Source organism: Camelus bactrianus, chromosome 2 (assembly GCF_048773025.1).
Source record: "Camelus bactrianus isolate YW-2024 breed Bactrian camel chromosome 2, ASM4877302v1, whole genome shotgun sequence".
NCBI classification, from domain to species: domain Eukaryota; kingdom Metazoa; phylum Chordata; class Mammalia; order Artiodactyla; family Camelidae; genus Camelus; species Camelus bactrianus.
The window spans coordinates 126,157,671-126,446,028 of NC_133540.1; the positions used below are offsets into that span (position 1 = coordinate 126,157,671).

The following is a 288,358-nucleotide window of genomic DNA, read 5'->3' on the forward strand; positions in this document are numbered from 1 at the left end:
AGATGAAATTCCTTCACAACTAATTGAATTACATTACATTAACCAAACATTTATTTGTACAGTTATTAGCTTTTCCAGTGAGGTGACAGTTAAGCTGACCATCTTACACCAAGAAATCAAATGAGAAGACAGCAATCAAAATATCTTAGCCAATTCATGTTTTATTTATCACCTCCTCTCCATTTATCATTTCTCCTAACAGTGGCCAAGGTTGATCATGGTATTTGTGGCAGTAGGCATAGTCCTTGTTTGGACTTTAAGTTGCTCTGGCATATTCTACTAAAAAGACTTGCTGGTTTCAACCCATAATTAGCTTGTGACCTGTTTTAAAAAGCACTGTATTATGCCATTTGATTTTGCATTTAGAGGCTGTACGAAACTTTGCTTAGTCTCATTTGAATGTAATGGTAAGTCTTTCCATATCTACATGTCAAATAGGAAGGTCAAATACTTAATATACAATTCACAAAGAATATAAACTGTTTAATACATGTTAAAACTTCCACTCTAACACATACTGAATGCCTGTACAACATGCCGAGTGATAACCCTTCTACCTGTTTTCCCGTAGATTGTCATAAAGGTTATAGGGCTTGCCCACGATCATGTGATTGTTTAGTGAAAGAGCCAAAGAACAGAAGTGAAGTACTGACATCATTCAGGTGCCCTTTGCTCTATACACCATGATTCTAATCATTAAGCGTGGAATGACGGGAGGAGGGTAATAGCTCACTGGAAGAGCACATGCTTAGTGTGCATGACGTCCTGGGTTTAATCCCAATTACCTCACAGAAAAAAAAAAAAGAGTGGGATGAGATTTTTACTATTAAGAGTTGCAATTTGTAATAGTACTAATATGGTTTATAATGTTCACATTAAACCAGAAAGTATTCAATATCCATTAATTTCTTTTGAAGTTAATTTAATACCAGTGAGCTGAAAATACTACCAATATTTAAACCCCCGATCTAGTTAGCAATTGGGTGAATTTTCTCCATTAATATCATATTGCCTAACAGGTTGCAATGTCATCAGAACAACAACAACAACAACAACCTCATTACTTAAAATCTGAAAAGTCAAATCAACCTAAAAGACTTACATTACAGGAATAAGATAACTCAAATGGTCTTTTTGAAAGAGTGTGTCAATAGGAACTTGATGCAATTCTGTTTGCAAATGGCCACAAGGAGAGTGAATCAGCCTTCTCTTGCTTCAGCCGAAGGGTGTGGCATGTAGTCTTGAGTAATACACTTGTGACCCAAATTGTTTTGGAGGCTTCCTTTGGAGAACATAGGTGCATGTATACTGTGGTCATCAGAGTCCCAGCAACGGCTAAATCCATCTCAGCTGAGAGCTCATTGCTTTTGTTTTCGTTTTTTGTTTTCCTTAAATATCAGAGCTTCTGTGTCGTTTGGCTGAAAGCCAGGTAGTCGCATGGTAAGTTTGTGTTCCTTCCTCAGATAAACTCTAGCTCTGCTCAAGTGGCATCAAATTTCAACTGTTATTACAGATTAAAAAACACTGATTGAGGCTCTAGTGTGCACGAATCTCCAGCAGTGGAGCTGGTGAGGAGAGCAGGAAGGGGTGAGACAAATGTAGCTTGGAGCATATTCCTTGAGCATATTCCTACGGGTACTCTGGGATGCAGATCATTTTAGATACTTTCAGCATAGTAGTAGGGTGGCCCCATAAAAGTTTCACCAAATTTGCTGTGGTAACTTATGCAAGGCAGATCATCTTGAGGTAAAAAGAAACAAGCTGGATAAATATTAAAACCATTGTTGGAGTGAAGGAGGGATTCTGAATATGATGGTATGGCTGTACCTCACATTTGCCCTGGCTTAGATGCCCAAGAGCGTATCTGATGCCCAGGGGGCTAGAGGTTCTCTGAGTGAATACAGTTGAAAGCTGCTTCACTGAACTCATGATGCTGAAGCAACCCTCCTTTGGGACCCCTTTGACAGTCACAAAGAAGAAAGCCATTCTTTACTTGGCACCTAAGCTCACAATGACCATCTGAGAATACATGGCCCAGGGGAAGAATGGAAGAGACACAGTGGCTCACTTGTCACCTGGGGTGGCAGCATGGCTCTACAAGGAGTGGATTTGTTACTGAGCCTGTGAAAGCCATCCCTGAGGACTCAGAAGTACTGCTCAGTAATGGTGGGTGGTTTCTCCTGAAGCTACAGATTGTGCAATGGCTGGTGAAGCAATGAATCATTTAGATTCACATATTAATGATATTGTTTGATATTAATCATTTGTATCTGCAGGCTGCTGGGGCCTGGGGAGATATGGGTTATATAAAGATGAAGAAAACAGTGACCCTACGTTCAAAAAGGACCCATTTTCATGGGGAAAAAGACACGGTCATATTGATAAAAGCAAAATGCAATGTATTCACTATTGTAAGTGAGGTACTGTACCAGATGCCTCACTGAATGACGCATAAGAGTATCTGCATCCTCTTCTGTAGAAATTGGGGCACCATTAAATGCTTTTAATTAAGGGAGAATTAGTTATCAGATCTATGTTTTAGAAACATTTCTGACTAGTTGGTTTGGCAGAAGGATCGGATGAGAACCTAAAATCAGGGAGACTGGTAGTTCCAGCAGCAGGTAAGTAGGGCCTAAACTAGGTCCATATCAGTGTGAGCTGAGAAAGGGACGGATTTGAGACATTTGAGAGGACTGTGCATTTTATCAGATATTGAAGTGATGGAGAGTGAAAGCTTTTAAAATAACTCCAAGGCCTCCAGAGGCTGCATCACATACTGTAAAGATACAGTTTCCTGGACTGAAATGCCTGCACGAGAACCTTGGCTCCGCTACAAAAAGGATGACCTTGGGCGAATTAAAGATCCTCTCCATCTCAGTTTTCACCTCCGTAAAGTAAGGATGATAATAGTAACTGTACTCCACGTAGTCATTCTGTGAATGCATAGAATTTAATACCAAAAGTCCCTAGAACAGTGACGTATACTCAGGTTTGTTTGCTGTTGTAATTCTAGCTAGAGTAACTAGGTGAACGGTGATAAAAGTCAGGGCGATGAGAACACAGAGGCTTGGCAAACGCAGAGGACAGAGAAGACAGTGAGATCACTTTTGGAGATACTGAATCTGGAGTTTCTGACATACAGGAAGCATTTGTTGAATAATAATAGAAGTGAGCTGTTTTTTCTTTTCTTTGCTTTCTCTCTCTTTTTTTTTAAAGCACTTTGGTCACTTGCCAGGCACTGTCATAAACTCTTTACCTGCATAATCCCATTTCATCCTCGCATAATCCTGTCAGAGAGGTAGTAGTATTATTTCCACTTCACAGTTTATTCAACAGAATAGCACAGGCTTGTGGCTTAACAGTGTTAACAAAGACCTCATTCCCAGAAGGCATAGGAAGTTCTGACTTACTCTGCTGGGAGTAAGTGAGAAAGCAGACCAGCCGGGATTTGAGCCGAGACAACGTGACTGGTGTGCTGAACCACTATGACGGCTCAAACCACTTTGAAACCTTTGGCCCCTAATATCTCTTAATACTTAACAGAGCCTATTAAGATACAGTATTTTATTTTATATCGTGTTAGATGTTTAACAATAAAATAACCTGTCACTGGGGGGAGAGTATAGCTCAAGTGGTAGAGGGCAGACTTAGCATGCATGGGGTCCTGGGTTGAATCCCCAGTACCTCCATTAAAAAATAAATAAATAAATAAACAAACCTAATTACCTCCCCCCCCCCCAAAAAAAAAAAAACCATAAGAAAACCTGTCATCAAGTGAATGGCTACCATATGCCAAGCATTGTATGTATATTAGCTTCAATCTCCACAATAACCCATCAAGGTATTATAATCAATATTTCAAAGCAGCGGAGACTAAGGTTCAGATATGTTCAGGAACTTACCCATAATTTGGTAACTATTAAACAGCAGAGGAGAGATTTGAGCTCCGGTCTGTTTATTTTTGAAGTCTATATTATTTCTATAGTACTCTATCTTCTGAAGTTAGCTATATTAAACTTAGCGTATCGTGTCATTGTATTTTGCAAATGATATCATGAGTTCCATGAACTCTACAACCACCTATCAAGTTTGAGAGGTTTTTTTGGGGGGGGGTAATTAGGTTTATTTATTTATTTAATGGAGGTACTGGCGATTGAACCCCAGATCTCATGCATGCTAGGCATACCCTCACCACAGAGCTATACCCACCCCCTCAAGTTTGAAAAATAGTTTTAATCATGGATGCATAGTTAGTAACTGGAATAGTATTTCTTAAACTTTAGTTATAATAAAAGAATCACATGTAGAGTCCGAGACCTTGCCCCAAATGTACTGAATCGAATTTCCAAAGTGAGTCTCAGAAATAAAACCTTTTAAAGGACTTGTTAAGATTCTAATCAGTTTCCAGAAAGACACATTTTGAGGAACACTGTAAGGGATGGTCAAGTTCAGGTACCCCTGGCATCTGAGCTCTCAGGCTGAAGTCTTATTGTACTTGCATTGTCAGTACCATGCAGTTTATTGGCTCTTAATTATTATTTCAGATCTTCTGTCGTTAATCTAGGTGAACGCTTGCCAGCACGTAGCAAAGAACCTTGAAGCAGTGTGGGTCTGCATCCTGTTCTGCCGTATATTATTGCAGACTCTCTGCACCCCTTTTCACCAATGAAGAGTTCAGCAAGGCTATATAGCAGGACTTGTGTTTGACAGAAAGTGAAGTGCGATGCTGTACAAGCCAGAAAGAGCATGGCAGTGCAGTGAAAATGAGAGATCTGACTTCAAATCTTACTTGTGCTTCTCTGAGCTTTGGTTCCCTCATCTGTCAACTTGGGTTGACAGAACATACTTCATTATGTTGTCAGATAACGTGGCACTTGGTATACAGTTAGTCTTTTGATGGCTGATAGCTATCATCAATGCATAATTCACCCTTACATTTGGAGAGGAAGATCATAGAAGTATTATGCTGTATGTAAAAAAAAAAAAGAGAGATTTCTCAAGAATGTTTATATTGAGACAGGCAAAATTAAACATGTGTAAATCTGTAATTCTTCATGAATAATAGCATTCCTTTTATTTTGACCCATCTTAAAGCTGACTCAAGTTGGACATTTACAGTTGGTAAATATTTCACAGCCATCTCTTATGTATTCATTGTTAAACTTGCAGAGTCATTGTGACTTCTATTTTATTTTATGTGGCTAGACTACCAGCTTAACTGCCAGCTTAACTGCAAAGAAGCTGAGCTAGAATGACCCAGCTAAGCCACTCTGGAATTGTCGATCCTCAGAAACTGTGAAACAATTGGTGTCATCTTAAGCCAGGAAGTTTTGGGGTAATTTGTTATGCAGCAATAGATAACTAATACCATGAGACAGAGAAAAAAAATCTTTATCTTGTTTCAGCCACTGTCGTTTTGTGTTTTCTGTCATTTAACAGCCAAGTCTAACTCTGAGTCTTCCTTTCTTCAGTTAAATTAATTTGTAGAATTAACCTAAAGAAACATCTTTCAAGGTGCTATATCTAGGGTCTCAGAAACTGAGAACTGGAGGAGAGCAAAGAGAGCGCCTTGTCCAACCTCTTCACTTTATAGGTAAAGGTAGCAGCTAATATTTAGTGTTTCCTCTGCCAGGCTCTCTACGAAGTTCTGTACAGCATGTAATTCTCAGGCTATCCTGGGAGGGAGAGACTCACTATCCTATACGATAGATGAGGAAACTGGGTCCACACTCCTACCCACTTTGACTTACTATCTCTCTGCTGTTAGGGAGTACTTTTCAAACAGTTCAATTACAAGCATATGCCAATGTTTCATTACAATCTTGCACATAAGGGGAAAAATCTATAGTAATTCAAAGAATCATTCTGGTAGGGGCATTTTAGGAAAAATGAGTGGAAAGAATCACAGTAAGACTAGTTAAACAAAGAAAATAATGATTGGCTGAAGGTCAGTTAACTCTTGAACTGGGTTGTTGCTGACTGATTTCCCATAACAGAGAAGCACTTACCTGGGAGAGTCCTTTCTATGTGTGTCATAGACTAATTAATATGTATTATTTATCACCCCTTAACACTCACATCTGCACAGATGAGAAAACTGAAGTCTCAGAAAGGGCAAGTAACTTGCCCAAGGTCCCCCACATTGGTAGATAGCGGCAGAGATGGAATTAGAACTCAGGTCAATGTTTTATATATTAACCAAGTTGTTCCCCACAAACCCAGTTTTAGTCAATTAGTGGGACAATTAATTTTGACTAATTAGTCAATTAATGGGAATCAGAAGTTTAAATGACAGTCTTGTTTCTTTCTGCCTACATATCTCTTAGCATTTAAAAAATTCCTGGGAGTTGCCTTATGTACCTGGGGATACTTTTTTGTACTGTGTATCCATGGGTTTATGAGTTTTTTTTTTTTTTTAATGTCAGGAGTAGGAAGAAAACACAGCTGATACTTCCCTAAATACTTTTTCCCCTCTCCGTAGGCACAGATTAAGCAATCACTTGCCAGATTTCATCATTATGATGAATGTAAACTCGACAGTTTACAGGAAGCTTATCGTTCCTTCCCATTCCAGAAACCGTGTGATACTTTCCCTCGCTACTTGTTGCAAACAGCTTAGTCAAGTTGTCCGTGATTGTAGTCACCATCTTTCCTTCAGGCCATATATACTGCACATCCTGCAAGTCAGCTCATAATAGAGCCTTTGATTGGAGTTGGTGTTGACTTGGCAATATTTACTAAGAACAGGTAAGTGATGCACAGGTATGTTTAGGAAATGGAAGGCTCTTACCTGTCTGAAATGTTTGCAAAGAAACATTGTGGGTTTGTCACCAGTTGTGGGTTCTGGCCGGCATAAGTCCCACCGAGATGGAATGAATTACTCGAGATTCTGTGGAAAAAGTCAAGAGAGCGAGAGGGAGTTGGGAGCCAACTTCACGAACCTCTCAAATGCTCCCACATTTACTGTGTACAATCAAAGGAGAAATTACTAACAGTTGTGTGATGGAATGCAAGAATTTAGGGAAAGACAGGGTAGGATCGAGATTGTAGAGTCTGGCTCAAGGTCAGAAGACCCTTTATGTTTTGGTAAATCATGTTCGTGTTGGCACCAGTGAGTCTTACAGTTTATCAGGGCGGAATGTATGAGAAGCAGCTGCTTAACAACGTTTTTCTTGGACTCAGGCGGCTGTGCCTGTCTTAGGTTGCCCCCCTCTGGGGATCTTACCCATCATTGGCTAACCAGCCTTCTCACCTCTGAGTTTGCAGCTTTTTATAACTTGTTTACCATTCCAGCCCAAGACTCCTTTGGGGGCCTACAGTTTATCCCTAGGGAAGTCATGAGAAGAAGGGAACAAGATACATTCTTAGAGCTATGTTAAAGCAGACCACCAGACCAGCCACTTCCTTGTTTTGGGGATAGAAGACTATCTAACAGCAGGCACGCCCAGCGTTTATAGCCGAGGGCCTGGGTTGTTGCTTTGTAACAAGCAGAGTGCTATCTAAAACCTCAACTATGCAAGCAAGGCAGTTACTAAGCACATTTGCTCTTCTTTAAGGAGACAAGCGGCTGGGGTCTGTTACAATTTGTTAACCCAATCATGGGCTCCCACAAAACATGGACCACTACGCACATCATAGCTCCATATTTCTAATGGCGCAAACTGTGGTCTTAGCATTATCTAAACTACTTCTTTTCAAAAGGTAATCTAGGGGACTGAACTCCTCTCTATTTGGACACTTACGTAGTTTGTGGTATAGCCTACACTCTTCTTTGTCACCTCTGGCTCCTTTTCAGAGGTTAATAACACATATTATGCATTTAGTTTGCTGAGATAAACTGATGACAGAGAACCGTCTTTTAATGTAAGGTTAAGTACATGTTCTAGGATGAGGAAGACAGATTTATATCCCTGATTTTCCACTGACTAGCTTTGTGATCTTGGGCAAGTCAATAATTCTAAACATTATTTTTCTTTTCCCATCAGGTAGGAAGAATAGTAAAACCTCCCACATGTAGCTATTGTGAGGATTACATATAACTCATGTCAAGCATTTACAGTGCCTGGTAAGACATCAACACATCTTAATTATTGTTTTCTTCTGTCTACTTCTACCTGTATCTTTTTCCTTTCCTTTAATCCTTCCCAGACTGTGCTGTTCCTTGTCTTTTTATTTCTGTCATATCTGTCCCTTTTTCTTTTATGCCTCTTTCTCTTATCAGCTCTTCTGTTATCCTACCCACAAGTCCAAGCATTTCTTTATCTTATGCATGAGGCATCAATGAGTCACCACCTCTAGGGGAGAGAGCTCCACACCTTGAAAAAAAAGGGCACAGTAAGTAGTACCTGTGTTCCAACCTGATGCCTTAATCTTTAAGTCAGGAATGTGCTCCAAAAATGCAAACTTGAAGTTCTGGGAACAGACACTGAGATTCACTGTGAGCACAAAGAGCCACCGAACAGGAGAATACCCCATGTGGCAGAACCCCTCCCAACTTCCTAGCAACTATTTGGACTTTAAAAAGATCTGGCCGCACTGTTGGCTGGCTAGAGAGGCCTCGCCGAGGTGAAGAGGTTCCTGTGTGTGTGTCCTGCAGGAAGTGCCATAGGGGCTTGGTGGTGTAAGGAATGAAACCCAGCGAGAACTCACTGGAGGCTTCCTAGGGACAAGCTGGGAAAGCCCCATGTCAGAAGGATGGGACCACGTGGCAGGAGATGAGGGCAAAGGTCTCTAGGTACAGGTACAGGAAGCACCTAGGACTCTCATTATGTAACTGTGCAGTCGGGTGGGGCTTCTGAGAGACTGGACATAGCTCTGGAATTACGGCTGTAATAGCGGCTGCTGTTGATTAAACTGAAATCTTAAAAAAAAAAAAAAGCCTAACTTTATTTTTCAAATACAAAATTTAGGAAAAAATTTTGTTAAAATTTAAAGAAAAAAGTAGCTTCCCTTTCCCCCAAAGCAGCCACAGTCCCACCACCAAAAGACAGCCACCATCAATATTTTGATATATTTACTTTTAGCCCCTTGTAAATGTAGCTATAAAATATAGTTGCCATCAGATTGTTTGTAATATATTCATTTTCGTACTCTGACATTAAAAGTAAAATATGCTCATTCAAAACACTGGAAAGAATAGAAAAATATAAAGGAGGGAGGAATCACTATAATTTTTGTCACTAAGAGGAGACTTACTAAGACTTTGTGTCATTTATCTCCAACCCTTTTTGTGCATTTTTATAAATTTGGTGTGGATTATACTGTACTGCAATTTTGGTCCCATTTTTTTTTTTTTGGTTAACTTTATATCATACCCATTTCCCCAAGGGCATTCAGAACACTGTCCCTACCCTTAAAGATGCTTCTGGTCCCACTGGAAAAATGGATGTGGACCCAAGAGCAGTGGAGCAGTGCAGCAGAGAGCACAGAGGCAGAGCAGATGCACAAGGCAGAATACAGTTTTGGAATAAACATAAAATGGCTCTACTTGCAATTAACACTCTTGCTACTGATTATATACAGTCATTTTAGCATTTTTAAAGTCTTAAAAGTTATTGCCTAAATTCTTTTAAAATGCATTATCATTAACAAATTTTTATAACTGTAAGAGCAATAGGTGAACATAGTAAAATACTAGAACTGTGCCAAAAGATATGTATTTAAGAGGCATTTAACTGTTTCCCATCCTAGAACCCCTGGTCACTAATTTCTGCTGTGTTATTCTAGAAACATACACTATATCTTTTCTTTCTTTTTTTTTTAACACAAAGGAGAATATATTTAACCAGTGTTCTCTACATTATTTTTTTTAGCTTAGAAAATGTTGGTTTCATTCCATATCAGCAAGCATAGATCTATCTTACATCTTTAAACAGATGCATATTTGTCCATTGAATGAATGTACTATAATTTATTTGTCTAATATCCAGCAGCCTAGTGAGGGACATCTAGTTGTTTCCAATTAATTTTGTCCCAGCGTGCAAAATATTTTATTGTATCTTTTGTTACAAGCTTTTCTTTCCATAGTGTTATGGCCTGAATTGTGTTCTGTTCAAATTCATACGTTGAAGGCCTAACCCTTAGTATATGAGAATGTGACTGTATTTGGAGATGGGATCTTTAAAGATGTGATTAAGTTAAATGAGGTGGTTAGGGTGGACCTTAATACAGTCTTACTGGTGTCCTTATCCCAAAAGGAGATTAGGACATAGACACCAGACACACACAGGCACAGAGAAAAGGCCATGTGAGGACACTGCAAGAAGGTGGCCATCTGTAAGCCAAGAAGAGAGGCGTTAGAAGAAATCAAATCTGCTGACACCTTGGTGTTGGACTTCCAGAACTGTGAGAAATGAGATCTTGTTCTTTACGTCTGTGATATTTTGTTATGACAGCCCCAGCAAACTAACACACACAGCGACGCTTCTATAATTATATAGTAAAAACCAATGGGGAAGTAGAATTCATTGTTTAAATTAAAAGAAAGAAAGTAAAAAGTATGGGGCAAAATGCAGGCCTATATATATTTCATTTTCTTAGGTCCATGTGGGTATAAAGTATCCGAAAGGAAAATAAAAAAAGAAACGTAGCATCTGGCATCAAATTTCAGTTCAGCGGCTATCTTTTCTTTTAATAAGGCCATCATCCCTGCTAAAAGCTTTACTCCTAAATCCACCTAGCCTGCCGCTGCACTTGCTGATTGGCTGTTTTGGCTGACGGTAAGGATCAGCTCTGGTACTGAGTCAGGACCGGGACACCAGCTGTTGGGGATAGCAACATCTTTTCACTGCTTGCTTTCACAGCTAACAATGACAGGGAGAAGAGCTGTCACGTACTCAGCTAAAGAGAGTTAAATATAAATGTCTCGGAACTGACTTTCCCTGACCAATACCACTTTCCACGGCCCTCAAAACTAGGGTTGGGAGATACCAGTAAAGAGGCCTAGTGTCATCATATATTTAGATCCCCAGGGAATGATCTGGCATTTTGTTTCTACCCTGCTAGCACGCTGTTTTTCACAGAGAATGAGAGCAGGAAAGAAGGAATTGCCGGCCCACCAGGCACTATGCAATGTGGATTTTTCACTGTTCTGTTCGTATGCCTTAACCAGTCTCCTTGTTACCCACAGCTAGATGTCTGTCAGAATTCCTTTGCTGTTATACACCAGAAGAAATCATAAAGGCACGATTAAAATGACAACCTTGGCCTTGGTAACAGCTCCTCACCTGCTGTAGTTGCGGGCACCCATAAAGACGATACTACACCCATCAGTGTCGCCTTTCTGGGGCTAAAGTTTAATGTAAATCAATCACTTATTCTGGATAGATCAGGTGATTAATTATTACCTTCCTCAGTATATGGAGCAAACGTTAATAGCTTCTTCTGAAGGGAAGAATGACCCCCAGGACTTTTTTTTTTTTATTACTTTATTCCTATCATTTTGTCATCTCAAATTCCCTGAAATGGCCAGAGTCCAAAGTGGCTGTTACTACTGTTCAGCTGACCACACAGTTTCAAATTCTTGGTCACAGTGAAACTGTGTGTGGATGGAGTTTTTGTTGTTGTTGTTGTTAAACATCTACTTAAGGGACACTGGTGAACGACATGGACACAAATAGCTATTGGGAAATAAAACATGGTGTATTAAAAGTTAGTTAAAATGAGGAAATTACAGAATGCCACGAATGTCCTTAATTCCTTCTTTTTTTTTTTTACTTAAAAATTTATTTTGGGGGGAGGTAATTAGGTTTATTTATTTACTTATTTTCACGGGGGTACTGGGGATTGAATCCAGGACCTCATGCATGCTAAGCATGCATTTTACCACTGAGCTATGCCCTCCCCCCTTATTCCTTCTTTCTTTTTTCAACAAATACTGAGTGCTAAGTTTAAGTATGATAGGCATTGTTCAACCACTGAGGCTAAAACGATGTGCATGTTCTCTTGGAGCTCATTGCTCTGTATAGCTGGTTCTGAGGTCTAGATCGCCATTCCAAGACAGCTGGAGTGGCAGATCAGAATGAAGTAAAGAAATAGAGGGGAAACAAGGAAACATCCTCTGGGGGATATTTAAAGTTATAGAGGCAAAGCCACAGTGAAACAGCAGTTTAAAAATAAAGGAAAAAGGGAAAGAGGATGAGAGAGAAAGACACATATCAAAATTTTATCTCTATTCTAGTACTTAACAGGAATACTATTATTCCTGTTTCTAGGGCAGACTGTGTATAAACCATCATCTGAATCCCACACAACTAACACTGCACCTGGGAGGGTGTTACCAGACCTAGATTCATATGGCCTGATTACTCACTAATTTGTGGGATGCCAGGCAATTACCAGAATGCCTTTAAGACTTGATTCTCCTACAGGACGACCTCACAGAGTTATTTAATAATGACAGTTTACAGACAGTACTCACTAGGTGCTAGGTACTATTATAAATAATCCAAATGTATGAACTATCTTAATCCTTGTAACAATCCTGTGAAGTAGGTATTGGCCTTCACTCAGACTTAAAACAAAACACCATAGACTAGGTGGCTTATAAACAGCTGAAATGTATTTGTCATGGTCGTAGAGGTTAGAAGTCCAAGATCAGAGTGTCAGCATGGTGAGGGCCAGACTGTTGATTTCTCCTTATGTCCTCACATGGGAAAGAGTGGAAGGGAGGCACATTCTTTTGGGATTCTTATAAAGGCACCAATCCATTATTAGGGTTTTACTTTCATGACCTCATGATCCTAATGATCTCCCAAAGGCCAACCTCCTAATAACATCACATGGGGGGGTAAGGTTTCAACATATGAATTTTAGGGGGGACACAAGCACTTAGTTCCTAGAAGTATTAACCCCATTTTATGTATGAGGAAACTGAGGCACAGAGAAGTCACGAAGCTTGCACGAGGTCATACATGTAGTGTCTGGCAAACCAGGAGTCCAACTTCATCTCCAATCTGTGCTTTTAAACGCTGCTCATACAGCTGCCAATAAATGGCACATAGTAAGATTAGAAATATACCAGTGCGTTCTTCTTACCTCCTACTCCATCACTGAAAATTTATTGAACCTCTATGTTTTCATGGAAATGTGATAGATATTAGGGATATAAGGGGTGAACAGAATCTATATGGTTTTTGCTCCTCTGGAGTTTATCGTTATTAAGCAAATAATATAACCCTTCCCGGGTTCTCAGTCTTCCCTGTTCTCTCTCATTTCTGTGTGTCCATTAATCCTCCAACCAACCAGTCCAGGCTTGATCCAGATCATCAGAGCCCATAACAGTATCTTCCTAGGTGTCTGGAGGCTGGGGCAGGGACCAGATGACCTGTGAGGAAGAGACACACTAACCTTTCTCTTGGCAGTGACCTTGTTTAAGTCTGCTCGGCTTAAAATGGAGGGTTGTGTACCGAGGTTCTTTTCCCGCACTATTTTTCTGTGATTACTCATCCTCCCCAGCACCTACGGCCTTTCTGAGACTCCTGACCCGGCGTCCCTGTGCTGGGGGTACATTTTTCCCGCCTACCCATCCCCAGGAGCCATCTTCCCCTCCTTGGAGTCTCCAGAATTCCACGCGGCCCTTCCCCCTCGCCCGCCCGCGAGGAGATGCGTGGTTCCCGCCCAGCCCTCAGCACCAGGCTCCGCGCCCGCCCCGAGCCCGGGGGCCGCCATTGTCTGGTCCTGTCACGCGTCCCCGTGTTCCCTGCGCGTTGCAAGCTCTTGGATCGCCCAGTCCTGGTTCCCACAGTCGCCGGGGCGCCTGACCAGCGGGCGAGGAGGTCGGCGCTCGGGCCCGCGTCCACCTCTGGCACGGAGAATGGCTGGGAGGCGAAAGCGGCTCGGGGGGACCCACGGCGAAGTCGCCCAGGCGAACAGGGAAGCCCGGCCTGCGGCGGCGCTCAGGCAGCGCTCTCGGCCGCCTCGGCTTCAAGGCCTGGTTGGCGTAGCGGCCGCGAGACACGCTGACAGCGCCCCTAAAACGACACCCCCTCCCCGCGGATAATGTTTTATGTTGTGAAACATAACAAGGAAGCAAACAGGGAAAAGAACTGGCTTCTTTTTCCGGCGCATGAGGAGGACGAGGAACGAGAAAACTGGATGTGGGAGGTGAAAGCGCAAGCCTCTGCCGCGCGCCGGTCACGTGGGCCGTGGGGACCGCATGGCGGCGGCTCGCGCGCCCCCGCGTCCGGGCTGGTCCGGCAGCCCGGGCGCGCGCGCCGACGGGGCGGGCGCATGCGCAGGGGGGCGCGCCGCCTCTGCCCCGCGGCGAGGGTGTCTATGGAGAGGCGGCGGCCGCTGCTGCTGAGGCGGAGGCAGTGGCGATGGCGCCGTTCCCCGAAGAAGTGGATGTCTTCACCGCCCCACACTGGCGGATGAAGCAGCTGGTGGGGCTCTACTGCGACAAGGTAACGGTGTGCGGGGCCTCTGGCTCCGGACAGCGGGGAGGAGCGAGCCGGGTCCCTGGGCGGCAGGGCCTGCGCCGCGCCCGCAGCCCCCGGGGGCCGCGCCGCGCGAATTGCTGCCTGCGCAGCTGTCAGCTCCGCGCTCGCTCCTCCGCACCTTCCCCGGGAGCCCGCGTCCCCGCCGGGCGGGCGGCTTTGGACGTGCCCTCGGGGCTCGCGGCGCGGCCCCTTCCCGGTGGCGTCCTACTGGCCAAGGGCCTGGCAGCCCGCCGCCCTCGGGCGGGCTCCCCGCGGCCCCGCCCGGCCTCCCGCCCCAGGCCTCCCCACGCCTCTGCCCCCAGAGGAGAGGGGCTCCTCCACACCCCACCGGCCTTCGGGGACCCCGGGCCGGTCACCTCGGTGGCTTCCTTTCCGCTTGGGGCAGGTCGTTTTTACAGTTGCCCCCGCCTCCTGCATCAGCACTGCCCCCGCCCTCCCCCTGGCCTGTTTTGGGGCTCCCCGAGTCTGTACTCACACCCATCCATCCTTCTAAACCTCTGGCTTGCTGCCTGGCCCAACAGGCAGCTTCTCCTAACTGCTCTCTGCCTATTTTACGCCCCAGCTTTTTCACTGGTTTGATTTGGGAAAAAAACTCAGGTCTCTTGAGAACCCTCACTCTTCATTTGCGATTATCTTTTCTTTGCAAATTGTATTGTCTGGAGCCTTTACTCGATGTAGATTTTGTTACAACGCAGCTCTTCTCTGTTGGAATTCTTTACTGGACTCCAATGAAAGGGGCCTCCGAAAAAGTTGGTTTAACTGCGAGAACCTTTTTGCACCCTTAATTGGCGCAGCATAAGCTGAAAAAGCACTTTTGTGGAGATAGTTTAGGGCCTTAGTTTAGGGCCTTTTTGCTAATGATTTAAAAACATTTCTGTCAAAAATTTATGTTGGGGGAAGTCCATATACGGATATCCTGAGAACTTTGGGCAATTCTGTTTCATGTAGAAGTGAACCAAGCGAAAAACAAAGTACTCTTTATTAAGCATAGAAATCAACTTTGGTGAACTTTCAGAAATTACATAGCATTAAGGAGAATCACTGTTGAGAGAAAAGAGATGTACTTGCAGCCCAGTGAGGTCTGGGTTGGAGGATGCCCAAAGTCTTCAGTGCTAGGCCACACTTAACAAGCACCCACAACCGTCTTTTCCCTGTCTCCATTTTGAAGATTAAAAACACCCGGTTCAGATATAGGTTTAAATACCAGGGCAGTCTAGGACAGTGGTTCTCAACTTTGCTCATGAGAGTCATCCGAAAGCTGTTAAAATCAGGGCCTCTGAGGGAGGGACCCAGGCATCCAGTGTAATTTAAAGCTCCCCAGGTTAGTCCAGTGTGCGGCCAAAAGGGAGAAACAACAAATGGGTAAGCCGTGTAACTCTGGATTTTTGACTTCACTTACTATATAGCATTTTCATCTGTTCTGGCTTTTGGACTTAGTTATTCTGATAATATGTTTTAATTGCAGGAGAAAAATTGCAGGAAAAAAATGGGAAGGTGTTTTACTTTCTCAAATTGAGAAGGGAAAGTTAAAGAGGAGTAATAGAATCCGAGGTCCTTTCTTCAGTTCAGAGAGGTAGTCCAAGGATCACCCAAAATTGTTAGGAAAATTTTGGTGCCTGTGTACGTTTTTCTAGGGGGTCTGTGACTTTCAGTAGATTTCCAAACGATTGTGACTTGATTCTCCCAAAATAGTTAAGAATCATAACTTGACTTAGTTACACGCTAGCCTGACCAGCCCTATTTAAAAAATTTGAAGAAGTCAGGTACTAATTGTGTGTGCCATTACCTGGTGATTGAAAATGTTAGATCATATTTTGAAAATACAGTGCCATTTTTAAAAACAACATCTGAGTCAAATAAGTTTCTTTTCAGGAGTTAAATGTCTGCTCTTGAAATAACTAAGAAAGCATTTTCAGTTTGCCATAACCTAAGCTAAAATTATCACATAATTTGAATTAATTAGATGTAGTAAATGAGATTGTTGTGTATGTTTATCAAGATTAAAAGTCCAGTTTTCTGAACTGTGAATCAGAGGCCAAGGTGAGTTAGGGAAAAAAAAAACTGCATAGGAATTCTATATCCAGATTTCTTCCTGATACTAATAGTTGGTGGAAATCTCTCCTGGGACAGCCTTTGGGAGATAGTGGGGAAAAAACGTATTTCATGATGGCTGAATTGTCTTAAAGGACTATTTGTTTTTATTCATTGGTCATCTTAGTTTTTGCCTTTGTCATCTTTTGGTTGTACAGACAATAGATACTGAACCCAAGCAGCATGTAGTAAAACTTTACAAAATGTGTTATTTCACTATGTTCTAAATGTTGACTCTGAATGCCCAGTTATTATAAAGATGTCAGTTTTATTTCCAGTATTGACTTTTTCAAGTACAATATATTTTAGAAACATCCATTTATTAGCATCAATTCAGTTATTTACGTGCTTCGTGCTACGATTAGTTTACTAAGAATAATTTATTCTGAAGTTGTAGGCCATTTTAAATATGCTATATAATACCTAATTTAATAGTTTGCTCATGGATTCCCCCTTACATTTATAAAACGTTTTATGGAAAGAGTTTTCAGACAACAGTCCTTTGAGGTAGGTAAAGGCAGGGGTATTTCTGCTTTATAGCTGGGTATTTGTAGGCCTTGGTTAGCTAGACCAAGTTGACATAAGCAGTGCTGGACCCGGATGGCACCCCACGTCAGGATCATGATTCCTAGCTTAATTTTCTTTGTATGAAACCAGAGTAGTTTCTGACAGAATTTTTCTTGTTGACAATCTGTTGTTCACTGACCTTCCAACTTGGGATGGTTTTTAGGGAATATTTACATTGGATGACATCCTTTTTCCAGCTTATTTCAATTCCTCAGTTTTTCCTCAAATCCTCAAAACTTAACATTCTGCTAGTGAGTGTGGAGTTTCTCCTGTCAGTTGGCGCTGTAGTAGCTTGTATTGGTGGTGTGAAATGTCGTTCCTATTCTTAAGGAGTTTACAATTTTAACATTTGTGCTAGGATGGAAATCTAAATGCCGTATGGTGGGAGCGAAGGGAAGTACGTGGTCAGATCTACGTTAAAGCGTCAGAAGTAGTCTTAACAGTGTGTTTGAACTCATTTCTCGAAACAAAGTAGGTGGTGGTTTTAAGGATGTGCTTAGTACAGAGATTCCCAGACTTATACATAAACCACTTATACAGAGTTCAAGGGCTGGAGGCTTTATCGAGTGCCCAAGTTTTTCAGGTAAGAATATTAACAGTGCCACCTGCTTTACCATTTTATAAAAATAGAACATTTATGACCAAAACCCTAGAGAGGAAATAGGCTGAGAATAATTTGAATAGATTATTTTCAAAAAATTGAATGAATATAGGTTTATGAAGAATTCATTTAGTTTTCCTGTTTCTTTGCATACCTGTAAAAACTGTTATTGACTAGCATTGAGAGAGTTGATTTATTGGAGAGAATGCTGAATTGAGAGCTAGGAGAGGAAGGGAAAGGGAATTTAATGAGTTCTTACTACGTGCTTATTTATTTCTTTTAATCCTCACAAGAGTGCTGTGTGGCAAGTATTATCTCTGATTTACAGAGGAGACAGACTTAGTGGTTAACTAACTTACCTAACTCACTCACCTAGTAATTAGGGGAGCCTGAATTTTAATCTTTAGGATTTTTTCTCTTTCTGAAGCTCCTGTTTTTTGCATTACGTTAATGGTTCTGCTGCTTATTACTAGCTGTATGATTTTATGCAAAACATTTCACCTGTGGATCATGGTTTTTTCTGTCTGTAAATTAAAGCTAGTTTGAGCATATCAGTTTTAAGGTTTTCTTCATTGAGTGTAAATCTCCCTTGATGAAATGAAAGCACTGGCTGAGAAGACAAAAAAATAAAAACTTGTTTGTGGTAATAGTAGTTGAATTTTTGTTATGTTTTTTCCTGTCTGTTTTTGAACTTAATATTTAGTCTTCAAGTGACACATAACTTTTCAAATCAGTTTGAAGCCATGCTGTAGGTATGATTTTAAGTTGCAGAATGTCTGAGACAGAAAGTCAGTTTACAGATTCTTTTAAAATATAGGAAGTAGCATGTTACTGTTTTTGAGTATACGTTTCCTGTTGTACATAGGTTCTTTGTTGAATTAGCCAGGCATCAGAGGATACAAGCTTATAGGTCACTTAGGAACTTTTATATCCTACTGTAGAACAATATTTTTCAAAGTGTGCTTTATTGCCTATTTGTGGGTCATGGAATTAATTTTATGGGTCAGAAATAGCATTAAAAGTGAAATGGAAAAGTAAATAATAGAATACATCATGGATTAGGGAGGGAAATACTGTTTCCTGAAATTTGTTAGAAGTGTTGTGATGTGTATGTGTCTGGGTTGTGCTGTATTTCATACTAAAGGTCATGGTTAAACATGCTTGAAAAAACACTTCTTTAGAGCAGCATTTCTCAACTGCAGCACTGTTGACATTTTGGGCCAGATGACTCTTTGCTGTGAGGGCTGTCCCGTGCATTTTAGGGTGTTTAGCGGATCCCTGCCATTCACCCACTAAGATGTCAGTAGCACGTCTACAGTGGCAACAATTAAGAGACAAACAATTAAAAAAAAACGATTCATATGAACAGATTTTTTTAAAAGTTAAATTGTATATGCTCAGGTTATTCTTTTCACTGCTAAATTTACTGACTTTAGGTACCTAGTTAAAAACAGTTGTTGAACTGGAGAAAAACTGAGTAGGGTAAGGACTTCTAGTGATAGTTTTATTTGGGCTAGATATAGAAATAACAGAAAAGCCTAAGTAGACTTATATAGGTTACGTTCTGTGTTCTTTAAACATATTAATTTATTCAATCATCACAAGAACTTTATGAAGTAGTTTTATTAGTCTTATTTTACAGATAAGAAGCTGAGTGAGGTACAGAGTAACTTAGTGACTTGCTGGCAGAGATGGATTCACACCCCAGCAGTCTGGCTCCAAAGTCAGCATTTTTAACCACTCTGCCGGGTTGACTCTGTGTATAACATAGAGTCCTTTTGTCTGTCTAATTTGGTTCTCAGTCTGTAGCATGAACCTGGTCTTTGCCTTAACTTGTTATTAAATCTGAAAGATTTTCTAATAGTCCGGTGAGAATATTTATAAAACTTCTTACATGTCTTTTAAGATGTTATTTTCCATAACTCACTTGAGAGCATTATTTACTTTTTTGCCATGCTTTTGTTTTTAAAAATTTTATAGCTATTATTAATACTTTCAAAATCTATCTTTTATTTCCACTAAGACTTATTTTTATTTTTTTTTTAAATAAAATGACACATAATAGTATTTCCTGAGATGAGCCACTAGGGAATTTTGTTGTGATTTTTGTGTGGCATTTCTTAAGATAACATTTGCAGCATCGGTTTAACCAAATCTGTCTTGTCGTTGTTTTTGTGTGGCTCAGGAGCTAAGACTATTTTTTACATTTTTAAGTAGTTTGAAAAAAATCAAAACAATAATATATTATGACATGTGAAAATTATATGAAATTAAAATTTTAAATAAAATTTCATTTATACTCATTCATATGACTACTTTTGTGCTACAACAGCTGAATTAAATAGTTGCTACAGACAGTATGCCCCACAAAACGTAAAATACTTAGTATCTGGCCCTTTACAGAAAAAGTTGCCAATCCCTATTCTAGATAATTTACTTACTGTGGTTCCTATTCATTGTCCTGTCTCCAGTCACTAGAATGTGAGCTCCATAAAGGCAGAGATGTCTGTTTTGTTCACAGAAGTATACCAAGTACCAGAAACAGTGCCTGGCTCATAATAGCTGCTCATTAAATAGTTGAATGGAGTAAAAAAATGCATTAATTTATAAAAATGAATGACTAATTTTCAAAATAATGATAGCTAATATTTATTAAACACCAATTCATTTTAATCTCACAGCAGCCATGTGAAGTACCAGTGGTGTTATTCCCATTTAACACCAAGAAGAAACTAAGACATTTAGGGAGAAAAGTAACTTACCCAGGGTTACACAGCTAAATAAATACTAGGACTGGAACCTAACCTTAGAGAATTTGGCTCTAGGTCTGGCTTTCTATAAATAACTCTTAATACCTAATCCATACTGCCTTATACAGAAAATGCTTATCTATCATATATTATGTATTATATACTATTATATGTAGTAGAATAGTTTTGCTTTTGGAGTTTGTCTTTTTGATACTTTGTCACGAGCCTACTATTCCTACCTGGAACAGACAGGCAGTTAAGACAGGTTAGACTCTGCTTCATTTTAGAAATCCTAGATCAGACTTTGCAGAGCAGTCTAGGAAGTTGGTGTTAGTAGCTTCTCCTCCATTTACTGTCTCTTGTTTTTTAACCTAATCAGATTTTCCCTCTTAAAATGAATTTTGAAACTGGAATTGACATAATAGAAGGTAGATTTAATGTGGCAGTGGAGGTAATTGGAAGGTTTGGGTTTACTTTGAACTTCAACTTGAATCGAGCTTCTTGATAATATGTATGCTTTAAACATGAGAATTTTATTTGACATTAAATGTAAAAAGTAAAAGTTACATCAGAATAGTCATTTTCTCTTGTTGAATAGTAGAATTAAGGAAGATGACACTGTATGTATTTCTTTATATTTTCGTTGAGTTTTGTCTTTCCTTCAGGTGCGTTTGCTGTCTCATGGCCTGATGTGCCAGGTTTCACGTTGTACTGTTGCAGTGCTTCCACACCAAAAAAGTACACGACTCCTTATATAAACTGCCAAGTGTTTATCCTGGTTTTCTTTAAAAAAAAAAATTACTCCCCTGAAATTATCTAGTAATATTCTAATAGCTCAATGTTTTATAATTATTTTCTGAACAGATCAGATGCATCTTGATATTAATATTTAAACAAACTATAATAGAATGTTTCTGAATTTTTTACATTGTAAAAATAGTGTAGTAGCATAAAGTACATTTTAAACAGAGGAAAAAGCACATCACATTATCCTAACATAACTCTTTTAATGTTTACCTACAACTCTATGGAGTGTCTATATTTAGAATACAGATAATGGAATTTTAGATTTTTGATGGAGTCTGGTTTAATCCCTTTTATATAAAGAAACCATGCTATTTGTTGGTGCATATGTTCCTTCCTTCAGAATTCAAACCAGCATTCCTGGCCTGGGGCCCTTTTTATTATACCATCATAACTTCTTAGTTTATGAATTTCCTTCCCTACTTTAACCAATTGTAAGGGAGATATTTTGCTATATACAAAACTAAATAGGAATGCATTTGAATATTTCTTACTGGTGCATATTTACATGTACTTATTATGCCTTTCTTTTTAAATTTTTATTCAGCTTTCTAAAACCAACTTCTCCAACAACAACGATTTCCGTGCTCTTCTGCAGTCTCTGTATGCTACTTTTAAGGAGTTCAAAATGCATGAGCAGATTGAAAACGAATACATTATTGGTTTGCTTCAGCAACGCAGCCAGACCATTTATAATGTGCATTCTGACAATAAACTCTCTGAGATGCTTAGCCTCTTTGAAAAGGGTTTGAAGAATGTTAAGGTGAGTTGCATGAATAAGTATTTATCAGAACTTTTGCTATCTTCTGATATGTCATTGGCAAAACTTGTTAGCATTTTCTAGTAAATGATGTTATGTTAAAGAAAGAAAAATTACTCTGATACTTGTTAAAGACGGCAGGGAAGACTTTATTAAAGGGATTACTGCAGTGGGGTTTTGCAGAGAGAGATGGGCTTAACTGTGAATATAACAAGGACAAGTGGGGATTTATAGCCAGAAAGCAGGGTGAGGGTCAGGAAACTTGCTAATAGGAAGCATCAAGGCTGGGAGATTCTTGCAAGACTGACTTGCTGCCTCTTGTGGAAGGCAGACCAAGGTGGTAAGATACTCAGAGCAGGTAGATACTGAGGGTTATCAGATGACGAGTTTGGGGAGGTTGATAGACTGGTTAGGATGATTTTTTGCTAAAACTGGACCAAGTGGGCCAAGGACAGAGCTCAAGGTTAGGGCCTACTTGACAGAAAGACTCAGTGGAGCCTCACTGAGTTTTGATGAGAATCTTTATCAGTTACCTCTTTGTTACTCTATACAAAATTTAATCATGAATGCTACTCCCCAAATCTTAAAGGTGTTGTTCTAAGTTGAAATTTTAATTACTTAAAATTTTTTAATTTCTGATAACATTTGCTGAACTCTTAAAAGAAAGTGGTAATAAATGCAGTTACTGGTGACTAAAGGTAAAATTGTTACTTAGAATGAACATAGTTTAGGATACTAATGTAGAAAAATTTTCCTATTAATTGTATTTACATATTATGGGCTATTTGAAGTTTGATCTTCGTTTGTCCTGTTTGGCTTGGTGAAGCATAGATGTAAGTTGCAACTCTCTCAAACCACCACACACTTTTAATTTACAGATTTGTGTTCAAGAAAGACTGTTCTGCATCAGGGAAGAGGATGGACTGAAGGAAGGAAAAGACTCAAGCAGGAATATTGTTATAAAAAATTATTGTAGTCTCTGGAAGAATACAAAATAGCTACTTGGTGGGGAGTTGGGAGATTGAGTAGGGATAGGCTGATGGGAGGGAAGATGGTATTGGGAGATTCACTTTTCATTAAATACTCCTTTCTGCTCTTTGAATTTTATAACATGTTCACGTATTATCTAGTCAGTAAAATGATTAAAATCTGAACTAAAGTAATGACTAGTAGAGAGTGGGGAGGGGACAGACTTGAGAATAATGTAGGATATAACATTGATAGAAAGCAGTGCTTGTCTGTAAAGGGGAGAGGAATGGAGAATGAGAAAGGAAATAGAGTTGAGCCAGACTTTCTACGGAATATGAAAGAGGCTGGGGGAATAAAAAGATCCATAATGAACAGGTTGGGTTGGAACTGCCTGTGCAGTCCAGGTGGACGTTTACTAATAGGAGGAGGCATAGTTGGGCTTTAAGGTTAGAATAGTAGTTCGGAAAGCAAAATTGATACTTATTAGCATGTAAGTGGCAATAGAGACCACTTGGTTATGCTTAGGGAAAACGTGTCAAATCCTAAGAGACTAGGACATTGGATAGGCTATCGGGAAGCAGCTGAGTACATTAGTTCAAGAAGGAAGAGACTAGAGAGGACTCAGCAGGAATAAAATACTCCCATATTAAAAAGTTTTATTATTTTGTTAATTTTCCACACGTATTCAGTTGAGAGGGCTGATAGAGGAGCGGTGGATAAGTTACAGGGAGATATGATCTTAGTTTGTATGAGGAAGAACTTTTCAGCTGTTATCCACAGTTAGTCATTTTTGAAGTGTATATGGTCTTCTGAAGGATAATGTAACAGGTATTCTTAATTGTTTAGTGGAGGAGACACCAGGTGACCTTAAAGGGATTCTGTAATGATATAGTCCAGTAGGCCTTTAAGGGCTGCTCAGAAGTATAAGAAAACTGACACACAGAATTGTGTAAATACATACATTAGAAGTCAATGGAAGCTTTGAGCAGATACTTTTTATGACATTTTTTAAAAGTATGAGATCACATTACTGAAGGAGTTCAAGTTTCCTTTAAAAGATGTTTTAAGGACATCATTTATACTTAGAAAAGTGCAGAGACCACTTTGCTGTTTGCTAGTCTAATGTTTTTCCTGAGGTTTCATGTTACATTTTAAACTGAATTCCTAGGACCAGATACAGTATAAATAATGAACCAATTTTTTTTACTCAAAAATTTTATTTTTTATTGGAGTGTAATTGATTTACAATGTTAGTCTCAGGTGTACAGTAAAGCAGTTCAGTTATACATATAAACATATATATCTGTATCTATTATATTTATATATAGCTATTTGTCTTCAGATATTTTTCCATTATAGCTTATCGGCATTTTTATAGAATACAGTTTTTTTGTTTGTTTGCAGAATGAATATGAGCAGTTAAATTATGCAAAACAGCTGAAAGAAAGATTGGAGGCTTTTACAAGAGATTTTCTTCCTCACATGAAAGAGGAAGAGGAGGTAAGCATAATTCTTCCCCTTGTGATTTTGATTTATGAAATTAAAAAAATGTTATTTCGCCTTTGATTCTTCAAAATAATGTATAGGAAAATGGACTTCTAGTTCATTTTAGGAAATGAAGAAAAACCCAAGGAAAAAGAGTTCATTTTGTCCCCTTAGAGAGTTTGTTGCTTTCCATTGAATGAGTGATTTAATTCATTTACTCAACAAATACTTATTATGTTGTTATGTGGATGGCACTGTTAATAACTTTTTATGCAATCCTACTGTCTTTTCTGAACCTTTAGAAGATTCTTTAAACTTTTTTCTGTTTTATTTCTTTTTTTAAAGATTCTTTAAACTTTTTAATGTTTTCCTGTATTTTCATATTAAGTTTAAAGAATTTTTAGTGGTTTTTTTAGGAGTAGATTTTTGTAATTAAGTGGTGGTGTTAAATTTATCAGCCTTACGCCTAGTGCACACGTATTAGGATATCACTGAATGGATTAGCAAAACATTTTCTCATTCTCTTCTTTCTCTAAAGTGGGATGAATATCAGGGTGAGGAATAGAGAAAATATTTTATGAGAAACTTGATTCTTGTTCAGCTGGAAATCAGTTATTATAGTGATTCTCAGTATAATAAGGCTTCACCTTGTAATCAGATTGCTATTTAGAAAAATCTCCTTTTAAGCCCTTTCCAGACCAGTTAAATCAGGTGAGAGATATTGACATGGGTACAGTTTAAAGGCTCCCCAGGTCATTATAATATGCAAATATGCAACAGGCATTGAAACTACCGAGTTACTAGAGCAGTGTTTCTTAACCTGTGATGTATGTCAACATTATGAAACAACAACAAAAAGCCCTTGGCTCTACCTCTTAAGATTCTAATTCTGTCAGAGGTCGGGACTAAACATCTATTTCAGAGAAGAAATCTCCCAGATAATTTTGAATAGTTGAAGGTCTTAGTAGAGCTCTGACTTTCATGATTCCAATATACTGAATACCATTCTCATGTGATGTAGAGGCCCGGTTTAGATAGAGGTCAATTGCAGTAGCAGAAGGCAGTTAACGGACCTAAATGTCCGACCATACAGAGTGATTGAGAGTGTATGACAGGCTCTGTACAGGAAGACCTTCTGGTTTGGATGCTTTTAAATTGTTAAGGGATTGACTTACTAACTGGAGAAGCCACAGAAAGAAGGATCTTGGTGGTGTTCTCTGCAGTTTTGGATAAGCTAACTTAGTGATAACAACTAAATCTTTATGTCTTGCACTTAATGTGGGCATTTGACCACACTCGAGCCACTAATAATTTAAAAAGTGTACAGTGCAACAGAACCAGTTAAGCATATTTCCTGATGAGTATTTTGTTTAATTTAGGTTTTTCAGCCCATGTTAATGGAATATTTTACCTATGAAGAGCTTAAGGATATTAAAAAGAAAGTGATTGCACAGCACTGCTCTCAGAAGGACGCCGCAGAGCTCCTCAGAGGCCTCAGCCTATGGAATCAAGCTGAGGAGCGACAGAAGTTCTTTAAATATTCTGTGGATGAAAAATCAGATACAGGTGAGAGTCGTATGTTTAGATAGCCAGGAACTTACTCATTCCAAGGCCATTTACTTCTTGTTGATAAGAACTTTATATTTTGTTTGAAGGATAATTTAAGCCATTTGTTTCCAAGTGTAGTAAATTTAATTGATAGTAGTTTCTATTTTAGAATTTAATGTTGTCTGATCATTTAGCACCTCCTATACTTGGACCATGTGCTGTATAGTGTTTCTTAAAGAAGTTTAATATGCATCATAATAGTAATAATCATTATTTTGATAGATGATAGTATCAATATTATTTATATAAACATGTAATACAAATTTTTTAGCCAGTCAAAATTATTGAGAACTACCATATGTAGAGCACTTTTGCAGTGTCATCCTATTTTCTGAACTCCATTGACCACAGTGGCTGTTTCTGTCCTTCCTTGTTTTTCTCATCAGTTTTCAAATTTATTTAATGCTTATAGTTTTATTTCCATCGTTCCATGTGTCATTCTCTTGGTTTAGATCCAGTAATATGCAGTGGAGTGAGTATGAGAGGCGTAGTTTTTCTGTGTATAGTCACTTTGAGAAAACAAATGACAAATGCAAATAAAATATGCCTGCTTTTTTTCTTAATAGACTACTTCCTCATTTTTAGTCTAATTTATCTTTGATAACTTTGCCTTTTAAATTGACATCCTTAAATCTTTTGCTTTTGCTAGATGAGCAGTAGCAATGACATTCCTGTTAAAATTACTTGAAAGTCTTTGGAATCAGTACTTTTATTTTTATTTAACAAAGTAGATGAGATGCATGTTGAAGCAAAGCTGTTTTTATATGTTAAGCTGTATAATTAAATCCATAAAGCTTGTGTGCTTCACTCTGAAATGCAGCTTGTGTCTTAGACACCAAGCCAAGACCTATCGTGTCTGGTTTAATTTGAGTTATAACATGGGATTTAAAAGCATCACACATTTAATTTTCCCACTCCTTCAAAGTAAATTATAGCTGTATTATGTTTAAAATATTTGCCATTTGAAAGGGTTGATTTAAAGTAATTTGATCATAGCGTTACTATATTAAAATTGCTTTGTGAAGACAAATCCAGTATATAAGTTACTCAAATTTTTAGTTCCTTAATAATGAATCTTTAAATATTCTTTATTGTACACCTCATTTGCACTTTTCCTTCAGAAAATTGCTTCTGAAATAATACGTTACAGGATATTGGATATCCAGTGAGTGTTTTCAATAATAGTTATTGACAAAAGATTCCTGATACATGTACACCAGCATTAGAAATATTTACATTACATTGTCTCAGCTGACTCAGGTGGGGGATAATTAGGTTAAGACACGAAAAGGTTAAAAGAGGTCAGACTTCACAGAGCTCTTATGTGAAATGTGAAAATAAAAGAGGGAACACAAGGAAGATACTGACAGAAGTTGTAATGCATGAATGGAAAGTGTGTGAGATTTGTGCGTGTCATTAAAAATGCCTTGGAGATCTCATACCCTGGCCGACTCTGCACTTGCTGACTTAAAGCTGTATAACCTGCTGGGTTCCTTTTTCAAATGATGCCTCTCATGCTACAAAGCGAGTATTGTTTTCCTGTGACGCCTTTGTAAGAGGAAGTCAATTCTGTGTTCATTATTGTAGCTCCTGCTGATGAAGTATGATTTGGGCTGTGATAGTTTAACCCTCCAGGTTCTTACCAAGTTTAACATCTCCATGTTACCTCTAATCCATGTTATTTCCTTTTCACATCTTGCAAGCAGGAAGAAGTGGACTTTAGGCACTGGATTTTATTTGTAGAAATGTGATTGTAATTTCTTACTACATTTGCTCTGTATAGCCTTTAATGTTAAAGTTTTTCTTTTTTATTTCAGAAGCAGAAGTGTCAGAACAATCCACAGGTATAACCCATCTTCCTCCTGAGGTAATGCTGTCAATTTTCAGTTATCTTAATCCTCAAGAATTATGTCGATGCAGTCAAGTAAGCACTAAGTGGTCTCAGCTGGCAAAGACTGGATCACTTTGGAAACATCTTTACCCTGTTCATTGGGCCAGAGGTAGGTAAATGGGATGTTTAGTTTGTTTTAAAAATATTTCAGTCAATTTTTTTTAAATAAATACATACGGACATTCATAAGCAAGGCCAGAGAGGGGGACTCTTGAGAGGTTGACTAGTAAGTAGGTTTCATAGTTAGATTATGTGTCTTTGTGTGCATTTTTAGGAAGCTAGCCATGCTGAAGTATTCAGGGTGAATTATGTGATATGTGCAATTTCTTTTAAAAATAATTGGGGAAGGAATGAAAATAATTGGCAAAATGTTGATAATCATTGAAGATAATGTGATGAATACGTGGGTATTTATTATGCCACTTGTTTAATGCTACTTATTTCTACTTTTGACTATGTTTGGAATATTCCATCACAGAAAGTTAAAAATACAATTAATAGGTTGTTAGAACAGCTTTAAGTAATTCAATTATTTTAAAAATACAAAATAAATTTTATAAAATTTAAAGGTGAGACATTGTGTCTCCATTTTGGTAGTGGCTCAAGATAGTGGAGTCTGTTTTTGTCTTTAGCATATTTTTTGTGATTAGTGATGCCTCATTCTATAAATTACAATTTTATATAATTTCATTGTGGTAAGTTAGTTTTACATGTAAACACTTAAAGAAAATTTTTTTTTCATGAGCATATAATGCAGTCACGGGATAAATAAAGCTGATACAGCATGTATTTTTCTGTCACTGAATTAAAATAGTTTTTCTAGGTGAGTACCTCAAAATTCATGTAAATGTTCTTTTTAGTTTTCTATAATTTGTCACTTTGACATGGACATATTTATTTCCCACATAATTAAGCTATGAGTCTGATTTTAAAAAGTTTTATTTTTTATATCAATATATGGCACTTTTAAAATACACTTTTGTTAGATATTTAATGTTTTTTGCATGAAGATGTTTGGAGTGTTGGGTAGATTTATATGAGCTGAATTATTAGAATTATTATCTCATGTGGAATAAGTTTTCCTATTGTATGATAAAATATTAAGTGAAAAGTCAAATAAGGTAAATATGGATATATCAAATACTTTTTTGTTTAGCTGTATTTTTGATTATGAAGAATGAATTTTTAGGAAGTAATACATAATTGGACACTATTTGAAATGATCAAATGTGATAATGCTGTGCTAGACATCTGTGAGGTTAACCAGATCTTAAATACGCTTTTTTTCCCCTGTTTTTAATATGCTTAAGAAGTTCCAGTAAAAATGGTTTTAATTCAGTTAATTTATGGTATTTGTGTTCAATGGTTCTCAATCACAATTGATTTTACCCTCTCCAAGGGATGTTTGAAATGTCTGTGGGTGCATTTTTGTTTGTCCCATCTTGGGGGGCTATGCTGGCATCCAGTGGGTGGAGGCCAGGGTTACTGCTAAACACCCTACAACGCGCAGGAGAGCTCTCCACAACAGGGAGCTGCTCAGCTCAGAACATCAGTGGTGGTAAGGCTGAGAAACCCTAAGGTAAATGTAATGTTAGGGGTTAGGTAAATTAATTCTGCATTGTCGCTTACTTCACAATCGTGTAATTTAATTGCAGTATATTCTCCAGGATCTTTAAATTATGGTTTAACTTTACCTTAATCTTTCCCTTGACTTCTGTTCCCACCTATTTCTGAATTGCTGGCTGATTCACTACAGAGCAGGAAGTCTTGCTTCCTTTTGTTTATTAGCTACTATCGTGATGGGGGTGTTGCTGGACCCAGTGTGAAGCCACAGTAGGGGAAGAAGATGGGGTTGTATTCAGTTATTTCTAAAATTGCATGTTAAGACTGGTAATTATTTTTCATAGTTCTTTTTGGCATGTCTGAAATTGAATTCTGTGTTTTTAAGTGTAATTTTTTAAAGCCACAATTGAATATTTCTAGCAATATTGGCCTATTGCCTGGGGCTCATGTATGCAGAGGTTTTTGTTATAAATAGATAATTTTTTTGTCATGGTAGCCAGCATACTCTTATTTTGTCCCTCTTATTTATTTGTTGTGTAGGTGACTGGTACAGTGGTCCTGCAACTGAACTGGATACTGAACCTGACGAGGAGTGGGTGAAAAATAGGAAAGATGAAAGTCGTGCTTTTCAGGAGTGGGATGAAGATGCGGACATAGACGAATCCGGTGAGCTTTGTTTAGAGTTAAAATTATTACATGGTGCTTTATTAATTAATGTGACATGTAACAGTTACTTAGGTGTTCCGGTTTATGTATTTTGTGTTTCTAAAGAAACTGGTGTTTTTAACCCTATTACTTTTTAAACTTTGAAGGAATAATAAGCATATTTAAAGTTTTGTTTGAAGTATTTTTAAAAAATACACAGGGTTGTTTCCCATATGTTTTAATATTTATTTAGACACTAAAAAAATCAGAAAATGACAGCTGGTTTTCCTTATTGGAATAATATACATTCATTTTAGTGCTCTGCAGTTTGCAATGTGTTTTTAGGGCCATTTCAGCTGATTAGTACTGTTATATTGAGTCATACTGTGGCCCAGAGGGAGGAACATGAAGCTGTTGAATCTGTTCATTTATTTGTAAACAGTCACGCCACTTGCCTCACGTGGTTGTTAGTATAGAACTAAGTATAGTTAGTATAGAACTAAGAAGTAATGTACATGGAAATTCCTTGTAAATGGTAAGAAGTTATATAAACTAGTGTAGCCATTCACTAAGCACTGTGAGAGAATTCAAGGGCGAATAAGACTATTCCTGCCCTCAAAGAACTCAGCAAACAGGAGAATTTAGAATACATGATTCTTAATCAAGGTACGTACTGGAAAGTCCTGTAATAGAGGTGCAGTAAGATGCTATTTGGGAATATGGAGGAGAAAGGTATAAATTCTGTTTTAGATACTGTTCTATATAATAATTAGTAAAAGATGGTGAAATAATAAAAAAAATGAATGAATAAGATACTCTGCTACTTGGTAAAATTGAACCTGTAGGGATTTTTTGTTTGTAAGCTGCCTACTTACAGTAAGCTGGTCTGGCAAAAGAACTAAACATGTGGAAAGTAAGGACTATAAATACAAAGATTATTCTATCAGCAGCAAGTTTATTTTTATGAAATAAAGGTGCCACAGCTTTGTATAGTTTTAAATGTTTGGAGGGTACCATGTAAGAAAGAGGTCTGTTCTAGTTTAATTTGGTGATTTGCTTGCACTGTGGCAGGCACTTTCTGGGCATGAGATTAATAGTGAACAAAATGGAAAAAAAATCCTTGGCCTTGTTTAGCATAAAATTTGGAGAGGGTAGGCAAACAGCAAACACAGGAAAAATATATATATTGTATTAGATAGTGTCATCTGCTGTGGAGAAAAATAAAGAAGGAAATAAATGTGTCAGGAAATCTCTTCTAGCTCTGTGTCCCTTTCATCTATGTAAAATCATGAATGACAGCTTTTATTATGGTTCATTTTCCTTTTGATATCCTATATTTTGTTGAAAAACTTATACTTGAAGAATATTAAGTAGTCAGTTTTTTTACAAAATTTTTTCAGTACTTGAAACTGGAGGTTTTTTTTTCCTTCTCCCTACTAGTTAGCTTGATGAGAAAATACTCTCAACTTTTTTTTTTTTTTTTTTAACCCTTTGTCTCTTTTTAGTTGTTGTCAGACCTGTTCAACTTTAAGTCCTGGAGAATGAGACCTTGACCACTTAACTTACTTCACGTATATAAGGGAGTTAAAGGAGAGCAAAAAGTATTGCGTATTTAATGATTTGGTGATTCCTTGAGTAGCCTAGCTGTAATTAGTATATTCTTAGACTTTTGAATTCATTTTACAGAAGAGTCTGCAGAGGAATCGATTGCTATCAGCATTGCACAGATGGAGAAACGTTTACTCCATGGCTTAATTCATAATGTTCTACCGTATGTTGGTACTTCCGTGAAAACTTTAGTATTAGCATACAGCTCTGCAGTTTCCAGCAAAATGGTATGTATAAATTAGCACTAGTTTGGGTATTAAGAAAAAGTAGCAATGACCTACATTTGGCTTGCTTATTCCTAAGTTTAATTAAGGAAAAAAAAATAACAATTTACCCATGAGAGTACCTTATCATGGGTAGGGATACACTGTTAATTTTTATATTTTTCATGTTAATTCTCATAGTAATCTTGGTATATAGATATCATTGTCTACACATTGTAGAAAAGGAAACAGAGACTAAGAGAGGTTAAATCATTTATTTAGTTTCACAGATTATATTAAGTGATGAAACCCAGTTTTATATGATTCTTTATAATATGTAAGACATGGTAAGATGGGCAACTGAGAATAAATCACTGCTTTATAAAAGACTATCTTGTGACATTCTACATCAGCATCTCCTTGGGTATTCCTTCAAAATATAAATTTCCTGGATCTAATCTTACAATTAGTAAAATAGATTCACTGGGACTTAATCATATAATATATATTTGTAATGCAGAATCAGAGTGATGTTTTACATGCAGAAAAGCTTGAGAACCACTGGATTAATATTATGTCTCTTGTCTAAAACTAAAAGGCTACAGATCTTCATAGTGACTTTTTTCCTTCCTAGGTTAGGCAGATTTTAGAGCTTTGTCCTAACCTGGAGCATCTGGATCTTACCCAAACTGACATTTCAGATTCTGCATTTGACAGGTTAGTTATTTTTGAATATTTATATTTAATGATCTCTAACTGTGAATCAATAGAATCGTTCCTGTAATTTTTCATTTGCATAATTTGAGTTTAATTATACTATGGTTTTTTACTATCAGATTTCAATCATGTTATGTCAGTAACTTGATAGCACCCTCCAGTTCTTTGCCTCTTGTCCATAGATCCCAGCTGATCCAAAACTCGTGTATCATTGTCATCTTTATAATCTTGTGCTCTGCCTAGGCCTTTTAAAAAAATTTCTTTTGAAGTATAGTCAGTTACAATGTGTCAGTCTTTGGTGTACAGTACAATGTCCCAGTCATGCACATACATACATATATTCGTGTTCATATTCTTTTTCATTAAAGGTTATTACAAGATACTGAATATAGTTCCCTGTGCTATGCAGAAGAAATTTTTTTTTAATCTATTTTTATGTCTAGTCTGCCTAGGCTTTTAAGCCTTGCTGTGCAGCCATGTAGATTGGCGCAGTTAGGCTCCGAGTACCATTTGGCAAAGCTCCCTCTTAAACTGTTCATAATTAGTCTGAAATTCTAACACTTTCTTTAAGCCACACTCTTCACAACTTTGTTTCTTCTTACTGTACCTTACCTTGCTCTTTCCCACCTCTTCCTGTTTTAGCGGGAGTGATGTACTCATCTCTGGCTAAGGCTAATTCTCTCCCAATTCCTAGAGCTTATTTCTTCTGGATCTTACTCCACTAATTATTATATTCTTTCTTTCATGTGTGTACGGCCTTTCCTCTACTGGTTACTTTTCAGGATGATAAGCAGTCTCTCCCTTCCATACCCTTCTCCTCTCCTACCCTTCCATTAGGTTAGCGATACTCTTAGTTCCTAATTACTCTTACTGTCTTTTCATATCCCTAACATGTAAAATAGTGCCTGACAATAGATATTCAGTAAATGTTTAATTATATTAGATTTAAAATCTTTCTTGTAGTTTCCATCTACTTACATGTAATCAGATGCTTTTGAAGATTTTAACAATATCCACTAATAGTCTTGTTACCTCTGAATTATAGTTGGTCTTGGCTTGGTTGCTGCCAGAGTCTTCGGCATCTTGATCTATCTGGATGTGAAAAAATCACAGATGTGGCTCTAGAAAAGATTTCTAGAGCTCTTGGAATTCTGACATCTCATCAGAGTGGCCTTTTGAAAACTTCTACAAGCAAAATTACTTCGACTACATGGAAAAATAAAGACATTACCATGCAGCCCACCAACCAGTATGCTTGTTTGCACGATTTGACCACCAAGGGCGTTGGAGAAGAAATAGATAATGAACATCCCTGGACTAAGCCTGTTTCTTCTGAAAGTTTCACTTCTCCATATGTGTGGATGTTAGATGCTGAAGATTTGGCTGATATTGAAGATGCTGTAGAGTGGAGACACAGAAATGTTGAAAGTCTTTGTGTAATGGAAACAGCATCCAACTTTAGTTGTTCCTCCTCGGGTTGTTACAGCAAGGACATTGTTGGACTAAGGACTAGCGTCTGCTGGCAGCAGCATTGTGCTTCACCGGCCTTTGCGTATTGTGGTCATTCATTTTGTTGCACAGGAACAGCTTTAAGAACTATGTCAGCACTCCCAGAGTCTTCTGCATTGTGTAGAAAAGCATCAAGGACGAGATTGCTTAGGGAAACAGACTTAATTTACTCTGGGAGTGAAAAATCTGATCAAGAGACTGGACGTGTACTTTTGTTTCTCAGTCTGTCTGGATGTTATCAGATCACAGACCATGGTCTCAGGTAAGTAATCACTTGCAGAGTATTAGGAAATGGACATGTTCTCATTCTCAAATAGAGTATAAAATTTTGAATCTAAGTCATTCCTTTCAACTAATTCATTTAACCAAAAGAGTTAACCAAGATCTTTCCTACTTCAGAGTGTTAGAACAATATAACTTCAGCATTAAGTTTCAGTTAGTTCGATGCCTTTGTGATATGGAAGAACATAAATTTAAGAGTTTAATAAATACTTAGCAAATCTGCAACACATTTTCTAAGGTACTTTAGTGAATGTAAAGATGAATAAGTTACAATTTTTACCCTCTAGGACTTGTAACAGAGAAGAATATATATATGCCATATTCTGTTGCTGTGTGTTATTTGTGTACAGTTCCTTAAGGGATGTTGAATTAAAGATTCTGTGGGGATTAAAGGAGAGAGAGAGAGACCTCCTACCAGTTGCAGCAAACAGTCTGGATAAGAATGAATTGAAGAATGTAATGAAGAGATGGCACTGAACTGAACCTTGAAGAAAGATGAAGGATTTGATGGGTGGCAGTGGGAAAGGAGAACATTCCAAGCAGTGGGGATCATTTGAGCCCACAGTCAAGCCCTGTTGTAAATATTGTTCGGCCAGTTATGATTGTTCTCATTATTAATAATGTGTAGTAATTGTTTGATTTTCTTTGACATGAGCCTTTGGAAATGGATTTCATGTTTTCTCTTTCACCCTGTAATAGGCTTGAGTTTTACTGGGGCTCTTTAATAATGGGGTGTCAGACGTGTTAAAAATTGGAGATTCATACAGCATAAAGCCTAGTACTCCCTCTTGTCTTAAGTGTGATCTTTAGCAGATTAAACTGAACTCAGTAGGGGGTGCTCAGAGGAGACTTGGTGTCCCTGTTTGGTTATAATGAAGGAGGTGTATGTGAAATGGTGGGAAATAAGGCTTTGGCAGAGTTTGCATTTAGGGAAGAGTTCATTTGGCAGATAGGGAAACATTTATTTGATACTACTTGGATTGGTAGCTTATCAAAAAACTTGCATTCTGAGTGCAACCCAGATTTAAAGAAGTGCAACTCCTTTTAATCAGATTATCTTGAAGGAATCGTTCTTAATCGTCTAAGTGTTTATTGAGCACCTGCTGTATGACTTGCCCTCTTCTAACTGCTAGGGATCCAAAATAATTGAGACAAATTCCCTGCTTTCATAGAGTTTATAACCTAACGGTTAAAGTAGACAACAAAGATACAGTATCAGACTGAATGTTCTGAAAAAAGGTGAAGTATGGTTATAGGATAGAGAATACAGAGAATATTCCTTCATATTTGATGGACAGGAAAGGCCTTGAAAGGAAGCATTTTTTTTAGTAGAGATTGGAATGAAGTTAAAGAGTGAATTTTGTGCATCTCCTGGGAAAGAAGCTAAGGAAATAGAAAATAGTAATTTAATTTTTAGAAACTTTTTTTTTCATTCATTCTATTGGTTTAAAAAGTAATTTCATTAACTTACAATAAGTTCAGCTGGTGTCAGTAGGTTTAAGAACAAATAAAACTTGTGCAAGCCTTCAGCTCAACTTCTGGGAACAGAAGTGCTGGTTGGGAGCGTTCTAGTATCACTCTGCATTAGTCATTATGTTTTATTTGGGAATGTGTAGCATGAGTTCTGACAAGTTGGTTATGGGGCATGTTAAAAGAGCATTGACTGTAAGAATATAGGTTGAAAATCAAAGTTTTAAACTAGATTGAAGCCATAGGGAACAGATAGTGTTGTGTGTAGTCTTCATGCAACATTTTCTGGTTTTCATAGGAATGAAATAAAGTAAATCTTGGCTATCATTGAGTAAAAAGCCTCTTATTTTAAGTCTCACTTTCTTTGGCCCCCTCACATTGCCATCACTGTTTGGGTATAAACTACTCCTTTCTCTCCTTGAACCCAAGGCAACTGCTCTTGAGTCTTTTGCAGATGCCCTGTATAGTTGGGTCTGCAGTCAAATATTCTGTCATTTAATTGATGGTTTCACCATATAACATGTAAAGTAATTATTGGTATGGTTGGATTTAATCCTACCGTTTAACTGTTTTTCCCTTGTTTCTCTTTTCTTTTTTACTGTTTTGTCTTTCCTGACTTGTTTTGGATATATTAAGTACTTTTAGTATCTGCTTTATCTCTACTGTTGGCTAGTATCTCATTTATTTCGTGTGTGCTCTAGGGTTTGTATGCATCTTGTAAAAAAAATTGTGGTATAATTACATACCAGAAAGGTTACTATTTTAACCATTTTTAAGTGTACAACTCACTGGCACTCTGAGTTCACAATGTTGTATACTGTTCACCATTATCTCCAAAACTCTTTTGTAATCACTCAAAACAGAAACTGTAACTATCGAACAGTAATTCCTTATTCTCCCATGCCTCCCGGCTCCAGTAACTACTATTTTATTTTCTGTCTCTATGTTTGCATTATTTATACATCAGAGATACATCATGTAAGTGGAAACATACAACATTTGTCTTTTGTGGCTGGCTCATTTCATTTAGCATTATGTATTCAAGGTTCATTCATGTTGTAGAATGTATCAGAACTTCATTCCTTTTTATAGTGGAATAATGTTCTACTGTATTTGTATACCACATTTTGTTTCTTCATTCATCATTGATGTCATCAGCCACGGGCACTTGTGTTTCTGGCTTTTAACTGTTGTGAATAATGCTGCTGTGAGTATTGATATACAAGTATTTGAATGCTTGTTTACATTTCTTCTGTAATTTCTTTAGCAGTGTTCTGCAGTTTTCAGTACGAGTCTTTTGCCTTCTTGGTTAAATTCATTCTTAAGTATTTAAATCTTTTTAATGCTATTATAAATGGAATTTTCTCTATTTCCTTTTCAGATTGATTGTGTTAGTATATAGAAATATAACTGATTTTGGTGGGGGGGTGATTAGGTTTGTTTGTTTGTTTGTTTATTTATTTATTTACTTATTGTAATGGAGGTACTGGGGATTGAACCCAGGACCTAATGCATGCTAAGCGCACACTCTGCCAATGAGCTGCACACTCTGCCAATGAGCTACACGCTCCCCCTATAACTGATTTTTGAATGTGGATTTTGTATCCTGCTACTTTACTACATTTGTTTATTAGCTATAATGGTTTTTATTGTGTGTGTGTGAATTCTTTATAGAGTTTTCTACATATAAGATCATGTCATCTACAAACAAAGATAATTATACTTCTATCTTTCCAGCTTAGATGCCTTTAAAAAAATTATTTTTTTCTAGTTTAGTTGCTCTGGCTAGAACTTCCAGTACTGCATTAAATGGAAGCATCCCTAGGGGGCATCCTTATCTTGTTTCTGATCTTAGGGGGGAGAAGCTTTCAGTCTTTCACCATTGAATATGTTAGCTGTGGGTTTTCCATATATGGCCTTCATTATGTCGAGGAAGTTCTATTCCTAGTTTGCTGAGTATTTTTGTCATGAAAGGGCGTTTGATTTTGTCAAATGCTCTTTCTGCATCAGTTGCGATGATCATGTGTTTTTTTTCCCTTTAGTCATTAATGTGGTTTATTAAATTGACTGAGAACCGCCCTTGCATTCCTAGGATAAAACTGACTTGATCATGATGTATAATTTGTTTAATATACTCCTGGATTCAGTTTGCTAGTATTTGTTGAACATCTTTGCATCTATATTTACAAAGGGACATTTGGCCTGTGATTTTTGTTTCTTGTGCCTTTGTCTAGCTTTGGTATCAGGGTAATATTGGCCTCATAGAATGAGTGGGAAGTCTTCCTCTTTTTCAGTGTTTTGTAAGAGTTTGAGAAGGATTGTTGTTAATTCTCCTTTGAATGTTTAGTAAATTTACCAGTGAGGCCATCTGATTTTGACTTCTTAGTTGGGAGGTTTTGATTATTATTTCACTCTCCTTACATGTTACAAGGCTGTTCTGATTTTCTGTTTTTGTTCTTTTTTTTTCCTTGAGTCAGTTTTGTTATTTTTTGTGCTTCTAGGAAATTTGTCCAGTTCAGCTAGGTTGTACAATTTTTTGGCATACAGTTGTTCATGTTACTATTTAATAATTCTTTCAATTTCTGTAACATCAGTAGTAATGTCCCAGCTTTCATTTCTGAATTTGGTAATTTGAGTCCTTTTTTTTTTTAGTCAGTCTAACTGAATGTTTGTCAATTTTGTTGATGATCTTTTCAAAGAAACGAATTTTTTGGTTTAGGTTGATTTTTCCCTATTATTGTATTCTCTATTAAAAAAAAAATCTCTGCTGTAGTTTTTATTATTTCTTTCCTTGCCTCGTTTTGGATTTAGGTTGCTCTTCTATTTCTGATTTCTTAAGGTGTTCAGTCAGGCTGTTGATTTAAGATTTTTTTTAGCACTGGTGTTTACGACTATAAATTTCACTCTTGGCTCTGGTTTTGTTGTATCCCAGGAGCTTTGGTTTGTTGTGTTTTATTTTCTTTCATCTTAGTTTTCTTGTGATTTCTTTTTTGTCCCATTGATTCCTTAAGAGTGTATTGTTTAACTTACACATATTAGTGAATTTCTAATTTTCCTTATGTTACTGATTTGTAGTTTCATTACATTGTGCTCAGAAAATATACTTTATATCAGTTCAACCTTTTAAAATTCATTAAGACTTGTTTTATGGCCAAATGTGGTCTATTTCTGTTCCATGTGCACTTCAGAAGGTTGTGTATTCTGTTGTTGTTGGCTGGAATGCTCTCCGTCTGTCTGCCAGGACTAATTGGTTTGTAGTATAGTTCAAGGTCTCTACTTCTTTGTCGATCCATTATTAAAAATGGGGGTATTGAAGTCTCCGACTATTTCTGTAGAACTGTTTATTTTTCCCTTTAGTTCTGTCAATTTTGTTGTATATATTTTGGAGCTCTGTTGTTAAGTGAGTATGTTCATAATTTTTAAAATCTTAGTGGAGTTAAACTTCTACCAATATGTAGTATCCTTTTCCTTTTGTAACCTTTTAAAAATGGAAAATCTCTTTTGTCTTGCAGTATTATAGCAACCCTGGCTCTCTTTTGATAAAATTTTTGCATTGAGTATCTTTTCTCATGCTTTTACTTTTAACCTCTTTGTGTTTTGTGTCTAAAGTGAGTGTCTGTATACTCTTACAGACAGCATATAGATGGATTATGTTTTTTTTAATTTTAACTCTCAAATTTTTTAATCTTTAGTCCAGTCTGCTAATGTCTGCCTTTTAATAGGAGAGTTTGATGGATTCATATTAATTACTGATAAGGAAAAATTTACTTCTGTCATTTAGCTATTTCTTTTCCTTTTGTCTTACATGCTTTTTGTTTGTCATTTTTCCTATTATTTCCTCTTTTTATGCTTTGTTTTGTTTTTGTAGTATACCATTTAATTCCCTTTTTTCCCATTTTCTTTATTTTTTTAAAGTTAGGTTTTTAGTTGTTACTTTAGGGATATAGTTAACATGAACTCAAAACAGCCAAGTTTGGACAACCCAATTTCATTTCAATCATGTACAGACACTCAACTCTTGACATCTCTTTCTCACCTCCTTTATATTGTTATTGGTACAGGTTACATCTTTATACATTGTGTGCCCTTTAACATAGATTTGTAACTGTTGTATTTTTTTTGTATGCATTTTTAACTTCTCACTTTCTACCTTCAAACAATATTATACCACTTTACATAGAGTGCAAGAATTTTAAAACAGTAAGCTCCTGTTCCTCTCCCCATTCTTTGTGCTGTTTTTGTTATATATATATTTTTTTCTTAATTTTATGTTGTTGTTGTTGGGGTGGGTAATTAGGTGTTTTTATTTATTTATTTTTAATGGAGGTCCTGGGGATTGAACCCAGGACCTTGTGCATGCTACTGCTGAGCTGTACTCTCCTACCTCTCTTAAAAGTTTTAAACCCCATAATACATTGTTGATATTTTTTTCTTTAGACAGTTGTCTTTTAGAAAAATTAACAAGTCTTGTTTCACCTTTTTTGGCATTCTTCATTCTCTCGTACAGGTTCATGTTTCTTTCGATTTGGTATTGTTTTTCTTTTGCCTGCAGTATTCTCTAGTTTTTTACACTGTAGGTCTTTTGGCAGTGAACACTCTTAGCTCTTGTCTGAAAAGCTGCCACCTTCGTTATAGAAAGGTCTTCACTGTGTATCGTGCTCTAGCTTGGTAGCTTTGTCTTAGCACTTGCAAGATGTTCCATTGTCTTCGGCTTGCGTAGTTTCCTAAAAGTCTGTTTCGCTTTTATCTTTGCTCTTCCATATGTGATACAATTTTTTTTTTCTCTCCAGCTACTTTGACTTTTTTTCTTTCTTTCTGCTTTTAATGCAGTTTGCCTGTGGTGTGCCTTGGTGAGGTTTTATTCACCTTTATCTTGCTTGGGGTTTATTGAGATTCTTGGATCTGTTGTTTCTAGCTGTCATAAAACTGGAAAACAGAATTCAGCCATTATTTCTTCAAGTATTTTTCTCTCCTCCTTATTCTTTTACCACTGCTTCTTGCTAGAATTTCATATATGTTAGGCTTGATACTGTCCTACAGGTCACTTTAGAACATTAGTTTCCTGGACTATCATAACAAAGTATCACAAACGAGGTGGTTAAAATGATATAAATTTATTTTCTCACAGTTCTGCAGTCTAGCCGAGATCAAGGTGTTGGCCAAACCATGCTCCCTCTGAAACCTCTAAAAGGGCGTCCTTTCTTAACTCTTCCAACCTCTTATAGATCCAGGTGTTGCTTTGCTTGTGACAGCATATACATAACCCCAGTCTCTGCCTCATTCTTCACATGGTCATCTCCTTTTCGTGTCTGTGTATCTGCATTTTCACACTGAATTTTCCCTGTGTGTGTGTGTCTGAATTTCCCTCTTCTTACGAGTATACCAGGCATATTGGATTAAGGTTCATCCTATGACCTGATTTAAACTTGATTAAATCTGCAAAGAGCGTATTTCCAACTAAAGTCACTTTTATGATACTGATGGTTAAGACGTCAACATATGTTTTTGGGGGGAAGGAGACACAGTTCAACCCATAACACTAGGGCTTTTTTCTTTTTACTGTTTTTGTTCTTTTTTCTCCTGGTTCTTCATTTTGGCTAATCTGGTTCTTCTTCAAGTCCAGTAATCATTTTTGCAATGTCTAATCATTAGCAGAATGCTAATCTCATTCACTGTATTTTTTATTTCAGATACTATGTTTTTCACCTTTAGAAGTTTCACTTGGTACACTTGTGCTCTATCCCGTCATATATACATATACACACATATCAATACATAAATAATGTATGTAAATATATTGACACATACAAAAATATTAAAATATATAGATGTATTTTCCTGTTACTTTCATTATATTTACATTTTCTTTGAAATTCTTGAGTGTACTTAAAATATAAAATTTGTTTTAAAGCCATTATCTACTAATTTCATTATCTTTATCACTTACTGTTCTATTTCTATTGATTGATTTTCTTTCTTGATTCTTTGAGTGTCTAGTAGTTTCTGATTGAATACTAGATAATGTGAATTATAGATTGTTGAATTCTGGATTTTGTTCTAGTCTTAAAAATGATTACTTTTTTGATTTTTCTTTTTTAGTTTTATTAAGTAGAATTTTTACAGTTTGCACATATACGTTATATTGCATGTAAATACATATATACAAGATACTGCACATTTTTTTAGTTTACTTATGTGTACTGAAAATTGTTTCTAAGAATAGATTAGAGTTTTAGCTTTTTAAACTTACATAGTTATCAAAGAAATAAAGCCAACTGCAAAAAAAGAATCAGCAGAATGTGATAATCGAGTCATAAAGGACAGTCAGGTGTGCTTACACATATTCAAGAAAAGATGATTGCTGTTGAATCACTCCCTGGTCTGTATTGTTTCTATAAGTTGATTATATTTCTGTAACTTTTTTTATTGCATGCATTGTCAATACTTTGTTTAAGTGTTTCTTTGAGGACAGAGAATGTATTTTCATTTTGTATTTTACTTTGTTGGCCTGCGCCTGACATCCTTGGGCATTAGGGATAAAAACTAGACTAGAGTGATCTGTCTAGAATGCACTTCTTATTACTTGCTGTTACTCCTCTGTCTAAACCTTTCAGTGAGTCTTACTGCCCTTTTGTTAAAATTCAGATTGTTGGCCTTTGCTTACCCCTGTAGTTTATGTCTTGTTACCTTCTTTAAATCTTTTTCTTTTATTTCTTCATTTCTTCACCTCTGCCAAAAAAAGCCAATAAATAGGTAAATGTAAACATAACACCCCCTTCCCCAAACACACAAACACAGAGCCATCCCTTCTTAATCTGTACTCAGCTGTTTTCTTTTCCTTTAGCATTGATGCAGGCAGACCTTGTTTTATTGCACTTCTTTCTATTGTCCTTTGCAGATAATGGCATCTTTCACAAATTGGAGGTTTGTGGCAACCCTTCATTGAGCAGGTCTTTCAGTGTCATTTTTCTAATAGCATTTGCTCACTTCATGTCTCTGTGTCACACTTTGGTAATTCTTCAATATTTCAGACTTTCATTATTATATTTGTTATGGTGATCTATGACTAGTGATCTTTGATAATACCGTGGTAATTGTTGCAGAGTGCAACAAACCATATAAGATGGCAGACCTAATTGATAAATGCTGTGTGTGTTCTGACTGTTCCACCAACTGGCTGTTCCCCCCTTCTCTCTCCCACTCCTTGTGCCACCCTATTTCCTGAGACACAGCAGTATTGAAATTAGGCCACTTAACAATTCTCCAGTGGCCAGTAAATGTTAAAGCGAAAGGAGGAGTTGTGCATCTCTCACTTTAAATCAAAAGCTAGGAATGATAAAGCTTAGTGAGGAAGGCGTGTCAAAAGCCAAGATAGGTGAAAGCTAGATCTTCTGCACCAGTTAGCCAAACTGCGAAAGCAAAGCAAAAGGTCTTGAAGGAAATTAAAAGTCCTGCTCCACTGAACGCACAAATGATAAGAAAGCAAAACAGCCTTATTACTGATACGGAGAGCATTTTAGTGGTCTGGATAGAAGGTCAGACTAACCACAATATTTTTTTAAGCCAAAGCCTAATTTAGAGCAAGGCCCTAACTCTTCGGTTCTGTGAAGGCTGAGAGAGGTGAGGAAGCTAAGCTGCAAGAGAAAGCTGGCAGAGGTTAGTTCATGAGGTGTCAAGGACAGAAACCATAACATAAAAGTGCAAGATCAGTCAGCAACTGCTGACAGTATAGAAACTAGTTTATAGCAGCAAGTTATCCAGAAGATCTAGCTAAGATAATCAATGAAAGCAGCTACCGAAACAACAGATTTTCAGTGTGGATGAAACGGCCTCATACTGGAAGAAGATGCCATCTAGGACTTGAATAGCTAGAGAGGAGAAGTCAGTGCCTCGCTTCAAAGCTTCAAAGGACAGGCTGACTCTCTTGTTAGGGCTAATGCAGCTGGTGACGTTAAGTTGAAGCCAATGCTTATTTACCATTATGAAAATCCGGAGGCCCTTAGAATGATGCTGAATCTGCTCTGCTTGTGCTCTATAGATGGAACAACAAAGCCTGGATGACAGCACATCTGTTTACAACATGGTTTACTGAATATTTTAAGTCTGCTATTGAGACCTACTGCTCAGAAAAAAACATTCCTTTCAAAATTACTGCTCATAGTTAATGTACCTGGTCACACAAGAGTGCTGATGGAGATGTACAAAGATATCTGTGGTGTTTTCATGCCTGCTCACACAACATCCATTTTGCAGCCCATGGATCAGGGAGTCATTTTGACTTTAAAGTCAAAGAAGTACATTTTGTGAGGTTATAACTGTCATATGGAGTGATTCCTCTGATTGACCTGGGCAAAGTCAATTGAAAACCTTCTGGAAAGGACTCACCATTCTATATGCGATGAACATTTGTGATTCATGGGAAGAGATCAGAATATCAGCTTTAATAGGAGTTTGGAAGAAATTGATTCCAGCTCTCAGGAGTAACTTTGAGGGATTTAAGACTTCAGTGGAGGAAGTAACTGCAGATGTGGTGGAAATAGAAAGAGAACTAGAATTAGAAGTCAAGCATGAAATGTGAATGAATTATCTTTGTAATTAAACGTAAAACAGATGAAGAGTTGCTTCTTATGGATGAGCAGAGAAAGTGGTTTCTTGAGATGGAATCTACTCCTGGTGAAGATGCTGTGAAGATTGCTGAAATGACAACAAAGGGTTTAGAATGTTACGTAAACTTGGTTGTTAAAGCAATGGCAGGATTTGAGAGGACTGACTCCAATTTGAAAGTTCTCCTGTGGATACAACGGAATCAAACAGTGCTGCATGTTACACAGAAATCATTTTTTGAAAGGAAAAGTCAATCAATACAGCAAAGAAACTTCATTGTTGTCTTATTTTAAGAAGTTGCCACAGCCACCCCAGCCTTCAGCAGCCATCCCTGGTTAGTCAGCAAAGCCCTCCGCTAGCAAAGAGCTGGGCTTGCTGTGAAGGCTCAGATGATATAAGAAGGTTTTTTTTTGGCAATTAGCCATAAAATAAAGTATTTTAAATTAAGGTTTGCATAGTTTTTTAGACATAATGCCTTTGCATACTTAGTAGACTGCAGTATACTGTAAATGTAACTTTTATATGCACTGGAAAACCAAAAAAAAATGCTGTGACTTGCTTTATTGATTTTCGCGTTATTGTGGTGGTCACAAGCCGAACCTGCAGTGTCTTGAGGTGCTCCTGAACCGTGCTCCTAAACCACGTTCCTCTTGTCTTCATATATTTGCATTTGCTTTCTCTCTCTCTCTCTCTCTCTCTCTCTGTTTAACATACATTTATTGGCTAACTTCTGTTCATTTCTATCTCCATTCCAGTTTAAATGTCACTGCTTATGAGCAACCTTTTGCTACCCCCCCCCCCCAAGGCCCTTCAGAATATTCCCCAGAAAGCGTTTATCATATGACATTCTAACTGGTTGGCTTGCTTGGTTTTGCACTAAACTCAGTGAGGCCAGTTGACTACGTGTGTGGTTTACTCAAGTGTATTGTGATGGGAAGTTTTATATTCCATGCAGTCCATCCTCAGTGTACTGAAAATTTTAGAACATGAAGTAGTCTCTGCTTTGAGATAACCTCTGAGATCTTTAAGACCATATTTTAGAAGTTGTTTTGTTTTTTATTATGAGCTATTCAATTTTACAGGAAAAGAAGAATTAGTAAACTTTAAACTCTAATTGTCTTCTTTTAAACATGTGTGTCTCTAACTGCTCTGGCCCTGTCAAGCCACTGAGGTTTTGAACTCTGCCACTGTTGCTGAACTGTAGGGGTGGATCAGGGAGCCTGTAATTTAAGTAAAAGCCAGTTCTTCTCAGTCAAAATGTAAGGAGAAATACGCATGTAAATCTCTCATATGTATTGGGGTCTTGATAAAGTGTTTTTAATAAATCAGTTTTTTTTAAAGTGCAGTGACAAAACATTAAAATATTTGTGCTAATCTTTGCACATCAGTGTCTCTCACTGAATATGTATTTCCAATTTGTTCTAATCTCAATTAATTGTGTACATACTTAACTTTACTTCCTAATTTCCATGTACCTGCATAATCATGCTGATTTTTTTTACTAAATTTATTATATTATTAGTTTCTTAATATCCCATTCAAGATAGACTATAATTTTCCCAATTTTTGCTGTTATAGTGTGGAAAATTCATGTTCCCAATTTTACTCTTGATATTTTTCAGCTCTGCCATCGTCATTTTAGCCAGTTTCTCATTTTTTAAAAATATAAGTTACTATTTTTAATCTTCTACAGTATTGGGTTTTCATTTTTATTGAAATGAAATTCACATACTATTAAATTCATCCTTTTAAAGGGTACAAGTCAGTGGTTTTAATATATTTACAAGATCGGTGACTGTCAGCACTATCAAGTTCAGAAGCATTTTCATTATACCAAAAAGAAACTCCATACTCATTAGCAGTCATTCCTCATTCTTCTTTGCCCCCAGCCCCTGGCAACCACTAATCTACTTTCTGTCTCTCTGTTCTGCCTATTTTGGACATTTCATATAAGTAGAATCATGCAGTGTGTGGTCTTTTGTGTCTGGCTTTTTTCATTAACACAGTGTTTTCAAGGTTCATCCATGCTGTAGCAGGTATCAGTACTTCATGGTTACATAATATGTAATTGTATGGATAGACTATATTTTGTTTACCCAGTCATTAATAGACATTTGGGTTATTTCCACTTTCTGGGTATTATGAATAATGCTGCTGTGAACATTTGTTTGCAAGTTTTTCTGTGAATATATGTTTTCACTTCTCTTGGATATATACCTAGGAGAGTAATTTTGGGTCATGTGCTGACTCCATAACTCTGAGGAACTGCCAGACTGGTTAGTTAATTTCTTGATAATTTTTACTTAGACAGTCTGGTAAGAGAATGTAAATGACAATTCCAGGATTCAGTCCTTCCTTTCTATAAAACTGATTTACTCTAATGTTCTTACAAAGAAAAATTTCATAAACTTGTTTACTGAATGTCTTTAGAAATGTCTTTGTTAAATGTATCCTGACTAATGATGGAAGTTAGTTGTCATGTTTTATAGAAATTTAAAAATTTTCTCATTACCAAATTAAAAGGTTTGTTAATAGTGGTCCATTGGGCCATGGGAATACGTACGTTTTCATGGATTCCATATAATTAATATATTCTGATTGTTGAATTGCTTCTCTTACAGGGTTTTGACTCTGGGAGGAGGGCTGCCTTACTTGGAGCACCTTAATCTCTCTGGTTGTCTTACTGTAACTGGTGCAGGCCTGCAGGATTTGGTTTCAGCATGTCCTTCTCTAAATGATGAATACTTTTACTACTGTGACAACATTAACGGTAATGCCTTTTAACAATGAGATAATTTTGGAGGAGTTGATTTAGAAATTTTTAACAGTGCTGATAATTCTTAGTGTTTCTATTTTGTTATCTAGATTTCTAGTTACCAGATATTTTTACTTTCAGTTTTAGTCCTTTTCTAAAGTTAAATTGTTAATGGGGAGTTATTTCAGCTATCCATTCTTTAGATTTTATAAGCATGTAATTGTTTAATCAGCCCAAAGTGGCAAGTTGTTGTAGAATTACTAACATTCTTACAAAATTTTGGGAAATTCCTCTATCGTGAAAGAGTACTCGTAAACAGTTTAGAAGTATTGATGTTCTAGGTACGTCTAATTGTTAGGGATGGTAGAGTAGTTTTCTTGGAGGATAACTTCATAAAATATAGTAGAAGAAGAAGCATTTTGGTAATGGGAGCTCTTCATGGATCCTGGATCTCGTTCCAAATAAATCTCATAGAAGAGTGAGGAGGATGGTCGGGGTGGTATTGGGAAGAGGCTTGAGATGCTTTAAACATGACTAAAATTCTTATAGTATTTTGGAGATTGATTCCTGAACCTCCTTTTAACAATCATGAGATAAAACTTTCCTGATTTTTTTTGTTGTTGTTGTTTTTTAAGCCTATCCCTGCCTTGTAGTGGGCCTGTTTAACGAGCTTTTCGGGCCTATTTAGTGTATTTTCTCAAAGTAACATACAGTGCCCTGTTGGACATTTCATAGTCACTGGTAGAGACTGAAGTTCTGAGGCATAAAAAGCTGTTCCTCAATTATTAGTAAGCAAATCAACCTCCTGTATTTACAACTGGAAAAAATGTACATGGTTCAGATTCCACTGTGTTTTTACATTATATATTGTTATTTTTGAGAACCCAGTTCATCTTAAGATGGTGGGAATATAACCGGGTTTCTCTCAGGCAGAAAAATTGACAGGAGCCAAGAAGACTAGAGGAATGGTCTCTACTTTAATGACATTTAAAGTAGGCAGAGAAGTTAGCAAATCTGTTGTTTCTCAGAGATTAGATTTTCCTTAAAATATATATGAAGAGACAGGAGATAGCAGCTCCCTGGTTTCTGGACTCACACTGGCAACGCAGGAGGTGGCTTCCCATGTCTTTGAAATAGCAGCACTAAGTTGGAGCATTTCTTTGCTCTCTGTTGCCTTCGGTGTGTAATAAGGAATGGTGAAGATGAAGGTCATTTTAGTTGCAACCCACTAAGTGTACAAAAGAAAGTGTGATTGCTACAGTGAAGCACTTGCTGCTTCTGCGGACGCAGTGAGTTTGAGAAGGGAGTTTTTTTTTAATATACAGTTATGTCATTGTAGGTTCAGTGTTACTTACTAAGGCTTCTAGGACATATTAATGAAAAGTAATCGGTAAGCAATCTTTTTTTTTTTAATAAGAAAAACATCTTATTGGTAGGTTGCACTTGAATTGTTTATATTGATTTCAGCATAGATTATGCTTGTGGGAATAAATCTCATAACTGAATTCGTTACATTTATTTTGGAGTGTATATAGATACTGGGTTGGTAGGGGGATTGGGTTTCACTTCATTTTTATATTTGCCTACTTGTTTTGTGTGTGTGTGTTTTAAAACTTCTTGAAGTAATCTAAATGATAGTATAAAGTTAGATACTTAAAATCTTTTGTACTTTGTTAGTATGTTAGAATTCCTTTCATATTGACTGGTTTCGAATATATAAATATTAATATGTTCCAAAGGAGTGGCTACATTCCTTTTATTGAATGTTAAGATTTTTTTTTTTTTTGATAAATGAGTGGTCCATTTTCAATAAATGAATTTTAATAAATATGTCTGACTTTGAAAGGTTTGAAAGGAAATTTACAGTGCTTATATAATCCAGTACCAAGTCTCTTTTTACAGCTTCATGATTTGGGGGAAATGGAAATCCTTTAAAGTTTACAGGGTAACTTGTCATATGAACTTATGTTGTAGAGTTCTAACCAGTTGCTCTTAAAGCAATCGTCTGCTGTAATCGTTTCCTTTAAAAGACATATGGACAACCTAGAAAGTATTAGAATAAAGTTGCATTTTATCCAGTTTTGCGAGATGACATGGTTGATCCAGTATCTTTCATTACAGTTTCCTTGTATAGTAAATATTTAGTAACTGCTAAGGTCTTCCTTTTTATTATTATTTTTTATTATTTTTGAAAGTAGTTATGTTTTATACATGATCTTAGGCTATAGGGGGTATGTTTAGGTGACAGATTATATTTTAATATTTGAGAGTAACATTTAACTAAAAATGTGTTTTGTCAAAAGAGAGTTTACATAGTTAACTAACTACCTAAAAGAAGTAAATACTGATAAATAATATTCATTAACTAAATAATAGTGATAAATAAAACAAAATTTTCTGTTTCCTAAGCAATAGCAGACATTTTGGAAAAGATAAATAAGTAATCAGATACTTATACAAAGTCTACTGTGTGGAAGACAGTTTACTAGGCATTGACATAAATGTCATTTTTATTCTGAATGATTCTTCATGACATTTAAATTTGCTATTTGATTGATAAACAAATTAAGATTTAGACATAAAACAAGAATTCTTAGCCATAACATTTAAAAGATTCTATGTCATTTAAGAAGTGTTAGGTAGAATTGCATAATTTCAGAGCTCTGAAGAACATTGGATCAATGATAGCAAATAAACTTTTGGCTTGATTTGCATTTCAATGTATGTTTAATTTATGAATTAAGATAGATTAGCTCATAGTTCTGTAGGTGACACAGTCTCAGATGATTTGCTTTCTTATGTTTCTAATTTAAGTTAAAGAGGAATTCAAGGTAAGTGAAGGTAAGTGCAGATATACAGCAGAAGTAATATGCGTAAAATCTAGGAAAAACATGTCATTCAATAAGAAAAATGTGGGAAAATAACAATAGCTAGTAAAGTTGTAGTTCTTATCTGATTTTTTTAAATGCTTTTTTACAAAATTTATTTTTTACCATGCATTTAAAGATTTTATTTGTGCAAGTTTTTTCTATTTTCTTTGTTATTTAATACAATTTATTCCTCATATATTATAGCCATTTGAGTTTTTTATCTCATACCAAGATCAACATTTACAGATTATAAGTCAAATACTCACCTTTTGAATTCTGTGTCTGTGGAAGTGCACATTCCTACTTGAGATACTTAGTGTTAGTCATGCTTCTTTCTAATGCTGCCTCACTTTTCCTGTTGTCTGTTTATTCTGTTTTCCATTTGCTCCCTTTTCTGAACAATCTTTCTGTGATGCTAACGGCCTTACTGTTAATCATTGCGTACGATGTCCATTCTTTGGAAATTGCTGTTCTCCCCTTTTTTATATAGTATGAAACTAACAAGTTAAAAACAGTGGTTGTCTTCACCTTTGCTTTGCTCGAGGCCTTCAACAAAATATAATTCCTTCATGGATGATGTCACTTTTATGGATTATTAGGATAGTCACCTGAATGTCATTGAGCTTATGATGGGATTGGAGCTTGGAGGTCGTTGGTATTGGTATTGGTATTAGTGTTGGTTAAGTACAATTTATGCACCGAGAATTCCAGTGAAACGCACATGTTCTAGTGCGTATTTGAGGGAGGGCGCACACACCAGTATGAGCGAGAACTTTGTTTTGTGATGAATAAGGAGATCCTGACAGATGTCAGCGTTACATTCTACCTAATATGGGGCACATATTTTTAGTTCTACATTTTTCTTTCCCAATTATCCGTAATACCATCCCTTAGACTTTGAGAGCAAAGAGTGACTCAGGTCACCAGGGTGTAGGCTGAGCATACTGGGCCCCTGTATTTTGGGGAGGATGATGAAAACCTGTGTGATACAGGCATACCTCAGCAATATTGCAGGTTCGGTTCCAAACCACCGTAATAAAGTGAATATTGCAATACAGTGAGCAACATGAATATTTTGGTTTGCCAGTGCATGTAAAGATTACATTTACACTATACTATAGTCTATTAAGTGCAATAGTATTATGTCTTAAAAAGCAATGTTCATACCTTAATTTAAAAATATTTTATTGCTAAAAAATGCTTACCATCATCTGAGCCTTCATTGATTCATAATAGTAACATCAGAGATAACTGAGCACAAATCACCATAACATAATCATAATGAAAAAGCTTGAAATGCTGAGAGTTACCAAAATGTGACGCAAGACAAGAAGTCAGCAAGTGCTATTGGGAAGATGATGCCAGTAGACTTGCTCAATGCAAGGTTGTCACAAACCTCCAGTTTGTAAAAAAAAAAAAAAAAAAAAAAAAAAAAGCAAAATCTGTGAAGTGCAATAAAGCAAAGCACAATTAAATGAAGTATGCCTGTATTTGGAAAACGATGAAACTTTTGAATAGCTTCCTTGATCCAGTTGGCTCCTTTAAAGCTGTTTTCTGTCTTGAAAATCAGTAGCATGCTTCATTTTGATTGCTTTCAGCCATTGCTTATGATTTTTCATAGGCCACTGTTGATTTCAGTATAAAATTTCTTCCTTGCCTTTCTATCCTTTTGAAAAATAGGAATATAGCTATTTTGAAGTGTTTTAGGGAGTTTCAGTTTGGAATATTGCACCAAAGTCTCCATTTCTCTTTCCTCATATTTCTCCCTTTCAAAAAATTTAAAATTATATACTGAGAAAATGATAGTCAGATATGTTTTTACAAAGGCCACCAGTTCAAGCATTTCATCACAGGGACTGTGTCAGTTCAGGGCAATGGTAATGAGGCAGGGGACTGTGTCCTGGAGAAAGTCTCTACTTGGTGACTGGCAGATAAAAGCAGTAACCAATGTAAGTGGTGAAGAAAGGAAAGCAAAGAAAGGGCTCCAGGAATAGTAGTTAAAGCTGAAAATGTATTCAAGAGGAAAACCTGGTTAGAGGTTATTAGTGAGAGAAGAGTATCAAGCCATAGGATCTCTTACGAGGGCATTTCTAATATCTGATGGTATGAACTAGGAAATTTCATTTTGGCTCTGTAGTTAAGATGACTAACATTGTGTCTTATTTTAAGGGGAAATAATCTTAGGAAAAATGCCACTTCGTGAATTCTAAGCATTTGACACATTTACCTTTTCATGTTAAAATTGGAACAGATTTTAATTTTGATTAAATAAAGAATAGGCTGTGGTAATTCAATTTTATATTTAAAATGATTTTAAATTTTAATTATGGGAAATTTTAAAAACATAAACATAATAATACAATGAACCCTCATGTATCATTGGCTTCAGCAGTTATAACCTGTGGCCAGTCTTTTTCTCATATAGCATTGCCCATTCCCATACCTGCTCCCCATTTTCCAGGTATCATATTAATTTTACAAGTTAAATATAAGTATCTGAAAGTAAGTGAAATTAGAAGCAACTGCAGTCCCAGTATGCTTGTAAAGTTCAGTAGTTTCTTTTCTTACTTAAAGATACATTATTATTTCCATAGTGAAATATGTGAACATTATACTTAATTGATTGCATAGCCTAAGAAATTTGCCTTTTATATTAATCTTATATATTGCCATTTCAGGAATACAAAGAAAAGTTAAATTCTGGGAAATGTGTGTTTTATGTGTTTAGTTGCAAGTAATTATTTTCTTGTGTTGATATTAGCATAGTTGCTGCCTTTTGCAATGGATTACTACTTTAAAAAACAAAACAAAGCTAATTTCACATTTTTTCTGAGTTAAAGTCTAGATATCATTTCAGGGTACTATGCTTTTTCAATTATAATCCATTTGATATATTCTATAATGAAATTATATTTCATGTACTTTTGTGGTCCTTATCACAATTACAGGTATTTTGGTTCTAACTGATGAGTAAAGAACTCATTAACTTTGTTCATGATGCAACCCTTCAGGGCTTCAATGTAGTCAAAACATCTTTTCCACATTTGCCTGCCTTTATGAAAACTGTGACTCATTCAGAGTACTCAATATTTGAATATGTGTCGTGATAACTCTTTGACATTTTCTAATTCTGAGCAATGTTCCCTGATGGATCTTTTAATCTAGTGTTTGGGTAGCATACTGTGATTAGAATAAAACCTCAGTTATTCCACAAATACTTTATTACTTTTCTTTGTAATTAAATCACAATTTTATTATGTCTTAGATATGTTTATTTAATTAGTCACTCATTATATTCTTAATTCTGCAAGATAATTTCATCTAGCCCTACCATATGATTTTTTTTGGGTACAGATGTTAAATAAAAATATGGCAGACATGTTAAGGCTATGTCTGCATAGTTTATTTTTAACATATTTTGAAGATAATATTTATTGTAATTGCTCAATACTGGATTCTTTAGCTTATTGGTTACAAATAGGGTTGTTTTTGCCTTAATTATGTTTCTAGGAAGGATGTTCATGGTATAAGAAATCCATTGTTAAGTTAGCCTGGCAGTCTTGCTTCTGTGGGTTATCTCATTTCTTCTTGGATTTTTTATTTTGTAAGATTGTTGCCAAAAAAATTATTTCTTTTCCTTCTTTCTTTTCATTTAACTATAAAGTCAAGCTGCTATTGGTGATTTTTGTTTCCAAATAATTTTTTATACATTCATTGTGAGGTATTTTTACTTCTATAAGTGTATTACTAGTAAAAAAGAAAAATCAGTGTTTTACTTTTTTCATTAGCAAGATTATTTTTATGTGATAAGAAATTCCTCCTTTCACACTTTTCTGTTTTCATACAGGTCCTCATGCTGACACCGCCAGCGGATGCCAGAATTTGCAGTGTGGTTTTCGAGCCTGCTGCCGCTCTGGCGAATGACCCTTGACTTCTGACCTTTGTCTACTTCATTTAGCTGAGCAGGCTTCCTTTCATGCACTTTACTTATAGCACATTTCTTGTGTTAACCATCCTTTTTTGAGTGTGACTTGTTTTGGCCCCATTTCTTACAGCCTCAAAAATCTTAATTTACCAGTGAATTGTACAGTGTTGTTTCTCTTGCAGATCATATTTTTGTTTTAGAAAGGGGCTAGGTTTTTTCATAGGGTGAGAACAGTTTCATCTGATTTCTTTTAAATTGAATACTTTGGGGGAAAAATGTCACTAATGCCATGCTATTTAAAGTATTTTTTAGATTACTTTGAGTTTTGAAGTCAATGGGGTTATTGGTTCTCTTTATAGGTAAACACTGTACCAAGCTTTGCAGATCTTTTCAGACATACATTTCTGAAGTTTTATTTTGGAAACCGGTCTCTTTTCCAAAGTATTTCCTTTATTTGAACAATTCTCAGAGGGCCAATTCAGACATACCTACATATGATTCTTTAAGATTATAAAATAAATTGGCTTCTTGGTGTTAGCTCAGGGAGCTGGCACAGCACCAGTGCATCTGCATTTGCTTTTTTCAAAGACCCCTGTTTCCCACCACAGTCCCTAAATTGTCACGTTTGGGAGGGGTTTTTAAAAGTTCCACAATCATTTGAAGAAATGTATAAATAAAATCTACTTTGAGGACTTACCAAGTAATTTCTTTTGTGTTTTGATTTTGTTGTAAATCTCAATCCAGGGTTACTTTACTGTGAAATAGAACTAAATATTTTGTCTTTTGAGCTTCCATGAAATCATGACCCTGACAGTTAGTTTTAGACGGATACCTAATTTTGTTGAGCTGAATTGTCTTTTTGAAATTAATTGTGCAGTAGTCAGAATTTAAACTTGTAAGTTTAGCTTTATTGCTGTGTGAAACAACAATTGGAATGGAGACCTATTATTCAGAAAGGCACGTGTTGAGTCAGTTTTATGTCATGCTGTGTATAATTTTACATCATGAAGAAGAGAACAATCTGCAGCATGTCTTCTGTTTTTATAAATACCTGCAAGGCTGTGGAAGAGGAGGTGGTCTTGTAATCTTGTTCTTTGTAGTCCCAGGTATTTTTTGTTTGTTTTATTGGGTGAGAGGAGTAGGAAAGATGTAAACTACAGGTAGACAGATTTCAGTTCAGGCTTTATTTTACACAGTTTTCTAAAGGTAAATGAAGAATCATTTGATGGGAATATGAACAAGGAGAACACTCAGCTTTTAAACTTATTTTGAATGACATTTGAGTTAAACACTTCAAGGGAAGATCACCTTTAAGGGAGGACATCTAATGACTCTGAAATTTCACCTTCCTCTAAGGGTTCTCTCATTTTGATTCCATCGCTGTTAACATTTGCAAAATAAAAGATAGAACCCCGTAAGTTTCTTGAATGAGGGATAAGGTAGCTGTGTAAGCAGACCATCTTACCTTTTGAGTTTGTCTCTTAGCTCAAAGTCCTCGGGTCTTTTGTGACACCACTACACCTAGCTGTCTGCTTTAAAAGTCTGGCTTAAGCACAAAGGAAAAAAGTCAAGACTTAGAGAAACTGAAAGGAAATTTGAGTTTAGTGAGCAGTTACAGGGTCAGAAGTAGGTCAGAAGTTATTTTGTAGGTTGACTGTTTTGTGGTCACTGTATTTTTATTTCCTTAAGTATTTAATAAAGTTTATTTGAAAAACTGACATCAGGGACTATTTCAGGAAAGTAAGCTTAAATAAGTCTTCTGGAGTGAGTCCTATTCAACCCCATACTTCATCTCTTAAGTATTTATATGAACTGCATGGTAAAATTACTCATCTGTAACCATGGTTCTGAGTCATCAAGGGAGGACTACAATTTATACCCCATGTAATCAGAAAACAGTGTAATATTTTGGGAGTAAAATTTTTGATCATACTTACAGACAAAAAAATCATGATTAAATGATGTTTTGGGACTTAGCCTAAGTGTATTCATTATAAATTAATTAATTTGAGCAGTTGATTTCCCAGAGGTTCCAGGTAATTGAGGTGCCTCCCCACTTTTGCTCTGTCCTGTACTACTTGATGTTAGCAAACCATTTAATAGGATTGGCAATCTTGAACCAAACTGACTTCAATATGTGAGCACATTTCATGCGGAAACTGATTTTCTCCCCCCCCCACCAGAAATTCCATGGGGAGATAGCATAATCTGCATTTAACTTTTAAATATTATTAGTATTTCTTTTCTTTTTTAAAAATTACTCTTTTTTATTGAAGTGTGGTTGATTTAAAATGTTCATTTCAGGTGTACAGCAAAATGATACAGTTATACATATATATACATACATATATATATGTTCAGTTTCTTTTCCATTATGGCTCATTACAAGAAATTGAATGTTGTTCCCTATGGTATACAGTAGGTCCTTGCTGCTTATCCACGTCACATACAGTAATGTATATCCGTCAATCCCAAACTCCCTTATTGCTCTTCTACTATTAAGGGGGCAGTTAATACTTTAAATTTTTTAAAAATTCATTTTTCATTGAAATATAGTTGACATACATTGTGTTAATTTCAAGTATATTGCATAATTATTTGATATTTGCATACATTATGAAATGGTCATACATCTGCGATACATCTGGTAATCATCTGTACCCATATAAAGTTCTTACTGTATTACTGACCATATTCTTTATGCTGTATATTATGTCCTTCTGATTTTATATAACAGGGTTTGTACCTTTTAATCCTCTTCACCTATTTCCCCCACTCCCCCATGCCCCTCCCTTGTGGCAGCCACTGGTTTTCTGTATCTGTGCTTTTGTCTTGTATTTTAAATTCCACATATAAGTGAAATCATGTATTTGTCTTTCTCTGCCTTATTTCACTTAACATAATATCCTTTAGACCATCCATGTTCTTGAGTGGCAAGATGTCTTTTTTTAATGGCTGAGTAATGTGTGTGTGTGTGTATCTCACACCTTTATCTTTTTCTTTCCGTGGACACTTAGGTTGCTTCCATATAATGGCTGGGTTGTAAGTAATGTAGCAGTGAACACTGGAGTGCATGTAACTTTTCGACTTAGTGTTTTTGTTTTCTTCAGATATACTCAGAAGGGAAATTGTTGGGTAATACGGCATTCTACTTTAAAATTTTTGAGGAACCTCCATACTGTTTTCCATAGGGGCTGCCTCAACTTACAGTCCCATCTACAGCTCACAAGGGTTCCCTTTTCTCCACATGTCGCCAGCACTTGTTATTTGTTGGCTTTTGGTTGATAGCCATTCTGATAGGTGTGAGATGGTATCTCACGGTGGTTTTGATTTGCATTTCCCTGGTTATTGTGATGTTGAGCATCTTTTCATGCGTCTGTTGGCCATCTGTATGTTTTTGGAAAAATATTCAGATCCTTTGTCCATTTTTTAATCTGTTGGTTTGTTTTTTTTGATGTCAAGTTGTATGAGTTCTTTGTGTATTTTGAATATTAACCCTTTGTCAGATAAATCATTTACAAATATCTTCTCCCATTCAATAGGCTGCCTTTTTGTTTTGAGAGTTTTTAATTTTTGCTGTACAAAAGCTTTTTAGTTTGATGTAGTCCTATTTGCTTGTTTTTGCTTTTGTTGCCCTTACCTGAAAAGACATATCCAAACTATTGCTAAGACCAGTGTCAAAGAGCATACTCTCTGTTTTATTCTGGGAGTTTTATGGTTTCAGATCTTACAGTTAAGTCTTTAATCCATTTTGAGTTTATTTTTGTATGTGGTGTGAGAAAGTAGTCCAATTTGATTCTTTTGCATGTTGCTGTCCAGTTTTCCCAGTTCCATTTCCCCATTATATATTCTTACCTCCTTTCTTATAGATTAATTGGTCATAAGTGTGGATTTACTTCTGGACTCTCTATTCTGTTCTATTGATATATCTATTTGTTTATATGTGCCAGCACCATACCATGTTAATTACTGTAGTTTTGTAGTATAGTTAGAAATCAGGGAGCATGATACTTCCGGCTTTGTTTTTCTTTTTCAAGATCATTTTGGCTATTCAGGGTCTTCTGTGTTTCCATTCAATTTTAGAATTATTTATTCTAGTTCTGTGACAGATGGCATTGGTATTTTGACAGGGATTACATTGAATCTGTAGATTGTCTTGATTAGTATGATCATTTTAACAATATTATTTCTTCAGTCTGTGAGCATGGTATGTCTTCCCATTTGCTTATGAAGTCTTCAGTTTCTTTAATCAGTGTCTTGACTTTTTTGAGTACAAATCTTTTATCTCTTTGGCTAAGTTTATTCCTAGATCTTTTATTCTTTTTGATGCAGTTGTAAATGGGATTGTTTTCTTAATTTATCTTTCTGATAGTTGGTTGTTACTGTATAGAAATGCAGCAGATTTCCATGCAGTCAGCCCTCGGTAAAGTGGGTTCTGCATCCACAGCATTCAACCAAATACAGGTGGAAAATACTCCACAGTCTCTGGTTGGTTGAGTCTGTGGATACTGAGCAGATAAGGAGGATCAGCTGTAAGGGACTCAAGAATCTGCAGACTTAGGTTTCCACAGGGGGTCCTGGAACCAATCCCCTGCATATACTGAGGAATGACTATATACTAATTTTGAATTCTGCACTTTTATTGAATTCATTTATTAATTTGGATAGTATTTTGGTGGTGTCTTCAGGATTTTCTGTATATTGTATCATGTCATCTGCAAGCAGTGACAGTTTTATGTTTTCCTTTCCAATTTGGTTGCTTTTTATTCTTTTTTCTTGTCTGATTGCTGTGGCTAGGACTTCCAGTAATATGTTTAAAGTGGCATATGAGTGAAAGTTTCGTATGAATGAAAGTGGCAAGAGTAGGCATCCTTGTCTGGTTCCTGATCTTAGAGGAAAAACTTTCAGCTTTTCACTTTTGAGTGTGATGTTGGCTGTGGATTTGTCATATTTGGCCTTTATTATGTTGAGGTATGTTCCCTCTGTACTTAACTGTGTTGAGAGTTTTTTTGATAAATGGATGTTGAATTTTTTCAAAAACCTTTTCTGCTTCTCTTGAGATGATCATGTGGTTTTTATTACTCTGTTTGTTAAGGTGGTATAACACTTTCATTGATTTGCAGATACTGAATCATCCGTGCATCCCTGGGATAAATTCCACTTGATCATGGTGTATGATCCTTTTAAAGATTGTTGAATTTGGTTTGCTTATATTTTATTGAGGATTTTTTTGCATCTATGTTCATCAGTGATACTGGTCTTGTTTTTTTTTTTTTTTTTTTTTTTTTTTTGCAGTATCTTTGGTTTTGGTATCAGGGTGATTCTGTCCTCATTGAATGAGTTAGGAAGGGTTTCTTTCTCTTCAGGTTTTTGGAATAGTTTGATGATAGATGCTAATTTCTCTTCATATATTTGGTAGAGTTCACCAATGAAGCTGTCTGATCCTGGACTTCAGTTTATTAGGAGTGTTTTGATTACTGATTCAATTTCATACTGGGTAATTTGTCTTTTCATATTTTCTGTTTCTTCCTAATGTAGTCTAGGAAGGTTGTACATTTCTAGGAATTTATTCATTTCTTGTAGGTTGTCTGTTTTATTGGCATATAACTGCTCATAATAATCTCTTATGATTCTTTGTATTTCTGTAGTGTTGGTTGTAACATCTCATCTTTCATTTTTTATTTTATTTATTTGAAGCCTCTCTTTTTTTTTTTCCACCTGGGTGAGTCTAGCTAAAGGTTTATCAATTTTGTTTATCTTTTCAAAGAATCAGCTCTTAGTTTCATTAGTCTTTTCTATTTTTTTTTTTTTTTTATAATTTATGTCTCATTAATTTCTGCTGTGATCTTTTTCTTTCCTTCTACTAACTTTGGTGTTTTTTTATTCTTTTTCTAGTTCCTCTAGGTATAAGGTTAGATTTGTATTTGCTTTTTTGTTTGTTTCCTTATAACATTCTCTCAAGAAATGCTTTTACTGCATTCCATAGATATTGGATCATTGTGTTTCCATTTTCATTTGTCTCCAGGTATTTAAAAAAATTTTGATTTCAGTGATCTGTTGGGTGTTTAGTAGTATATTGTTTAGCCTCCATGTGTTTGTGGGGTTTTGTTTTTGTTTTTTTTTTTTTTTTTGGTAATTGATTTCTAGTTTTATAGCTTTGTAATTGGAAAAGATACTTGGTATGATCTCAGTCTTCTTAAATTTACTGAGATTTGTTTTGTGGCCTAGCATGTGATCTATCCTGAAGAATGTGCCATATGCACTTGAAAGTAATGTATGTTGTGCTGCTTTTAGATGGAATTTTCTATACGTATCTGTTAAGGCCATCTGTTCTAATGTGTCCTTTAAGGCCAGTGTTTCTTTATTGATTTTCTGTCTGGATGATAGTGACCCTTTTTCACTTAGATAAGTTCCTTTAACATTTCTTGTAAAGTTGATTTAGTGATGCTGAACTCTTAGCTTTTACATGTCTGAAACTCTTTATCTCTCCTTCATATAGCCTTGCCAGATAACGTATCCTTGGTTTTAGATTTTTTCCTTTCATCACTTTGCATATATTGACCTGCATTGTTTCTGCTAAAAAGTCTGGTGATTGTCTTAGGGTAGTTCCCTTGTATGTATCTAGTTGCTCTTCTCTTGCTGCTTTAATATTTTCTTTTTATCTTTAACTTCTGCCATTTTAATTGTAATATGTCTTAGTGTGGACCTCTTTGGACTCTCTGTGCTTCCTGAGTCTAGATGTGTTTCTTTTCCCAGGTTAGGGAGGTTTTTAGCTGTTATTTCTTCAAATAAATTATCTGCCCCTTTCTCCTCCTCCTGGAACCCCTGTAATGCAATTGTTAGTAGACTTGATGTTATGTCAGAGGTTCTTAAACTTCCCTCACTTTCTAAAATTCTTTTTTTGTTCAGCTTTGGTACTTTCCACTACTCTGTCTTCCAGTTCGCTGACTATTCTTCTGTATTATCTAATGTACTGTTGATTCCTTCTAGTTAATTTTTATTTTAGTTATTGTGTTTTTCAGCTGTTTGTTTTTTTCTTTACATTTTCTAGTATTTGTTAAACTTCTCACTGTGTTCATACATTCTTCTGAGTTCGTTGAGCATCTTACATCATTATCTTGACTTCTTTATGGGTTAGATTGCTTATTTCCATTTTGTGTAGTTCTTCTAGGGTTTTGATGTTTTTCCTCATTTGAAACATATTCCTCCACATTTGGCCTAATTCTCTATTTATTTCTGTATACCTGGTAAGCCGGTTTCCCTTCCAAGGTTGGAAAAGAGGATTTACATTGGGAGACATCCTGTGGGGCCCAGCAGCACCTTCCATCAGCTCACTAGTGCTGTATGTTTTAGGGTTGTTCCCTCTGTGAGCTGTGTGGGCCCCTCTGCTGTGGTAGGGCTGACTACCGTGGGTGTACTTGTCAGTGGGGCTGGCCCCTGGCCCATTTGGCTGCCAGGGCCTGCTTTGTACGATGGCTGCTAGAGCACTGTTGGTGGGGCTGAGTCCTCCTGTGGCAGGCTGCATGTCCCAGGGCATTCTGGGGCTGGTGCTTGCCCCCTGGTTTTGGGGCTGGGGTCCTGGCTTTCAGGGCTAGGGGACCTGGTGCTGATAGTGGTCCACTGGTGAGCTGTTAAGCCTTTTGCACTAGTAGACTAAAGGGAGGACCACAAAATGGCGCTTGCCAGCACTAGTGTCCTTGTGGTAGAATGAGCTCCCCTAGCCTGGCATCACCAGCATGTATGTCCCCAGGGGGAGTCCCAGTTGCCCTCTGCCCCTCCAGGAGGCTCTCCACGATCAGCAAGTGGGTCTGACCCAGACTTCTTTCAAATTACCGCCCCTCACTGGGGCTTGGAGCAAGTGAGGTTTTGCATGCACCTTTTAAGAGTGAAATTGTTTCCTGCAGCCCACTCTGTCTCACATATGCAAGCCCCACTGGCCTTCAAAACCAGACCTTCTAGGGGTTTGTCTTACAGGTGTGGAACTCCTGGAGCCCAGTGCAAGACTTGGACCCCTTGCTTCTTGGGGAGAACCCATGCAATTGATGTTATCCTTCTGTTTGTGGGTTGCCTACCCAGGGAGTAGGTCTTGAGTCTACTGTGTCTGTCCCTATTACCCATCTTATTATGGTTCCTTGGTTATATCCTTAGTTGTTGAAAATCTTTTCTGCTAGTCTTCAGATTGCTCTCATAGATGGTTGTTATCTTTATGAGCCTGTGGATTAGGTGAGCTCAGGGTCTTCCTATTCATATGTTGCTTGATAAAACATTGTTACTTGATTTAAATTTATCTTGGTTTTGTGATTGATTTTGTGAAATAGTAAAACTTTATTTTAAGAATAAAAGGCCACAGTTATGTCAAATGCCTTGTGGTACCTGACAAACTAGGTGCCACATACTGGGCAGTGTTGTAAGTACTTTATATACACTGACTTTTAAAATTAGGACAGCAATGTGATGAAGTCGATAACAGGACCACTCTGATCTTATATACGGGGAAGTTAAGTAACAGGTTAAGTAACTTGCTGATGGATTACCCAGCTAGTGATTGGCAGAACTAGTATTTCTCCAAAGCTCATGCCCTTAACCACTAAGCTATCCTGTCTCTATAATGGTATATTGGTAATGACTCTTTTGGGTCAGACCTTGAAATTCCTTTGAAGAGTTCACAGTAGAGGTGTCAGAGTCATGTAAACACATAATCATAATATAATTTGATAGAGAAGGGCATAAAAGAATAAAGCAAAAGTTGAAAGTTTTTCCTTAACTTGGTCCCCCTGTCTTTACGTTTTGTTTTTGTTTTATTTTGCTTTTTTAAGTGAGACTATTCCAGCTACATCAGTGGTTCTCAGCTGGAGGCATTTCATCCGATAAAGGACATCTGGCAATATCTGACAGCACATTTGGTTGTCAGCACTTGGCAGAGGGGAAGAATGCAGCGGGCAGCTAGTGGGTAGAGTCCAGGGACGCTGCTCAGCATCCCACAGAGCCCCACATGACAAGTGATTACTTGGAACAGCGTCAGTAGTGCTGCTGTTGAGGGAGCCTGTGTTACATATTTCTATTTTTGCACATGTCTCCATGTCACACATTTAATCCCTTTTAATATTATCTGACTTTGTCTGGCTTAGTCACTTTGGGCTGCTAAGACAGATTACCATAGGCTGGATGGCTTAAACAGCAAGCATTCATTTCTCACAGTTCTGGAGGCTGAAAAAGTCCAGAGTCAGGATGCCAGCAGGTCTGGTGTCGCGTGAGAATTCTCTCTGGTTTGCAGACAGCTGTCTTCTCGTTGTGTCCGCACATGGCCTGGAGAGGAAGTGTGCTCTCGTGTCTCTTCTTAGAGGGCACTCGTCCCATCATGAGGGCTCCGTCCTTATGACCTAATTACTCCCTAATTACCTGTCTCTAGTACCATTGCCTAGGGATTATGGTTTCAACATACGAATTTGGCGAGGTGGGGGACACATTCAGTCCAGAGAAATGTCTTAATTTTTAAAACTACTTCCCTTTTGATGAATATTTAAAATACTCTGTTGCTTCAATTGGTGCATGTGTGTGTATGTGGGGGCACGTGTGTACATGTGTGTGCTTGCTCAGTATTCTTGAAGGATAAGGTCTTAGGGAGGAATTCAGTTGTTAAAAATACACATTTTATATTGCAAAGTTATTTCTCCTTCCCCCAGAGAAGTTGTATCTTTTACTAGGTCTTAAAAATACGATTGATACTCTGCCGTACAGGCAAAAAAGAAGAGTATTCCAAGTAGAAAGTGAGCAAATACAGACCCAGGTGGACGTTCGCAGGGTAAGGGCCAGCTCTAGGTAGTCACAATTGACTTTAGGCTCAGAGTGGCAGAGACGAGGCCGACTACTAAATAAAAACACTTATTTTGCACATTTGGAAAATAATGCTAATTTTATTTCATTATTTGCAAGTATTTTCTTCCCTCTGATGGATCAGTAGAGCTTAAAAAATATTCTCATATCTTACAGTTTTAACATGATATAAAAGTACAATGAAAAAAAAATTACCTGTTGCGTATAAGGGAGGCAACATAGATCCAAACGGACAAAACATTTTTGGGATACGGGTGGATATATACAGCTAAAGCGAACTCAACATTTGGAGCATCGATGCTGTGCACTCCAGTGCTATACACAGCTTCAATCAAAGGCTTTACTTCAGAGTAGGGCATGTGAAGGGGGAATCCAGAGAACTGAAAGAAAAAAACCCGACATTTTAAATTATTAGGGAACCTGAAGTTTTCACTATATTTTCCCTAGATAAATGAGTGCAATTCTTAACATTCTTAATAAGAAGTGTTCCTTCTAGATCTCGGAGTCATTTATTTAGTTTTGTTTTTCTATTCAGCTATGTATTAGCAATACAGAAAATGGAAAGCAGCTAAATGTCTTTTTGTTTTGATTGCTAGCATATTTACTTGGTGTATGAGACACCAGTTAGTGACCCGGTCACCATCCACTGTTCCCCTCCCTCTTCCTTACATCCCTGAGTTGGAATAGAAACCCATGCAATTCCAGGGACCTGGGTTAAGTTAATACATTCTGTTCCCCTGGCCTCAGTGTTGATCCACAGGGAAGAGCATATGATCAAGGAAACTTGTGAAAAAGTGATGGCGCATGGGTGATCTCCTGCTCAGTCAGAACCGTGGGTGCAGATGTGAGTCTTGCCAGGACCCATCCAGCCGTTTGATACCACGAGAAAAGCCAGCCTGAGGATGATGCCGTCACGTGGAGGAGGGCAGAGTGGGCGACAAGGAAAAATGGTACAGCCCTGATAGCTCCTCACCCTAACTTTTACCTAAATAAGCCAGTAAGTTCTTTTTCTTGCTCAAGCTTGTTTGAACTAAGTTTTCTGTTACTTGAATTGAATTGTGGCTGAAAACTTAGCTGTAGAAGTTAAAGGATACGTTTTAGTCAGCGAATAGAATTAAATATCCAAGGTGATACCACACTGTTGAGCCAACAAGGCTTACTGTTTTAGTTTGAGACGGCTCTCTAGGTTTTATTATCCAGCTATAGGATATGAACACACAGCACTACTGGCAGGCAGTAGAGAATATATATTATCTAGTAATGAGAATTTTTCTTTCCAATGAAAAGCAGTTAGTATAAAATCATATCCTTTAAAAAAAATCTGATCTAGAGTGGTTGGTTTCAGCTTTATGCTCAGTTGAGTCTAATATGCTCTTAGCCAGATAGTTTGAATTTATTTAATACTCCTGCAGTTTTTAAAAGGTACTATTTTTCATTGGATACTCCTACAAAAAGGGATGGTATTTTCATTGTATAGAGGCATTTTGCTGTTTAATGATTGGTTCATTTTTGCATTTGAACTTTTAATCACATTTTTCAGTCTGTGCTGCTTCATCTGTGTACTTTGGAGAGCAGTGTAGGTATTTTCATTCCAAAAACCTATTACCGAGCAGTTTCCAATTTGAAATGAAGAAACCCACAGACTTCTACCAACCCTGTAGTCTCCCAGCTGCCGGAGCAGCTCTGCCCGGTGGTCGTCTTCCGCGCCTTCTCCTTGACTCCTTTCTAACAGAGGCAGGAAGTGGCGCAGGGTGGAGGCGCAGTATCTGTTCCACCGCGTCAGACGGCGTGGCCTCCAGTCCATGATTTTTTCTTTCAGTATTTTTTCAATCCTGTTTATAAAAAATAAACTCCATTTCTCGGTGACTTGACTTTTCCCTTGTAAGCAGAAATAAAAAATAATGTTTAGAAACTATTAAAAGAAAGAAGATGTTTTCAGGAATTAGTTGTTCTCTGTGAGGAGCCCAAATCAGGCTTCAAAACTTGCATTTGAGAGTAAACTGGTGTTTTCTAGTAATAATACCTCAAAAAGAGTCAGATTTAACCTTATGCAGTTTGACATGCTGCTCTTCACATGGCTTGAGACATTAGAAAGGGCACACTGGCTTTGAAATTGTATCTGGCTGGGCTCAGAAGCGCCCTCTAACACTTAACATGTATGTGGGCCTCTCTGAGCCTCAGTTTCCATGCTTGTGAAACTGGGAAAATAAGTTATATTTTACCAGATTATAAGGTTTATTGGGCCTCAAATGGGCTCTTAACAGCTTTCTGCCTGTGTTAGGTTTATAAAGTAGCTGAAGGTCAGTTAACCACTAATTGGACAAAAGCATATTTAAGCTGAAGATTATGACACTGTCTGAACAAGACCCATAAATAACATGATGTTGAACTCAGGTCCGAGGTGAAGCTTTTGGAGAACTACCTATCATTGCTGGACTTCACGGCTGTGTGTCCCACACCATGTTATATACCACAGCCTTCTTCTGGGCCTTGGGATTTAGAGATCATATCTGTACTTGGTATCTATAAACACGAATTGAAATTTAGTTGCCCGAATTATCTCACATCGATGCAGGCTGAGAATTGTTTGGTTTGGTATTAACACTCCTAGTGGCAGGTTGCATGTGGATTTATGGGTATCACGTGACCTGTCTTGTAGTTCGGCGGCGGCCACTTTGTCTGTGCGCTGGTAAATTAGCTCTTCTGGCTACAAAAGAAAAAATAGTTCAGAAATTCTGTAAATCATTTACACTTCATTTCCATAGCTATACATCATTTTCTAAATCTTTTTTAAAAAAATTATAAATTCTCAGACTTTCAGTTAGATATAGAGAATAATGTAAGAGCTGCCAGTGTATCCATGACCTACCTTATAGTGCTTTGTAGTTCTCTCTCCATTTTACTACCCTTCTCTCTCCTCACAGAAGTAACCGTGCCCTGAATTTGTTTTTTAGCACTCTTTCATTCAACATATATTGAACACCTGCTGCGTGCCGCGGACTTTTACAGGTGAGGGGATACAGCTGTGAATAAAATTCCTGCCCTCATGGTGTTTACATTACAGTCAGTGGAGATAAGCAAATTAGTGAAATGTGTTTATGATTTAACTACAAATGTATGTTTTCCTAAACAATATATTGTATGGTTTTGCATGTTTTCTAAACTTTATGTAATAATTTTATACTGTGACTATGCAACTTGCTTTTTCTCCTTAACGTTGTATTTAGAGATAATAGCAAATGCTATTTTCAAGTATTTACTAAGATTCATTGATATTGACATATTTGTGTAACTACTATAAAATCCATCATATCCCTTTTTCCTTCTGTCATTCTGTTTCCTAGGTTTCTACAGACAATGTTCCTGTGAAAACTCTTATGTTACCTTGTATACGTAGGAGAACTTATCTATGGTGATTTTTTTTGAAGCTTTTTTGGGAAAGGTTTGATCCACAGTAAAAAATGCATTTTCTATTAGACACACAGAAAGACATATGTATATACCTAGCTAGCAAGTTTAAAGTTTTAATCGCATGCTTTACATAATCTACTGCTGTCCAGGTCTCTCTGAATTAATGTTATGAGCCCCTCCTGGGTCACGCTGTACAGTTTGATTTCATGTTTCAGTGGCAGTGATGAAATTAATTTAGTGAATTGAGACCAGCATTTAAAAAATTACATGGAATATGTTTTGTGGTATTTTTTAAAGTCATGGGATTCTATATCAGAACTTCTTCTTTCATGTATGTATATCCTGGTTCATGATATGATGGTCTATTTCTTATTGTGAGTTGGGCTTAACTAATTTTGAAAATCAAATATTATTCTAGACTAAATATCTAGGAGTAGAATTAAGGCTCAGAAAATATCTGGCCCCCCAGTATAATGATGTCAAATTCCCCACTTTCTTTGTCTACATTTGTTAATAATAAAAAAAAAAAAGTACCTGAACACTGGAAAGGCCAGGATATGGAAGGCTTCTTGAAAAGAAAGATTTCCAAAGCTTGGGCTTGGTGACATCAAAATTTATCCTTAGTGGGGAGTCATATCGTTGAATATTAAACCAGATCTAAAAAAGACAAGACTACATCAGCATATATGGTAGCAGACGTCTACGTATATATGCATGTGTGTGCAGGTATGTATGGAGACAGCAAGAGAACATGTAGCTTGCACACTGTCATATTTTTATCTGTAAAACTGATGAGAATTTTACAATCAGTGGCATCATATAGTTGTCATGAGCCATTTTTCCAGATTTTTTTTATATCTGCAGTTGAGGTACACCTTACTGTTGATTGTATGTTGATGAAATAAGGTAGTTCCTGGTGATAACCTAGAATTTTTTAGAAGACAGACAAGGCTACTCCTTTCTTGGGCTATTCTCTCCTAACCCTGCTCTTCCCAGCCTCCTCACTGTGTTAAGTCTCCATCTCTCTGCTTCCATAGCACTCTGTAACCTCTGGTATGTGAGTGGCTGTCTTGTTGAGGCACTGTAGCATACTGATTCTGGAACCAGACCACTTGCATTTGCATTCTGGCTCCAACATTTACTACATATGTGACTTTAGACAATTAACTACTGTGTGCCTCAGCTTCCTCCTCTACACAAGTAGGATAATGGTCCTTACCTCATAAAGTTACTGAGCAGATTAAATGAGTCCTTATTTCAACTGTACCTCTTACAACAATGCCTGGTACATAGTAAGTACTCAAAAAGTGTTAGCTATCTTATTACTATTATTAGTATTTATCATTGTTTATAATTATCTATCTCACTAGACTATTAAATGTTGCCTTGAGGACATTTGCCATGTGCTTTATTCACTGTTGTATCTTTAGCATCTAGCATAGTTCCCAGTCGGCATATGGTAGGCATATGAGTGACTGCGTGCATGAGTGGTAAATTTGTTCATTCAACATAATCAGCAAGTACCTATTATATTTAGGCTCTGTTCTAATCACTGGGGATAAAGTTGTGAATGAAACAGAGTTTCTACCAACATGCAGTAGCTAATGAGAAGACAGTGCAAACAAACAAGTAAACCCATGGAATATCAGATGATACATGATGTAGTAGACTGAACTATTGGCCCCGATTCTCCACTCATTCTATACGCACATCCTTGGCCCTGTTACTTGGCAGTTCCTACCACTAAAAGGGTAGAAGTATTTCCTTGCCTCTTGGTCAGGAGAATGGGATAGAAAGGTCAGTGTGTAACTTCTGTGTCCAAGCTTAAGAAGCTCTGTGTGTTCCTGCTTGCCCTCTTGTGCCTCTGCCATCGCCGCAAGTCCCAGAATAAAAACGCATGAAGCAGAGCTGTCCCTGCCCAGAACCATCCCTGCTGACCCACAGTTGCATAAGAGTAATTGTCTGAAGCCATCTAGTTTGAAGACGGGGTTTTACTATTTTATTGTGGCAATAGCTAAGCTTACAAACTCTGTGGAGAAAACTGCAGGAAGAGGTGAAATTTTAGGGTAAGCAGAGAAGTTTTCACTGGAAAGATAGCTTTTGATCATAGATATAAGAAGTAAGTGACAAATTAATGAAGATATCTGATAAGGGGAAGGGTCATCTATGCAGAGGAACTAGCAGATGCAAAGTGCTTGATGTGTTTGAGGAACAAGAAGAAGACAGTGACTTCAGAGGAGTGAGCAAATTAGAGCAAGAAAGAGATCAGCAGAAGATGTGGGGGCAGGGCAGTTGTCAGATCATAGAAGGCCTTGTGAGCCACTTTAAAGATTTAAGCTTTGACTCGTAAGTGACTAAGAAGCCACTGGAGTATTTTAAGCAGAGGAGTGACATAATTTACCTTCTATTTTAACAGGAATATTCTTTGTTCTTTTGAGATTAAACAGAAGAGGGTAGATTCAAGTAGGTAAGTCTCCTGTTGGGCTATTTTGAATAGTCCAGATGAGAATATACAAAAATAAACTCAAAATGGATTAAAGACCTAAATGTAAGACCAGATACTTTAAAACTCCTAGAGGAAAATAAAGAACACTCTTTGACATAAATTGCAGCAATATTTTTTTGGATCTGTCTCCTAAAGTAAAGGAAATAAAAACAAAAATTAACAAATGAAACCTAATTAAACTTAAAAGCTTTTGCACAGCAAAGGAAACCATCAACAAGATAAAAAGAGAACCTGCTGAATGGGAGATTTGTAAATGATATGACTGATAAGGGGTTAGTATTTGACATGTATAAAAAGCTCACACAACTCAACATCAAAAAAATAAGCAACCAGGTTGAAAAATGGGCTGAAGAACTACATAGACATTTTTCCAAAGAGGAAATGTAGATGGCGAAAAGGCACATGAAAAGGTGCTCGGCATTGCTAATCATCAGGGAAATGCAAATTTAAATCACAGTGAGCTATTACCTCACACCTGTCAGAATGCTGTCATCAAATAAGAACACAAATGTTGGTGAAGATATAGAGGAAAGGGAACCCTCTTATACTGTTGGTGGGAATGAAAATTGGTGCAGCCACTTTGGAAAACAATGTGAAGGTTTCTCAAAAACCTAAAATTAGAACTACCATATGACCCAGTAGTTGCACTTCTGTGTATATATCTGAAAAAAACAAAAACACTAATCCGGAAGGATGGATATACCCCAGAGTTCATAGCAGCATTATTTACAGTTGCCAAGATACGGAAGCAACCTAACCATCCATCAACAAATGTATCAAGATGTGGTATATGTATACAACGGAATACTATTCAGTCATAAAAAAGAACAAAATATTGCCCTTTGCAGCAACATAGATGGACTTGGAGGGCATTATGCCAAGTGAAATAAGGCAAACAGAAAGACAAGATACAGTATGATATCACTTATATGTGGACTCTAAAAAATAAAACAAACTAGTAACGGTAACAAAAAAAACCACACTCAGATACAGAGAACAAACTAGTGGTTACCAGTGGTGGGAGGTACACACTACTGGGTCTAAGATAAGCTACAGGGGTGTACTGTACAACATGGGTAATATAGCCAGTATTTTATAATAACTATATGGAATGTGACCTTTAAAATTGTATAAAAATTTAAAAAATAAATAATAATCCAGGTGAAAGCTACAGTGGTATGGACAAAAATGGTAGCAGTTGAAGGCAGAGCCAGTAGAATTGGCTGATGGATTGGATGTCAGAGAAAGAAAGGAATCAAACATGTTTCCAAGTATTTTGACCTAAGTAACTGGATTGATGGAGTTGCCATTTATTGAGATCAGAAAGACTGCAAAAGGAAACTGGGAGTTTAATTTGGGCATGTTAGGTACATGAAAGTGTTGAGTAGGTAGTTGGACATTTGAGTCTGAAGTTCTGGGAGCTAGGTGAGATAGAGATACAGATTTGGGGGTCATCAGCTTGTGTGTGTTCCTAGGGGGAAGTATAGATAGAAAAGGGGTTTGATGAACTTTGAGGATCCCTGGTTTTTCAAATTTGGAGAAATAACAAAAAGCAGCAAAGGTCACAGAAAAGTGGCAGCCAAGGAGGTAGGAGGCCTTGATCCTTGGAATCCAAATCAAGCAATTGTTTTAAGAAGACAAAATCTTTCAGAACTACACTTTGGCTATAGGGTAGGGAATGTGTTAGAAAAGCAGTGAGAAATAACACTGAGGAAAGAGCTGAAGTCAGGTTACATAAAGGCTTTCAAATAAAAGGTGAGAAGTTTATTCTAAAATCTGTATACAGTGAGGTACTGTCAATACTTTTTGAGCCATCAAATGATGAAAGCTGAACATTCGGAAACATCAGGTGTCAGTGTACCAAATAATGGACTGAACTGAAGACAGATGATTAAGTTGACTACAGTAATGCAGGATGAGACGATAATGGCATGACTGGAAAACAGAAGAGGTAGAATCTATGTGACTTGGTATCTATTAATAGGATTGAATTAGAAAGAAGTAAGGGGGGGGGGAATCAAGGACAGTTCTGGGGTTTGAATCCGGGTAATTGACATCCATAGAAATAGGAAGGCCTGGAGGAGGAGCTGTTTTAAGAAACAAAGGAGAAGTAATTTGAGTTATGGACATCCTGAATTTGAGACTTTGACAAAGCACCTGGGTGTCCAGCAAACAGCTGAAAGTTGAGGACCCAAAGATTCTGGTCAGAATGATGACTTCCTTGCCAGGATAAACTAGTTAGAGCTATGATGAATAATAATAGGTATGGTCCTGCAAGAAATCTAAATAGAGAATTTTCAGAAAATCTACTTTTAAGGTGTGGGAAGAAGAGCCAGTGAAAGAAACCTAAGAAGCTATTGCAGAGAAATGAAAACAGTCCTTTATCAGTAAACCAAAGACGGGAAGGTGTTGTGTCATGAGCCATAAAAGGGAGAGGAGAGTGAGGATGCGAGTATACCATTGGATTTATTTATCTATCCATTAGTAAGACAATGGTACTTCTCAGAGTTTATTTCTGTAAAATGGTCGGGAAGAGGAGCTAGATTATAGGGGGTTCAAGTCTGAGTTTACTGAGAAAGTGGAAGCCAGAGGATATAATTAGTATTTAAAGAATTTTGGAAAGAGAGGGGCAATGGTAGTTTGGGGTGTAGCCAGGTGGGGAGAACACAGCTTAGAATTGTTGGACTTCTGAGCCCATCTAGAGGTTGAGAAGGAGCGAGAAAACATATAGAGCCAAGTTGGAACAATTAGCGGAGCCAAATGTTGGAGTAGTAATGGAAACACACACATGGGTGGAGAAGGAGGCTTCCGTCTTGGCAAAGGAGTGAAGGAAGAGAAAGACTGACAGTCCAAAGAGGTGGTGCGGTGGAGCAGAGGGCAGTTGAGGTCCCTAGAGTGCCAGGCCAACAAAGCGAGCCTGACCGTCCTCTCCTGCGCATGGCCGGGGCTTAGAGCAGGTTCAGAACAGCTGCCGTGAGGGATGGCTGGCATCATGAGCCTGTCTGGTCAGAAGAGGAGAAAAGGGGGTCTGTCTTCCTCACAAGACTTGAGCTTTATGGAAATTAGTCAATCATACAGTAATTGTTTTGAGAACTAATGATAATTTTGACGGAAAGTGGAGTTCTTTGAAGGCTTTTTCAATACCTGTTGACTCTGCCTGATTGCTAATATGACCTTAGAATGGTTCTCCACATGTAGATGGAGCTTTTAATTAAAAATAATAATTAACATGCAGATGGCGCTCTACAATGCTCTTTTCACATTGTAATTAATAACAATTATCATTTGCCGAATACCTATGAAAGACAAGTACTTCGCCGGATGCTTGCCATGTATTTCTAATTTTGGCAGTAATCCTGAAGAGCAGACTGGTGGTCTGCAAAGCAGGGGGCACATCACAGGGATGTGAGAAGAGAATATTAGATCTTCTAATTATTTATTTTTACTTCAAGAGTTTCTTCTGTGTATAATATAAATAATATAACGACACATATATAACTTATAAATGAAAAAAACATATATTGGGGATGCATGCTTAAATGATTTTTCTGACAGAGATCACTACGGTTAGACAGTGATTTAAAAAACAGTCACGTTAGCCAACACAGTTGCTACTGTGTGTTAGCTGCTTTGCATTGATTATCTCATTTACTTCTCACAACTACTCTACGAAGAAATGACTAGGAAATACCTTCATTTTACCAATGAAGAAACTGAGGCTGTATAAGATTAAGAAACTTTCCTAAGATCACACAGCTAGTAAATGATGAAGCTGGCGTTTAAATTCAGGCAGTCTGATCCCATAACTCGTGTTTTTGAACAGTGCTTTCTACAGGACCCTTCGTAATTAAATGCGCCTCCCCCGCGAAACCGGGTGCAACTGGATCATCTGATGGTACATGGGAATCTCTTAAGAAAAAAGGAAAAAGAAGAAAGGAAGAAAAGTCTTTTCAGGTGATAAATGTGCCTTATTTAGTTCTCCAGCACTACGAATTAGGCATTGTAAATACGTATTTTGGAAAGGAAGACGGGGCAGAGCCAGGATACAATCTCAGGTCCTCTGAATCTAAATCCTACATTCTTCTTTAGCCTCATTCTGCATCTTGCCGATTGGGTGACTAATTCAACCAAAAATTGTTATTTAGGACCGTTCTGCCACTGTGCTTGACGCTACATTTCTTTAAATGGTATATGTAGATGTTTATATAAAATTTTTGATATGTAACATGTTATTAAAGTCAGTAGGTCAAAAAAAAAAAAAGCAATAGTCAACCGACTGTATTTAAGAGGAAATGGTACTACTTACATTATCAGGACCTATTAAACAGCCCACACTTTTTAAGGGACAGAATGTATCAAATTGTCCATAAAAATGTCCGCTGCAGGGATTCCATATTAAATAGTGACTTTGCTCCCGAGTTAGCACATAGGCAGTTGGGCCCTGAAGGAAAATAGCCATTAAAACAGTTTCTGATTAATTATGCAATTCGGGTCGAGAGTAGTTCACAGATAATCATAACTTTAGTTGGGCCCTGTTTTCTAAACCCCATGGCTAATGGTGAAAATTAGTTTGAAGTTCTAGATTGTGCTGGACTGAAAAATAAAATCAAGTTTATTTTTGCAAAATTCTTGCATGTGCTACTAGTGCAGTGTAAGTGACCCCACAGGGATAGGAGAAGTGTGTTACTCCAACCAATATTCTTTAAAAGAATTAATTAAATGGGATATATATTTTTTCAGTTTTATTGAGATAAAACTGACATCCAGCACTGTATAAGTTTAAGGTGTACAACGTGATTTGACTTCCATACTTCATGAAATGATTACCACAGTAGGTTTAGCGAACATGTATCGTCTCAAATAACATTAAAGAAACAAAAAAATTTTTCTTATCATGAGAATTCTTAGGATTTACTCTCTTAATAGCTTTCATTTATAATGCACAGCAGTTTTCATTTTTTCTTTTAGGCTTTTTATTCAACCTCTTTAATACTGTAACTGTATCATCTCCTTTCTTCCACACCTAGAATTAAAATTCTCAAAAACATGGAATGATAGAATGAAAAAATTACATAATTACTCATTAACTTTTCCCCTTATTACCTGTATACATGTCTCAGAATAACAGCAGTAATTCTACCATGAGCACTTTTAGTTATCTTTATTGTGTTGTACATTACTTGTTTATCTTATAACTGGAGCTTTGTACCTTTTGCTTACCTTTATCTAATTCCCCTTCCCTGCTACTCCCTGCCTCTGGTAGACACAAATCGATCTCTTTTCTGTGGGTGTTTGTCTGTTTGTTTTTGAAGTGTAATTGACCGACAACAGTATGTTAGTTCCGGGTATACAACATAGTGATATTTCTATTCATTTCAGAATGATCACCATGATCAGCCTAGTTGTCATCTGTCGCCATACAAAGGTGTTACATAATTGCTGACTATATCCCCCACACTGTACATTTCATACCTGTGACTCACGTATTTTAGAACTAAAAGTTTGTACTTTTTAATCTCCCTCACCTCACTCCTTGGCATGAATGACACTTAGATCACTAAGGAAATCAGAATTCTTAGTAACAGAGGCTGGAGGGAGCTCATACTAAAAAGACAGAGCTAGGTAGGGTCTATGGGTGCGAAAGGGCTCAGATTTGCCAAAAACACCCTGCAGCATTTATTGTGTAGGGCCCAAGTACCCTCAAAACCATTTTGTGTCTTACCACTGGAATTTCTGGACCACTTTCCTTGCAACTCAAAGGACTGTTATGAAGAAACTCCTGTCCATGACTTGGAACATAACACAACCACGTTAGACAATGACGCTGTTAGAGCCGTCCTGCCTGGCCTTACCTCGGGAATGGCACTGCCCATCACCAGCCAGGCCTTCTTCCCCAGGGACAGGAAATAATTGCATAACAATACTGCATGCTCTTCTTCATCTCCTGCCAGGAGATCAAGAAATTGCTGACAAAAAGAAAAAAGAAAAAAAAAAAATGTTGCACTGACTGACTGCTTCACTCTACATGGGCTGTACAGAATTTTAAAAAGTTATTGTTAAAATTAGTGCCTTAAAGCATAAGACCTATTTTAAAAATATTTTTTCCAAATTTTGGTGCTGTGTTGTTAATTCAATAAAATTAAAAAAACCACTTTTAGTTGGACATGATGTTTTCTCTGACACTGATGACACAGGCTTCTAGAATCAGTTACGAGGTGGAGTGGGGGAGACAAATTTCAAAGGTTAAACTTTTTTTATTTTGAATTTATATATGATAGCTCCCTATGTGCTAAACACTTTTTAAAAGCTTGATTTTTTTAGAGCAGTTTTAGGTTCACAGCAAAGGAATTCCCGGATTTTTCTTGCTCCCATACAGGCAAAGCCTCCCACTATCAACATGCCCCACCAGAGCGGTACACGTATTACAACCGATAAACCTACCTGGACACACTGTCTAATTACCCAAAGTCCATAGTTTATACGTAAGGTTCACTCTCGGTGTTATACATTCTGTGGGTGTTGACAACTCCGTCATTACAGCATCATGCAGAGTGTCTTCATTGACCTGAAAATCCTCTGTGCTCTGCCTGTTCATATCCTCCAACCCTGCCACCACACTGCTTTAAGCACATTGCATGCATTAATTCACTTAATCCTAGAATAAACCTTTGGGGGTGATACTCTTCCCATTTTACAGATGAGGAAGTGGAGGCACAGAGAGATAAGGCATCACCTCGGAAGTGGTCAAGATAGTCTGACTCTAGAGCATATTAATTATTCTATTCTTTGTATATCTTCTTATGGATATCTTGAGGTTATGGAAATTTTATCTTTAAAATTGTCAACATTATGTTGCCAAAATATATTGGAGAAAAAATTTTAAAGTATACTTAAATTTCTTTCATTTAGAGCTATCCTTCAAAGGGAGTTGTATAACACAGTTCAATTTTATGCAAACACAGTGTGATGTGAGATTCAGAAGCAGAATGAATACCAGTGATAATACATGTTTGTTTCATACTACTGAAGACCCATTTGTAAGTTTGTGTAGCGTGCATTGGTTGTAAGTTCCATGAGGTCAGAGGCCATGTTTATTTTGCTCATAGCCAGAACTCGGCACAGTGTCTACTACGTGATAGGTGACCAAGAAATCCATACTGAATGACTAATAACATGCTTTCAGATGCCTGTAAATTAAGGAATATGCAATTTTCAAATGTAATATATATTGTGATTTTGATTATTTAATAAATAAAATTGGGATGTTGTTAAAGTAACATTGGGAGGATAAAATAGCATTAAGATATCTGAAGTGGGATGTGTGTGTGTGTGCGCACAGATACTTTTCTTTAACTTCTGAACTTTGGGCAACTTGAACCAGGAAGAAAAAAAATACTTCAGAATTTAGCTCATCCTGCTAAAGAGATGGCCATGTAGATTTTTATAATGACTAATGAGTGTTGCAGTTTAAAATTATGCAAGCCATTTAGTAGTATTCCATGAAGTCAGCTCAAACCAGTGAATCTGTGAGGAAGAACTACTTACATCAGATGTGCTCCACAGGTCACAGATACCAGCAAACGAAACAGAGTCAGGCAAGAAGGGAATCAAAGACACGTATCGAGCCACCAGTTCCTGGTCAAACAAAATTAGCTGTAATTTTTTTCTAATAAAATAGAAAGCTGGCTCTTATTTCTTGCAAGAAAGTTTCATATATCACAAACATTTATGTGAATGAAATGAAACAAATGCTCACAAGTGCAGCTAAGTGTTGTGTTAATACTATCTCATTTAATCTTCTCTAAACATCCTGAGGAGGATTACTGTCAGCATCCACCCATCTTTTACAGATGGAGGAACTGGCTCTTGTGTCTCTTTGAAATGACCTCATTCATCTTCTTTTCTCCCCCACTTACTTTCTGGCATAACAGGACTTTCCAGGATCATCTTGTATTTCCCCTAGCTCAATCCTGAAAGCAGCCAGTTCTCCAAGAAGCCCTGGTTCCTTCTAGAGGGCAGTAGTATATAGTAACCAAGGTTAGTGCATCATTGTGGGTATAACTCATATTTCTGTAATTGCTAAGGAAGTTGAACATCCTCTCATATGCTTATTGGCCTTTCATGTTTCTGACTTCTGGGAATGTCTTTTAAAATCTATGTGCAGTTGAATGGTGTGAAGCAGGCATCTGTTTTTTATTTTTTCCATGTGTAAGATTGGTGATCCCAGTACAATTTGTCATATATCAGGATTGAGGGAGTGACATTTGAGTGGATCTGTCTGGATTTTTTAATTCTCTTCCATTTTTCTGTTTGGTATGTGTGTGTCAGTACCACTGTACCTTAATTACCAGGGTCTCGTAAGTACCTGGATATATGATATGGTGGCCCTTCCCACTGACTTCTTCTTCTTCAGAACTGTCTTTGTTATTTTTTGGCCCTTTGCTCTGCCATATATATGTTAGAATCAGCTTGTCAAGTTCCACTACAGATCGTTTTAAAAATCTGGTTTTACAGTCTTTGTCTTTTAACTGGAAAGTTTCATCCCTTTGCGTTGATTGTGATTACTGGTAAATATTTTAGACTATTTCTACTACCTTATTCTGTGCTTTTTATTTTTTATTTTTCACACTTTTCCAATGTTTTTTTTTTCTTCCCCACTCGCTTTACCCCATTTCACTACTTTATCTTCTAGTTTAGAAGTTATACTCACTTTAAAAAATCCTTTTAAATTCTTAATCTAGAAATTTCAATATGAATATTTAACTTAAACTCTAAAATTAATAATTATCTTTGCCTTCATCTTGGAAAATACAGGGGCATTAAAATACTCTCATCAATCCTGTCCTGACATACATGCATTTCTTCAGGATTTTTGTCCTGTCCTGATTTTTCAACCACATCTTTTTATTATTGCTGTGATTTACAGTGTTTGCTGACTGACTCACAAATTTCCCGTTCTCTTCGCCTATCATTCTGTGCTGCATCTAGGATTTTCTGATAACCTTCCTTCCTTCTCTCTCTCTCTCTCTTTTTAAATGGAGCTACTGGGGACTGAACCCAGAACCTCGTGCATGCTAAGGATGCGCTCTACCACTGAGCTATTCCCCTCCCTCCTTCCTTCTCTTTAAAGTATATTTTTTAGAAACTTCTTAAGGGAGAATCTTTTGGTTGCAAGTTCTCCCAGTGTTTGTGTAAATGATAGTTTCACTGGATAGAAATGACTAGTTTGATGGTTATTTTCTTTTAGGCTTTTGAAGATGTTATTCCTTTTCTGGCTTTCACTTGTGTAGCTAAAAAATCCACTGGCCTAATTATTGTTCTTTTGTAGACAATCTGCATTTTCTCCCTAGCTGCTTTTAACATCATCTTTGTTTTTGTAGTTCCCTATGGTATGCCTAAGATTTAATTTCATTTTACTTATCTTCTGTAGGATTCATTGGGCTTTTTGAATCAGAGAACTGTTGTCTTTCGTCAGACCTTGAACGTTCTCAGCTCTGTCTCTTTGAATATTGCTTTTCTCCTTTTATACACAATTCGGTCCTTCCCCTTCTCATCCATGTCTGTTAACCACTCCTTTATATCTTCCATTTTTTTCTTTCTCTGTGCTATACTCCAAGTAATTTCTTGGCGTGTGTATTACAGTTCACTAATTCTCTATTTAACTGTATGTAATTTAACTCTGTATTTAATTTTCTTTGCTGTCATGTTTAAACTGTTCAGTTTCTCATTTTAACTTATTCTTTTATTTCTACAAGTTCCATGTAGTACTTTTAACACTCTGCTTGTCAGTTCTAATAGTCTGTTGTTCTTTTGTTCTATTTTCAATTCCCTAGACTTCTTAAATTTATTAAACATACCTATTTTATATTCTGAATCTGATCATTCTAATAAGTGCAGGCTTTGCAGCCTGATTCTGCAGTTGGTTGTTTCTGCTAATTCCTACCTTCTTTCATAGTGACTTATTTCTTCACTGATGATCTTTTATATGTTCGTGTTTCTTGGAAATCTTTCTGTGGAAACTTTCTGAGGCTGAATTTAAAGGATGTTCTTCTAGAAGGATTTGTTTTTGCTTCTGACAAAAACTCAGGGCCATTACCAATATGGACTACTTTAATTTTTTGTTGAAGTTTTTGGGGGTCATAGCGGTAGTGTAAATTTCAGTCCCAAATGTGAATAAATACAGCCCAGTGATTAGGAATTCTCAGGAGAGACTTTTCCTTTTTTCTCTTCCATCCAGAGACAAGATTGAGCACAGGAGGTTTCTTTCTACAGGGCAGGGTATTTCCTAGTTTACCTCCCAATGATTTTGCCCTTCGGGAGTCCCAGCTCTGTAGCTGAGTCTCTAATTCAGCCTTGCAGCCTACTCTAGCGCCACACTCTGTTTCCTGTCTCTAGCAGCCTGTGGCCCATTGAAACTGAGCTCTGGGCATCAGGAATTACAGGATGACCTCAGAGCGAACACTATTCCAAGCCCTCACCCTTGTAGAGTCTTGCTTTCTTGTTCCCTGTCTCTGGTTTCCTCCTCACCTTATTTCTATTTCAGTCATGATTTAAAACATGTTTTAAATATTTTACTCATAACTCTTAAGTGTTCTCTACTGGAGAAGGTTTCTGCATATCTTCTATGCTAAAGAGAATAGAAGTCCCTATTCTGGCTTTTAATAAAAGTTGAATAATAAAAAGGTAAATGAAATGTGGAACACAAGGTGTTTATATATGCAAATAGGTGTATCATTACCTTATCCCTAAATTACAATATTAATGACTTATTAGCAGCAATTACTCTCTATACTGTCCACCCTCCAGACAGTTAGGGGTTACAGTATCGACCTAAGAATAGCCCGTTTAACGTACAGTGTCTGTTCACGTGAGATCACAATAGGTCTGGTGCTCTGCAGGCAGAACATGGTGCATGTATATTTAATACATCAGCATGGATGCTTTTTGTGGTGATGGCCTATGTATATACTTAAATCTTGGAAATAATTTTTGCTTGTTTTGAATTTAATGATTAGAGCATTAAGTATAATACTGAATAGTTATCTTGCTATAATAGAAAGTGCATGAGTTTTGACATCAGAGGCCTAGATTCAAATTCTAGCAAAGTTATAGAGAACACGTAATGAAAACGTGTTTGTATAAGACGTGGAGAAAGTGTAGATACAGCATCTTCCCAGTGTTAATTTTCTAGCACCCAACATAATGCCAGGGAAGCAGTAAGCACTCAGTACTTAACTGCTCACGGAATGGATGGACTAAATGATTATCCTCGCTGGCACCTTCAGACTCTGTTAAAGAAAGTAAGCCTCGTGGTACTAAAATAGTTGTAATCCTGACTTTAATCACCAATGACCTTGATATAGTTACTGTCCTAAGTACTGTGAAATACGGTAACTGAGAGGGCAGTACATTGAAATTTTAAAACCTTTTTAGCACCAACACTGATTGGCTATGAAATACTTACTGCTGTTGCCTGGGGGTTGTTGGGGTAGGCATTAAGGAGCTCCTGAGGAGGGTTCAAAGGCTTGAGATAACGCGTAATAAAGACGGTCTTCCCGCTGATGTCAATCACTGTTGTAAGGCACTGACGATTTGGAAACTTTAGGGCACATTCAGCTTGAAACTTCTCTGTTGCTTGAAGCAATTTCTCATCTTCCTGAGAATCAAACTTTAAAAAGAAAGACTCTGTGGAATTTTTTTATGATTACAGGAGACGCAGTAGAACCTGTTCAGATCCCACAGTCAACATAAACTCAACATGTGTCAGGAAGCATGATTTAACGACCTCTTACAGAACTGTCACGCCCTGGTGTTCCTGAAGCTTTGTTTAATTATATTTATAATCTAAAAATTAGATGGGTTTATTAAATACATTAAATATATCCAACAGGATTGAAAGAAAGTAGTCAACAGGCAAGCAGCGCTATGGAAATTACTGGGTTAATAAAACAACATATAATAATTAAACTATGATGTACTAATTCTGATGAGACCCAGCAATGGTTTTATTTGTATTCTGAGACTGGTTTTAGAGGGGAGAGGAGCTTAGAAATCTAGCATCTCAAATGCAAAGCCAAAGCAACTCATGTTAAAAGGACAACAAATTTACAGGTATTTATGGGTATGTTCAAAAATTTGAAATCCATAATCAATGTGATAGATAACACTAACGTGTCTCAACGTACAAGGAAGCAGACCTAGAAATGTAAAATGTGTAATAGTTTTCTTAGGTGGTTTTCTGATCCAAGATGAGCCAAGTCCCAGACTTTTTAAAGTAACTCAAAACAGATGAAACAGAACAAATTTCAGTTGTCTCTAGATGTATGGTGTCATTACTCCCTCCAGCAATTGCTGAAAAGTAGCATGAAAAAAGCAGATATTTAAATATTTTTATAAGAATTTTGTTGTTTAGTATAAAAGTATATGTATGATTGCTTATATTTCAAAGGATTTGAAGACAAATGCACAATTTTATTAGAAAATTAACTCTAAGTAGAATTTAGATTCCAGGCAGTACTTGACAGTATTTATTTATTTATTTATTTATTTATTTATAGAAATTTGTCAGTTTTGTTCGTTTTTGAGGAGGGAAATACATCCAGCTATATCCCCTTCACACTCGGCTTTATTTTTTTAGCATTTAAATCTACTGATACATTCGTTTACTTTGTCTCCCTCATAGAGTAAGATTCCTGAAGTCAGGGATTTTGTTTTTATCAGTTTTTTATCTCCAGTATCGAGGATACTACTCAGCACATGATAACTGCTTAACAAATGTTGTTGAGTAAATGAATGGGAACATAGAAAATATCCCATTACTTTTTTATGACTTTAAATACAATCTAAAATATCCTAATTGTTCTTGATCCTCTTATATTGGAGCTGGATTGTGGCTCTTGGTTCTAATTTGATTGTTGTATCCTGAGAAATTTGGGTAGCAGTTGTGGGGGTTAGGTAGGATGGGGGCATCTCCAGAAGCCTCCTATACGTTATCACTGGATGTCCCTCGACACCCGAATCTTAACATCGTCATAATCATAACCATCCACTACTCTGCAAAGTGCCAAGACATGGCAGCTACCAACTAGGTATGATGAAGGATAGATAAATAAATGAAAAAGGTGAGCTTATAAGACTTTGGTATGGGTGTGTCACAGACTCTTAAGGCAGAAATAATTGTAACTTTAGAAAGGTTAAGAATTACGAAATGGATGGGTGGTGTGAAAAAAAGCACCCTGTTGAATTCATCTGTGTTTCCTTCCAACTCACTAATTTACATATTTCTCCAATTATTTGAAAAGTGTTTGCTGAAAGTCTAAAAGGTTCCAGGCACTCTGGATTAATGTATATGAAATGGTACCCACAAGAAACTGCTAGTCTAGAGGAGAACAGCAATAAGCAATCAGGCACTTAAAATACTTGACCAGAGATCCTACGGTGATAGACACAGTATGCTACCGAAGCATTGACGAGAGGCAGCTGTTGGCACCGTCCAGCAAGAACAGGAAAGATCTTGAATCAGCCCTGACTACTGGCTGTCCAAGTTGAAAAAAGTATGTATAAAACCTTTCCTACCACTTGGACCTTTATGTACTGCTGTGTATTTTGACTCTAACCAGTGCTTCCTGAGAGCAGGGCTCATGTCGGAATCATCTGCGCTCTTCTCTACACTGAGTATGCAGAAGGTAAGCATTTAACAGGTATCTGTTAATGATCATTCATACTTATTTAGGCCACCAGGGTGCCATTCAATGGATTGAAACAGTAATCTAAGGAGTAGTCTGTTATGTTGGTAATCTAAGAAGTGCCAAGCGGAAGTTAAATAGTAAAAGGATTTGGGTCGTTTATTATGAAACAAATAAATGTGAATCTGACAAATTCACAATCTGACTGAACATGAAATTTGGAAGATTCTTAACTGGGCCGATTCTTTGACCTCTAGGTTAATGTAAATATTTGCAGAAAACTGAATGAGGTTGATTTTCCCTTTGAATACCTAAACTGTGGCAGCTCCACTGACCAGAAAGAACTGTCACAACCACACTGTTTCTGTAAGAAGCAGCCCATGGATTTAAGGACCTGGAAACAGTGGAGGTAGCTCCCAGTACGCAAGTGACATTCAGACACGTGACTTCCCGATTCAGAGCTAAGTAAGAATCTTTCTGACGAAAAGAAATGGGCCAAAAGACAAAGCTGGACATTCTTCATGAATTACAGGCATCTGTAGTTCATGGCCAAGGGATCACACACATGTTAGGACCCAGCAGCTTCTGTTAGACGGCAGAGGACAGAAGCAGCTAATTGAAGCCTAATAACTATTGACTGATGACAAAACAAAACACTTAGTACCTTTTTAAGCATGTCACTCATCTATCAGATGCAAGAAAGAAAAAAAGAGGAAACAAGAGGAAGACTTTATTAACAGAAATGATCTATTTAAAATTTTTTTTTTCTGTTTTTCCTGAGACAATGTAAAGTAGGGGATGTTAAAATAAGAATTTCAGGAGTTGCTACGAATTTTTTGGGAAGTTCTATGAGTAAATACCTTGAAAAAAAAATCATATGGATTGGTTCAATATGGGGTCATGGTGGAGAGAGCACTGATCTGCTAATCCTGAAAGTTGCTGTTAAGCAGAAAAACAATTCTGGGTTTGTGGTCCCTATGATTCAAAATGAGTGCTTCTCGGTCCTGAATAATCTGCAGGGGGTCACTGAGTGGTGGTTTCTGCCGCTGCGTGTGCAGGGCGCCGGGTTCTGTCAGTGCACAAGCCTTCCTTATCAAGGATCTCCAGGGTCTGCGTTCTGAAGGGGCTTCCTTATGCCTTCACTGTAAAGGTCTAAGAGCAACACTCCGTAACAGCCACAGCGGGGCAGTGAAATGCCACGGAAGGCAGCGGCTGACCGCTTAGACATCTCATTTTAAGGAAGGAAGGCTATAGGATCTTAAAAACTCCTGCATTGGTCAGTGCCTGGGAAGAACGCCTGACAGCAAGGACATCTCTGGTTTTCAGCCTCAGTCACACTGCTCGCACGTGTTTTGGAAGCTCACCTCCAGATGGAGTGCTTGCTGACTGCGTCTGAAATAGCAAAATCATCTTTTATCTGAGAGTGTTCTTCTGGTAGACATGCTTGTTGGCTTTCTCTTGAGTTTATACATGAAGAAGAGCACTCTGAATACATGTTTCCCTCTCTAGAAATATTCTGAAATGTATATATGCTAACATGTTTTCTGGAGAACATATTTGTCACAGCGTTAGTGACAAATGCTAGCATATGAGATTAATTTGAATTTCAGTAGATTCGTTTTTCCAACAATCCTTCATGTTTTCCTGTAAATGCCTTGCAAATAGGAAATAATGGTGGTATTTTTCTCTGTGAACCACATTGTAAAACTGAAAAAGAAACAGAGGAATTGCTCATTCTTTGTCATCTCTGAGTCTTAATTACAGTGGATAAAGAGTCAGCATAACAACATGTGCAGAATGGCTTAGTTAACCGTGTGGGCTCACGTATGAGTGTAAGCTCCGAGGAATTTTTAGCCACTTCTTTAGGCTGCTTTGTCCCCAGTACCTAAAAAAATGCCTGTCATATAGAAGATGCTCAGTAAATATTTGTTGAAGACATATGCTTTAAAGTCAGACAGTTGTTTAATTGTTAGCTCTGCCATTTACTGCCCGGGTGACCCTGGACAGTTGAGCCTCACTGCCCTCGTCTCTCAGTAGCAGACCCAGTGTACAGGACAGCTGTGAGTTTAAAAGAGAGGACATACATCACTGTCTGACAGAGTAACAAGTCAATACATGGTGTTGGTGGAGGTTGTTATTACTGTATGAATTTATAATAATAAAAGGTCACGATCAATACTTTCTCCTAAATCCCATGAGGGCAGTATGCATCAATGCTGCTCAAAGTATGTTAAATTAAGAAAGTATCTCCCAGTTATGAAGGTGGAGAAACAGATGCTAACAAATAGAAGTCCTAGAAATTTTTTGTCTAGAGCTATGCAAAATTAGAGGACGTGTGCATATATTTATTTGTTTCTGTCTGAAGGCACTGAAATGGACTGTGGTGACCACTGAGGGTCTTAGCTTTATGATCCTATGAATTGATTCAATATACAACACAACCAGGATTGTGAGGTCAGCCTTGGAAATGTATGTCAGCACCCTTGCCAATAAATGTCAAGATAATAGAGCAGCCTGCTTTTCCAGTCTGTCATATTTCGTTTTCTTCCTGTTGAGAAAATTCTTTGAAAAGCAAAGCATGTTCATATTTGTCTCGCTTTGCTAAAAGTTTAAATTGCTGATCGACGTAATTATTGACACAGTGGAAAAAACAGACTCACACAGCTGTTCTCTCACCTTTGTTCTGTCCAGACTAACAGAGTAATAAACAGTCGCTGAAGTAAGGGAATCTCTGCTTGTGCCATTTAGTCCAAGTTTATAAAAGTGGAGCCTGGCAAGCACTTCCCACGTTTCATCTGCGTCAGACGCGCGATTTCAAAGAGTATGCAGTTACCTTTTCTCGAACTGACTCCCCGGGAACCAGCTGGGGCTCCAGGGTAATGAACAGGGTGATGTAGGAGCCTTCACTGAGGCTTCGGACAGAGTCAAAACCCCGCTCAGCAATCACGCTTCGCTCCTTGCTGTAGCCCAGAAGAACTGGGGGAATATTGATTTTAAAGGTTCCTTCAATCTGTGAAGAAAATGCGACTTGGTAAGCCTCCTGGTGATTTTCCAACAGAAGTTCAAGGGCAAGTGTCAACTCCTCATCATCTGATGAATTTAGTAAACGCTGCTCAGACTGGTATTCAGGGCCCCACCCCCCTAACCTGGTCTCTCCAGGCTGGTCTCCTTAAGCTCGCATAGAAAGGGCTCTGTCTTTTCCTGCCTTCTCTCCTTAGTTCATGAGAGCATGTACAAATTATGCAAGTTGAAACCAACACCAGATTGCCTGGGCTCAAATCTTGGATTAAACTCTAAGTGACTCGGCTTCTGCATTTGTAAAAAGGAGACAGCAGTAGTACCTACTTTGTGGGGCAGTTGCGTGCACTCAAGGCTTAACAGACGTAGAACACTAAGGAAAATGCCTGTCGTAAGGTAAGTGAGTGTCAGCTAGCGGTCGGTCCCCTTCTCTGGAATGCCCCAGCTTCCCGTCTCCACCTTTTAGACTTCAGTCATTCTTCAAGGCTCGGGTCAGGTGTCATCTTCATGGTTGCTTTTGTTACCTCCGCCAGCCTCACGTACGGGGCACTGCTTTCACCTGTTGCACAGACACGTTCTGCCAGACTTTGTCGTCACGTGCATATTTATCGTATTTTTTAGATAATTGCTCTTTGCAAATAAAATCTGTGCACCCTTCTCCAATGTATAGCAGTGTTTTGTATTGAGTAGGTGCTCAATAAATGTAGGCTGAATGAATTTCAGGCCGTTTACATGAAATGACCTAACTTAGGTAGAGGTTCAAAAAGGCAGAATTTTTAGTCCTGTGTAGTCAAAGCACCAGTGAGGTTACGAAAGACTGTCCACTGCTGCAAAACTACTGAGGCGAGCATCTGAGATTCACGGACTCTCAAAGAATCCAATTTTTATTTCAGTCTTTTGTGGCAGTTATGTCTCAGGAGACGTAAGAGAAAGAACTTAATGCCCTCTAGAGAGGGATTAAGTAAGCTTTTGTTTATTTTCCTCCTTGCATTGGTAGAGCTCCCCCAAAGCCCATACCAGGCGGAAGAGGGAGAAGAGAGCATAAAGCCAGCGCCGTGTGAAGTCCAGCGGGAACAGCCAGCACATCTGCTCTGCTGTCAACGAGACAGATGAGCCGGGAGGGGACCGGCAATGCTCACGTCTGGAGCTGGGCAGTGCTTTGTTCTGGAGAGCTGTCCTGTGCGTTGTGGGACGCTTGTAGTGTTTCTGGCCTCAGCACACTGGATACCAGTTGCACCCCTGCTAGTTGTAACAACCAAAAATGTCCTCAGATACTGCAGAATGTCCCCTGTGGGTTCACTTCAGAGCATGAGCTTTGGAAGCAGACAGACCTTTTAAACTGACAAACCTAATGCAAAATCAGTCTCAAAAGCAATACTGAAACAAATAAACGCAAACACTGAATAGCTCTCCTTTTACCAGTCTCCTTTAAGAATAAGCCAATGCAAGCATGTTGGAAGCTGGTAAAAGTTGAATTCCAGCTCTGCTGTAAGCTTTGGGATTTGAGTAGTTACTCACCCTTTTCTTCCATTTCTTCATCTATAAAATGGAGACAATAATGCCTATTGGGTTGCTGTGACGTTTAATTTAGGTGACATATAAACTAGCTGGTAATGGTATATAATATGCGCCTGTATAATATAATATAGTTACTCCTATTATTAATACTGAATCAGGATTCTACTTGTTTTGTGTAGTTTCATACTAGGACCTACAAATGAGGGTTCCAGGGAGGACAGAAAAGAGATTTACAACAGAGCTATTGGAAAGAGAGCAAGCTACCCCGTGAGGTAGGGAGGGCCCTCCTTCTAGAGGGATATTACCAGAGTATGGACTTCTCCAGGGTAGAGGAAAGGAGATTCCTTTATCAAGAAGGGGTTTGGAGTCATTACTTCTGAGTACCCTTCCAAATGTGATGCCAAATAACGTGGGCAGTTTGATTTGCAAAATGATGTGCTCTTTAAAACTTTTTTCCTTTCGAATCTATTCAAAGAAGGAAATGTAAATTTTTTGGCAAGCGTGTAACTGCAGCCTCACCTGCAGACTGTCCCTCTGGCCTGGGGAGCACTGCAATTCCAAATGATGCTCGAGATTGCACCTGGTCCAGGCCTCTCAGACTTGAGTTTTGGTCTTGACCTTGCTTGAGACTGTGGCCCAGGCAGCATTTTCTCCATGTGGTCATCACGTGTGGAATTAAACCGTTTCCTTTGTGTCTGAGTGAGATTAGCTACAGTCTATGGCTCAAAGCCTCCTGTTGCCATGGATTTAATACTGGGATATTAAAGCCGGTTCAGAATCCTTAACTGTCCCAGATTAAAGCTACTAAGTCATTCAAGGATTGTTAACCTAATGGACCCCCTTAAGCAAAACTGCTGAACTCTGAAGAACGGTGTCTTAGTTGAGCAAGTCCCTACCAACCATTTTTCACATTTTAAATAGTGAGGACTCTGGAAACATTAACGGAGTGCACTTGATCAAATGGGCCATTGGCTGTCCCGATTGTTTGCTTCAAGTTACTTTCAGGCATCTGTCCACTCCACTTCTGTCATTTTGGTAAGTTTCTACTTTGTCCCACCTTCTTCTTCACTTCTATTTAAATGTTAAAAAAAATTCTCAGATTTGAAACGTCATACATGAACTACTAACTGTAAGGAAGACAGATGTTTTAATAAGTCATGCAAATATGACAGAAGATCAATGGCTTTATGTAGTGGTTTTTTATCTTTCCAGTAGCGGTCTTGCATATAGTTCTCTCAGAGGTAAGGGTGCATATCCACAAAGAAAGCTTCATCAGGAAAAATGGATAGAGCAGTTAGAGCAGTTGCCTATTCCCAGAGAATTCTGACTTCAGATGCTTACCCGTGCTTGGAAATAGATTGTGCTAAATGGAATTTTCACACATCCCAACCAGTGCCTCTCAATGCGCGTGTGGATTCCACTGCCCCTTTCACGGTCATCCTAGAGGAGGGGTGGGAAGTAATAATTGGTTAACAACTCCAGACAGTCATTTAATTAATTCAGCTGCAGTAAAGCAGCAGATTATAGCTGAAAGCACACTTGGTTTAGGTTAAACAGACCTAAGTCACATTCTGGTTGAAACTGTCACCTGAAAAAAATGCACAACTTAAAAGTTGAGAATTATGTTTTATTCAGTGGTCTTTCTGAGGACTTGAAGCTCCGAAGACAGTCTCTGAGAGACTGCTCTGAAGAGGTAAAGGAAAAGCCAGGGTATGTGTGTGTGTATATATGTGTGTGTATACATACACACACACACCCCCCCATATACATATATATATAAATATATATATATATAAATATATGTATATATTTATATATATATATATATATATAAAAAACCAGATTGTCGGAACTTCAAAAGAGTACTGTTAATTAAAGAAAACCAGGTATCTCAAGTTAATGTATTAAGCACTTTTCTGTGTAAGGGAAGGTACGAGGGTCTGGACTCCATGAAATCATTCCTTTGATGCACATCTTAGCTATCTAGAGCCAGTGTTCTGTTCTTTCCCCTCCTGAGCCCCTCAGGGTACGCGGTTGGGGGTGGCTGCAGTGTCTTGATGGCTGCAGCACCCTTTGTTTAGTGATATGGCAGGCAATATTTTTCATTCACAAGATACTTACTAGTTGTGTGACCCTAGGAAAGTCAATTAACCTCTCTGAACCTCAGTTTCCTCATGAATAAATTAGGGATTTAACCATCTAGTAGGGTTATTTTAGAATTAAGACAATGTATGAAAAGCTCCTAGTACAATTCCTGGATCGCAGCAGACACTGAAAATTTTAAAAAGCTAGTTTTCTTCCTCCCTTCTCCCTTTCCCTGTGTATACAAATCAGGGTTCAAATATTCCAAATCTGGGGACTAATGGAGCTCAGGGCAGGCTGTCCCAAATATGTCAGAGTGGAATATTGTTTATTTTGAATTCAAATTTCTTGAAAAACAGCTGGGGCAAGAACACTCTGACCCTCCTTTGTCTCCAGAAAGCCGGAAATAGATCTCCCGTGTGAAAGGTGCCCTCCCTGCACCGGGAGGTGGAGAGACTTCCTTATCACCAGAGACGGGGAATCCAGGGCTGATGAGGCTGTACAAACACACCCTGTTACTTCTTTGCTAATTTATTATCCCAAGCCCAAATGTCTGTCTTGTCAATTGTCTGTCTGTCTGAATTGTCAATTCTTCACAAATTTATTGTTTTCCTTGTCTAAAAGGTATAAAAGCTGTCTGCTTTGGTCATGTCTTAGATCCTATATCTATGACATCTCTATATGTACAAAATTAAAATTTGTGTTTTTTTCCACTGTTAGTCTGTCTTGTGGCAATTTAATTATTAGACCAGCCAAAAGAGCCCACAAAGGTCAGGGGAACTTTTCTCCTCCCTGACAGGGCTTATGCAGTGGGTAGAGGAGATGAAAATGAGTACAGATGTCTTCCTCACAACTGTGAACTTACCTCCAAGACATCATGCAGAACTTCATCAAAAATATTAATGAACACGTCATCTTTCACTGACTGCAAACTGGTGGTGCTGTAGTCCCCATTGGGGGCCCTGCAAATGGGTACGCATGACCAGGGAACATGAAAAGAGCAAAACAGAAATAATGAGCACTCAAATGTCCAGATTGGAAAAATACCTGCATATGAGCACAGACATGAGGACTAAAGGAAGGTCTCTCACTAAAAGGACTTATGCAACACAGAGATACTGTAACACAGCACCTGTACACACATGGAAGGGGCCCTGGACTGGAGGCTCCGGGCAGGGAGACGAACCTTCTGCTGGCTTGTCCTGGTGAGTGTCACATCATCCTCCAGTCACCGTGAGCTTTGTAAGGAGCTGGCTGGCCGGGGCTGGGCTGGCTCAGGGGGTGGGCTACATACAAGGTCTCCAACTGACACTGGGGCTGGTGTGTGGGCTCCTGAGCAACTGGGCTCTAAAAGGTGCTTCTCTGTTAGACCATTCCCTGGTCATAAACGTCCTTTTGTTATGTGGCTGGTTGAATGGTCCCTGCCTCCCACTCACTTTCCCCACAGATAAGTAAAGCAACGCAGGGGTGAAGTTTACCTCCTGTCACGTCACCTGCTCTGAGTCCAGCCACGCCTGGCCCAGGCAGGCCTCTCCATGGCGTGGCTCGAGACCAAGCTACTGCATCTGTTTTGTTGAGCATCTGCCTCTCACTTTTCTCATTCTTTTTGCTTGTACTATGTGTAACAGGGTACGTTTCCCTCTTTTGACTTAATTAGTTCTAATCCTTACTCTGTGTCTACCATTTGGCATTAAGTGTCACCTTCTGTCTTTAGGTTTTAGTTTGTCTTCTATAAAAGTAGAGCAGTAGACTAAGTACTTTCTAAGATTTCCTCAAGATCTGAAATAATGAGTCTTTTAAATACCTAAAATCATTTAATCAAAAAATTTAAATGCCAATTTATTTCTGATGAGGGAGAAAGCTTAATTTATGGGAACTAGGGAGCTTCAAAATCACTTAAGTCTTCCAGAATTGGAGAGATGGGGAAGGAAAGAAAAGCCGGGTAGGGGCTGTGGGACAAGGGGATGCGAAGCTCGGGATATAAGAAGCCAGAGCCTGGAGAGGAGGGGGTGTCCTAACAGTGAGCCCGAGTTTCAAAGTTGGACATTTTCCCATTTCATTCTTGGTTTGAGTCACTTGTGGTTTGAGAAAAATAATGCTTACCTAAATGGAAGTTCAAGTTCTTCATTCCAGCTGGGATTTGGTCCTTCAGCCGTAGTTGTATGGCATATTGTTCGCTGAAATGAAACTTCTACAAACGGACGCACTAAAACCTTGAAATCAAGAGCAAAGAGTCCCTAACAGTCAGTGGAATTGTTCAGCTCTTAGCAGAGGTAGAATATGTTTCTAAATAGCATGTTTCCAGAGAAAACGAGGCAGACAACAGACTATGAAGTTTCTAGGCAATTCTTAAAAAACATAAGGGGCAAGCATCTAAGTGGAGAGCCAGCATTTGGGTACTTTACCTGGCCGAGGGGGTAGTCAGCACTGTGGGTCGGGCTGCGTGCGGTCGGGGAAGCAGCATGCTTTTCGCCGAAAGCCCTTGACGATCTCGATGGCTGCTGGAATTTGCTAGGAGGGAAAATGTATGAAAGAAATAAATGACAGGGCAAATCTAATTATATACTGAGCAGACAGTTTCTCCCAAGGCGTATGGTGCTGGTGGCTATGGTGACTGGCATTCTCTCTAAGCTTGCTGATTCGTCAGCAGTCTTCTACGATGCTCCGGGCCTCCCCAGTCACCTAGTGATAATAGAGTCTTCCCCACACCCATCCCTAGGCCAGCATGTCTGGCTGGAAGAGAGGAAAGAGACCTCTTCTCTCTGCTCTCTCATGAGTGCCTTTGCCCCTGTAATTGAGAGCCTCAGTCCCTGTCTCAGGTAGCAGAATTCTGAGCTTCCTAGCCAGTCTGCCCTGTCTCCATCGAATTCTGGTCCTCTCCCACTGTATTTTCTTTGAACCAGCATTCTCCTGTAGACTTGAGCTACACATCCCAGGTAAGACATCTCTCTCTGGGCCGGCCAAACACCACTGGGAAAGGATGGTCAGGGATCCCTAGCTTGAGTTAGGATCTATGGGTCTTGTTCTCTTTCCCTTTTGAGCTGCCATTCTTAAAGGAAGAAATGAAGATCACGTGTAGAGAGCCTCTCTCAGACACTTTACTCCTCATCCCCACAACCCACTTGCATATTTGTTCTGAACTTTGTGGTTTATTTCATGTTCGTTACGTGGCAAAGTACAAATTCTCTCTTTCCACCAGACTGTCTTACCTTTTCACAGATAAGGGTTTCAGACAAACTCTGAGACAATGGAAGTGGAACATTTAACATAATGGCTGCCAGAGAAAACCCTTTTCTGCTTGGAACATCATCAGTCACATTATCACACAAACAGTTGTTAAGCACCTACTATACTTTAGGCCCTGTGTTAGACTTTAGACTTTGGGGCTGCAAAGACAAATAAGACACACTTCAGCTCAGACTAGATAAGTACATAGTCACAATACGCAGGAAGTATGTATGTTAGACTAGGGGGATGGGCATGGGCCATAAGAGCACAGAGAGGGAGTGAAAAGTCCTGTTTAGCTGAGTTGCAAGCGCAGAGAGAGTTATGATTAGGGTGGGTTTAATGCAAGAGTTGATCTCTGAGCTATCTTGATGAGTCTGCTCTCAAATGTATAACGTACATGATCAGCTGTGCTTCCTTGTAATTATTTGAATGAAATGACTTACCTCCTAAAAAACTTCACAGAGCCCAAAAATAAGAGAAACACCTAGGTATTCTTTTAAAAAGCAGCTTTTCACCCCACAGTTGAGCTTTGATGCAATCAAGATGAAAGGGTTGAGCTGAAGCTCAAGGAAGCAATGCTATGATGCAGATTCAGGAGCATAAACAGACATTTACATGAAACAAAATTCTGGGAATATTGGTGATGCTCAGATGTTCTATAACGGGTAGAAAAGTTAGTTAGCAGAAAAAAAAAAAAGTAGGGCAAAATAATGGGAGGTGAGGGTGGATAATTTAAAGGGGAGAACCGAGGAAGGAAAGATGCCAAAGGCTACACCTGTGCTCTTCTGTGATCAGACAGCTAGATGACCTTGGGCAAAGCCACTTACGCTCCCTTCGCTTCCATTTTACTTTTTGTAAAATGGCGACAGTACTAGCGGTGAGAGGTAAGTGAGATAACATACATGAAAGTACCTAACATAGTGCCTAGAACACTGTGAGTGTGTAATGAATGACAGCTTCCAAGTTACACTGGAGAGGACACGAGCAAAGAGAAGAGATTCCTGGTCCTTCCATCTCGGTTCTCTAAGGGGATAAAAAACCTAGGCTCACCTGCTCACCTTACTGATGGCTGAGGGGCCCCCCTTGTCCCAGTGTAGTGAAGTACAGATAAAGCAGATAAAGGAGAAGTCACTCACATTTTTGTGCTCATCGCACATGTCTCAGAATCTGGACTATACACCTGTGGGTGTCTGCTCAGCTGTCACCCACTTCTCTGAGAACTGTCCCCCACCTTCAGGACTGGTCCTTGTGATCTGCCTCTCTGGCTTTAGGTGACCAGATCATGGATCAACACCTGACCCAAGTCAGGGCCTTCAGATTCTCTCCTGGGAAGCTAACCCTTGGTGGGTGGTACCCTGACTGGATGGCCCACTCCCATCACACATAGAAGGAAGCTGGTGAGCAAGACAGTGGGGCCTCTGAAGAAACCATCTTAACCCTTATAGTCCACTGTGCAGTTTAGCTGTACCTCTTGGCCTTGAGTTCTCTGAGAGATTCCCAGTAAATCCCCCCTTTACCTTCAATTGGCTGAGGTGGTTCTGTTACTTGCAACCAGTCGGGCCCTGCCTTCATCAAGACCCCCCACCACCCTGCCCTCGGCCTCCACAGGATAACAACTATGTTCAAGACAAGAGTGAACAAGCTGTAAAGGGGTGGGATCCTGCACATCCCATCCCGGCGTGTGCAGAGGGCTCTCACCTTGTCGTTGGCTTCCTCACCGGAATGTCATAAGCCCGGATAATGTTCACCAGCAGCTTTATGTCTCCGTCAGACAGGTTCTGGGCAGTCACCTTCTTCCGACCTTTCCTCCTTGGCCTCAGTGGTCGCTTTTGTTCTGCCAGCTTGAAAAGGCTCAGGCCCAAAATGCTAATGATTACAGAACAGGATTAAGACTCTAGGGAAAAGAAAGATCTGGAGAGTCAAGACCATTTCCCAAAGTCTGCCCCAGGGTCCCTCACAGGCCCCTGAAAAACTCTTTGTCTTTTTAAAGAGGGTGGAAATTGTCAAGAAATTCTCCCTCTCCTGGGCCCCCGGGGCATTTCTCAGCCTGTCCATTCACAGAGCCCTGAGGTTACCGCCTCCTGGGGAGCCTCCTGGGATTGGCTCTCTGGAGTTAGACAAAACTCGGTATGAATCCTGCTCACCTTGGGCAAACTGCTGCACCTCTTTAAGTCTCTGTTTCATCATCTGTAAAATGGGGATAATAATACCTACCTCTCGGGGTTGTGGAGAGGACGTAGTGAGAAGGTGTGTACAAAGCCCCCGGGCACTAGTCTAGCATTAGGAGATGCCCTAAAATGATGACTGCTGGGATGATGACAATGATTATGATGCCAGTGATTATGCCGGAGAAAGGAAGGGATGGAGATGCGGGAAGGTGGGGGAGGAGGAGCGAGGGAGCATGTCTTTCTGCCTCTCACTGAGATGATATCCATCAACACTTCCCGGAAGATGAAAGCAATGCAGTCAGTGAACCTGGGGGAAAGGGTCATGGAGCAAATAATTTAATTCTGCCCCAGAGACTAAACAGAAACACAGATGGGACATTGTATCAGGAAGCTGACATTAATGACAATGCCCAGCAGCCACGGAACAGAGCCAGCTGTGCCAAGCTGGCCTCAGGCTGGCAACGCTCACGCTTGTCTGCCCCCCAGGAGTATCAGAGCTGGACTGCAGGACTGGGTCCTTCTTCGCAAGAGGCAGGTGCCTGCTGGGGGGATACTGGCTCCCAAGGCACTTCCAGGGGTTGTTTGCTCCCCAGGGTCTCCTGTCCCACAGGGCATGGAGTGGCTACCATTTACCAGCACTTTCTCTGATTCAAGCAGAGTGCTAGGTGCCTTACATAAAATAGTTCTAATCCTTACAAGTATATTAACCCCATTTTTCATATGAAGAAACTGGAGGCTCTGAGAGGTGATGGAATTTGCTGGAGGCTCCTATATAGGAGGAGAGAGGGCTGGGGTTCAAAACCAGATCACCCTAACTTCACAGCCCAGCTTCTTCTCCTTTTGAAAAATATTTACATATATTTATTTATGAACTCATTTAAGACAAGAATAAGCCCATTACATATTAACATAATGTAAAAGTATGAAAAATAACTATCTTTTGCAAAACAAAGAGCAAGGGAAGAGTAACATTGTTTGACATCTTTGCAACTCTTTTTTTGACTTATTGTACATTTTAAAATTTTAATTGAGATATAATTCACATACAACACTGTGTAGGTTTAAGGTGTACAATGTGCTGGTTTGATACATTTATTATTGCAATATGATCACCACTGCAGCATGAGCCAACATCTCTATCACTTCGCCTAATTATCATTTCTTTTTTGTGGTGAGAACAATTAAGATCTAGTGACTTTGTAAGAGCTAGTAACTCTTAGTAACTTTGAAGTAGCATTGTTGACGATAATCACTATGCTGTTTATTTGATCTCCAGGACTGACTTAGCTCCTGGTTGCAGGTTTGTACCCTTAAACCACATCTCCCCATTTCCCTGTCCCCAGCCCCTGGTGATCACTATTAGTCTCTGTTCTTATTAGTTTGGTTTTTTTAGGTTCCACCTATAAGTGAGATCACATAGTATTTGTCTTTCTCAGACTGACTCACTTCACTTAACATAAAGCCATGTTGTCACAAATTAAAGTCCATCTTCTGAATTTCTCTGCCAGGACACCTCCCTAAGCCAAACGTGGGGACCTCAGAGAGAAATCTTTGCCCCGGGGTCATAATATGACACATTCCATCTTTTCTCAATACTTCCGCCCTCCCCAAGAGGCGCCTCCTCTCATAGACTTTGCTGCCCCACAGCAGTCAGCATGAGAGCATCTTGGTGGCTGGGACCATTAAATACAGCAACATCTTAATTTAAAGTCAAGAACAAACCAAAAGTAAAAGAAGAAAGAACATACCCTGAGCCTTCAGAACTTAATGCAGAAAGTAAAGCAGAAAAAAGAAAAAGAAAGAAAAGAAATGGAAAAACAGCATGAAAAATCATCATCTATTCTAACGTGTAATTATCATGGCTGAAAAAAACATTCAATGACAGGACTCTGGGCCTGGAAGAGAGAGAGAGACAGTTTGCATGAAGTTATGTGGGCACAGCCTCCCTTCTGTGTGAGGATGGAGGCAAAGAAAGGGGCTGCCGTGACAGCACAGTTTTTTGTCTCCTTGCCAACTTGATGGTGGGTAAAAGTACATGCACAGGAAATGACCTTTTTTTAGGAGACCAAGAGGTTCAATCACAGGAAGGTCATGAAGTTAATGGACTGCGCAAGCCCACCGACAGAGAAAGTTCTCTCTCATCTTTCACGCATCCACCCCGAGTTGAGACCATTTGAGGATTATTCTAAATGATAGGGAGACAATCAAGCAAATGCATTTTCTATGTAAATATCCATTATTCCCTGCTGCCCTTGCCCCTCACCAGACACACAGCAGCTGTGTGCCTCCTGGCTGTGGTGCTGGAGCCTGGCCTCGCCCTGCCGCCTAGAGCCTTAGGGGGCTGGTGCTCAGCCACCCCACTGCCCTGTGCTGGGAGCGTAAAGCAGGGCCCGGCGTTGGGAGATGATGAAGGCTGGAGGAGGATGTGCTGGAGGGGAACTTCATTTGATTGGAACGAGAAAATGGACAAGGCTGGGGAAGTTGACTTGGAGGTCATGGGAGGTGAGATGGGGTCCACTGGAATGTGATGGAGAGCATCTTGTATGACTTGTTCTAACAGAAACCTCCCCACTAAGGTACCATTAAGCCTTAATCAGGTTTTACCAGTTTCCAGTATTATTAGGGGCCCAAATGCACACCAGACACTGATATAAATCTTATATTTACATGAAACTTTTCATACAATAAAATACAAATAATTTTTATAAGAAATGAGAAAAGGTTTTTTTACCTGATATTGGGAACTTCTTCCTCTACTATCAAATCCGAAAGAAGAAAATGGTGTTTTGCAACAAGGAAGCGATTTATCACTGAGTCCCTAACCTGAGGAAAGAAATACATTTTATTTAAAATGTTCTTGTTCTATGAACTTCTCAGCTCACTGCTCTGATGTCACCTCGGTGTCACTGCCCAGCCCCCCTTCACTTTTCTCCACAGCTCTGACCGTTTCCTCCCGCAGAGCATCCAGCTTTCCTCACTACCATGAGCTCCCTGAGACACAGGGTTTCTGTTTTGTTCACTGCTACATTCTCAGGACCTGGAAAAGTTCCTGGCAGATAAGATGGTAAAATTTAGCTGAATGAATGAATTAACAATTACAAAAAACAGGACCAGTCTCGAAGCACACACATTTCAAGAAGTGATTCTTAAGTTCTTCCCCTACTCAGACCGACTTACTACCTGATTATCCTTTAAAGAGAGGGCCTCTTAAATGTCATAAATCGGTTTTTCACACGAGGTACAGGGTAGATGAACTGGATGGGGGAAATGAACAGTAGTCACTGTAGCATTTCTTATAAGTTAAATTTATTACAGGAAGGAAGGAAAAAGGGATATTTTGACTTTCTAGTGCAGGACAGTTAGTATGTGGTTTATAAAACTTTTTTTTAATTACAAAGGTAATAAGATGCAAACATGCAAATATTTTAAAAAAATCATGACTTAGAATGCGAGTCCCTTGTAATCATACCCCTCTTAAGATAACCACTGGTAATGAACTGAGACATATCTTAGTGTTTTCAGTGTTTCATCATCCAATACACTCCCCTTGGTGCCAAGCTAGTTCACATTGGGTTTTTATCACTTATAATCACAAGTCCAAACTAATACAAAGAAGAACCAAGTAACCATGTTCAAAAGATGAAGATAGCTGTTAATCAATTTCATATCTGCAATTACGAGAAAATAAAAGAATAGAGACCTCCCTCCTCCAGCCTTAGGATGCTGGCTGTTTTTCCCCTAGGAGGACTGTTTAAAATGATTTTCCTTACCTGCTGGAAGTACTTGGCTACTGTGGCCCTATTGATATCTATGTGGTCCTTGGTTTCAATTACGTTTCTGTCCTGTAACCGTTTCTCATAGTCCTGAAATTAAAAGGAAGCAATACTTTGATGGTTTTGAAATACTAGTCCTCTCTCATTCCCTTCTGGAGATTGGAGAATTATTTATCACATGTGGGTTAAGTCGCAAACTATGGTTCTAAATGTTCCTTCCATTTCCCTCTGAACTTTTGGTTCAGAATTGATCTTTGATGTAATATCCAGGATTTGGAGTCAGTTGATTAAACTGCCTTATAAGTAGAAGAGAAATATGTAATTGCAAGTGAAAATGTTCATGTGGAAAGAAACAGAGGCCACAGAGATAGCAGAGAGAGTCGCTGTTGTTCATGATGCTCAGCTCACCCAAGCAACTTCACTAAAGCCCCTGCTTAAGTTTTGCCTTTTCTACTTAAAGTAAAGCAATTACAAAAATAGTAAATAGCATTTGGCTGCAGCTGACTCGGGTCACCTACTTGGAGGAGAGTAGTGGGTGCTTTGGGCTTTTATTAGGCCACTGAACTTTCCACTCTTTTCCTATCAATTAAATTCCACGTGGGCCCCAGGGAGCTGCTATTTCTCCTTTAATGCGTCTCTGGTCACAGCTGAATGCCCAGGGTGGTCCCTGACCAGGCTTCGTGGCTCAAGAGCCGTCCACAAGATGTTTAAACTTGGGACAACAGGACGCATTTCTCTGCCTGGCTGAAGCTACTAGATGTGAACTTGGGTGATACCGGTGACCGTGTAGCCAAGGGGAGAAATCTGTCTGCGATGGGGGAGATGAAGCCACCGTACCAAGGGAAGCCCAGACAGGGCGGAGAAGGGGCCGGGCAATAGTCAGGCCCTGGACTAGGTGTCCTTGAGGCGGAGAAGAGCCCCTGTCGTTCACACGTCTTAGCTGTTCAACCTACTCTGTGATTTCATCATCCAGTAAACTCCCCTTGGTCTGTGAGCTGGTTCAAACTGGGTTTTTATCATTTATAATCACAAATCCAAACTGATACAAAGAGGAACCAAGTTACCAAAAATGTTTCCCAAGAATAGTTTCTGCATGAAAAACCATACTGGTGTCAGTTTCTAATGGCTCTCCACTTACCTCATCAAACAAACGCTGGCTTTCTCTCGCCTGCCCCACCTACACGGACCTCTTACCTGTAACTCCTCAAGGGCTCCCTGCCTCACACCCACCATGAGTCCTCCTCCGCCCAGCCTCAGTGCACCCTGCTGCCGGTGCGGGGTGTCAGCCCCGTGCCCCACTTCCTTCCAGGCCCACCCACCCCAACGCTGCTCAGATCCTACCCATCTGTTTTCCCTACAGTGCTTACCACTGCGCTTTGTGCTTAGTAAATACTTGTTGGATTAAAAAGGCATTGAATTCCTGACGAAGGCAGGATAATTTGTCACATTAATGGCAGTTCAGCCAGGCAAAAAGCCTCAAGTGGATGGCTTCAGTACCACTTGAGATATTTTTCAACCCTAACACTCTAATTTTTCCCTAGTTTATGTGTCGTTATACTGAGACAAAGATTATTTAAACATTGGATTCAAGAAAAAGTAATGGAAAGGTTATGCAAAGTGCTATAAAAGAGGAGCCAGTACCTCTGCTGAGAACACAGCAGCAACTGCACAACACGGACATGACAGCACCCCAAACGGCGCGGCGGTGACTTTATTATTTTATTAGCTCCCCTGCGGCAATTTCTCACCTGGAACACCTTTTCCATGATTTCTCGGTCATATAATGGAATTTGCTTATAATTTCGGAACTCTGGCACCTCTTGGCTTCTCAGACGGAGGAGCCTGAACCGTCTGGATCTGTTTAATTCCTCGTCTGAGACGAAGTTAAATTCCTGTTGTAGCTGTTCCAGGCGAAAGAAATCAGGCACGTAAGATTCCCCACTGGTAGCAACCTGGGAAAACCAGAAAATAAGAACCTCTAGGTGCCAGGCAGATTTCACTCAAGGAGACTCGTGGCTCAGCTGCTGGGAATGACGTTTAATGGGGTTTTAGGCTGGGAGACCTGAAACTTCCAGCATTTTGTTTAAAGAGAAAATACACTGAAATACATTACAAGATGGGGCAGGCACTGTTCTATTCATTTAGTAGCTATAAAAAGTACCATGGGTCAAAGAAATGAAAACTGTAAGGTTTATTTTTGGTACTCATGCTCCCCTAGTAGGTGTTATGAAAATATACAGACTGAAAAATGAGAGATTTACATCAGTGTATTACCAAGTGCCTACTGCAAATAAGATTACTCACATACATAGCGTCTATAAAATCTAATATATGTATTGTACATATATCTGTAAAATATTTTAATATTTTTTATATTTTAACATTTAAAAAATATTTTAAACTATTTTTGACAAGCACTTTCTGAATATATTTATGCATAAATGTAGATAAAGGCCCCACTGTCAGCTGATCCACATTACTTGGCTCCACGGCCATGTTCTCCTGCCCCGAACAGCACCTCATGGCCTTGGTCATTGGGAAAAGCGAGCCAGAGATGGATCTTGGCGCCAACCTCCAGTGCCCCTGTGCCCTGGTCCAGAGAGGACGGCTTCAGTGCCACGCTGGGGATGTGCAAGTGTGGGCTGCATGCCGCCCGGGTGTCTGCTTGCTCCCCCACCCACGGCCCGGGTGCTCTGCCAGCTGCAACCTCCTCCCAGGCAGAGGGAAAATCAGGGAGCAGAGATTTGCTGGGGCTTTGTGATGGGAAAGGCGTTCCTGCTGTGAAAACCCTGGTTCATGAAACGAGGCCAGGCAGGAAGGCAGTCCCTGAGTTTTTGGTCCTTCTATGAGAAGGCAAAGAGTCGAAAAGAAAAAAACGAAAGTGACACGTGTCCTATATATAACGCTACCAGTTTGAAGGTAGTAATTGAAACATAATTTGAAAACTTTACATAGAAGAGGCTATACTTCAGGTAATATGGCCTGTTCTTTCTAATATTTCTGTTATCTGCACTGTGAAGTATGTTGGAAGGAGAATTTATAAACACAAAAGTCAGAATAAACCAAAGCTTGCTTTGGGACTTATCTTAGAATCGCTAGGGGAGAAGTGAAAAATTCCACCCCGTTATAGTTACCTTACTGACGAACTCACACCAATAAACGTGATCTTAGATGTGTTGCTATGGTCACTTTCTGGGTCATCTGCGTGTTTATTATGTTTCTGTGGAAATTTTGAACTTGGGAGTAAAAACAATTGTACTTGATACCAAGAGAAATCATTTACTGACTAATGTTCCATTTTATTTGTAAATTCACCGAAGAAAGAATTTAGAATGTTATGATAGATACAAATAGTTTATCTCAGGAATACTTAAATGAAACCTAAATGATAATCTAATTAATCATCCAACAAGAAAACAAACAAAATCCCTGTTTCTTAAACTGCCCCATCAGTCCTTCAAGATGGGATGGAAAGAACACGTGCCCTGAAGTCACCTCGACTTGGATCTGAGTCCTTACCAGCTGTGTGACCTGGAGCAGGGAACTCTGAGTGTCTGGGGCCAGATTAGAGAAAGGGCAAAGTGAAACCTTTCTTTAGGGCTTTCACAGATGTTAGAGGTAAGAGCAACAATAAGAGCTAACACTGACCGCACGCTGATCGTGTGCTCAGCTCAGGGCTGACCTGCAGCAGCTCACTTCCTCCTGGCAACACCGTGGGGGCGTCACCGGGCTCAGAAGCACGAGTGCCTGCACATCCAGCTGAGCACAGGGCTAGAATTTAAACCTGTCACTCAACCCGGCACTCACGTTCTTAAACCCCATTGCGTGGGAGGACACAGTGGGAAAGAAAGTGTGGGTAAAGAGAAGCCGTTTCTGCTCTCATCACACCAAGTAGAGAAATGGTGTGTGTGCAGATCTCTGGCCACGTTACCGAGATGAGCTGCATCAAAGGAGCGTTGCTGGGGTCGTTGGGGTCGAGCTTGGACTCTGCTGCCCACTTGGCCAACTTTTTCATGTCTGTCAGTCCTGATGTGCCAATAGAGGAGATGGCATCTGCTCTCTTCAAAGCACTGGGAAAAAAAAAGTTGATTCCATGAGACAAACTTCATCACAGAGCAATTTGTTGTCAGGACCCCAAAATCCCAGGGACAGCACTGCTTAAGGAGGCTACTCTCTAGGAGAGAAAATCTAATCATAAGGAAGGACTTCTGCTATTTTTCTTTACTTGTTGGTTGCTATTAAATATTACAAGGAAAATGAAGAAGTATGAATGGTGGGAGAAAATATTTTCAAAGCACACATCAGATAAGGGGTTAATATCCAAAATATATAAGGAGCTCATACGACTCAATGGCCATAAAACAAAGAATCTAGTTAAAAAATGGGCAAAGGATCTGAATAGACATTGTTCCAAAGAAGACATACAAATGGCCAACAGACACATGAAGTATGCTCCACATCACTGATCACCAGGGAAATGCAAATCAAAACCCAATGAAGTGTCACCTCACACGTCTCAGAATGGCTCTCATCAAAAAGACAAGTGGTAGTAATGCTGGCAAGGATGTGGAAACTAGGATGTGTGCTCTTGCGGGGAATGTAAATGGGCACAGCCACCGTGAAAAACAGTACGGAGGGTCCTCAAGAAATTGAAAGTGAAACTATTGAATGACCCAGCAATCCCACTTCTTGGTAAATATCAAAAGGAAACAAAATCAGTATCCAGAAGAGATTTCTGCACCCCCATGTTTACTGCAGCATTATTTACAATAACCGAGATGTGGAAATAACCTACATGTCCATCGATGGATGAATGAATAAAGAAAATGTGGTGTAGATATATACAACAGAGTATTATTCAGTCATAAAAGAAGGAAATCCTGCCATTTGCAACAACATGGATGGACCTTGAGGGCATTATGCGAAGTGAGAGGATCTCACTTACATGTGGAATCTAAAAGAAACCAAACTCATAGAAACAGAGAACTGATTGGTGGAGCCAGAGGTGGAGGCAGGGTGGAGACATGAACGAAGGGAGTCAAGAGGACGAACTTCCAATTCTAAGATGAGCAAGTCCTGGGAATCTAATGTACAGCATGGTGACTATAGTTACTAACGCCATATTGTATACTTGTAAATGACTAAGACGGTAGATCTTAACATTTCTCATCACAAGGAAAAAAGCCTGTAACTATGTGGTGATGGATGTTAACTAAACTTACTGTGATAATCATTTTGCAATATGTATAAATATCAAATCACTACGTTGTATACCTTAAATGTATACAATGTTATGTGTCAGTTATATCTCAATAAAACTGGAAAAAAAGAGGCATAAATGGAAGGAGTGCAAATGTGACCCATTCCTGCAACTCTGCCCAGTGCTTGAAAGTGTCCCGAGTTCCTGGATCCAGGCCAAGGAAAGGAGCCGCTGCAACTGGTGCAGGACGCCCTGAAGGCCTCCTTTCCCAGACAGCTGGGGACCACTTATCGCCGAGGCTACAATAAAAGAGAAAAAAATAAACACTTATGCAACTAACTTAAGCACCAACTTTGGACACGACTGAATTCCGAGGGGCCAGAGTGGTCACCACGGCCGGGCTGGGCTTTACGAACAGTGCTGCATCTCCTGTCGCTCACGCCGTTTTTCCTCCTCTCCTGAGGAGCTGAAGCTTTAATCCCCAGCAAATTTCCCCAGCGTGCAACTCAATGCAACGAATGCAAAAGGCTTACACTCAAAGGCAAAAACACGCCTCCACTGGAAACGCGGCCAGTCTCCTGGCTGAGAAGGTCCTTGGCTGTTTTTATCACATGGACACAGGTGTTTGCATTTGGTTGGAGAGGGAGTAAAGGGAACAAAATAAACCCCATTTGGGTTTTCCACGTGTTGAAAATGACAATGTCTTCTTGATGATCGAGATAAGTCCTTTTATTTTATGGAGGCAACTGAGCCTGCAATGGTAGGATGGTCCATTCAAGACACACCTACTGGGGAAGGACAGAAGCAAGACTCGAACCCACGCCACCTGGCTCCACAGTCTGGACAGATCAACTGCCGAGAGCGGGGCCTGCCTGGGGTGAACTGCTGAGGCCCCGAGTCCCTTTCTGCTGTTCCGAGCAGAAACCTAGGGCTAGCCATCAAGGAAGGGGACTGAGAATAGGGGCGTTCATATAACCAGAAGTTTTCACACCAACATCACTCACAGTGAAGCTCTGCTGAGGACCAGATACATACAAGTGTGCCATGCGCTATCCCCATCTGCGAAACGGGGGAAAGAATACAGCACAGACTCCTTGGCGAAGATGAAATAAAGTGCTTGTCACTGTATCTGACGCTGATAAACATCAGTATTTGTTAGGATATTACTATTTTACTTTTTTACCTTAAGAACAATTAAAAAAAAAAACCCTGAAAATGCTGGCACATGACAATAAAAGGAAAGAATGTGATATTGCAAGCATTTTTTTTCCCACTGTATAGCGTTAACACCAATGCTGACACCACTCACCAGTTTATTCTAGCCACACATTACCTCCTAAATCCAATGTTCTGCTGTGACAGTGGGGGAATTAGAGGAATCCCATTTTCTCCAATGGCCCATGCCACGCTGTTGGACACTCTCCCCGAGGTCATTAGAGTCAGCTGATTACTGCCGTCAGCTTCAAATGAGAAGGGTACTCCTAGGGAAACACCAAATTATACAGGATGTTGGTTAGGAAGAGGGAGTGAGCCCAGCACTGGTGAGAAAGCAGACGGCAGACAAAAGGAACGAGTGGGTGGAGGGGTGGGGATGGAACACACAACTCCAGTAACATCACTGAACTTCTTCAGGTGGTGGCGCTCACAGCTGACTGTGTGGCTCTCTCTCTGACAGCAGAGTGTAGACATTATGATGAATGATAAACACTGGAGTGGGACCATTTGTGTATATATTCTGGCCCTGCCACTTAACAGCTGTGTGACTGCAGACAAATTACTTAGCTTCTCTGAACCTTAGTTTCTTTATGCATAAAATAGGGATAATAGTAGTGGACCCTAAAGGATTATGGTGAAGATATTATTCATTCATTCATTCATTCATTCATTCATTTAGTAGATGCTTATTTGAGCTCCTACTTCATACCAGGCATCATTCTAGTCACTGAAGACAGGAGTAAAGAAACAAAACTTGGGGGGGAGGGTATAGCTCAAGTGGTAAAGTGTGTGCTTAGCATGCATGAGGTCCTGGGTTCCATCCCCAGTACCTTGTCCAAAAATAAATAAACCTAATTAGCTCCCTCCCCCACCAAAAGAGAAAAAAACAAAACAAAACAAAACAAAAAAAGAAACAAAACCGACAGGAATCCCTGTCTCATGAGTTTGCATTCAAGTAGGGGAGACAAGTTACAAACAAGATAAATAAGAGAAATGAGCAGTATGCTAGAGGGTGATAAGTACAAGAGAAACAAATTCAGGAAGGGTATAGAACATGTGTGCTGGGGTGCGGCTGAACTTGTAGGTGGGGTGGCCAGGGAAGGCTCCGTGAGAGGTCACTTTTGAATAAGGGCCTGAAGACAGTGAGGAAGTGAGGCACGTCGGGGTCTTGAGAACGAGCATCCTCAGCAGAAGGAACAAGGGCAGACGCCCTAAGTTGGGGGGAGGTGAACCTCCAAAGACTCAGACGGGGCCGGGCAGACACTGACCGCTCAACAGTTCTGCTGCTGGGCTGTCACGACAACAGCAAAGCCTCACGGATTTGGCCCCACTGATCAGAAATTAATGATGAAAGGTTTTGGAGCAGGACATTTACTCAAGTAAACAAAGAAAAGGTTTTAAAGCACAACATATAGCAGCTTCATTCTCTAGAGTTCCAGTTAACATTATTAACACAAAACAGTGTCACTGCTAACCCTGTAATAGCATCTTTTCAAGATCTTTTCCTCATACTGAACACTTCATTTTTTAAAAATTGAAGTGTAGTCAGTTACAATGTGTCAGTTTCTGGTGTACAGCACAGTGTCGCAGCCATATATACACATACATACATTTGTTTTCCTATTCTTTTTCGTTAAAGGTTATTACAAGATATTGAATACAGTTCCCTGTGCTACAAAGAAGAAATTTGTTTTCTATCTATTAAATATATAGCTAATATTTGCAAATCTCAAACTCCCAAATTTATCTCTTTTCACCCCCTTTACTCCAGTAACCATAAGATTGTTTACTGTGTCTGTGAGGCTGTTTCTGTTTTGTAGATGGCTGAACACTCCATCTTGATACTTAAAATAACCCTGTAAGACACTAAGAGAGGTATTACTAGATCCATTTTATGAATGAGGGAGATGATATTCAAAGAGGTTACAAGATTACTGGGGTCATGCAGTTTGTCAGTACCAGAGCTGGAACTAAAAGCCTAGGTCTTTAGACTTTTAGATTGGTGATTGGATTTGGGAGTCTGAATTCTTGCAAAGTTCCAGGTGTGCACTCACAATAAAAAAATCACCAGTCACATGAGGAAACAGAATTAGAATCAGGCCAATAAGCACATAGGTATTGGAATGATCAGGTACAGATTGTAAAATTGAAAAATATTTTTATGTGTTTAAAAATAAATGAATTAATGAATGAATAAAAGAAATGATTGAGAGTGTGAGAAAAGGACAAAACGTTATCAGAACTGACCAGGTGATTATAAAAGAACTAAATAGAATGTCTAGAGGTGAAAAATACTATCATGGAAATGAGAAATGCCATGATGAGTTTCCATGACTGGACACAGTCAAAGAGTGAATCCATGACTTGGAAGACAGATTTAAAGAAATTACAAAGAATGTAGCAGTGAAAGAAAAAGATGTCAAGTATATTAAAGAGAGATTAAGAAACATGGTGGACAGAGTGAGACAGTCCATCACATATCCAGTCACAATTCTAGAAGGAGACAAGAGAGACTATTATTTAATAATCTGTTATAATTATGTAAGTTATTTCAAAGTTGAAAGCCTTACAGATAATACTGTGATGTACATATTTTTATGCACAAGGTTTTGTCATTTCAAATTACTTTCCCAGAAGTTGAATTAAGGTGTCAAAGGCAATCTAAAGACTTTGAATTCACATGGCCAAACTACTTTACACTTGTGTAGTTGTATGAATTTACTGGCCAAACATAGTACATAGCAAATTACCTTGCAAAAAAATTATGTATGATTATTGTTTTAATTTAAATTTCTGATAAAAATCTTATAATTGTCTGGTTGTCTGAGAAGTGGGGAAAAAAAAAAAAAGAAACCTTCATATGTGACTGTGAAACGGTGAGCCACTGAGGCCTTCCTTACCGCTTCCGACTCCCTCATGGTCCAGTGTCACGTGCTGGTTACTGCTAAACTCCACTTCTTCGATGGGAGCCCTTCCAGTGACAACAGTAGTTTCAGGAATGGGTAGAAACACTTCTGCTAGCAAGGTGGCACCACTGTGTCCAACTGTTTCATATACCTGAGATTGAGGAAGAGAAACGGCCAAAAAAAAAACGGTAATAAAGGGTGATCAGTCCTAGATAATCAGTCCATTTGTGCTGTGCTGGTCTGGTCACTGTTCCAGTCCAGAGCACCATCTCAGAGTGGAAAGCTGAGTTGTGTTGCTGTGGTTCCCATAGAGAACAGATTATACCCTACTTATGGTCAAGTTTTGGACATCCTGTCCTCTTGCCTGGCTTAATCTCCTGGGGTAGAGAGCTTAATCAAATTATCAGGTTAGTACAATTATTCTTATTTCAAGCCAATACACATTAGTTTGGAGAATGGGCTTCCTTTTTTTCCTGGTTCAAGTTACTTCAGAGAGAAAGGCCATCAGGGAGAAAAGGGAGACAATACAGACATGCCACGAGAAGGGCTACTGCCTGCGCCAGCCTCCACGGCAGTAGGAAGTACTCCAGGGTATCAGGTTCAAATCTGCTCTTCGGTAAATCTCTCAAACTCTTTCCTGCAAGATTTCACTTTATTTGTTAGTTGCTGCAACCCTATCCAGCTCCGTCTCAGGCCTTCTCCCACGACAGAGCCAACTAGTCCACCTGTAGCTCTGACGCTAATTACTGCGGTGTGTCTCGTTACAATGCCGTCACTGCGAGATGGAGGACCCGTTGCCTGGCAGCCACAGATTATGAAGACATGATGCGGCCTCAGTAGGACCCTCTGCTCCATTCGATCAAGTCTCCCTTGTATCTGTGGTTCATTTCACCTTTGCGGTAAGAAGATAAAACATTCCACAGCTCTGCTGGCTTTTTTCCTGTACTTTACTCTTTCTCTCCATGAGGTCTCTCTGGCTGGCACACGTTTCTCTAAAATGCTGATTTGACTTTTAAAATTTCCATGAATTCAACCTTCCTATTTTTCTTCTTAAGCAGTAGAGTTCCCCTCTGATGAATACTTTCCATTTACCACCTGAATGCACCAAGATGACACGACAGCTCCCCTCCACCCTTCCTCCCTCACAGGGCACATGATATGAATTCTTTTCCAAGGATGAGGGTGAAGGTGAATTTGTACTGGGCTGCTATCCTGGCCTCGTCTCCCTGGTACCCACGAGCTCACATTTGCAAGATGGCTGACCGAGTTTGGAGATGCTACTGGAGTAAAGACAAAGGCAGAAACCGCATAGGAATTGGACTCAGGACCCCAGACTTAGTACCACTGTGAGCTATTCTCACAGGCTGAGTGCACCAAGACACCTCTGACTGTTCAGGGCTTACCTCCGCCTAATTTAGAAGTTCAGCAAGAAGCCCAGGAGTGGTACATTTAAGCCACACTCTCCAAATTCACCTTTACCAGTAAAAAAGGTAATATTTTAATCTATAGTAGAAAGATCATTTAGTGAACATTTCAAATATATGTAATTTTGGAAGAATAATATACCATGAACCCATCACCTAGCTTCAACTACCACTAATTTAGAGCCAATCTGGTTTTATCTATAGTCTCAACAACTTGCCTCTCCACCAATATTCTGAACCTAGACATCATTTCATCTGTAACTATTTCAGTATGTATCACTAAAAGAGAATGATACAAAAAAAAATAATTGCCAATACTGTTTTCACAGCAATTCCTTGATAACATCAAATATCAGTAAGTTTCAGATATTCTTCAGAGTCTCAAAAAATTATTGTGGTACTTTGATCAAGATCAAAATGTATTCCATACATTCCAAATGATCGAAATGTCCCTCAAACTTCTGTTAACTTATAGTGACCCCCTTTTTTGTATTTTTAACACTTTTTCACCATATTTTTATTGGTTCAGAACTCTAAAAGAAGTTTTTGTTTGTTTGTTTGTTTGTTTTTTTTGCTTATCCCAACCTCTCATAAGAGCCTGCAGTTTTAGAATATCACAGAGCCTCAAGAACGTGCGCCAGGTGGTCATTTATTGCACAGGAGAGCTTGGTGTGACCTGTTAAATTAGGGACTCACTGGCATGACGTTTCATCCTGACATTTTTCCCTTTAGAAATTTTTGTACTTTCCCCCCAGTTTTAATTCATTGAGATATTCCTTTGTATGAGGCCATGAGAGGCTTTAGGTCTGTTATCACGTTTAATCTTAACCAGAATCTGGTGGTTTGTGGTAAAGATTAGGCGAGATAACAGGCTCAGCAATTCTAGCTGATGGATGTGAGGCTCGATGAAGGGGAGAGGCCTCCCTGGTCACAAAGCTGGGATCTGAATCTACAACTGTTTCCTTCAAAACTCATACACTTTGAGATAAAATGCCTGTGCTCAGAAAACTCCAAGACACTGATGCAAGAAACTGATGGAGACACAAACAGATGGGAAGATAAACTGTGTTCTTGGACTGGAAGAATTAATACTGTTAAAATAACCATACTGCCCAAAGCAATCTACAGATTCGATGCTATCCACATCAAAATACCAATGACATTTTTTTCACAGAACTAGAACAAAGAATTAAAAATTTGTATGGAAACACAAAAAAACCCTGAAAAGCCAAAACAATCCTGAGAAAGAACAGACAAGGAAGAATCAATCTCCTTGACTACAGACTGTACTGCAAAGCTACAATAACCAGAACAGTATGGTGCTGGCACCAAAATAGACACAGATATCAATGGAACAGAATAGTGAGCCCAGAATTCTATGGCATATTCCATACTTGTAATTACATCATGTATGTTTCTGGGCACGCAAAGGTAGGGAGGTGAAAAATGAACTATAGTAAGGCTTAAATGCTTTAAAAACATCAGGAGCTAATAAAATCCTGATATAACTTCAAGTTAAGGGAATCACCAGTCAGAAAATACTGTTTAAGGCTGGTAAAATGCTTCAGAAGGTGACATAATACAGTATTTAGTATTTTGTTAAATCTTTCCTGACTTTGTGTCTCTCTTAACTACTCTGATGACTATAGAATTCCAAAGCAGCCCAACAGCCAGGGCAGCTAAATCAGGGTGTAAAACATATCTGAAAATAGGAACAAATCCAAGTATTTTTCAGATACCTACATCCCTTTCCATAATAGAAGAATCAAGTGTTTGCTGAGCTGCACAAGACAAAGTTTCTATATTATATGATTCCAATTGCTTTGCAAAGACATCCCTCCTAGACGTTAGTCATTTATCAACTACTTTATTGTGGAAGGACCTTAAGAGGTGCTTCTGAGCTTCTGTTTGGTTTTTAATTCCTGTGGATGTGCTCTGTGCTGGTCACCATGGTTAAAAGTGGCCAAGAGAACATGCAGTTATTACATAAGGGGCATTTCTGGTAGATGTCAGTGGAGGGGGCTGTGTTCCTAGTCTCTGCAATCACACTCATACCTAGAGTCAGAAGAGGTACTGAATGGAGATTCTCGGTGCTGAGTCGGTAGGACAGAGGCAACGATAAACTCTGGGGGAATGGAGAGTTTGCCAATTGGGGCTACTGTCTCAGCAGATAATTATCAAAGTTTTTCTAATAAATAAAAATAGATTCCATCCCAGAAAGCCAAAAAATCCAAAGATTTCCCTAACTTTTCACCCTACTCTTTTAAGGCAGCCAATTGATTTTCGTAAGCTTCGTGAAATAAGAATTTCTTTTATTTAAATTAAACTTTGACTGGTAAGATCTGTCTTTCTGAGACACCCTCATTTTTTAAAATAGCAGCTCAATTTAATTAATGCTAGGGTGAAATGCTAGTTTTAAAAATCAGAAAATGGGCATTCTGGGCTTTAAATAGGTATCTGTAAATGACTTTCTGTACAATTCAGTTTAATTTTTGGTTTCTTTCTAAGTCAGCCGTTCTCAGACATTTTGGGCTGAACAGTTCTTCATTGTGGTCAGCTGTCCTGCACATCGTAGGATGTTTAGCAGCATTCCTGGCCTCAGTTGCATTAGTGGTGCCAGCAGCAACTCACCACGTGTGATAATTAAAATGTCTTTAGACATTGCCAGATGTCCCCTGGGGGCAACATTATCTCCATTGAAAAGCACTGCTTGAAGCAAAATGAGTGTGTTTGTAAGTGTAATGTTAATGAAGAAACAAGACAGGAAATATGGTTTGATTTATGTACAACTGTTCAAAAATTCCTGTTTTGTAAAGCAAGGCAGCAGTGAATTCAGAATAGCAATTATATCAACTGCTACCAAATTGGGACCATTTATGAAATTACTGTTACTTCCCCTGCATTTGAAAGAGTGTTTGCTTTAACTCAGCAATCTGGTGCAAATTTACACTAACAGTATTTAGAATTGCATAGGTAAGACAAATCTTAAACATGTAGGGGCATTAAGTTAAGACAGACAATAATCCATCATGAAGTAGTTTATATTGCATGATTTAAAAGTCATATTTCTCTGATTTTAAAACCTAAACAAAAAAAGTAAAACAAGACACAGCAGTTTCATCTCTTCCACTTGGTGGTGTTGGATTTGGTACAAGTGGCTGCGGTTTAATCTCGGCCGCCAGTGATGTTGTTCACCAGTCTGTTAGTCATCTCTTGGTAGAGGTCCCTCCCCGCTTCCCCTCAGTGTGGAATCAAACCTTTTTTCCTCTCGGGTCCACAGACTCCCTTCTTTCACTGGAAAGACCGTGGGCATCGCATCTGAGGTGAACCCCCTCCCAGCTGCCTTCCACCCCTCCCCTGTGTTATCACTCCCAACTTGGAGGGCATTCTCAACACAGCTTGATCCCACCCTCTCTCCTTCCTCTCTCCCACCCTCCCCAGCAACTTTCCTTTTCATTTTCACAGTCATCAGTCTTTTCTGGACTGGCTGCTTTTCTCAGGCTGGCAGATGTGCTCCAATTAACCACACCCTAAAGTAAACCGCGGTCTCCTTTCAAACCCCTGATTCATTTCCCTCCCTCTCCTCCCTGCTGAGCTTCTGGGAGGGGAGCCTCCTCTTGGTATCTTCATTTTAGGTCCCCGACCCCAGTGAGCTAGATGAGGGTTATCAAGGACACTTCTCCAAGTAGGACTTTTTCCCACTGTGATGGTCCAATTCTGCAGACGAGCCAGAGAAATTGGGAGAGGCTCCAGGAAGGGAAACTCATGTTCCTGCCAGCTCAGTTAAAGGGAAAATTTCCCTATCTCAGTCCACATGCTAGGAATATGAAAGCTCAACTGCATTGATTCATAAGGAAAAACCAATAATGCTAGCACATTTAAAAGCCGCCCAGCGATCTTACACACTGTGGCTAGTTTTGGGGAGTCAAGAAGATGACTATGGGGTGATATTATAGATGTGAATGATAAAGGGGTCAAGGTAATCATCACAAAGCTTTTTTGTTTCCAAATCAAATTTCATCTTTGTGAAAGGCCAAGCATTTTTATTTTGGAGAGACCTCAGAAACCATGTTTTTCAAGACCTTTCTGGAAGGACTCTGGCCCCGCTCCGGCTCCCATCCTGTGAAGTCCCATCTCACTTTTCCTTGGGACCAACTTTGATTCCCTTCCTTTTCACTCCCGCTAGTTAAAGCATCACCAAGTCCTGTCAATCTCTTCTTTCAAGGCTGCCATGTTGCCCTAATTCACTCCTTCCTCCCCCGTCTGCTGCCAGGCCCCGATCCATCCCCCACTCCTAGCTTTCTATGCCAGCCTGTGGACTTTTCTTCTGCTTTGTAGGGCTGCCCTGGCATTCCCATCTCAGGCCTGGCTAGGAAACACTGAGGCTTGTGGTTCAAAACACGCAGGAAGTCAAACACCTCCGTCAGCCCTGTTCCCTGCAGTGGTCCTGTGTATCTGTACTCCGCTGAGTGCTGTTTCTTTGCATTCGCTTCCCTCGCATCTCTAGCTGGATTTAAAGCTCCCTGAGGCAGGGCTGTTTACACCCTACTTTTTATGTGGCTTCCAATTCTCCACTAGACTCCTGGCTCAGCATCAGACAGTCTGCTGGCTCTGCACAATCAGGCAACAAACATTCAGGGCTTGGTTGTTGAACCAACTGATGCATTGCAGTTCTGAGAATCTCAGAACATCTTCTGAAACACGTTAGATCCTTAAGTTAAGAGTGCGATAGCAGCGGCATAAAGAAATACATTTAAGGTGATTTTTCTTACCCTCCTAAGGTTGCCAATAATTCTTGAACCTTCTCTAACTCAGAACTTACAATTATATGGAAAATTTCCAAATGGCACAGTATTATTCCTAGAGAGTCAACAATGTCCTCTAAATTAATTTCATCTGTGACTGTTACCCAATCATAAAAAATTATGCCTCTAAACCGCTATAACATTGATTTGATCAGTTGTCAAATCTTTATAGAGAGCTTAATAAGAACTTAGCCAAGACTCCCTTAGTTTGCAATTTTTAAAAGATGGCATGATTCAGCTCTTAAGGCGAAGGTAAATGCCTACGAGTATATTCTTAATATTATAGGATAAAGTTTTGCTCTTTGATTTAAAAAAGTCATTTCATAATATTTTAGAGAATACTCTTCACATTACTTAAAAAAAAAACTGTTCTGATGGTAACATTCCCAGCAAGCTAATATTCAAGGCAGTCAGCAGGAGATAGTCTAGGAGGATTATCTTATATTTTAGAAAATATATGAAATAAAATATTGGCACACTAGTGCAACGTGAAGATGTTTTTCCTTACATAGTAATTCAGGACACTGAGAACTGCCCAGAGTGGGAGAGGGTGTCGCAGACCAGCCGGGTGGTCTGAGCTCTCAGCAAGCAACAGGGGCGTGGCTGGGCACGTGCTGGGAGGGCAGGGCCCTCTCTCGCATCCTTTGCACTCTTTCCAGTGGGCGAGGGGCCTGAGGGGGTGGTCCTCCTTCCAGGGCGCCCTCTCCTTCCTACCTGCTGTGTGCTGGGCTGCCGCTCCCTGGCCTCACTCTACCCCTGTCTTATCTTCTCATGTTACTCTCGGTCTTCCTCAGTCAGCTCTTCCTCTGCAGGGGAGGAGGGGAGGAGGAGTTAAGGATGAACCTCAAAGGAGGGGGCAAACTCTGAGTAGCTGAAATCATTGCATTTCTGTGGTGCGCAATGGGTGAGACTCACCCTGGGCCCCCGCAATCCCTCCCTGTTAAGAGCAGACGACAGGAACGCCCTGCGCTGGCTTCTGGAGTTTGTGTTCATTTACTTTCTCCATCAAGTTTTATTCTTAATTTGGACAGTTTTCCATGTGCAGCAAGTCTTACTTTAAACTGTAGATTAAGTGCATGTGTCCGGGGCCAGGGCAGGAGGGTTTGTGATGGGGAGGGGAGTGGGGTGCTTTGGGACCAGCAGAGTGCGACCTTTCTCCCAAAGGTGTTCAGATTTTAAATGTTCCATAGCCCCTCATCATCCAAACAGAAAGACCTACCCTCCGGCTCCTCACTGTTGGAATCTCTGGCTAAGAAAGGCCAGGTGTTCGTGGTACGGAGAATACTAGATTTTCTAATTTGAACATATCTGAAATGGGATTGTGTCTTTTGGTCCATGATGCGTGGTGGTTAAGTGACACAAATAATGGTGCATGTCACAGGGAGAGGTGAGGGGATGAAACGCAGTCAGCTGGATCCCAGAGCCCCTCAGACACAGCCTGGCTGAAAGGACAGTGGGAGAGGAATCCTCCACGTGCTCCGGGCAGTCAGGCACCGCAGGGCCTCTGGAGGAGACAGGATGGACAGTCGGTGTGGACCTGGCACCTAGAGCAGGTACCGGGTAAGCCCACCGCTGCCCACCTGGGGGTGGTCCCACTTCCCCTTCCCGGTGCAGAGCTAGGCGGCTCCCGCTCTCAGCTTTAGCCACAGTCACCCCACTTCACTCTCTGTATCCACACAGGGTTATAAATCAAGGGGGGAACATGCAAGAATGTATAGAGATTGTTTTCTCATGGGTGATATTCAGAGGGAATTTTCAGGCTTTTCAGCAGAACTTCAATCCCTTTTCTCATACCATTCTTTACCTTAACAAACTGCCCTTGCTTTCTCCTCTCACCCATATTAAGTTGAGCAGCAAAATAAGTTCTGTTTTTCTCAAGTTCTAGCATACACAGATGTTTCTTAAAAATTCGATGAGGTTTTAAAGAATTATATGAGCAGCTGGACTAAGCCTAGCTCTGTTTTTCAAGGAAAACATTTTCCCTTTTTGTGGATATCAGAGCTGTCACCAGCACGCAAAGGACTTTGGCTTGAGTCATGATGCCTGGCGCTTTGCTATGAGGGTTGCCCTCTGCCCTCACCACCTCCAGATCAGGGATGACAGGGGTAGGACAAAGTAGCCTCAGTCCCTGGAAAGTCCCAATGCCAGGGGGCTGACTTTGGGTGCTCAGGGCTGACCCTTTCCGTCCCCATCCCATTTCCTGGCGTCCCAACTTGGTTCTGAGCATTTCTACTGTCAAAGGAGCCCCGTATCTTAGCCTGTCTCAAACTTCCTCTACCAGTTTTAGAAGGTCAGCTACCTAGGTCTACACAGGAGTTGAGATTCAAAATGTTGAGCAGTGCTCACAGCCCAGTGCTAACCAGTCAGAAGAGCTGTCAATCATACAGGGAACGGGGTCCCGGAGGCGTTAACCTTGTTCAGACACTCCCTTTAACTGGTCCATTGTGGGAAGGTCCAGAGGGTCTTGGAAGTGGGGTCTATGTGGCCAGGGTGGCAATTTGGGGCTCCAGGATGGCAACCATTTGCCATTCAGTAGAGAAGTGTGTAAATATTTTAATAATTATACAGCTGTAATTGTATCTGCAGACAATGTCAGTTACAATCACGAGGTAGTGGCAGCCTGGACGACAGTGTGAGAAGGGCTCTGAAGTTACCTACATCTAGGCTCAGTGGGGGACAAGAGGCATGATCAGTTGTCATTTCCAGCAAGGGTGGTGGATGAGAATGAGAAGTTTCTGCACAAGCGGTGGATGAGGATTAGTGATTTCTGCGTGGGTGGTGGGCAGCAAACAGAGGCACGTGCGCCACGTATTTGCAAGTCTAATTAGCATGCCTATTAGTGTCATGGAAGAGAATCTGTCAGCATCTTAAGAGAGTTTTCACCATAAGATCAGCAGGTCTAAGACACTGTTGATTTGAAGAGTGTCCTCTAAAAATTCACGTGCACCGGGAACTAGAAAACGTGACCTCACTTGGAGATCGGGGCTTCCCAGGTATAAAAATGGAGATGAGTGAGGGGGGGTCCCTAAGTTCACTGAGAATGTCCTTGTAAGAGACAAAAAAGGACACACAGAGACACAGGAAGGCCAGATGGAGATGGGGCAGAGATGGCAGTGATGCTACCACAAGCCAAGGAACGCCTAGGGCCACCAGGAGCTGAAGAGGCAGGAAGGGTGCTTCTCTGCAGGTTTTGGAGGGAGCATGGCCCAGTGATACCTTGATTTCAGACTTCAGGGCCTCCAGAACCGTGAGAAGATAAATGCCTGCTGTTTAAGGCACCAAGTTGGTGGTGCTTGGTTATGGCAGCCTTAGGAAACTAAAACAGACACAAATAAGTGGGATTTAGGCTAGTAGGGAGTTTTATTTATTTGGGGGGATCCTGGCACCTGTACCTCCCAACCCCATCATACCCAGCTGTGATTATGGAAACTGATTTCTCTGGAATATTATGCTAGGGTCTTGGTACAGCGTAATGTTGAAACTCCCCCATGAATGAATCAGAGACCCCTCTACGCCGGTCCTCCCCCAGCCCCCACCTCATCTCCAAACAGACATATGCTTGCGCACCGAGGCAGCTACTCTGCCAGCACTTTCGGTACGTGAGTGGGTAACAGATCTCTCCTGCCAAGGCCTTAAGATACGCCCAGGAGGAAACTGACCTCCGGTGTCCCTTGAGAGCCTATCAGGACACCAGCAGAGCCAATGAATGATTTAAAACCATCTCACATCTGTGATGACCAAAACTTCTTAGGACAATGACTATAATTAAAATACGTACCTGCAGTGTTAAACTCTCGGGCCAGTTGACTATTTGCAAATTGAAAATCTGTCCAAAGTGAACACGGAAGTCTGCCCCGAGCGGCCGACTGTCGGTCCTGGACACTTCCTTGTCGTTGAAGATCACCTTCAAATACAACGAGCGCCTCTTGACGTCTTCCCTTCGCAAGACCTCCCCCCTGCAAAGTGAGACGGTCCACGGGTGGGGTGAGTATTCATGCACCAAGGCTAAGTGAGCATTTGACAAATAGGCACCGAACAGAATAAGGAACACAGGCGGAGACCCTGCCAGTCACTTTAGCTTTCATTGAACCAAGACAGTCACGGGTCTTGCAGAACTTAATACAACAGTACATTGTGATCCAAGGGGGAGGTCATAGCTCAAGTGGTAAAGCACATGCTTTGCATACCCAAGGTCCCAGGTTCAATCCCCAGTCCCTCCTCTGAAAGTAAATAAATAAGTAAACCTAACTACCTCCCCCGCCACCAAAAAAAGGGGAGGTGGGGAGAGAGGATAGTACACCGTGATATGAGAAAAGAGGCACTGACAGGGCCACAGGGATTTAGAACTGTGGCTCGAGCATCACTGTGCTACAGCCTCCTTAGTTTTGTTCCAACAAGCCTTACGTTTGCTTCCCAATGTTTTACGTAAACAGAATTACATTATTTGTTAAATGGAGTGAATCCAGACTCCAAGGGCTAGCAGTGATTTACATTTGTGTAGGGTACTTTATCCTAAAAATATAACAGCACGTTGCAGCAGTTGGGTCAAGGCTCCTTTCCCAAGACTTAAGCTTTTTCTGAACACTTTCTGATGGTGAGTCACTGCTCACTGGCTGTGAGAGAGAAAGAAATCTTCCTTATTTTTGATTCCATTTGTTTTTAATTTGGGGGGAGATAATTATTTGTTTAGTTATTTTTGATGGAGGTAGTGGGAATTGAACCCACAACCTCATGCATACTAAGCATGTGCTCTACCACTGAGCTATACCCTCCTCCCAGATTTTCCTTATTTTTAAAAGTCATTTGAGCCCCAATAGAAGTTAGAAGGTATCCTGGCAAGCATATCATTCTTATAGCCAGGAAGTTAAAAAAAAATCAAAACCTTCCAGAGCGGTCTTTAATTTCATCGTAGATATTTGCAGAGATGCCCACCCAAAACACCAGTTACTGCTTAAATCAACAGCAACTCAAGCTTGTTAAGGAAATGAAAAAGTTAGAGCATAAAAATCCAAAACACACTCAGGCTTTTGGGGGTGGTAGCTTTTTTTTTTTTATATTATGATGACATATACACAACATAACGTTTATCATTTTAGCTTTTTTAAACATCCCATCCAGTGGGATGAAGCACATTCACAGCGTTGTGCAACCATCACCACTACCTTTCTCTAGAATATTTTCATCATTCCAAATAGAAATTCTGTACTCCTTAAATTGGGTGGTTCTTGTAACTGTTTACATCTCTGCAATTTAGACCCATGCTAGACATGACATTGCTCAAATGATTTGAGTATTTTTTTTTTCTATGAAAGACATTTAACGTCAATCTCAACAAGTTTCCAAGACACCCACACACTCTACTCAGAGTTGTTTTAAGCCTTATTCCCAGTAACTTCATGCTACAATCAAACCTAAAACACCCCCTTTTGCTGCGTGGCCCCCTTACCTGACGGTCTGATGAAGAGGGTGGATTATAATCATTGGCTTGGGGTAACCTGGTTTATAGTCCCCAAACCCAGTGAAAACTCAGGAACTTCAGACTGAGGTACATCTTCTCGGTCAAAATGTGACTCACCACAAAAGACTGTCAAGCCAAACCTAAGTTTTCCCTTTAAAAAGCATGCGTGTAATCACATAGTCTAGTTAGACGGTATAGTATTTGTGGCTTAAAAGTAGCTAATTGAGTGCTAGGGAATAGTTGATATATAGCATCTGAATGCTATGAAGTTGAGGGGACAGATGAAAATGCACAAGAAGCCACACTTTAATAGTAAGTTACTAGCATGCTAACAGAAGTTTGAAACCAAGAAGGTTATGGGAGCCTTAAAATGACATCCTAGTTAATCCCTGAATCCTAGTTATCGCTGAGGCTCGCTGACTCAGCTGAAGGCTCACTTTCTACGGTGGAATACTGACGATTCCAGTCTGAGGTGTTCCCTGTGTCCAGGACAGGGCCTCTGTTACTGGAGCACTGAGCCTGGGCTCTGGTGGTATCGATTATTTCAGTGGATTTCCATTAATAGATATCAGTACGCTTTCACATGCGTCAGAATCAACTGGCAACCTTATGAAAACACAGCTTTCTGGCCCCTGCACTAGGACTTCTGATCCAGCAGGTCTCAGCGGAACCTGGGGATCTGCATTCCTAACACGTTCTCCAGCGCTGCTAACGCTGCTGCTTCTGGGGTTACACTTTGAGAGCCATCTCTGTAGTGTGTAGGGAGGAAATACATGGGAAATTTAAAAATATTTTAATTATGTATTTCACCATAAAAAATAAAAATATTTTTATTAAATTATAAATTTTAAAAAGAGGATGAACATACACGTGTGTTTATGAACTTACTATGTGTATAGATTTACATATGCTAGATAGCTCTTAGACGTCACATATGAATGACTAGAAATGAATTTCTACCAAATCTGGACAGGACTGCCTCAGATGGCCTAGCTCAATCACAATACCTACAATCCCTTTGGGAGGCTCTCCAAGGCCCTGAGAGAGAGAAGCTGGCCTGTGTTGCTGCTGGAGAGCCCTGGGTGTCTGTGCGCAGAGGGCGCACGTGCCAGCAGGAGACAGAACAGTCGCACTGAGGTTGCAGATAAAGGCTCCAAGTCAGAAGCCATTCTGGCAGGCACTGTGCAGAGCACCTCCTACAGGCAGCTTCGGGTACTGCGCTCCTGAGTGGCCAGTGAGGAGGCAATGGGTAGGTGAACCACATGAAATCACCAAAATCTGGACAAATACCCGCAATTTCATAAGGTCCAACCTAATCCATATCTACAGAGAATGCAGGATTCTCCGACCATCCCACGTCAGTCAGGAGACACCATGCGCTCCGTACGGCGTGTGCGTCACACGTCAACCTCATTTAAGGTCGGAGCATCTGCTCACCTGGGGCACTGGTCGTTGGGCGTCACGCTCCCCGCCAGGCTCAACTCCGGGACCAGCGTGGGCTCCCCGGGCCTCCTCCAGCTCCGGGCGGCTCTCTCCCTCACCTGCTGCTCTATGGCAGCCCGATCCGTGGGCTCTGGAGGGAGGGGTTTCACAGGAGTCTCTCCGGGATCTGGCTCCTCCATCTCCTCATCGGGATGTTCCTCAACTGCTTGTTTCTTTTTCTTCTTCTTGGCCCTCTGTTGGGTAAGAGGCAGCCTTATGTCAAACAGGAATTCTGGCCTTTCTTTGAAAAGCACGGTCTTCAGAATCTACTAGACCTGAATGTAAACCCAGCTCCACCTCAACCAGCCATGTGCACTCAGGCAGCTCGCTAAGCCATTCAACCTTTCTATGCCTCAGTTTTCTCATCTACAAAGTGGGGACAACCACATGAAATTTTTTCCCCAGGGCTGTTGAAGTGAAGTAATGCCTGTGAAGCACTTATCGCACTGCCTGGCCCCTAGAAAGAGTTTTAAAAATGTCAGCTATTCAGTGATCATTTGTATCAGCTCTAAAGACCAAGGACATATCCTGAAATTAAAGTAAGGCTTGTGAGCACAACCGACACTGACGTTCACCCTGATCTATTGCTTATTGCCACTGGGTTACGTTTTGCACGGTCATGTGTACAAAGTTATATAATTTTCTGAGGGAAACCAGAAGCATCAATACCCTACAGCCAATAGGGTAAGGCATATACAATACTTAGCACAGTGCTTGACACATATCTGAGCAGTAATTACCTTGTTACTTGTTTGCTCCCTCAGCCACAGAGTGACACAGAGAACTGGCTTAGGAGAGAGCTGGCTCTGGTACCAGCTGGCTGGGTGGCTTTTGAAACAAGTGCATTCTCTCATCCTTTCATCCCCTAGTGAGGGGGCCAGGAGGGAGACAGAGCAGAGCCAGTAGGGGATCCCAGACTGCTGCTCAGTTTCCCTCCTCCCGTCTAAAGGGGCACCCTCCCATCCCCTTCTGTCCCCAGGGGCAGCTCTGTTCAAAGCTCAGGGACCGTTTACAGACTTGAGCTTTCTTCCAGGCTTTCCACTGCTGATGCGCGGTTCTGTATTCCTCCATCTTCTGTTCGTAATCTTCTGTGTGCTCTTCCGACAATTCCCTTATCTCGGCTTGAATTTCTGCTTCATATGCTTCTTCATCTGCTTTCTGGTCAACTTTCTCCCTGTAAAATAATTTACAGAGCCTTTATTCTTTCTTGAAATTAAGGGATAGAGTAATAGTAACAGCAGGTACCTGTATGGGCTTGCTCTGTGGCAGGTGCTCTCCTAACAGCTTTGCACAGGTTAGCTCACAGCCCAGTGCGGCAGATACTATTACCATCAGCATTTTATACATGAGGCGACTGCGGCACAGAGAGGTTAAGTAACTTGCCCAAGATCACACAGTAGGTGAGTGGAAGAGCTGGAATACGAGCCCAGTCTATTTACCACTAAGCAACAATGCCGCGCTGAGTTAAACGTTCAGACGGCACACCAACATGCTGAATTCTCAGCCTGCAGGGGTAGCAGTTTCATGGGAGTTATTTTGTCAAGTCTTCAAGTCCCTGAGGAACCACTTCATTATGTCACTACTGAGTCCTTGAAACCACTTTTTTTGACTTTGGATTGATGATATGAGTTTTTCTTTGTTGATTCTGCTGACAGTCCATGGAGAGTTCAGCCCAACCCAAAGCAGCATCTCCCACAGTGTGTTCTGTAGAAACGTTGGTCCTGTGAGATGCCCTACAAAAAAAGGTGCTGTGGCCAAATCAACACGAGGCTGAACAAATGTGGAAGTTTTCCTGTTGCTTTTAAAGGGCTTTGCAGAGCCTTTTATATGTTGATGGGCAGAGTGACTCCCCAGGAGTACAGAGGGCAGGCATGGTACCCAGCACATCTCACCTGGAGCGTCAGAGGTGTTCCAACCCATCCTCTGTGCCGATCTCCTAATGCAATCAGTGTGGTCTGGCCCACAGGCTCTACGCTCCTGACGTTCCTCCTCTTCTTTAGAGAAACTTTGTCAAGTGCCCAGAGCTGACCATTGTTTGCTTCTGTACATGTGTGACCTGGTGGGTTAGCAATTAACAGCCCCCCAGGCAAAGACTCTTAAAGATCTCTAGGTTTCTGAAGAAATCATTTTGGAAACACAGTGGCACGTGAAATGTATAAACATCAGGGAAATCTGACCTCCACATTAGGTTCTGATATATAGGGAACCATCTGCTTTTCTCCTTGTTAATCAGAGGCATGAATAAGCTAGTTGAAATTTAAATATTTTTGCAGAAAAAAAATTATGCCATATAATAAGGTAGTTGGATGAATCAAGAGTGTGAAAAAAAGGCCCTCCACAAGAATTCAGGAGACAGCTACTTAATGGGGCAAAGCGATGGGAAGTATCACAAAAAGGAAGTTTGCAACCTAGAGGGGACTTTAAAGGTAAATTTTCTATAAATTTTTGTTTATCCTAAACTTAAGTAAGGAAGGTGAAAACAATCTCGTAAATATTCATGTTCTGCTTCTGGATGGGAGGGGTGGCCTGGAAGATGGAATTTGGAAGCCGAAACACATGGGAATTTCTGGGGAACATCCATGGTTTCTGTGGGCAGACTCTTTGAATTTGTTGTTATTTTATACTACATGTTTTTTGTTAATTGGGCAGACACTAAGTGGCAGGTGCACCATCTGGGATCAGATAGCCCATGGTGGCAAGGCCCCTCCCTCGGAAAATAGAGTCTTGTATTTGTTCTGGAAGCTGTAGAATGTTTTCTCAGTTTTATGATAATTGCAATCCCCGAAGATCACAATTTGCGGCTATCTTTGGCTAAAGCCTGACTGTTTTCAAAGCAAAGTATCAGATGGCTGCCCGCGTTTGGCACTTTCAGATAGCTGTCCGGGCACCATGCTTACTCAGATGAAACAGACGGGGAGGGACCAGACCCGCAGCAGAGATGCTCTTGAGTTAGTTTGCAGAGCATGGTTTTGCTGGGAGAACTGCGCTCTTAATCACGTGTCGGAGTCTAGCCGGTTAGGCAGCATACAGACTCTCAAAGCATACTTTCTCCGCACCATATGTGAAGATCAAATCCAAACGGATTAAAGATGAATTTGACAGATAAAACTATAAAGATTATAGGAGACAGTATACTAGTATATCTGCTTGACTCAGGGGAAGGATTCTCCAGCAACACACAAGAAGCACCATCATAAAAGACGAAAACCTTCTATTTCTTTAAAATTGAGAATTACTATTCTTCAAAAAGCAACAATGGGGAAGAGTACAGCTCAGTGGTAGAGTGTGTGCCTAGCATGCACGGGGTCCTGCATTTAATTCCCAGTACCTCTCTCCACCAAACAAAACAAAACAGCAAACTACTAAAAAGACAACCACAAAAGCTTCTGCAACACATGTCACTGACAGGGGTCCAACCTCCAGGATATACACCAAACTCCCACAAGTTATAGAAGAGATAAAAAGACAAACAATTCAGTTCAAAAATCGACAAAAGCCTTCAGCAGACACCTCATAAAAGAGGAATTCGAAGTGGCCATTTCATGCATGGGAAATACAGATTAAAACAGTTCATCAGATTGGCAAAATGTTATGCTAGACAAGACCAGGGATGTGGGTGACGCGGCTGACACGGACCCAGGGGGCGCTGGTCAAAGTGTGAGTCAGCACAGTCGCCCTGGGAAAGTGTGTGCAATCAGCATGTAAGTATTTGGAGAAGCGTATCCACCAAGACTCGATGATTCCACTTCCAGGTGTATTTCTGAATTTCATAGATACGTGTACCCTAAAAGACATGCATCAACATGTCTCTAGAAGTGTTAGAGCAGGCAGATATCTACATATGAGCAGAAAAAGGGGACGCAGGCCAAATGGCACGAACTGGGCAGAAAGGAGGGGCCCGGGCCAAATGCAGGAAACCATGCGTCATGTAAGCAGTAGGGGTCCCTGAGCAGAGAGAGAAGCAGGAACCTCTGGGCTGATAAGCGGTCACACCTTTTGGGTGACAAGTATCCTGGAGGCCGACAAAGAAACGTGGGAAAAGGCAGGAATCTCCAGTGTCTGAATATGACCTTTTGCTCATTATGCCCTTATTTCAATAAAATTAGCCTTGCAGATTGGAAGTACCCATCAGGGCACTTCTGATCCAGACTAAATAAGAACAAGAATCCCTCCTCCCTTTGGGAAGGTGGATTTGGGATAAATCAGGGAATGTGACCCCAGACCCTCCCTCCCTAATGAATATTCCACCCATTCATTTTTTACACTCTATGTAACCAACTTGCCAAAGAAACTCAGGGCAGCCGCTCACCTGAGCCTGCCCTCCCTCCCCTTGAGAGTGTACTATCCATCCCTTAATAAATCCCCACTTTGCTTTCTTCACCACTGCGTCTTGTCTCTGAAATCTTTCTGGGACGGGACAAGAACCTGGACTCCGGTTACATCCACCGGCAACAGAAGTGCCGTGTATAACACTTCTGTGCTGTTGAAAAATGGATCAGTTCAAATGTCCATCAACAGTAAAGCAGACAAATTTTGTTATATTCATATAATGAAGCATTATAAAGCAAAGAAAATAAACTACAGCCATGTGCCATAAAGTGGATGAATCTCAAACGGTCCTGAAGACAAGAAACGTGTGTATTCACTGAAGCACACAAACTCACTGAACCATCCATGCAATATACTTTCACTTGTGGACAAGTCAGATGCAGGCAATCTAGACTATATGTTTTTAGGGATTACACAGAGATGGCAAAGCTATAAATAAAGGCGAGGAAACACTGATCACAGAAGTCCAGAGAATGCTTACTTCTGGGATGGAGGAGAGTGTAGTTGCGGGGGAGGACATGGGGCTGCTCAGACACTGGCAGTGCTCTAGTTCTTAACTTGGGGAGTGGCTACATGGTTATTCATTTGTAATTATTTTTTTTAAAATTATTTTGAAACTTGCATCTATATTTTGTATGTTTTCCTGTGCATGATAAAACCCAGTAGAACAGTTTTCAAAAAAAGCCTACCTTCTCAAAACAAGTTTCAGGGGTGTATTTGTGAACCTCTGGAACTCTCGAAGGGATTTCATCTCTTTCCAAACTTTTATGATGGTCTTAAGCAATGTTCGATCTTTTTCTTGTTCAGCATCACGCAGTCTTCTTGTTTGCCTACAAAATATAATACGTGGGTATATATTAAAAAGTTATTTAGGTGTGCTTGCAAATTAAAAAGAGAAACTAATAGTGCTACAATTAATGATTGTATAGCTCGTTTCATAGCTATAATATTTCTAAAGTACTAGAAAACCAAAAATGTGAATGCAAATTTGAAGTCAATAGGATCCCAGTCTGTTTTGAGAGCTTACTTGATTTTGTTTTCTCTAGGAGAATCTGACTTCAATTAAACTAAATTACCATTTAAAATTCTTATTAATACTGTGTAATCTTAAGCAAACAGCCACCTTTGAAGTTATGCAAATAAAGGACTCAGTAAATGTTCTCATGGACTAAATTATTGTAAACAGGAAAATGTTTATGTTGCTGTCCCAGTTGGCAACAAGCATATTAAAGCCTGCCTGTATTGACACAAACCACAAGTTCTATGTTTAGGAGACAAAGTAATGTTACTACATGCCTTGGAGAGTTTTCAGTGCTAACTAAATTCACAATATTTTTGACTTCGATTTGAAGAGGCATTGTTTGAAAATGCTTTCATTTTTCTTTCTATTATTTAAAGTGTTTGAGAACTATTCAAGGCCGTACTTTAGGCCCCCTCTAAAAATGATAGCCAAATTCAGAACCTAGGTGTGCTCCAATATGCCATTAATTAGTCAGTCAATTAATTAATTAGATAATTTCTTTTTCGTGATCAAGTACCAAGTGCCACTTCAGAGGATTCAGCAGTGTCTAGAAGATAAATATCTCTGTCCTCAGGGAGTTTGCAGTCAGCCCAGGAGACAGACACACGGGTAAGTGACTAAGAGAGTGCCTTAGGAAACCATGCGGGCAGTTTCGTGAGTCAGCACCAGCTCCAGGGGGAAGGCCTGAGTCTGGAGGTTGTACTGGTGATGACTTAGTCTATGGGGATGGTACAGAGACGCACAGAGGTCAAGGTTTCTAATCATTCAATTGGTGGCTGCGGAAAAGGAAGATGGCGGAAGAGGTTGGGTAGCCAAGATTTGGGACTCTTGGAAGAACTTAGAAAAGCTAGAGAGCAATGATCTGGAATAAGAAACACTCTTCGTGGAGGAGCAGTGAAGCATTCTGGTTAAGAGCACAGATGCTGGAATCCGACTACCCAGATTTAAATCCTGGTTCTCTGGTTTACTGCCTGGTCTTGGACAAACTCCTTGACTTCTCCATGCTTTATCTGTAAATTAGGGATGCTAACAGAATTTACTTTGCAGGGTTGTTGTGAGGAGTGAAAGAGTTAATACTAGAACCAAGCCTGACATCTGATAAGTGGTCCACAAATGGAATCTGTCATTACCAAATGGTCTGTTCTTCCCTTATGCCTTCAGCTGCTAACTCCCCTGCCTCTTTAAAAAAAAAAAAACAAAAAAAAAATCCTCCAATATAAAATTATTTTACTGAGATATATGACAGCTTAGGCCCTTCTGATATATTTCCTACTTCCTTTTTTAGTGCCTGACAAAATAGTCTCTCAGAAATGCTAAAAAGAACTTGGGCAAGTAAAATTTGACATATGAGCTAGAGGAGCAAAGAATAATGAAAGAATATTTAATTACAATTGTGGCCAGAGCTATGGCAGAAGAGAAAAGACAATTGTGAGCAGGGAGTCGGGTAACACTTTCCTGAAGCCTGATGTAGGCGGGGTCTGGTGTGTGGAAGGGGGTCCAGCCCAGAGGTGAAACTTTGGGAGCTACTGGCATCTAAATGGTATTTAAAACCTCAGGACTGGATTCATCTCCAGAGAAAGTGCAGATTAATAAAAGACTTAAAAAGAAAAAAAAACCAAACTTGTGAGGAACTCTGAACACTTAGAAGCTGGGCAGAGGAGGGAGATTAGGCAAAGGACTGTGGGAAGGACGGGCAGCTGGAAAGGGGTGAGGACATCCAGGAGAGGGTGGTGCCTGGACGTGGAGATGTGGGAACAGTGCCCGGTGCCAAGCACTGGGGGACTTAGATGTGCCCTTGCGCTTAGCAACGCAGAGGTTCCCCGGGACCGCGGTGAGAGCAGCCTCAGAGGAGAGGGGGGCGCAGGAACGAGCATGGTTGATGATTTGGACACTGAAGGGAGGGGAGGGAGTAGTGACAGCGTATTTGCCAGAAGTTATATTTAAAGTATTCATTAGTAAATATTTTCCAGAAGTTCGCTGTGAAGGGAAATAGATAAAGCGGTAGACGGATTGGAATCTGGGGGTCCTAGAATTTTTATTTGTTCAAGATTGAGCATGTCTGAGGGTTAAGATCCAGGGGACAAGGTTAAGTAAAGTGTCCCCTGTACCGCACGGACCCCCGTGTCTCCTTTCTTATACAGCTTGGCTCCAGGTCAGAGGACAAGCCGTGTGGCCGGGATCTGCTTGTGGAAAATAAGGAGGAAAGTGCATCCCGTGGTGCTGGCACCAACTGGGGACTCAATGGATGCCAGGGGCAGGGGGCTCCAGGGAATGGGTTCACTTGATGAGACATCCAGGAACAGGTCCTCTGCTTAGAATCTGTTTCACCACCAACTGAAAAGTCAGTAAAGGACTAACATCCACTCTTTCACTGGATCAGAAATGCTGGGTCTCAGAGGTTTTTACCCTCAGGGGCGGCAGAATGATGTCAGTGGGGCTGTGGTCCAGGGGTCCACCTGGCATGGTCTGTGGGTCTCACACACACTCCTGCTACTGTTTCCGAGTACTGATGCATCCATATGACTCCATATCAAACCTTCATTGTATCCAGAACAGCTTTCCTCACTTTTTCTTACTCAGTGTATGTAAAACAAAATTCCTTTCACAAGGAGGCAGCAGTGTGCAATTCTTTTAACATAAGTAAGAATTTTCACTTGTAAGCATGCTTTTCATACTTTTACAATTAATAGTATACAAACATCACTAATTTCCGCTTTGGTGGAAGAATTTTCAACTCAAGTGTAGATTATATATAGGAAAGTATATATTTTAACTCCTTGATTTATTAATTCCTGTTCTAAGAATTTATGCTGTGGAAATACTCATCAGGTACATACATATATACGTATAGACATGTTACAGAACAATGTAAATAATAAAAAATAGGAGTAATGCAAATGCCTATCAACGGGGGATTGCAAATCGATGTAATGTCAGTATTTAAACAATGCACTAGATGTAGTATGATAGGAAAAGGTCTAAGATGCATTTTACATAAAAAAGCAAGTTGCAAGATGGTACATGCAGTATGATTCCTTAAAATATACACATATATACCCATAAACACATGGATGTATATATATGAATATATACACACACATGTGATATGTATGTGGGAGAACTAGCAAAAAACTATTAATCGTGATTTTCCCTGAGCGATGGGACTCTAGAAAATGTTCACCTTCTACATTATGTATTTCCCCACTGTTTGGTAATGGTCAGGGTTTTAATTTTTGAATTCTGAGTTTTAATTATGCAAAAGTCCAAGAAATAGAAAAGCACATATAAAAATATGATATTTAACATTTTGTTGCATTTTCTCAGAGTTTTTTCATTTGTTTGTTTTTGTATAAAATGTTAGAGTTACTTTTTAAAAAATAGTTTATTTATCTATTTATTTTTTGTTTGTTTGTTTTTGTTTTGGGGGAGGTAATTAGGTTCATTTACTTATTTATTTTAATAGCGGTACCGGGGATTGAACCCAGGACCTCATGCATGCTAAGCGTGCGCTCTACCACTGAGCTTTACCCTCCCCTTTAGGGTTACTTTTGAAGCTCTCTCCCATTCCATTCCCTTCTCTCACTCCTCGGAGGAAGAAACTGGCATGTGTGTCTTTTCCATCCGTATGTACCACACATGCGTGTACCTGGAACACGAGTATTGTTTCACGTGCTGTTTAGATCTTGTCACCCATGCCAGAGCACGAATCCTCTTACAGCTGGATTTTGTTATTCAACATGATTTCACCCAGGATATATGCAGCTCTAATTGAGTCATTTTAACTGTGGTATGGACGTTCATTATAAGATTAAAGCTGATGTGTTCATTCTGGTTTGGGGTTATTTCTAGCTTTGTAAGTGATGCTGTGAAATCCACAGTGGGCCTGTGCACACATGTCTGAAGCAGTGTACACGTGTCCGAAGCAGAATTTCTGGGTCCTAGACTGTGGGAATTTTCAACTCTTCTCTCCTCTCTGTTTATACCAGCAGAGAGTTCAAGTTACCCTAACCCCCGAACCCCCATGTCCTCATTCAACTTTGGTGTTAATTTGATGGACGTCTCATTATCATTTCATTTGGCTTAATTTCACATGTATTCAGTGCATTCAGAAGAACTCTGGAAAATAAACTCTCAACAAGGACAGGAAAAAAAAAAGCAGTAGTTATAATTACAGACTTCACTCACCGAATTTCATATCTATATTCATTGATGGCTTTTGGGGTTGTTTCCAGAGACTTAGGAGATTTTGCTGGATGAAGTCCCATCTGAACAGCATTTCTTAGAGCTTGGAGCTGAAAAAAAATATGGATACCCATTTTGAGTTAGAAGTCCTACTCCTTACTACAATGTTCTTGGACGCACCCACTTCTCCAGGACCAATGCTGCCAGAAAACTAAATGGATGTTCAAGCATCCAGCTGTCTCCACGCTTTCACCAAAGTGAACTTTGACAGGGAGCTTTTGCTTCTATTCTTTAAAAAAAGAAGGAATAATAAGTAACAGTGTGTGTCCATCCTTGTTCTGTGGCCCAGATCCAGCTGCTCGCGATAAATGCTATTTTTACTCTAGCATCTCAGAAATAAGTTTTCTTTCAAGGTAGAGAGGGGGCCTTTCTGGGACCTGGACATACAGTGATATTCTTGTGATATAAAGGAAGCATTAAATTATAGACTCGTAAGAGGAGGTACTGTGGAGTTATCTCTTGTTTGGGCAGTGAGGTTTTAAAGTCAGAGCGTAAGACTAAAATTGCCTACAGTCAAAACTACCCATGGAACTCCCACGGGGTACGATCACGTTAGAAGTAAATCCAAGATGGACAGCCATTTCTTTGAGCGTCAGCTGAAACAACTGACTTGTGTCTAGGTACCATGTTAGGGGAAATTACACATAATGAGAGTATCTCTAAGGGCAGAAAGGTTCTCAAGCCATGAGCGGTCTCAGCACCTGAGATCACGTTAAGCAAGACACAGCCCCGTACCTTCCACCCAACACCCACTCCTGGTGGGTGAGATCACTTGTCTGTTTGCACAAATCTTTCTTTAAGCCAAGTGTATGCCACTGAATTTGCACACGTTAAACACTGTTGTATCCTTTCTTTTGCCTCTAGGGAGGACAACATAGCACATTCTAGACAGAGGAAGCGAGAAAGGCGTTTGCTGAGCATTTGCTGCTGGAAGCTATTTTTGTTATTTGGGCTCCTCAGATGAACCAACCCCATCACAACCGGCGTGGAAGAGATCACAGGTACCTTATCAGTAAGAAATTTTGCCTTGTTTCTCTGGCGTCTTGCAAGGTACTGGTCGTATAACTGGGCCAGCTTGGCTGCCAAAACATGCTCTCGGCTGAAACAGGGATGATGTGTGAAGATGAGCCCTGAAATATCAATGTCCAGTTGGAAATTTCCAGGAGGGTCTCCAGATCCAATCATATGCTGACTTCTGTGGATGTATTTTACTGCCTGCCGAGGAGAGCAGAGTAGAGGGGGTGGGGGGAGACACAGTTAAACCCTTACGAGACACTGAGCTAATGTGCAGTGGGAAAAGTCAGATGCACAATAACTCCTGCCCTGATTGAGCCAGGAGAACGATGCTCCCTTCCCTGTTCCCTGCCGTTTTCAGGGGCTGCTCTTTTCTGAACACTTGAAAAGTGAAACAGAAGGCAAGGAGTGAGAAAAGAAACCATTTCCACCTTGCTTTCCTAGGTGTTTTGGAGTTTATCTCTACTGAGTGACAGTCCTCATCTTTCTCATGTGACTGTCCCATTTCTTGGAAATCTTGGGTTTTGCAGCTGATGACCTTGAAATTCTTTTAATGAGAGAAGCATAGATTCTAGTCCAAACTGATCATTATTTGGATCATAGATATATTCTCTATGTGGAGAAGTTTTTAGTGTGTAGACAACAGCCAGGGACTAACTTACTGCACCGAGCTTCCTGCTGACACCGAGTTTTCCTGGGGAAGAGGAAAACCCGCCTGCAGAGCAACAGGGAGAGGGACATGGAGCTGCTGAGTGTGCAGAAAATGGGAGTGGAAATTTCCACCGGGACTTTCCTGGATTGCTTGGTGTACAGCGTGTCAGATAAATCTCCATTTTTCTTCCTTAAAGTCATCAAGATATTCTATGTTGATCTCTGCTGTTCCTGGGGAGTCTAGTTTTTGAGGCTGGGGAGCTCCAAGGTGTCTTTTTTTCCTTTGTCTCCGTGTTCTCTCCTCATCACAGACACCGAGAGGATGCGATCCTCCCTGTTTGCAGAGAGGAGCTTGGGAAGCTATCTCATGTTACCTGGAAGATGACAGTGTAAGATTGTGCAGCCCGAAAGCATTACTTACAAGTTACGAGGTTAAATGGAAGTTGCAACTACTCTGGTCAGAGGTGAAACTTCTACCCTTCACAAACTGTGGGTAACGTGTTCAGTGATCTCACCATTTAATCTTCTTCACGGTGCCACGTGAAAATGCTGCACTGGGGCCGGGAGGCTGGGATTCTGGCTCTGGCTCTGCCTCTAACTTGCTCTGGAGCCTTGGGCCAGTCACTGCGCATGTCCGTGCCTCTGTCTCTCTATCGTAGAAATGGGAGATGGAGGAAGAGCTTCCCGCGGGCACCTTGCGGGTCGCTAGGCATCACGTGAAGCACTTCGCATGTGTCATCTCATTCACGCCACAGAGACGAGTGGTTGGTTGTCTACAGTGTGATGGTCCTGTTTCTAAGCAGCGACAGATTTAGAGGGGGGACCTGTGATCTGATCTTTATAATGTGGGGCAGGAAGGATAAAGCCTGAGATGTGTAGAGGGAGGGGTGGGAACCCGGAAGAGGGGGCTTCAGAGTTAGAATCCTCGATCATCTTGGGGACGGAAAAGGGAGGTCCAGACTGTGTGTGTGAGTGTGTATGTATATGTACGGAAATACATTCACCTTTGATATATGGTGTGATCTGCTTTTCAGTTACTACTAGTCATTGAAATGGCACCTATATTTGCATTTTCAGGAAAGCACATACATGTGAGTCTTTGTTTACCAGTAAATGTGTTGTTGTTTTGTGCTGTCCTGTGATTTCCTACAGGACTGCAGTCCAGGGTAGCCTATATTTTCATAAAATAACAAGTTTTCTCCCATAAAACAACACTTCTGTCTGTCTTTGATGAGAAGATCTAGAGATTTTTGTATATTTTAAAAATGTTCTTCTACAACTGGGATGTGTTTACAGATATGGCAGGCTCGAATAGGAACGGACTGACACACCTCAGAACCTTCTGAAATGTGCTGACCTGACTCTCATTTGGATTTACAGGGAGGCAAGACCATACCTACAGGGGTCATATTCCACCGGCATTTCCTAACTTACGAAAGCACTAGTTCTGACACTAACATCCTCACACTTCAGACCGCCCATCTCTTTTCTCTTTCATTCAGGTAAAAGTATTCAGTTATAACTGCATTCGTATTGGAAGTTTTCAATCTGCATGTGTCGACTGTGTGTCTGATGATCACCCTGACCACCTGGACAAATTAAAAAATTCCCACCTCACAAAGACAGGTACAACTAAACCTCAATGTACAGACTTAATGGAAAATTCCACTCTAATTGCTTGGCCCCTGCTGGCTCTGGCTTTGGCCTTTTCTCTTACTCGGGTTCCAGAGTTCTGAGGTCACTGAGGGTGTGGCCCTCAGGTTCCAGCCTGTACTCTTGTTGGAATGAGTACGTAGTGTCGGTAGCATGGCTCCATTTACACGTAGGGTTACCTAGGCCAGCTGCACTTCGCGTCTCCTTCCCCAAACCTGCATGAGCCCATGTGTAACGGATTACGGGTTGTCTCTGTCCTGAGCTCAGCTCAACCAAGTGTAAAAAGCCCCCAGGACTCCTGGTGATCACTGGGTTAGGCTGCTCAAAACACCCCAACTCCCTTCCTTTTAGGGAGTAAGACCCCTCGTTCCTTGTCTTTCGTTCTGTTGTATCTGCTCTCTTTTCTTGCACACTGAAAACTGTCATGACGACAGTAGCAACAATTTCTCCAAGAATAAACAGTATTTATAGGGTGTGTTGTTTTAATTTTGAAACTGATTTGATCCCTCAGTCTTCAGCTGAAAACTGAAAACCAAAACTGTCAGAGGTGTTAACCCTAAACCTCCTTTGCCAACACGCTAAGGCAAACTGCATAATGTTGTTTACGTTCTGCCTGCAATGTCCTATTTGGCAGTTTTAATTTTTAGTTTTGGGTTACTTACTTCTTGAGAGATACTAAATTGCAATCTTTCTCATTGGAAGTTTACCTTTGTTCTTTGCACGATATCTAATTTCTTTTTGCGTTTCTCTATCTTTAATGGGCTTTAAAAAAGACTCTCAATTTAGAAGCAGCAGAATGTTTCACTTTTAAAAACTACTTTTTTCCCTCTGCAATTAAGGAAAACGTTCAATGAAGAAGTTGGTATTTGTCAACTTCCTTCTAAATAAACCTCCTAATTTATCTAATGGGAGGGCATGCAATCTGGCATCTGAATCGGCAGTCTAGCGTTTTGAATCAAAGAACAATCAAGTTTGACTCCAGTCAGGGATGGGTTTGGTTAATCCTGCTGGGATTAATCTGATTAATTATCAGACCTGGGAACTCTGAGGTGTGATTCATCAAGGCTCCATTGACGGCTCCAGGAATTTCCAGTACCTGATGGAGCACGCTGACTAGGTTTTCCATTACTTGCCAGGATTCAGCCAGGTGCTAGGTCAGCTACAGTTTTACAGGAGAGACAGCCAAGTTAAGGAAAGGAGTAGAAAATAAGGAATTTCTTCTAGATTCATTCAGCTCAGCTGAATCATTTAAATGATACTCAATTCACACTTTTGTTGAAGTGTACTACGTGCCAGGCTTCCTGCTAAACGCTAGGGTTAGAAGAGGAACAAAACAGTATTTGCCCCTGGTTACTCTCAGGGTCTTGGAGGAGGGAGAGAGCAGATGGATGAACAATCTATGAATAAAGCCATCTCTGCCTGTTTATCAATTTCTCTGCTCCTGCATCGTCTCCAAACTCCCAGATGTAAGATACGTTTGGACATTAGATTGAAAACACAGGCCGTATGAAGTTAACACTGTTTCCTGTTTCTTAAAGGCAAGCCTATGACATGGACCAGTGGGGAAAAATGGGCTTGGCATCAGACAGACATGAATAAATGTAAGAAAAGGTAAAAGTCAGTAGATAAATAAAATTGTAAAAATACTAATTCTGAAAGAAATGCAATGTGTTTTGAATCACCAGAGGGTTCCATGACCACATTAAAAAAAAAAAAGACTGAGGTATACAAATCAACAGTGCAATGAATAGGCAACCTGTTCTGGAGAAACAAAGAGGTAAGCATAGCATCGCGGCCCTCTGATTAAGCGCTTTGCTTCCCTCCTAGGCACCTGCACGGCTTCTCCGTGCTCTGCTGTGTTCAAAGCCTAAACCTCTGTAAAACGACCCTGGGAGGCATCAGCCCCATTAGGTCTCTCCCTTCACTCACTTCTTCTGCTCTTTCATGCAGGGTGACCGGCTCCTCTTAGTGGAACTATCCTCTTCCTCTACTGTCCTATTTCTGCCCACAAGATAGGAAGCTCTCCCTTCTCAGAATCCTGGGAGGAAACCCCCTGTGCTCTCTGCACTCTCCTACCCCACTGCCTCCATCCCCAGAAGAACAGGAGGAATGTGACTGGAGAGTCGGCTGGAGCCTGAGAGCCCTTGGTCCAGGTTCTTTGCTGGACAAAGTAACCGGTGGCTCACCCGGTGAAATTGGCTTGCGGGGGGACATAATTCACCGCAGAGAGAGCAGGAAGCCCAACTGGCCTTGGGTCCCACTGGCATTCCCTTGTCCAGGTTCACCCTTAGGGCAACTGAAATCTGCCTCCCTCTCTGATTCCTGTGCACTTCCCAGTCAGCTCAGAACTTCCGCAGGAGACATAAGATTAATTGGCTCTTTCAAGATCCTACTTTCCACAGTAATTATCCTGCTATTTTCTAATTTTAACCCATAATTTAGTGCTTCATTATATCAGTGTTTTATGCTGAAATGGATGGATGGGTGAAGAGATAAACTGATGGATTATTCAATATATGCATAAGTTGATACTATCTCGATCACTAATTATATCATGTATCTTTGTCATATAAGCCAATAGATGATAAATCCCTCACGAACTGGGACTTAGGTTTATGCTTGTTCTGTAAATCTACTCCCAGGGTCACATTTCTGCACAAGGTAGCCATTCATCAATATTTGTTTGCAATAATATTTTATAGAAATGCACAATTAAATCACATCATCTCAATACTCACAATGGTATGAGGTAGAGATGATGAGGAGGAGGATTTTTCAATGAAGGAAACAGGTCCAGAGATGTAAAGGGAGAGGCCTGAAGCCACCACCTGGTAGGCCTTCCTGACTCTGCTCAGATTCTCTGACTTGCACCACTGTCTTCTCTGTTCATCACCCCACTTGTAGCTGTATAGAATCATTACATTCCCTCATCCTGTCTTACTTGAGCAGTGTTGGAATGTTACAAATCCATGATTACACGGGTTTCTGAAGGAGGTGATCCTTGCTTGACACTTCAGGAAAGCAAGAGCAAGGCAATCCATCGTGAAGGCAGGTGACTGTCTATTCGACACCAGCCAGCACTCAACTGAGCTCTGTTCGAAGACATTTTATGTGCTATCTCAACCAGTCTGCACAACAATCCTAGGAGGCAGATGCTAATATGATGTTCATTTTACAGATGAAGAAATTGCAACAGACTTATGGTTACCAGGGGGAAAGGGAGTGGGGAGGGATAAATTGGGAGTTCAAGATTTGCAGATACTAACTACTATATATAAAATAGATAAACAACAAGTTTCTACTGTATAGCACAGGGAACTCTATTCAATACCTTTTAGTAACCTATAATGAAAAAGAATATGAAAAGGAATATATGTATATATATGTATGACTGAAACATTATGCTGTACACCAGAAATGGACATAACATTGAAAACTGACTATACTTCAATTAAAAATAGAAAAGAAAGAGAGAAAGAAATTACGGCACAGAGGGGTGGAGGGCAAGTTCACCCAGTGAGTTGCCGAGCTGGGGCTTAAATCAGGCAGCGTGGTACCCGAGCTGAGGAAATTACCATAAAAAGGATTTGCGAGGACAGAAAATCTCCCGTTATATAATAAAGAGACAGTGAGTGGGAAGTCATCCTGCAGTATATGAGATGACGGAGAGAGAAGAGGAAAAATAAGGGCTGCTCACTCGGGAATGTGAAAAAAGATGCTGACTTAGCCATTCCTCCCAGAGAAACTCATTCCTTGTTAAAGACGGGATTAGGTGAGGGCAGGAGACACACTTACATGTAATATGCCTGCTGTTTGTTCTCTATGTGTAAGATAGTGAATTATTTAAAACAAGATGTTCTAGAATGCTGCAAATTCACCACTCCAAGCTATTCAAAAAGCAAAGTACTTTCAAGCAAATTCCTGTATTAAAAATGGGGAGGGTGGGGTTACCTTTGTATACAGTGTTTCAAGTTCTGCCTTAATGTCTTGCTCCTGTGTCAACACTGGGGGTCTTGAAGGAAATGGCCTGATGGGGTTCGGCAGAGCCAGGATCCTGCCATCATCTCCGAACCATCTCCTCCCCTGTGGAGCACACAGACCGACAGAATATGGTTTACAGAATAAACAGCACTTGCAGGGCCATTCTCTGTCAACATACTCATTTCACGCACCTCCTCCCTACCCCTGCTTGTAAAGTCTCTATTTCCATCAGAAACTGAGTCTTCCATGGAAGCAACCTAAATGTCCATTGACAGATGACTGGATAAAGAAGCTGTGGTGTATTTATACAATAGAAAACTACTCAGCCATAAAAAAGAATAAAATAATGCCATTTGCAGCAACATGGATGGACCTGGAGAACATCATTATAAGTGAAGTAAGCCAGAAAGAGAAAGAAAAATACCATATGAGATCATTCAAGTGTGGAATCTGAAAAAAGAGAAAACAGGCAGTATGAATTCAGCTACAAAATAGAAACAGACTTGCAGATGTCGTAAACAGTCATGGTTACTGGGGAAAGGGGGTGGGAAGAGGTAAGTTTGGGAGCTTGAGATTTACAAATATTAGCCACAATATATAAAAATAGATTTTAAAAAGTTTCTTTTGTATAACACGGGGAACAATGTTCAATACCTCATAATAACTTTTAATGGAAAAATATGAAAATGAATATATGTATGTATATGCACGACTGGGACATTGTGCGGCACACCAGAAACTGACACATTGTAACTGACTGAACTTCAGTAGAAAAAAAAAAAGAAGTTGAGTCTTCACTAATGCTTCTCACAATTAATTTAAGGTATAGTCTTCAACCCCCTCCCCACCAAAAGAAGTTTAAGAAAAAGCTTAAATGAGTGCTTAAGAAAAATGGATTATTTATTCATCAAAAATTTAAGAAAGAGAACCATGGAGAAAAACAATTGAGAACATTCCGCCTTTGGACAATTAAGAATTTTCTGTGAGTTGGGAAAAGGCTGCCAATATCTGATTTAGCAGGAGGAGCCTGAATCTAGCTTCCAGAAGATGGGACTGGAGCAGTGGAGAGGGTTGTGTTGCTTGAGGATCACTAAACGTACTGAGGACCAAAAAAAAAAAAAAAAAAAAAAAAATGGACCCACTCTGTAGACACCCTCAGGAGGAAAGGAGTACCAGGTTGCAGTGACGGTCCCTCAGGGAAAAGCCTCTGCGAGTCCCTCACGGGCTGCACTGGGAGCAGGGGCTGAGTGCTCACCGGCTCCTGAGTCAGCAGCCTGTTCTCCATGATGTTCTGGTTGGTTTGCGGCACCTCCGGCCTCGCCCCGATGTAAAGGCCTTCGTCTTCCAGGTATCTGGGCTGCACGTTCTCAGGAAGCTTTTTATACGTAGGCACTAGACAGTTCACCAATAAATGCGAGCCACGTTAGTGCCCACCTAAGCATTTCAGACCGCAATCTGGTGAATTAAAACCACACCTGCAGATTTTAGTTATGTGCTTGGAAGCTTCAAATGCTTCAAGCTGATTTCTAGAAGCAGAACCAAGGAAGAGATGCATGTGTTTACCCACAGAATCCTGTTGTAGGATCATGAAAGAACTTAACACCTAACCGACCCGCGGGGCTCATACACTGGGAGGAGGGGATTCTCAAATCGAAGGAGCGACTCTGCTCTTTAGTGGAATGCATTTGGACCAGGAGATGAGAAAAGGGTGATAATATCTATTTCACTGGGTTCTTGGGAGAATTAAACGAGGTAATGCATGACAAAGTGCTTTGTAAATTAAAAAGCTTTATGTGAGGCAATGTGACCGTGACCTCACATATTCCCTCACTCTTTGATTGGTTCATGGACAGATCTTTGCGGAGAGCCTCCCCGTGCCCGGCGCTCTGCGGACTCAGTGGGAGGACAGGCAGCAGCCGTAGGCGAAGGACTGGACAAAATGTCAGAGACAGAGAGCAATAGGTGAGGTGAAGAGAACACAGCGGTGAGAGTAACTCAGGGCGGGCGGGCGACAGACTGGAGCCACAGCAGTGGAGAAAGGCCCTTACATTTGCAGACAGCTGAAGGTGGAGAGGGAAGGTGATGGGACAAGTGTGTGTGTCTGCCCAAGAGAAGAGCGTGCGCGACGGAGTGGGAAATGGAGAAACACGGGAGTGCAGTGGTGCGGTGGTGGGAGGCGGAGGCTGGCAGGTCTTGGAGGAGCTTGGGTTCTGGTCCAGAGGCTGGGATCACTGAAGGCCCTGCACTGGGAGTGATGGAGCAGATTCCCGATTCTAAAAGCACGTGTGGGCCGCTCTTTGGCACAGTGGGCTACGGGAGAGCCAGCAGATGCTGACCTGAGGGTCAGGCTGTCGTTTGGGAATTGACCATGACAGTTGAGAGACTTAATCCAGTTTTATAATGATCTCACTCGAAACCACACCAAACCCCGAATCTGCTCATTTTCCAGTGTGTGGCCGTTTGGGCACACTGCACCCCAGACCCATCTGCAAAACACAACTAATATTGTTCCCAGGATTCCTAGAAAAACCTATCTCTAGGTCCGCAGAAAATGAGGAGCAAACAATAGCTTTACTCTTTTTTCTGTCCCCCACCCCTCCGTTCACATGTCTAGACACCACACCACCACTATCCCAGTGGTCTTCAGAACTTGTCGTCAAAACATTCCTGGGCACTCGGCCAGTAAATGCATGTACTACTGCACGTACAGAATTAAACCAGGAAAGGATGAGAGTGAAAATACACGTAAGTAGAAATCTTGATGTTTTCTTCCTGTGTGTCTGGAGTGAATTCACCTGCTCTGGTGACCATTCTCTAAGCAGTAACAAGAATAACAGCAATGGCACTAGAAGTTGTTATTATTATTATTATAGATGGAGTGTAACCTTTATTTTTTTAATTAAAAATTTTTTTTTTTACCATTTTGGTTTTTGTTTGTTTTTGGAGGGGGAGGTAATTAGGTTTATTTATTTAATGGAGGTACTGGGGCTTGAACCCAGGAACTCAGACATGCTTCAGCACGCACTCTACCACTGAGCTATGCTCTCCCCATCTAGAAGTTATTAGTTTTGATCCCCTGCTATGTGCTAGTCACAACACAGGCACTTCAGTCATGTTATCCCCTCAATTCTCAAAAAAAAAAAAAAAAAAAAAAGCCTTGAGTCATCTTACAGGACGGTTTCATCTCCCCCTGGCTTCAGGTGAGGCACCTGAGGATAGATGAACATGTTCAAGGTCTGACCTCGTGAAGGAAGAGCTGGGTCTGTGTGCTTGGCCCCACGGCCGCCTCCTCACAGGGCCCTCCCTGTGGATCAGAGCAGGGTGGAGGCCGGATCTGCTCCGATTCCCAGCTCCGAGCAGGCGCAGTGCAACCAGGATCCCCTAAGCCTCTTCCACGGCCCTGCCGACTCCCAGCTTCTGGCCCTGTCTAAGCCAGCCCCTGGGGGCTAACCCCTGTCCCCGACCCGGGTAGGCTCCGGGAGGTCTAACAGCGAGTCCTCTGAGCAAATCCACAGGTGACGAAGCTCCCCCCTGGCCGGGGCAGCTGCAGTGCTTCTCCCCCGGGAAGCATCAGGACTCAGGTGCAGGCGGGTGGCCCCTGGGGCGGGCCGCCGGCATCACAAGCCTGCCTGCCTTGCTAGCCATGTGGTCTCGGGCCAGAGCTCTGACTTCTCTGCGCTTCTGCTCCTTCATCTGTGAAATGGGCCTGAAAAGATCACCTCCCCAGCCCTGGTCGGGCCACGTTAGTTGGCATCAAGCACCTAGAAAGGTGCCTGGTGGAGTGAGCGCACCGAACACGGTCACTATTATTATTACTATTGTTATCATGAAAAGTTACAGCTGTCGCACACTTTGGCCAGCCACCTGCTTTAAAAGAAACCTGGGATGGCCAACAAATTCCGATACTTTGAACACAGATGGTTCAAAATGACCCATCGAAACAAAACAATAGTCTACCCATAGCTCAGCCTTTAATTAGAACTTAGATAATTTAATTGGAACTCAGAACATGACAAATGAAAAGAGAGCCAACCTCCAAGTAAGGTAAGCACAGGCCCCCTTCCCAGCCTGAGGGGCTCTCCTGCAGGACTCGGGCTGCCCTGCCTTGTTGGGTGTGAAATATTGGAACTGGGGGATTCCTCAGGTACTCTCAGGAGGAAAGGCAATTCCAGGGGAAAAAGGAGCTAAGGGAGACTCAGGAGAGAGAGGAAGTAAGGAGAGGGGTAAGTGCGTGCTTAACATGCACGAGGTCCTGGGTTCAATCCCCAGTACCTCCATGAAGAAGAAGAAGGAGGAGGAGGAGAAGAAGGAGGAGGAGAAGAAGAAGGAGGAGAAGAAGGAGAAGAAGAAGCAAGGAGCTACACCTAGGAGCTAATCAAATGGTCCCGGCTCTGGTACCCTGGCCATGGCCCCATGGGGGAGGAGTCTTTGTCAACCTGCCTCCGGGCGCACAGCATCTCAAGCCCTGGGAGTCTCGGCATAGCATCAGGATGGGTGCCGGTGGCCAGGGAACCAAGCATGAGAGCAGACGGCTGGGACCCCCAACATCCCCATCTCTCTACCTTCACCTCTGGGACAGGAGAGGGACTAGAGATTATATTAATCACCAAAGGCAACGATTTACTCCATCCTGCCTAGATAATGAAGCCTCCATAATAATCCTAACTGAAGGGGTTCAGAGAGCTTCCTGGCTGGTGAATGCGTGGATGTGCCAGGAGGGCTGTGTGCCTGGAGGGGGCATGGAAGCTCCACGTCCCTCCCACACACCTTGCCCAACGCCTCTCTTCCTCTGTATCCTCTATCATATTCTGTATTGTATAAAGAATAAACCAGTAACTATAACCAGTTTTATGTTCTGTTGTAGCAACTTATTGAACGTGAAGAGGAAGTCATGGGAACCCCTGATTTGTCGCAGAGTCAAACGGAAGTGTGAGAAACCTGGGGACCCACACCCTGTGGTGGGCACGTGAAGGAGGGGCAGTCTTGTGGGACTGAGCCCTTCCTCTGTGGGTTCTGTGCTAACCCCAGGTAGTGTCGGAACTGAATTGTAGTGCTGGTGCTGGAGAACTGGTCAGTGTAGGAAGGAACCCTCCCAACTGGTCACAGAAGTGGTCTAGAAGTGCCGAGTGTGACTAGAGGCTGAAACAGAGTCTTCCCTTTTCACGGCCCAAATCTGAGAGTCTCACATGCTCTCAGTGCCCAGAACTGGTCACGGATTTGGTGAAGGGGCTCCCACAGCATCCTGGCATTTCCTCTGCTCTCCCACCAACAAGTGTTGTTGAATGGATATTTTCTCACCTTCTGCATTTTTTTGTCTGAACATATTTCTTCCAGATTATTAAATCAGATTAGAAGTTGGGACTGGCTGTGGAAATCGGGCATCCTTGTACACCAGCCAGATTTCATTTGGAGGAAAATGAAGATGCCTGTGCTGAGCAGGAAGATAAAAAGAGCACGAACCTGTCAGCCTACTGGGTGTGAACAGGAGTTCTTTTTCCATCTGCAGCCGAACGTGGACACCTTCATAATCTGCTGGTCTGACTGCCACAAAATCTGCATCCGTGTGATCTAAGCCCAGCAGGAGATCCTCAGCATCCTTGCCTTCAAGGAGCTCCTCCTCACCCTGCATGACATCAACAACAAGAAACAATCAGGCAAAGATAATTAATTTACTTAGAAGAACAATCAAAGATACTAAATGCATCAGACGACATATCCTACAATAAAGCTACCTTTTCCTTTTACGTTTCTCCGAATGAAAGCATAAAACTGTATGGCCTTTCATATTTAATAAGCTTTATTTTTCCCTATTCTGCATATTTCAAGAATGTCAAAATCAGAATGGGCTGTGGTCAGAAGACATATGCTAAGCAAAGCGAGTGAAACCTCAAGGACTCTGACCTCCTATGAGGGTGCTGAGTCTTTGGCACTTAAAGAGCCTGGGTTCATAAGTTGTGTAGTGTTTTAACCTTCCCCCTGGCAGCGACCCCAGGGCAAATGCACCGAGTGCGGGGCCCACACACTCTGAGCAGACGCCTGGGCTTGAATCCTGGCTTCACCGCACGCTGCCTGGGCAACTGCAGGGAAACTAACCTGCCCTTCCGATCCTTGTAAGACAGGGATATTAATAGAGCTTACTTCTTAGGGTTTTGTGAGAATGAAATTAAATGATGTATGTAAAAATTCCAAGCACAGGGCCTGACATCACATATGTCAGCTGAAGTATGTTCATTTAGTTTGAATATTTTCCAAACATTTTTTTCCCTTTTCTTTCTCCTCCTCTCTCCTTTCCCTTCTTCCCTGTCTCCTCCTTTTCTTTCTCCTTCTTGTTCTTCTTTTAAAAATTTAAACTTGACATTATTTAGGATCACCACCTTGTAAGAGCCCGTGGAGACTGCCAGGGAGCTGAAGCCCACGGAGGTAGCCTCACTTCCCTCCTCCTAATATTTCCTCCCCAGATACGCAAAATGATCAGGGAGAGGTAAACCTACGTGGCGCCCACACTCTCCGCCTAATCTGAAGACAGAGAATGCTGAAAACGTCAAAAACGTGAAAGGAGGAACACCGCCTCGTGTCAGTGTGTGATCCTTCTTGCTCGCCCTCCACCTCTGCCTTGCGGTGAGTGAAGACATAAAGCTGCAGAGAAGGCAGGAGAGGGAAGCTAGCGATGGGACCCGCAGGTGACCCAAACCCTCCACCAGGAAGACTAAATCCACTTTGAGCACGAAAAGACTACAAAAGCGTCTGACAGACCAGAGCCCGGACTGCTGGCTACAGGGGAGCGGCTTCAAAGTAGGCATGACTTAAAAGGGCAGCTTTAGGAGCACGGAGCTTCCAGGGACACGTGGCTTTTGGAGAGAGGGGTCCTGATTTAAGAAACCCACAAACTTGCTGACAGTCCTGCCTCCTGAAAGTGGGACCTGACTCGCCTCCCTTTCCACGTGGGCTGTGCGGACGTGCTTCTGTGAGTAACATATAAGTGCGGTGTGTAGTTTCTGACACTAGGTCATAAAAGGCACCCTGGCTCCCTCCTTGCTCCCTCTGGGATCGCTTGCTTTGGGGAAACCAGCTGTGATGTCATGAGGACACTCGGGGAGCTCGTCGGGGATGTCTGAGCTGAGGCCTCCGGCCACCAGCCAGCACTTGCTGGGCAGACGGATGACCTGCCTCGGACACAAAGCCCCCCGACTCAGTCAAGCCTTCAGATGCCTGCAGCCTGGGCCGCCTTGTCTGCCACCTCAGGGAGGTCCTGAGCCAGAACGAGCCGAACATGGATTTGTAAAACAATCATTACAGAACACGCTCAAGTGTTGCCGAGTTTTCATAGGCCTGGGTGAGAAACTACCTTTCTGGGAGCCATTTTTCAAAGAAAGTGGTAAAAGGTAAGTCCAGAAATAGGTCAACTGTACAAATGCTGATGTGCTTCCATTACTGTTTTTTATTATGGTAAAATATAAGTAACGTAACATTGATCGTTTTAAGCATATGTAAGTGTACAGTTTGGTGGCGTTAAGTACATTTAGCCTGCCATACAGCCATCGTCACCATCCTTCTCCAGAACTTTCTCATTCTCCCCAGCTGAAACCCGCCCCTGCAGCCCCTGGCAACCGCCATTCTGCTGTCTTTCTCCATGAACTTGACAACTCTGGGTACCTCATGGAAGTGAGATCAAACGGTATTTGTCCTCTTAGCTTATTTCACTAAGCACACCGTCTTCAAGGTTCATCTGTGTCCAGCGTATGTCAGAATGTCCTTGCTTCTTAATGCTGAATAATATTCTGCGGTATGTATAGACTACATTGTATGTAGCTATTCACCTGCTGGTGGGTAGGTAGATTGCTTCTGCTTTTGGCTATTGTCAATAATGCTTCTATCAACATGAGTGTACAAATATCTGTTTGAGTGGTTGCTTTCAAATTTTTGGGTATACACCGGAAGTGGGACTGCTAGATTGTGTGGTAGTTCTATGTTTGAATTTTATAGGATCCACTAGATTGCTTTTCATAGCAGCTGCATCACTTGGCATCACCAGTAGCAATGTACAAGGGTCCGGTTTCTCCACATCCTTGCCAACACTTGTCCGTCCTTCCTTCTTTCCCTCCTTCTTTGTGTCCGTCATTCCTTCCTTCTTCCATCTACCTACCATCTATTTTATAATAGTCATTCTGCTTTGTGTAAAGCAGCACCTCATTGTGGCTTGGATTTGCATTTCCCTAATGATTAGTGATGCTAAGTCTCTTTTTATGTCCTTATTGGCCATTTTATATCTCCCTTGGAGAGATGGCTATTCAAGTCCTCTGCCCGTTTTTTAACGGCCTGTTTTCTTTTATCTCACACATGCCACCCACCATTAAGGAATGTGAGTTGTCGCGGGGGTGTGATACGGGGCGCAAAAAGATGCTCACCTGTAAAGTGGTGGGGAGAGAGAGAGCTAGGTTGCATTTGCCTCAGAGAGGCAAATATTTTGCATGTGAAATGAATATTAATCCTTGTGTGGAATCCAGCCAGAAAAATCTGCAAGCCACGTTGTTCTGCTTTCATCTTTCCCACAAAGGAAAGATGGACGGATTTAATCAGGGCCCTCATTGCCCAAATTATGGGATGAAATCAGGGCTTCAGAAAGTCATGTGAACCTAGTAGTCCTACTGCTTTCAGCTAAGACATGGATGAACGGTTCTATGTGGTGGTGATGAGTCTGTCCTCAGCCGCTTTCTTCCTGGCTAGGATGTCATCACCACCATCACCACCACCACCACCATCATCTTCATCCCTGTCCTGGTTCCCACCAGAGAACTAAATACCGTTTTGTCTGCTCCTTCTTGCACAGGTGGCTCTTCTTCCTCCCCTTCCTTCTCCTCTTGGTTAGTTCCATCTCTATGTTTTGCTTTTGGTTTTTCCTCTGATTCCTCTGGTTCGGGATCAAAGTTGAAAGTGAAGAAGTTGTAGGCTTCCTCGGCAGAAGGGAAGCCAGGCGGAACCTGCCGAGAAGTATAGCAAGCAACAGAATTTCAATAATCTGGGCTGGGACAAGCTCCACGCGGCTCACTGACAGCTGGCTGGGTGCTAATGACGTCTGGGACACCCTAGGCTTCCTAAGCACATTACCTCGGTTGAAGGTAATCAACTTTAACAGGTGCAACAGGCCTCCTTTATTAAGTAGCTTTAATGAGTCACTTTTTTTTTTTTATAAATCAGCAGTTATTTACATTCCAGCAAACATGTAACTATATTATTTACAGCAGTAAAAACTTTAAAAAAGATGATTAAAATGCCAAAAAGTGGATTCAATACTTTACAGAACAGCGCAAGATACTTTTGTTTAATTATGAGCAACATGTTTAACATTTTTTAAAAAAAGACAATATTTTGGTTTGTTTTGATTCTTCTTGAGTTGGTAGCCCCTTTTCCCCATAATAAAAGCTGGTGCAACTGTACAGCTGAGCAAGGAGTCTTATCATAAACATTTCCTGCCCCTCCAGGCATCTCCCTTCCCCGAGTCAGGCAGTATTCTCATCTCTCCAGCTAGATTCCAGGATTTCAAAAGTGGGAATCACTTCTCATACTTTTTTCTTACATAGTCCATGGCAGTAGGGGTCAACTCATGGACATAGTCATCTCTCATTGGATAGTTTTGAAAACCACAAACAAATCAACAAACTATTTGATGTAAAGTATGCATAATTTAAAACAAGCATAATTTAAAAAGACAGGATTTCTCACCGGGGGTTTAGACTTGATTTTTCGTGCCGAGTCATGGAACTTTACTCTTGAGTAAGCTCGGGAGTCTTCTTCTAGTTGAGTCCTTTGTACCTCTCTGCCTGTCTATGTAAGTGGAAAAAATGATAGATACACCATTTAAATAGAGAAACTAAGGATGTTCTAGAGCAAGCATTAACCCTCAAAAGGCTTATCTTCTGACCATTGATGCATCTCATGAAATGTTTACAAATTTCAAATATATTTGAAGGTTCAGGTTTGCTGAATATTTTCTTTCTCAGCTCTGTCTCTCTCAAGACTGGACAAATATAAAATTTCATCATCAAGAAACCCTAAAATGAAATGTCTTATTTCCTCCTACAGATCAATAGATTATCCAGTTCACAGAGGATCATTTCTAAATAGTTTCATATAAAAATAGATTAAAAATATAATAGATTTAAAAAGTTTCTTCTGTATGGCACAGGGAACTATGTTCAATATCTTGTAATAATCTTTAATGAAAAAGAATATTTGTATGTATGTGCATGACTAGGGACATCGTGCTGTACACCAGAGACTGACACATTGTAACTGACTGTACTTCCATTAAAAAAACAAAAACAAAAGGCAAACAGCCTGTGATGAGAAGCATCTATAATGTCCAATTGTAAATAAGTGCAGCACACACACTCCAGGGTGCAGGCCAGTCCTCCTCGGGCGCCTCTGGACCTGCTGTCCCCGTGGGGAGCTCAGCCTCCTGCTCACATGGGCTTGATGCTCTCGTTGTCATTCTGGGTGTCTCCTTTCTCCTGAGAGCCAGTCCACCAGGTGCTGCTACTGCTTTGTCCTCATCTCTCCTTCAAACCCACCCCTTCTAGTGGGGAGGGTATAGCTCCGTGGTAGAGTGTGTGCTTAGCATGCACGAGGTCCTGGGTTCAATCCCCAGTACTTCCAATTAAAAGAAAAAACTAACTAAATAAATAAACCTCATTACCCACCCCCTCCAGTAAAGGAAAACTTCATTCCTAATCCACTCCTTCTAGAACCAGGCCACTCCTCCTTTTTCAGCAAGTACAATCCAAATGCCGAGCCTTCCTTCTGGGCAAGTCTTAGCCGTCCCGGCCATATATGTAGATATTCACAGTAAGAAGGGACAAACTTATTCTACCTCTGATGGAAACCTTATTATTATAATCCACACTGAGACATTCCACAGCATGGAACACTTCTCATCACTAGGAATGAAACGTAGTGTACCTGCGCTGGGGATCTTCAGGTGTTCTTCTCAAGTCCTACCTGTTTTTCAAGACCATGCAAAGCTATTTCCTTTCTCTTACATGTCCAAGGTCACGCTGCTAGCGAGTGAGCCTGCCAGCATTTAATGCTGGGCAGCTGCGGTCCAGCTCCCATGTTCTTCCTGTTCTCCACTCTTTGCTCCATGGGATATATATAAAAGGACCACTTTTTAGACGTCCCATCCGGGTCGAGGTATATACATGAAGAAGTATGCTTGTGAGTGCCATGTTCCTTTAGGGCCCTGAGATCGAGTCTAAAGACAAGGCAGCTGATGTTTGCCTCAAATGCACAGAATGACTCTTAGGGGCTACGGAATATAATGGACACGCAGGTCGAGGCCCCGCGCACAAGGAGAGACAAATGCCCTGAGAGCCAAGGGAGTATATTTTTCCTTCCAAAGCCTCCAGCTGGACTGGGGCTATCATATTCACGGCCCACGGACAATGAGAGCTACCGTGACTTTGTGAAATAACTACCCATCAGAAGGTACAGATGAGGCCAGGTGTGGGAGACCAGACCCTCCCAGCCGTCACGTAGCCCAGCTGACTAGGTGCCAGGACTCACACACCTACCAAAACAGCAGAGTGTCTGTGTCAAGCTGAGGGGACTTTAGGTAGTTTTCCTTTATTTTCCAATATTTTAGAATCACGGTTCTGACAATCATGGCTCTAATGGAAGAGAATAAACTGGAATTCAAGAAAAAGACATGTGCCCTCAGTAGAATGGGGTTGCGAACAGTCGTAAAGTCATTTCTGTGAACTGACTGGCTGTTCCTACTACCATGGGCCCCCGCCCATGAGCACGGCTGCACTTTTCCTTACAATCACGCAACCTTTGGCTTGTTTGGGATGAATACAGGTAAAAATTTATGGCATCTCCTCATAGGAAAAGAAATGGCATCATCTAAGAAATTACTGGTTGTGCTCCAGAAATATCCCTAAAAGCCTGGGCTTCTTTGTCTCAGGGTGGAAAACAACCCGAACTGTCATCAACAACCATCAGCTGGACTAGACTTGCAAGCACCTCCCTGCGCCCTCCGCTCCTCCTGTTCCTTCTTCTGCCCTCTTACATGCTTGTCCTTCATCTGCATCCCTGATGTCTTTCTTTCTTTTACTGGCTTCCTCTCTGCCTCACGGGCCTTGATGGTCAGTTTTTTCCCAAGTGTAAGATTGTCTTCATTCATTCATTCTTGCCCTCGGGAAACAAAGGCACTCTCAGAACTTCAAAACTCTCACAGTAGAGCTGCCTCCTACATCTGCTTCTCCAGGCCTGGTTCCTTCTACTGTCTGCATCTCCAGGGGAGCACACATTGAGATGCCCCACCAGCCTCTCATGTTCAAACAAAAATCAGTCCAGTAGATTCAATATTGCATCCTATATTGTCAACAGCTTTCCAGGGCATGCAGAAAACCATCGGAGCCCCTCAGTGTAACCCTCAAGGCCCCCGCCATCCGATTCTACTCTAATCTCTTTCTGTTTCCCAGCAAGATCCATGGATCCAGCAACGCCGGCCCATGAGACAGACTGGGGTTGGGATGGAGCCGAGATCAAATCGTGACTCCTCTACACACGTGCTCTGTGACCTGGGGATGGCTTTGCAGCCCCTCTAAACCTCAGTTTTCTCATCTGTCAAATGTGAAAGAAAACTATTAGTACCCACCTCATAGGAGTGTTGGGATAAAGATGTGATAACATGGGGAAGAGACTTGGCAAAATGCCTGGCACTGAGTAATACGCTATAGATAGGAGCTGTTGTAATTCTCAGTAAGAATTCAACGCCTCCTCTCTGCATAGCTCTGTTCAAGAACTTCTGCTGGAAAATTTCTATTCTGCTTCACTGTCTTTGGTCATAAAGTAGGGATGGCCCACTTCTTACCTCCGCGCCGAACTCAGTCTCCACTTGTTGCTCACTGGGACTTCGTGAGCACCTGGGCCGAGGGGTGGGGATTTCCTGCAGCAATGCACTTTCTGCTTTGGACTGAAGAATCAAACAGAAAATTACTGCTATAAGTTGTCAGTAGTGCTATGAAGACCTCGGTCACAATCTTGGGAGAAAATAATCAGTAAAAAAATACACATCATATTTCTTTACGAGATAAGAGCAATAGCTTAGAAAAAGGACGTTAAATTCTTTTTAAGCATCATTGTCATCTGTGTCACTGTTAAATACTGCATTAACATTTAAAATGTGAAAAACAAATTTAGCTGTATTCAGATTCATGCAGTTTTGAGCAAACAAAACAAGCTCAACCAGAAAGGATGCGCTGCAATCACTGAACAAAATATTCCTGTGGTTTCTCTCACCCTTGCGGCTTGTAATTTCTCCCTCATGCGTTCTCTCATGGAAAATTCTGCAAAGCCTGTTCTGGAAGCTGAGGGAATTGGAGGTAAGCCTAAAAAATACAAGAATATTACTTAAACAGAACATTTCCCCCCCCAAAGGAAACAGTAGATTAAAAAATAGCAAAAGAATGTAACTTTGCTTTGCAAATTTAGAACTTCATATAAGCCATCATGAGATAATGCTGACAACCGTCCATCTGATGTAAGACGTACATGTCTTGGCTTCTTTAAGTCCGACAGTGAAAATGCTGGTCCTATCAGGACTGTCACATCGACTTAACTAAGAATAAAACAAATGACACCCGACTAGTCCAGGCACAGACACGCTTAGCGATTCAATTACCACTGGGAAGAGGCTCGCAAATTTGATGATCTGAGAAACAGGCTCGTCGGATGAATGGATGGCTATTGATTTTGGGGCTCAACTTTCAACAGCGCTCACAACTTCAATCAGAGAAACCTTTCCTGCAAGCCCAGGCCGTCGCCCTGGGCTACATCTTAGAGGCAGCATGTATTTTGTCCATATTATTAAAACTATACATAAATATCATGGAATGTCATTCAGCTGTTGTGCGCCGGGCTTTGTGACACATGTGTGGAATGCATTTTCTCATCAGTCTCACGCCAGCCCAGCTAGGAGGACACAGGTATTACTATCACCCGGGGTCTTGAAGATGGAGACTCTGAGGTCCTCCGTGATCAGCGACCGGCATGATGACCACAGAGCTAGGAGCTGGGGTGCTTGGAATTTGGTCCCAGTCCCAGTGTTCCCAAACACGCTACATCATGATGAAAAAGGTGGAACCAAAGCAAAGTGTTTGGGGAAAAAAAAAAGTGTTACCATGCCTGGAGCAGGAGGGCTCTACTGGGACAAAGTAGAAGATGAAATTGCAGAAAGGGTTTGAGGTCAAGTTATGGGGAGCCACTGACGTCAGTCTGGAATATATTCTCCATGCAGGGGGGACGTCTCGAAGGATGTGGAGAGAAGAGGAGGTGAATGTTGGCAGCTGCACCTGGGGGTGCAGGTACAGGGCAGTTGGGACGCAGGCACCAGGGACCCCAGCTGGGATGCCCTGGTGAGATGATAAGAGGAGAGAGTCAGTGGGAGCCACGGCGAAGAGGCCACAAAGACAGTCTGATCGTTCCCTGAGAGGTGGGGCACTAGTTCTCACGGCAGCAGCATCTCCTGGGCTCTTGGTGGACGTGCCAGTTCTCGGCCCTGCCCCAGACCCCCTGAATCTGAATCTGGAGGTGGAGCTTCCGTCTAAGTGATTTAAAGACACACTTAAGTTGGAGGACCCCTGGTTTCAAGAAAGAGAAGGCGAAGGTGTCTGAGGTCTTGACTGAGGCGAGTAGTGGCTTGGCGCTCCTGAGGGAGAAAGAGAAAAGAGGAAAGAAGCCAAGATGGGGAGGCACTGGAGTGACTTAGTCTGGAGGTGGGGTGAGTCTGGGGTGCTGGGAGGACACGGGAATGTGTGCTGGCCCTGCACACCGAGCGGTGGGAAGGGGTCCAGGCCCGGAGAGAAAGACTCAGGAAGCACTTCTACCATGGTGATGCTGATGTGCTGAGAGAGCCGTACCCGAGGGAGGGAGGGCAGGGAGAGGAGGCTTCTGACACTGGCCATCGGCACTGTTAAGGGAGAAAGGCTGAAAAATGAAAAAAGAGAAGACAAGGTGTGTTATTAGCGGTAGAGGGACAAGCGGCCGAGAGGAGGAAGTGAAGAGGTGACAGGCAGAGGCCGCCGTTAGTCACCGTCACGTCTTCTTATACAAAAGAAGATGGTGGTCACAGTCGGTCGGGGGACCTGTCTCTGCAGCCTGGCCGCTCGGGGCCTGGGCTGCGCTTTCCTCCTTTCATGTGACACAGAGATGTAAAATGCTCCTTGATTGGGCTCCAACCGTACCACGTCGTCAGTGCCTGTGCGAAGGCATGGAGTGATCACAGTGACGACTGCAGTCCTGCATGTGTGGGCTGAGGTCTGAGTTCTGTAGGAGACTCTCCATCAGCTCCGTGAAGTGGCCTTTGGCATCCCTTTTTTAACTCGTTAAAGAAAATTCAAGTCATTATTTTCCATTTCATAGACCACGTGCGCACACATGGTGGATCACAGCCCCACGTCAGAGGCCCGAGACTTGTCCTGTCGCATTTTGAATTTACATATTTGTGTGGTTATTCGACTAATACCTGTTTCCTCCCCCAGGTTCCATGGTCCCCCGCCCCGCAGGGCGGGCACAGGTGACACTGAAAGTGTGTGGCCCACCTGGGCGAAGAAAGAAGGGCTTCCAGCCTAGGCCCCTGGGGCTTTCCCCTCTTGTTCTCTGGGTGACCATCCTCCGTGCTTCTGCCCCTAAAGAGAAGCCTTTTTAAGTTAACACGCAATGTCTCTGAACATGAAAAGAACAACTTGTTAATTTACTCCTCTTTCTTTTTTTTTTTTTTGAAGAAATCTAATTTTTTAAGTTGACTTAAAATAGCTACTACCTACATGGAGTTCACTAGAATAATTTTATAAATTATTGTTTAGAAGAGAGGCAAGATATTTTATATAAACACCTTCTTTTCTGAATAAACAAACCGAAGTGGCTTCAGTAGTATTAGCTTTAAAGGCCTTGAAAATTTTTGAAATGATAAAAAGTAGTTCTGCCTGATTTTTTCAAAACCCTCTGTTAGTGGAAGGCATCGGGGGGATACAAAGATTTCCAGATCCGATCGTACCACTAGGTGGTGACACGTTATCTTCTCAGCTAGAATGGGGCCAGCTTGAGGGCAAGGACACCGTTGGTGACTTTTGTATCTGGTGCCTTGTGGCACTAAATGAGTGAAGGAAAACACATGAAGGAACCATGAGGGTGGGAGGGATATTATACTTAAAGAGGAATTTCAAATAAAGTAAACGTAATCCTCATTTGGGTGAAATCTGATGATGACAACTATTTTTTTATGGTAATATTACTAACTTGATATCCATGGAAAACCAAATATACTAATTCACTCCCTCTGATGTAATAACTGATAGGGACTTCTCATTTTTATGTTGGTAGACTGTGGCCAAAAGAGTTTCTTCAAACAGCTAGAAATACTAAGACATCCCTCATAAGGCATTTTTTTCTCCTTACTGTCAGTTTCTCCGCTACATTACTAATCAGCTTTGTGGTCCCAAACTGTCTCTATTTTTCCTGTCCTAGGGATAAGAAGTGATTTGCCAAACTTGAAAGAGGGCGTGATTTCACATTTACTAAAGAAGCTCTGTGACACAGCTGAGAAAACCTGGCACGAATAAAGTTTCTGCCACTTGCAATGCAAAGAATGCAATGAAAATAACTTTTTAAATTATTAAAGATTTGATCCGAGGGCATGCAAGAACTTATGGATAAAGAGAGAATTTTAAGACATGCCATTACAAATATGTACCTAATGTCCGTTAGTATGAAATATGGATTTCCTTGGCAAAGTGATGCTTTTCCGTCAGAGGCAGCAGGGACATGCTCACAGGTTCTCAGTGAACCCATGAATCCCAAAGCCTCATCAGCCGCATGTTTGCAAGTGGCTTCCAGATCTTGCCCGTGCTGCCTCCCATACGTGCTTGAGTCCATTTCTCTCTCCTTACAGACTAAATAAAACAGCGGACATGTTCCATTTTTCTTTAAACCACTTCTATGATACCTGACCCCTCAGAACATACAACCACCTTCTAATAAAAAAGGTCTTGCATTTTGAAATAATCTTCCGATCTTCTCGTCCACCGTCCCTGAGTCGATGTGACGTGTTGTCTATGGAGACGTGGGTTTCTAAGGTCTTTACTGCACCATCTGGATGTGCTCCTCTCTTCTCTGTACTTTTGCAGAAATTCCCACACTTCTTGATAGGCCATTGTTCTGTGAATCACACTGTCCAGACCAGAGCTCTTTGTATACTTTGGGGGATACAAGGACTTTCCAAGGACTTGCTGTAAAATTAGAAGTGCAGTATGGTTGGCCCTCATGCCAGGAGTTCTGTATCTGAAGATTCTGCCAACCACAGATAGAAAATATTCTGAAAAAATTCCAGAAAGTTCCACAAAGCAAGACCGAAATTTGCTGTAAACCAGCAATTATTATTTATGCAGCACTAACGTTGTATTAGGTATTATAAGCAAGCAAGAGATGATTTAAAGTATACAGGGTGTATACAGGGTATATGCGGAACAGGGAGCCACGAGGGGTAGGAGATGGAATATTAAGATATCAGGTCATAGAGATAAGGGGGAGACACACTGCGTAGGTCATTCTACAGAATTTGGCTTTAACTCTGAGTCAACTGAGAGCCCTCAGAGGATGTGAACAGAGGAGTCACGTGACTACTTTTCCAAGACCACGCTGGGTGCTGGGGCGAGCAGGAGGGTGAGACTAGAAGCAGGGGCATCAGATAAGAGGCTATTGCAACACTTTATTTTATTACAACACTTCTGGTGAGAGTTGAACATGGTTTGGGTCAGGATGGTAGCAATGGGGATGCTGAGAAATGGTCATGTTTTAGATCTGAAAGTACAGCAAACAGGACTCATGGACAGATTGGGTGTAGGCAAGTAGAAGGACATGAGTTATGGTGACTAGAAGTTTTTGACCCAAGCAATAGGAAAAAATGAAATGTCTCTTTAGTGAGATGGGGAAGAGCAGGACTTCCCCACCCTCATGACGTTGTTTAACAAGCTTCACGAACTTCCCAGAGGGGAAGCCATATGTAAAGCTTCTGAAATTGGAATGTTTTTGTAGGAGAAACAGGCTGGGGTTGGAAAAAGGTGATCAGAAGCTCAGTTTCAGTTGAGTAAAATTTGAATGGTCTCCAAGTAGACCATGGACCTAACCAAATGTAAGAACTAAAAACACAAAACTTCCAGACAATATAGAAGAAAATTTTCACGACTTTGGGTGGGACAAAAAAATTTTAGATACAATCCCCACAGTACAATCCATAATAGAAGAAAAGTGATAAATTTGACTTCATCAAAATTAAAAACGTCTGTACTTCAAAAGATATCATTAAGAAAATGAAGATTAGACATGTACTTGGAAAAAATATTTGCAAGTTATATATCTGATAAAGTACTTGTATCCAGAATATGTACAGAACTATTACAACTCCACAGCAAGACGAAGAATCCAATTAATAACGTGTAAAATCTTAAATAGACTTACTAAGAAGATGTATCAGTTACTAATAAGCATGTGATAAATACTCTGTGTCATTAATCGTTTGGGAAATACAAGTTAAAGGCACAATGAAATACCACCATACACACACTATTAAGACTAAAATTAAAGACAGATTATATACATTGTCGGGCCGGAAGTGGAGAAACTGAACCTCTCACAAACTGTCGGTGGGAAAGTAAAGTGATACAGCCACTTTGGAAAATAGATCAGCGGCTCCTTATAGCGTTAAATATAAATTTATCATATGACCCAGTTCATAGTAGCATTATTTATAACAGCTTCAACCTGGAAAGAATCCAAATATCCATCAACAGATGAATGAATAAATAAAATGTGGTATATCCAGGTGATGAAATGCAATTCAGCAATAAAAAGGAACAAAATGTGGATATACACTACAACATGTATGAATCTCAAAAAACATTATGCTAAGAAGTCAGATGCAAAACACTACATATTGTATATTCTATTTACATGAAATGTCTAGAAAAGGCACATTTTTAGGAAAATAAAACAAATCAGTGTTTGTCCAGGGCTGTGGGTGAAAAGGGGAATTATCTGCAAATAGGCATAAAGGGACTTTCTGGGGTAATGAAAACACTCTAAAGCTGGATTGTGGTGATGTTTGCACAAGTCTACAAATGTACTAAAAATCGTTGAATTGTATCCTCACGTGGGTGAATTTTCTGATATGCAGATTATACTTCAGTAAGTCTATTAAATGTGTGAGTCATCCTATTAAACATGTAAAAGTGGGTGTTGAGTAGGCAGGAGCACAGTTAGTCTGAAAGAGGCCCAGGCTGGAGATAAAAATTTGGGACTGGTCAGTTATACATACAATACCTATAAAATAGAATTTAAAGTCCTGAGGTGACCAAAAGAATGGATGGTGATAAAGAAAAGAGGGCCACACCCTGAGCTCAGGGCACTCCAACATTTAGAGGTTGGGGGTGTAGGAACCAGCAAGGAGACTGAGAGGTCCAGCCAGCAAGGCAGAAGGAGCCGGGGGAGTGGTGTCCGGGGAGCGCAGTGCAGAGGAGGAGGGAGGGTGAGCTCCTGGGGATGCTGCTGACCGTCAAGCAGGGCAGATGAAGAACTGACCGCTGAACTTAGCATGCGGACCTCAACGAGGACACTTTTGAGAGGGAGTGGGAGCAGTTTCCAGCCTGGAGACAGAATGGGGACAGATGACTCTGGAGGAGTTTTGCTATAAAGGAGTGTTTTGGAAAATGTCTTTCTTTATAACTAATAATAATAATGGATCTGTTTTGTATTCTTTTTATTCTCTTATGAGATGGGCAGTCAGTTGGGCCACAAGAGGAAACAGAGGACAGGCTCAGGAAACAAAGTTCATGGTAAACTCCCAGGTCCTAGAGCCAGGAGGTGGGGCATGCCAGGGTAAGATGCAGAGGTGGTCTGGAGGCCGAAGACAGGAGGGGGTGAGAGCTTAGAGCCTAGGTCACAGCCTTTCTTGGGATTATTGAGGGAAAGACAAGACAGAGCAGGGTAAGCAGTGTAGGACTGGCCGATTCGAGTAGTTCTGGGGGGTTCTGAGCTGTAAGGATGGTCTCCAGTTGCCTGGTACCCCGCCCTGGGATGGTTCAGGCAGAGGAATACTGCTTCCTGGGTTGTACTGGCCAGAGCAAGGAGACAGGGCTCTGGGCTGGTTAGTTTTCATATCATGGTCGTGCTCCAGGCTGAGTCCTTTGCTATCTCTAACAATTGCCTAGTGTTTCTCCAACAAGACAGGTTTTTTTTATTTGCTTTTTTTCCCCCTCAAGATGTCAAATATCATATCTAAAACAAACAAACAACAAAAAAAACAAACAAAACCAAAACTTGATCAAATACAACATATGATTCATTTCTACTTAAATATTTAACTCAGCACTGTAAATTAGTGCCCCCAGTACTACGTGAGGGGGTAGACTCCTGCACTGGCCAACTTTGGACATTTCCTACATTCCCAGGTGCCTCCTCTGACTAGAATGTTTTTTCTTCTCCAGCTGCTGAGCTCCAAAGTAACTCCCAAGACCAGCTCCCTTAGGAAGTTCTCCTCTTTGTCCCGTATTGATCTTTATAACATTTGTTTCCTGGGTCAGGCTTTCCAGGTCTTGGTGACTTTTAAAAAGTAAGCCTGAAATAAATACTCTATTTCCTTTCATTTGCACCAAATTTCACTGGGTTCTGAACTTTATGGTCAACCAATACTGAGCAATTGGCTCTGAAATGATGCTTTAATCAGAGACACTAACACGAATGAATGGAAAACAGATGTCAGTAATGAAGAAATTTATGTTCCTAAGAAATGACTTAATGTTCGATAGTCACTCCCTTAAGAGATGGTGTGAGCTGGAATCACAGGGGACGTGTGTGTGTGCTTTTTCTGGATGTTTATTTGATTTGGAACCGGTGCCTGTTCAGTGAAATCCTTTCTTTATCTGGAATTCCATGACTATGCATAGGTTTGAATAGCCAATCAGAAGCCAAAGATTTTACCACATGGTTTTATGCTGCTGTTAATCAGGGAGGTGGCACCTCTGGGCATGTGCGTGTGCGGGAGCCTGTCTGATCAAGGGAAGCTGCTGAGTATCTGAATCCAGTCTGCCTTCAGTAACACTCGGAGCCCTGCAGGAAGGCTACAGTGTAGAGAGGCTTGTGGGCCCGAGGGGAGTCGCTGGGGTGGTGGCCCTGAGGGACAGGCCAGAGAGACTCAGAGATTTGGGTCCAGGTGAGCAGACTTGGCTGGAAAGAGGCGGTGGGCATGGTAGTGGGCGTGGTAAGTGAGTGTCCCCAAACCAGAGCATGGCCTTGAGTAAAAAGCAGAGAGGCAAGCTTGAGACATCTGTCCCCTGAGGACGCATTGCTGAGCGCTCTGTGTACCAGCACTGTGCTAAGCAGAGCTGAACATTAGTCCCCACCCTCAAGGATTTTTAGTCCAGCGGAGAGAGAGGGCTGTGTACCAATAAACGGATGACTTCAGACATGCCTATGGGCACCGGGTCCATGAAGCATTAAGAAGGTCTACTCAGCCCACACTGGGCACAGGGGAAACTTCCCAGAGGTGATGTGGATACTGATTTTTGAAAGGTAACAAGCTAGGATAAAACAAACAAAAACTCTCAAAGGAGAAGGGGTTAGTCTATGCAGGGAGAGTGACGTGGGTGATTTACACTCTTTTGGGGAAAAAATGGGGCACAGCCAGGCTGACAATTCTGCAAAGACTCCAAGCTGGCACTATGTCCCCTGTCCTCTGGGGGGCCCTGGGAGCCATGGATGACAGGGCTGGCTGTACACTGCCATTGGAGCTTCCGTGGGCAACCGTCAACCACTAGCTTTGCCTACTAGTCAGAGTTAAGATTCATGGGTGTAGAGTGACGCTGTAATGCAGCGATTAAGAACACAGGTTCCGAAGGTCCACAGACTGGAGTCTGGCTCCAGCGCCTCTAGCTGTTGGTCCTCTCCGAACCTTAGTTTCCTAATCTGTGAAACAAGGCCTGATTATAGGACCGTTCCGAGAATGAAGTAACGTAATGCCCGTAAAGTGCTTACTCTCCTGCCATGTCGAACACTCAAAAGAGGTAATTGTTTTTGTTGGATATTTAGCATCAAGTTCTTCTTCCAGCTGGAGGAAGCTACCGTGTATGTGCCAGACCCTCTGTGGGGCGCTTTCTGTATGTCATCTGATTTCATTGTCATAATAGCTGCGTGAAGCCAAGGCTTTTATGATCCCCGTTTTATAAACGAGACTCCAGCGGCTTCAGGAGGTTGGGCGATTGCTCAAGGTCCCATGACCAAAAATCCTAACAAGCAGTAGTGAGTCTGATTTCAGTTCCTACGGGTCTCATGGAATGTTTGCTGACTTGAAATGTTGTTTATTTCTCTTAATACCTTGGGCAACAGAATGGAGTGTGAGTAAGAAAAGAGAATGAGGAGTCTTGATGGAAATCTTATCAGAAGGCTTGCTGCCTGGCTCGGAACAATGGTATTAAGCTCTCAGAATTCAAGGCTGTCAGATGAGTCATCTGTTTGTCTGTCCACTCACCCCTTCTTCCTTCCTTCCTTTCTTCCTTCCCTCCTTTCTTCCTTCTCTCTTTTCTTTTTTCTTTCTTCTCTCTCTCTCTCTCCTTCTGGGGGAGAGGAGGATGCCTCAGGTAAACAAGTAAATGCTTAGAAAAGAAAAATACAATCGAAACATATGAGCTTTCTTAGCATAAACTTTCTTGTTTGGGCCAGGGAAACCACTGCATCTGAGGTTTTGCCTAGAAAAATGTAGCTAAATTGTGTTTATAAATTGGTCATGAGAGACAGCATCATGAAACATTTATAACAGAGTATCAGTCCCAGCCCAGGTTGTGGGGGTGGAGTGTGTCAGGATGGTTCAATATACGCAAATCAATCAAGGTGGTGTATAGCTCAGTGGTAGAGCAAATGATTAGCATGCACAAGGTCCTGGGTTCAATCCCCAGCACCTCTGTAAAAAAATCCATCAATATAATACATCTCATTAACAGAACAAAGGACAAAAACCACATGATCATCTCAATTGATACAGAAAAGCACTTGACAAAATTCAACATCTTCTTATGATAGAAACATTCAACAAACTAGGAATAGAAGAAAATTACCTCAACATAGTAAAGGCCATACATGAAAAGCCCACAACTAACATGATCCTCAGGGGTGAAAAACTGAAAGTGTCTCCTCTGAGATCAGGAACAAGGCAAGGATGCCCTCCTGACGACTTCTATCCAACAGAGCACTGGACGTCCAAGCCAGAGCAAGTAGGCAAGTGCTGTGGACCGAATGTTCGTGTCCTCCCAAAATTCATATGTTGAAATTTAAGCCCCAGTGTGATGGTATTTGGAGATGAGGCCTTTGGGAGGTGATTAGGTCACAAGGTGGAACTATCATGAATGGGATTAGTGCCCTTATGAAAAAGACTCCAGAGAGCTCCCTGCCCCTTCTACCGTGTGAAAACACAGCAGGAAGACAGCCACTTATGAACCCCAAAGCAGGCCCTCCTTACCAGACACCAAATCTGCTGGTGCCTTTATTTTGAACCTTATCTTGGACTTAGGATCCAGAACTGTGAGAAGTAAATTTCCTGCTGTTTATATGCCACTCTGTCTATAGTTATCTTAACAGGGCAAACAGGCTAAGATGGGAAGAAAAAGTTACAAAAGGCATCCAGATTGAGAAGGAAGAAGTAAAATTATCTCTGTTTGCAGATGACATGGTCTTATATGGAGAAAACCCTAAAAATTACACACACTCACACACACACACAACTGTTGAAACTAAGAAGCAAATTTACCAAAGTGGCAGGATAGAAAATTAATATGCAAAAATGAATTGTGTTTCTATACACTAACAATGAAAAATCTAAAAAAAGGAAATTAAGAAAATAATTCCATTTCCAACAGCATGAAAAGAATAAAATACTTGGGAATAAACTTGTCAAAAGAGGCAAAAAACTAGTACACTGCCAACTACAAAACACTGCTGAAATAAATGAAAGACACAGTAAATGGAAAGCCATCCCATGTTCATAGATTGGAAAACTTAATATTGTTAAAATGTCAGTACTACCCAAGGCAACCTGCAGATTTAATGCAACCCCTGTCACAATCTCAATGGCATTTTCACATAAAAAAGAAAAATTCATCCTAAAATTGATATGGACCCCAAAATAGCCAAACCAATTTTGAAAAAGAAGAACAAATTTGGAGATCTCAGATGTCCTGATTTCAAAACACATTACAAAACTACAGCAATTAAAACAGTGTGGTACTGGCATAAAGATAAAATGCAGACCAATAGGATAGAATAGAGAAACCAGAAATAAAACCTTGGGAATATGGTCAAATAATTTTCCACAAAGATGCCAAGACCACTCAATGGGAAAGAGGTGGTGTGTTCTACAAATGGTGCTGGGAAACTCTCCATCCACATGCAAAAGAATGAAGTTGGATCTTACCTTACACAAATAAACTCAAAATGGATTAAAGACACATAAATGTAAGGCCTAAAACTATAAACTCCAGGAAGATAACAGGAAATCTTCATGACATTGAATCTGGCAATGACTTCTTGGTTATGACAACAAAAGCACAGGCAACCAAAGCAAAAACAGACAAACGGGACAACCTCAAACTTAAAAACTTCTGTGCATCAAAGGATACAATCAAGAAAGTGAAAAAACAGATTTTGGAATGGGAGAAAATATTTGCAAACCATATATCTGATAAAAGATTATTACCCAGAATATTTGAAGAACTCCTACAACTCAACAATAATAAAAACAAATGATTTGGCCAGACACTGGGCAAATGATAGGCATTTTTCCAAACATGATATACAAATGGTCAACAAGCCTATGAAAAATGGTCAGCATCACTACTTATAAGGGAGATGCAAATCAAATCCACAATGAGAAAACCTCAAACCCAAACAAACAGAAAATAACAAGTGTTGACAAGGATGTGGAGAAACTGGAGCCTTTGTGCATTGCTGGTGGGAATGTAAAATGTTGGTGCACCCACTGTGAAAAGCAGGATGATGGTTCCCCGAAAGTAAAAGTAGAAATACCACAGGAACCATCAATCTCACTTCTTGGTATGTCTCCAAAAGAGTTAAAAGAAAGATCTTGAAGATACTTGCACATTGATATTGAAAGCAGCATTATGAGCAATAGTCAAGAGGTAGAAGCAACCCAAATGTCCAGGAAGGGTAAATGGATAAGCAAAATGTGGTATAGACATGGAATATTATTCAGCCTGAAAAAGGAAGGGATTCCTGTCACATGCTACAGTGTGAATGAACCTTAAAGACATTATGTGAAGTGAAATTAGCCGGTCACAAAGACAAACTCTGTATGACTCAACTTACATGAGGTATCTAAAGTAGTCAAATTCATAGAAACAGAAAATAGAACGGTGGTTGCCAGGGGCCGAGGGGCAGGGGAATGGGGAGTTATCGTTTAAAAGGGATAGCATTTCAATTTTACAAGATGAAATAGTTCTGGAGCTCTATTGCACAACAATGTGATGAGAGTTAACTCTATTGAACTATGCATTTAAAAATGATTAGGATGGAAAATTTTATGTGTTTTTTTACAATTAAAAAATATTCTGGCAGAGATGAAAAAAGAAAAACAAATGAGGCAAAATCTTGTTAATCCTTGAATCTGCTGATGGGCACACAAGGTTCACTAGATTTTATCTACTTCTGTGTATGCTTGAATTTTTCTCATAAAAAATAGAGGCTCCAGAGGGCATTATGTTTAGGATCTTAATGGTTTGGCAGTTGAATTGGTGTCATCTGATTTACTTTAAGTGTATCAAAAGCTGTGCTGATTACCATACACATAAAGCCTTAATTGATGGGCTGAAGAGTTGTTAGTAGAGGAAATAGAGTTATGTTTCCAATTTTGCTGGAGAAAAAAATAATAATAAAAGGGGTAGAGGAGAAAATGGGCTTGTGTGATGAAAATTCCTTTCTCTAAAAAGCAGCCAGCCTACTTGAAGTCACGGGAGAACCATGTTCCCGACCCTGTGTTCTTATAGCCAGCCGGAGCGAGATGGGGCAGATGGGGAGGACTATGGAAGATGCTCCCATCACTTGGCCAGTCCAGCTTCAGTGTAGCCTCTCCCATCAACTGATTCTGCCACAAGGCTACACAACCTGAGTGGGCGGGCCGTGTCTGAAGCATTTGCTGTTATGCGTAGGTCAGAGTTCTCAACAACTTCCAACCCCCCCCCCTTTTTAAAATTGAAGTATAGTCAGTGTACAATGTTGTGTCAATTTCTGGTGCACAGCATCATGTTTCAGCCATCCATGTACATACATGTATTCCTTTCCCTGTTCTTTTTCACTGTAGGTTACTACCCGATATTGACTATAGTTCCCTGTGCTGTACAGAAAAAACTTGCTTATTGAGCCTCTGCCATGGACCAAGTATTGCTCTAGGCACTGGGGTTAGGGTTCAGCAGTGAATGGAGAGATCAAAGTCCTGTTCTCAGGGAACTTCCGTCCGGAGGGGGGGGCAGGTACCTGGAGTGGGCCGGATAACTGAGTATGAGTGCTCTGAAGGAAAATAGACCCAGAGGGGAGGACAGAGCAGGTGATGGGGTGGGGAAGTGCCATTTCAGGTAGAAGGTCAGCAGAGACCACTCCAGCCTCCACCTCTTCCCCGACATCCAGACCCCTCCATCCATCCCCAATGCATATCAAATAGGCATCTGAAACCTTGCACGTCTTTTCCTGCTGTCTACCCTCAAACCTGTTCTTTCCACCATCTTTCTGTTCTCTGTAAATGGTCACTCCATTTCCCCAGTTGCTCACGTTGAAAAGCCTGGAGTCATCTTCCCTACTTCCGCAGTCCCGGCTCAATACAGCACAAGACTGTTGGCTCTACCTTCCAGACCCCCAGATCCCCACACTCCTGTCCATCCCATCCACGATGACCCTGGCCCGAGTCCCCAGCCTCCACCTGTATTTCTGCTGGTGCCCTCTACCTGGTCTCTGGGCTTCTGTCCTTGTTCCTTCCAGAGTCAGCTCTTAGCCCAGCAGACTTCAGCCTGGAGTCTGCCCAGATCCCTCGTCTGCTCAACCTTCCCCTGGCTCTCATCTCACTCCAATCAAGAGTGGAAGGACCCACAAGGCTGGTCCGGTTCCCCTCCTCCCTTCTGACCCTATTCCTTCTTCTTCCTCTTACTCATTCTCCTGCCCCCTTGCTGTTCCTTAAACACACCAAGCCCTTCACCAAGCGCTTTAAGGCCACTTTCCTCAGGGATCCCTCATTTCCTCCAGGCCTCTGTGCTAACATCACCTTCCTGGGGAGGCCTCCCCCGATGACCTTTATAAAACAGCAAGCCTTGCTCTCACCGCCACGGCAGCCCTGTCCTGCTAATTTATCTTTCTCTCTAACACTTCTCACCACTGGCCATACAGTAGATCTACTGTGCTTCTTCTTCCTTTTTCATTTGTTTTCTTTTTTACCCTCTCATCCTGGAACTGGAATCTAAACTCATTGGAAGCTTTAAGGCATTCTATTCTTGTCCCCATTTTGCAAATAAAGAAACTGAAGTTTAAGGAGGTGGGGGAGCTTGCCCAAGCGAGTAAGGAATTGACAGAGGCTGGTACCCACACTTTCTGATGCCAGAGACCGTGGTCTTCACTGACACACTCTATTGCTTTTCTGTCACAGTCTTAACAAAGGGATGAATGGAGAGCTTTCTGAGTAGACATCAAAGCCCGGGAATGCCAGGTGGTCCCGAGGCCTTCAGAGGCCAGTAAGCAGACAACCAGGATGCAGGCAGATCGGAGAGGAGTGAGAACACAGCTGGACGGGGCCAGACTGTGGAGGACTTTATGTGATGCTCATTACAGATTTCCGAGTAGAGGTTTAAAGAAAGATGACTGTGGTGGTTTAAAAGTACATCCATAAATTTCTTGGACACACCTCTCTTTAAACGTGGAGCCTAACTCCCCTCTTCTTGAATACAGGCTGGACTTCGTTTCATGCCTCTAACAAATGGCAGTCATGTGTGATTTCCCAGGCGAGGTCATAAAAGACACGGGTGCTTCCGCCTCGCTCTGGATGCACAGCTTTCTGCATGTGGCCACGCGTTCCCGAGCCCTCGGTCTGGAGTCCTCTCCACTCAGCAGTCTACCATGGAGATGCCGCACATCCTCTGCTGTGTGCCTTGCCCAGCCCATCTCAGGTCAACACTCCTTGTGGCCCTCATTCCCTGGACTTCTCTGCCTCTCACTCTACTGTGCGTTGACATAATGGATGAAATCTGTTCCACTCTCCCATCCACAAAACTGACTTTCTGCTGGTCTTGACCGCTCATTTCTGAGTGATGCCTGACCACCCAGGCTTCTTATCCATCAGATACCTACCACTTCACTCCCAGGGATTTTTTTTTCTACATCTTGACCCATCAGTGCCACCAAGTCAGAGACAGCTTTCAGCTCCACCCTGGGCTGCCAGATACCAGCTGGTCATGACCTTGCTCAGGCGGCAAATCTTAGCTTTGTGTTGTTCTTTCCTTCACCAAATCATAAAGAGCAGCTTTTGTTTTTGTCTTGTTTCTTTCTACTCTTGACTAACACATAGATTGTCTCTTACTCTAAACACCTCAGTTACTGCTCATTTACCTATTTAAAACGCCAGTGCAGACTATATAAATGTTTAAAACAGTGCACACTATTTAAAATCCTTCCACATTCTTTTTTTTTTTTTTTTTTTGATTTGATCCTCACAATCACTCCCATGGTGACAGTGAAGAGTGTTTCCCCCATTTTGGGAATAAGAAAAGAACTCACGTTCCATGACAACACTGAGCCTTCATTATCAGCTACACTTTCTGACATTTCCCCCCTTGATTTTTAAAATAACTGCTTAAATATTCAATAGTTGTGCTGTGAACTGAATTGTGTCCCCACAAAATTCATATGTTGAAGCCCCAACCCTCAATGTGACTGTATTTGGAGATATGGTCTCTAAGGAGGGAGTGAAGGATAAACGAGGTTTTACGGGTGAGGCTCTCACAAAAGGATTAGTGTCTTTACAGGGAGAGACACCAGAGTGAGCCCACAGGGAGACAGCGGCCGCCCGCAAGCCAGGAACAGAGGCCTCGCTGGACTCTGACCACACTGACACCCTGATCTTGGACTTCCAGCCTCCAGAATTGTGAGAAAATAGATGTTGTTTGAGCCACCCAGTCTATGGCATACTGTGTTAGGACAGCCTGAGCATACTAAGACAAATTGTAATCTTCACTAATGAATAAATTTGCCCATTTAGGAAAGGAAGCAACTCTCTGGGATCAATCCTGGCTCTATTTTACTAATTGGTAACAGTTTTATTGTGTCACTGCTCTTGGATGGGAACTGCATTTTTCTTAGGGTTGGCCTTCAGATGAGCCTGCTTCCAAAGCCTTCTAATTTCCAATAGTTACTTTCTTCCCCAGCTCAGCTCCAGGGAAACAGGGTATCAATTGTGTAATGATTAGGTAACAACTGAAAAGTATAACTCATCTTCTCCTCTGGTCTCTTCCATTTTTCATGAAAAGCAACAAGGGAGGGGTAGTAAGTTTCCCTACAATGATCTGATAATGACTGATGCTGACCGCAGTGGGGAAGAATAATGCTGTAAAATACAGGCCACGGTTTCTGGACGAGGAAGGGAGAGTGTGTGTCGGGGGGGCTGGGGGGATAAAAGCAGGGGTCCACAAGGAGCAAGGTCCCCAAGAGCCTCAGAAACCTCCTCAGGTTTTCCAACATCTCATTCCAGTCGATTTCATTAACAAATATGCCTTCCTAACTATTTCACCCTCCTTTGAATTTCTACCTATTTGACTATTTGCACCATTCTATTTCAGTGAATGCTTCCAAACTTATGTGGTTATATAAATATATCCTGGGATTGTGTCCTGTCTCCTAGACAGATGCTCACCTAGAAGATGACCCACAGAATTGGGCTGAAATCTGGCATAGGGGTGGGCAGTGGACATATATGAAAAATAATACCCATGAGAAATCCAAATGTTGCTCTGTGCTGATCACAAGAGGCGATTAATAACTACTGGTTGAACAGAACTGAGAGACACTTACTTCGTGGGCCTCGTCGACTCGTCATGCTCAGGAGGTGAGTGTCAGAACCTTCCTGCACGGGCTCCTGCTGGTCCTCGAGGTGGGAGTTTTCAGACACCATTTCCTTGGGGCCAGCAGCTGGCAGCTGTGGGCAGATGGTCAGAGGTTGTGACTCCCGGGGCTTTGGTTGACTCAGATCCTATCTCAGGATGAGATGGGTCACTTAGCAAAGGGACAGATTGTAATACTATTCAGATCTAGATAACTGTCATCTCTGCCATGTGAGTCGATGTGGTCCTCCCCTCCCCATCCCTCCAGGGAAGCGGTGTGGATCCTGAGTTTCTCTAAGAGGTTTCTTGGGCAAAATGCTTGCAGCATCCCAAAATAAAATGAATATTTTCACTTTTTCTAGGTATAATGTGTAGCACTTTGTAGAAATCTGGAGGAAAAGAGAAGCAGGGAAATTACAACTGAACTATTTGATCCCAACTCCCAATTCATTTGGAAACAGTTGTCCAAGTGCCTCTGGTTAATCCAGGGCAAAGAATAGCCTCTGGTTCCTGCCCCAGACTCTTAGAGGAGGGCAGGAAGGGGCAAGCGTGGCAATGGAGGCCATGGGTGAGTGATGTCCTTAGGACCAGACAAAGGCTTGGCTCTGAACTCAGATTTACTATGGGACCCTGGGTGAAGTATTGAACTTCTAAACTTCCTTCCTCCTCTGAAAAAAAGGAACTAAAAATAGCCCATTCACTGAGATGCTGCTATATATCAAGCATCATGCAAAGTGCAGACATTCTGGTTTAAATAAATGGCCTGGGGTGGACCTGAGGCATTTAGTTAAAAAAAAAAATCCCCAAGTGATTTTGAAGTGCCACTAGGGTTAAGCAACACTCCTCCAGATTTCTTGCCAACACCCTCAAAACTGCACCTTGTCTGTGACAGACGCTCTTGTGCAGTTCAGTGCGTGAGATGCCTCAGGGAAGTGCTGTGCCTGGAATGACCTCCTCCACTCCATCCCTGCCGCTTTCTGCCGGGCAGTCCAAGCTCCACCCCCCAGGCCTGGTCACCACTGCTCACTGTGCCTGTGGCCTTTGAGCTCTTTCCATCCGCACCAGCCCATCTGCTGTCGCGGGGCCCCCTGGCCCTGGATGCAGAGCCCCTGGCTGACCTACAGGATGGGGTTAAAGCTTTCTCAGTGTCCAGAGGGACCAACGGTATGGCCAGGCAGCACCTCCCACCCCTGGTCCCTCCCCAGGACGGGTCCACACCAGCTGCAGAGAAGGGGGCTCCGGACGGAGCTCGTCCCCACAGGAGTGCTGTGGGTGAGGGGGAGCAGGGAGAGGGGTTTCTTTTCTGACTTGGGCTCTCGGTCCCGGTACCCTTCCCATCTCCCCGGCCACCCTTCTCCAGGCAGCCCCATCACGTGGCTGCTGGCTCAAAATGGCGCTTCCTTCCCCTCCCTCCCCTGCTGGCATCTGGCTGATTCCAAACAAATCACCCATCCACGAGATCGTCCCTGCCTCCCTCCTCAGAGGACGACTCCTTTTCAAGAGAATTTATTTACCTTGAGAAAGTGGAGCTTGCACGGGGATGATCACGGCCAGAGGGCAACTTCTGCAGAGGGCAGAACTGGGGGAGGGGCTGCCTGCAGGCCCGGGAGACGGGAATCAGCCTCTGGTTTCAGCTGAGGTGGAATTTGGGCTTGGAGTTGGAGAGAGTGGGAGTTCCCCAAGGTTTGTAATCCTGCACTGCCATCTATCGCCGGTCTTAGTTTATGACCTTTGATGACAAGTTGGAAGGGGCTTTTTCCATCATTTCTAAACTTCTCTCTGGGGGATGGGAAACACTTTAGAGGAAAAATGTTCCAAATACTGCCCATGGCTTCATTGTGAGGGTCCTCTGTCAGGCCCAGCACAGGGTCCACACCTGGACCATCCACTCGCATCCCTGCCTCTCCCAGCGAAGGCCAAATGCTGGTACCCACAGGAGGATGCGTGGCATCTCTGCATGCAGCGGGTTATTAGCCAACAGCCTGCTAGACAGACTGTGCTTCTTGTCATTGCTTACCTGTTTCTTTCTTTTTTGTCTTGGAACCTTCTTGGTCTTCTTCCGTTGCCCCTCATCTGCATCCTCACCATCTTCAATGAACTCCTTTGTTAAAATGCAAATGGAAGAGTTGTCACTTGGTGTGTGTGTGTGTGTAAGTTGGGAAAGAGTGGTAAGCGAGGACCAGGGGTGTGATTTTTAGGTGTTAAAATTATCATCTTGCCCAGAAGCCTCCACCCACTAACGCTGAGTGTGTGTGAAGGGACAGTTGACCCATCTAAGCAGCCACCACCATCTACTTTTCCCCAAATTGACATGTTCTTGAAAAGCATATCCAAATGGGAAGTCAATGAGATGCTGTTGGAGCTTCCATTGCTTGTTCATGCACAGGGCATCTATTGAGTGCTTAATGTGTGTGCCCGGCCTTGGGGGCACAGAGATACTCCCCGTGACTTCCCTCAAAAGTTGTGATCTAATGAAGGCCACGAACAAATGAATCTGCCAGGACAGATGTTCGGGCCCAGACGGACAGACAACCCCAGCACAGGGTGACATCAGAATCATATTAGGGTTTTTTTTTTCCAGGGCTGTGCTTCTCTGCTCCCTAGCCTGACTATCAGGTGGAGAATAGTGAAAATCCATGTTAAATCACCACAGAAGTCTCAATTTAAAAGAAATGTTTGCAGGTCTATTTGAAAAGGGAGAAATCCTTTAACAGTGCAAACTTTGATTCTTTTCCCATATTATGCTTTCTAAAGTTTTAGTCATAAAATGTTAGAGCCAAACCCTCTCAAGTTTCAAGCTTTCACGTTTTCTAGTCCTAGAGTTTCACAAACCAGAGCACCAGCACCTGTGGGTATAAGAGAAGTTGCAAGAGGAACCCAGAACCTCTCCTGGTACATCTAATTTATTAGGCTTTTTTTCCCCTAAAATTGGGAAATTTCTGTTTTTATACCGAAACGAACTTGGAACACAAAGAATAGATTTTTAATCATCTAAGATGTCAAAAGACACGGCAGGCAGGTTGCTGGGCTAGGTTCCAACCACACAGCGGCATCCTTGGCGTCAGGTTAGAGACGGTGTGAACTTCAGTTGCAGACGAAGGAGCTGAGGTGCCAACCAGGGATGGGTGTAGCTGGGGCTTTTCCTTTGTCTGTGGGACCTGATCTCTCTGACTGATTTTCTGGGTGCAAGGCCCATCCTCACCCAGGCCTCCTTCTTCAGGGCCTATCGGGAATTCTCCAACTTAAATTCTAAGATGATAGTACAGAGGTGTGCAATTGTGGTTCTTAATTCAACACTGTTCTTATTACCTTAGAATAGACTTGTGAGAAAACTATGTCTTTTTTTTTTTTTTCTGGCTTTCCAATAATGTTTTGATCCTCCATCCATGGAAAACTCCAGTAGTAAACTTCAAATTAGACCAAATGTAAACTCCATGAGGGCTCAGGGCTTTTGTTCGCTGCTGTCTCCCCTGGGACCAGAGGCACAGTAAATATCTGTTGCATGAACGGATGAGCATGTGTAGATTTCGGTGATTTGTCAGTACTTGGTATCTTGCTTAAAGTTCCTCTGCATGGTTTTATCTGGGTTCCTTCAGGCTTTTTGAAAATAGCGTATTGTCTCCACTTCTACCTCTGTGGTCTCCAGTGACTGAACGCTGGAGCCAAGAGAGAAGCAAGGACTGAGAGGAAGACTTTCCCTTCTGTTCGGAATGCTACAGTCCTCAAATTGGAGACGGCCTCCCTTCTCTGGTCCACATGGTGTTTAATGATGCTTCACATACAGTGAGTTAGAAGTTGCAGGACTCCATGAGACAGAGGATTCTATTAATGGTTGTAATCTGCCATTGTTGGCCTCATTTTGAATTTCTTTAGAAATCAATGTGCTTCAGCAGAACTGGACCCCACGGTAGGTGGTAATTCAGAACTGCCGTGTATTGGAATTCATGAGATGGTTACAAAGCCACTTCACGGCACTCCACCCTGGAGCTGAGTTTCCTACTCCACCTGCCCCTCTTCTCCACGTGCCTGACATGGCCCCTTCTGCATGCAGTAGGTGTGCAGTAAAGGCTCGTTGCTGGCCTAACTTCCTCACTCACCAGCCCGTGTGACATGAGCCTTAACACACAGACACACCCCCCAGGGACATCTAAGCAGCCACTCACCTCTGTAATTATTTTCACTTTTTCTTCCTTGGGATTCATTTGTGCTGTGTCGGCTCCTCCCTGCCAGGCAAAGAACAAAGAAGTCAGGCCAGCTGAACTCAGGGAAAACATCTTCCTTCTTGTTGACAAACCGGAAGCTGACTTTGATGGTTAGGGGATTGTTGGGGCTGAGCAGACCTGCTATTCACAAGGAGTGCCTTCTTGCGGGTCCCAGGATAGGTGGTGATGAGCCCCAGAGAAGGAAAGAGGCCAGGCCCTCTGTCTCCACCAGCCTGGTGGTGAGCCTGGCTCTCCTGTGTAGGAGCTCGAGCCAGAAAGGGTTCTGCCCCTGGGGTAAGTGGCCTGGTTGGAATCCAGCTCCTAAAAGACTGTTTCACAGCCTCTCCTTTCCCCTCAAACCTTCACCTTCCCTTCTACCTTCACGCTCTACCTTTGGCCTTGGTTCTCATTTCAAGAGCGAAGAGATGGAGGGACGGTATAGCTCGGTGGTAGGGTTCCTGCTCAGCATGCATGAGGTCCCGGGTTCAATCCCCAGTACCTCCACTAAGAAATAAAATGAATAAATCTAATTACCGCCCCCCCCCTGAAATGAGCAAAGAGATGAAGCCAGAGAGGGGTTCCCCAACCTCCCACCCCCCCAGCCCCACCCCCACCACACTGAGTCATGTCCCCTTCTGGGCTTCTGCTTGCTGCTGTGGCCCCTCCCTGCTTCCCTCCGGGACCTCTGCTCCCATCCCCTCCCCTCCCTGCCCAGACAACTTTCCCTCCTCACCTGCATAATCATAATAGGGTCATTCCTGCCCGTGTACAAAGGCTCCTTCCTTGGAAAAAGTTCTCTCTGGCCGTCACATCTCTTCCTAGACGTTACTCAGTTGTTCAGCCCTTTACAGGAAAACTCTTCAAACCCTCTCTTTCCTGAGCGCTGAACTCCCTGAAACTGCTCTTGCCAGGTCCTGTAATGGATTCTGTAACCCGGCATCCCCATGGCTCGTGATCAGTCCTCAGCCCTCACCTCATTTGCCCCGTCAGAGGCATTTAGTAATGAAAGTGACTGGTCACTTTCTTTTTCTTGAAATATCTTCTTCACTTGGCATCTCAGACTTGCTCTCTCCTGGTTTCCTCCGACCCACTGGTGACTGTCTCCTCTCAGGCTCCTGGGCCGGTTTCCCCCATCTTCCGAGCAGCACACCAGCACCTCAACGCCTTCCCCTGCTGAGCTCGTCCTGTCTCCTACTGAATCCCAAATTCACATCTCCCAGAATGCCTGGCCTGCTTGTCCCACAACCTTCCATGCTGCAATACACGGAACTCCACTGTCCCCAGGCCGGTTTGCCTTGGCGTCTTTCTTGAGTCCTCTCTGTCATGTGATACACCGCATCAAGTCCGTCAGAAACCCTGCCCCCTTTGCCTTCAGATTATACCAGGAAACCAAGCACCTCTAAGCGCCCTGCTGTCATTGCCCTGGTCAAGCACTCTCGTCTCCCAGGGGTTTTGCGAGAGCCTCCTGACATCGCTGCTTCTCACTGTGCTTGCTACCTAAAGCCAGTTCTCTGCATTGGTGCCGAGTGAACTGTTCAACATGCAAGTGAGATCATGTCACTCCTCTGCTCAGAATCCTCCAGTGACCTCCCTCTCTCAACAGAGTAAATCCTAAATCCTTTCAGAGGATCTGCACTTGAATCTTCTCACCTCAGGGCCTTTGCACTTGCTGTTCCGTCTGCCTGGAACTCTCTTTCCTGAGACATCTTCCCTCCTCTTTTTCGATTCCTACAGGACTCTGCTCAGATTTCATTTTATCAGAGAGATCTTCCCTAAACACCCATAAAACAATGATAACCTCCCACCCTCCCTCTTCTGAAACTACCTAACCACCTTATCACGATTTCTTTTTCATCGCACTTATCAGCAGCGGACACCTGCACTGATCTGTTACTGTCTGCCCATTCTCATTAGAATATAAGCTACAAGAGGGCAGGAGCGCTTGCTTGTTGTTTACCCCTAGAGCTTAGGACTGTGGCATCTAGTAGACACAACAAATGTGTGTCGAATGAATGACTAAATCACTCTTTATTGTCTGTGTCTCCTTTGGCCACATTCTGGAACCCTTCAAAGCTTCGTGTTGTCCTCGTTGGGCTGCTATGAAGATTAAACAAGAGAACACGGGGAGAAACACCAGGCCTGACAAATCACAAGCCCTTCCTAACATCCACGGAATCTGAATCTTAACTGGGACCTAGTCTTGTAAGCAGCTCATCTGACATGTTCAAGGTTTCATTGACCCTAATGGGGAGTTAGCACATTAAAGGGAAATAAAGCATCTGAAATTCTATTGTCTCCCGTTCAGACCTCCTCACAGGTGACAAAAAATGGAGGAAGGGAAATGGTGAAAGCAGCAAAGAAAATAAAAGGGTGAGGAGGCAATCTAACGAGAATGAGGAGGCAGGTGATAAAAATGAAATGCTACAGAGCATGGACGCTCTCTAAACCCCAGCTCTGGGCATTATGAAGTGAGAAAAAAAAAAGAGCTGTGAAATATCTTAGCAACTGAAAAAATTCTCAGTAAATGAAAAAAATTTTATGTATGAAAGAAAGAGAAGTAGAAAATGAAAAATGTAACAGGGCGGACTTTTTCTCCTCATTTTTTTCTGATCATTACCTTTGAATGAGTTTCTAAGGAAATCAGATGACATTCAAATTTATTTTTCTATGAACACTTTTGCTAAGAAAACTAATCAATTCTACCCAATATTAATATGCAGCTTGTCATCCTGATGTGCCCTGAGTGCCTGTTAGTAGATTCCTATCGGCAGCATCAGAATGAGAGCTGCGATTTACTGCCCTGGCTCTGTGTTCCCACTGGGTCTCACAGTTGCATTTCCAGCTTAGGAGCACATGCCGTAACTTACACAGGGCACACCCGGGCTTTCCTCGGAGGTCAGCCTCTGACAGCTTACGTGATTTGCCATCTTAGTTATTACAGGTCACATTCAGAGTTTGACCCCGAGACTCAGTGACTCCAGAGTCCTCCTCCATGCCGCTCTGCCTCTGTCTCCACACTTTTTCTTGCTTTAGCGATGTCAGTAACTATATAGAAACTCTTCTCTGTTAGCCTGTTATTCTGGAAATATTTACAATGGAAAACTGCAGAGCATTGACCCCACGAGAAAGGGTTTTGGCTAGCCCGGGTCAATGATTTATTTAGTTTAACTCAGTGCAAAAAAACAGAAGATATTTTTCAAGAAAAGTACTGACATCTTCATCCAAACAAATGGACCATTTCTGAGGGTTGTCAGATACTCTGAGGACCTGTGGGAATTCTACAGGATGCAGGAATAAAGGAATGAAGGTATATGGAAAGGGCAGCACTGTATGTAACACAATTCAACCTTAGCTGCTTAAAAAATAATACAGCATATGCGTCCTACTCCAGAACAGGGAAGACATGGGTTTACAGAAAGAGGGAGACCTTTGTAAAAAAAAAAAATTGTATGGACCTGGGTTCAAATTCCAGCTCTATTTATCAGCTATGTGACTTTGGAGCAATGCCTGCACCTCTCTGAGGTACATTTCTGTGTCTGGAAACTTGTGATCATAATTCCTACCTCGGTGAGTGATTATTTTATCAGGGTTAAATGACAGACTGGAGTAAAATGCCTGGCCTGGACCAGGCTCTCGGTACTAGTAAGTGTTACTATCAAGAAAAAGTGATGGGGAAAAGGAGGAGAAAGGGATGGGGTGGGGGAAAGCACTTAGGGTACAGGAATAAAAGTCGTAAGAAAGACCTTAGGTGACGCCAAATTCCCCATTATCATCTTTGGTTGTCAATTTTCAATCTCTGGCACCAATAACCATAGCCCCTCTCTCCCTTCTCCCCGCTGGGCTCAGGGCAGTTTCCTTTCTGTTTCCATGTGTGGTGCTTCTGAAACCTCCCGCTGCCCTCACACCCTTGAGCGTGTGCTCCTTGTAGACAGCACTTTGCCTTTTCTGTCCTATTCTGTTAAAGCCTGGATCCCCGGGCAGGTGCCATGTGCACCCTTTTGATTTCATTACCTAATTCTACCAGTTATTCCAGCCACACCTCCCTGTAGTCAAGGTTAGTGACAAATAGCTTTATGGAATCATTTCATCAGCTCAGGATAACATATGTCGCCTCCAAAGAGTACACAGAAATACCACAGTGGGGCTGTGTGAGGTGACACGTGCCCAGTGCACTTATGTGATGCACTGAGTGCTCCCGGCCCCTCCCTGGGAGAAGTCTCGCTGTGCTGTAAGCACTCAAACCCTTTTATAAACCTCTCATGGCTCTTAGCTCATTGTACTGTGATGATCTGTTTATAGGTCTGTCTTCCCAGTAAGCTCTGAGCTTCTGACCTGCTTTAGCACGTTTTTGCTCACTCTAAACATCTGCACCTTGCTGCAGCCTGGTGCCTTGATGATGCTCAATAAATGTTTGAAAGAATGACTCTGCATGAGCTCTAGGAGATCATTTGAGAGAGATTTCATTCTGGTGCTGAATATACTTGCAGAATAAGTTATACGAAAACCCAGTAAACATACACATATTTCCTGTTAAGCTTTATGAGCCTTTCAGAGCACCTGTTTGCAATGAAGGGAAACAATCAGTTTAAATCGCAGAGGGTAGATTTCCTTGTAGTCTTTTGGTGAGAGCAGCCATCCTTTGTCTGCAACAGCCCTTCCTCTCGTGCCAAGGGATGCGAAGCTAGCAATAACTAGTATCTTGCCTCTCGAACAGTTTGAACTAAAGGGCCCAGAAATGCAGCAGCAAGTGTTTCCGGGAGACCAGAGCACAACAGGATGGCGTGGAAGTCCCGGGAAGGAAGCAGAGAGACCTTCTGGGAGGAATCCCACCCAGAGGCTGGCACGAGCCAGACTTAACATTTCTTGCAAACCAGACACCAGGCAGTGGCTCAAATCAAAGCAGCCCGAGTCATGCTCTATGTTTTGATTCCAGAAAGTAAAACGTAAAAAACAAGGACCCCTGCATGAACAATTCATTAAATCGGCTCAGGGTATCCAGGGGAGAGGCTGAACTCCAAGCCCGCGACGGAAAGCGGACTCCCGCTGCTGCAGCCCTGCTCCCGGGGACAACCGATTTACCTTAAGGAACTTTACAAGGCACTTTGCAGGTCCCGCTTTCTGGGATGGAAGGAAAGTGGAGAGAGATGGGTCTTACTGTTGAATCTTCTAAAAAAAATCCCGGAAGGAAAGGCTGAAGGTCGGGCCGCCCCGGGCTGCTCCCTGGGAAGCTGCAGCCACGTCTCAGCAAAAACACCCGCTTAGCAACCCGTTCCTAAGGACGGTCACTCGCTGGCTTTTTTTTCTTTTAAAGTGACAGGTCACTTGTAGCAGTGGAACACAGGCAGGCGGGGTGAGCAGAGGCGCCCAGCTTGCAGGAGAAGCACAAAGAGAAATCGGCGTGGGGGAGCTGGGTCAAAATTAAGTCCAGCTTTCAGAGCTGTCCCCTCCCGCATGGCATCTGCTCACTGGGCATTTCTGGGAAATGACAGGCGATGCTCAGGGGCGGGTGGTTTAGCATCAGGGCAAGGATGTCTAACTTATCTGCGGCACGGGCTCCCTGGAGGTTGCTCTGGAGTGTTTTCTGGTTCAGCATGGAACAGTAAATGTGCAAGATGAACCCCTGTGTAGTCTGTGAGCCCCACTGAACTTACTGATGGGGGTGTAACTGTTATGGCTCAAAAAGCAAAAAAAAAAAAAAAAAAAAGAGGCAAAGCAGATGGCAGAGAAATGGAATGAACAGACCAAAGAAAGCCACACTCCAAGTACACTAGTGTGTGTGCGTGTGTGTGTGTGTCTGTGTGTGTGTGTGCGCGCGCACATGTGCGTGGTAGGGTGGGCAAGCCAGGCGCAGGAAGGAGGAAGTGAGCTGGCCCACTTTGCAGAACTCCAGAGAGAACTGGGATTTGTCTCAGCAGCGTGATGGGCTGAGTGGTGTCCCCCAGAAAGATACGTTCAAGTCCTAACCTCCCGCACCTCCGAACGTGGCCTTATTTGGACACAGGGTCTTCACAGACGTAGTCAGGTTAAGATGAGGCCATTGGCTGGGCCCTAGTCCAGTAGGACCGTGTCCTTATAGAAAGGGGGGATTTGGGCACAGCCAGCCGTGCACAGAGGGAAGGCCACGGGGAGACACAGGGAGAGCCCAACCAACCAGGCGGGGAAGGCCCGAGGCCCCCGGAAGTGGGAGTGAGACTGGAGCAGACTCTCCCTCGCAGCCCACAGAGGAGACCAGTCCTCTAGCACCGTGATTTCTCACCCTTTTCTCCTCAATGGCAAGACAATTCTGCTGTTTTAAGCCAACCAGGGTGTGGTGCCTTGTTATGGAGGCCCCAGGAAATAACCACAGTCAGATGCCAAGACAAGTGAGGAGGGCCGTGAAGCTGAGCATGGAAGAGGATGTGAACGTCTGTGAACTGGGGGGCTGGGTCCTCAGACCCTCCCTTACCCCTGGCAGCCTGAGGAAGCATGCCCATCCTCCCTGGGGCCCTTGTCTGCCTCCCAGAGAAACTCAGGGTTTCCTCTCCAGGGAAGCTGAGCTGGAGACATTGGTCTCAAGTTCAGGTGCAGCAGAGGGTGGGTGTTTCTCCAGGCTGAAAACTGGGTATGAAATGGAGAGGTGGGCGGGGCACACTGTGAGCCCTTCTCACCAGCTGAGCCGACCACACACACCTGCGATGCCCTGCCCCGCCTCCACCAGCACCAAACTGGAAAACATGGGATGTGATTTTCTGGAGGAGTTCAATGTTCACAAAAAACAGACCCCCCCCCCCAACACTGGCATTTCTGCACCCTCCAGTGAGAGAACTGGCATCTGGCCTTTCCAGAAAAGCATTCCAGAGAAAGTGAGAGGAGCACAGATTAGGAAATTCAGTACTTGTAGCTGTACAGAAAGAGAGAACCCGGAAATGAAAAGGTAGGATTTATCAAAGAAGTCATCCAAGGAAGACTCTCAGAACTGAAAGAAGTCTTTGAATTGAAGGAGACTACCAGCTAGTGCTGGCACAGGGAGCCCACGAGAAAACTGGTCCCTCTCCATTGGTGCTCTGTGCGTGGTGGGAAAAATATTCTCCAGAGACTTCAGAACCATTGGCTGGTGCCATGCTGCTTAAGTTGCCTTATTTATGCTACCTACATCATTTAGGAACCCCCCGAGTGACACATTTTAAAAAATAGTCTCAGACTACTGTATCCCCGTGGGGTGCGAGGCAAGAGCGGACACAGAAGGTTTCTGGAGGGACACACCTTGGAGTAGTCAGTTCAGGACTGCCACAGGGAAACACTGCTGAAGATGCACTCACGATCCAAAGTCAGACACACGAGGGCGAACGGTCAGGAGTCTGCAGACAATCAGAGGGTGCTGAAAGACATCAAGAGCTTCTGACAACACAGGAGAACTGGGAAAAAACAACGGCCGTAAAGGAACTTAAAAGGAGGCTTTGAAAATATGAAAGAAGAGTGAGATACTGTTAAAAAGATCAGGCAAAGGTTAAAAAGAACCAGCTAGAGCTTTTAGAAGTGAATAATAAAGTCATGATTTTTTTTTAAAGCAAAGGATGGGTTCATTACAGAGGAGAGCACTGGAAAATAATGCGTGATATAAAAGATAGATTAAAAAAAATCAAATGTGGCACAGAGAGATGCAAAGTAGGAAAGAGTGGTTGGAGGACGTGGAGGAGAGACTGACAAGGTCCACCGTGTCTCGTGGAGTGAAGAGAAGAGAGAGAGGCGAAACATTGAATGCTGGCTCTTAAAGTTGAGGAATCTCGGTCAACTTCCTTAACGTCTCAAGGTTTCAGTTTCCTCATCTGTGAAGTGAGGTTACTAATAGTACTCACTCCAGCGAGTCATTATAAGGCTTATGAAGTTAATATTCGTCAAGTCCTGGTACATAGTAAATGCTGTAAAGTTTATCAAATAGAAAAAAAAATAACTGTGGGTGTTGTCTTAGCTCAGGCTGTTTAACAAACACCGTAGACGGGGCGGCTTAAACAGTAGAGGTTTATTTTCTCACCGTTCTGAAGGCTGGTAGCCTAAGCCGAGTTGCCGGCTGACTGTTCCTGGAGGGCTCTCTCCCTCCCTCGGCGGAGCCTGCGGGCCTAGTCCTCACGTGGGCTTGCTTAGTGCGCGTGGGTCGCGCAGGCGGAAAGCTCCCTCTTTCTCCTCTTACAGAGCCATTGGTCCTATCAGGTTAGGCCCCACCCTTAAGACCTCATCTAACCTTAATTTCCTCCTAAAATCTCTGTCTCTAAATGTAGTGGCATTGAAGGTTAGCTGTCAGCATACGAGTTTTGGGGAAACACAGCGTATGTTTATCGTAAGAGGTCACCTACTTGAAGTGGTCGGCTGATAAGAGGTAGGGTTTGTTCACAACACTTCTGCTAATCAACCTTCCGGTTACGACCTCCCTAATCTGTTTTTTTTTTTTAATTGAAGTGTAATGATACAAATGAACTTATTTACAAAACAGAAACAGACTCACAGACACAGAAAACAAACTTATGGTTACCAAAGGGGAAAGGTGGGGGAGGGTTAAATTAGGAGTTTGGGATTAGCAGATAGAACTACTATATATAAAATAGATAAACAACAATGACCTCCCTTATCTTTTAATATCTAACTAAACTAAAGCAGTTCGTAAGAATTATACATCTCCTCATTCCACTTAAAAGTTTTTAAAAAGCATCTTTCAAAACTGGCATTTCTGGCACAAATTCTTATGCAAACAAAATAAATGAATCTAGTAGATTTCTTTTCAATCAAAATCCAAAAATACCTTTCTTCTGTGTTAAGTGTTCCTATCTGGCTGAGGAGTTTTAATCATGAATGGGTGTTGAATCACATATCACAAGCTTTTTTTTTCTCCTTCATTTTTCTGAGATAACCAGATATGAGTTTACTTCTTTCATCCCTTAATGTCGTGGATTACATTGACAAGCATTTTAATGTCAAACTTTCTTGCATTCCTGGTATACCCTAAACTTGGTCAAGATATTTTAAAAATTAGTTGTTGGATTTAGTTACTAATATTTAGATTTGTTTTGCTTTAGTGTCGTTACTGAGTGTGGCCTATTGTTTTTCCTTTCCTGTGGTATTATGAAAAATAAAGAATATTCTAATATCAAAAAAACAGACTAATCTTTCTCTCCCTGTCTTTCTCTGTCTATCTCTGTTTCTCTCTGACTCTTTAATGCACACACACACACACACACACACTCTGTTTTGTTAACTTGTCTATAAAACTGTTTGGGTCCAGTGAGATTTTTTTTTATTACAAATACGTATATGACATAAAAATATATATGACATTAACTTTGCTATTTTAGCCATTTTTAAGTGCACCATTCAGCAGCATCAGTTACATTCACAATGTCATACAACCATCATCACTGTTCCCAAAACTCCTTCATTACCTCAAATAGAAGCTCTTTACTCTTTAAACAAGAAATGACAATTTCTTCTTCTTCTCAGCCTCTACGTTATTTTCTGTCTCTATGAATTTGCCTCTTCTACATATTTCATAGAAGTGGAATCATACAATGTTTGTCCTTTTGTGTCTGGCTTTTCACTTAGAGTGTTTTCAAGGTTCGTCTACGTTGTAGTGTGTGTCAGTACATCATTCCTTTTTAAGGCTGAATAATAATCCATTGTATGCATAGACCACATTTTGCTTGTTCGTTCATCTGCTGGTGAACACTTGGTTATTTCCACCTTTTGGCTAATAGGAATAATGCTGCAATGAACAGTCACATACAAGTACCTGTTTGAGTCCTTACTTCCAATTCAATATATATACCTAGGAGTGGATTGTTGCATCACATGGTAATTCTATGTGTAACTTTTTGAGGAGCTGCCAAACTGTTTTCTACAGCAGCTGAGCAATTCTACATTCCCATCAGTCACGGGCAAGTGCTCTAATTTTTGTGTGTCCTCACCAAGCCTTGTTATTTTCCATGTTTTGATGATCGCCTAAGAGCTGTGAAGGGGTACCTCACTGTGGTTTTAATTTGCTTTTCCCTATGAGTAGTGATGCTGAGTACGGTAATTCACTGTACTTTTCGGCCATTTGTACATCTTCTTTGAAGAATCGGGGGTGTTGTGTGTGTGTGTATGTGTTGAGGAGAGGGGTTGGTTGTAGTTAGATTTTTGACCACTATTACAATTTTCTTTATTCTTATAAGCCTATTCAAATTCTACATTTCTTCTTGTTTTAGTATATTACATATTTTTAGGAAATTGTCCGTTCTTTGTTTAAAAATTGATGGCATAAAGGTTTTCAAAATATTCCTTATTATTTTATTTCCTTATTATTTTAAAACTCTAACATGTAGGTAGTTATATTCCTTTTACTATTCCCAGTAACAAACATCCTGTGATCAATCTTGTTATGCTCCTGTGGTGGTTTTAAAACCAAACCTTCAAATTCATTGTTATTCCTTGGAGTGGAGTCTGTTTTCCCTCCCTTTGTGTCTGAGTGGACTTGTAACTGCACTGACCCACAAAGTATCGGGGAAGTGATGCTGGCTTGCTCACCGAGTTCCAAGACTGAGCCATAATAGATAATGTGGTCCCTATGTTGTTTGCTAGAACTTTTGTGCTTAGAGTCTCAAAGAAGAAGTTTGACTACTCTGAGGTCACCATGCTGTGAGGGGGTCAGGCCACCTGGAAAAGTCATGTGCACATTTTCTGTTTGGCAATCTTTGTCCTTAAGTCAAGGCTCTAGAACATGCACCTGAACAAGCCTTTGGAGGATTCTAGCCCCTAAACACTGAGCTACTTCACAGGGTTCCAGTTTTCTCAGCTGAGGCCCCAGATACTGTGGAGTAGAGATTATTTGAGCAGCTCTGCTCTGTTTAAATTCCTGACTCACAGAACCGATGTGCATAACAAAATGATTCTTTTAAGCTGCTGCATTTTGGGACCATTTGTTACAAAGCAGTAATAACTGTAGCAGTCACATCTTTAAAAACATGAATAAATAGATGAACGAATGAATGAATAGATGAATGAAATATAGTCATTATTTTTTTTAACATGGAACTCTGAGGCACATAATTTTTACATGTATAACCAAAAAAAAAAAAAAATGACAAATACATTCAATGCTTTCAAGGGTAATGCCACTAAAGCATGATGTAGTTGAAGCCTCCTTGGAAGATTAGAACACTGGAATAAACATGGGAAAATTATAGCACCTGAGGTGAAACTCCTGTGCTATATATATTGTCTTTGGAAGAAAGCTGCAATGGGGCGTTATTTAAGTCAGTAAATGGCTAAACTATACTTTTCACACCTGGACATATGGAGCGTAATTTCAGCTTTCGATGAATGTGTCATTCTCAATTGGCTCTTGGAATTTTATAATATTTTTGATTGTAGGTGACTCATTTTCCATGAAAGAAAAATGTATCACAGGGGAAAACACATCACTAAAATAAAGCCCAACTTGGAAGCTGAAGAATCACCTTTGAATCATAAATTTTATAAAACCACGTTCTTCAACATTTGATTTATATTTTCCAATTTACTGAATGATATACATCTCCCCCTGCAATATAACTTGAACTCCAGTAAATTTGAACCTCTTGTTTCTATAGTAAATGGAGAGAAACACTTATTGACTCAGATATATTGGTTGTGGAGGCTATTTGTATTTCATAGACAATAAAGCATTTAATTTTCTTCCTCCAGGGCTACGATTTTCAACCAGTTTTGAATTGCAACACTTTCCTCTTGCTTGCTTCATTTCACAACATTCTCACTTCCTAAGAGAGCTGTCTGGGCTACTGAGAATAAAATGCTGTAAGAATCATTTTATTTGGAGGCATATGTCATGATTTGAAATAACTGCAGACTCTCTTACATAGAGGAAACTGCTGCTCCAGTATGAGTAGTGAATTCTCACATTTCTCTCATTGGAAAAGTTATTTTCCTACATTTTTCACATTCTCTTTTTTTCTAGCTACTTCCCTTAAGTGCATCTCACAGGTATGACCGGCATCACCAGCCTAGGGGACAAATAACATCATGACATTCTCATTTTCTAATTAGTTGCTTGAAAATGTGCTTGCTTTTATTAGCAGGACATCCTTGAAGCCTCATTTTCACTTGGAGTTGTTCATAAATGTTGAGAAGTTTACTTGATTCAAACAGTAGTCCTGTATCCAGATGCCAATGAAGAGAGAACAGAGTCAGCCAGCAGGCTTCTGTGGGAAATGGCTCCCAAGAGGTCTGAGCATTTTTGCCCTCAGCTACATCGATGTGTCTGATGCTCCAAACACCCTTACCAGCCTCCTCACATTTGAATTTCCAGGGTTACCCGCTTCTATTCTTAACAGTGCTTCTCAACCAGGGTTGAGTTTTGCCGTCGCAGGGGACATTTGGCAGAGTCCGGAGGCATTTTTGGTTGTCACAACTTGGGGGAAGGTATGATTGGCATCTGATGGGTAGAGGTCAGGGATGCTGCTAAACATCCTACAATGCACAGGACTGCCCACCTCCCCAGAGGGAGAATCATCTGGCTCAAAACGTTGATAAGCACCAAGGCTGAGGGACCTGGGTTTCTCCAATATGGTTCACACCAACATGATCCACCAGGGTTCACAGCATCTGGAGAGGTTTTTGACCTCAATCACAGCTCTGCCTGAACCAACAACTACACACCTTCCTCCTGTCCTCCCCGACCCTGGTCCCTGTCATCTGAGTCTTGATTAGAACCACTGTCACCAGTACACAGTCCACAGCCCCCCTCTCCTCAGGTTGCATCCCTCCCCATAATGCCAAGGATCTTTTCTGGTTAATTAACTCAAAATTAGGACCATCAAGGTTATCAGAGAGGTTTTAATGCTGTTGAAATTTAGCAGGAAAGACATCAGTGTCTAAATCTCTTTCATCCCCAGGACATTTTGCAAATTTATTCACTGATATCAAAGACTGCAAGGGACATTTGGAAAGGGCAGCGTCAGCCACGTTACAGAAAATCCTGTGACATCCCCACTTCCCAGGGCAGTGGGCGTCCCCCTGTCTTACATCTGCATAATCAAAAGAGGTGCACAAGTGACCCTTCGCTGAAACAAGTTCTTATCCAAGGAGAATTGCTGGGCTCACTAGATTGATGAACAGCTGACAGTATCTTCTGATAAAAAACATTATACCCTGCTTCCCTCTGTACTTTGAGTCACCTATTATTTTCCCATGTCCTGTGATGTCACAAATTGTATTGCATTTCCTTCGAATGCACAAATGCTAAAGTAACATAGACAGTTTGCTCGACTCTGTTTAGGAAGGATCACTCTGCTGTTTCCAGGTCAAGAATTTTCATGTCTCTGCTATCTGCAGATCCCTGTAGAGGCAACCGTGTTCTGTCTCCTGATGCAGAATTCTCGGGGACCTGGTAGGGGATCTGGGTCCTTAAATTGGTGCAGATGATATATGGGTATAGAGAGTGCCTGGAGGCATCTATACACCATTCCTGGTTTCTGCCAAATTGGGAAGTGGTATTTCTAACATCCTTAGATGGACCAGGGTAAAAATAGAACTTTCTTGGACTTGCCTCTGATTTAAATCATGCTGTTGATATTTTTGGAAATGCACGACAGATTCCGAAGATCTGTCTAGCAAGTGGATTTCTGGAGTAAGAGCCATCTGTCAGCTGGTAGCTGCCTGTGTTCTCGCTCCACGAGAGATGGAATTCGGAGCAGAAGGAAAGGGACACTTGCCACCATGCACCTTTCTGCTCTCTTGGGCTTGGACTGTGAGGGGCTCTGACACACTCGAGGAGTTTCCTGGGGTAGTAGGGAAATTGGGACACTGCCATATGATGTCTAACCAGGGCAAGACAGGGAAGCAATCCTGCATTGCCTGGCCAGCCTCATGACGGTGGCCTGTAGGTCTCAAGTACCATCACCTCCAGTAACCGTCTTTTAATAATTGTTATAATTCCTCTCTCATTTCTCTGAGACTTGAGTCAAATCTTGTAGTTGTTCCAACATGGTCTTATGTGTGCTGAGGGGAATTGCAGGAGGGTTAATATCTGTGCTTGGGATGGAAGGACAAGGAGGAGATTAATTTCAGGAGCTAGTCTGATGGCATCAGTGGAGATTTCTAGATCCTCAAAAGCTGAGTGAACTCTAGGAATAATAGTTGGGGGAAGGAGACATGAATTTTGCCTCTTTCCATATGAAGATTCTCTACCTTCACTGGGTTATTTTACCAAAGGATGCTGGAGTTTACACATACATTCTTCAAGATTTGGATCTATGCTCGAAAATCTTCAGGGCTGTGTCCTCATTCACATCTCCAGTAACAATGGGCACGGATCTATGGTTGATAACCAGACTTCTTTCTTTATTCTCGCAGTACTTAGCACTAGCCTAGTGGTTGTCATGTCATTTTGCCTTTCCCACTGGGTTCTTATCACTCAGGGAAATTCCTGGCACATAGTAAACACTCAATAAATACGTGTTGAATGACTGAAGGAACAAACCAACACATGAAGGAAAAATTTTATTGGGTCACTATTTGAGAGCAAAAACTTTTGACTGAGCATCTGAAAAACACAATCTCCTCTTGAATCGGCTGTGTTAATTCAGAGATCCGGAAAGGCTGCTTCTGTGAAATTTAGGGAGGCTTTCCTGGGTAGCAGGGGTCCCTAGGGCAAGTGGTTAAGAGGGTAGCTTTTAGTGTAAGACTGAACTGTTGATCTCAAATCTTAGATCTGCCATTTTGGTAATTGGAAAACTAGGCAGGTAGCTTTCAGTTTTAATTGATGTCTAATTTCTTTCTTTCTTTTTAAAAATTTATATAATTAAAAAAAAATGGAGGTACTGGGGATTGAACCCAGGACCTCCAGCATGTTAAACATGCGCTCTACCACTGAGCTATTTCCCTCCCCCTGATGTCTAATTTCATATTAAAATTTACCTGTCCATCTAGCTATTTACTGTCCACCTGACACCGTGTGGCAACTATGGTGACAAGTACTAGCGATTCAGAGATAATTAAGAAATAACCCTTACCATCTAGCTGTTTTCATCCAGTAAGCAACTGAAATCTCTATCCGCACTTATCTAATCAGGTTTGTGGCAAATCACAGAATGGATGCCTGAAATTGGAGTCTGTCATTGTTGTTCTGTTTGTTGATTAACTGCACTATATAAGGAAAATTAGCTTTTAAATGTGGCTGGGCAATGGAGGAGATGAAGTGAAAGAAAGAGACCTTGGCTCCAGCCCCGTCTTAGCAGCTACGCCCAAGTTTCTCATCTTCTGCGGATCTCTCGTTTCCTCCCCTGCAACGTGAGGTGGGCGGGGAAAGATGCTCTCCGAAGCCTCTCCAAGCTCACTCCCTGTCGGGTTTGTTCTCTCGTGGAGGAGTTACCATCGCTGGCCGCTAGAGGTCAGGCCCTTAAAATGTAAACCGCCTCATTCCGTTTTCCTCCCATCGAAGTCAACCTTGAAGCAAAAGCAAAATGACTATTTTCTTGCCTTGTTTTGGGAAGGAAGAAACATTCCTAAAGAAACAGTTTTACTTTTGACATATTAGAGCCCGGGTCTTGACATCCTTAAACTCCTTGGCTAAATGCTGACTGCAGAGTTTACTCTCAATCCTTGTGTGAGGAATGGAATGAACAAAAGACACAGCCCTGGCTATTGAAGCATTTACGGCTTTTGTATGGACTTGAATGCACTGATGTGTAACAGGATGAAAAAGAAATTGGAAATGACTCTTCTGTAGAGCAATTCCCTCAGCGTAGCCAGCGGTGGGCTTGCTTTATTAGTTCCCTGAGAATTAAAGAGGAAATTGGTTTTCAGATCAGCTCTTCTCTTGCACTCCACTCCCTTTCCCTGAGTCCCTGCCACCTTGAAAAAGAATTTCAGTGCTCTTACTGGCTTGAAATTATCAATGTTTCCAGTGCAGAAAGGGAGGCGGAGTGACTTCCCTGTCTGGTGAGATGGCAAGCGTCTAGAACACACTGGCCTTTGTGTCACTCTCGGGAGTGGGCTGCGTGTAAAGGGCCACCTGCAGGTGTGGCCGATCTGGGGTTCTATGAACTTGACCTGGAGTGAGGTCGACCGTGGCCCTTTCTGAGGACTGGAGAAATTTCTGATTTGCAGAGCAAATGTCCCACAAAGTCTGGACCTGGAGACAACCACTGGGAAGTTTGTTTCAGTCTCATATCCAAGTTGCAGTCTCTGATTTTGTGGGATCAGTGGAAAAGCCAGTATTTTGGTCCATTTGCGACTTCTGAGTAATTGGCTTAGCACTGTCAGAAGTGAGATTACACGGAAGTCCTCTCAAATCCTTTCAATGATGGTGGGTTCCTATGGTCGCCCTCACAATACTTATTTCTGCCGTCTCGTTTGTGATGTGGTTGGGGTGGGGTTTAACCAAAAGTAGGGCTCAGGGTTGTCCTTGGAAACACAGAACTGAGGGAAAAAGACAAATGTAGCTCTCTTCCACTGATCATTGTTGTCTACAACTGAAACAAATATAAAGGACAAACTGTAGAAAAGAAGTCGTTAAAATATAACTTGAAACGTGTGTAGGAAGATGACGTTCCTTCTGCTTTGTGCAAGACATGGTAGTGGTGTGAAAAGAGATGGTGTTAAGACCCAGGCCTTTTCTGGCCCTACCTGGTGGTCCTTTGTCCCTGCTCAGTGCTCCCTTTTACCCTTCTCCCATCACATTGCCTCTTCATTGGCATACAGAGGCAGACAATTATGAAGGACCCACAACAACAGTCCCAATAATAACAGTTACATTCATTTATACAGGGCTTTCTATCACTCATTCATTCACTCATTCATCCCTTAAAAATGTATTGAGCATCTATTGTGTGCTGGGCACTGTTTCCTCGCCCTCATGGAGTTGACATTTGAGAGCTGGCAAGTGCTGTGGCAGGTGATGCCAGTGCCTCTCCTGTACCCTGTGGACCTTAACCAATTCAGGGTGCTCTGGGTGATATCCAGTTGTCTTATTTTTCTGTCTGCTCCTGAGGCCTTTTTTGGGAACCTTGGAAGGCCACTGTGCTGGACCACCAGCGCATGCCCGAAGTCCTGGGGAAAATCACATCCTGGGGTAGCCCTCCACCAATGACTCTTGGGAGTTGGTCTTAAATACTTTCACTTCCTCATTTTTGGGGGGAGCTCATTCTGGGTTTTCTCCTCACTCCCCCTAGGATAAGCCTCAGGCAGCTGTTGCTTAGCGACCCAGCCTCATGGGCGCCCCCTTGCCCCTCTGTCATGTCCTCATGCCTGTGCTGGAGTCCCCAGCGCCTCCCAAATAAGCACCTCACACTCAGATCCCTGCCTCAGGGGCTGCTTTCAGGAGAAACCAGCTAAAACGGTCGCTTTTCACATACACGGTCAACTTTGGTCCTTGAAAAAACTCTATGATGTTATGAACATCATGGTACCTGCTTGTCAGACCCTTTTGAAAAGGAAGGAAGGAAGGAAGAAAGAAAGAGAGAAAGAGAGAAAGAGAGAAAGATGCCAACCCACTAATGTCTTCTGCTGATGGGCTTTGCCCAGACAACCATGTTTCAGATGAAGTATTTCCAATCCCAGCTGACTGGACAAATGGAGGGTTCTGACTCAGCACAGGACCTATCCTCAGAGTGGCCCCTTGGCAAACAGGCCAGCTAAACGTGACAGCCTTACTCTGGGGCATTTAATCTGGGAAATGAAGGGAGATCAGACAGAGGTCGAGCAACCGCAGCTGAGGCAAAAAGAAACCATGACCTTGTGCTGGACTATGAGAGGCCAGGAGACGTTGAAATTATGAGAAAACAGAATCCATTAGGCAGAAGAGATACACAGAGGGTGAGGAAGCCAGTGGGTGGGATGAGAAGCCCCTGGATGCAGAATGAAGGAGACACAAAGAAGAGTGGAACCAAGGTCAGCATGAGGGTGGGAGTCAAGATCTGCCATGTTCCCCACTGAGGTCCTTGAGGACAGCTGGAGCCAACCAGTTCCTACAAGGTCTGGTCAAAGCAGGACCCTGTGCTCATTTCCCCTGCTCTGAATTTAAAAGAAAACAAATCTCCTTCAGAAGGCAGTGTATTTTTCTTTCAATTGAGGATGTGAAACCGGTTATGATCTCACATTTTAGGGTTGAATTTGGAGCATGAAAGATTCCAAACTTTCATTAGCACTGGCTCACATAATTCAAGGAAGACAAGTAGATTTCTTCTCAAGGGTGTAGTCTTGTCCGTGGATGGTGGCCTCCCAGAGAATTTGCAGAGAAGAATTCTGAGGCTGCCCCTGGGCACAGTGGGAAGGAACATTGTGATGGATTACCAATGTCTGCCGTGAGTTTAGAGAAAGAAAGGCACTCACTTATTTTCCACCGAGGATGTGATATGGAAACAGACTTACAGGATTTAAGTGGCTTGTCCAAAAGTCACAAAAGGTTACAGGAATTGCTGGGATTAGATCTCCTGTCTTCCGACTTTCCATCCAGCTCTTCTTATGTCTTTCTGACTCAGCTTAACTTGGCTCTTTAAAGCTGCTTTGGGAAGCTAAGAATCCTTTCTCACAAGAAAACCTGCTTCTTTTAGGAGAAATTAGTGCACAGGCCGTCTGAAGGTCACTTAGATTCCTATTATGCCTTTGCAGGAGAATTCTAAGAGGATAGAGCTGCCACATTTTGCACATAAGAATACAAGGCAAGCACCCAGTTAAATATTTGGGACATCCTTACACTGAACAATTATTTGTTGTGCTATGTGAAATTCAAATTTGATTGGATATCCTGAATTTAATTTGAATATTGTGCCTAGGAGGAGTCCAGTGGGTAAGGACTTCTTGTGTGGGTGGCTTGATACATCCATGCATATGTATTCTGGGTTCTGACCATCTTACCTACCAACCTTCTGATTATTTTTTGCCAGATGTCTGACCACTGGAACACCTCAGGCAGCTGCACTGTGATTTTAGTTCTGAGTACACTTGTTCCTCGGTTTCTGGGAGGGATTGGTTACAGGACCCTCAGGGATACCAAAATCCACAGATGCTGAAGTTCCTTCCTGTTGGTCCGCAGTAGCCGTGGATGTAGAACCAGAGATATGGAGGGCCAGCTCTACAGTAAGACATGATGTTTTCTATAGAAAACTCTTGAAACTCTCTGTTGTTGTTCCAGAGTAATTTCAATAATAATAGGGATGCACTGCAGTGTGAGGAATGTTATCTGAAGCTGTGATAGGGACAGATGATGATGGTGATAATTATTATTAGATTTTTAAGACTATTTTTTCAAAATAGTTTAAGGTTTACAACAAAATTGAGAGGGAGGTACAGAGATTTTCCTTTTTACCTCAGACCCCACATGTACATAGTCTTCCCTGTCATTAACATCACTCACCAGAATAGTTTTTTAAAAAAAAAACAAAACGTTTTTTAACCAAGGATGAGTCTACACTGACACATCATAATCACCCCAAGTTCGTATTTTATCTTACGGTTCACTCTTGGTGTTGCACATTCTATGAGTTTAGACAAATGTATAGTGACATATATCCATCATGATAACATCCTATAGAATATTTCCACGCCCTAAAAACCCTCTGTACTCTGCTTGTTCATCTCTCCCCACCCCCTCCACTGGCAACCTACCTAAGGAGGCAAAGGACCTATACTTTGAAAACTATAAGACACTGATGAAAGAAATCGAAGATGACATAAACAGACAGAAAGATATACAGTGTTCTTGTATTGGAAGAATTAATATTGTTAAAATGGCCATACTACCCAAGGTGAGATACAGACTCAATGCAATCCCTATCAAATTACCCATGACATTTTTCATAGAGCTGGAATAAAAAATGTTAAAATTTGTATAGAAACACCAAATGCCACGGATAGCCAAAATCATCTTGAGAAAGGAGAACGGAGCTGGGGGAGTCAGGCTCCCTGACTTCTGACTACACTACAAAGCATCAGTAATCAAAGCAGTATAGTAGGGGCACAAAAAGGGACACACAGATCAATGGAAGAGGACAGAGAGTCCAGAAATAAACTCTTCTGGTCAATTAATCTATGAAAAAGGAGGCAAGATTATACAATGGAGAAAAGACAGTCTCTTCAGTAAGCGATGCTGGGAAACAGGACAGCTACATGTAAAAGATTGAAATCAGAACATTCTCTAACACCACATACAAAAATAAACTCAAAATGGATTAAAGATATAAATGTAAGACCAAATACTATAAAACTCCTAGAGGAAAACATAGGCAGAACACTCTTTGACATAAATCACAGCAATATATATTTTTTGAACCAGCTCCTAGAGTAATGCAAATAAAAGTGAAAAAAAAAATGAGACGTAATTAAACTTAAAAGCTTCTGCAACACCAAGGATACATCAACAAAACAAAAAGACAACCTACAGAATGGGAGAAAATATTTGCAAATAATGCACTGACAAGGGACTGATTTCCAAAATATACAAACAACTCATACAGCTTAATATGAAAAGACAAGCAACCCAATCAAAAAATAGACAGGAGACCTAAACAGACATCTCTCCAAAGAAGACATCCAGATGTTCAACAAGCAGATGAAAAGATGCTCAACATTGCTAATTGTTAGAGAAATGCAAATCAAAACTACAGTGAGGTACCACCCCACACCAGTCAGAATGGCCATCATTAAGAAGTCCACAAATAATAAATGCTGGAAAGGATGTGGAGGAAAAGGAGCCCTCCTACGCTGTTGGTGGGATAGATTATAGAGATTATTGTTTTGACTGTTTCTTTCAGCCAAGACAGCATCTCACAAGCAGCCTTGTAAAAGTGCTGTAATTTGAGAGCATCTATGTAATGTCTTAAGAGTTTATAATTCTTCTACTTCCAGTGATTTCAGATCACTTCTTGGAATTCTGACCAGATTGAGCAAGATTTTATTTCAATAAATTCTGCCACCTCTGTGATGGCACTGGAGCGAAGCCATGGTTTCAGTCTTCCTCATGTGGCTGCTCATAAACACCTTGTCCATCCAAGAAATGCATTGGTTCTGAATGACTTCACACTGTGGTTAACCCATTGGGTTTATAGTTCCTGGCGAATAAAAACTCCATAAAATGATGTCAATTCAAGACTCATTTCCTTCCCTGTTCAAGTTAGGGTGGGATCATTTAAAATATATATAAACTAGGGTTATTTTGTTTTATTCTTGCCTTAAAGAATCTTCTGGAATAGACATTCAAGTGTGCCACAAGAAGACATCAAGGCTGGTGCACATGTCCACCTGCAATGTTAAGGTGTTTTCCTCTTTTTAGACTTTTTTCTCTGCCATCTTTTGGGGTCATAATAAGATGCAACTACCTTGACTATCTGAGAGCTTATGTAAAAAAAGTTGTCTGTAAAATATGTTTATTATAAACATTGAAAGATTCAAGGGGGAGAAATGAAAACTCCTCTGTTAGTAACAACTTTTTATCTAGACTTTCTCTATGCACACATGCAAACAGACTTTAAAAATAGGATAATTGCTGAGTAGCTTTTTTGTAATCTACTTTGATTTATTAATATTTCATGAGCAGATTATGGTACCAGTGCACTTTCATCCTCATGACCTTTGATGACACCATGTATATTCTGTTAGATGAATGTATCACAGTGTATTTCATCACTATTCTGTATTCAGACACTTAGGCTATTTCCCAGCTTTCTTATTCCAAACTTTGCTGCAAGGCTCTTTCTTGTAATTAAATCTTTACGAACATTATTAATTATTTTCTTGGAACGCATTCTTAGAAGTTGGAGACTTTGCAATTTTTGTATCCTAGACAAAACAAAAATGAAATATTTTGGCTATAGTCAGAGGGAATTGGGATGAAGGCATAGTTTCTAGCTGCCTTTTGGGCCTTTCCAGGACAAGGAACAGTTCAACTAGGGATTCTCAGAAGGGACCAAATATCTTACCTGAAATGCTGACCAGCCATGTGGTTGTCTGCAAAAAAAAAAGATTATTTGGAAAATGGTCCTTGGCAAACAGGTAGATTGTGAGGACTGAGTGGACTCTGCCACTGTGATCATATTATACAGACTTCTCATCTGGGGACAATTTTGCCCCCAGGGGACACTTGGCGGTGTCTGGAGATATCATTGATTGTTACGATGGGAGTGGAGTTGTTAGTGGTACCTCCTGGGTGGAGGCCAAGCATGCTCCACTTCCTAGGATGCACTGGATGGACTGAATAGCGAAGAATGGTCTGGCCCCAAATTCAGAGTTGCTTGAGGCTGAGAAGCCCTAATGTAGAACAGAAAGAAAAGGAGTATCAGTGTCAGTGTGTCTCTTGGAAACCACGGCACAGAATTTAAACAATCCTCATGGCAAATTCTATAGTTTTTAAAAAAAATTCCTTCCCCAAAAGACTCTTTGGTTCCCCAACATATTCAGCATGTTTTGTAAAGAAAACTGAAAGGAATTCAACTGCTGGATTTTTCTAAACACATGGTATAATGATGATGCTAAAAGATTTCCTGGGTCCTCCTTGGCAGAATTAAACCAGACCCCTAGACCTAGCACCCGTCTTAGGGCCAGTCTTTGTTTCTTGTGCAGAGTGAGGGAGGTGGGTGCAGTTTTGGCTTCTTAAAATTTGCAGAGCCTCCTTGTCTGTCCACCCTGGATATCTTGGCTGTGCTTGAGCAGGTCTTGATACTGACAGTGATAGCTTAGCTCCCAGCTGAATAGGAGGGAAACAACATTTACCAGCACCAAAGGAAGAGGAGTGAGGTAGGGGCTTTCTCCTCACCATGCAGCAACCTGTCTACGAAACAGCGTCTCAGCAAAATGGTCTGGAAGGCGGGTAGTGCAGGTGTGTGTGCTCACAAAAAAGCTCAGGCACCGGAGGTGAGCAGGCAAGAGTTCCAACCACACATGTGTAAGGCTTGACTGTGGTCACTTTGCTCAATGGCTCTGAGCCTTGAGTTTCCCATCTTTAACGGGATAAGAGGAGTGTTTAACTCATAGTGAGCTGGAAAGCTATTTGGCTAGAATCTTGAATCCTTGAATGTATCAACAGCCACTTGTGGCTGTTGTAAGTTTAAGACAGGGACTTAAGGGTGGACACTTTATCAAAACCTGTTCATCACTGCAAAGCTTTGGCCCCAAACTCCAATGTCATTTTCTTGTGAGTGGAGCTGGACCACTGTGAGACCTGAGGGCTCCTTGTGCATCAATTACAGGCAGCCCTAAGCAGCTCTGGAAGGTGTCCCTTCTGTCCTTCTCAAGATGGGGCACCAGTTCTATTGCATCCTCTTGATATGAGTTTTTGAGAGACTCTACAGAGGGAAGGAATTAAAGAGAGGAGCCCTGTGCTGTTTAATTTCCACCTGGTCCCACCCCAGTTCTTGATTCCCCATCAATTTTCTGTCCTACTTTGAACTGCTCATTGTCTGAGAAGCCCGTCTCTGTGCATGATGTTACCAAGCCTCCCTTGCTTCCCAGAGCTGTTGGGTTTGGCCAGGGGGAGGTACAGATGGGAGACTAGAGGGTAGAAAGAGAGTGTGGTCAGAGATTTACCACCTTAGCCTCCTCCGCATTTCTTTCTGGTTCTAGTGGTGGCCAGGCTCTTCTCCGGGCATGGTTCCTGGAGAAAGTTCTTCTTCTGAGTCTCAAGCTCTCTGCTGCATGAGCAACTAGTGTTGCCACCCTTCCACTTCAGACCGTGAAGTGGTGATGGTTCCTGCTGTCGCTAGTGCTTGGATACCTCAACCCCTGTCCTTGGTTCTTTTAACCTTGCCTGCACTTCTGAATGCAGTTGTTCCACTGTATTCTCTATAGTCAAATCCTTTTGAGGGTGTCTTGCTGCTCCCTGCTTGGACCCTGAGTGGCACATCCCCAGGAGGGAAGAATTTGTAGAGATCTTGGTATGTGGCTTCAACTCTGACCTCCTCCCTTGTCATTCTTAAGCAACATCCCAGCACTGGGGCTCCTGACATGCCCATACAGTGCTCCTCCTTCTAGTGGGAGCGAGGTGGGAGACAGGCACTGCTTTTCTTGAGGATGAAGTAAGGTCCAGGGCTAACAGGACCCATCATGGTGCTGGTTCCTACAGCTGCTGGTATCATCAGGCACCATGGATGATCTCTCAGTAAACAAGCAGGAGAACATGAGGACAGCAACATAGTCGCTGACCTTGGATGGCATTTCAAACCGCCACTTCAGTTATCATTTTGTTGGCCAAGGAATGAATTGGATTTACTGACCATTTTTTGATTCCACAAAGAGACTAATCTCCAAGGGTAATTCCTCCTTCTTTTTACAATTATCAAAGATAACCACATAGATTGTTGTCATTTTAGGGTACTGATGTAAAAAATCAGAAAGTGAGAGGGGAAGAAGATTTCAACTGAGAATAATCCATTCTTTCATTTAAAGTGTTGACTGGGAGCTTGCCTTCTGGCAGCCTGTAGCAAGAGCTCATCACAGATGCCAGGGGGGTAGAGGACACAGTATTTAGTCAAATCTGACAAAATATTATCAGAAATTAGATTCTCTATGAGAAAAATCATTCTGGCAACACATTTAGTTTGCATCATGCAGACAAAATAAATGCGGTTTTGATTTTATATAAAAACAGCCTACAGAGGTCACCTGTTGCTTTTGACTGACCGTCAACAACTTCTCGTTTCCTGGGCTTGGTATCTTTATTTTCCGTATGACTTAGGTGGGACCGATTCTGTTCTTAGCTCTAGAGATGGCCACGTGATACAGGCATGGCCAATGGGAACACCGCATCCCCCTGGCCAGTCATCGACTAAGCGACATAATTATGACTCAAGCAGGACCAGTTGGAACTAAAAGGCTGTCATCCTGGGTCTTTTGCTAGGACTACTGAGAAAGAGAAATACATACATTTTTGCCTGCAGAGGTGCAAAATGCAAACCTGGAGCTGTTGCTGGCTGTCTACCACAAGGGTAAGAGCCTGCCTGAGAGTGAAGTCTGCACTGGGGAGTGCCGACCCGTGAGACGGGGAGAGATGAAGTCCTGGGGACAATGAACAAGTACCCAGATACGGCTCTAGAACTCTGTGTTACCTCAGTGCCTTCCCTCTTCTTGAGCCAGTTTGAGTTGGATTCTGTCAGTTGTAATCTTAAGAGTCTTGATAAATTCACAGGACGATCATAGAGCTCTTCTGTGGTGATCTCTGTCTCTCTCTCCATGTGCAAAGATTGTATTTCAGAAGAACTTGTCACTGATTAAGTCATCACATTTTTTATTGAGCACATATTAGGGCAGACACTGGGTACAGTCCTGGGACGTAAAGATAATAGGACAAATCTCCACCAGATGGACCAATGGAGAAACAGATGAGCTGTATGATGACACTTTTGTGAAATGAGTGTGAAATAGGATAAGGACCCAGCATGATGATGAAGAGACTAGACTCTGGAGCCAGACTGCCTGGCTCTGCTGTGCCACTTACCATTTCTTGTGCCACTTACACATTTCTTAACCTCACTGTCTCTCAGTTTCCTCATCTGTAAAATGGGAAGAATAATTGTTGTGAAGATCAAGTGAGTTCAGACATGCAAAACACTTGAAAGAGTGCTCAGTAAGTGTTCACTCTTGCTACTGTGACTATGTACTAGTTTCCAGGTGGTAAGGAAGACACCTGAGATCACCTGTGGTTCCCCTTGGGCACAGGGGAAGAGGTAGAGGGAGATTAGAGAAAAGGAGCTGGGCTTTTGAGCTGAGCTTTGAATGGTAACCTAATCAGGCAGACAAAGACAGCAATGGCATTACGAGCAAACAAAACAGCATGTGCAGAGGTCCTGAGGCATGCAGAAACAAGGCATCCTGGGACCACAGTTATCTGTATTTGCTGGGATTATAGGTTGCATATGGGTGACTTTTGGAGATGTGACTATGAAAGTAAGCAGAGGTTAGATCCCAAAGAGTCTAATGTGCCCAGCTAAAGGGTGCTTGCATGAAAAATTAGGTAGGATAACATCTTTTTCAAGTGGCTGAATACCCACCTCAAAAGGGCTTAAGTGAAAATGGCATTTAATGGTGGTCATAACTGAAAAGTCCACAGGGAGAGCTGGCTATTATAGACATGTCTGGATCAGGACCCAAATGATGACTCCAAGTCACATTTCTATCCTTTATCTCCATTTTTCAACCTCATCTGTGCATATCTCCATTCTTCTATGACATTATGCTTTGTGATGGTGAGATGGCTTTTAGAGGCTCACAGGTTTAAGTCCAATGGGAAAGAATGAGATTCTCTTCTGTAGATGTCCCAGCAAAGTCTTGTGGCTCTGTTTGAGTTCCCTGAACCACTTATATTGGTGAGTGGAATACTATGTTCTGACTAATCAGGCCAGTGATCTACAAACTGCAAGAGTCAGTTCTACTTAGAAGCTCAAAGACCTAGCATATAAGGGAGGATGGTCCTTCAGGAGGAAACTGGGTATGAATAGCAGAAAAGGGGCATGCATTTCAGGTTGCAAAACCCAAATAAGTTCAAGACACATTTTATATTGTAGAGACTGGAGGCCCACTGCTGGCTTTTAAGCTATGGAGTGACATGACCATATTTGTAATTGAGAAGGATAAATCTAACCTAGTGTGAAGAATGGATTGGAAGGTTGTGGCCAGAGGCAAAGGTTCAGTGGAAAAGTTTCCTACTAGTCCAGGGAAGAGATGATGAGTATATGAACAAAACCTCAGCATTGGGAGTGGAAACCTGCAACGACTCAGAAATGTACATGGAGGGCTAGAACCATAAACATTTCTGCTGAACAAAATTCCCTGGGGAAGGGAGGGAAGACATCTAGACTATTCCTTAGGTTTTGGCTTTGGGGTCAGGGTGAGTAGTGAGGCCATTTACTCTAAGTGGAGGTACAGAAGGAAAGAGAGAAAGAGGAAGGTATAAAACAACAAATAGCTAATATCTAAAATGTAGTTATGTCCATGCCATTTTTCATTGAGTGGCAGAGAAAAAGTAGATTTAGAGTTTATGGATTCTTTTTTGCTTCATCACAAACAAAATGATGGATGACCTTAGGATGCCCTTATGTACACACGGGTACAAGGAAACACATGTGTCCTACAGATGTGTAACATAGGTACACACATGTTCACGTACATACAGTTTTGTGTTAGCCTTACTCTTTCCTTTTCTGTTTGTTTATTTTGCCCTTTTCTTCTCTTCCGCTGCTGACTAATGTATTCATTCTGTAGTTTATCAATCTTTGTAAGTGGCTTTAAATCCTTCTGGAATGAGATGGTACAGTGTCAATAAATATTTCTTAATACATATTCATTAAAAGTCAGCCCTTACAAAAGATGACAGGAATGAGACTTGGGTTTTTTTAAACCAAAATTGTTCTTCCTTACACAAATATCAGTAGAGGTAGATAAATTATATCTGTTTTTTTTTTTTTGGGGGGGGGATAAAAGACAACTGCTTTTGTATAAGAGTTTATCCTTTTAATACCAAAATAGCCTTTCTATTCCCACTTTAGCTCTCTGATCCCTGTCACCATCCTGCCAGATATTTCAAAATAAAATTCATCACTTGGCCTAGAACCAGTTAAAGAAACTTCAGTTTAAAAAGCTACTCAAAATAGGCTTTGTAATGAAAGAAACATTTAGGAGATAAGAAAGTAAACAATGTCCCAAAAATGAATGCATTAAAGGATCATGATCAGAAGAAAAATTTAAACCGCATAATAATCTTCTGAGTCATGACTGTCGGCAATAATGTCTCCATTTCCAGTTTCTCCAGTGAATCCCATGGTCTTCAAAAGGCACGTATTTTGTTGTTCCCCAGATTAGCTTCTTCTGTTGGTGTTTTTTTTTTTTTTTTCAATTTACAGCTTGGAATTCCAGGTTCAATTGCTATACAGAGGCAGGTGACTATGTCAAACCACCTTTTCTCTCACTTCTTGGTCTAATTTTTATTGCCCCTGGCCTCCCAGACCCACATGCTGACTCAGAGGCAGAGCAACAAGTGGAAAAAGCATGGAAGGCGGAGGAAGACGAAGGAAGCAAGACAGACCTGAGAGATGGGAGAAGCAAGGACCACCCCTATGCACAGTGGCTTGGTCATTGTAAATTTTACCCTTGGTAATGGCCAACCCAGCTCTGGAATGCACAGGGGCTCCACACTATCCCACAAGTAAAGCCCCTAATCCCTAGGTTGACGTTTGGGGGGACTCTTGCAAGTATGGCTCACGGATTTCTCTTTTGGGTTTCTGTTCTCGCTTTCATGCTCTGTCCCTATTACAGCTTCTCTCTGAAGTGCCCTTCCCCCACGCTGGCCACTCCGAGTCCTCTCTGTCACTTCAGACCCAGGGGGCAGAGATTTCTCTAGCTGTTTTCTCTCACATTGTAATTTGGAAGTTAATCTTTCCTCCTCAGCATTCCTTCCAAAGTATTTTGTCTCTGTCTCCCATTTAGCACTTAGCATGTTTTAGAACGTTCATGTCCAGAATTCTAGGTATTTTGTGTGTGAGTGCATGTCATTTCCTTTCTTGTATCCTTAGAAATGTTGACGACAGAGGCTGCACCATATTCATGTTGGTGTTGTTTCACCTTCACAGAACCCAATGTGGTGATTCATATGTAGGAGACATTAAGACATATTTATTAACTGAATGAGCAAAGGGAGGAATACATAGAAGGAGGGTCACATGATGCAAGGAAATACCATTACTACCAGCCAAGGGAGTGGGGGTGAGAGAATTATGGGTGAGATTAACTGAGGAATTGCAGTTCAGTGCGGAACAAGATGTCACCGCTGTGAGAAAGTGGGACTAAGGGATGTGTGAAACTTGGAAGGGACAGCCATTTGCTCTGGTGTTTGATCATGCCCTCTCCTCCTCCTGTTACTCCTCCCATCAACTCATTCATAAACCAGTGAATATATACTTCGTTTTATTTGAATTCAATACCTGGGAAATCCATTAAAACAATGTCCTGCTACAATGTAAAGTAGTGCCTGTGAGAGTGCCTGAGTATCTGCAAGAAAGCTGAGAGGACAAATACTTGTCCTGGGAGACCATCACAATAAAGAATCTAGGAGAATGATCTGCTGACTGGTCTCTGTAACTTGTTTCTTTTCATTTTGATTACTCCTCCTGGGGTATCTAGATTTTCCACCACTTCTTGATTCAAATACCAATGGTGTTTTGAGGATGAAGTGGGGAGAATGCAGCTGCTGAATTCTTTGTTTTATTTGCACCCCTCCCACTTACTTAACAATACACACCTTAGCACACATGGTGTCCTTCCATGCTCTGGCCCCCACTCCTAGGAAGAGAAGGTCCTGTGCCTCCAGCATTGAGTCAATCTATTTGCCATGGTGCTCATCATGCTGAGCTGTGACAGCATGCAGATCACACACTAGCCCGTATGAAGGTAGGAATTTTATCTTAACTCATTATTGAATCTGACCCAGCATCATAGCGTCTGGCTCATACAAGCTCATTAAAGAGTTGTTGAGTGAATATATACAAGCATAAGGGAATTAATAATACAACAAAAAAATCACTTCACTTTGGCTTGCTTGAAAGTACTTGGCAACTCTTACCTTTATTTTATTTTTTTTTCTTACTGTAGCCTTCTGAGAATTGTCAAGGAATTTGGGATGTTATGATTCTCTTAAATAATAGGCAGAAATGCAATTTTACAAAGATTTAATGAGACAATATCATTGCCAGCTGGTTTTAGCACTCACGGAATTTAATAGAATTTGTAACGTTGTCTTTATTTGTTTAAATATTTGTGAACATTGCTTTTGAGAGAACATATCTGGGGTTATTGTTTTATATAATTAATTCTGTTGTGGTTTCATCGGTTTGGTGGGTCAACTTGTTTTAATAGATTCTGCTAGAACTGTCTGTAAATGCTCTGGAGTCTGAGTGGGGGTCTTTTTTGGATCTCATTTCTTCTTGTTCCACCTTCCAGGGCCCCAGATTAAGTCAAAGTTTCTTCCACAAGGATCATGGGGCATTTGGGCCAGCAGATCAGAGCTCATCATCTTCTGATATGGAATCTAGATAATCCGTGTCAACATAGAGGAGAAATCCGGAGAACAAGCTGTCTGCCCAGCCTGGGTCTGAGAAGAGGCCGTTCTGGTCAGTGAAGAAGATCTCCAGCCAGACTTCATCTTCTGGCTGCAGATAGATGACTGTGGACCCCGAAGCCACGTCATGGTTTCCTGTGTTGGCGTCAAAAGTCTTTATCCGGTACTGCCCATTGTGTACCAGCCCAATGGCCAGATGCTTATTTGCCAATGTGATATCATAAGAAAAGTAATAGATCCCAGGGAACGCACAGATGAACTTCCCTGTTGCAGGGTTGTAGTGCTCTCCCTCATTGAAGAGGACCTTGTTAAATATGATAGGTAGCCTTTCTTCTGGGTAGCTTGTGGTGATGCCAACAGAGAAGGCAGATTTGAGCACGATGCTTCCACATCTACAAACACCAGGCAGCCCCGGGTCCCCTTGCTCCCCTCTGTCTCCTTTTGGTCCAGGAGGCCCAACAGGACCTACTTCTCCTTTCTCTCCCTCAGGTCCCATGGGTCCTTTCTTCCCAGTCTCTCCCTGGTCCCCTTTCTCTCCAGCAAGGCCCAGTGGTCCGGTCTTACCTCTCAGACCTTCAAACAGAGTTTATAGTGGAATTAGTAGATTCTGTAAATATAGAGTCACAAACAACATGCCCACAGACCCTAAATTTTGTTTTTTCAGTCAATTTCAACAGTATACTACTAAATAATTAATATTTAAAAAAAATCACTGATGCATTAAAGTGGAAATAGAAAAATCTCATGAGAACATCAAGAACAACTTCTTGCATGTGTAGGAAGTCATTTAAATCCCAATTAATTTAAAATAATTAACCATCATTTTGATGATGGATCACCTGCTGCTAAACTAGTCACTTACAGATACTCATCACCACAGGAGGAATTCAGTGGGCACAATGATATTATCCCCTGGAGTGGGATCATGGGGGCAGAGAGAACAAGATGAATGCTTAGAGGCTACTTAGTTTCATGCCCCATTCTCCTTCTATCAGTGTTAATAATAAAAATGTTAAAATTAGATGAGCTCATATTTATTGAATATTTAGCACGCACCAGGGGCAATGCTTTGTGTGCATGCATTATCTTCTTTAAGTCTTACCACAACTTTATGAACTAGGATTTCATATTACTTTCACTGTAGATGAGAAAACTGAGCCATGGAGAAGATAGTTCGCTCAAGGGAACAGAGCTAGTGAGTGATGGAGCTGTGATCTGAACTCATGCCTGCCTGACTCTGGTGCCTGAACATCTCCTGGGGCAGTGGCCAGAGTATAAATTGTAAAGTGCACCTGCAACACAGCGAGGGCTCTTCAATATGCCACGATAACTAAGCAAGGATGACTGCCACCACTGCAGGTAGTTCTTTTTTGGAGGAGAAAACTGAGTCCCAGAGAGGTGAAGAAACTTGCTTTAGTAGCAAGGCTGGGACTGGAATCCAAGTTTCCCCTTCACCAAAATGCCTCTTACCTTTGGGGCTGAAATCAAAAAGCTTTCATTCTTTTTGGCACCACAGCTAAATGGTTGTATTATTTTAGACAGATCTTTTAATTTCTCTGGGTCTCCATGTATATAGAAAAGATACGAGAGTTGTGGAAGGATTTCAACAAATTCAAAATCATCATACAGGAATATTTTCTGTTTGTCCAGATCTTTATATCTACAGATCAATCAAAGGCCAAATGGAGAGAAATTATGATCATGGTTTGAAAATGATAAGTAAAATCTATTTAATGTTTAAGTCGTATATGTAATAACAGTGTTTAGAAGCATCAAAATGTCATTCAATTTTTTTTGTCAAAAGCATTCCATAAATAGTGCTTGTATAATGATACTTTATTGAAAAGTATCCAAATTATTGGTAATTTGTAATGCAATTTTGTAGTCAGGGAAACTATATCGTTGTTACATTGCATAGCTTTAGTCTTAACTATGTATCTGTTCTGAGGAACCTTTATGAAGCTAAGCCTTTTATCTTGATAGTGCTTTAATATAACTTATTTGAATATTACACATACATCAATATGAGTCTGACTATTTTTTAGTTATTTGGCAAATTTAGCAATGAAGCATTCTGGATACTACAAGTTTCAGGACAATGAAATCTTTACCCTTAAAACATTAAGTATTTTGTTTTAATAATTTTAGAAGAGGTTGTTTAATAATTTGTGATGCACGGAAGATGCTAATAATGAATTAGCAACTGTTTTTTGGTGACTAGGGTCAGCATTGTTACTGACCCCAGGACCATCCCCCGGTTCTACATGACTTCTGTTATTCGGTTGAAATTCCACTGGCCCCAGTCAGAACACACTCTGGTATTTATTTCTTGAAATAAGGCCATGATAGTCTGATCTTTCAATGTTTGCTTCTTTTTGGTAGAAATGGAATATGAATACTATTTTACTGTTAAATTAACTTTGGAATCAAGGACTAACACAACTTATACATTGTTATTTTATGTTCAGTAGGAGCTTAACTTTTGCTGTCTTAATCAGTGACCTTAGATACAGCAATAAAAACACATTTTGACATCAGTAGCAATTCCTACCATTAAATTTCATTTTGTATTGAAATTCCTCTGCCTCTATAACTTTGGTCAAGTCACTTCTTGTCTGAGTTTCAAATGACCCATTTGTACGGTGAAGAAATTGGATGTAAATCCAGTCTAAACCTAGTGGGGAAAGTAGTAGACAGTGACTCAGTAGACCTGAAAAAGCCCTTGTCCAGCCCTGGATTAGTTAGATGAGTCTGAAGAAGGGGCTTTGTCCTTCTGACTTTAGTTTCCTGGTTCTTGAAATGAGGGTGTTGGACTAGATTGCTAGAGGTCTCATCCTCTTGAAAATTCTTTAAGACCAAGCCAGAAATACTAAGATACAAGTTCATAGTGTGAGCCATGAAAAAGTCTTTACAATCTCAACACCTGGATTTCTGTAGCTATTTAATATTTTGAACTGCTGAGAGTTAGCTAATCAAGGGCTAGCTGTAACAATTTATTGAAATTCTTCCTGTTTACATAAAGGATTTGCCCTTGTGATAAGGGACAATTAATGAAGAATGGAATGAAGGGATAAATCATTCTCCCCTCCCTATTCAGGGCAGACATCTGCTTGGTAGAGAGGAGAATTATGGAGTGTTAGTCTATGGTTAGATACTGAAGCTTGGAGAGAAAGGATTTCTTCTTAGTTCTTCATGAAATGAGTCTACAAGGAGTTTTTCTTCAGTACCATTTCTTTTTTCCATCCATCCATCCATGCATCAGTCCATCCTAGATTTACGTGTGCATGCATGCATCCAACTAAACCATCTAATACTGACTGATCATCCACTACATGCTAGGCACTGTGCTAGGGGCTGTGGGTGACTGACATGGGAGAAAAGTGAGAACTACTGAACGAGCAGAGGACAACTGTGTGGCTGGACAGAGCTATAAGCTATAAGACATCTATTTTTTTTTTTAGCTGTTACAGGACAGGTGGGAAAGTGTTGAACTGGGAAAGATAGGCTTTTTAATACTACTGTCATGTCGTCTGTGAAAAGCAAAATCTAGAAGCCTTTTTGTGCCTTTGTTCAGGGTATTAGTGCAGAGCAGGATGGCCTCTGTGCCTCTGGCTCCTAATTTCTGCCCCCGCTTCATCTGTCTGTCTCCTCCCCATCCGTCTGTCTATCTATCCATCCATGCTCTCGCATCCAGCCACTGCCTGCTAGCTGCACCAGCCCAGCAGTCACGGGCTTCAGGTGTTCCAGGAGAATCCAGCTCTGTGCTTCACTAGCAGCTCACTTCTGTCCCCAGTGATGCGTGTCGTCATGCTATCGCTCTGTGTTCTCATCTGTACAGCATGATCATGGCCCCTTGAAGGAGCTGTCATTACAGTGAAATGGGAGTGCAGGTAGAGAATTGGGAGCAGAGTCTGAAGCACAGTGAGGACTCAGTGAGTTGCTATGAGGAATGAAGGCGACGTAGAGCGGGGATTTAAGGAGCTAGTCTTGTTAGAAAAAGCAACAAAGCAAGGGAGTCATTTTAAGGTGGGGATGACAGAGGGGTGTTTATGGAACTTCATCCCTTACCTGCAGCCCCCTTTTCGCCTTTCTCTCCTTTCCTGCCGTCTCTACCGTCTCGTCCTGGGAGGCCGATCCGACCATGGGGCCCCGGGGAGCCGTTTGCGCCAGGGGGGCCTGGAGGTCCGGGTAAGCCAGGAACGCTGCAGATGTATTTGGGGGAGTAGCTGTCCCCTTTGAACTGATGGCCGCGAGGCTGTCCACTTGCACAAATGGCAAAACTTGTGACATAGAGCAAGACAAACATCTTTGGCTCTGGAAGAGAAAAACACGGACATAAATGCACTCTCTTAGGTGGGAGTTCTGGCAGAGCTGAACATGAGAAAGGGCATTTGCAGCAATACCCCCCAGCCCTCACCTCTCCACGCGTGTCTAAAACCCCTGTTCACCCTCATTATTCCACCGGATCAGCATGTTATTGATGGAGAGTTCTCAGTGCCCCACACAAGGGTGGGTGGAGATGAAGTACTGATTTAAAATATTCCAAAATAAATCACTTTTTTTGGTATACATATCTTCTTTTGAAGTGTAATCAGTTTACAATGTTGTGTCAGTTTCTGGTGTATAGCACAATGCTTCAGTCACACATGAACATACGTATATTCGTTTTCATATTCTTTTTCACTATAAGTTACTACAAGATATTGAATATAGTTCACTATGCTAGAAAGTATGAACTTGTTGTTTATCTCAAAATAAATCACTTTATTGCATTTTTTTTTCCTGCAGGAATCAAAGATGGACTTTTGAAAACAGATGTGTTTTCTTTGAAAAAGTGCCCATTTTTTGAAAGAAAATTAGAGATGCAAATGAATAGGATAAACATTAATGTTATTCCTACACCCAGAGGTAATTACTCTTTACATTTTGACGTCTACATCTTTCTGGTCTCTTTTTCTGTGCTCTGAAGAAAATTGCTATCATATCATTCCTGCAACTCTTTAACTTTTTTCACTTAATATGTCATGAGCGTCTTCCCATGTCAAAAAGTATTCAGAAGATTAAAAAACTGTTGCATTTGTCCTGCTGTTTTTTATGTACTCTGTTCCCTGTCACAGACATGTGCTTCCAGTTTCTTGCCAGTGTAAACACCGTGCTAGGTAGGCATCCTCGTAGCTAACCTTTGCATGCACCCGTGGTCGTTTCCTTAGAATTTATGGGCTTTTTAAAGCAAGAGAAAGGAAGTGACATTTTCAGGAAAATCATGTTTTTCACATGAGAATCATGTGTCATGCCAATTAGTGGTAATTGGAGTACTCTGCATGTCCGGAGTCAGGGGGGTGTCTCAAACTTTAATTCAAAACCTGCAGGATACAATGCCACGATATCCCATTAATCTGTTAGCACTGGGGTTCCCTTAAAGAGCTGAGTGAAATTAATTCATGCACAGAGCCACGTGCTCCGAGTGAAGCAGGCAGCAGGTCCCTTCAGCTGTGATCCAATGAGATTTGGTATTTCCCTCCACAAAGCTGGGCAGCTGAGAGTGATGGATCGTTTATTAGCATGGCATTTGGCATATAGGCTGGGGACACAATTTTCTAGGCTAATGGTCTTTAGGATTACCAGCATCGAGGATGGGACAATGTATATATGTGGTTCTGGGGTGGTGTAAATGAGTGGTTTTTGCATGGTTGGGCCTGTGCTTTAATAAGAAACCTGTGCGAGGCTTGATGTATATGCCTGGTGCATACTTGCCCAAAGGAAATAATTATAACATGTGGGAAAAGCAATTGGATGGAGTTTCTGTGTGTTCTGACAGCCACACCAGAAAATTAGCCAGCACACTGTACCACTTTTATGGCGCCCAGGGGGAAATTGCAACATCTTGGAATTAGATCTAGAAATTTGCCAGAGCATTGGAATGACAAACTGAGAAAAACACAGTGTGCACATGTCATTTGAAATACATCTGATTCCTAGAAATCTTATTAGTGAAAAACTGAAGCAACTTATCCAAATATAGGTTCTGTATCCTTGACCAAATCTCCATGTTACCAGCGTCCTGTCCCTTCCAATAAAACCAAAAAAAAAAAAAAAAAAAAAAAAAAAAAAAAAAATCAAAGAGAACATTTTTGTTGTCTACTTATAGAGCACAAACTCAAAATTACTTATCCCATTACTCAACTGGGATTAAGGCACTTTCTTTACCAGCAGATCCGATAAACATACTAGCCCTTCTGAAGGTGCCTCAGATGAAAGAAAATGGAAAGAATCTTTTATCCAATCCTCTGCCAGTTAAAACAAGACATGATGATTAAATTGCTAGTTCTCCCTTGGGGAAAAAAAGAACAACAACTGATTAGAGGAGGCTTTGAGAAGGGATTTGAAAGAAGAGAACAGATATGTATAAGGAGGCTTTTAGCCAGGCATGGGATGAGACGCTGTAACTGGGGCCAGGAGCTGGTTCTAAGTGGGACTAAAGAGATCTGGAGAGAAAGTGCTTTGGGCAGTGACATCTCAGACATTGGTGGAGATGTTGGAAACACACATGCCAACAGGTGCGGGTCAGTCTATGATGGAGCATGTAATAAGAGTCAAGATTATGATGATAGAGGATGCAGACATTTTAAAGATGTGCTCAGAAAAAAGAATATTAATGTTTCCAACAGCCAGGCCAAAAGGTGCTCAAAGAAGGAATAAATCAAAACAACCAAAACAGATGCACTCATTGAACAAATGGGTTGCCTTTCGTTGACAAATGCACTGGAGAATGATCTGTACATAGTATAAATACTGAAAGCATCCCCAGTTGAAGATTTTTTAATTTTTATTTTAATTTTATTTATTTATTTTTAAAAATTTTGTTGAGGGGGAGATAATTAGGTTTATTTATTTATTTTTAATGGAGGTACTGGGGATTGAACCCAAGACCTTGTGCATGATAGGCATGCACTCTACCACTGAGCTATACTCTCCCCTCTCCCCCAGTTAGAAGATTTTGAAAGACACTCAGAATGGTTATCCATTAAAATCCTCATCAGAACTGAGGAGCAAGGTGATGATGGTATGGTGGTGAGTGGCCAGCCAAGGCTTGCGACTCAGTTCATCAAGATGACAACAGGTGTGGATTACAATGGAAAACTACAGTGGCATCACTTTGTAAAGGTTTTTCATTTCATTTCAAAGTCAGAAGCCTCATGGTCCATGGTCCTCAAGGCCCTACTTGATTGGTCGCACACCTTCCTCATCTCCCAGACTTCATCTTCCTCTAATCTCCTTCCCACGTCCTCAGCTCCAGTCACTGGAATCCTGGATGTTCCCCAAAGATGCCAGGTATGCTCTGCCTTTGGACCTTCACACTGGCTCTTCCCTCTGCCTAGAACTCTCTTCTCCAAGATGCATACATGTCTCACTCCCTCATCTGCTTATGTCTTTGCTCAGATGCTGCCCCTTCATTAAAACCAACCCTCACCTCCTTACCCAACATTGCGAATGACCTGCTGCTATTCCTGACCCTCCCTCATTCTGCTCTATTTTTTTCTCTTCTCCAGTCTACTCATCAGCCTCGAACTTACTAGATTATTCTTATTTTTATTGTGCTATTTAAATATTATATTCATGCACCTGATAGGATGTAACTCCAGGAGGGCAGAAGCCTTTGGTATCTCCAACAGCCTAGAACAGTGCTTGGCACAAAAAAAATTCAGGCTTGGGGAGAAGTTTTTTTGGGGGGAAGGTGTGATTTTTGTGGAAAAAGAACTAGAGAGAAATTATGGAATATGGGAATATTACAAAAGAAAGAGAAAAGAAAGGATTTAGAGAAATATTCCTGGGGTCTACAGGTCCCTTTTGTGGTGTTTGAGAAATACACATAAAGGGCTTGAGTTGTTTTACTTTCATATGGTCTAGAGTAGTCAAAGTGTTTATTTTTTTTGTACAGATAAAACATGCACAGTCATAAATTTTTTCTATTATTATTATTATTATTACTTTTTAATTGAATTATAGTCATATTACAATGTTGTGTCAAATTTCCAGTGTAGAGCACAATTTTTCAGTTATACATGAACATACATATATTCATTGTCACCTTTTTTTTCCACTGTGAGCTACCACAAGATCTTGAATATATTTCCCTGTGCTATACAGTATCATCTTGTTTATCTATTCTGCATATACCTGTCAGTATCTACAAATTCTGAACTCCCAGGTGGGAAGGGACAGACTAGGAGTCATAAAATTTTTTGAAAAAGGATATGCAGTGGAAAGGAAATCTCTTCTTCTTTCCCACCTCCCAGACATCCAGGTTTCCTCTCTAGAGACAATCACTGTTGCTAATTTCTTGTGTGTCCTTCTGGCACACTGTATGAACTTCTTGCACTTTGCTTTTTCACTTAGCTTAGAGATCTTTCCATATCAGTATACAGACAGAGCTGCCTCATTTTTTTTTTTTTTTTTTAGTAGCTGTAGAACATCCATCATAACTAGTCCCCTACTGATGGACATTTGGGATATTTTTATTCTTGCGCTATTATAAACCACAGTGCAATGAATATTTGTATATATCTCCATATATATACTCCTTGCACTATGGTTCATGACAGAAGCAGCAAATAACTTTTCCCAGTTTGTTTTTTCACTTTGTACATGTGTTTTTAAAAATATTTTTATCATGAAAACTTTTTTTTTTTGAGGTTCAACTGTGTTTAGGCGTTCCCCACTTTGAGATGATAAAAAGAATTCTCCTACTTTCAGTTCTTTGTTTCATTTTTTAAAAACATTTCAAACTTGAGGCCTTGGAATTTTTCTGATAAAAAGTGTGAGATAAGGATCCACCTTACATTTTCAACACCTTGTACTGAATAATCCATCCTTCACCCGCTGTCTGACTGGTTTACAATGAGTTTGGTTATTTTGGCTTGGAATGAACTGAGTCATGGCTCTATACACATTACAACATTTTAAAACAACTTATTTGGGATTTAACTTAGCACATCATAAAACTGACCGATTTAATGTTCTAATCTAATTTTAGAACATTTTCAAAACTACAGAAAGAAACCTCATGCACATTAGCAGTCACTCCTCATACAAAAAACTTTGAAGGATTGCATTGAATTATGCAAATTTATGTAGAATGTGTGCTCAAATGTATTTCTTCCACGAATATGCTCCTTTGGAGTTAGACAATCAAAGCTCTGGAAATATTGTTAATTTGAACAGATCTGTCCTGGATGTTAATTGTAAATGACTCTCCTATTTTTCTGTAGGAATTACAAAGTAGCAGGTCTTTAATTTCTTAAAAACATACTTAAAAAATTACTTTGTGGTACTGTAGATTTCAAAGCCTTCATGTTAATGTGTGTTTTGAATCTGTAGGGCAGAAATGTAGTGTCAGTGTTTTGTAAGATTTTTAAGCCATAGAAACCTTTGTTTTTGCTGCACTAGCTGTGGAAAATATTTGGAGAAATACTAAATAGATCAGTGCATAGATTCAAGTTTGAGATCTTTTTGTAAATAGCATGTTTTTTCTTTATTTTAAAATAAAATAAACTCATGCATACATGGTCAACTCCCTGACAAGGGAGCTAAGAGTACTCAGCAGGCAAAAAACAGTCTCTTCAAAAAATGGTGTTGGCAAAACTGGATATTCATATGCAATGTAATGAAACTGGAACCCTATCTCACACCACTCAGAAATGAGCTCAAAATGTATTAAAGACTTAAATCTAAGGCCCAAGACATAAAACCTCTGGAAGAACACAGGGAAAAAGCCCTATGACCCTGGCCTTGGCAACCGTTTTTTTGGACGTGACACCAAAGGCATAAACAACAAAAGCAAAAATAGACAAGTCAGGCTACATCAAACTAAAAGCAAAAGAAATGGTCAACAGAATGAAAAGACAACCTATGGATTGGGGGAAAATATTTGCAAATCATGTATCTGATAAGGGGTTAATATCCAAAATACATTGAACAAAACTCATACAACTCAATAGTAAAAACCAAATAAGCCAATTAAAATGGGCAAAATATCTGAAATGACATTTTTCCAAAGGAGACATACAGGTGGACAGTAGGTACATGGAGAGATGCTCAACATCACTAATCATCAGGGAAATGCAAATCCAAACCACAGTGAGGCCCCACCTGTTAGCATGGCTGTCATCAAGAAGAGAAGAGGTAACAAGTCTTGGTAAGAACGTGGAGAAAAGGAACACTACGCACTGTTGGTGAGAAAATAAATCCGTACAGCCACTAGGGAATCTTGAGATTCCTCAAGAAATTAAAAACAGAACTACTATATGATCTAGCAGCCTCACTTTTGCATAGTATATATCTGAAGGAAATGAAAATCATTGCCTTGAAGAGCTATCTGAATTCCCATGTTCATTGCAGAATTATTCACAATAGCCAAGACATGGGAGCAGCTTAAGTTTCCATTGACAGACGAATGGGTAAGGAAAATGTGGTAAATATATATTTATACATATAATACACGCTGAAATGCTATTCAGCCACTAAAAAGAAGGAAATTCTGTCAATTGTGAAAACATGGATGAAGCTTGAAGGCATTATGCTAAGTGAAATAAATCAGACAGAGGAAGACAAAGGATCTTGCTTACATGTGAAATCTAAAAAGCCTAACTCATAGAAACAAAGTAGAATGGTGGTTACCAGGGGCTGAAGTGTGGGGGAACAAGCTTTTGATCAATGGGTACAAATAAAGGATCTTCCATTACGAGATGAGTATGTCTCGGGGATCTAATGTACAGCATGGTGTCTGTAATTAATAATACTGTATCATATACTTTAAAGTTGCTGAGAGAGATCTTAAATGCTCTCACTAATCATACAAAAAAAGATAATTATGTGAAGTGATGGATGTGTTAACTAATCTTATTGTGGTAATTTTGCGATACATATGTGTACCAAATTTTCATGGTTTACACCTTAAACACTCACAATATTATATATCAATTATATCACAATAAAGCTGAAAAAAATTTAAATGTAGCTGAAGTAAATGTAAAATAGTCCAGCTGCTGTACAAAACAATATGGTGAGTCCTCAAAAAATTAATAGAGAATTACCATATATTCAGCAATTCCAATTCGAGTATACCCAAAAGTAGTGAAGGAAGGGTCTCAAATGGATATGTGTACCCCCATATTCACAGTAGCATTATTCACAATAGCCAAAAGGTGGAAGAAACCAAAGTGTCCATCAACAGATGAATGGATGAACAAAATGTGGTACATATATAAATGGAATATTACACACCCTTCAAAAGGAAGAAATTTTTGACACATATTACAAGAGGGATGCATCCTGAAGACTTTAATGCCAAGTGAAATAAGCCAGTCACAAAAGGACAAAAGTTGTATGATTCTACCTATCTGATATATACAGAATAGTCAAAACTGTAGAGACAAAAAATAGAAGCATGGTTGCCAAGGGCTGGGGGTCAGTTGGGGGGTGAGGAGTTAGTGTTTAATGAGGACAGAGGTTCAGCTGGAGAAGATGAAAAGTTCTGGAGATGGATGGGGGTGTGACGGTGTGATGGTGGTATAGCATTGTGAATATACCTCATGCCATGAGACTATAGACTTAAAAGTGGCAAATTTTGTTATGCATATTTTACCACAATAAAAAAAACTAAAAAAAGATGAATTGGGATGTATGGAACACATTAGTATTCTTATTACTGAGGTAGGTGCTCTAAAGATGCCATTTCTCACTCCCCACACCACTTTTAAGACTCCCCACACCACTTTTAAGAAGTAGGGGCTGGTTCCTTCACTTTACAAATAAGAAAACAGAGAGTCTGAGGGCTCAAGTCTACCCAGCTCTAAAGATGGCACAGGCAGGATTTGAACCAAGCTCTTTGGTCTCTAAACCCTTGGGTTTTCCCCTACATCACATGAGGGAAATTGGAATGTTCATGACAAAGGGCTGGCCTCAATTACTAATTCAAGTTGAAAATGTGTTTGGCCTGGAAATGATTAGAAAGAGGATAGGTAACCATGGCAGCCAAAATGGGACACAGCCTTGTCCTTCAGGGAAGAGATTTCACAACAGCAGGCTTTGTCCTTCTCTGGCTGCACTAGGAGTGGCACTGCTGGCAAGACAGGATGGGACCTCAGGTGTTCACATCCCAGTGCTTTCTGGTTGGTGCTTCCTCAGCTCTGCCTTTGGGGCTCCAGTTTTCCCCTTCAGAACTGCTTCTCCTGTTGGCCATGAACTCCCTTCCCCTCTCCTGTCACTACCACACCCTGCAGAACCAGAGCACACTGTGTTACGGCTAACTATTGCTTTTTCTCCACCCAGATGTTAACTCTGTCACCAACACTTAGGACAAAGACTGGTCTACAGTAGAGGCTCATCAAAGGTTGAACGAAGGAAAATAATTACCCATCAATATTTATTTTTGTCAACAGTTCATGATTTATAAAGATTTGGCTGCTTTTGGTAAAGGGATAGGATGTCACCAACAGTAATCAATCCTGACATGTGTCAAACATTTTGTTGTCCACAGAGCAATGTTAAGCCCATATCATCTTCCCAAAGACCCTTTTGCAGTAGGTTGGACAGGGAACCAATATCCAGAGAAGTCAGGTGACTTGTCTATGGTCACAAAACTAGTGTCAGACCAGAGATTTGAACCCAGGTCTTCAGTTTCATGGATTCTTCTTACAGAGGCATCTGTTTAATAAACTCAAAAGCTACCGTAATGACACAGGACGTTGCAGCTACATTTGCTAAAATTCTAAAAAAAAAAAAGAGTAAACACCATACCTTGCTCTGGGATGGTAGGTTGCTCCAGAATTCTAAATCCACAAGAGACTGAGGATCTTTCATGAGAGCTCAGAGAAAAAACTTGCTTTGGTACCAGACAGAAAAACAGATCCAAGTTCTCAGAGGTTTCCAAATAGTTGTGCTAAAAATAATTCTCTCCTTTCGTCCCAAAGAGCCAGAGGCCCTGGAAGTCATTCATTGGGTGAGGCTCGATCCGGGCCAGTTAAAATCACGGTTTTGTTTGAGATAAACCTTAAAGTGCCTGCTTTCCTTGATCGTTAAGTGTAGAGGCGCCTCCATCTCTGTGTGTTGTGGCCTCGTTTTCAGATTTGTTTACTTAAGTTATCCTCTCTTCATTTGTTTTCCGCTGAGTGGATGTCACAGGAAAAAAAATTAGTCACTGGTTGGAAATTAGTTATTAACTGAGAGAAAAGAGTCTTTTCCTACTTGAGAATTTTCGATACAGAATCTTCAGATTCTGGACGGAGGATTGTGTCTTGTGGGATACCAGGGAGAGTGGCCCCACTCCGGGTAAATACGGCAGGAGAACGGCCCCTCACCCTATGTGCTGCAAAGTGAAAGAGGGTGATGAGTCCCGTGCTGATGTTTTCTTTGTTCTCTGCTGAATGGATAAATGATTGGGGATTTGTAGGGAAGACTAATGTCTTTGTTCCTATAGAGAGCTGATCACAACAAACTCAAAAGGCAGAATGGTTCTCCAAACCCCCTGACGACTCATCTTCAGTGCAATCAATTTCTCTTTGTCCTTTTGATAGGAACCTCATGTATCTCCTTAGCAACAGCAATGTGTGATTCATGCTGTCATTTATGGAAATAAAGTGACCCCAAATTTCTTTTTACCTTGCTGTCCCCAATGTTCTTCTCAAGCTATTGAGAATGCAAATTGGAAGAAATGCTTCCAGTTGGGGAAGTGGGCATTAATCACAAATGTGATCAAGAAGATCGGCAGGTTCCCCATTCCAATAAGCTTTATTTTGCCTTAGCTATCCACCCTCCCAGCCGGAGGAAACAGTCTTTTGAATTTGTTGGCTGTTCAAAATCTGAAGGCCATCGCTGGGCAGTGAAGACCATGCCTTGAGCAGAGAAGTGAGGCACAGTTTTCGGTGAAATTAGAGTAGGACCTTAATCAGAGAGAGTCCCTGGGTTTGTTTTCTCATCCTCAAAATACAATGGTTGTCCTTGATCATTTCTGAGTTTTCTCACAGTTCTTAATATTCTCTCATCTTGTGCCTGGTGAGTTAGAGCTTAAAAAATAATGCCAGAACCCCATACGCAGAGGTAGAGCTCCAGGTCAGCTTGAAGGAGATGTTTGTTGTTATTGAGAGCAGCCACTCAAGTGTCTCTTCTCTCTAGTGCATAAAAGGAGGCACTTGCCAGTGGCTCGAGGAAGGTTTTCCTCTCAGGGACACTTGGCTGGAGAGGGGTTGAGGTTACTTGCTTAAAGTATCCAGGGCCCTTTGGAAAGGAAAACACCAAGGACCAAACTCCTTCTCTCCAAAATGTTAATTTAGGGAAATTAGTCATTGACAGCAGGGTTGTTGGCCTGGTCCAAAGCCTGCTGTGAAGAAAGGACACTGTGGACCACAGAATGGAATTGGCCAGGTGGTACGTGGGGCTCTGGGCCAACAGGCCTAAAGGATTTTGGAGTGGCAGTGTATGTGAATGAGGCTGGAAGTTTGCCTTCTTTCTGTCATTCTGCCATAGCAGCTATCCTTTGGGAAACAGTGGATGAACAGATGACGGTGAATTGAAAGGGTCGTCACACTGAAGCTTAGTAAGAGGGTGAGACCGGGGTCAGCAAGAGCATCTCCTACCAACGGACAAGCATGTCTTAGACTCTGCACAGTTAGTGTTCAACAGTGGAGCAGTTTGGTGGCGGCTAAATCAGCTGGGCGAGTGGACAATCAAAGGTTTTGTTTTTCACTTTCTGCCTGGGTTAGAATTAGGAATGATCCCATTGGAACCAACCAAGAAAGCCCCTAGAATTCTTAGATCATTCGTGGAGGGGAGGATTTAGACCTTGACTAGTCTACCTGCTAATAAAAGTAAGTGGGATCCTGAGAACGAATTGGAAGGAAAAAAAACGGCATGACTGCATTTGAACTTGAACTGGCAAAAAGATCCTAGAGGATAAATGCTTTCATTAGTTCACTCCTAGCATAAGATCACAGAACAACCCACTGTCACGTGTAAGGAAGCCCTGCCTATCTGACTTAAAGGAACCTCCCCACACTCCCCACTGAGATCTTCTAAAAGGCTGAACTAGAATAGCTGTCCTTATAATCTTAATTTCAGGGCTGCCACCTTTGGAGATGTTCATTTATTTGTATACAAGCGATGAATTCTTAAGAGGCTTTTCTCATCCACTGGTCTTTGGGTTGACACAATCTCTGTCAAAGAGCTTAGAAATGGATGTGTTTCTTGCCACCCAAAAGAGATAGATGTGCTCATATTTTCCTGTCTTAATGTGGCCAAGTGCTGATACAATTTACGGGTGTTCACATTTGCCTTTTCTGAGTCATTCACAACTTCCTTCAATTACCTTTAGTGTTTGATGGTAAGGTTTCAGATATTATTAAAGTGTCTCAGTATTTTTTTTCATTCTGCAATATTTGATGTTTTTCTTTATTATTTCTCATCTCAGGTAACTTATACTCTGTATCTTCCTGGACTAACTCTTCTTCACAGATAGAACAAACCTTTGAAATTGTCTCCCTGATCTTTCAGACCTCAGATGCAGCCACAGCTTGTGAGTGCCTATCACTCAGTCATTTTCACACTTATTCTAGAGGCAGTGGCAAAACACGATGGGTAGAAACATACACTGAAGGGAGGAGTGCTGGCTTAGAGTAAAAATCTGGATTCAATTTTCACCTGCCACTCAGCCAAGGTCAAGGCCTTATTCTTTCCTAGGCAGATTTATTTTTTCCTTCCAGCCTGTACTTTTGTTTTCCTGCCGCCTTACCTCACTTTTCAACTGAACTTAGTTCACTCTAGACCAATCCAATCAACACTCACAGAATATCTAACAGCCTGCTGGTAAACCAGCTCTTGAGAGAAAGGTTGGGATTTGTAGCTTCATCAGTTTCCTTGGTGTGGAGACTCCCACCACGGCCAATTTCAAACTCACAACCTGATCCTCACTGAATGCAAAGCTGTGTGGATTTGGCCCTTGTTAGCCAGTCTAAGCTGACTCAGCACATCACTGGGAACATATATAAGCCTATTCCAGACACTAAAATTATTTTAAAAAAAAAGAAGGTTCTAGCTGATACATCGTGTGCACTTACGAGCTGAGATATTACATCACTTTCTCCTTTAATGCTCACCTCTTGAGGTGAGTAGTTTTATGGCCTCCTTCTGTAGGTGAGGAATCTGGGCAGTCTGATCTGCAGCTGGCCCACTTAACCCCTAGGATGTTGCTAACTTTACCAGACCGGGTTTCTGCATCTAAAAGGCTGGCAGGCAGGTGGACTGCTCCCCTGACTCCGCCTCCTCTTCCCCAGACCACTGGGGCAGGGCAGGAATCTAATTTCTCCCTAGCCTCAGTGCTCTGCTTTTATCATCTCCTCTGGCCTGCAGGTCCAAGCCAGCCGTGTCTTTCCCGTGCCCCTTTCTTCATCTGCTCACTTTTGTCCTCCTAATGCGTCGCTTTCTCCAGGAAGTCTCCCTGACACTCAGCAGGTACAGCCTTGCCATCCCACGACCCCTCCCAGCACGTTATGGGATCTCTCTTATGCACCTTAGCTCATGCATTCTTAACTAGGTCTATTGAATCAGCATGCCAGCGGGTTAGCTCTACATGTTTATATTTTTCAAAAGCTCTATGGGTAGTTCTGATAGGCAGCCAGGCACTGGGGATCTTTGCCACGTCTGCTTTTGCTCAGATGATGCCTCCTCGGTTAGTCCTTCCAAACCAGGGAGTTTCAGTGATAGAAATCTGATCTGGTCTTCTCACTCTTTCCTCCTGTTCTTTTAGTCATCATCTCATCACATACGTGTTGAGCTCCTGCTATGTGCCAGATACTGAATGCGTGATTCAATGGAGAGCAAATACGGAGTCCTTAGAGAGAGAAAGTCTAGTGGGGAAGACACACTCATCAAATGATCACAAAACTATGTTTAACAGAATGTTAATTGGGACTTTCCATCAGCTTGCAGTTTCAATTGAGGACTCAGAGCACAGACTAATGGGCAATCAGTGCCCACACATCCATTTAAGACTTGCTAAAAACCAGCTGGTTCTGATACTGGCCATTGTCCACTTTTATCCATATAAGAGAAAATAAGAAGTTCAAAAAGGATTAATGATTGGAGAAAGCCATCAAGGTAGAGAGCAATTAGCTGATGAAGGAGTGCTGAGGACCTCGCCCCTCTCTCCTACAACCCGCCCCCAGCCTGGTGGCGAGGACCCTGAGAGATCACTGATAGTAGCAAGAGGTTCCTGCAAGAAAGAAACCATCTTGCTCTCCAGTTGGATGTTAACTGAGTCATGAAACTGAGAGCCTTGCAGCTCTCTTGGGATCAGAGAAATGCGGGGGCGCTTGACTCATCCCTAAAGTTTGATGTCTTATGTGATCATAGAAACTAGGGAATTCTGAAGGCAGGAGGCTGTCAGGAGAAGAGAGAGCAGTGTAGAAGTGGCAGTTGGAGAGGCAAGGATGTATGAATTTCCCAAGAGGCAGATGGTACTGAGGGTGGCAGCTGGGACTCGGCCATTTAAGTGGGACCTCTTCAGCCAGGAGAGTCTCCTAGGGTGAGAAAGCCAGTCAGAAGCCACTGAATATGTCACTGAGTACAGAAGCTGAGGCTGGTGTAGGGGCCATGCATGGTATCACTCAAGGAGTTTATCACCCATATCAAGAACCTGTATAGTGTGGAAGTCCCTCAGAAAGCCTCTAATGGCCCCAGGAATGCGTTCTACCAGAAAGAGCCAGCGTTTGAATACCTAGGACGTACAGCAAGTATTGGCAGCCAGGAAAGAACCGCACAAGTAGCACCGATTAAGGAAAAGTACTTGACTCACCTTTTTCTAATTTTCCTATCTTCTGATCTGACTTGAGACATGCCCAAAGTGGCAGAAGAGCTAGGACACGGGGGAAGATGAGAGAGCATAATAACCTACTCTGAGCCGAAGACTTGGGAAGGACAAGCTTTGGATTGGGTATGATATTGAAGTGTTGATTTAGATTTGTCTTTTTAATATCTGAAAATGAGTCACAGTTGATTAATGAGATTGTTCATGTAAACGAAAGTGACAAGAAGCTGAGGAATTTGCCTGAGTTGTCACAAAAGGGCAGGGGAAAGATCCAACAGAATGTGACTGGAAGAAGTGGTGGGAGGAGAATGAAATGGTTTCTAATCTGTATCATACTAAGGACAGAGAAGATCATTTGATAAATTTGGTAAATGCTGGAGAGTGTTCTGAAGGGAAAGTAAAGGGTATTATGGGAGAGTTTAGCAGAGCCACCTCATTGAGACCTAGGGCTGTCTGAAGAAATGGCATCTGACCTGAAATATAAAAGGGGAGAAGAATTAACCAAGAAGAAAAATTGGAAAACACTTTGAGGCTGAGGGAGTGAAATGTGCAAAGGCCCCAAGGTAGAAGAGGATGATTTTGAAAGAAGGTCATTGAAATTCAGGCACAAAGGAGAGCATAAGCCTAGAAGGAGGATGTGCCTGGAACAGACAGGGTGCTGCTGGCCATGGAAGTTTCTGGGCTTCATCATGAAGGGATGTGGGCAGAGTTTTACGAGTCAGGCTGTCAACTCTCCCTTGAGCCCAGTTGATTGCAATAATCAAGTTGATACAAGTAGAGGTGATGCTTGTTGCCACTTTCCTGGCTTTTCAAGGTGACGTCAACAAGCTATACAGAATCCGTTTGGTTTATGAACTGAATCTGCTTTCATTGTTGAGAAAGATGTAAGTTCTTGTGAGAAAAGTCTTTTGCATATTTCAGAAAAGGTGGTTCACGCACGCACTGAATGAAGTGTCACTGACCCCTACCGTGCGCTGGGTGCTGCCCCAGGACCAGGAGAGAGGGAGTTGAAAGAGGAAGGCAGGGGTCTAAGGCACGTGGAGCTCATGTTCTAGAGGGAATTTCGTGTCTTTAGGGAAGGAAGGGGTCTCTGAGGGCACCTGCCTGACTTTCCCATTTTATAGCTGAGAAAACGGGTTCAGTGAAAAGTGACACTTCCAAATGTCTTGTTTATATGTAAGACCAGAAGTAGGACTCGGGTTCCCCAGATCATTTCCAAGATTATCTCCTCTGTGTAGCATCGCCTGTCACCATGACCTGATTCTTGACTTCATGTGGGGAAGACACTGCAGTATTTTTTTTTTATGAACATAAATCTCCATTATTGTGGATAACTAAGAATTAATATGATTGTATTATCCCGTATCATAGTCCTTGATTCTCGCCTTTCTGCCCTGAACATCCATTCTTATATTTTAAGAAAGTTCTTAAAAATTACAGGAAAACTTTAGACTTTAAACATACACAACAGGAGAGGTCAAATGGACAATGAGCTGCTCCACAGTTACCTGAGCGGAACACCGTTTCAACAACACCCCTGCTCGCATATCCTCACTTTCCCCGGCCCCTGCAGTCGGTAGGTTTTAAAGCTAATTCCACACATCATATCATCTATTACATAACTATTTCAGGAAAACCTAGGACTTTTTATCACCCTGGATACTAAACAGCACAGTGACTGACACCACGCAGCTTCAGTGGCCCTTGGGACTTTTAAAACCCCAAATGGGCGTCCTTTAGAGAAGTCAAAAATGTCTTAAAAGCACTTTGCTCACCAACTGCTATACTGTGCGCTCAGAGTTCCGAAACGTAATTTTATGCGGTTGTCAAGCTTTTTCAGTGAGTTTTTCGGAGTTCTTGGGATGCTCTCCAATGGCTTGTTACAGAAATTCCAAGAAACCCTGAGGCTCGTTAAAGGCCTGTCTGTGGGCCCATGTGTTCCGGGAGAGAATGGGCCCTCAGTCCCGCCACACATGGAGGATGAGTGATGCTGCTGACTGGGCTTTGGTTTTGGGGTTTTGCTAACAGAACCTGTCATGCTGTCCTAAGATCATTTAGGAAACATGACAGAACTGGCATCCTCTTTAAAATGTCAGGTAATCCTGGAATCTTGGGGTGAGAAAGTTTGTAGGGTGATCTGAGTTGTCTTGGGACCTTAAGGGTTAGCAGGTACCAAGTGGAGGCGGTCTGCCCTGGGGCGGATCTCAGCGAGGCTGGGCGCCTCAGCCTCCTTCCCCACTGCGGTGCAGAGGAACAGAGAGGCAGCAGGAAAACCTAACCTGCAACGCAGACCCCAGGCCCAGACGTCCGCCTCTTTGCTCCACCTCCTCTCTGCTTCCTGTAGCGCTGACTTCAATTTGCACGTTTTCCTGAGAAGTGGTTAGCCTATGAGAGATTTTGCTTTTTTGGTTTTTAATTTTTGGTGTGTCTGTTCCTTTTCTTACTTGATGTATAATTCACATAGAACATTCTGTTAGTTCCAGGTGTACAAAACAGTGGTTCCATATATGCGTATATTGAAAAATGGTCACCACGATGAGTCTAGTTAACACTTAGTACCTTACACAGTTGCAGATTGGGTTTTTTCCTTGTAATAACAACTTTTAAGATTTATCCTCTTAGCAACGTTTCAAATATACAATACGGTGTTATTAACTAGAGTCGCCATGCTGTACCTTACATCCTGGGACTTATTAATCACACAGCTGGAAGTTTGTGCTTTCTGACCACTTTTACCCATTTCACCCACCTCCCATCCCTGCCTCTGGCAACCATCAATCTGATCTCTGTATCTATGAGTTTGTTTTTCATTCCATATAAAAGTGAGATCATGTAGTATTTGTCTTTCTTTGTCTGATTTTCATTTAGCATAACACGCTCAAGGTCCATCCGTGTTACTGTAAATGGTAGGATTTCCTTTGGCTTTTTTATGGCCAAGTAATACTTCACTGTATATATGTATATATGCACCATATTTTCTTTATCCATTCACCCACTGATGGACACTTGATTGTTTCTGAGACAGTATATCTTTGGATAATAGAAAATAAAAATTAGTTACCAATTATTAAATGTGTATGATGGATGGCAAGGCACTGTCCTAAGTGCTTTCTATGCATTTCTTGTTTATTCTTTGCCAAGAGCACATGAGGTAGCTGCTATGATTTCCGCATGACAAGTGAGGTGGCTGAGGTTAGGGACAGATGGGCAGAGCTGGACTCCAAGATCCTCACCTTCACAAGTGATCAGCTTATCCATGTGCATAAAATCCAAAGACTATTTCAAATTTTGGCTTACGAGTCCATCTTCATGACATTCAAACACTCATTAGCGATGAGAATGGGGCGTGTCAATTGAAATGTGTTACCTCAAAGTTGAGCACTGAAGGGACAGGGAATGATGAGAGTGCCTTTTCTCTGCTCCTCTGGTCTTCAGGAGGAGAGATTTTCCCGAAGCATCCCACCTCTTTATTTATTCTACCCCAGGGAAGGTGGGATGGATGAATTTGGAACATTTGTGAAGAGCAAATAGGCGTGTTCTGCTCAGCTAACCAGGGATGAAAATCTGCCCAATTTCAGGATATCTGGATTAAGAAACTCCTCTACCATAACACCAAAGCAATATTCTTTTTCGAAAAAGGTGTATTTTACAAAGAGTAAAATTCAGTCCTTTTATGTGTACTGTCTACTGAGTTTGACCAACATACACAGTTGTGTACCCATCACAGAATTGAGACAGAGCATCTCCATTCCTTCCAAAATGTTTCCACATGCCCCTTCATAGTAAAAATTCTCCCCATTGCAGCCACTATCAGCCACTGAGCTTATTTCTGTCACTATAATTTTGCCTTTTCCAGAATATCATATAAATGGACTCATACAACATGTGGGCTTTGAGCTAGTCTTCTTTCACTGAGCATAAGTTTTGAGAGTCACTCATGTTTCTCTCCCTGTTGAGCAGCCTTCCACTGTGTGTAGGTGTACCACGGTTTGCTTGTCCAGGTACCAGCGGACGGACATCAGGCTTATTCCCAGTGTTTGGCAATTCTGAATTCAAGCTGTCATCAACATTCATGCACAGGTCTTTATGTGGACATATGTTTCCGTTTCTCTTGGGAGAACACCTAGGAGACAGATTATTGGTGAATATGTTAACTTCCGTTTTGCATTTTTAGCAGCAATGGATGGAAGTTCTAGTTGCTCCCCATCCTTGCCAGGGCTTGGTATGACTGGGTTTGCTTTCACACGTCAGCCGTTCTCCTCGGGGTGTGGTAGTGTTGAACTGTGGTTTTAACTTGCATCTCCCTAATGATGTCGAGCATCTCTTCATGTACTTACTTGCCACCTGTATATCTTCCTTGTTGAAGAATCAGTTCAAATACTCGTTCATTTCTGGCTGTTTATCTGCTTATTATTGGTCGTAAGAATTTATATCATCTAGATATAAATGAGATGTGTGTTTTACAAATAGTTTCTCCAGTTTGTGACTTGACTTTTTATTTTATTAACTACATCTTTTGAAGAGGAGCATTTAATTTTGATGAAGTACAATTTATTAACTCTTTCTTTTATAGTTAGTGGTTTTACATCCTATTTAAGACAACTTTGCCAAACTCAAGGTCACAGGTATTTTCCCCTAGACATTTTATAGTTTTAGATTTTACTTTTAGGCGTATGACCTCTTTTAATTTTTTTTTATATGGAGTGAGGTAAGGGTCGAGTTTTATTTCTTTGCCTATTGTGAGATTGAGTATAAAGACAACGGCCAGGCCATATTTACGATAGGCTTTGACCCATCACCTGAAGCAGCCTGCCCAGGAAATCAGCTCTCGTACCTACCATGACAGCCAAGGAAGCCAGCCCGTTATAAGCTGGATGTGCGGGGAGTCAGGCTGTTGTCTCTAGTAACAATTCAGGAAGCCAAACAATAACCCCAAAGAGCCAGGACTTGATGAATCATGGACAGCTTCCCTAGTTTTTGTCTCCACTTAAGGTCAAGCAGAGAGAACCAAATATGCCTCCCAACCAGTCACCTACGGTGCCCCCCTCTAGTCAGCCCACCTACAGCTTCCTTACGACAATTCCTTCCAATCAGGGCGAACCTGAAGCCTCCTGCGTTTCCCACTACGAAGCTTTCCCACTCCTCCGCCTGTCTCTGAATCTCTGCCGAGAGGCAGGTGTTGGTGGCTGACCCCCTTGCATAGCAAGCTCTGAATCAGTAGCCTTTTCTTGTTCCCAGTCAGTTGGTGTCCATTTATTGCCACAATGTGGATGCCAACAGTGCTTTGTTCTATTTCTCAGTTTGCATACACCTCTGGTAGGGAACAGAGGTACTGTTTATTAAGATCCCCAACAAATGTGGGAAAGTCAACTCCTGCCTTTAAGCCAGGCTTCTGACCCAAGTTACACTCGATATGAACTCAGGGGCAAGGACGTGCACCTCACAATGTGCGCCTCTGGGGCACGAACCCTGTCTTACTCATCTTTGTGCCGCCCATATAGAGCCAAGGCCTAAAACCCAGAAATGCTCAATATATGCTGGTTGATTTACTGACTAATTCTAACCAGATGCCAAGATAAGAGCAAGAAAAGTAGCTTCAGTGCTGACGGGGTTCTGGACGCAACCACAACGGGTGTGTATCAACAGCAACCATGATGGGTGTGTTTCCTACAGCACCACCTGCACTTGGGACTCGATGTCTCACATGACCTCTTGTAACAGCCTCTTAACTGCCCTCCCCTCCCTCATAGCTTTTTGCCTTCAAGTCCAACCACTAGTCTACTGTTAAAGTGAGCCCAGACAATGAGCATTTGCTAAATGAATATTTAAGACGCACAGACATAGTAAACAATCTTATGGTTACTGGAGAAAGAGGATGGGAAAGGATACATTTAGGAGTTTGAGATTTGCAAATGATAGCCAGTATATATAAAAATAGATTAAAAACAAATTTCTTCTGTATAGCACAGGGAACTATATTTAACATCTTGTTCTCTGCTTCTTGCTGCAAACATGAGAGGCATTCTGGGAGCAGGAATGGTGGACGTGAGCCAGGGTCCGAGTCAAGGGCTACAACAGACCCAACAAAGGCAAAGGTTTAGCAGCAGGTGGTGCCCCCTGCACACATCCGCTTCCAGCCAGAATGGTGTTCTCACCGACTCCATCCCTGTAGAGGGAGAACTAGAAATCCAACAGTGATGCATTGTGTGCTTGGGAATAAAGCTGAGCACAGTGGTTTTGGCAAAAAAAAAAAAAAAAAAAAAGACAAAAGCAGTGAAATGTTACCAAAGTCCAAATTAGCAGGGGTCTCCACATCTTCTCCTTCCCACTGACATTGCCTGGTGGCAGTGGGCAGAGGACGGTCACTGGCTTTGAAGGTCAGGGTCTTCATTGCCCTGCCATGTGACCTTGGGCAATTTGCACAACCTCTCTGACCCTCAGTTTTCTCTTCTGTGAATTGAAAGTTTAACGATGCTCAGACTAAGAAAGATTCATGAAGTAATGCTTCTCATGGGCCAACATTTGTGCTACTCGAGAAATACTGGTTTCTCTTGGTGGTTGGAGAAGCAACTCTAAGTCAGGGACGTTCCTTTTTTTGTTTTTTCTTTTTTTTTCAAATAATGTTTAGAATTTACCTTCTTGCTGAGCTAGAAAATGCATGTCTTGGTGACACTCCTTTTGGGCTCTAGATAGAGAAACTCTCCCTGAAATGACTTGTAAGCAATTTCTTGAGACGTGAAGGGGGACTGAGAGGTATCCTGGAAGACAGGCGTGAGGGTGGGGTACAGTAGGTTTTCCAGGCAGAGCTAATGGTCTGAGTACAAGCCCGGCGTTGAGGGAGAACAGGATACCTGGGGGAAAGGGACAGAAGGCCGATGAGGAGGCCGGGGCGGAAGAATGTGAGGAGGGAGGCTGAGAGATGAGGGCGAGGGCTGCGGGCAGAGGCTGATTAGAGGGAAGTTGAAAGTCGGCTGTGATCTTGGACTTAATCTGAAGGGCAGCAAGAAGCAGGTGAAGGGTAAGACTGGGAATGACAAACCACATGTACACTTTAAAAAGCTCTCTTGGGTTTCCATGTCAGGAGGACTGGAGGAGGGCAAGCCTGAAGGGCCGTGGCAGAGAGCATCCTTGGGGAGGAGAGATCAGAAAGCCACCCAAGCACCGACAACCATTCTGTCAGAACCAGTAACAGGTTTGTTTTGTTTGCTTTTTGTTTGGCTGTGTGTGTGTGTGTGTGTGTGTGTGTGTGTGTGTGATTTCCTTCCTTTTTATATTTAATTTTTTTATTGAAGTATAGTTGATTTACGATGTTGTGTTAATTTCTGGCTTACAGCACACTGATTCAGTTATGTGTATATATTCCTTTTCAGATTCTTTTTCATTATAGGTTATTACAAGATATTGAATGTAGTTCCTTGTGCTGTACAGTAGGACCTTGGTGTTTATCTGTTTTATGTATAGTAGTTTGTATCTGGTATTTTTTTCCTATTCATAGTTTACAACTTTTTTCATCAAAATACATGTACTATTTTTTAACCTAAAATTTTATTTTGATGCTCTATATGCTGACTGTAATTGTCATATGGAATTATTTATGTTTTATTTTATGAAAGAAAATTTGTCGAGAAGGAAAAGGTAGAAAAACAAAAGAAAAAAGTTGCATTTCTTTCTCTTAGGTAACTACTATTACTGCTTGGTTTATTTTTTCTTTCTATTTTTTTTTGTTTGGTTTTTATGTGTGTGTATATAGATTTTTTATTCAGAGATTTGTAATATTGCCCATATACTGTTGCTGTTTGCTTTTTCTTTCTTTCTTTTCTCAAATTGAAATATATTTGACACATAACATGGGTAAATTTAAGGTGTGTAACATGTTGATTTGATATATTTATATATTGTAATATGCTTGCCACTCTGTTATGTTACATAAGTCATTTCTTTTTTTTGTGGCAGGAGTAATTAACATCTGTTCTCTTAGCAAGTTTGCTGATTATGTTACAATATTGTCGTCTCTATTCACCATACTGTGCATTAGGGTTTCAGGACTTATTTGTCCACTGGTTGCAGGCTTGTACCTTTAAGCAACATCTCTCCTGTCCCTTCAACCCCCAGCCCCTGGTAATCACGGTTTTACTCTGTTTTTATGATTCAGCTTTTTTAGTTCCCACATATAAGTGCTATCACACAGCATTTGTTTTTCTTTGTCTGACTTATCTCACTTAGCATCATGCCTTCAAGTTCCATGCATGTTGTCTCAAATGGCAGGGTTTTCTTTTTCATGGCTGAATAATATTTTATTATATACACAGTATATGTGTATATCTATATATATCTTGACCTGTCCGGCCGTTGATGGGCACTTAGGTTGTGTCCATACCTTGGCTATTGTGGACAATGCTGCAATGAACACGGGGGTGCAGAGATCTCTTTGAGATTCTGTTTTCATTTCCTTTGGATAAATACCCGGAAGTGGGATTGTTGCATCATCTGCTTGCTTTTTCTTTAACGTGTTATTATATCACAAGCATTTCTCCTCTGTTCTTTGGAACCATTAATGGCCAAACAATATCCACCAAGAAGCTGCACCATAATTTATTGAATCTCCTTCTCCCCAATTAAGCTGTTTCCATTTTTTCCTATTATAAATGAGATTATATTGAACATTTTTGTATATCAGCATTCATCTTTATTTAGGATTATTTCCTTAGGATAGATTCCCAGAAATGGAATTACTGGGTCAAAAGATTTGGATGTTTTATATCTCTCTTGGTACATGCTGCCAAACTGCTTTCCAAAAGGCTGTGTGAATTTATACTGCCCCATCCCGTTATGAAAACAAATGCAGGGGAATGTAAGCCCCTTAACAGTCAGGCACTGCTAGTCCCCGGAACACAGACAGAACCAAGAATCTCCAATTTGGAAGTCAGTATACGGGTCAGTGAAGCTGATCTCCACTGATGCTCGATCACAGAGATGTGTTTGATGGAGAGGACAGCGATGTTGATGATGGTACCCTCTCTTGGCCTAAATTCTCCACACAACCTCAGCCAGGGGCTAAGCCCTGCTCACTTGTAATTTCACAGAACTAGTACCACGCTGGGCACGTAGCGTGTGCTCAGCCTACCTTGGCAGATGGGATACAGGTGATGAGACCTACTGCTCAGATTGACGCCGTTTCATTGTGCCCCTGGGTAGACAGCTCTGGTAGGACACCAGGGGCAGCTCTGTGTTGGGACAGAACTGTTGTCCCATGTTATGGATGGAGCTCCAGGGCACCAGAGGCCCTCAGTCCCCAAGGCCCTTCTTCTATGGGGTCTTTGAAGTGCGGGACACTCTTAGAAAGCCTTCTAGGGATCCTTGCTCACAGAGTCACACGAGCCGGGAAGAGTCATGTGACCAGGGAGGTAGAACCCATTTCTAGCTCTTCTGCCCCTAATGTGTCCGGTCCTCCTGGCCTTCCCCTCAAAGTACCACCCTGACTCGGACCTACTGGTGACTTTTGTCTTGGTCGTGGCTTTCAGTCTGACCTTCCCTGGTCCGTCACTTCACTCTCTTGTTGCTCTATGACTTTGCATGTTGTTCCTCTCTTTCAACCCGCAAGACTGTTCTCTCTGTTTCTCTGTCTGCTTCAATCCCACACTTGTTGAAAACATCTTCATTACTATTCGGCTACGTGCCCAGGCATCGGCCACCACTGCTGAGCAGACTCTCAGGTCTGGGCTGCAGAGTCAGGAAGCTGGAGAGCAAGCAGGACCCTCTCCGAGACACCGGGCTCAGAGTATCACACATCCAGTTGCTTCCTCTTCTTACAGCCTTAGAAGCTAGTGACTATTACCATTATTTTATACATGGAGAAACTGAAGCACAAGAGAGAATTCTGCTGTCTGAGGCCACACAATCTTAGACTCTTAACCACTGTATTTTACTGCCCCTTTTCAGTAACCTCATACACTAAAGACAGCAATTGCAACAAAGAAAAAATAAAGACGGGTTGGTGATAGAGATTTAAAAGGGGAAACCTACTTCAGATGGAGGGGTCAAGGAATGCCCTTCCAAGGAAGGGACTTTTAAGGGGATTCCTGAGGTTGACTCAGCTAGGAAAAGGCAGGAGAAGAGCTTTCCAAAAATGGAGAACAGCATGTGTAAAGGTCCTGTGGCAGGAGAGGGCATTGGGAACCTTGGAAAATGAAAGGACAGTGGGTTGGAGCCTAGAGGACAAGGTGGCTTATAAGAGAGGAGGTCAGAGAACTTGGCAAGATCACGTCACTTCAGAGCTTGAAAAGTTTGGCTTTTCTCTTCAGAGCAATGGGAGCCATCCAGCAGGGGAAACCATGATCTCTGTTATGCTTAAAATGATGCCCTGGCTGCTGTGTGGGCGATGGGTTGGAGAGGGCCGGGCAGCAGTGATTGCTGACCCATCGGGAGGTTGATAAAGCCAAGTGGGCAAGAGATCCTCACTGCAGTGGCAGGAGAGAAAGAGAGACAGGGAGAGATTTTAAATATATTTTTGTTTGACTGCTGAGGGATCAGACACAGGGTCCTGTGGGAAGCCCCTTCTGCACTAGTCAACACCAGCTAGCTCCAGCATCTTCTCTGCTGCCAGGGGACCTCACCCTCCTCTCATCCCCTTGTCACAGAGGCGATGATCTCTGCTGTATCTCCTCCACGTCCTCCCTGGACTGAGAGCTGTCTGTGATTGATCCCTGTGCTGGTCACTGTATCCCCACCTCCAGAACAGTGCCTGCCACGTGGTAGGGGCTTGATACATGTTTTGCAAATTTGTTGTTGGGTCATTTACTGTGTGCCGTTCACTGAGCAAAGTTTTATGTACATCATCTTGTGTCCAATGCTCAGCAATCCCGTATGAGGTGGTCACTATTTCATCCCCATTTTATAAATGAGGAAACAAAGGCATAAAGGGCCAATTGCCTTTTTCACACCCATGTAACTATGAAATGCTAGAGCTGTGGCTGGAATCCAGGTCTGCTGGTGACAAAGACCAGGTGTGGGTCACCCAGCTGTGCTTCCTGCCTGCATCTCCCCCAGGCCTGCCCATCAGGGGAGCAGGGTCCTTGCTTGGATTGTCACCTCATTAGATGTCCTGGTTCAGTTCAGGAGGCAGCAAGCGGTGTGCGTGGAACTCACCCAAACTGAATTAGACAGTATCAACATGCAATGGAATATCCACCCAAAAGAATGGATTACTGATACATGGTACAACCCGGCTGAGCCTTGAAAACATTGTTCTGATTGAAAAAAGCTGGACACAAAGGACCACGTAATGTGCAAGTCCGTCTGTATGAAATAGCCAGAATAGGTAAACCCACAGAGACAGAAAGCAGATTGATAGCTGCCAGGTGTTGGAGTTGGGAGTGAGGAACGGGGAGTGACTGCTTGATGGGCACAGGGTTTGCTTTTGGGGTGACGAAAATGTTGTGGCACTTGACAGAGGTGGTGACTACACAACATTGTGAGTAGACGAGGTGCCACTGAACTATTTAAGATGGTGAATTTCATGTTCCGGACATTTCACCTCAATAAAAAATAACGCACGGGAATGAAATGTACTAGCTTCAGGCTAGTAGTTAATGGAGGAGCAAGAAAAGGATCAGAAATGGGGCTTCAGCGAAACTTGTAATTTTTTATTTCTTTGTAAAAGATCTGTAGCAGAAAAAAAAAAAAAACAAACTACTGTTACATGCATGAGTTGTTGCTGGAAATTCTTTCGTATCCAGAAATGGATCTAAGACAAAACGTAGTGCAATGGATTCCACATGTAAGTGATATCATATGATATTTGTCTTTCTCTGTCTGACTTACATCACTTAATATGATAATCTCTAGGTCCATCCATGTTGCTGCAAATGGATGATGCTAATTCTATTTACAAACCCCAAACAGACTCATAGACATAGAAAACAAACTATGGTTACCAAAGGGGGAAGGACAGGGAGGGATAAATTATATATTTGAGGACTAACAGACGTATGTTACTATATATAAAATAGATGAACAACAAGGACCTACTGTATAGCACAATTTCTTGTGGTGACATATAATGGAAAAGAATCTGAAAATAAAAAAATATGTATATATATATATGAATCACTTTGCTGTATACCTGAAACAAAGACTGTAAGTCAACTACACTTCAATAAAAAATAAAATTAAATTAAATTAAAAAAAAAAACCAGAGTGCAAAGTGTGCAATAGCTAAGCAAGAGGCAGAGTTGGCCAAATTTCAGCCTAATTCCCTTTCCACCAAAGCCTCTGACTTTCATGTTAAAGGAGGGACTTCAAAGTCATGAGGTTCAGATGTGATGTTTGTGGCCACAGTTCTCACTATGAAATGAATGCAGTGTCAAGGTGAGATGTAACAGAGCATAGAGATCAGCTTCCCAGAATCAGTCTCCCTTCCCTCAGATGGAAGAGGAATTGACCGGACACATCAGAGTGGAGGGCGGAGTCTCCCCAGTGGAAAGAGCTGGTGCAGCTCAGGCCTGTAGAGAAGGGCAGCTCAGCCACCAACCCTTCCTGAGAGGTCCCTGGACCTCGCCGGGGCCCCACCACTGTGCACATGTCACCTGGCAAACTTTCAGAACCACCTTTTAGATGGGTTGCATTGCTGCTGTTTTGTAGCTGAGAAAACAGAGGCTCGGGTGAGGCGGTCACAGGGGAACAAGACAGGGCTGGGATTCCAACCCCGGCTGCCCGGTGCCCCTTCTGCCTGTGTTCCCTGCAGTGCCTCCTGCCCGAGAACAGACCCTGGCACACAGACGGTGCCGGGTCAGCACTTGTTCATGTTCGTAAGTGAATGGTAGCAACATAAGATAATTTTTCAAAGGTTTAGTAGTTTGGTAAAGATGCAAAGAATCCAAACCCACTAGGGGGCAGGCATGCTCAGAGGCTGTGCAAATATTAGGTGGTACAATCATTTATTGGTACAAGTGCCACTTTTATATCAACAAGTATACATGAAGAGTCTGGAAATTGTGCAACTCTTTGTCTCATCACTTTTACTCTTAGGATTTAATTTGAAGAAAATAAAAAAAGATACAGGCAAAGCTATATGTACAGTGGTGATGATCACAGCATGATATATCTTTTTTTTGGTCATTAATTTATTAATTATAAAATTATTAAATTAAATATATAAATTAAAAAATGTAAATTATTTGTGCTGCAGTTACGGATTGGTTAAGTCAATGGCACATCATCAAAAAGACTCTTTTGCAGCCGTTAAAATCTATGTCCTGTAAGAACATTTGATGACAAAGGCAAAGGTTTAATATATTACTTGAAGGAAAAAAGTAGGCTACCAAATGTTGTCTCAAGTGTTGGAACATTCATTTTGCCTTAAAAAGTAGTATATGTATCAAAAAATGAGACGCTTCAAGCCAAAATATTAATGTGAGTATATTGCCATGAGGAGGGTGATGGGATTTATATTTTTGGCTTTCATTTCTATTGTGTTCTAAGTTTTCCTTGAGGGGCAATAAGCATATTCCTTTTGGTTTTAAAAAGTCAATAAACACTACATAAAAACAAAATAAACTCACTCCACCCAACCAGTGGACAATATCCCATGGAGATGAAAAGAATACTATTTTTCTCAAAGAAATAAAACATTGATAATATAAATGATTATTCGTGGATATTTAACTCAGTGTATTTTCTCTTCCTCTTCTTCTCCTTTTTTTTGGTCCTTTAATATATAATTTTATCGCCTTCTCTTTCTAGTGCCAGATTTAAACATTTGATTAAAGCCCCAAATTCTCTTCTTCTATGCTTTCTCATTGATGAATTTGACAGTAAAGAGTCTTGGATTTTAGACATCTGGGAATGTCCATGATTTTGGATTTGTTTTGTGAAAAGATGGATTTGTTTTGTGAAAAGATGTATTTGTTCAGATGAGCAAGTGTGAAGCAAATGCTTTCAACGTGTTTATTAATCTTAGTGGCCTGAGTGATGTAAGGGTATGCTCAGTCATGTTCTATGGTGTTTGGTTTCATAAAAATGTGTTTGGTTTCAAGGCATTGGCCCCTGTTCTCTGTTTACTAGGAATGGGTTTGGAGTATGGAAGGCATCTTGAATTTTCTCCCAAACCTAGGTTTGTTTTTTAATCATCAGTTGGAACTTTGTGGTGGTTATGACTAACACATTTTGTGAGTTCGTGAAAACATTTGTTTAAACAGGAAAAAAAAATCAAATAGCACTAGAACCAGACATGGTGTTTTACCAAAAAACTCCTGCTGGAGGGTTTTAGGGATGGATTTAGATGGCTGTTGCTGCTTCATACACTGAGAAGAAATGGATGCATCTTCATTTAGGTCATAGATTCTAAAAGGTAAAGGAGGACACTGTTGGTGGGAATGTAAATTAGTGCAGCCACTATGGAGCACAGTATGGAGGTTCCTTAAAAACTTAAAATAGGGTTACCATATGATCCACTCCTGGGCATATATCTGGAAAAGATGAAAACTCTAATTTGAAAAGACACATGCACCCCAATGTTCACAGCAGCACTATTTACAATGCCCAAGACATGGAAGCAACCTAAATGCCCATCAACAGATGAATGAATAAAGAAGATGTGAGATACTCACATACACACACATGGATATATACAATGGAATATTACTCAGCCATGAAAAGTGTGAAATATTGCCATTTTCAGCAACCTGGATGGACCTAGAGATTATTATACTAAGTGAAATAAGTCAGAGAAAGCCAAATATATAATATCACTTATATGTGGAATCAAAAAAATGGTACAAATGAACTTATTTATAAGACAGAAACAGACTCATAGATATACAAAACAAACTATGGTTACCAAAGGGAAAGGGAGGGGAAGGATAAATTAGGAGTTTAGGATTAACAGATGCAAATTACCGTATAAAAAAATAGATAAACAACAAAGTTCCACTGTATAGCATAGGGGACTATATTCAATATCTTGTAATAATTTATAATGGAGAAGAATCTGAAAAAGAATATACATATGTATACATGTATATATGTATAACTGAGTCACTTTGCTGTACACCTGAAACTAACACAACATTGTAAATCAACTACACATCAGTTAAAAAAAATAAATAAAAGGTAAAGGAGGAAAAGCAAAGGGATTTTCTAGCAGAGTTGAGGAACTGAAGCTTGATTTATGATAGTTGGGTTGCAGGTGGAATCCTCTTTGGACACACCAGAGTTGAAGGCAACAATGTGCCTAATGGCATAAAATTAATTCATGCCCTCAGGAGCCATGTTAGAACATTATTTATCAAACTTCAGAGCTATGAGATGGCGTGGGGCAATGCTTAAATTATAATTGTTAGTAAAAAAGGCCCCAACATAGAAATACGTGCATAGGATTTTGTGAAGAGAAAATGAAAAGAAAGAAAAAACTCTCTACATTAAAAAAAAAAAATCAAAAAGAATTATAAGTCAATGTTTCTTTTTTGGTTTTTTTTTTTTGAATAATCATGGAACTATGTTTGTTGCCCTCTACCTTTCCCTATTTTCTGAAATTTATAATGATCAGACATTATTTTTATAATCAAAGACTCAGTCACTTATCCAACAGACAAGGGCCAATCACTAAGGTTAGAAAATCAAAGATGATTAGACCACTTATCTGCCATGAAGAGCACCCTAGGAGAAAGAGACAGATAAGAAGTGGATAGTTGCTAAGAGGGAGGTATATTTGAGGTCAAAGTGTGAATCAAAAAACCAGTGAACGCACCCAAAGTAATAAAATACCTAGGAATAAATCTAACCAAGGAGGTGAAAGAATTATACACAGAAAACTATAAACCATTGATGAAGGAAATTAAAGAAGACTTTAAAAAAATGTAAAGATATCCCATGCTCTTGGATTGGAAGAATCAATATTGTTAAAATGGTCACACTGCCCAAAGCAATCTACAGATTTAATGCAATCCCTGTCAAATTACCCAGGACATATTTCACAGGACTAGAACAAATCATGATAAAATTTATATGGAACCATCAAAGACCTAGAATTGCCAAAGCATTACTGAAGAGAAAGAAAGAGGCTGGAGGAATAACTCTCCCAGACTTCAGACAATACTATAGAGCTACAGTCATCAATGATCAAAAGGCACGTGAAAAAATGTTCAATATCACTAATTATCAGAGAAACGCAAATCAAAACTACAATGAGGTATCACCTCACACCAGTCAGAATGGCCATCATTCAAAAATCCACAAATGACAAATGCTGGAGAGGCTGTGGAGAAAAGGGAATCCTCCTTCACTGCTGGTGGGAATGCAGTTTGGTGCAGCCACTGTGGAAAGCAGGATGGAGATTCCTCAAAAGACTAGGAGTAGACTTACCAAATGACCCAGGAATCCCGCTCCTGGGCATATATCCAGAAGGAATCCTACTTCAGGATGACACCTGCATCCCAATGTTCACAGCAGCACTATTTACAATAGCCAAGACATGGAAACAGCCTAAATGTCCATCAACAGATGACTGGATAAAGAAGTGGTATATTTATACAATGGAATACTACCCAGCCATAAAAACCGACAACATAACGCCATTTGCAGCAACATGGATGATCCTGGAGAATGTCATTCTAAGTGAAGTAAGCCAGAAAGAGAAAGAAAAATACCATAGGAGATCGCTCATATGTGGAATCTAAACAAACAAACAAACAAACAAAAGCATAAATACAAAACAGAAATAGACTCATAGACATAGAATACAAACTTGTGGTTGCCAAGGGGGTGGGGGGGTGGAAAGAGATAGACTGGGAGTTCGAAATTGTAGAATAGATAAACAAGATTATACTGTATAGCACAGGGAAATATATACACGATCTTATTGTAGCTCACAGAGGAAAAAATGTGACAATGAATATATATATGTTCATGTATAATTGAAAAATTGTGCTCTACACTGGAATTTGACACAACATTGTAAAATGATTATAAATCAATAAAAATATTTAAAAAAAGCAGTGAACATTAAGCTTATGCACAGAGTCAAAATTTAAAAATAATTAAGTGTACATGACTTGACCATCAGACAATGTCCCATGTGCATGAAAGAATCTCATCTTTTCGAGCCTGGGTTGTTCTGTCTAGTTATGTGTGTTTAAGAGGGTGGGGCCTGCAGACCGAAGTGCTGCATTCTGCAGGGGGCCAAGTGGGGCACACACAAATGCTGGGGGTGGGGCTTTGCAACTCATTAATTTCAGTAATGTAATGAACCAATCTCTCTGAATCCTTATCTCCATCTACAGAGGCCATAGCTTTACTGATGCATCCCTTGAATATTATAACGTTGATGTCTATTACCTCGCTTCCTTGGATCCTGTGTTTTAGGTGGATAAACTTCCGTTGAAGTTTTGACTATAGTTGAAGCATGTCTTTTTTAGCAAGAAGCAGAGTGATAAAGAGCTCAACAAACTGGGTTCAAAATCACTGTTCAGAAAGAGAACACAGGCTCTGGATTAGGTCTCCGGGAGTTTTCCAAAGAGATAGAGCATAAACTTGGACTTAGAGTTGTTTATTTTGGCTGTTGAGAAGTCTTTTTGGGGGTGTTTGTTAATTTCTAGTATCCCATGCTTGTTGTAAGTGGTTGAGTTTGCTCACATTGGTTATCTCTGGGTCAAAGGACTGTTATTCATTTATTGCAGAAATACTTTGTTTAGGGTCTGCTATGTTCCTGGCCTGTCTCAGAGCTGGGGGGACAGCAATCAGAAACAGACAAGATCCTTACCTTTGTGGAGAGACAGATAATAGACACATAGACAGACAAATAAATAAGGAAATGGGGGCCAAAACACCGTGAAGGGGGTGGCGTGGAGGGGTTGTGTGCAGTGCTGGATCCCCATTGCTGGTGCTGTTCATTTCGATCAACTTTGGTGTCAGTAGTCTGGGCAGGGTGGACAACTCCTGGGCTTTGGGCTCTGGACAACTCCAGAGTCACCTGAGTCCTTATCACAGGCCTGGTGCCCATCAGTGTTCCTAGCTGTGTGATCTCAGGAGAGTTTCAAAACTAATCTGAGCCTCAATTTTCTCGTCTCTGTTTTGGGGACAAAGATACTCCCCATCAGTGGTTGTGACAATGAAATGCTGTTAAGGTAAGTGAAGTAGGTGGATCATATTCGGGGCTCAAAAACTGAGATATGAGGTCTTCTTATGCTATCTCCATCTCTTCTTACTGGTTCTGTTGAGATGCTGGAATCCTACCTCTAAGGGCTTTTCCCTGTGTCATCTCTTGAAAAATAACTCTGCAAGTACACTTGTGACTTTTCCAGTTGTCACTTACCTGTCCTTACTGGTGGTAAGTGGAATAATGGCCACTCACTGGTGTCCACTTCCTAAGCCCCAACACATGTGAATATAGCAAAGAGGCTTTGCAGAGGCGATGAAGTTCAGAGTCTTGAGAGAGGGAGGAATACCCTGGATTAACTGCTTTGGCCACTGATGCAATCACAAGGGTCCTTATACGAGGGAAGCAGGCGGGCCAGAGTTATAGAGAGAAGTTGGTGTGAGGACAGAGGCAGAGGGAAACAGAATCAGAGAGAAAAGGTGCCATATCACGGGTCTGAGGTTGGAGGAGGGCGTCATGAGATGAGAAATTTTTGTAGGCAGCCTTGAGAAAATAGAAAAGACAAGGAAACAGCATCTCCTCTAGAGCCTCCAAAAGGAACACAGCCTTGTGAACCCATTTTAGGCTTCCGACCTCCAGAGCTGTAGATACTAACCGTGTTGTTTTAAGTCACTGAGTTTGTAGTAATTTGTTATAACAGTAATAGAACATGAACACAGGGGAAACCTGCCTGGAGATGCTGCTCGAGCCCCAGGCAACAGTGAAAGTTGGGGTCTCTGGGGGGCTGGGCTTCTTAACATAATGATTTCTGAAGCTCCAAGCCGTGGTTTGAAGCCCAGCTCTACCACCTGCTAGCTGTGCAACTTTGAGGAAATGACAGTCTCTCTGTGCTTCAGTGTGCCGTCTATAAAACTGGGCGAAAGTTAGTATATGTTTAGAAAATTTATTAAGACATTGGCACATATGTGCTCAATAAACACAAACTGTGACGACTACAAACGAGTTCCTGCTGAAATGAATTACTGTCTCCCTGGAAGAGTGGAAGATGAGTGAATTGTTGCTGTCAAGACGCTGATAGAAACTCACCAGATAGTTTAAATGGCGTGAAAGATGATTTTCGTTCATATACATGTTCATTTCCTTAAAGAGTCTCTCTCCGTGGGGCCAATGGCAGTGTCTTTCCCTTCCTGTTCACATGTATTAAGGGGATGCTATTGGATGACAAACACTGATGCTTCTGAAAACTCTGTTTTGTCTCTAGGTCGTAATTCAAAATTGATGGTGAAGCTCTAACAGGCAAATAAAATGGTGCCCTTTGAACTTTTTGCAATTTCGTTTGTCTCTGGTAGATCACGGGCTGCCTTGTCTCTACTTTGCAAAAAATTACCTCCCTCATAATTCTGAAAACCAGGGAGAAAGCACGTTCACGTGAAGTGGTTGCAATTTTTCGGTTTATCTAGTTAGGGTAATACTCTTTTCTAATGTAATTTTATATTTGAAAAACAGATGACTCTATTTATGTGAATTTAGCCTAGGAAAATAGTTCCTAATTCAATAAAAAAATCTGCATATGAAGATGTTCATTGTAGCATTAAAAACAACCAAAAAATAGAAATAAACTGAAATACTAGACAATAGGAGAACTGTTAAATATATTGTGCAAGAGTCATTCTGTGGAATATTATGCAGCTAGTTGAAGGTGTGGTTATAATGACTTTGCCATAACGAGGAAAATACTTGCAATAGACAGGTAAGAGAAAAATCAGAAGATGAAATTTACTCTGTGTGAATAGAATACTTTTTATGATTATAACTCACATATTAACAGCCTAGCAGGAAGTACACCAAAATACTGCCATCCATTGTGTTAAGGTTGTGAAATTTTGGGCTGTTTTTTCACTTCTCTCTGTTTTCCAAATAGTTTGTAATGTAGTTATTTACATATCTAAGGAAAAATTAGTTTAGAAAAACAAAGCAGTAAGCCAAATCTTCAAAATAGTGTGGAAGATGGCCAAGAAAACTATGAATACACACATTTATCTAAATGAAAACACCCAAGGGGCTCTAATTTCCTAGGTCAGTGATGATGGCTAGAAAACTGGGGCGAGAAATCTTGGCCATTAGCACTTAGCAGGGCATGTGGAGAACTTTCTGGCACATACACTTTCTTTGCTTAAAGTCTACTGATTTGGTTTCATGAAACAAAGAAGAGTTTTGCTTTCCAAAATAATTCAGTTCTAATCATATCAGTAATCTCCATTCCAGCGCAGGGGCTCCGGAGCAAAGAAAGAGGAAGTATGTCTATTATTTATTGGGGGCTGGCTATGTGCCAAGTTCTGTGCTGAGTGTTTTGTATTTATTGTCTTCATCCATCCTCTCAGGTCTGGTAGGTGGGTCCCATTATATGGATTTAACGGACAAGATGCTCAGAAGAGTGAACACAATTTAGGGCAGAGGCTGGTTCAGACCTTGGGCTGTCGGACACAGCCACAGTCCACTATCTCAACCAGGAGCTCCACCCAGCTAGGCTGCCCTTAAAGCTGACTCTGTACAATCCTCTATTTTTAAGAGATCCAACAGTGTCTCACCAGGTCTGTAATTCCCTACTATGGCTGTGCATGGGGAATTTTAAAGTTTATTTAGTTTTAAATAGGCAGCACACAGTGGTATTTGAAAAATTCACATAATAAAAAGGCATATTGAGTGGAAATAAGTCTTCCTTCCACATTCGTCCCTCATCCTTCATTCTCTAGTTCGTCTTTGCTGAGAAAAATGGGAGCTCTACATATAGGTATCAGGGACCCATACTCAAGTTTTAATGATTTTAAAAAAATCTAGGTTTGCCCAGCAGCCTGGATTTTTAATAAGCTTCCTAGATAATTTGGGCGCAGGGCTTAGGGCCGAGGACCTTCGCTTCAGTCATACACTGGTGCGTAAGAAGTGAAAAAAAAAAAAAGAGCAAATTCATGTTATTTACATCAACAATATTTCACTTGTGTCTAGCCTTTCAGGAACACAGATGTTTGATAAAATGAATTCACCTTTGCAAAATCCAACAATTTTAGAGAGTGGTACATTTTAGTTAGAACTGTTTCTGAGCAGAGATGGAACTGAAAATTGACCTCAGAATTCCACGTGTCCTTGGACCCCAGCTGGTGTACTGGAAGAAGCACTGGCCTAGGGGAGTCTGGGTGTCTCAGTCAGCTCAAACTGCTACACCAAAATACCACGGACTGGGTGGCTTAAACACCAGACATTTATTTCTCACAGTTCTTGAGGTGGGGAAGTCCAAGATCAAGGTGCCAGCCAATGTGGTTTCTGGTGGAGCCATCTTCCTGGCTTACAGACAGCCGCCTTCTGATTGTATCCTCACATGGTGAAGAGAGAGAGCTCCGGTCTCTCTCCCTCTTCTTATAGACACACTAATCCCACTAAAGGGGTCCCACCCTCATAAATTCAGCTACTTAATTACCTCCCAAAGACTCCAATCTCCAAATACCATCACACTGAGGGCTAAGGCTTCAGCATAGGGATTTTGAAGGAACATAAACATTCAGTCCATAACACTGGGCTTCCAGTCCACTCTGCCAACGTCTAGCCGAATGGTCTTGGGCAAGTTACTTCCATTTTTGGGCTTTGATTTCCTCATCTATAAGTGAGCTGATTGGGCCAGCTCAAGGATATCCAAAGTGGTCCCTCGGGGGGTCTGGAACTCTCTTTGGAGCTCAGATAGAAGGAGGTGGTGGTGATGGAGTAGACAGGTTTCTACTTTAGCAGACTAGCCCCCTCCTCACCCTCATCTATCTATATACCTACCTACCTACCTTCCTGTCTCTTTTTACTATTAAACTCCAGACTGTCAGATTTCAACAGCTTTCCCACTGATGCTCTTTGTCTTTTCCAGGACCCAGATTGGATACTGCATTGTAGTCAGTGTTCTATTTGATTTTGCCTCTGATTAAGATTTTATTCAGACCAGTAGTTCCAGAACAACAAGAAATGTGTGACAGCCACTGGGTTAACTGCTCACTCGGTGTCTTCTGCTTGCTTGGGCTTGAGGCTGACATGTATGAAGATTAATGGATGCAGGGAAACTTTGGAGTTAGGCAGAGCTGGTCTCATTTTTACTCTCAGAGTATATTGGACAATTGAGAGTCTCCCTGAACTTCAGGATTCTCATCTGTAAAATGGGAGAGTGACACCTAATTTGCACATGCTGAAGATAGAGTGAGTCTGGCACAAGCTGCAACTTAACGTGGCATTTTGGCCCTGGTGGCTGCTTCCCAAGTCCACACGGTGCTACTGACCCTCAAGTTTAGGGCCACCTAGGTCACCTCCTGGCTGTGCTGTTGGTGCTGCCCTCCTGACATGCTTGCCCACATGCCCAGCTGAGACTTCTAAATATTTGCATGTGCCTAAAATAATATTTAATAGCAGGCTGCTCTCCTGCTCCGAGGAAAGAGCCTCTGATGTCTAGTGCTTTTTCATACTGTTGAGAGGGGATTTGAAATGTGCATTCTGACTCAGTTACTCCAAAGTAGAAGATCACACAATTAATACATATTAATCATGGGAAAATGAGGTTAGATGGGTAAACAACAACAGAAAAGAAAATCAAAATCAGCTGTGATCAGACCACCCAGAAATAACCTTATCATTTTGGGATCTACATCTGGAAAGATTCACAGTCTCTCTCTTTCTCTCTCTCTTTATTAAATTACACGATTCTCTGCATTACTTTTGGGGGGAATCCCTTGTCATTTACTCTATATTTACTCATATTTCTGTATAATAAAATCTAATTCTGCAATGCAATTTAAATGTTTTATTATGTGTATATGCTGAAGTTGTCTCAACTAATTCCCTATTGCGGATGGTTTGATTGTTTTTAACTTTTGCTTTTGCCAATAATATTGCAATATGCATCCCTCTAGTGGAATCTCTGTGCACCGTTCTCCAGTTTGGAAATGTGAAGCTAGTGGCTGTCATACTCGCCCACACCCTCCTTTCCTCTTCTTTCCCTTTACAGAGTCCCCTGTGTGAACTGTTCTATGCGTGGTGAGCAGTGCGCTCCTTTGAGGGCAGTGAGCTCCTCTGAGGGCAGTGAGCACGTGTTATTTGTCTTCTTACTCTCCTCTCTGATACACCGCACCATTAGGGGCTCTCCATGGGTTCCTACCCTCAGTCTGCTACCCTGAACTCATGTCCCTGCTGGTTCTGCTTGGATATTGATCTCTGGGTTTTTAACTCTGGTCCATCCCCTTGCTCACTCAACAGAGATCAGTTGAGAACCTAAGATGTGCAAAGCACGAATCCAGGCACTGGGGAAACAGGGCAAATAAGACAGAAAATAGTCCTGCCCTCAGGGAGTGGTGCTGTAGAGTGGCAGGCAGATGTCAACCGAGGAAACAAATGCAGTGATAATCTCAAGGAGCAGGAAGTGCTGGGATGTCTAGAAAGGACTTAAGAGGACGGTGAGTCTTGGGGAGGAGATCAGAGGAGGTCTCTAGAGGAGGCAACATTAGAGTAGAGATGTAAATGAGGCAAAGTTGTGACCCATGAATCTGGGGGGATGAGAGGTCCCTGCAGAGGGGTAGCCCTTGTCAGGACACTGAAGTAGGAATAATCCAGCCTGTTCCCAGGAGAGCAGGGAGGGCATGAGATGGCTGGGAGAGAGCCAGGGCAAGGGTATTTACTGAAGATGAGCTAGATTGTGCTGGGCTACATCCTGCTGGGTCTTGGAGGCCATGGGGAGGAGCTTAAATTGTATTTCAAGTTCATCAGGAAGATCTTGAAGGAAGTGGGAGAGGAACGTGATCTGGTTTTCATCTTAGAAAGATCACTCTGTTCAGATTTTATCCTAAACCAAAATTATCCATATGACAAAACACTCAGTAGGGGAAGTGATAACTCCTCAACAGAGATGGACTAGGAGGAAGGAACAGGGTTGCTAAATTTTAGTTTCCTGAGCTTTCTGGGTTTCTTTTTGTGGCAGATACTGGGAATAAATCAATATCCATTTCTCCTCTACTATTGCTACCAGAATTCCGATTTCATAAGATGGCAATGTATGCCCACTGCGTAGCCTCATTTGCAGGTGGCCTTGGGAGGCTGGTGACATGATTCTAGTCAATCGGGTACGAAAATACATCAAATGGAGAATTCTGGAAAGGTTTGCTTTCCCATTGCAAAGACCAGACACAATGGGTACCTCCCTGCCTTCTCTTCCGCCAGTGATGAGCACAGAAGCTCTGTCTCAAGCTCAGAGCCATCTTGATGACAAGCATGAGTATGAAAGATAACATGTTAAGAATGAAATAGTGGGAAGAGAGAAGCAGCCTGGATCTCAGTGGCTTTAATGAGCTGTTGAACCGATGCCAGCGACCCTCTGATTTTTTGTTATGTGAAGAAATAAAAACCCTTCCTAGTTTAAGCTGCTGTTACTTGGATATTCTGTTGATTGCAGCCAAAGTGTCCCTAACTGACACGTTTATCACCAAGGAAAAGTGGGCGCTGACTCCATTAGTAACTCCACGGAATAATATGCAAATCATTAAAATTCCAAATAACTCAATGTACATTAAATTGAAATGATTACTGAGCCCAATTTGGGAAGCCTGAGTGTTGTGCGCGAGGGTCTGCGCTCTCCAAGCGAAACCTAAGTCTGCTTGAGTTTCCCGGAAGAAAAACAAACTAGAATCAAACAGAAGGAATTGTAAAACCTCAGAAAAATATTTATTCATAACAACTGATATTAGCCCCTAAAAGATGTTTCTAAGGATAGAAGACAATTATGAAAAAATATTAAGAGTTTGGCATTATTTTGTTTTTAAAAAACTCTGTATGTTTCCACTTAATACAATACGCATTTACTTTGTGCCGTGAAAGAGGCTGATTTTATGCCCTTCCTGCTTCCTTCCACCCTGATTCTCCTGATTCTTATTAGTTACATTATTATTTTTGGACTGCCTGGAATTACCATGTTTATATTCTGTGCTGCCAACACATTCCCAGCTTCAGTGCTATGATTAAACGAATCTAGTGTGTACTGTTGTCCTTTTTCTCCATGCCTGGGTGTTTAATTTTGATTCATGCCTTGTCCTGGATGCTGGATTTCATCATCAAATATTTTTCAAGAAGCGCTTTGTTACTGTGGTCCTTGAATTCCTGCATGTTTAAGAACGTGTGCCTGTTTCTTTTACAGTTGCAGCATAATTTGCCTGAGCAGAAAACTCTTGGGTCGCCCTTTTCCCCTAAGAACGTGGTAGATGTCCTGTTGTTTTCTCGTGCCGAGGGTCATAGCGGGACGGAGAGGAATCTTGTGGTCTGCGTTCTCCGCACGACGCAGATGGAACATTTCCCCCTGAATTTCAGTATCTTCACAGTACACATCCTCATGTTGCCAATTCTGCTTCCCCTGCTAGAATACGGTGGGTGTGTCCTTTAAATCTAGAGATATCTAGCTTTCTTTACTTCAAGAGCCTTTTTAAAATTTTCTTCCAGCTTTTTCCCCTGTTCCCCTTTGTCTTGTTCAGAATATCAGTGTGTGTTTGTCAGCCTCCCTTTTCTCTCAGTTTGTGTTGTCTGCTCTGTAATCATTTTTATTTCATTCTCCCTTTCTGTTTCATTGCGTGTGCTATCTTACGCTTGGCTTGTGCTTTCAACAGCTCTTATCTCTTTTCTGTTGCTTCTAAATTGACTTTCATCTCTATAATTGCTTTATTTTTATCTTCCAGCTTGCTTTTCAACTGGTTTTCTTTTTATTTCTCTTTTGATCACTTCTGTTTCTTCTTTGAACCTGCTTTTTCTTTAAACCCACATTGTCAGTTTGTTTAAAACTGAAGAGAAATAATCTCCTTGTTCTCTGGGATAGATCATTCATGTCATATATAGTTTAATCTGCCTTCTGTATTTGTTTTTCCTCCCTGTCTTCTCCCTCTCACATCCCCCATGCAGGGGCCCTGGCCACCTGGTTTCTTTCTGGGTGTTACTCAGACATAAGTAGGTACATCCAGCTGTTTGACCAACAGTAGTGCAGAGAGGGGATGGGGGCCACAGGTAACTGGGCTCCAAATTTGATTGTGGTTTCTGCCCTCCTATGCAGCCTTTGGTCTCCAGAGGATCAGTGTAGCTCATGATAAAGCTATGACTCCAAGGTTCTCTCTTTCCAGCACTACTCATCCGTTTTCACACCAGCCAGGCTCTCCTAACAAGAGACTTCCTAAAAAACCAATATGGCTTGTCTTCCTGGTTCCAGTTCATTTATTTACCACTCCCTCCTCACTGACTATCTGCAATGTGGAAACAGACTTTTATAGGGGCATTCTGACTTCTCCTATGTGAGGTACACAGCACTGGTGCCCACCAGCATTTCCAGTTCTGTCCTCTCCGTAATGTCCCCTTTCCTCCACCTTCAAAGCTAGTTGTGACCAGGTGAATTGCTTGGGCGGCATAATGTGAGTGTAAGGGACAAGAACCACCTCCATGCTTTCCTCCCTTTCCACAGTGAACTATGAAGCCTCGAGCCATGATGGTGGTACAGGCAGACGGCGGAGCTGGCCCGGTCCCTGAACGCCTCCTCTGTTGCCCCACGTTGAGCACGCAGCTATTAACAATATTGTAGCAACAACAAAATGTAGCAATAACGATAACAGCAATAAAAATACATACATCTTTGCAGTCTTAAAACGCTGAGATTTGGGATGTGTTTGTTACTCCTGTGTAATGCAGCCTCTGACTAATATAGGGCAAGAAAAGCCAGCAATTTCTGTATCAGATGTTAGGAAGTCTGGACATGGAGGAGGTTGGAAGGGCTGGCAGGAGGGTGTGAATCAGAGCAGACCATCCATCACCCATCGTGGACATGGTTTCCCTGAGTTTTGAAGGGGAAATTTTGTAGAATCCCCAAAGTAATCTTCTTTGTTGCAGAGGGTTTCAGATTTCTTGTGTTCACTGGGAAACAAAACACTAGAACCTAACCCTTTTCTGTTTCTTTCCACTTCCTTTCATATATCTTCTTGTGCACCAAATTTAGTGCTGTTGACAGCATTATTTACTACCTGAACAGACTCGGCTGATTTCTGATGGATTACACAGATCATCTAATCCTATCAGAGTCATGGGAGCTGCTGCCTTTAGGTTTTCCTGCAATTTACAGTCCGTAAATGCTTTCTTCTTTTTTCAGTTATTTCTTCTCTCTATAATTAAAAAATGTATGTATGATCCTAGACATTCTCTAAGAATGAAGCATTACATCTTGGAATTATTATTGGCCCAGAGACAATGATCTTAGCTTCAGTCTTGTTTCCCTAAAATCCAGGGTGCATGTTGGATCACAGTAACAGCTCTTCCCTGGAACCAGGCAATCTGGGCTTAAACCCTGTCTTACCATTCTTTAATGGCAAAGCCCTGGAAAAATTGCATAAACTTTCTGGGCTTATTTTTCTCATCTGAGAAATGTAATCATAGCAGCAGATTTTTTAATCCCCTAGGAATATTGGGAAGAGCAGATGAGCTGATATCTGGGAAAGCCCCTGGAGCAGTGTCCGGCCCCAAGTGGGCACTCAGGACAAATTACTTGAAAAGCACTTTGCAAATTTTGCAAGTGGCCTATCAATTCATTCATTCATGTCCTTAACACCCATATAGTTATTTAGAGTCATGCAAGCCATGCATGAGGAAGTGATAGTTAAATTGAGGTAACGATTAAAGTCAATGTTATAAATATTCTGAGATTCCAGCAGCTAACACTTTAGTGCTTACTACGTGCTCAAGCACTGGGCTACGTCTTTACCAGTGCTTACCATCTCATTTAATCCGTACAACTCATTCTAGGTAAAAGGAAACTGAGGCTTAGGGATATGAAGGAACTCTGCCAGGGTCACAGAGTAGCAGAATGGGCAGTGCAGGCAGTGTGACAAAGAATGCATGTGCTCAACCACTATCTAGAGTGCTTACAGAGACACCCAGGGATGCTGAAGTGGACTGCTGCCTCAGGATGGATGGTCACGAATGGGTGTCTGAACTGAGCTCTGAAGTTTGAGTAGGAGGTGCCCATTCAGAGGAGACCTGAGCGTGGGCAAAGATGGTCATGGAACAGAAATTTTGAAAGCACAGAGCCTTTGCAGGTTAACGTTGGAGGAGAAGGCATGAATAGTAGGCAGGAATCTGTCAAGATGTCAAATAAAGGCGCTTGCACACTGATGAGAGACCAATGATGGTTAAGCATGAGTCTAATATGATTGGGCTTGTGCTTCGTGTTTGGTAAATGGATCCTAGCTGGGGTTCATTAGAACTCTTGGTAACCAACCCCATGTGTTTCAAAATTCCCAGCAGGGTGTGGAAAAATAAAGTCACTATTGTTTTGAGGGCCTAAAAGCTCATTTTCACTTAGGACCATATCTCATGCCTGTTTGTGTTGCTGGAAACAAATACAGCCTCTGACCCATGACTGGTCCTCAGGAAACTGTTGGCTGAATGAGTGCATGAGTGATTAAGGGTTGTAGCCAAGATGGAGGAGAACAGCAAGACCAGATTTGTTGCAATGCTCGAGTGGTGGTCTGGTTGAGGATGGGCTCTGCGTAGGGCTGGGAGGGGGGGCGGGGGTGGGACTTTATCTCACTGTATGCCCTGGTAACTTCAAATGCAGTTTGGATGATTTGGGGAGTTTTGGAGGTAGAACTACATAGTTGCCGGCATTGGGTGGGGGATTTTCATGGGGTTTGTTAATGCAACTCCTTGGCTGTGAGTGGGGCTTTTTCAGGTGGGCTGTTATGTGTCCTAATTTAGGATCTAGAGTGAAGCTGATTCCAAACAGTGTTGCTTGTTTTCATTTCTCAGAAAGCATGTTTCTAAGTGAAGCCTTAGAGACTCTGGGAGTGTTCACAGCCTAGAGGGTGCTGAGATGGTCTCATTCTGATGACTGTGAGTCCCTTGAAGGAAGAGCCATGACTTATGGTCTTCACGCCCAGTGTGACGTGGAGCGTGTGTGCCTAACCACGACTGTGAGCTCTGGTGATCTCATAGATCAGACTTTCACCCAAGGTTGGATGGTTGCAAAAGGCCTTTAGGAGAAAGAGATGCCTGAAGTCAGCCCTGTCGTGTGATTAGCAGACTTTGGGGCTCCTCAAATTCCCCTCAAACCAAAGTTAACACTGGAAGCTCACAGAAGAGTTAGTGCACGGTTGTGTTAATTCACTTGACCTCTGGATAGGAACTCTGTAAGTCCCTGTCTGCCCCTGGCCCTCCCGTTTAGAAGCACTGCTCCCTCCTGTCCACTGCTGGCCCCTCTGGGTCCAGCCTTGTCTCCGAACCTGACTGAGGCTGGCTCTGTCCCTCTTTGGTGGGGATCTGGACTGAGGGGCCCAGGGTGCAGTATAAGTGCTGAGTGCTCACAGCTGGGTGCTCTCTGGCTGCAGCCTTCCTCTAGTCCTGCTGCCCAGCCACTGGAGTGCCACCTGCCTTGATTAGAGCTTTATGAGAGTCTCAGCTGCACTAAGTTTCTTGTTCAGCTGCTGTGCTTGGAACTGTCATGTGGCAACATCCTGACAGGGAACCATCATTGTATAAAACCCTCTGCCTTCCCCTTAGCTCAGCAGAATCAGTCTCCTTGGAGAGCAGCATCTGCCCAGGTTCAAGCCCACATTTATGAGGAATCAGGCTTTAAATTTGGAATCATCCTGACAGAGATGAAATCCTGTCTCCACCATTTACAGGCTGGGTGAATTTGCGTAAAGCACTTATCCCCTCTGAGCCTCGGTTTTCTCATCTGTCAAATGGTGATAGTAATACTGTTTCAAAGGTTTGTTAGAGATAATATATTTAGGGTGCTTGGTTTTGGCTCAGCACACAGTAGGCCTGATGACTTCTGCTGTTCTGTCCAGTGTCATCTAGATTATTGGCCCTTCTCTTGGTCCCCTGGTCTTGGCCCTGCCTCCTTCTACTTTACCCATCTCGCCCTCTGCAGAGGACATCTGAGTGATGACCCAGGATACTGGCCTCTTAATTGGGTCATTGTTCTAACTATGTTTTCTTAGATTCTGAATCTGTCTATTTGACATTCATTCATCACAGAGCTGACTGTTGTCACCATATTTTCTTATTTTCTATATTCCTGATGCCCCAGCATCTATGGCCTCACTACCCTGGGAGAGACTGCCCCTCCCAGGCCTCACCAACTTGGAGACATAGCAAAGGGCTCGTCTGGGAGTGTGCCTTTCATATCCAAAGTCCAATCCAGAGTCCAGACCCCCAAACAGCTCCTTTATCCAGCTCTCACACACCAAGCCAATACTCCCCCTGCCCTAAATCACCCCAGAGACAGGTGCCAGACAGCTAGGGACAGTCCCTGTGCCCCAAAGTTGGCTGGAATTTTTTTTTAATGTTCTTTTTTTTATTTTTTAAAAATTAACTAATTTTTTGGGGGGAGGGTGAAGGTAATGGGAGGTAATTAGGGTTATTTATTTATTTTTAGAGGAGGTACTGGGGATTGAACCCAGGACCTTGTGCATGCTAAGCATGCAGTCTACCACTTGAGCTATACCTCCACCCCTGGCCGGAATATTTGAAACTAGCCAATCCTATTTACCGAGTCCTGCCTCACCCTTCCCACGGAAGACACAATAAATGTTCTGGTCTGGAGTTTTCTCTCTCTCCCTCTGCCTCCTGTCCAGCCAGGTGCTTTACCAGGTGGCCCTGGGTGTCCTGGCCTTTCCATGTCATTGGTCAAGCACCTCCATAAATTAAAATCCCAAGGATCCATTATGAGACAGTCTACTTTGGGGAAACAGATGGAGTGTTCACATTGTTATCAATGCTTAGCATCCCCTTGGCTGCAGGCTTCTCACCCAGGCCACTTCCGGTGCTCGAGGTAAGAAAGTGCTAGAGTCAGGGCTTAGGGCTTTCGACCTGTGAGACTCCTCTCCATCTCACCCATAGTCTCCAAGTGTGAACAGCAGATTCCAATTCAGTTGGGATCAAACACCTATTCTGTTTTTTTAAATTGAAGTATAGCTGATTTACAATGCTGTATTAGTTTCATATGTACAGCAGAGAGATTCAGTTATATATATATATATATATATATATATATATATATATATATATATATATATATTCGTTTTTGTGGAAAGCTATAAACATATTTGTTGTAAAAAATCAAAACCATACAGAAGTATATAAAGAAAAAAATGTGAGTCCCTTTGCACAAATCTCTTCCTTTGAATTCTAGTCCTCAAAGATTCCCATTAACAGACCTGCATGCACATTCTTCCACACATTTTTCACTCTGCACAAACATGTACACATACTGAGATAATTTAGTTTAAAAAGTGGGTCCATACACATCTGTTTTCTCCAACATGCTGTTTCACTCAGCAGCGCTCGGTGAGTGCGCAGCTCTGCCCAGGGTTGGGGTTCTGAGGTCTGGGTGGGCTCTCTGCCCAGGGCTGGGGTTCTGAGGTCTGGGCGGGCTCTGACTCACCTGGGCTTTCCCCTACCGACATGCATCAGGCTGCCTAGCTTTGTCTAGTCAAGGATTTCTCGCAAGCTCTCTCTATGCTACAGGCTCAGAGAGGTGGCCTCCCTTGCCCCAGGTCACACAGCAAGGAAGCTACCTGGAGTGATGGTTCTAGGACCCATCTCGTCCTCGGAATTTCCAGGGACCCTCTTAAGACAGCAGATGTCCTGGCCCTGCCCTACATGTTCAGAGTCAGAATCTTTGGGAGTCTACCTCTTAACAAGCTCCCAGGTGATTCTGAGAAAGGCCCGGCTTGGGAACCACTGACCTAGAATGTGCTTTAGCTTCCCCAGAAGGTCCGTTCCCTCCCCACCTCTCTCAGGCACTGTGGGAGAGCTCTGCAGAATGGTCCTGGGGGACCAGTCAGTGTTCAGTGAGGGAGACCGTGTCCCCAGCCAAGCTCATAGTCTATTTCTGGGCTTTTACTGCAATTGTCATGATTGCTTCCTTGTTGAAGGATAGCAAACTCCCAGTCTTTGGAATTCACCTGTTTTCCTGGTTCCTCTCACCCCTACACTTTCACTGAAATCCCTCTTGAAAACTCTCTATGAGGCTTTAAAAAAAAAAATAACTACTGCAGTTTCTTGCTAGGAGATGGAGAAAGGAAATAGATTTGTAGACAGGCAAAGCAGACTCACAAGGAATTCCTGGCTCAAACACCTCTCCCATTTCATCCTCTACTCTCCCGGAGCCTCACGGCCCCAGCCCATACTCTGAGAAGGGAGATGCCACTCAGCATCCTGGAGAGGCTGTGCAGAGTGTGGGATAGACAGGGGTGTACCTCGGGGTTCATGGAGTGTGGAATGCAGGGCTAGCACCCTTGGGCTGGGCTGCTCTCCTGGACGGATGCCTGTGATGGAGCTGGAGAACTCTGGATTTGGGTGAGGTTTGGTTCACACATGGGCTCTGTCCCTCTGTTCTTATCCATACCGTGGGGCTGAGAGGAAGGTTGTATCCACTCTGGGGCCATCTTGGTGAGGAGCAAATTAGATGATATAAGGTAATTGCCTCTAGATACACACAGGTGTGGACCATGATGGCATGAACGTGCAACCTCCATCTCCTGGCAAATAATGGAGTCTGGTTTCTCCATGTCTGGAGTGGAGGGTTTCAGGATTCCATAGAAGAGCACTTAAATTCAACGTGTTATCTATGGCATGTTCCTAAAATTTTTAGTTTTCTTTTCTGATGCTGGCTCAAACTTTCTCCAACCAAGCCATTCAAATTACTATCACTCCCTCAAAGGCTAAAGGAATATTCTAGAATACCTGGTTTACTCCTGCTTAAAATAAATCCAGGTAAATCCCCCTCCCTTCTTTCTTCCCTGGCTCCCCTCCTCCCTCCCCACCTGCCTGTATCTGTCAGGTCCTGATGAATTTTGTCAGATCTGGGTTCAAATCTTACTTTACTCACTGAATTCTTTTATGCATCAGTTTTTTCATCCAAAAAAAAAAAAAAGAGGAATAAGAATTCCTACTAATCCAGATGATTTTGAGGACCAATGACAATAGTTAGTATTTGTAGAACACTTAGTACATATCTGGTGCTTTACCTGTGTTAACACATTCAATCCTCGCAATTATCCTGTGAGGCAAGTACTATCATTATCCCACTTTGCAGATGAGGAAACAGAGTGAGAGATGACAAAATTTGCCCAAAGTCATACAGCTAGTAAGGAACAAACTTGTAATCTTCCCTATTATTATTTCAATTCATTCTCACAGATGGAAATTCTGAATACAAAGGATCATTGCATTACATTAGGACAGAACAAGCCTCTCTTCACCTGTGGGTGACTTTGCCCAGAGAGTGATACTTCTTCCTGCTGGCTTTCTACCTTCCTGCTTCCCCTTTGCAGCACAAACTCAACCCTCACCTCATGGATAAAGTGCTTATCATGTCTTATTTGCATATGATTTATTATTTATAAGGCATATTTATATATACTGAATTTGATTTTTTGATAATACTTGTAGCAGTGAGACATAGTGAGTGTTGTTATTAGTCCCCCTCACCCCTTTAGGGATGAGGAAATAGCCTGGAAGTTGGGGCAGGACACCCAGTGGGATTCCCAGCTCTATTCTGACTGGCACTGGTTTCTGGACCTTCAGTGGTAAAGTTCTTGTAGCAGGGCCTGCCTTTTATTGTCTACCCAATGTCTGTTCCTGCTTCTGGAATAGCCTCTTGATTTTCTGTTGGGGACCTTTCTCTCTCTCACTTACGCTCCAGCCTCTTCAGGTTATTACACTGCTCTGGTTACAACGATTCATTCAAGAGAGGGCTCGTGACTTACGTGAGTCCAGTGAAACTCAGCCCTGGGACTTTTCTGCTGGGATTACTGCTCTAGCATGTAAGCCTGGGGGTTTTGTTGACCCTTTCTGCCATTGCTGGGAGTGACCTGACCAAACGTGAAGTTACCTCAGAGAAAAGCAGAAGTAAGAGATGTGCAAAGACAGAGTTCTAACTATGTTCTTAGAGTACCTGGATCCAGCAGAACCTGAAGCCAGAGATATAGCCCAGACTTTGATGAACTCTTCCCCGAATCTGTTTTTCAGCTAAAGCATCTTGAGGTGGTGTCCTCTCACTTTCAATTGGAAGAGTGCCGATGGCCTCCCTGGGGAAGCTGCCTCTTGGGGAGGGGGCAGGAACTGTCGCTACTTCCCTATTTTCATTAGAATGCTGAGCACTTATTAAGTGCCCATGAATATTTGTCAATTCATTAATCGTGAATTCAGTGGTGCCATAGCTGCTGGGAATTTTGAACTATTAGTTAAAAATCCTTGTGCACTGGACAAATATGTCCTTTCTTGGAATATCCAGGGAAATTTGGAATAACTTTTCTTTGGGGTTCCTTCCAACTTGCTTTATTTCCCACTGAGATCAACTGTAATTCACATGGATTTGCACTGGAGAAAGTCATATTTTATTTTTAGTACTGTTTGCTCAAATTCCTTCCTAAGAATTTTTGCCACTTAAGCCCAATGATCTGATTTTTCTGAAGTGCAAGGTGGACCATCTTAACCCTCTCCCTCTCATCCTCCACGGACGAATCCTTACTCACAGAAGGAACTCTCACCGTGGATCTACAGATTTTAGGGGCGACACTGGTGTCATACTTAGTTTGATGACCAGCTTGGCTAGACTTCAGTCCCCAGTTTTCCTCCAAACATTCACCTAGGTTTTGTGGAGAAAGTATTTTGTGGATGTGATTAAAATCCATAATCGGTTGGCTTTAAGTAAGGGAGATTTTCCTAGATAATCTGGGTGGGCATGATTCAGTTAAAAGATCGTAAGCACAGAGTTGAGGCTTCCACGATAAAGAAAAAATTCCACATACATATGGATTTCAGCACTAGCCCATCCCTGATGGTTCTAGTCTGCCCTTCCTGGAGGTCCCCCCCACAGATTTCAAACTCTCTAGACCATCTTTACATCTGCATAATTCAATTCCTCACAGTCCATCTCCTAAAATATATTACCTCCTACTGGCTCTGTTTCTCTGGTTGAACACTGACATACACAACTGGTAAGTCCCCAGCTCCCCAAAGCTCTGGGTACAATGGATATGTAGGGTGATGGGGGGGTAGGAGTAAGACCGGGATCTTCATAAGAGCCCCTGTCATAGCCCAAAGACGAAGTCTGTGGGATAAGGGCTGAAGTCTAACACGATGCTAAGCTCTCCATGACTTGCCGCTGTTGACCACCGTTAGCCTCACTTCCTGGCTCCCCAGCCTTCTCACATTTTATCACCCAGGATTACCAATGTACTTGGTCTTCTCCAGAGTTAATGAAAATCTATTGGGAGAGCAAGGAAGGCACCCGAGAGCTTTCTGGGTGCTCCAGATAAGGCTTCTCACTATCCCAGCTCCAAGCCTCCATGGACCTGACATGTTTCCTGGAGACCCCACCTCGCTCCTCCTTCCCCCTTACAGTCTCACTCACCACCACTCTGCCTGGAGACCATTAGGGGAGCCTCACCACACCCTTTATGCCAGTGCATGTCCTTCAGGCTCCCATGGCATCACTCATTCCATGGACTCTCAATCCTATGGTTCCTTTCCTAGCCCGTCCCTCACTCCTTCCTGACTCCAGAAGTCCTTCCCTGGTGTCCCTTGGAACTCAGCTTCCACTCATCAGCCAAGTCCGCTGTATCCTCATCCTCCGTTCTGAATGTCTTTCACTTTCTTGTTCTGCCTGAAGCGTGGGTCTCCCTTGAGGACACCTCTGTCCCTGCCGCCCACTCAAGTGGTGGCTGTTTCCTACCCTCACTCCTCATTCTGCTGGGCCTGGAGGGGAAGTTGGTCACCTCCTTGCTCCTCCCTACTGTTTCCAGACCATTCATTATTCCACCTTCTTCTATCCCTCCAGCACTGAATCTCCTGTCATTAGTCCATGCCACCCACTAGTCATCTACTAATCTATAGCAAGTCCCTCGTTTTTGGAGATGTCAGATCATGGCCCCTGTCACTCTCTCCAACATCACTATCATAATCCTCAGCTACTGCAATATCTACTTAGAAAACTCATCGCCTATCCTGGCCTCACAGCTCCTGTGGTAGTATAATTATATACATATACATATACATATACAATATATACATATATACACACACACACATATATAACATATACATTACATATATTCTATAGAAATTGTCTATGTAGCAATGCATATACATAGAGTATAATATAATAATGTCTAGAAGTATATAAAGCAAATTCCATATATGTAGTGATATATATGACAGATACTAGATACATTACAATATGTTACCTTTTCCAGACACTTCCATTTCCGGTCACTGACTCATGTCTCAGTGTCCCTTTATAGTAAACTCCTTGAATCAGTGTTCTTGACTCACTATCTAGTTTCCTTCCTCCCATTCTCTCTCAGACCTACTCCATCAGGCTTCTGTCCCACTGCTCCACCAAAATCCTTGTCAGGGTCCTTCCTCCACAGCCCCGTGTGTCTCCCTCCCCACCTGCTGCCCCCACTCTCCCCATCTCACTAATGGGTAGCAAATTCTTTCAGAGACTCAGCCCAAATCACTTGCCTGAGGCCCATCACAAAGCTATTTGATGCTCTTCTCTCCCAGGAATCCCACATTAGCATCCTTTGGGCTCTCCTTCAGCCTTATATCTCACCATTTCTCACCGTCTCACTGCCGTCACCGTTGTCCCTCTCCATGTTATCTCCTGCCGGGATTATTGTAACCACGTCCACCTGGTCTCCTTGCTCCTGCCCTTGTGGAAGCCACTCAACTGAGCAATACAGTTGTGACTCCCTGTCCACATGACCCTTCTTAGTGTGAAAATTAAAGGCTTAGAATGAGCCACGGGCCTTCCCTTCCCACTATGTTACCTCATACTCCTCTCTCCTTCATTCATTTGGCTCCAAGCATACTGTTTCTGTGCTGCTCCTTAAGCAGATTCCTGCCACAGGGTATTTGCACACACTCTTCTTCCTGCCTGGGAAGCTTTTTTCTCAGATGTGTGTCTAGATCTGTATCTGTACATATGCCTATGTATCTTATTGTGATATTGTGATATATATATATATATGTGATATGTGATATACATATATAATAAGAAGTATCTATTTGGTCTGTTGGGCTCTGGCACAGACTTTCTAACACTCTTGCAATTTGTTAAGTGAGGAGAGTGCTAAAGTAGTCTTCTGCTATGTTAATTAGGTTCATTTTTGGAAAGCTCCTAAGGGTAGGGTCTGGTTGCCAGTGGAGCCAAACCCTTGGATTAGAAGGTTGGAACTTTCAGCCCCACACCCCACCCTCTGCCCCCCACCCCTTATCCCCACCTCAGGAGAAGGGAGAAGGGCCAGCGATTGACTTCAATCTGATGGCTAATAATTTAATCATACCTATGTAATGAAGCCTCCACAAAAACCTACAGGAGGGGATTCCGAGAGCTTTTGGATTGGCGAGCACAAGGAGACTTAGGGACAGCAGTGCCCTTGGGGAGTACGGGAGCTTTGTCCCCCCCCCATATCTCCTGCCCTCTGTGGCTCTTCCATCTGGCGGTTCCTGAGTTATATTCCTTTTATAATAAACTGGTAATCAAGTGAGTAAAATGTTTCTCTGAGTTCTGAGAGCTTCTTTAGCAATTTAATGGAACCCAAGGAGGTGCTCATTGGAACCTCTAATCTACAGCTGGTCTGTGAGAAGCCCAGGTGCCAATCCAGACTTGCAGTTGGCATCTAAAGTTGGGGGGTGGCCTTGTGAGACAGCCTGTAACTTGTGGGTCTGGGTAGATAACGTCAGAGTGGAGTTGAACTGTAGGACTCCCAGTGGAGCAGAATCACAACTGGTGTCACAGAGAACTTCCTTGGGGGAAAATCTGCACACACTGTAAATGGCGTCAGAATTGTGATCATCTACACCTGTGTCTATGTTATCCACCCTCCACCTGCACCTCCGTCTTCCTATATCAACACCTACACCTCTGTCTGTCTCTACCAATAGCTCTGTCATCTTTTGTTGACCTAAAACAGTCAGTCAGCCAGTTATTTCTCCAGCAAATATATTTTAAAAAAGGATTTATTCAGGATCAGCAGAGAACTGCAGTTTGTGGTCTGCACAACCACAGGGAGCCATGGACAAGTCTTCATATGGCAGGGGAAGGAGATCTTTCTTTAACAGAGGAGAAAAGAAAGTTTGGAGGGGTCTGGTAAACTAAGAGTCCATGGCTTATTATTGGCCGAGTCCTTGCCAGGAAAGAAGAGGGGCCTCTTCTCTTGTTGGACTGATCATCACAGCGCATAAGAGCGCCCCCTTTTGGCGTCCTAATTTTCTTTAATTGAGGTTTCTGTTTCATTTTCTTACATTCTTTCTATCATCTATACCCACTTACACCTACACCTACATCTGTGCCTGTATCTGTACCTATCTCATCATTTTGTTCTATCACTTGTTTTAGGTTTGCACTCAAATTTCACTTTGCCAGTGAGGCCTCTCCTGACCACTCTTCTTCAAATTGCAAATGCAACCATTCCAAATCCCCTTTTAACTTTGTTTTCTCCATTACATGTATCATTATCTAACATAATATTGTGGATAAAAAAAAATATGTTGCCTGCCACTTTAGTAAACAAAGAAGGTTGCCTGCCGTTCAGGGAAACACAGGATATTGTGGCCATTAAGCCATCAGCTGCTGCAGCCACCCAAGATGTGCACCCGGAGGGGAGTTGAGGATGGAGAAAAACAGAGCACTGGCCCTGGATGGTTAGATGCACATCAAAGGAGCAATTTCTCTGAGCCAAGACACTTGCAACTTCCCACACGTAGAAAAGTACTGAAATCATTAACTTGAGATGTCTGTTTTTTGTGATTAGCACTAAATCTTTTGACGTTTGATTACATGTTTTGTTGTTGTTTGTTTTTTAAGCAAAACTCCTATATATTGTGGCTCCTCCCTTACCTCTTTGGAACAGTTCCTCAGAGCAATCTGAGAATCTGTCTCCTGGGTTCTAGTCCTCAGTAATTTCCCTGAATAAAACATAACTTGCAACTCTTATGTTGTGCTTTTTAAAAAAAAAAATTGGCACTGTGTACTTTACTTATTCTATACCATCTCTCTTCTCCCATAAAACGTAAGATGCACGAGGCCAGGTATTTTCATTTGTGCTTTTGGTTGCCAAGTACTAACCGTCTAGAACAGTGTTTGGTGAGTGTTAGGGACACGTATTTGTTGATGAAATAATTAAAGAAAGCTAACAATGCTGATAAACAATATTTAATTGGGACTCATGACTTCTTATATCTAAGTCTTCAATTAGCTGGTTTCTGTGGTCAGCCTCCCTCCACATGGCCCTTCAAAGAGTCTCATGCACAAGAGACAAGCCAAGCAAAGGAACATCTTGTTACAGCTGGTGCTTTGGTCACAAATGCCTGAGAAGGACCCCAGACCCCTGGTGGGCTGGACTGGGATGGAGACATCCTTCATGCTCTCTGGGGATAGCTCTCCGATTGCCAGGAGAGGCAGGTCCAGGGAAAACAAAGACAGACAGTTTTTTCTTTTGGCTTCTAGGTCTGGTTTGGAACATAACAGTCTGGTATTTGAGCTTTCTGGCTGGTGAAATAACATGCCACAAACAGAAGGTCAAGTTCACTGCATTTTATCACTGGGCTAGGATGTGGTTTGTCTGTCCTTCAGCAGAGCCGTGTAATGTAACATGCCATCTGCAAGGTGAATATCATCAGACTTTTAAGTGCATGTCCATATACTGCGGCCTGTGAATGCTTTCTCAAGGGAGTCTGCTCTTGTTGAAACCACGATGGTCCCAGCACGCCTACTGAGCGCCGGAGCTGGGGTGATGTAATCTATCTAGACTTGCTATCAAACAGCCCATTTTCCAAACAGCCGTCAGAGGGGTCTTACAGAATTTAAGGCAGAACGTGTCACTCTCTTGCTCAAATCACTTCGAGCATCCCTCAGGATGAAGCTCAAAGCCTTGGAAGAGGCCTTAGATGCTCTCGGTCCCCACTCCCTCCTGACCTCACATGTCTACCTCCTGTGCTTCTTTCCGGCCACCTGGTATCCTCCTGTTCCTGCACCAAGTCAAAGTCCTCAATCCTGCCTTCTCCCCTGCCTGTTACTCCGCAGCCCAGAGCGCTCTTCTCCAGCTGCTGGTGTGGCTCATCCTCTCCGCCGTCAAGTCTCTGCTCCAATGTTGGCTCTCCACGGCCCCCGCCTTCTCCGACCCACCTGTCTGACGCAGCACACCTGCCGTCTCTTACCCCTCTTCCTCCTTTATGGTCCCCATCACCTCTGACATACACACATCTCGGCGTGTTCTTTGCTTGTCTGTCTATCCCTCCACTGGCTAAAGGGTCTGGCGTGAGGGAGTTTGTTTTGAGTACAGCTCTGTCCCAAGTGCCCAGGATAGTGCCAGGCATTTTGTGGAGACTTCCTCCTGCCTCTCTAGGGCCGTACTGGTCTTGTGAATGACCAGAGGTCCTAAAAGACAAGCCAAAGAGACCAGACTTACTTGTTTACAAGAGATGAGAGCGAGGGAAAGACAGAAAGATGAGAAAGAGAGAGAAAATCAGGGTTCAAGAAATCCCAAACTCCTAACCCTAGTTCTCACCAGAGAATCCTCCTCTTGGGAGCCCTGAAACACTGGCCAAGTCTAGACCTGCCTGTGGCATCCGTGTTCCTCCCATCCTGCTCTGGGCCAGCGGTGGCTGGGTGGGGAAGAAAGCAGGCACCACCTGCTCTGGTCTGCCTGCCAGCTGCCCTCAAGTCTCAGCACGAAACCTCCCCAAAATGACCCTTACGCTTTTAAATGTTCAAACGAAGACAGTCTAAATCTGAAACATTTGGGAGCTAAGAACCTGGTTTGGTCCAGGAAAGCTGATACTCATTAACATCTTCAAAGGCCAAACATGCAAACGGTCCATGTTTTAGATTATCCCCGTCTCATTTGTCAGGCCGGCAACAATTTTTACAACATGGAAATCAAAATCTCCCAGAGTTGCATTTCCCTCCTGCACTCACCTCTTTGCCGGAGAGGTCCCAGAACATTCCTGTAGGTCAGAGAGAGTGAGTATGTGTGGTTAGAGGGCCGTTTTGACAGCCTGCTCTTGGGCCAAGTTATCTTCCAAACCGAGATGCGTTTAGGGAGGTTATTATAGTTCGAGGTTTAAAATAAAAGTTTCAGGAAGGCTTATGTGTTTCACTTAAAATGCAAAATATGTAAGTGATGTCATGGTGGCTATTTTTATACGAGGCCTTTGGAGGTAACCATTTGCTATAAATTTCAGTCTGTCAAGAGGAAAGAAGGGAGTATAATTTTTTGTTTTCTTTCTTTCTTTCTTTCTTTCTTTCTTTCTTTCTTTCTTTCTTTCTTTCTTTCTTTCTTTCTTTCTTTCTTTCTTCCTTCCTTCCTTCCTTCCTTCCTTCCTTCCTTCCTTCCTTCCTTCCTTTTCTTCCTTCCTTCCTTCCACTCTTTCTTTCTTTCTTTCTTGCTTACTCTATGACAAGAACTTGTCTGGGTGCTCGAAGCAAACACTCAGCCAGCTCACTGTGCTTATCTTAAGCAATCATCCGAGTTCCAACCTCCTAGAGAAAAACAGAGCATTGTCATGAGTCCCACAGTTTCCCCACCATCCCTGATGTGTTCACATTCTCATGCATGCTTGCTTGCTGTCTCGGTGGACACAGGTGTGAGTCAGGACCCATGCTTGTTCAAGACCAAGCCTTCGCCCTGGGCGGTGGTTTCGCCCCACCTCTTGCCCTTCCCAGATGACCTTCTTTCATTCTCTGGTATTTTCAACTTCGACCACCGACTGGTTGCCCTCAGCCTGGACAAATGTTCAAGTCTCTTCCATCTTGAAATAACTCTGACCTGACTCCCTTGACCCACCTCTAACCGCCACACATCTCTGTTCTTCCACAGCAAATAAAACTTGTAGGTTATTAGCATCTTGTTGGATCAAAAAGGGGTGAAGAAAGCATATTATCTTCAGAAGCTGCTCCCTGAAATCATTCCTGTGTGCCCCGCCATCCTGTGCTTGGAAGGAAGTGGGAGTGACTATTTCCTAACTACACCGATTGAAGGGTTCCAAACTTGTGACACATTTCTCAGATTTCATTCATTTCTAGAGTGTTCTAGCTAAGACCAACTAGAAATGAGAGACTGACCATGAAGGGTGAGAGGCTTACGGGAGGGGGCTACATAAGGACAGTGGAGGGTATAAATCATTTCTGTTCTAGTTTTGAGGCTTTAGGGAGAGAGTTGTTAAAGGAATGTTCCCAGGAGAACTTTTCAGGCAGACATTTCCAGTAAAGACTTGAGTCTTTGGGTACAAGCACAACTCCTCTGGGGCCAGGTGACTCAACATGGGGAGGGGGCTCTCTCTCCATCTCTGCCCAGAACTTAGTAGCACTCTGGCTGCATGGAGATGCTCAGTTTCAGAGAAGACGGAAGACTGCATTCTTCATATGAAAGTTCTCATTCTCAAAATGGACACCAGTAAGGTGCGTGATTTGCATAGTGGACTGTGATTTGGACCATGATTTGCATAATGACTGTGCTATGGAAATTCATGAGCACAGCGTGGAAACACTTGAGGAAAGTTGCTCAGTGAGAGGAGAGGGCCTGACATTGGGTGGTTGACGCTTGATGTGGGCTAAGCTCAGATTAAGGGTATGGAAGAGAGGGGGAGGCAGGAGCGATGGCCTCTGGTTAAGAAAATTTGGCTGTAAAAATAAGATGAGGATTCAGACGGAAGCCTGAGGAGGCCATGGGGTCCATCACATGCTACAATATGGTACAAACTCTACCACAGTAGATGGGAAATCACAAAAGAGGCTTGAGTAGCTCAGGCATTATATGGACTGGCAGGTCTAGCACATTTTCTCAACCAGGTGAGATGGGATGGGCAGGTATGTTCATTCCTTTTTCCAGGTAAGGATCCAGAGAATAAGGTTAAATAGCTTACTAAAGGTCACAGAATTAGTACGTGAACAGGAACCCATGGCCCTGAACTGCATTCTACCATTTCTTCCCATTTTACCAGAGGATAGAAATGAGATTTTGGCTGATGGTTAGATTTCAACTCTGCAAATCTGTGAATTCTTTTTGGTTCATTTCACTTCTTCTTTCTAATTTTGCCATCCTGACTCTAAAGTGATAAGCTTGAAACATCCATCTTTGACTGGAAAGTTTGGAGCGACATGGGGAGATAATTAAAATGGAAAGAAACTCAGTTTAAAACCTGGCTTCCTGAGTTAAGATGAAGATCGTGTATTGAAACAGCTGAACATCTCTGTGAAGGCTTTAGTTCACATCTCAATAACACAGAACAAATTGCACAAATTCTAGGAATTATATCCCTTGGTAACAAACACTGAAGTCACTTTTTAAAATGTCACCAAATGGCTCTGTTGACTCTGTTTTGTAACATGTCACAAGCAGATGGCACTTTGAAACACTGATGCAGTTTGAAAAACAAAATCGCTTAGACATTTTTGTCTGGTTTGCTAAGATAATGTGATGAAGACCAAAATGAAAGAATCTTGGCTGTTGCTGATGGAGAAAGGCTACACACCGTTCAGCAGCTTTGTTCTAATTTCTTGCAATCAAAGAGCTGATTCCTCAGCTGTCAGCTCTTGGCTGTGTTGCGTTTTATGAAGGTGTTTGCACTTGCTGAAAAAAAGGCACAAAACAAAAGAGAAGGGAGCTACTATTTCTTAAATCTCTACCTGTCATACTCATTTTATAGTATTTAATTTAATTCTAAAGCAATTCGATGGGTAGCTATTATTACTCTTATTTTGAATAAAAAGAAATTGAGGTCCAGAGACACTGCACACCTAACTGGGTAGAGAGCTGGAATTCAGACACTGAGCTGACATCCAGCTCTACGTCTTTCCATCACCTACTTCTTATGACTTGTTTTAGAAATATTTTCATGCTCACAAGTAAGTATGCAAATAGATGCAGCTGAGAAATGTTTATGTAATGTCATCCTACTTATGTACCAAATTCCAAATTTATTGCTTTCAGAAATAGGAATTTATAGCATTTTGACAAGTACTGTAGGTTGGCTCGCTTATAACTCATCCCAATCCACATTTCCCTTGCCTTTTTCTATACTGAAGCCTAGAAACAGAAACGCAAACTTCCAGACTCCCTTGCAGCTAGGGGTTGCCATTGGACACAGTTTGGCCAATAAGATACACAAAGAGTCCTAGAAGAGGGCCTCCCTTCCCAAATAAAAAGGCAAAGTTTGACAAGAAGACTTTTCCTTCCTGTCTGGAATATGCTATCAATACCTGGAGATGTGGCAGCTGTCTTGTCATCATAAGGACAAAAGCCACACTCTGATGCTGGTGAAGTAGGAATACAGGAGGCTGGTTTCCTGGTGACTTCTGAACAGCTACACCATCTTTTGCTCACCTACCTCTGGGATCCCTGTTACATGAGAAAAATAAACCCCTTATATGTGAAAAGAATGAGGCTTTCAGATACTCATTGATGAATGCAATTCTAATTGATACACTTAATAGCCAGAATTTTAAAAGCCATTCCTACTTTCTAATAGTGTTCCATTTCTTATGGGATTTTGGTCCTGATTTATAGTTCTGAAACATTGGACATACAGGCTCAAATTAGATAATAGATTGATTGGAATGGTGTTCCTTTGGTTGGGCACAAACTGGAACAGAGTTGAGTCCTCTCCCTAGTTGTGGGACAATGGCCAGCAAAGTCTGTGAGCTGAGTGACTGTGGTTCTTCCAAAAAGTCTGGACATCTCTTCTGCCAAAGCAATCAGAACAGAGGAGGAATGAGAGAGCAAAATGGCTGAACTTTACTTGTCACCGCCATCTTGCCTTGCATGGCTGTAGACTTGGTCTTTGGTTGGAAAAAGGAGAAGGAAACTTGGGGAGACAATTCCTCAGCCTCTCCCCTCAGGAGGCTGTTTCAACAGTCAAAAACACATAGTAAATTCTCTTTTTACTTAACTAGAATGTGTATGGCATGTGGAAAAACAAAAAAAAAAAGTCCTTTCTCTTTCTAAGGCAGAGTAGTAGAATGGAATGTTGGTTGGTCGTGGAGTAAGGCAGTCCTGATTCACATTGTGGTCCTGCCACTTCTTCGCTGGTGAACTTCCTTGTTCACCTTGTTCACCTACCCTGAGCCTCAGTTTCTCATCTGTAAAATAAGTGGAGTAGTAGCCACACGGCACTAGGATCGTGGCAAGGAGCTGATGCACATACAATGCTGGAGTATTATTTGCCTTAAAAGTAAGTGCACAATAGTAGTTCCCCCACCCCTCAAACCTTACTCTCCCTACTGGACAGCAGCTCACTGCTTAAAATCGCGTCAGGGTGTCTAGGAGCATCACTGAATTGCCCACAGCTCTCTCTATTACCAGTTAATTAACTCCAACGTCCTAAATCTCATCCTCTTTGCTCTTATTTTTTCAATCCTTGGAGTCTAGCATTGGACCTTGTTTTCAAAACAATTTTAAAAATGTGTTTTCAATTTGGAGAGATCATGTTTTTATAAATTAAGCACACAATATCAGTATCTGAAAATCGAAAACCTTAACCTGTACATTTTTTTGTTGCTGGGGACACAGAATTCTCATTCTCAATTGTAGATTCATAATTGGGGTTTATAGCATGGGAGTAATGGCAAAATGTAGTGATTAGACAATTATCTGGGTTGTTACAGCCAAAAATACTCTGGCCACAAATATTTGGTCCATTGGGAGACAAAGGCTTCTCTGGTACGAGTTATCTGCACTGTGACTCTTACTTTGGATGGATGCTGTCTCGGCCCCAAGTGAGGTCTGCTGCACCATTTTAAGAAAGGAAACGTTTCAGACCATGGATTGTGTTTTAAAGCCATGCACATGACTCCTGGCTAACAGAGGGTTGGATCAGCCAACTTCTGGCAGCTTCGTGTCTTGGCTCCAGTGACATATGTACAATTTCAGACTCAAAGCCACACATGAAGTCATTGCAAAGCTACACAGTTCGTCCCTAAACATCTGCCATACAGTGGTTCTTGTCTTTTCCAGCAATGTAATCCCTAGGAATCGTGATGATTTGAGCTTTTAAAAAAGAATCATTAATTAATCGTCATTCACTTAGGAACTACTAATTTATCTTTGTTGAGGAAAAACCAGTTGCAAAAACCTAGAAAGTAGAATGAAAGAATGAAATAACTATAGTAGAGTTTGGTTCAGAGATTTTTTTCCCCTTCTTTTTGTACAATTACTCATGGCATAGGATCCTAAGACAGGGAAAGAAAGCGACAAAACAGGCCAACAGAAGTCCTGTAAATATACTCCAGCTCTGCAGGGTGCAGGTGATGAAACCGGGGTCTAATGAGTTTCAGCGACTTGTCTAGTGTCACGTGGTTAGAGGCTTAACCACGGCTTTTGTGTTTTTCTTACGATTCAAGACTGCAGACTACCACTTCCTCGATGAGGCAATCCCTGATCACCTTAGCGAAAGAGGCACCCCCATCCCCGCACCTGCTAGTCCCTCTGTCTAGTGATCATATTTTATTTTCTTCAGAGCACGCATCAGTCTCCCAAGTGACATTCTGATTTATGATTCTCTTGTTTTCTCCTCTAAAAGTGTGAAGGCAGAGGCTTTGGCTCCTCACTGCTATATCGAAAATAATCCTTGGCACATAGTAGGTGCTCAATAAATATTTGTGGATTGAATGGACCAGAGCTGGGAGAAAAGGAAGTCCTGTTGTTTGGGTGCCATGCTGAGTTGTTTATGTCTGCTACACACACTTGAGAGGTAAGTGGCATACTTGGGGTTTTGCAGTTAGAAAGTGGTAAAGGCAGAATTCAAAGGCAGGGTTATTTCACTTCAAATCCTGACATTTACCACCACAAAAAAATTATTTCCAGTGTTCAATGGTTCCTGCCCTGCCACGCCTTCTGTGACCTCTTTTTGAGGCATCTAGTGTTGCTAGTGTGTGTTTTGACATCTCCCTGCTGGCTGACATCTCCCTGTTGGCTGACATCTCCCTGTTGGCACCTCTCTGTGTTGCCCTGGTCTCCAGAGAAATCAATCTGATCACAGTCAGCACAGGAAATACTCCATGTTGCTGGTTTCTCTGCGTGAAGTTTATTGAGTAACTTTCTTATATTATAGAATACAGATATTCTAATATGGTGATGAATTCCACTGAGTTGTACTGACTTATAATAAAAACCCTTCAAAGGGAAAGGAATCTACACATCTGCTGATCATTGAAGCCTGATGCAATCAAAGGGGTTGATGAGAAAACTTTCGCAGGGCTCAGAAGGTGACACGTGCCAAAAGATGAGGAAAGCACTGGGATATAAACAAGACAGTAAATAACTCTGAAAGAATGGTTCTGACCTCAGAGTAATCCAAAGCTTTAAATGGGGCAAAGTGCTCAGTCTCTCGTCCTTAACAGAACTTTTCACCTTCTTCAGGTGAAGGTCAGATGGGAAGGCCATACAGTCTGATTTTTCCCAGCTTACAAAAAGCCCCGAGGAGAGCGACTGTCAAACTCTGATGTGCATCTGAGTCTTCTAGAGAATGATTAACACAGGGGCCCAGGGACCTGCTGGATTTGGGGTGCTGGGCCAGGCACAGAGTGAGGGCCTCCTTGGTGATAAACATGCCCTTCTCTAGCTCACTCTTCCCTGCAGGGGGCAGTGTGGGCCCAGCCCGTTGCAGAGCATGGGGTCATGACAAGAGCCCAGGACTTCAAACCCCTGGGCTTAGCCCCCAGCGCTGCTAATTTCAAGTATAGGACTTTGGGTGAGTTACTTTGGGTGAGTGTTTGAGCCTCCATTTCTTTGTCTTAAATCCTCATGGTCAGTGGTTGACAATACTTACGCAGAAGGCCATTGTGAGAGCAGAATAGAGGATGCACACATGAGGGAAGGAGGTGATGGTTAGAAAATGGACTTCCTCCATGATGATAAAGCCTGATCATTTACTCCCAAACCCAGCCCTCCAGCCACCCTCCCCGTGTGGCCACGGGCAAGTTACTTTGTTATCGCTAGCTTCAATTTCTCATATATAAGAGACAAAAACAATACTTTACTTACATTAACTCTCAAGCTTCACATGAAGCCCACCTGTATCACCTTTATTTCACAGAAAGAAAACCGAAGCACAGAGGAGTTAAGTAACCAACCCTGGGTTGCACGGACAGGTCCCTGGGTTCTCTACTTGCAAGGTCACTACTTTTTACCAGGGAGCACCTGCTCCTAAGACCACATGACACAGGAAGTAGAAGTCGAGGGCCAAACACATGGCAAATGCTCAGCAAATGTTTCCCAGTATTTGAATAATTTCCTGTCACATTCCAAACACGCACCCCCTCCGTCTGATGATTCACTGCCCCACGCATGCTCCCTGCAGCCATAGAGTTCTTGATGAGGGACCCTGGAAAAGGACACTGGAGTTCCCAGGGAAGCTTCAGGGACTCACGGAACAAAGGCCGATTCATACAGAATCAAGTAGAAATCAAACTAGAAACAAAACTATTTCTTTTACGTGAGCTGTATTCCAGCAATTGCTTCCCTGCCCTTAACCACCGTCTGATTTAAGATATTCGTAAAAGACACACACTCTAGTACAATGCATTATTTATGAAACTATGCAATCCATTCATATAATTACTATTAATACACACCCATAGTTTTACCAACTCTGTCTAGATATTTACATTCACAGATCGCAAAGAATGCGTTCTCTGCTCCCTGGCCTCCCCGAGCCATGTGGAATGTCGGACACATTTGTTTAATAAAACAAACAGTAAATAAATCAGCACCCTTAACCAAGCATGAATTAAGCACAAGATTTATGCTGCGACAAGGAAATCGCCACAGAATATTAGCTTTAATGTATTTTTTTCCTCTATTAAAATCCTACAAAGTGAAGGCACACCTTAAACTTGAATTATGTAACCGCAGACCGGATGGCAATTCTGTTTCTCGTGGGGAGGCTACGAAGTCCCCTCTGTTTGCTCCCGCGAGGGTACACCAAGGTCTCTAGTCATTAGGGAGCGCAACTGCCAAGTCGAGGGCTGTTTTCAAAACTACCCCAGCAAAGCCGATTCTGACAACTTTCACTTTCTCTCTTCTGTTGAGGGGAAGCTTCCCCCAGAGGAGATGTTTCATTGACTAAGCCCCGGTCAGTAAACATCCTCAAACCTCGCAGAGGAACAGAGAAAGAGTAACACCAGCGTGAGCCAAAAGACTCGTCTCTGGGAGAAACAAAGCCTGGAGAGGCTCGTTTCAGTCGGGAGGGAGGGCTTTTTACTTACATCGCTCGCAAGACCTTCCAACAGCTGGCGTCTTTGAACTCTACTGCACACAGATGTGGAGATTTCACTTGAAATCCCCTTCCCTTGGCAGTGAGGAGCACTCAGAGCTCTTTGGGGCTTCAGATTGATAAGTAATTTCCTGATTCGTTTCAAAAGCATCCTCCCAGGCTTCGAGCGGTGGCAGGGGGGAGAGGGAGCCGCCAGGCCACGTGGTGCATAGATGCCGGGGCCTACACACACCTCCCAACTGTTCCATCAAGCCTGGAAGAAGGGTTGGTCACCCTCACAACCAAAAATAAATCTCCTCCTCTATCTGTGGGCTCTCTCCCTGAACCAGACTTCGGAAACAGTGCAGAGTCTAGACGATATTTGCTTGAAAAGTGTAAAATTCAGGTTGAGCGGTGTCTGGTTTTTCTTGCTGGGGGAAATAGCATGAGCTGTTTTGCACACTAAAGCATCTGCAGTCAACAGACTGCTAACTCGAGAACCTGCAGAGGAGGGGAGGAGAGGGAAAGGTGGACCAAGGGAAATAAGTGCTAGAAAAAGCTACAAGACTCATTTTCAGTCGTGTGGTTGGCAAATATATGCCTGAGAGCACGGTCTAATGGGGACCTTTATTAAGTCCTCTGTGTACCACCAACTCTATTCTTCTTGTTATTTTGCATGGGGGTGTGAGATCTGGCTGATCAAGGATGAGGTTCTTGGAGTAAGGAGAGGTCATTGCAGAGGAACAGATCTTGGGTCACATGTTCTGGCCTGATGGTCAACCCCTGGACTCCTGTAAGGGTAGCACAGCCTGGCCCTCTGCATGATGGGGATGCCTGTTCATATCCTATCAGACTCAGTCTCTTTCAGGAAAGAGAGGGAGCAAGACCTTGGTGGAACAGGGTGTGAAGAGGTGTAGGGCCTGCCAGGAGGAATTTGTACCAGGGAAAGACATTCTCAACTAAATGTCCACTGACAGATGACTGGATAAAGAAGTTGTGTTATATTTATACAATGGAATACTACTCAGCCATAAAAAAGAATAAAATAATGCCATTTGCAGCAACATGGATGGACCTGGAGATAATCATTCTAAGTGAAGTAGTCCAGAAAGAGAAAGAAAAATACCATATGATATCATTCATATGTGGAATCTAAAGAAAAAAAAAGGACAACAAAAAAAAGACACTAATGAACTTATCTATAAAACAGAAAGAGATTCACAGACATGGTAAACAAACCCATGGTTACTGGGGGGAAAGAGGGCAAGAAGGGATAAACTGGGAGTTTGAGAATTGCAAATATTAACTACTATATAAAAATAGATTAAAAAACCAAATTTCTTCTGTATAGCACAGGGAGCTATGTTCAATATCTTACAATAACCTATAATAAAAAAGAATATGAAAATGAATATATGTATGTGTATGTATAACTGGGACATTATGCTCAGAAATTGACACACTGTAACTGACTATACCTTAATAAATAAATCAATAAATCATGAAGTTAAACAAATGACTAGTGACATCAAAAGTAAATGGTCAGTGGATAAAGTTGTGGTATATTTATACAATGGAATACTATCCAGCCATAAAAATTAATAAAATAATGCCATTTGCAGCAACATGGATAAGACGAGATTGTCTTTCTAAGCGAAGTAAGCCAAAAGAAGAAAGAAAAATACCATAGGATATCACTTATATGTAGAGTCTAAAAAAAAACAAAAACAAAAACCAAAAAACAAATGAACTTATTTACAAAACAGAAACAGATTTACAGACAGAGAAAACAAACTTATGGTTACCAATGGGGGAAGGGAGTAGGAAGGGATAAATTGGAAGTTCGATACACATTACTATATATAAAATGGATAAACAATAAGGTCCTACTGTACAGCACAGGGAACTATGTTCAATACCTTGTAATAGCCTATAATGAAAAAATATGAAGATGAATATATGTATGCATGTGTATGACTGAATTATTATACTGTACACCAGAAATTGACATGACATTGTAAACTGACTATACTTCAATTAAAAAAAAAGAAAAAGAAACCACATGTGTGAAGATCTGAAGACACTGTTTCTGCTTTGGAGAACTACAAGGAGCAGTCTTTTGTTGGTGAGTTGCAAGGAAATGTGATGATATAAATAAAAGTGCTAAGTGAGTATTCTATGTTTTCATTATTATCTGTTTCTCAGCATTGTTTGGTGGGCCAGTGAGACAGTTCATGTGGAATTGTTTATCAATTTGAAAAATCCTATTAAAATTTAGTTGTTATAAATTCTTTTGGATGAAAATAGTTTTGAAGAGATACCAAGGAATTATGCTTGGAAATTGAGTTATTTATGAATTTCTTTTATTTATAAATTGCCAGTTTTGTCTAATTTCCTTTTTCTAATCTCCTTTTCAAGGGCTAAATTATAAATTCACAATATCTGTTCAATATCAGTGAGCTGGGAGATGTTTTCAGCTCAGTATCGTCCAACCCTGGACCTTTGTACTCTCTCTCTCACAGCCCAGGGAGTGGAAGCCTGGAACGATGTTTCTCAGAATCCCTTGCAGTCAGGGTCCTGGATCCCAGCCAGCCAACCAGGGCGCTCACAGGGATGTGGAGGGCAGAAAGGACTGAGAGGATATTCTTTGGCGGCAGTTGCAGGCAGAGTGAGGACAGTCAACTGATTATGAGCTCCTGGAATCACACATTAGTGTGGCTTCCTAGCAATCCTGCACTTCTGGGTTTCCCTCAAAAGAGCATGGTTTTTCTCCAATTGTTGGTTCCATAGCCCCCTTTTTAAAAAACTGTTTTATTTGGAAATGATTTTACGTGAGTTAATTAGTATATGTAATATACTAACATATATGATCATCAATACTATTAGTTATTGATAATTAATGTATCATTATATACAATTATAATTCACAGGAAGCTGCAAAAATTGCATAAAACCAAATAAAAACTAGCCTCCCTCACTGTAATAGGATATCAAAACTAGAAATTGGCATCAGAGAAATAGTATTAACTAAATACAGAACTTACTCAGATTTTAGCAGTTTTTGCATGGATTCATTTGTGTGTTGTGTAGTTCGATGCAATTGAATCCTACGTGTAGATTCTGTATAGTTCTTTCAATGTTTGCTTAAGGCTTTGATTTCTCATCTTAAAATCCCTACCTAGAGTGATTTTTTTCTAACTGAATCTTGATTGGTATGACTGATCATTTCCTGGTGTCATCTCATATTTAAAGACTTGTGGTCAAGTTTTGTTTCTTACATTCCATTCCAATCATTCACTTATTCAATTAAAATATTGCTCATTGGTAATTTCTTCCAACTGCTTTTTTACCCATTGTCTTTGCCAGGGCACTGTCTCGCTACCTATAATTTATTGCAACAGATTTTTAGCTATTTCTTGGGCTTTTCATTGCTACATTCTCAAAGTCATCCGTATCATAGTGGATCAAAAATGCAATACTATTTTAATCGTACGTAAATTATGGTAAAATAATTTACATGTGATGAGACAGGAAACAAAAAATAAGGGATATAGAAATTGGATTGGAGGAAGCAAACATGTACAACAGATAATAAAATTGTATACCTAAACAGTGCAAGCACTTTAAAAAGGCTATTAGAAATAATGTACCTTCAATATGGTTGCCAGATAAAAAAATAAAAACAGTAAAAATAGCTTTACTACATTCTCAAATAATCAGATAGTGAATAGAATGTTTAAAAAATTATTGGAAATTCTTGTGATAGCAAAATGATGCTGCCTTCTCAGCAGAGAAAGGGGGGACCAGCCTCCCCCTAAGTCTTGGCTGTTTTTTCTCATTGGGCCCATAATCAGCTCAACTTGTGCAAAGTACTCACAAAATTTTGGTAAGACATATTTTTTTCCCCTTCTGGTTCTTACCTCTGACTCAGTAACTACAGGTGATACAAATCAGGTCTGAGGAAGCCAGTTCAGAAAACACGATGACACACCCATTGTTCCTACGGGGCTAAACACATTTCCTCCTAAAGTGCCCTAGTGTGCAGAGATGCCCCTGGCTTCTACTTAATTGAAAAAAAAATTTCCCCTAAGGCATTGTAATGACTTGAAACCACACATTTCAGAACATGCTCTTTGCATTACATTTCCCATTTAGTTGGCTTTCCCAGAATAAATAAGCAGTCTTCCCTACGGGACTATGCAAACCTTTGTTCTCTCTACTAATGGACTAAGAAGAAATCCTGACTAACATCTGCTAAGTGCCAGCACTGTTCATCAATTATTTCTAGGCATCATCTTAATTAATCCTCACAATCACGCAGATAGAAAATTGAAACCACTTTTCCAAAATCTCGAGGCTACCAAAAAGTAGAACCAAGACAAGAACTAGGTGGTGAGGCTCCAAGCCTTTTCAATAGCACCACAGTGTACCACTTTGCTTGTGGGTGACAATACTTTCCTTCCCAGAAAGGTTTAAAACACATCAGGGTCCGAGAGTCAGCCTGGGCTTTCTGGACAGTGCTCTGCATGAGCCCTAATGAACCTCATTGGCTGTATCATCTTAGCCTCACTTAATAAGTACACTTGTAGGAAACTATTAGGTAAATGAATGGCACAAGTGATACTATGTAATGACAAAAATTGTGAAAGTGATGTGAACGCTGATATTTGGAAAACTCAAATGTAATGGAAGTTCCAACTCTATGACCCAGACTTGTGGATGGAACCCTTGTCATGAGGGAGGGAGCGTTTGGATTTGCCTCCAAAGATCGATTCTTCAGAACTTCAGCACTGTGATAAAGGCAACAAAGTCCTCATCCCTATCCAGAGTTTAGTTCAGAAGGCTCTGTTCTCCGTAATAGCTCTTCTTCAAAGACTAGGAATCGCTTTCTTTCTCATTTTATTTTAAGATTTTGATTGAAGACATTCAGATGCAGGCCTGGCTTCAAAGCATAGTTTGTAACCAAGAAGGATATCCTGGTTTACATTGCTTAATTAATGATAATATTGATTTAAAAGAAGAAAGAGTTCCCAAATCCCAGCAATTTCCATCAGTAGTAGAGGCAGCCCCTGTGCAAACAGTGAAACCAAAATGTCCCTTGAAAGAATTCAATCTCTAGCCCTTCCAACCTCCAATCTCCTCATTTCACAACTATCACTATCTTTTTTGCTTGTTTTTTCCCCCCCCAGTTTTTTCACTTTTCACGCTCAGCCTCGTGACCATGCCCACAGTAATTGTGCATACATTTTTTGTCTTAATCAACAGTGAAGTTTCTACTTACTTGGTAGATTATTCAGAATAAATGTATTTACTGAAGCTGGCTTGTTTCAGTCAAACAACACATAACAGCTCCTTTGAAGATCACAAAAAATCTAAATCACATGTTATTTGAAATGTACATATGTTGCCAAGTAAGAAAGTAAAAGGAAAAGAAGAAAATAAGAGAGAGAAGGAAGGGCGATCAGAAGGAAGATAGGAAGCAAGGAAAAAAAGAAAGGACAGAGGAAAAGGGAGAAAGAAAAGCACTGAAAGAAAAACAGAGCAGAAGGGGAAGGCAAAGCAAAGGGGCACGTCTTGTAAGTAAATGAAGGACACAGCCTGTGCATTTTTCCAGGAGACTATCTATCTCCCATTTCCATGATTTCTGGTGTACCACAGCACATCATTCATCTACTGATGCAGCAACTAATAAGCTAACCTAACAAGACCTCAACTACAGCTACAACTTACACTTGCAAGTGCCAGCTTTCAGCTGGGTGACCAGTTATCCTGGTTTGCCTGGGACTGCAGGGATTCCCCAGATATGGGACCTGCAGTTTTAAAATATAGATGGTCCAGATAAACCAAGATGGTCTGCCTGGGACTGAGGAGTTTTCCAGGGCATGAGACTTACAGTGCTAACACCAAGAAAGTCCTGGGCAAATTGAGAAAAGTTGGTCACTTTATCCTACGCCATTTGAGTATAGTGCAGAAACGTCTTCAGCTCGTTTTAGCACATATTCTGTGTGTCAGGATCTGTGCTAAGTGTTGTACGTACTGCAGTGGACATTTTTTTCTGCCTTCCTAGCACCCCAGTATTCTCTGAGCACTGCTCCCCTATCTTCTGTGGTTCTAACCGGGCTCTCATGTACAGTTACCTTCCCTCCTGGCATCTCCCTGGAGGTGAGAAAGTCAACCGGGCTGGACAAAGCCTAGTAAAAGACCACATGACACAATGGAAACAGTGACTGGCTGAGGGCTGAGCGTGTAACGCAAGAGAGACGGCCCGTGGGAGAGAGCAGTCCCTTTTGCTTCTAGTGAAGACTAGATTATCGCTGGTCATCCCATCCAGCACGTACGACAAAGTCAACAGATGCAGAAGGAAGCGGGGCAGCAGAGAAGGAGAGGATACAGGGCAGCATTTGAGCCCCTGGACCTTGCTAACATGAAGCTAACACCATTCCTAAATTGCCCAATTGAGTGAGCTAGTGCGTTCTCCCCATTTTTTTTAAATTTCAGCTTTATTGAGGTACAACTGACAAATAAAATTGAAAGATATTTGAAATGTACATTGTGGTGATTTGATAGATATTCCCTTTTTCTAAAGCTAGTCTGAGTTGGGTGTGTCTCACGTGCAACAGTAGAGTTGTGACTGGTAGACATACGTGGACTTAGTCTCCGAGACTCGGTCCTGCGAAACAGGTGTAGGCGGAACCATATGAAATCGCCAACATTTGACTTCTCTTGGCTTCGAATATGGCAAGTTCACTTGGTTCAACTTAAGCATTATTTTCATTTTACAGATGAGGGAAAATACTCAGTGGTGATAAGCAGTGTGCCCAGAGTTGCACATTTATTAGACAGCAGACCTGGAATCAAATCCAGGTCTGTTTGATTCTAAGGTACACAAATACAGTTCTGACTGTTTACGCTGCCTGAAAAAAAAATCTCTTGAAAGCTACTGTTTTTTAGCTTACAAATGCCTTCAAAAGACACTAGGTTGTGACTCATCCTATGTATGAAGTTACATATTGTGCCAAACACCTGCTTGTTATGTCTAAAATTCCTGTTTCACTGGACGTTTTGTGAAAAGAGATCAGATACGTAAATGTGTCCAGCAAGCTGGAAACACCGTTCTACACTAGTGTGAATTTACATTTTGGAACAGATAAAGCTCCAGGCGACCATATATTAGATTTCCAAATTTACTCCAGCTTTGGTTTTCACTGACAATCAACAGATGTAATTTTTGACAAGGAGACATTCTTCACCCATCTACTCTCTGTACAGAGACCGTGTAATTGCCTCCCATACCTCAAACCGAAAGCAGCTGTGTCAGTGAGATAAGCATTCTGGGTATCTTCTTTTATCATCCACGTCCCATGTGCTTCCTCACTGGTGCAGCAGAATTATGCTTGCCTAGAAAGCATCTCTTTTCCACGGTGGTTTTCTACATACTCTAAAAACCTCAGAGTAGGATTTGGAGAAGTTCTTCTGTCATTTTTTAGCATTTATTCTACGTGAGGTTATTACAATTCAGGACTGTCTGTTAATTGTAACAAGGACTAGAGAAACGAGTCTGGTTACAGCGTGGATGCTATTCTTTAGTAAATGTCTTTGGCATTATCTGCTGAGCATCTCCTTTCTATGAATCCCCACCCCGCCACGGTGGCAGGCCATAGTCACTGGCTATTGCAGCTGTAATGCTGCAGCATAACTCCAAAACAAACATTTATTTTCTCTTGTCATGGCAGGCTTGGAATGTGCCCAAGATCACACAGCTGGTAAATGGTGAAACAGATATCATTGAACACCTACTAAGTGCCAAGCAAAAGAAGAGGCTGATAAAAACCAAACCAAACTAAACCAAAGGCTATTTATGTCTCAGCTGATGAAATTACAAGTGAAAATGATACCATCACAGCTCTGGAGAGAAAATCAAAAAGAGAGACTACATCCAGGAGGAAAGATCTGACATTATCTAATAAAGGCAGCAGTGCTATGTTTGCTAGGGGCTGGGGATACGGATACACTGGCCAGAACGGTAGCCACTGTCAGGTCATAACAAGATTAATTAGACAATGCAAATATAAAAGCAGTCCAAGTGGAAGCTGGGGTTGTGTCTCTAATTTCATTTGCACGAGAGGGTGAAGAGAAGGGAAATATTTGAAACCATTTTTGAGTGTCTCTTCTGTGCCAGGCATTGTTATGTGAGAAGAATTCACATGATGATCTTCTAAGAAAAGTACATGTCATTTCACATGTTACATCTCCCCAGACACCATTTTCTTTAGGTCTAATGTAAGCATAGTGTTCTTTCTTTCTTAGCATTGTCTTACTTTGTGTCTAACACATTGCAGGCTTCCAAGGCCAAAAGCAGTCCTTTTAGCAGACTCTGCCAATTGCTTCCCAACGTTGATTTTTCTTTTCTTTCTGATTAACGGAGATCTTGTCTGTTTGGGGTGGGGGGTAATGCGACCATGTAAATACCCATTTCTCCAGACTCCCTGTGGCCAGGGAAGGTTGTGTGACCCCCCTCCTCCCACAACCCCAGTAGGGATAATGATATGCCAGCAGAGGTTGATGGAAGAGGTTGCTGGGAAACTTCCTCAAGGGGAAGGACAGCTGGTGTCACCTGCTCAGATTTTGTTTTTTTTGTATTTTGCCTTCATGCAGAAGGCGGTCGTGACACTGACGTAGACCAGACAACTTGTGATCATGATCAAGAAAGCCACATACCAAGATAGACGAGCAGAAAGGCAGAAGGAACCTGGGTCTCCGATGACCTTGTGAAGCCATTGTATCGACCCTTGACTGCATATCTCCAAACTCACTGCTATTTAGGTGAGAAACAGAAACCTCTGTTTACATGCAGTGGAACGTTCCTTATTGACATACTTACCCTGTTCTCAATATGGAATACTTTCAGATTTGTGTACAATACTTCACTGTTGCAAAAGATTTGGCTTCGTTTTGAACAAACTGTCTGGAATAGTTCATTTTTCTTTCTAGATGAGGCATTATTTGGCTGCAGTATAACAAAATTCTGCTCAAAAGAAAACACCAATTAAACATGTCTTCTTTTAAAAAAAAAAAAATCCAGTACACAATCATGATGGCCTGTAGAAATGGCTTCCACCTGGCTGAATGGCTGTGCTGAGCTCAGTCTTGCCAACCAGGGCAAAACAAAAATCAGAGCTTAAAGTGAATAAAAGGACCTCCAACGGAAGTGATGGAAGCAAAGAATTAACGAGGCTTCTTTGAAGGCTTGCACTCGTTAATGTTCTAACTTTCACAGTGAGGTTTGGTAGAAAAAGAAGAAAAGAATTTCAAAATAGAGAATCCATGTTCAAATCTCCATGGAGTCACTTGCCATCTGTATGATTTGAGGCAAACCTTTTCATCTGTTTAAGCTTTAGTCTTCCACACTGCAAAATTACGATGATAACAACAAAAACAGCAACCACAATAACACCTTCTTAAAGAGTTGATATAAAAGTAAGACCCCTGTCTGTAAGCACTAAAATATTACCCAAGCTTTCATTGCTTTTGAGAGGTGAAAAGCTCTGTCAAGTGCGAAACAGCGCCAAGTTTGGTCTGGTTGCCTCTGGCAGGGAATGCAGGGTCTCAAGGTGCGAAACTGAGATGTTGAAGGATATATGGACTGTAAATTCTCTGTTGAAGGTGAGCAACAAAGGTCTCTTTGTGGCTATAATGAAATATTTCTTGCAAACACAGGCCTCGGTCATTAGGGCGGGTGGGGGAAAAAGGAAGAAAACTGGTTTTTGAGCACTGATTACGGCACTTCGGTGTTTTACGTATATGATCTCCTGTAATTAACCGGAGGCGCGAAGCTGCGTCCACAAATTCTCTGAGGGCCGAGCTTTTATATTTACGTACGTGGAGTTACCCTGGCCGCAAAGTTGGTGGGATGGCATGGCTCAGGCAAGAGAATCAGGAGTGCTGACTCAGGTAGGGAAGTCTGGGTCTGGATCAGACTAGGGGAAAGGTCTGGGATCTGAAGTTAGCTCCTCAGTCACTCACGGAAGGATGAGAGTCTCCTTAATCCAAGCTTAAGGAGTCTCAGCCCTGCTTATGTGGAGGGAAGGAAGGAAAGAGAATTTCTAGCCATTAAGACCTCCTACATCAGCTTGTCATGCTTACCTCTTAGGTAATAATGAGTGTAAACATTTTGCTGTGTGGCAGACTCTGTACTAAACACTTTTAATTATTAACTCGCTTATCTCCACAACAACACTGTGGAGTCCTATGATTATCCCCACTTGACGGATGGAAAAACTGAGGACTAGAGAGGTTAAGGGACTTGCCCAAAGTCACCTGGTTGGACTGAAATTGAGGCAGCCTGGCTCTGGGACCCCACATTTCATGGAGATGTTATTTTATCTCTTAACGGGGAGAAATAATGTGGAACATATGTCAGACAGCTGGGCTGTGAATCTTGAGGACTCAGCTCATAAGAAACTCAAAAGTATTCATGCGTTTTCTTGGTGAAATAAAGGTGGAAGAATTGCCCAGAGATCCTTTTGGCTTTTCAGTGAATTAAAATGTAACCCTCTACTCATATAGAGCAATGTTTCCCCTTAGTCTAATGTGAGATTTCAGGATTTGGGGAGACATCTGGAATTTATTTATGCCATTTGGGTTTTGAAATTCAATATTAACTTCTTATAATAAAAGAGACAAAGAAAGAAGTCAGAGTGGACCAGGTTAGTGAAATTTGACACACAGGGCATGTATATGCGAAGTAGGCTTTAATGTCTGGCTAAAATATTGCTCCAAATACCCTGGACCACTGCTCTTTAAAGGGAAAAAACACATTTTTGAAATCATCTTGACAATGAAAAGGGCTATATTTTAGGGTTTTCTTTCTCCTCCAGATAATGTTGTAAATGGCATAAGTGATTAACTTGCCTTGGCTGAGATTAAATTTGGCACCAAGGTAATTAGAAAAATACCACATTGACTGTCCGAGTTTTTCATTCTGATCCTGGAGAGGCAGCCCCGGCTTCAGATCCAGGCCGCCTGGACTGGTTTTGCCAGTTACGTAATTTTGGATAATCTCACTGAATCAGTTTCTAAACCTAGAGGATATTTCAGGCAGAAAGTAGAAGATGGAAAGCAGGCATAAAAATTGGGGATACTTTAGATGGTTCATTATGGGCAAAGTGGAAAGTACTGGCGAGGATGTTTAGGTGATGGAGCTTCGGAGGTAAGATCGTAAGCAGGCTTGTGTCTCTGGCCAGGTATTTGGACTCCTTCCTGAAAGCAACAGGGAGCTACCAAAGGGTGGTTTTAATTGGAATCTTTTAAAACACTGAACAGAATTGGTTTTCCTTATTATGAACATAATAGCTTATGGTAGAAAAAAATAGACAAAGAAAAAGGGAAATGCTCTCAATTAAATCAAATTTGAGAGCTTTTGTTAACCTCTTGGGAATGTTTTCCCTCCTCACAGATGGGGGCTTTAACAAGATGCAATCAGATTCTAACCACTCATTTATAATCTTTTCTATTATGATTATATAAATACCTATGTAAGTCAGTGTAGATTTGTTTACATGGTCATTTGAATGACTACATAGTATTAAATGGCTGTATGGACAGACCATAATTTCTTTAATATTGTTCTATTCTTGGGTGTCTCCACGTGTTGGAATAATAAAGACACCTGTAATGAACATCTCCATACTAAGTTTTAGCACATTTCCATAATTTTTCTTTAGTATAAGCTTTAAGACATGGAAGGTTATGCTTATTTTAAAGAGTTTCACATATATTGCCAAGGCACTCCTCAGTAAAGCTGTGCAAATTACCCTGCAGACTTTGAGGCTACTCATTTCATTCCAGAGCCTAAGCAGGACATGGCAGTTAATTTCTGACAGATTTAGAATGTTGTTCCAGGAAAGCAATAAGGATGGTAAAATTGGGGTCAATGTGAGAAATGGGGATGTCAAATGTGCGGAACTGCTGTCTTGAAAGAGGGAACTGGTAATGTCTTCAAATATTTGAGATACCACCATGAGGAAGGAGGTTTGACCCTGTACTGTGTAGTTTCCAAGGACAGAACTAAGATCAGTTAGTAGAAATTCCACAAAGAGAGTCTGCCTTAATAGGAAGATTTTCTGTCCATTTGATGCTAGAATATGTGAGTGGCTGATGCAGTATCTTGGTAGGATGTCTCAGGGATAATTCCATTTAGTGTCTATGTCCTTTCAAGGGAAAAAAAAAACAATTCTATAATGGAATGTTTTAATTTTTTTGACATCCATAATGTCCTCTGGGCTAGTTAATGCTTATCAGTCTTAGAATAAATCAAGCTGAGGCTGAGTTTAAATGCAAATGTTAAGTGTGTGAGTAACTTTTAGATATAGTTAATCTGTGGATTCTGTATTGGCAAATTCTCCTACTTACTGAAATGCATTTGCAACCCGGAAATCAGCACTCAAGGCTTTCCTGGTTGTTGGCGGATATGCACAGAACTGCAAAATATTCGAGTCACGTGACACGCATGTTCCCAGCTGAGGGCGACCAAGGCTGTGCTCTGCTTTCTTCTTTCAGCTCCCACGCTGTCAACGGGTATCTGTTTTGTAATCTGTGTTGTGCCACATTTTTTGCACTTTTTGGTTTTTGTTGGTGATTTTGCTGTTTACAGTGGCCCCCAAGCAGAGAAAAGCTGGTGTTCCTGAGTGCATGTTCCTAAGAAAGCCACGATGTGCCTTATGGAGAAAATATGTGCATTAGATAAGCATCCTTTAGGCATGAATTACAGTTCTGATGACATGTATTCAACGCTAATGAATCAACAATATGTACTGAATAAAGCGTCTTTAAACAGAAACACGTGTGAAACAAGGGTCTGTGTAGGTCAGTTCTTGAAAACGCTGTGACCAGAGGCTTGCAGGCACCTAACTTTGTGTTCCCCCTAGGAGCAATGAATTTGCTAATTTGGTCTTTGAAATGACTTGAAATAGAACAGCACTATTGTGAGCAGCAAGAATTGATTATATGTGGTATTAAAAGATGGGTGATTCCCTTTGCTTGTAGAACCCAACTCTCACATGACTGGTCTCCCACTGCCATCCCAAAGCCCTGATTATTCAGAGGATGGCTGGCTCTCTCCATGTGGAGACCCCAAAGCCTTTCAGTGGCCAGACCATCCTATTACTCCTGCCAGACCTTGGTGGAGGAGGCCAAGCCCAAGCATGTCAGGGGTCAGGGACAGCCCAAGTCTAGTGGCATTGCCCTTTTCATGAGTCATTTAAATATCCCAGGTCAGTAATGACACTATTACATGCCTGTAACAGTCAGGGTCTGTGTTTTCCTCAGGTTTTTTACCCCTTAACACAGAGCGCAGTGTTGGGTGATATAGAACCTTTCTGGATGGAAAGCAGCAGTGAACCTTAATGGAGCCTTAACAGCACAGGGAACTATTCAACTTCTTGTAATAACATATAATGGAAAAGAATCTGAAAAGAAAAAAACAGATGTGTGCGTATATGTATAACTGAATCGCTTTGCTGTTCACCTGAAACTAACATTGTAAACCACCTATGCTTCAATAAAAGACAAAATAAAAAAAAAAACTGTTGTCATTTACTGAACATTAAGGAGACTGAAAAGTGGAGGAAGAGCTTTGGTGAAAGCTGCTGTGCCAGTCGCCCACCCACTAGACCCCCTTGCAGACCAGTGACTGAAGGGTTAATGTCTGGCGCAGCAGGGGGCTTCCCTCCCCAGCTCCGACCTCCTTCTGCTTGCTGAGCCCTGTACCCTTGGTCTCAGTCAATCTCCAGCACTGCTCTCTGCAGCCCCCTTATTATCCACATTTCTTTGATGGGAAAAGTAAGCTTCAGGGAAAATGTGAACCTTGTCCAAACACACACGACTAGCAAGTGGCAGAGCTGGGCTTTGAGCCGAAGAATCTGCAAGCAGCCAGTCCATGTCTGCAAGCTGGCAGCCCAGCTGGATCCACTGCTTTGGTTGGGGTATGTAGATGATCCCAGGGAGCTGCTATTATTTAAAAATTGGGAGATAAATTGAGTGGGGCTGAGAGGTTGGTGCTCTCTCTGGGTGGGGCATGGCGGCTCCGGATATCAGGTCTTCCCCCGCTCGGCCCACTGCGTTCGTTTGCGTCTCCTGCCTGGCCCTGGAGGCCTTGATTTCTGATTCTGCGGACCTCAGGGCCAGCTCCTTACTTTGAGGAGGATGCTGTCATCTGTATGACTTCATCTGATCCTCGTGCTTCTATGACTTTTCTCAGCTGAATGAACTTGCCTGAGATCAGATGGCTGAGCGAGCTGAGATGAAATCCTAGTTCTGCAGCCTCTTTTCCCACACAGTCCCCTTCAATTTTCACAACTTGTAATATACACAGATCTCCTACCCCCCCAAAAACAAGGCCCCGTGAGGATGTTCCTAATGCAGTGGTCTCTGGAGATGGCTCTGATAAAAGAAAGAACGTGCGAGCCTGGGAGGGGTGAGGCAATGTCTCCATGGAAGTTGCTCTTTAAGTATGAAGTTCAAGGGAGCCCTTCACGTTCTGATGCTTTTGCTTTGGGACCATCATTTAAATCGTGTCCTAGGGCATTGAGAACAGCTCTTTAAGAGGCAAGCACATTTTTTTTTCCTCTTTGCCCAAGCAGCTTTCTTCTCATCACCGTCTCCCTGTTTCCTAAGGTCAACATGCCTGTAGCTGGGGCCCCCTTCTTTAGTGAGTGTTCTCTGCTGGAAGGGTTCCTGGAATTCACTCACTGTCAGGGTGACATTTCCACATCAGAGGCCACGGGAATGAGACCATCCCACGGGAGTCTGTTCGGTAGAGCGCAAACTGCTTAAAGATGTCTGCTTCATCCAAACAGCACACAGCCGAGCCAAAAAGGCATGCACAGCCTTCGAACGGCCATGGCCTTGAGTGTCATCGAATTCTTCTGCAGAAAGTCCCCCAGCTGGCCTCCCCACTTCCAGCCGTTCTCCCAAACCCTGGCCAACTTAATCCTTCTAAACCTCTGCTTCCCACATGTCTCCCTCACTCAGAAGACTTTGATGGGTTCCCAGTTCCTCGAAAACAAAGGCATAATTACCTCTCGTATTCTGAGTCCTTCATGGTTTGAACCTTTATTCAACCCTTATCTGATTTTTATCTCACTCCTTTCCTTCCAGAACATGATCAAACCAAGGCCTCCATCTGCAAACCTTCCTCCCCTCACCCTCTTCCCAGTCTCCACATGGGTCCATATCCTTTCAAGATCCTGTCCAACCTTCTTTCTTTTGAAGTTTGAGAATTGTGACTCTCATTTTCCCTGGTTGGAAAGTGGGTTTTGATGGGGATTAAATGCACATAAACACCCGACCACAGAACAGCTGTGGAGGAGGAAGAGACGGCCATACTTATTCGTGGAGGTCGACGCATACTGGGACGTCCCTAGACTGAAGCTTTAGACATGAAACTACAGATTCCAATTTCCAAGGGTTGAAATGGACACACAGCCTATAGACCCACTGGAGAATATATGTATAATATATATGTATATAGTTGTTGTTACCTTCTCCGATTCATTCATTCATTGATTCAAACCCATTCTGGGTAAACAGTAGTTTCAATCTCATTCTTCCACTCATAGCTCACTCATACACTTGTCATATTTTCTATTCTTTTTTTCTTTCTTGGTAAATGAGACTACTATGGTTCCAAAGGGGTGACTGGGAGGATGGAATGAAATAATATTCATCTATTACCTGTTAGGATGTAGGACACATGTCAGACACTCAGTGGAAACTCAGCAAACACCCCACCTCCCCTTCTGATGAATTTTGTAATCAATCCAGGACATCATAGACGGGACTCTTGTCCCAATTACCACAAATTCCCTGGACTGATTTGGTCTGAGATCCCTGCTCTGTTTGAGGTGTCTCTATTTCATGGGTGCATTGCAGGGCATCTCTCGAATTTTTGTTAGACTAACTTTTGAAGAAACTCTGAAAATAATAACCCAAAGAAAATATTCAGCTGATCCTTCCTTTTATGGGCATGTTGGCAATTTTTCTGTCCAAACTAAACAGTCTCTGTTCTGGTTTTACCCAATTTGATTCTCAAAGAATCTAAAACTTGTCCTGGAATGAACTTGCTGGCCAGTTTCTTTTAAAATACAATAGTAAAGTTTTTTTTTTTTTTAAAAGGCAACACAGAATGTCACTGGCTCTTCTGTGTGGACATTGCATGAGCAATTTCCAGGCCTTCTGAGTGGATGGGAAAGCCATAATCTTGCTCATTCCCCCATCTGAGAGCAAGAGATAACTGATAATGATGTCTGTGGATGGCAGCCCAAACGGAAATCATCTTTGACACGGATTTCGCAGCTATTTGGAATAAATGTTATATTTTTTATTACATTTTATTCTCCTCGAAGCTAATATCCTAGAACTCAAAGCAGCTATCTGGACCCCGTATACCTGGATGTGTGAGGAGGAAAATATTGCTTACAAATGAGTACTCATTATTTGTTTTAGGGGTAATCAAGGGATGTAGAGATTTTGTTTCAGCAAGAGAAGATGGCCAAGTGAACTGGCACGCCTTGGGTGATTTGGCAGGCAGAAGTCAGCAAGGACGACGTGTCCAGGGAAGGAGGAAAGTGCAGGCAAGTGGCCGAGAGGAACAGTGTTGAGAGTGGCCATTCCTGTCCACACCCCACCGCACTTGAGCACGGAGCTCAGGACACTATGTTCTCTGATTAGGGTCAGTTGTGGGCAACCCCCATTCTGGCTGTTTCTCCATCACCTCCTTGGGCATCTGTATCAGTGACGACAGAGACCACATGCCCACCTCTCTCTAAACGGCTTCGTACCTTGATCAAGCCCTTCTGTAGCCTCTGATACATTTTCATGTTTTCATTCGTTTCACTCCAAAGGCCTGGTGCTGGAACACCACCTTTCAGGGCATAGTTTTTGTCATTTTGCAGGTTTCGAAGGAAGCATGCAATCCTCCAAGGACTGAATTTGTGCTTCATCTGGAGGCATGGGGGCAGTGTAAAAAGACTGTTGGCTTTGGGGTCTTAGAGACCCAGGTCTCAATCTTGGTTTCGTCACTTACTGACTCTGGATAAACCATGGAATCTCTCAGAATCTCAGTTCCTTATCTGAAAAGTTTCCTTGTCTATAAAAGGGAGGTTGACACTTTACAGGATTTTGTGAGGATTATGAGAGGTCACTGAGTGACAAATCTGACATAGAGCAGAAAATTTAACAAGTGGCAGTTCAAATGAAGGGAGTAGTAAGGCAGAAAGCAGAGGGTGTAGCTGGTTAAGAGCCTGTGATGGACCTGAAATCATCAAGATGAAATCTACTGTATCAGCTCCAACAGTTTTTCACTATTTCCCAAAATTTAAATGGAAGTATACAAGATATGGTAGACTTGCCTTTGGCTGAAATATGTTTAGGTCTCCCATCTAAAAATAAACTGTTTTGCTTTTGCTAACACCTCAAGTTGTCTTTTTCACTCTTCCCTTCTGGATTCCACCACACTGGTTGAAGGATTGAGCTACACCTGCTGTAGACTCTTCCTAGCCACTCACTTCTTTTCAAGTCTGATTTCTATGTCCACAGCTCTCCCGAAAGGTCTGTCTAGAGTCTAGAGAATTATCCACATGCTCACGCCATGCATACTCATCCAGCCTCGTCAGCTCTGCAGCTTTCCCCACACTGGCTAACAATTTTCTCCAAAGCAGCAGTTCTCAATCTTGGTGACGTATGAGAATCACCTCTAGGGCTTCAAGCAATTATTTGTGCCTGGATCCCAGCACCAGGGATTCTGATGTAATGGTCTGGGGTGCAGCCTGGGCTTTGGGAATTTTCAAAGCTCCCTTGTTGATGATTATGGTGCAGCTAAAGTTAAGAACCACAGCTAAGACTCTCGCTCTCTCCTTTGTTTATATAATACTGCAAAGCTCTGTTTCACTTTTTTGGAATCTCTTTC

General features: G+C 41.5%; 3 protein-coding genes, 1 long non-coding RNA gene and 2 other non-coding genes across 15 annotated transcripts; 1 reads left to right on the forward strand and 5 right to left on the reverse strand.

The window, feature by feature from the left end:
• The first annotated feature begins 14,219 nt into the window (after positions 1 to 14,219).
• FBXL5 (F-box and leucine rich repeat protein 5) lies at positions 14,220 to 54,811 on the forward strand. 2 transcript variants are annotated; one of them, XM_074350024.1, is made up of 12 exons: positions 14,224 to 14,402; positions 21,799 to 22,014; positions 24,385 to 24,480; positions 25,845 to 26,031; positions 27,891 to 28,073; positions 30,068 to 30,193; positions 31,859 to 32,007; positions 32,618 to 32,700; positions 33,746 to 34,471; positions 47,187 to 47,335; positions 48,660 to 48,710; positions 54,038 to 54,811. In XM_074350024.1, the coding sequence occupies exons 1-11, from the start codon at positions 14,319 to 14,321 to the stop codon at positions 48,695 to 48,697; spliced, it is 2,037 nt and encodes a 678-aa protein (XP_074206125.1). In that variant the 5' UTR covers positions 14,224 to 14,318; the 3' UTR covers positions 48,698 to 48,710; positions 54,038 to 54,811. The 2 variants fall into 2 exon arrangements, with proteins under 2 accessions (XP_074206127.1, XP_074206125.1); XM_074350026.1 differs by lacking the exon at positions 48,660 to 48,710 and having other exon boundaries at positions 14,220 to 14,402.
• A 9,198-nt stretch (positions 54,812 to 64,009) lies between these two features.
• CC2D2A (coiled-coil and C2 domain containing 2A) lies at positions 64,010 to 178,371 on the reverse strand. Of its 7 annotated transcripts, none has more exons than XM_045508695.2 (39): positions 178,186 to 178,371; positions 173,068 to 173,127; positions 170,922 to 171,005; positions 170,419 to 170,499; positions 169,932 to 170,022; positions 168,876 to 168,999; positions 152,019 to 152,107; positions 151,591 to 151,692; positions 148,440 to 148,541; positions 147,521 to 147,697; positions 144,180 to 144,342; positions 139,975 to 140,111; positions 138,690 to 138,821; positions 132,426 to 132,635; positions 131,364 to 131,470; positions 126,847 to 126,987; positions 122,846 to 123,002; positions 121,784 to 122,022; positions 118,667 to 118,844; positions 108,654 to 108,810; positions 105,872 to 106,019; positions 103,270 to 103,408; positions 101,087 to 101,290; positions 99,336 to 99,428; positions 98,297 to 98,388; positions 95,096 to 95,263; positions 92,575 to 92,680; positions 92,273 to 92,382; positions 91,035 to 91,131; positions 89,429 to 89,527; positions 86,385 to 86,561; positions 81,331 to 81,534; positions 77,412 to 77,501; positions 75,719 to 75,832; positions 74,173 to 74,307; positions 67,895 to 68,017; positions 66,598 to 66,656; positions 65,604 to 65,781; positions 64,010 to 64,329 (listed from the first exon to the last, which is right to left on the reverse strand). In XM_045508695.2, the coding sequence occupies exons 3-39, from the start codon at positions 170,990 to 170,992 to the stop codon at positions 64,141 to 64,143; spliced, it is 4,983 nt and encodes a 1,660-aa protein (XP_045364651.2). In that variant the 5' UTR covers positions 170,993 to 171,005; positions 173,068 to 173,127; positions 178,186 to 178,371; the 3' UTR covers positions 64,010 to 64,140. The 7 variants fall into 7 exon arrangements, 6 of the variants coding, with proteins under 6 accessions (XP_045364651.2, XP_074206105.1, XP_074206114.1 ...); XM_074350004.1 differs by lacking the exon at positions 178,186 to 178,371 and adding an exon at positions 173,840 to 174,907; XR_012501493.1 differs by lacking the exon at positions 64,010 to 64,329 and having other exon boundaries at positions 65,690 to 65,827; positions 66,372 to 66,656.
• TRNAT-AGU (transfer RNA threonine (anticodon AGU)) lies at positions 119,589 to 119,661 on the reverse strand. Its single transcript has one exon. It is a non-coding gene; the product is annotated as a tRNA-Thr (tRNA).
• A 9,244-nt stretch (positions 178,372 to 187,615) lies between the features above and the next one.
• LOC123613679 (uncharacterized) lies at positions 187,616 to 198,520 on the reverse strand. The gene is made up of 3 exons (XR_006721064.2): positions 195,244 to 198,520; positions 195,024 to 195,051; positions 187,616 to 188,553 (listed from the first exon to the last, which is right to left on the reverse strand). It is a non-coding gene; the product is annotated as an uncharacterized LOC123613679 (long non-coding RNA).
• A 4,104-nt stretch (positions 198,521 to 202,624) lies between these two features.
• Positions 202,625 to 270,546, reverse strand: C1QTNF7 (C1q and TNF related 7). Of its 3 annotated transcripts, none has more exons than XM_010973000.3 (3): positions 270,407 to 270,546; positions 207,212 to 207,457; positions 202,625 to 203,716 (listed from the first exon to the last, which is right to left on the reverse strand). In XM_010973000.3, the coding sequence occupies exons 2-3, from the start codon at positions 207,447 to 207,449 to the stop codon at positions 203,085 to 203,087; spliced, it is 870 nt and encodes a 289-aa protein (XP_010971302.1). In that variant the 5' UTR covers positions 207,450 to 207,457; positions 270,407 to 270,546; the 3' UTR covers positions 202,625 to 203,084. The 3 variants fall into 3 exon arrangements, with proteins under 3 accessions (XP_010971302.1, XP_045364686.1, XP_045364685.1); XM_045508730.2 differs by lacking the exon at positions 270,407 to 270,546 and adding an exon at positions 262,121 to 264,501; XM_045508729.2 differs by lacking the exon at positions 270,407 to 270,546 and adding an exon at positions 215,942 to 216,308.
• TRNAD-AUC (transfer RNA aspartic acid (anticodon AUC)) lies at positions 210,046 to 210,118 on the reverse strand. The gene has a single exon. It is a non-coding gene; the product is annotated as a tRNA-Asp (tRNA).
• Positions 270,547 to 288,358: the final 17,812 nt, after the last annotated feature.

What these genes read in the sequence shown, in the direction of transcription:
- FBXL5 (XM_074350026.1), top strand. Translation starts at nt 14,319, where the DNA reads ATGGCGCCGTTCCCCGAAGAAGTGGATGTCTTCACCGCCCCACACTGG. An exon ending in ACATGAAAGAGGAAGAGGAG is followed by an intron (nt 24,481 to 25,844) that starts GTAAGCATAATT and finishes TGTTTAATTTAG; the next exon opens with GTTTTTCAGCCCATGTTAAT. An exon ending in TGCGGACATAGACGAATCCG is followed by an intron (nt 30,194 to 31,858) that starts GTGAGCTTTGTT and finishes TTCATTTTACAG; the next exon opens with AAGAGTCTGCAGAGGAATCG.
- CC2D2A (XM_045508695.2), bottom strand. Translation starts at nt 170,992, where the DNA reads ATGGTGAGGATGCAGATGAGGGGCAACGGAAGAAGACCAAGAAGGTTC. An exon ending in GAAGAAGTTCCCAATATCAG is followed by an intron (nt 95,264 to 98,296) that starts GTAAAAAAACCT and finishes TGTAATCATTAG; the next exon opens with CATTTTGGGCCTGAGCCTTT. An exon ending in GCCGCCGAACTACAAGACAG is followed by an intron (nt 65,782 to 66,597) that starts GTCACGTGATAC and finishes TTTTATAAACAG; the next exon opens with GATTGAAAAAATACTGAAAG.
- C1QTNF7 (XM_010973000.3), bottom strand. Translation starts at nt 207,449, where the DNA reads ATGTTTGTCTTGCTCTATGTCACAAGTTTTGCCATTTGTGCAAGTGGA. An exon ending in AGGCGAAAAGGGGGCTGCAG is followed by an intron (nt 203,717 to 207,211) that starts GTAAGGGATGAA and finishes CTCTGTTTGAAG; the next exon opens with GTCTGAGAGGTAAGACCGGA.